At 33.1% G+C, this 278699-nt stretch overlaps 2 protein-coding genes across 11 annotated transcripts; both read right to left on the reverse strand.

The window, feature by feature from the left end:
• Nucleotides 1-11660: 11660 nt before the first annotated feature.
• Nucleotides 11661-84790, reverse strand: LOC143230356 (uridine-cytidine kinase-like 1). Of its 3 annotated transcripts, none has more exons than XM_076463787.1 (14): nucleotides 84629-84790; nucleotides 78477-78763; nucleotides 77567-77673; nucleotides 57653-57823; nucleotides 56283-56354; nucleotides 53850-54039; nucleotides 32486-32547; nucleotides 29701-29717; nucleotides 28559-28751; nucleotides 22103-22165; nucleotides 17538-17660; nucleotides 15731-15896; nucleotides 14958-15056; nucleotides 11661-13368 (listed from the first exon to the last, which is right to left on the reverse strand). In XM_076463787.1, the coding sequence occupies exons 1-14, from the start codon at nucleotides 84643-84645 to the stop codon at nucleotides 13328-13330; spliced, it is 1608 nt and encodes a 535-aa protein (XP_076319902.1). In that variant the 5' UTR covers nucleotides 84646-84790; the 3' UTR covers nucleotides 11661-13327. The 3 variants fall into 3 exon arrangements, with proteins under 3 accessions (XP_076319902.1, XP_076319901.1, XP_076319904.1); XM_076463786.1 differs by lacking the exon at nucleotides 84629-84790 and adding an exon at nucleotides 80085-80176; XM_076463789.1 differs by lacking the exons at nucleotides 22103-22165; nucleotides 84629-84790 and adding an exon at nucleotides 80085-80176 and having other exon boundaries at nucleotides 12512-13368.
• A 12250-nt stretch (nucleotides 84791-97040) lies between these two features.
• LOC143230357 (uncharacterized) lies at nucleotides 97041-227066 on the reverse strand. Of its 8 annotated transcripts, none has more exons than XR_013016410.1 (43): nucleotides 226422-227060; nucleotides 224536-224619; nucleotides 217490-217566; nucleotides 198586-198651; nucleotides 195029-195167; nucleotides 194613-194829; nucleotides 181429-181599; nucleotides 181181-181255; nucleotides 180716-180793; nucleotides 179881-179979; nucleotides 168765-168818; nucleotides 168452-168505; nucleotides 166968-167021; nucleotides 163542-163601; nucleotides 161750-161800; nucleotides 161498-161551; nucleotides 160939-160992; nucleotides 159848-159901; nucleotides 154129-154185; nucleotides 150580-150633; nucleotides 147914-147967; nucleotides 143377-143430; nucleotides 140729-140782; nucleotides 140069-140122; nucleotides 138843-138896; nucleotides 136190-136243; nucleotides 134524-134577; nucleotides 132552-132605; nucleotides 131180-131224; nucleotides 128929-128982; nucleotides 128641-128694; nucleotides 123275-123337; nucleotides 120323-120394; nucleotides 120111-120146; nucleotides 119542-119601; nucleotides 117089-117121; nucleotides 114928-115074; nucleotides 111552-111606; nucleotides 109282-109383; nucleotides 107728-107932; nucleotides 100405-100494; nucleotides 98826-98903; nucleotides 97041-98479 (listed from the first exon to the last, which is right to left on the reverse strand). XR_013016410.1 is itself a non-coding variant. In XM_076463790.1 (43 exons), the coding sequence occupies exons 2-43, from the start codon at nucleotides 224541-224543 to the stop codon at nucleotides 98271-98273; spliced, it is 3108 nt and encodes a 1035-aa protein (XP_076319905.1). In that variant the 5' UTR covers nucleotides 224544-224619; nucleotides 226422-227060; the 3' UTR covers nucleotides 97041-98270. The 8 variants fall into 8 exon arrangements, 7 of the variants coding, with proteins under 7 accessions (XP_076319905.1, XP_076319907.1, XP_076319908.1 ...); XM_076463790.1 differs by having other exon boundaries at nucleotides 107728-107829; XM_076463792.1 differs by lacking the exon at nucleotides 224536-224619 and having other exon boundaries at nucleotides 107728-107829; nucleotides 226422-227066.
• Between the last annotated feature and the right edge of the window lie 51633 nt (nucleotides 227067-278699).

Here is a 278699-nt window from a genome sequence, read left to right on the forward strand (position 1 = left end):
TATTTGTTTGTTAACATTTCCATACATATTTGTTATTACAAGCAGTTTGATTTGTTTGTTTCTAAAACGGTCTTTAAAACTACTGACTTACATTCAGATTATTCTAGTTGAATTTGCTTGTGATAATCACAGTATTGCAGAAACTTAAAATGACTCAAATTTAGCTCGTTCTGAATGCTTTTACATAGCAATTGTAACGGATTTACTATTATACGTTTGTTTTAATACTTATGTATGATTCAGTTTGGTGCATATGACGTACATTATTGGATGTGTATACCATGAGCATTGGAAGCTATATTTCTAATTAACGTTCAGTTATTGGAAAGTTATAGAATTTCACCATGAACGTTTATACATTACGAACCAACCATTCAACTTCAGTACATTAACTTAGGACGTTAGTATCTCCAGGACGAAACTAAATATCTTCGCCGGAAAAAAAATCAACTTGTAGTCGGTGTGAGGCCAGCCATGCTAGCTTAAAGCGAGCCTTGAAACTATCAACTTAGAATTAAATTTACTCGTTCTGGACCTGGATTGCCGATAAAATATTCAGTTCTATACCGGATATAAGATTCAATATTGTCTGCAAGTTTGTAAAACTGTTGTATATAAATGATTATTTGTAATAATCGTTATTATAAATTGTATTGTTGTATTAAGAAAGAAAAGTTTGTGTATTAATCTTGTTAGCAAATGTCGTAAATCTGATACACATTAACATTTAATTAACTTCTGAATTCAAATTTCTAGTTATTTGAAATAGTAATAAGTTGCGTACGTAATATAAAAAATCGGAGACTCGTCTAAAATAAATTATAATATGTAACACTATGTTTTTATTGTCAGATATAATTTATTTTGATTCTATAAAAAATTAATTTTACGTTCACTGCAAAATTTCTTCCCCTAGTCGCATGTATTTTGTAAGGCTAACAGGAAATTAAATAAGTCTATCACAGAAAGTAACATAATAATAACCGTGGGTTTTGAATCCCAAGTTTCATAACTTACAACAGAATCAATAAACAAATGTATTGTTTTTGTAACAAAATGTTTTTTTTCTTTCCTAGAGAATCAAATATCCTCTTTCAGTCTTTAATAAATTATTATTTTTTAACCATTGTTGAAAGTCACCACAGTATAAAGCGCATTACCCGTTCACATGGTTCGTACTTAATTGCTCATATCACTTTTAAGCACTTTGTAAGCACTCCCCAGAATGTTTTTCAAGCACTTTTTTTTAGAAGTTAAAATCTACACCAAAATCAATTGGATTCCACTAAAATTTTATAAAATTCCTACTATTTATTTGTTCAACATATTAGTGTAAAGAGAAAAGAAAGACTATTTATTAAATGCAAATCCACAGCATGCATTAAAGTTCGATATGTCAATATATTATGCTATGATGATATTTCAAGTACTTTTACAAACAAAGGCCTCTTTTAAAGCACTTTCGAGCCCTTGAAATTCTTTTCTTAATTTCAAAACCTTTTAAGGATGTCTATGTACCCTGTACCAACCTTACGGTACAACAACAACAACAGATGTTATTTCATTACTATCTAATATTTCAGAATATATTTTGAAATCATATCTTGCAGTTATATCATTTCTTTACAGAAACTGTGTAGACATTCACATGCAGCAGGAATAGCAGAGTTTGACCTATATTCAAGAAAGCTGATTTTAACACAGTATGTAAAAGCCCAAATGCAGATAAAAGTGAAGAGTTTAAAAAGCATCAGCCTTAAATGGTTGTTTAATCACACTCTAAATGTAATTACAAACCTTCAATTTGATGTTAATTTCAAAAATAATTTTCACCAAGCTCATTATATATAAGTTAACACATGCAACTATTGGAAATACAAAACATCTTCTAAGTCGTAACTTATATTTATTATTATAGAAACAAGAAAACTGACCAATAGTAACAAAAGATTTTAAGTTTTTAAATCCAGGGATGAAACTTGTGGTCTTGACAACAGTATTAGATTACCAGTATGATATTCAACCAGCACAGTCCAATTCATGGTTCTTGGGCTGCATCCAGTTCTCAGACTCATTATTAATAACATGCAAAGTTTATGCATAAAACTGTTCTTGACACAGAAATCCCAGTTCATTAAGTCATAAAAGTAATACTTTTAAGACTTCTCATGTTTCCATCTGCTAAAGTTGAGCTCATATAAGTAGAGATATTAACCACTCTGTTTTAAGATGTAATTAATGAGCAACATATACAAGTTTCTTTAGAACATAATTTTGTCTCTAAAACAATTTTGTCAGACTGAAAGGATATTTGGACATTCTGTGTATAAACACATTTTCATAACTTAGAAAGAGTAATAACATCAAAAATTCATATTTTAATGACCCCTAGCCCAAGGCTACAATTTTTTTATGATTCTTAAAAAATATTTATTATGATACTTATTAGGTTAATATTCAAAATCATGATGAATTTTTTTAATTTTGTATATTAACTTACTAAAGCTTGATTTATGAAAACCAGCATTTTTTCTTAAAACAAGTACTGCTTTAGCTCTAATAGCAGGATAAAATTTCCTTGGGAAATATGAGGCAAGTTCTAAACAGGTTAACAAAGAATGTTAAAAAAACGTTTAATATCTCAGTTAATGTTGTGGTACCTTTTTATTTGTTTGTGGTTTTAAGCATTCTGACTATTCCAAAAATCTATTTTAATTGTATAGACTTTGGTGTTGTGAACACTAAATACAAACTGATGAAGTTCAGTTGAATGGATGTCAATTGCCCTTTGCAGAAACACAAGCGTATAAGGCAATATTTCTGCAACAGGCAGTTGCTGTCCATTCAACATTTAACTGTAAATATTTTTCCTAAACAATCTATCAAATAAATACCACTTATCATAGTTGAGCAGATAAAATTCAAATACTTATCATATGACAATCAAACATTAGATAATCTTCAATAAAACTATAACATAACAAATCTTTGTATCAAAACTAATAAGCTGTGATTTTAAAATGTTTTGTATTATATTAACAAGCAACAATTGTTAAGTCTTGGTTGATCAGTAAAATAGTTTAGCATGATATAAGACATTGGCACTGCATAAGGTTTTACATGTAATATTAACACTGGTGACAGAAAGAATGTAAATTACAAATTAAAGTATTTTCTATGCCTGTTACATATAGATAACTTTCACTTCAGTCACTTTTTAAAAGGTTTTATTTCAGCAATTTTTAGATGATAAAATTCTGCACTACTAAGGCTTAATTTGTTTCCTTCTCTAGTTTATTAAAGCCAAACAAGAGTAAAGTTGACAAAGTAGATACAGTGTTAGAAAAATGAAAATATATACAGTGACAAGCAATCACAATTCATATCACTTGCAGTAGAAAATTAAAAAACACCCATATCAAAAAACAAACAAGTAAAACATGTTATTTTACAAGTCAGAAGTGGAAATTAAATTCACTAGGATTAAAGCTTACTAAATAATATACATTACAAAAAGCATAAAAATATGTACAATAGATTTCAGCTATGATTTAGACCAAGGACACTTTACTGAAATATACAGCCATTACTTAAAAAATTCTTGCTGAATAAATAATACATGTAACTACCAAAATTAATTTATATTAACCTTTTACTTATTTTCACACTGACAATATTGTATACATAATAACTGTTAAACCAAACTTAGGTATTGAGGCATTGCTATTTTTCAGGTTTATCAGGAAAAAAAAAAAAAGAGAGAGAGAGAGAGAAAAATTATTGTAAGCTTTCATTTGTACTCATACATTCTTTGTGTTAATGTCTATTTTAATGTGGAATTAAAATTTAGAAAATATAAAATACAAGTTCAAACTCTTTAAGAAGATAAATCAAAATAAAACATTCACATGCTTTTTAGCTGTTGTATTAGATGAAATCAAGTTTTATCGGCCAATGTGTTTTCTTGATGATCTTTCTTTGGAGAAACTTTCCTTTCAAATACTCTAAAGTCACTAAAGACCTAGATCTTGAGCATATATTTATCTCAATTACGCTCAATATTTAGTGGTTACCTTTCATTACAGTGGCAAGTAAGCCTAAAATTAAGGATTTTCTACAAATATGAGAGTTTTAAATTTAACTTAATGTGATTATTTCAGAAAAAGAAGCATCTTTATAAACAATTTTCAGCCAGATGGAAACCTATCTCAATTTCAAAGAAATAAACAGAGAAATTATTATTCTTTATTACTTTATTTACCTTTGTAAATATTGGCACACTCCCCAATGTTTTATTTTCAATAATTTATATTATAAAGAAACATTATTTAAAAGCTTAACTAATGGTGTATTAATGCACCAATCAGTTGTTAGATGTTACTGACCTACAAACACATCAATCATTACCAGGGAACTAGGTATGAGCATAAAGATGCACAGACCCTTAGCACTGTACAGTAGTTGTGAGTGCTACCCTCTTGTGAATCATCGAAAAACTTTCTTCACTAAATTTTAAGTGATGTTATTTGAGATTTAAGTAGTGGTTTGTTATGGTTACTATTTTAGCTACAAGAATCTGATCCAAATTCATTTGAAGAGGAGGGTTTAGAAATAGGAATAATAATTATGAACTTTGTGATTCTGAGTCTAATGATGAAAAAGGCTTAGACCGTACAGACCAGTTGACCAGGTAAATGTTCAAATTGGTTTGTTCATAGCTGACACTGGCAATCAAGACACTGGATATCAGAATCAGCTGATAGATAGCAAATTTTCCAGGCTACATATGTTAATCCAACTGAAATTTCTTTTGCTGCACAGCCTCAAGTGGTTGCAGGTTTGCTACTAGGGGGCTGTTCCAATTGACATTTTCTACTTGTAATGTAAGATGTTGTGAATATAACAATCACTGAAACAAATAGGTTTGCTAAACAGTTTTTGTAATTGAATTGCCTAAAGCCTAAAAGCAGAATAAGCATGTTATGCAAATGATGCATCTTAAATGATAAAATTATCACTCTTTTCAAAATGGACATCCAGTAATGAATATTTCACTTATCAATACCATTATGTCTTATGATCATTTCAAACTGTCACTAAGGCTTTAGCACTTTAGCAATAGCAAATATTCAACAGAAGGCTGTATAAAATGTAGGCAATCTGTGATGCCTTACTCCAACAATTCCAGGAAGCGTATGTGCCTTGCAAGGAGTTGTCAATTGACAAATCGATAGTTTTGTGACACGGCAGACTAGCATTCTACCAGTATATACCTGTAAATAAGCACAAGTATGGTGTGAAGGTTTACCTCATGTGAGCCTTCTGAGTATGTATGGAATACCCTCATTTACTGTGGGGAATGTGGACGTTGTTGCCAGGCTTTGACACACAGGTGCACTAGTGTTAAAATTGACTGAGAAACATTTAAAGTAAACATTGACATTTCTTATATTGGTGTGCCATTTGTAAAAAAACTGAAAAGAAAGATGTTAGTGTGTGGAACCTTATGACAAAATCACAGATATCTTTCTCAAGCTGATGTGGCTGCATAGCTGAAAAAGGGCAAGTGTATCCACCACAGAAATAGGCATATTGTGGTGATAAAGTGGCTAGCCAACACAGATATTCTAATGTTGTCCAAATTAAATACTAGAAAATTTGTGACAAACCAGAAGGTAAAACAATGCAGTGAAATGTGTTCAAACATCAGACTACATTCTCAGATATAACAAAAGCATGGTTTGGGTTCTTTTGAATTTCATGCAAATCTACACAAGGGCTAGCTGCACTAACCATCCTTAATTTAGTAGTGAAAGACAAGAGGAAAGACAGTTAGTCATCACTACCTACTGCCAACTCTTTAGCTACTCTTTTACTAATGAATAATGGGATTAACTGTAACTTTGTAACACCTCCATGGGTGAGCATGTTTGATGGGACAGGGATTCAAACCCTTAGATTGAATGCCCTGGACATGATTGGCCAACCAGAGTATGTGTGGTGTTGAGTGTAAGGACCAACTAATGTTCTGCTTTTCAGAGCTTCAAAAGTCTCCCTGGTGGTACAAGAAGGTTGTGATACATTTCTTGGATATGACTAAGGCAGTTCTTACCTCCTACATCACAAGTGTGGAGGAAAACAGCCACAACTGGTTTATAATACAAGTTATAAATTCACGAGTGTCTTGTGGTGAACCAGAATTGTGACACAAAATTCACACCAAACAATACCTTGGCACAGATATTTCTCAATTTGAAGTCTGGTGACAAGTCATGTCTTCATATAATATTACTGACAATAAGTGAGTCAATAGCAGTGCAGATGTGTCCTCTACTACAAAAAAGTGTGCAACAGGTAACGCATTATCATTGTGAAATACGTATTGCTTATAAATTTAATGTAAAATAAGGATGAAGAATTAGAGGGACAAAGTGTTAGTAGACAGTGTTAAGTCAGAAAGAAAATTTGGTTTTGATTGCGTATTTCTATAGTAAGGTGTATCTAGGTCTTGGCTTTTTTAAAATACTGAGTTCCTAATGATGGTGAAGTAATACGTTAAAACATGTACAGCATATGAAACTACCAGCATTCTCAAATTTTTCATAATATACAGTGGATTATTGAGCAAATGTTTCATCATATTTTAAGACTGAAGACAGTCTCACTAAAACAATTTCTTTTAGTGTATAGTGTTAAGTCTGGCATATTTGTGACAATGCTGTTTGATGTGTGTGTCTTAAAGTTGGTAAAGAAAGCCTTTCACTTAATACATCATTTTAGCATCAGAAAAGATACAAACTTAAGAGTAAAACATGTAAAAGGTAGATCAATTGATTACTTACCTTCCAAAATTCAAATTCAAAACCAAGAAGGTTAAGTGTTTGATCTTAAATTTTACACATGCAAAGTCTCAAATCTAATTAGGATGTAGAAATGAACTACATTAGAAACAAGAGGTGCAGAAACCAGCTTGTTTAGAATAAGGTTTCCTCTAACTTTCAGCTAACCCGATAGATCCTGATATTGTCGATATGCACTAGTTTATAATATTATCTATGGTAATTCTCAATGTGGAGTGGGTTTGTGTCCTACTTTTCCTCAATTTAAGCCAAGAAATTGATACTAACTGAATGTATCTATTCAAAACACATGACGTTGTACTTTAGCTAGCTTCATATTTAGTTCATAAATAAGTTACTAATTACAAAGTTTGGAACATTATCTATAACATTAGAGATTTTATATATATATATATTTTATCTTCTTTTTTTTACATGATGCTGTAACAAGTTCTTGTTGGTTTGACAACTTTAATGGACTGCAGCTACCTGTTCAACAAAAAGGGGATGATGTTTTGTCTTATATACCATAACTTCTTCAGGTTAGCATGCAATTACAGCCCACTTAAGTGCTCAAACTTACCATACTATGTCTACTCTGTCTAAAAATCCAACTATGATGTCCTTGTTGCAGAAATTTTAATAATGTTACAATCAACAGCCAAGTCAGTTACATAACACTTGTTTAGAAATTTGTAGTAGTTTTAAAAATGATTAATTTAGTTGTTGTAATTAATTTCAGGATTCATTGTGTATGACTGTGGTATCATACAAACAAAAAAACAGTATTTTTTGTTCCAAAATTTGTACATTATGGTATTTAACATTAACTTAACTAACCTGTAACTACTAGTGGGTCATTGCTTTGCTCTTTGTTTATTTAATTTTGATTGATTTTTTTAGTTTGTAAATATATAACTGTTGAAATAATTTGGTCTTTTCTTGTGCTCCAAAATCTCTGCTAACATTTTAAAAATTATATACAGGTCCTTAAGAAATAACTGTATATTGAATTTAGAATTTTAATAATACAAAATACTGAATATTTTCATAAACTTAATATTTCATTAGTTTAACAAAAGTTGTATTCCAAGGATATAGAAGAAACTGTTATTGATGTTCTCTAGGTTAACTATTTCTTTGTCAACTACACTAAAAATAAGTTTATTGATTGTCGATTTCCTCACCTTTGGAAAATTTCAGAAATCACCAAATAACAATTTATTAGTGTTGCATAAAACAAGAAAACAAAATCTAACTATTAGCATAAATTTAGACTCAGTAATGTTCAATAATACATCATGATTAAATTAAGCAGAGAAGCTGTCTTGGCTAAAGGTTTAAACCCCAACTTTAGTTGAATTCCAGAAATTTTGTCTTTTTTACGCATTTAATTATTTATGTGCACTATCTCTTTATGACAATACTAATTATTAATAAGTACAAACTCATGTTAGTGTTTTTCCCTTGACCTCTTACCATGTTTACATTTTAGTCAAAAATCATATATTGGCAAACAAGAATAGTATGCTTCATATAAGCTTGTATTATTAAAACTGGTACAGTATTAGTTGATAACTCTTTTGTTAACATTTGATCTGAAGACAACAATGGAAATAACACTACAAAGAAACATATGATCACTCATAATAACAGTGTTAAGGCTATCCAGTAAGAAAAACTTAACGAAAAAAGTTTCTTAAAGGAACATTTAATCATGCTCTTAAAGACTACTATTTATAGATTTACACAAAAACAATGAGCCAGTGAAATGTTTTTTATTTCTATATAACCTACTGCTGACCCAGTTTTGGAGTTGTTTGGTTTGTTTGTTTTTAAGGTCAAAGCTATGCAAGGGGCTATCTATGATGTACCCATCATGGGTATCAAAATTAACTTCTTAGCATACCAGTGAGCCCCTGGGGGGGGGGTCAAAGTTGCCATGATAAAAGATATTCCTAAGTATGTGATCAAACTAATGGTGTTGATTCTGCTCTTTAGTATCCTTGTTGTACGTTGTAATTCACACTTTCACACTTAAGCTCTTTCCATTTACATTTAGCAACACCATCTTCCACAGATCTATAAACATAAGTCAAAATGCACTTTAGATCAGAAAGCCCACTCCTAGTAGTTGACACTAAATATAATTTTTTGCACCATGAGATTAAAATGTGAGTTTTAATGGCTACTTACTAACTGAATGGTAAATATAGTAATATTAAATTTACAGTGAAATATTACGAAGAGGTTACATTACTTTTTTTTGACAATTGAGTTCCTGATAATGAAAATAAACTGATTGGTACATCTAATCACAAACCCACTTTTCACTCATGGCAATTTTGATAATTCACAAGAATACTCATTTATTTTTAGGAATAATTCTGGAGTACTAATCATTATGTTGAAACATAATAAGCATGTTTTTAATTATACCAATCCCAAAGTTGGGAGACCTAAGGGAAAAACTTGTATGTATTTAACTTCAAGACAAGAATGTTTTCAAACCTACAATAGTTCTTCAAATGTGAAAGTGTCATTCCAGCCATAAATTGTAGTTTAGAGAGAATCAGGGAACACTGTGACATATAAACACAACCATTAAACATGGCCAGAAATGCTGTAGATAATTAATCAGCATGTGCCAAAAATTAAAGAAAGTAAAAAACAACAACAAACAAACACAAAGAATGGTAAATCAGAATGCCTCAATTCATTGAGATACCAAGAGAGACATTTAAGTTTCCACTGGACACTTACTAAGAATAAAATTTCACAGTAATCTTGCAACTTTAGAAATAACAATAAACAGGTTGTTTAACAATTTGATTAGAACATCTCAAAAACACTGTCAGATCACTTACTTGTATCAAGAATTGACATTAAGTTTTCTTGTATCATCTGCAAAATATTTTATAGTTATTCTGAACAAAAATATTAATTACCACAGCTGAAGACCATATTAACTCTTAAATATTAAATTACAGAAAAATAAGATTAACTACTTTTTTACAATAATTAGTTGCAGTTCTCTTTTACCTAAACAATATTTAGAAGGAATTAAAGACGAATTAATGAAATTTTTAATTTTATTGTCTTTTCACTTCTTATCAAATTATTATATTCTGATTTAAATCATGGAATGTTGTTCATGAAAGTGTCACCATCTTCATAATTTTGATACTTTTCTGCAATATTGCATTTCATTCCTAAAGTTTTGGTAGATGTTCTCCATTTATTTACTATGGTTTTATTTTAATATACTTTTGCTCCAAGTAGCCTTGGTACTAAATTACTTCAGTATTCAATACAGATACTTCACATGGTTGAAGAAAGTTGATTCTGAATTCACACATCTACCAAATGCATGATATCATGTGGGACGTTGAAGACAAACCTCTATCTTGAGCTATTCAAATGTTATCCATATTATGAAAATGAACAAAAATTTACTATTTAGGATTTCCAATGGATGAATTACTATATGCCCTGCCAAAGAAAGTATAATAACCCAACCCAATTTATAATTTGATCAAATATATTTTATATGCTGTAAACCACTACCACCACCCCCAAAAATCTAAACTATTGTTGAGAATATTAAGTTAAATGTAAAATATCAAGCTCCATATTAACTTAATTTTCATTAATGAACCTTCAACAAAACCTAAACTTTATGGATTTCCTTCTATGGCACCAAGTCTCAAGAATGGTTCAGCTTTTGAGAAAACTTGAGTGTATTCACCATCATCAAGGATCAGTAAACTTTCTGTACCTCATAATACTTGAATAACAAATCTCATCACAATTTTTTAAATAGTTTGGATTTGGTAATGTGTTATAGTGATACTGAAAAAAAGGCTGGCAACACACTCCTCTGAATGACAGTTAGGTAGAGAAATTTTTCTCAAATAATCTTTACTGTTAAGGGTTCGATGATGCAAGTGTATGTATATATGTTACACACACATTGTGTAGTTGTGGTGACTGTAGTATGAACTCTATATGTATTTGTGCATACTGTTCTTTTCAGTATCTTTTGAAACTTTTCAGGCCTCTGCACTTATTTGTGTTCAGTTTCACCTCTACTTCATTCTTAAAAGATAGTTTTGTTATAATGTAATCAATGTTTGCTAGTAAAAAGTTTTTAATTGTACTGAAAGTTTTTGAAAACTAAAAGTTTATGAATAATTTTGATTGTATTAGACGGCTCAAACATTATTGTCAATTCAAGCTGTGGTTTAGAAGCTCTGTTTCTTATCCCAACACAAATTTGGTTAATAATCTATTGACCATTACCAACTTTCCATAATTGCAGTGTAGGCTCAAACAGCAGGTTAAATCACACCAAACAAGAAAGCAGCATGAAAAATGATTCTGGGGAAATTTAATGCATCAAATATCTGACTCACCCTTAACTAATTACTTGACACCCACAATCTATAAAACAGCAGATATGTTTCAACAATTTTGAAACACCCCCATTTAATTCGTAAATCAAAAATGCTTAACTTTTGAGAAGTAAGCACAGCCATTGAAACCACTATTCCTTCTTCCGGCACAAACTTACGCTTTAGAGGCAAACCAGCAAAGGTGAACATAGCAATGACAAAACTGTTGCTAATAATTCCAGTCAATTATAAATACAACCAATTTTTCAAACAAGCAAAGCTACTAGACTTCAAACTTCTACCTCACTGTTGGACTACAAAATTAACAAATATTTCTAAAGATGTGAATAAACTATGCCTAGTAACATGTATGGTTATAATAACCAACAGAAACCAGATACTGAGTAAATAACCAACAGAAACCAGATACTGAGTAATACACATACAGCTTACCCTTTAATGCAAATCAAACAGTTGCTTTTTTACATTTTGTAATAATTTACAGTGAATTTACTACTTTGATCAGTAAGGCTATTTTGTTAAACAATACCTATATTATGTTTCATAGAGCAGCATTCTAATATTTTGTTTTCACTGTTGTTTAGAATTCAGATTCTTAGCCTGTATAGTTCAAAGATCCTCAAACATGGCAGAAGCTCAAATATGGTTCAATTAAAACTTTTTTTTTCCTTCTACAATTGATGTTTTCTTTTGTCAAATATAGTTTCAAACTTTCAGTCAGGAATGAAAAATTAAAAAAATTATAAAAAGAAACCAACCTAGTTGTTTCTCTCTCATAACTTACTTCTTGAAGAGTAAGTTTGGAGCATTGTTGCAAGTGGGAAGTAAGTTTTCTTGACACATTTGTAACTGAAATAAAATTAAAGTAAATTTTTAATAGTTTTAGAATAGTTTACTCTAGCAACTGATATGTTTCTGTGTGTTCTGTATTACATCTTAAAAGTACAGAAATTGTTTTTTTTTCAAATTTTACATTTGTGGACAGCACTCAGGGTTAGTCCTAGGGAGCACCTGGTACATGAGTGCAAAGAGATCATACAGGAAGTACTAATAATATTTATTTTTATACACGTTTTCAAATTTGTTATATTTTTCTTTATCATTTCATAGGTATTTATTTACAAGGTTCTGGAGATTCTTGCAAGTCAGTATGAAAATTGTACATTGAATAAAAATATTTGTTCTCAGTCTGAAAATCACCTTTCAGTTTTTTGGCCAATGTAATGTTCCTTAAATTTACAATCATAGTTCAGATATTGCACAAAAAGTCTTATCTTTTTTACTTGCAACAGTTTTCACTTAGATACATTGTGTGCATAAGTTCAAGAAAATAATCTAAAGCTTGCAAAAGTTACAGCATTTATTATTTCATCTGGCAACAGCTTCAGATCTATTGAACACTGGTAGCAGGTTTTGGGATGCTTTGCCCCATTACTTCTAATTCTTGGATTCAAGCCATTTTATATTAAATATTTCTATGAAACAAATAATAAAAAAAAAGTTTTCAGAAGCACCATACACTCCCCAAAACGTTTTAGTTCATGGTTGCCAAAACCAGACAAACAATTTTATTTAAGGCCTAATTTGAAATTTTCAGAATTGTATTAAAGACACTCAAGTGCTTGCTGTGCTTAATATATCTGTCATAGAATATTATCACATACCTTACTAAAAGGACAGTGTGAAGTATCAGAAAATACTTTGTACAACAGTAGAGTCATTGAATTTCTTAATGTATGAATCACATATCACTAACATCTTGATTCTGCAATATACACAGTTATACAAAATAAAATCCTATCTCTTAAATAATTATAAAACAATGTATATAATTTCTGGTTTAAAGAAACTGTAAAACAAACATGTCTACCTCTTGTGTGTGTGTGTCTGCTGTGTAAACAACAAAACCAGCATTATTACAGTTACGGTTAAACATGACAAGACTAGATTATAAACACATGTTGTCTGAGTTTAGTAAATTATTTTCTATGACTAGTTAAAAAAAAACTGTAAACTTATCTCCTATAGTTGTGGGATGGAACATTTTTATTTCAATATAATGCTGCTTCTACTCTATGATGCCTCAGTGCCGAAGTATCGATCACCAAAATTACCTAAAAATAAACAGAATTAATTAATATCAGATATGTTGAAAAGTACCATTTCTTTTTAAGTAAATATGGTAAACCACCTATTAGTTGTGTACTGAACTGTTAAAAAGCACCTTAAAATTTACTTATATAAATTCAATAGTTAAAAAAAATATTCATTTTACACAGTGGCAACAATAACTAAAGACAGCAAGTTTTATATGAAAGATAAATTTTTGAAGTATGACAAAATTATTATTATTCTTTATGGGGCAGAAACATAACACATGAATTTCATAATTACAGCAAATAGTTTATTTTAATCAATCTATTTTATAGTTGGTTACTCAAAACATTTGATTTATTTTAGCTCATATTTACAGAACAGGCTGTTTGTGCTGTGTCTGCTGTTGGGATTAACCCTACCATTTTTGATTTTTGATAATGTATGTGTATCTTTACAAAATTTTGCAGGTTATTGGTAAACATTACAAGGCTCTGGTACACAAAAAAGTATGAGGTTTGTAAACTAAGTATTATAATTTTTAAATTAAAGAATTTTGGATGAAGTATTTACTTTTAGAATGTTGACTATTCAACATTCAACACAATTTTGATTTTAAGATTAAAAATAATTATATGCATCAAAACATTTTCCAATTTCATAGCTATATATTTATTATTTTTATTATACTGATCTTGCAGTCATGCCTGATTAACAATACAGAACTTGCAATGACACAGCACTCGTGTTACTGTATCCAAGAATATAAAACTGGCTTTCACAAAGTGACCTGTTATGCTTGTATTTTAGTGGACTAGTAATTTGTAAAATACAGTCACATTTCAGTTAGATAGATTATACCTTATTACTATTTACAAATATATTTTTAAAATTTAGTTATTTTTGTTAAAACATAGAACAGTAAATAAATAATTATAAAAAGCAATTATCTCTTCAAGTTATAAACTTTGTATTCATTTACTGCTTGCTGTGGGTTGCTAAGCCTTATCAAATTTTGTTCATGGAGGATGTGAAACAAAATAACTTGTTTTTTAGGTTTATATATGTTTTAAAATTAATCACAAATTAATATATCAATAACACAGAATTCCACTACGATTTATTAAGCTTAGTAGCTAAGATATATTTAGGTCTCAAAAAAATAGAATTTGAGTTCACTAAAATCTTACATTACTGACTGAAATCTAGCATGAAATGAATGATTCTCTTGCCCAAATACTTAACTTATACCTGTAATCCTTGACAAGAGCAAATCAATACAATAATATGTATAAACTGTTTCTAGTTGTCTATTACCCACTGCTACAAACATATGTTTATACACAATTTAAAGAATATGTAACTTTTACAGTATTGATTTATTCTTCTGGATTATTTAGCCAACAAACTGTTACAAGTTCTTCCAATAACATATAATTATAGTTCACTGTGGTAAGTAAAACACAACTAAAAATAATATATGAATAAATGAATTATCTTATTTCTATACCATTAACAAGTCCTAAAAATTTTGTTACAGAAAGTTGTAGAGAAAAAAAATATATAATTGAGATTTAGTAAAATTAATTTTGACAAACTATTTACTCACCAATTCCTGGTAAAATGTAAAATGTTTTATTCACTTCTGGATCAACTGCTGTAGTGACAATACACACTTTTGGAAAAGCATAGGCAATTGTATGTACACCTAAAAAACATTAAACATGATGCTGCTTCTAATTCTTTATATTATGTATATTTATCAACACACAATCATACATACTATGAAATCACACATTCTAAACACAATAATTTAAAAATCCTGCTTTCAAATAAATTCATTTATATACTAAGCTTTATCATTTCTCAAAATATTCACAACAATAAATTATCTGATACATTGACTTTATAAAAGCCAAATGTTTATTTGTTGTGATAAGCAAAGAAGTGGAACTACATCTTGGTGTCAAGTTTTGTACTGAAAATCACTATTTTTTAATTTAGCAGTTATTAAGTATATGAAATTGCAATATATTCATAGGGTGAAATTCTGATCAAATTAATGTTTAATTTCAAAGCTATAGACTTGACTGAATGAAACCACATTTATTTTACTTAACTGTCACTTCTAAGATTTTCTAACTCAATACATTTAACTTCTTGTTTTACTTATGCAAAACTACTACGAAAATTCACACCTTAATGACTTACACAGAAGGGTAAGCAAATGATCTTTATACCAATATTTCAGTAAATAAACTTTCAAAAAAGCTAACTGTAAAATTTCCCTTTGTATAGCAGTTGTATCTTAAAGTGTACATCTACACAATAAAAATTACAGCAACTACTACAACTTGACTTAACATATTCAGTTTGTTTTACCTGACTCTGCAGCTAACAAGGAACAGAACAGAATGTTATCTTCTGGAACATCATGGTCCAACAATACCCGTGTTGCCATCATGGCTGCAGCACCACTGGCAACTGTCGCATCCATCAAAATAATCTGGTAATCTTTAATATCCCTGGGTAAACGTAAGTAGTACAACTGTGTGGAAATAAAAATGTCTTACTTTTCTCCTTAACTGTGGCTTATAACTATACTCAATCAAACATTTGGTACAATGAAATTGTATTTATATACACACATATATTTACATCTTTCAGCATTATTCAGTGATTGTTGTATAACACTTCAGCCACAGCAAACTGCTCTATAAATCTAAATGCTATCTAAACTCTTAAAAATAAATTTGAAAAGTAAGGTTTAAACAAAAATGTTTCAATTATAGCACCCATGCTGTGTTTCGTAATTCACACTTTGAAAAGACAATTTATTCTCCTTATCTCTTTCAAAATAGTTAATCTTACACTAACATATCAACTGCTAGGCCTTTCATTCCCACAATGGTTAGCTTTGCATTTAACTTTTCTCTGATCAATATTCTCTTCCATGTGACTTTACTTTTCTTTCTCTTTCCAGTCACCTGGTTACCATTATTTATATATATCACATATATTATCATATATATTTATATATTTAGGCCTTCTAAAAATCCCTATAGTCTGGATATCAATGGATTGTACACAATGTTTAATAGCCTAGACATCAATGAATTACAAACACAAAATAAATCAATTAATAATACTAATTACACTAAACAGTCCTTTATATCTGACAAATCACAAAAAACTGACAATTTTGGCTGTCTCGCATCAGCTTCAAATGAATTCATGTTCCATAACATAAGCAGTTCAGAATCCACACTAACTGCAATAACAGTGGAAAAGTAAATCTTGTTTTTTGATAGCTTGTTTGTTTGTTTGTTTTTTAATTTCGCACAAAGCTACTCGAGGCCTATCTCTGCTAGCCGTCCCTAATTTAGCAGTGTAAGACTAGAGGGATGGCAGCTAGTCATCACCACCCACTGCCAACTCTTGGGCTACTCTTTTACCAACAAATAATGGGATTCACCGTCACATTATAACGCCCCCAGACTGAAAGGGCAAACACGTTTGGCGCGACAGGGATGAGAACCCGCGACCCTCAGATTACGAGTTGCACGGCTTAACATGCTTGGCCATGCCGGGCTTTTTGGTAGCATTTATTACTTATGAAATCTCTCATAACTCATTATTTACAAATCAAGGAAGCTAGGTACAAAAACAATAACTTTTTTAGCCTGAACAAGAGTTATGAAAAATCATATTCAATTACAGTACTTCTATACAGTTTATTACAGGTTTAAGATCAAAGGTATGCAAAAATAACAACATAATATATTATTAGGTTCTCTCTCTCTCTCTCTCTATATATATATATATATATATATGTGTGTGTGTGTGTGTGAGTTTTGATTTTAATACTGTCTGGATATCTAAATCATGGATATTATCAGACTCCATGTCTGTATGTTTTTGATATCAACATTATCTCAGTTATTCAAAAACAAATTTGATTCAGTATTCTTCAGTGGTCATAATTCATTATTACTTTTTTTAATAAATTAAGAAAATTTCAATTTATTGTCAAAATCAGTTTTGCCCTTTTAATGCCTAAAAATGCAACTAAGGTTAAATATTTTTGTAGGTATTCCCCAAAGTGTGATTTTATGCTCAAACCAAAATGATAAAAATTGCTACTTAACACACTTTGAAAACAATTTAAAATATTCCAACTATCACCTACCTCTGGCTCTCCTGTGTCTAAGTTGGTTTGGATTAAAATTTTACCCAATCTCACATCTTTCAAACAATCACAAAGAGCCTGTTCCATCGTCTCTCCTGCACGCATAATTGACACTCCACAAATCTACATTAATATATAATTAAACTACATAAATTTTGATTAACATTCAATTACTAAATAATGGAAATGTATAAAATATAAAATTAAATTATATGACACAAAAAACAACAACAGTTCTATTTCTTTCAGTGGTTGGTTGGTTGGTTTGGCATTTTATGGCACAAAGCAACTAGTCTATCTGCACCAAACATCTGGTAAAGTTAAAATTAAAGTGAAATTATAAAAATTCGTAAAAGGAAATTAAAGTAAAACAAAATAAAGTTTAATTTTTGAATTAAAATCATAAATATCATTAAATCCAATTTTTATATCTAGTTTACAACAGTAAGAGAAAAACTACAGTAATAAAAGTTGTAAAGGACTTTCTGTTGTGGAATTGTAACTATCATAACTTGCCAGGATGACTCATGGGTAAGTTCAAGCATCAGCATTAGTCACCTAAAACTGGCTTTTCCAGTCCTGGTTTCAAATTATTTGACTTTACGGCCATTTTCTGAATTCAAATTGAACTAATTGTACTTTAATTCTTAAAAGGGAATCACATTAAAAAAGGTATAATTTACAAATTAAAAAGTTAAATAGCATTAAAAAAATTAATGGCCTTTAAAGAACTAAAAATATTTGTAAGGCAGACAGTGTCACCATTGCCAATGACATTGTCTAACTTTATAGATTAACCTTGGGACAAAACATGTTGCTATGACTCTCAACGATGACAAGATAGTAAAATGTGGCTTATTGTGACCTGAGTGTTACACAGACAACATAATGATGTATCAGTCCCAGATTAAAGAAAATAATGAGTTAAAAAACTGTGCCCAATGCATAGTCTAGTTAGGACAACTTCCTCTTTCCAATCTTCATGGAAGCAAGATGGCCAAAGTCCAATGTAGGGTTTTATTTAGAATAGCTTGTTTTCACGTTGCTCACTCCAAGTCAACTGCCAACTGACAAGGAGCCGAGCCTTGAATACAAGACCATAATCTATGTATGGAAAGGCACAGTGGTGATAGCGCCAGAGCAAACAGATTTAGTTGCAGTGTCAGTGAGCTCGTTCCTGTGAATACCAAAGTAGCCTGGTATCCAGAAAAACTGGATAGAAGTAGATGTTAAAGGGAAATGGGCCAATCAGTTTTGGATATCGGCAAGAACAGGGTGAGAACTGATGTGAAGCAATTCCAAAGCCAGTAGAGAACTAAGTGAGTCAGTATAAATAGTGCAATTTGAGTACTGCTTATTTTTATGTAATCTAAGATTCCTTCTGGCTTTGATGTCTTACCAACCGAACATGTGCATTGGCCTGCTGTAAAACAATGAGGTTTAAGAGTGTGGAATATCTATGGAAAATATCCCAGGTCTTTTTTGAGCCTTCCATGGCATGTGAAAGGCAGGATTCCATCATGGATGAGGATACTGTGGAAAATGTGTTGAGGTTTTAGGAATATATTGAGCAGCTGTTTGTATAATACAGTCAGTTATTGTTGCCACACAGTCATCTCTTGATGGCTTACAGACAAAAGCAGGATCACATTCTGCAAGAGAAGTGAAAGAGGGCCAGTTTGCACGATCCAGCTTCCATGAGGGCACATGAATCGGGTGGCATTGACTACTGCCAATTAGGGCTGCGACGATTACAGACTTTTGTAACCTGTTAATCTTTGCCTCATAACCGAACTGTAACTGATTAATCGTGTAATCGTCACAGCCACAGGAATTTGCGAGTGATGGCCGCACTGAACGTTAACAAAAACTCTAGAGGCTTTCAACAACAACAACGAAAATTCAACCAAACAAAAAGGCAAGCAGTTCGTAAAATTGTGATAGGCAAACATACCAATGTCAAGGTGAAATAATGGAATATTTACATGCAAATGTCGATAATCGTATTGTTTTCCCTCGTTTATTTTTCTTGGAAAAAAATCTCAGATTAACCGGTTAGGAAATCCATAACCAGTTAATCATGTAATTGTCACAGCCCTACTGCCAATCTCCATCAAACTTATAAGAAAATAATCACTGCCTCGTGGATTATTGTTAATCCTCCATGAAAAATTGAGAGATCAGTAGCAGTAGAGGACTGACTATGTGCATGAAAATAAGTAGAAGAACCAGTACCGAAAGAGAAAGGTTGTGATCAGAGACAATACGCTCTACAGAGCGACCCCTCCTATCAATTTCAGCACTTCCCCAGAGGGGATGATGTCCATGAAAGTCCCCCAAGAGTAAAAAGGGAGAATGCAACTGTTCAATGAAAGCATCAAGGTCTGATTGATCATATGTTTCTCCAGGTGACAGGTAGAGAAAACAAACAGTGATGGTATGACTCAAGGAAACACAGACGGCTAAGCCTCCAAGGGTGTGTCGAGTGGCAAAGACAGGGTGGGTGCATGCTGATGAACAAACAGTGCCATGCACTTGTACATCACACAGCCTGTCATTTCTGTACAAAGAAAACAAGCAAAAGGTCACAGTACCAGCAGGTTTCAGAAATGTTTCCTGTAAGGAAAGACATACAGAATGGTAGGAAGCAGTTTTGATGTCATCCAGATTAGAATGTAAACCTCAACTGTTCCATTGTATCAAGGTGGCCATTTTCATTTATGTGGAGGCTAATTGGATGGAGAATCTTTCTGTTTACAACTGTCTTTTTTCTTTACTGTCTTTATTTGAGGGGGATCTAACGACCTCCATGGATCCTGCCCTGGGTCAAATGGGCAGGTCTTTGCTGTTAGAAGAGGATTCCAGTCAATGAGGATGTGAATGAACAATCGTTTTGCATCTTGGGGTGGGAGAAGTTTTATCTGCGGAAATGCCTGTACCCGGAACCAAAGGAAGTGGATCTTGGGATTTGTTGGAATGTATGTAAAGGACAGAGATGGGTATTGAAGTTTATTCATCAACTTTTCTAACCATGGAGGTCAAAAGACTTTTCATTTGTTTTGAGAATGATTCTTTTAAAGGCACAGAGAGATCTGTCTGCACTCCCACAGTAGTAGTGGAACAAAGTGCAGCAGCATACATCCAAGATGAAGTGGTGAACAGCAACTTTCAAGCCTCAGGATAAGTAATGTTATGAATCGTTTTCAAATGCTGCACCTCTTTTTCAACTATTTAGGACAAGAACAAAAGTAGGATGGGTGATAGCCATTGTAATTGATGCAATGAGGGTCCGTTTTACCCTCATAGGCATCATAGTCCTTGTCACCACAATATGACGTCTTTGAGTGAATAAACTGCTGACACTGGAAACATCTGAGAAGGTTTGGAATGTATGGCTGTACTTTGCAATGAAGGTGACCTGCATCGATGGTGGCAGATGGATGTGGTGATGTAAACGTCAGAACGAGGACATTGGTTGGCATCGTAATTCCATCTTTGCGAGTGGAGATATACCTCACTGGAAAAACTCCTTGGGTGGAGAAACCAGCAAAAATCTCTACAACTCAGGGATGTTATTCAAATCACTCTCAACAAAATACTCCTCATGAGAAATTCAAAGTAGCATGAGGTATAACCTCAATGGGTTTATTCCCAGTTGTCTTTGAATGTAAGAGGAGTTCACTGTGTTTAGGACTGAATATTTCCACTAAGATGTCACCAAAATGTAGCTTTTGACTGACTTAGGAGAGCAAGAAAGTCACTCTCGTCCTTTCTGAATAAAAAAGGGAGGCATTTGTCCTAAAGGTTTGTCTGAAAGAGAATGTAATACAAGAAAATGAGGTATTACATATGTTGAATATTGCTGCTCAGAATCTTCAAGACATGGTCGATTACCTTTGGACTGTTTTCTCACTATTTTACTTAAGTTTTTATTTGAAGGATCCATAATAAAAAAAAGAATGTTTCAGTGCCTGCTGACCTCACCCACCATAGAGCCCTATGAAGGGACACACTACAATGTCAAACAAGGACACTGCAGCAATGCCAGGGTTTCATGAGCACTATACCTAAACACCAGCATTAGATACAATGTCCACAACACCCATTGAGAATATCTAACACTGATACTTGTTTGGAATCTAGCCCAAGTGGACCAGCCTACTGACCATAGGGGGGCCGCCCCAAGACTGTCTGTCTGCAGGAATTCAACGTCAAAGTGGTGTGTTAGGGTTGGACCTCTCAGCCACATGGATCCTCTCCTCTCCTTCACAAGTCACCATGCACAGCAAACACGTGGGTGGATGTTTAGATCCCAGAGGAGGTAAACTGAAAAAACAGAACCTTCCGTGGGAGGTCCCCTCACCACATGCAGGAATCTACACCAAGGAGTTCTTTCAATGATGTGTGTGTGAAAACCTTGTATTTGATAATCAGAAACAGCTATTTCAAAAGAATTAATTTCACAATAAGCAAGTAAACTGCAAGAAAATTCATCATTTTGCAGCTTGATAACAAAATTAAGTTATTGTCCTTTTAACCACAGAAATCATGATACATAAACTTACCTTTTGAACAATACTTCGTTTCCCATGGTAAGTACAACCTTGAGGGGTTTCCACAATTACATCCTAAAAACAACATGTCAACATCTTCACCAGTCTTGTTCATATTACTTACTATATACTTTAGTATAATCTTTTAAGAAACTTGTACAATTTTTTCTTGTTTTCAGTGAATGATAAAATGCAAAACACTGTCAAAAATACTTGCTTTATGAAATGTTTCATAATATAGAGAAAAAAACATTTAAACATGTTCATGTTATAAAAGTTTTTTTTTAAATAACACTTCTGAGAGAACAAAAATTATATTTTTGTTGCAGCTGTTTTCAATTTTTTTTCTATGAGTGCTTTTACCCATTTTAGTTATTAATTTCTTAGTTTACATTTTTTACTACAATTACATCAACTCTTCTGAAGAAATTGATACACATTTTAATTTTAGTCTGCAGTATGGATTTCTTTAAATCAATACTTTCAAAGTCTATAGTGACACAAGGCTAGCTTTGATGAAATGGAAACTGACATATTATCAACTCAATGCACTGAATTTTCTCACTGACAGCATATTTTCTAGATCTGGATACAAATTCTAAAAAAGTGGAACAAAATGGAAATATTTTCATTATATCCCTTTGAGAAACTTGTTAAGCTATTTTCAATCTTCAAGACATTCAATGAAGTGAATAATACTTTTGTGTATAACATACTTGAAGCCTAGTACATTGTTAAACTATTCTAACAGGAAGAATTTATTTTAAACACACTTTACAGTTCTCTACCTAACAGTTTCGGTGACATTGGTTTGGACAATATTATGCAACCTAGTAAAATGTTTACTATAATTCTGAATTTACTTGTAATTTTATGAAATCTGGGAAACTTTCAAGTAAATACTGCAAGTCTGTTATAGAAAAGAAAAAAAAGTTTTTAATGCAGTATTTCTACCATAAATTTGTCTGTAAATTTCCAAAGTCAGTCTGAGTAAGTGAAAGGTGATTTACAATAAGAATAATAATACTTCTTTTCATCTTACAGTTTTCATAATTAATTTTCATAATCTCTAGAGCAGGGATGGGCAACTCCATGACCACTGGCCACATGTGACCAGTGGATAGCCCAACTGTGGCCAGCCTGAGTTTAGGAATCACTTTTTCCATCATTTATTTTTTTATTGCAAATTTTGTAATCAGCAACTGCACTGCCTCATGTCACGGGCTTCATCACTGCCACAGACTCCACCCATTTTGTAACATCAGTCTTGTTTAGACATTTGTTATTGAGTGTGCATTGTTTTGCATGTGCTTGCTAGCATATTTTTATTGTGCAACTTTCAGGTGCTTAAGTGTATTTTGTTTTTAATCCCATAATATGGATAAGTGGATACCTGGAAAATGAAAGAATCCAGATGATGGTGAACACTCAGAAAATAATGACAATTTAATTGATTCTGGCATGACTGCCAAAAAAGAGAATGGTGAGTGACTGGAAAAATGTGAAACAAGAATTAATTGAAAGTTGGGAATTGAAATTTGCAGTGATTGAAGCAAATAATTAGCCAATGTGTCTTGTGTAACAAAGTTTTTAGGAATAATAAAGATACAACCTTAAGCAACACTTTAACAATTTTCACAACAAATTTGATATAAAATTTCCAGCTGATAGCAAAAAATCATATAAATGAAATTAGCCCTCTGAAAGCACAACTTAATGAACAAAAGGGAGGCCTAAAACGATTTTTATCATCTATAGAAGTAGTTACATTAGCTAGCTATAAAGAAGTTTGGATTCTAACTCAAAAAAAGAAATCATTTTCTGATGCTAAACTAGTAAAAGAAATATTGATTGTGGTCATCAATACTCTGTTGGAGAATTATGGTTCAAAAGTAAAAGATGATATTCTTCAAAAGCTACATAATTTGGAATTAAGTTGAAGAACAATTGTCCGCAGAATGCTAGAGTTAGTGAAAGACACAGAAAATCAGTTGTTTGAACAACTAAAAGATTGTTTGTATTTTTCTTTAGCACTAGATGTTAGTAATACTGCACAGTTGATATTTTGGGTTCAATACGTAACTTCAGATCTTCAAGTGAGGGAAGAAATGCTTGGCCTTTGTGGATTAAGAGATCAAACACGTGGAACAAAACATCTTTGAAATATTTCTTGAAATGTCAAAAAAATTCAATCTGGATTTTAAAAAAAACTGGTTTCTGTCACAACAGATGGTGCTTCTGCCATGACTGGGGCAAAATTAGGATTTGTTTCTCTTTGAAGCAGCATTTAATTGAAAATAATGTGAAGTCTGCACTGCCACCTTTCCATTGCATTTTGCATCAGGAAAATTTATGTATTCAGATGTCTAAAGGTGATAAATTGAAAAATGTGATGGAAATTGTTGTAAAAATTGTGAATTATATTAGAAGTGGAAGTTTTCATCCACTGACAGTTTGTTGAGTCTTTGAAGAAAAGCAGCGATTGTACGTTTTGATAATCTTACTGATTTTGCAAATAGAAAATGGTTAAGTAAAGGAAAAGTCTTGGAATGATTTACTTTGTCATTTCCTCAAATAAAAGAGTATGCTGTTGAAAAAGGTAAGATTGAAAATTTCCCTGAAATGGCAGTGTGATTTGAACTTTCTATGCAACATGATGGCTTACTTGAATAATTTGAATACAAAACTTCAAGTGAAAGGTAAAAAAATAATCAAGCAATCACAGTCTATTTATGAATTTCAATTAAAGCTAAACATCCTTGCAGAACAATTACAAAAGAATGATTTGACACGTTTAGAAAAGTTGAATAGTTTTCTAGAAAATATAATAAGGACTGTGATTTCTCTGATGCTGAAGATGATCTTCATGTAATCTGGATCAAAAATCTATCTCAAAAATATGAATCACATTTCTCCGAAATTAAAAAATTGAAATTGATACTTGAGTTTTTACATGATCCACTTTAATTTGACTTTAGAAATTTCAGTAAGGAAATTACATCTTTTTTGTCTTTGGATAAGTGTGGATTTGAAGACAAGATGCTTACCCTGCAAAATGTAGAACACATAAAAGGTAAACAAAAATGTTCTATCACAGAGATGTGGCTCACTATTCTGATACATGAGACTTCCAAATTCAAAGATAGCAATTTCAAAATTATTTTACATTTTGGATCTACATGAATGTGTGAGTAAACATTATTTATCCTAGATATTCTCAAGTCCACTCGGCTAACTGACATAAATTTAGAGGCAGAGCTAAGATGCCCATTGAGCATAGATATTAAACCAAATTTCATGAAACGTCTTGATGAAAACCCCCATCATTTTCACACTGAAGGTTAGTTGAAATGCAATTATTTTGATTAACCTAACAGCTTTCAATTTTATTTTTGAATAGTGTAGCCAATGTTGTTTTCATTAGCCACAGTTGTGGCCACTATGAATAATAAGTTGCCTATCCCTACTCTAAAATCTCCTAAATGGATATGAAAAATATTTCTTGAGAATAGTTATATTTAACCTCTTATTTTCTCTACCATAACAACTGCAGAGAAATAATAAACGTATTTGTGAAACATATGAACTAAAATGATTACTATTTTTTCCTCTGCATTACAGTATTAACCAGAAAATTCTAAGTTACCATTTTTAACAGTTTCAACTTTTAATATTTCCACATTTCATTTTACTTTGTACACACTTAAGCATTAATCCTTATGTCAAATGCAATAAATCACAGGAGAAACCCATTAATTCTTTCATATTGAACTAACGTAAACAATACATGATTATGAAATGTAATGTTTTAGAGAGTACGTATGCTTGTGAAATAGTCATTGCTTTATCTTTCTAGCATTTTGTTAGTCAAAGCTGAGAGGTTTCTAATTTTTTACAGTTGTTACTTTTATGGTAAAAAAATTATAACAATAATATGTGTCTATACACACACACACACACACACACACACACAAAAACAAAGATTTGTAAAGCTTACTGTACACTCAAACATCTTTGCACTAGAGTAAAAAATTTTAGCTGTTCTTCCATGAGCCTCATAAATTTGGATTTTTCAAGAATGAATTTATGTAGCTTTCAAATATGCAAAAATATATCAGTCACTAGAATATAATGTCTGACATATACTGTAACTTATCTTTCTAAGTAAGCTATAAATAATTTTTAAAAATGCCTTTGGTGCCTGGTGCACAAAACAAAGTTACCACATTTATGATGACAAGAAACCCATTTCAAGTAAAAATGTATTCTCAAGATGGCTGGTATGGGTATTAACCTGAAGATGACCTAAGAATGTAAAAACGCTGTTCTGTACTTTATTTTAATTAAAGTTTTAATACCCATACCAGCAGTCTTGAGAATACAAGATCATCACACACAGAGTAATTCCACTGTCTAACAGAATGCAGAAGAAAACATAAGCAACAGCTTCCAAGATCAATATAGAGAAAAATCTGCTCTTTCTATTGGTTATAAAAACATGGCCACCAACTTTGTAAAGCTGATTAGCAAACTATCTTGAAAATCAATGCAGAAAACCCATCTCTGGTGGACTTTACAAATTCAGAAAGGTAGGGGGTTCAAACTTTTAGATGCTTAATTGTAATTATGTATAGTTTGCATTTCTAATCAGCTGGAAACTGCAGTAAACTAATTTTGATATTAAAAAATTCTGAAGAGAAATTGGAGCTCAGATGAGTCATGTGACACAGAAAAATTAATACTGAGAATTCTTTGAGTAGTTGTTTTTAAATTGAGGAGCTAAAACATATAGTATAAAATCTTGAATTATAAACAACATTCTCATGCCAAGCTTACTGAGATGTATTAATAATAAAGTTATTTTACTAAATTTTGAATGTAACACTGTAGACATTGCAGCATTCATGAATATCACAAAATTTTAAGACTTCATACAAAAAAATAAAATGTTGAAAATTAACTGGAATATTTAATGATATCACATCAACCTGCCTAGTTTGAGATGCCAGTTATAACTAAATTTGTTAGACTGAGGTAACAAACCAAGGCAAATCTCACTTTCAAAGTGAGGTTCCTGGAATAGTATTGAAAGTGTGAGTCATCTTATCTAGACATTTCTAAATGATGCTGTAAAGCATAGATGAACTATTTACACTCAATTTAATAATCCAACTTTACATCCAACAAAAAATATAAATATTGTACAAAATAATTAGCACCTTATGTACTTAAACTTTTGTACTACATTTCTTTAGGTATGATAGCTTAATCAATTACTATGTAAAAAAAAATTACCACATGTTATTCAGTTATAATATCAGTAGCTGAAATAATACTGTCACAAATATCTAACTCAAAATATTATACATATAGTCTACACTTTGAATGCATATTTCATTATTTCATGCACACTGCTGAAAAGATATATAATTCCTTGACTAATAGCTTTCACACTTTTAGTTCTACCACCAACACATTTGCTTTCATCAAGATGTGATTCAGAATCAGAACAAATATATACTCTGTAAATCCTTATGTAAAGTGGTCAAGTGTATTTTACTGTCACAAAAGATGGTGATATGTTTGTTTTGAATTTCGTTCAAAGCTACATCAGAGCTATTCATGCTATTCCCCTCTGATTTAGCATTGAAAGACTAGAGGGAAGTCAGCTAGCCATAACCATCCACCACCAACATTTGAGCTATTCTTTTACCACTAAATAGTGGAATTGACAGTTACATTATAATGCCCCCACAGACTGAAAGAATGAGCATGTTTGGTGTGACGAGGATTTGAACCCATGATCTGTAGATTAAGAATTGAACACTCTAACCACCTGGCCATGCCGGGCAAAGAGGATAATGAAGTTTATTTATTTAAAGTTATGATAGTTTACTATATTGTTGATACCTTTCATAAAAAGCTGGCAGAAAAGTTTGGTTTTTCATTACTTAAAGAAAGAGAAATATCAATATTTAAAAATACAGTTGTTAAAACATTTTTAGTGTATTTTGCTAGCATTAAACAATATCAGTTTTATTTTGATTCTTACATGTCATGGACACTAAATATTGTACAGATAAATTTTTGAATTTAATAAAAAATATTTAATCAATACTAAAAACCTCATGTAATTTTTCTCTTTACTTTAGTGAGGATGTTTGTCTTGTCCCTTGCTCATGTATTAAGTGTTAAATATATTTTAATGAAAGAATCTCTTCAGAATGAGCCATGGTAGTTATGTTGTTGTCCTAATTAATGCATTTAGGGTGCCTTTATTTTCTGCCATGAACTTGATATCCTAATTTTGTCGACTGCTTTTTTTTTTTAAGCTGGCAGATTTTCAAAAATCGCTCTAGCATGAAGAAACAACAATGAAATTAACACTAAATGGATATATTTTCTCACAAACACACATATATTATTTCATTTCATTCAAAGATAATACTCTATCCAACAAATACTTACTCTAAACTGAAGTAAGGAAAGAGCATACTCTATCAGCAACCTCATAAGGCGTTTCGAGTAAAATATGAATTCATCTCGTGATGTCTCACAGTTTCTGATAAAAGTATGCATGCCCAAAATCTGAGGTGTGGAAGGCATTATGTGAAGTGTATTTGGGAGCGGTTGGCCAATATGGGTGTGGACAAGTTTAGATCTAAAAGTATATAAAAATGTATCACACTATCAAGGAAATAGTTAATAGAATTTTACATATGAACAGCAGCCATTACTTCAAACAATGTAAAGTGATATGAAACATTATCATGTCTGTATGCATGGATAACATTCATAAAAAAACAAAACAAAAAAAACTCGACATCCTTTGTTCTTCTCTGGTAGTTTTCAAACTCTTGTTAGATCTATTATTAACCAAAGTAAAGTACACATTTATATATAACTGTCTACAGTTCAACAGTTAGAGTACTTTCTCTCCTAGATATCAGAACATACACAAAAAATAAACTGTTCGAAGTCATTCATTTCACTGTGAATAAAATAGAATTATTCTGGATTATTGATTTTTTTCCCATGTAGGTTATTTTAAACAGAACTACAGTTTTAACCTTTTAACCATTCACCTTGCACTTTGATATCTAATGACATTTAAATACCAGTTTTGCTTGACTACTTTTCATAGGCTCAGTAGAAAAATTTGAATATAAAAACATCAGATTTTTGAGACGTATGCATCATAAACCCTTCTTTTCCAAAAAACTGAGTAGAAATAAATATCAATTTACATTTATAATAAAAATGAACATTTGTAATTTATTTCCCTGATTATGTAAAAAAAAATCTTGTTTATATATTGAGTGAAATAAATGACAAATTGTCACTTTTAAAAATACTAAGTTTAAATCATGTAACTTACTTCTCAACAAGTCTTAAAAAGTGAACAGTAAGATCAGATAATTATGGTTGACAAATTTAAAAGTAACCCTCTTGATGCTTCATCAAATAGCTATATAAACAGAACAATCTACATGCAAGTAATCCTTATTTAACAATACAAATATTCCTCACTTTAAGACTGCCTAAGGTTTAAAAAGATTAACTTTTATTTTTAAAAAGTGTATTTTAAGAATATCAGTGACATTTCCTACCTCAACTTCAATCCCCTCTGGAGCCATCAGCATGAGAAAATGAAAAGAAACGTGTTAGAAATTTCACCTTCATATTTTAAGTAACAAAATTATTGTGAACTAACTAAGGTACAGTCTTTGTAACTAAGTCTTCAGATGTATATTTACTGGTGTGGAATGAAAACAAAAAGTATAGTTTGATATTTAAGAAGAGCCTTGGGTTGTTATCTCTTTAAGTCTTAAAACTGAGCTTTTACAGAACACTTATTATGTAACTCACATTTTTTTCTGGAAAACGCTTCAGCAACTATGATCTATTTTAAAGGTTATTAGAAAGCATCAATAAAATATTACTAGGCTACATAAAGCAAGAATTAATGGAAAACGTCAATAATCAAACAACAAAGAATATTTACACTGTGAATAATGTTATTACTAGAAGTTTTAAGATATGTGTGTTCATTAATCAGAACAAGGTTTATAAACCAAAATCATAAAAAAAGGCAACACCATCAAAACCTTTTAAGAGTAGATTATGCATGCCAAACTACTTCACAAGAAACATTGAACACATCAATCATAACAAATCTAAACACTAAAAATCAGTGAGATTGAAAAATAATAAGAATTCTAAGGATGCTTAACAACAGAATAGATGGTTCTTATTACTAAAAGTAAGCCCCCTCCACCATTTGATTTTCAAAAGTAGTATGCACTATAACAGTACATAAATATAAAGGCCAGTGTCAAAGCAAACATTGGATAACAGAGAACATAAAAAGGGTCAAAACCTGTTTCCATATAACTTCAGTTTCATAATAATGGATCTAACTTCATTTTATGAATCTAATAACCCTGATGTGACTTTTTAAACCAAAGAAATGCATATGTGTATATGAAATACCATTTGTCAGAGACAAACATGAAACCAATAGTACTGCTAAAAATTTATAATTTATATTTACAATATTTATTCATGTTCTATAAAGTTTTTAGATCAAGAAAAATCTAGAACTTGAGTAAAATGGCTTACTTAAAAATTAAATATTGTGATTCTTATAAGTCTGACCTAATAAGGTCAAAATTTACAATTTGAATTAAATTGTATGATTATCTTAACTTGCATCTTTGTTTCTTGTTCCCATGCTTTCCAGATAATCTTACAAGTTTAATGAGTACTGAAAAGAATTTTTGTCTTAAAAAATTAAAATCTCACCCTTTTAATATTACATATGAACAAATTATATTTAACTAAGGAATACAAACTTGTTAAATGATAATAGCTAGGAATAAAAACAAAACATACACACACACACAAACTGTTAATGAATAGTTGATATGAAATACACTCAAAAACTTCAGTTTACTTGAAAATATTTGCTTTAAGCCTATGAATGATATGCAAATGTCACACTGTAAATATTTAGACAGTTTATAATACACTAGTTTACTAATTTACTATATTGCACTGTATAATATTATCACTCAATTATTCTGGTCAGCAGATCAGGCAACAGCTGCAGGTAGAACTACTCATGATTTTCAATCTACATTGGCTAATTGATCTAACATGCCCCAGTCTTTGTTTTCTTGTGTTAGACTTTATTGTCATACTTAAAAGTGCTAGGGCCTTGGAGATCAGCTTCCATAATAGATTTTTTCCTCAGTGTATTAGTTTAATATACAGCAAGAACTCCTTAAGCTCTAGCACTAAAAGTGTGTGTGTAATTTTGGGTGTATTATTTATTTTATTCTATATTATATTGTCTTGTTTTTGATAAGCATTTGCCATAGTTTAACCATAGGTGTCATTACCTTCACTTAATTTAAATTAAGTACCATAAGATTCTCATCAATGAATCATGGTTATTTATGTTTCTTGTACATGGTCAGGTTTTAGTATTCTTAGTGGAGTGTTGGTTCTGATATTATTAGAATTGTATCTTTTAACAGACTGTTTAGGCAGTGTTCATAATGATCATGAATTGGAATGGACAGCAAATTCCTATTGTGAAATATAGATATCTGGTGGAAATCTTACAAGACAATATGATCCATTGTAGTGCAAACCAAACAGAAACCTATTATGTAATCCCATGTTTCTGCAATAAAACATCCACTGAATAAACAGGAAGAAGACTTGAGACAAATATTACAGTATAAGTTATGTACATTTCTAAAAATAAATTGAACTTCAACAAACATTAATATTAAAACAGATGTATGATAGTAAATCCATCACACCATCTACTGAAAAAACTCAAAGTGATAGTTCAGTAGAACTATGTTACACTCTTATTAATGAAGGATTGTTGCATGAAAGATGCACTGGAATCAGTTATATACAACTGAGGGGAGATAATAGGTTTGTGACACGTGTCAACAAAATTTTTGCATAAGGAGAGCAGCACCAAACAAAAACAGCTATTTATGTTAATTGAAGTAATGTACTAGAACAGGATTGGTCAGTTTCTTTCTTATCAATGAAAATTCAACATAGCACAAAATGTAATAATTCAATCTTCTTAGCCATTAATCCCAAGCATATAATTTATCATTTATTAAAAGTTAAACTCTACGTTTCTGTTCATAAACCAAAACAAATAAAAACACTGGGGCAATTTTTTTTACTTTGTATTAAACATGTTTAAATTTTTCACAATCCAGTAAAACAATACACAATTATATGATACTTTATAAAAGTGGTATTATAGATCTAACACATTAACAATCTCTTAGTAAAGTGTACCAACAACACACACACAGATCAAAGTAGAAAAATTTACAATACATAACTACTACTTACAAGCTGCAACTGGGTATGAACATGTTGAACAATTAAGTTGATTGCTATGTGGTTTTCTCCTCCTATTTAAAATGAAAATTTGAAAATATACAATATTGTTTATAACTAAGAAATAAAACTAAAAAGAACTAGATTAAATTCCATAACTGTCTAAATAATAAAAAATATTAAAGTAATGTCTTTTTTTAAATATAACAATAAATATATATTGATGGCAGCACTATTTCAACTTTGATGTTTGTGATGTCAAAATACTACATTATAATTTTGTATGAATTAATGACATTGAAAAGCTAGAATATAAAATAAGAATCTCCTATATTTTCCACTTGCTGAAATATTGATTGTATAGTGAATCAAATACAGTGGCCCCTGCTCACCTTCTTCCATTTTCGAAAACAGTCCTTTATATATGGTTACTTCTGCATGACATAAATAACCAATAACAAACTCGGAATATCCCCCAATTGGTTTCCTCAGACATTTGCAAATATAATGGAATCCTATTTTTCTTTTAAAACAAACCTTAATGTTAGTAAGTTGAATCTTCAGCCTGTTTGAAAATTCATATTTTTTAGATCCAAGATACAACTTAATTGATAAATTATAATGGAATTCTATGACATTGACATAGTACTTTATGATTTTTTTTGTTATTCAAATGTATATATAAAACTTAAAAATAGTTTCACATTCTCCATGAGCAAAATTTCTTAAGGCTTAGCAAGCTATGACAAACAGCAACCAAGTGCGAAGGTTGTAACTATAAAAGATAATTATTTTATAGTTACAACCTTGAAATGTGACTGCATTTTACAAAATACTATTCTCCTTACATTACAGCCAAGACAGGTCAATTTTATATTACTGGATACGATAACATGAGTTTACATGTAACTCCTGCACTGTTAGACAGAGGTGAAAGGTCAGTATAATAAAAATAATAAATATATATAAATGTATAATGTTATAAAGTTTAAACTGTTTATTACAAAACATTTATGTTTTCATGTTTTAATTTGTAGTCATTTTAGAACAAAAAAGGCATAACTCATTTAATTCCTAATTTTTTATGGTGGTTACAAGTTCAGTGAAATTAGCTGAACCCAAACATTTATTCATTAGTGAAAATAGCAGATAAAATATAAATTTTTTTCTAAAGAAATATTTCATAAGTATATGGGCATTATAATGATTTCACATGTGAAACTTAAAAATGTTCTAATGCATAAAAGTATCTTAAATCTTAAAATGAAGATTACTTTGCATGTTGGAAAAACAATACACAAAATGAAAAAGACTTGAGAAAAACACTGCTTAACAAACTTTAAGACTTATTGAAAACATCTGATATTTTGCAGGTAAAAGCAATATGATATTTACTGATAAACTGCAAAATTTTGTGAATATTCTCTTACTAATTTAAAAGTTATAGTATGAAAAATATAATAAGCACAAAATAGTTACCACGTCAGTCCCAGGGACTGAGCTCATGCTGAAAGAGCAAAGAACCATTCATTCTAGCACTACTGAGGGCTGATTTTACAATTTTATAACAATTCACACTTTTTAGTTTCAGAACACACAAAAAACTTGGTATTTCACGCATTTTACCAGAAATATCGATAAAAATGAATTCAACACACACACATCAACAGTGAAGTCCAGCATTTCAACACATACCTAAAAGCTTTGCAAGCAAAATTATCATCAACTAAATAAATCTTACAGCCATGAGAAAAGAAACAAATTATTTTTTAGGGATATAATTAAGGCTATTTAGTGAAAATTTTCCTGAATATAGGACTGGTGACATATGGTGACTGCCACTTTTATAAAAGGCAATACAAATATCTTGAAATAAAATGTAAATTAGTAACAAAATATATTTACATCAAGACCACAAATCATATATAATAATACTAACATTTCTGAAATTTTATTACAAACATATCAATTACTCCCTGCTGAAACCATTTATTTACATCAAGTTAACAATATATTGACAAACCAAGATGAATGAAAATTTGAATTTAAGTAATTGTAGTTACAAATTTTTTTTGCAGAAAACTGTATATAACGTAAATTAATGTTCAATTACATTCACCTCTACAATCTCTCTTGGGGAAAAAAAATAAAAACTCTTCTAGGTTTGTCCCATTTTATGATAACTTCATTGCATCTCAAAAAATTAAAGGATAAAAAATGGGGTGTTTGTTTATCAAACCTGTCCTATTCACTTGAAAAAAAAAAACAACTTAAGATAAATTCATCCGTAAACATTTAAATATTTGTGAAACCTTCTCTTAACTTTACTGCATCCATCACACACTTGAAGGAAACCCATTTCAAAGGCCAACCCTCCTGATGGAAAAGCAAAACTTTCTATGCTGAAAATGATTCATACCCTTCCAAAATTTATAGCTGTGTGCCCATGTTCTGTGAATTCTCTCAGTATATAGGAAAAAAAAAAGCATCATACTATCAATTCCCTTAATAACCTTAAATGCCTCAATTAAATTCTTTTTTCTTTTTCCAAGAAAAACAGTTTTCAGGGAACTAAACCTGCTTTGTATGACAATTTTTTCATCGTAGCAACCTACCTTTGAACTCTTTATTGAACTGCTGGATAAACTTGTAGGGAACAGTTTATTCAATTCCTGCAAAACACCTCACTTTTACATGTGATATTTGTATAAATTTGCAGCTTTGAAAAGTAAAATCATTCTGATAATTTTTTCATGAAACAATTAAAAATTCTTATTAATGTTGTAGATTTTAAATACAAATTTTTGTTTTCCTACATTTATGTAAAGCTTTTCATTAGAATCTTAACTGTGCAAGATTAAATTTTATCTTTGTTCTTATTACAAAAATATAACAAACAGCTTATAATTACAAGTGTGTAACAGAAAAACCTTTTTTACTACAAAATTATTAGCCAGGCCTAATTTAAAAAAAAATATTAATAATAAGATTTAATTTAATATATAAATTTTAAACTTGTTTTATATTCATTTGCATATACAACATTCAGTGAATATGTCTTTACATTCAAGTTCTTAGTTAGGTTGGCACTTGGCCTAATATAAATGTACCTACAAAAATGGTAGCTTTGTCAGCAAAATCAAACTTGATATAGTTGAATGCAAAATGTTCTAGCTTAAAATACTTGATCTTGTTCCATGAAAAACATTTATTTCCCCCTTACATTGCAATTTCATAATTCAAATGAAGTATGAAATGGTAATCAAGCTTTAACAAATTTCAGGGTTAATGGTAGCAGAAGTTAGTCTTATGTTTTTGTCATAATCATCAACATATCATCAAACTAAGCTTTTGTCACTTTTCTCTGAACATTCAGAAGCCACTTTAACTTACACAGTTCAAAAGTATTATTAAAGAGAGATTTCCTTAAATGTTTAGATTACTAGCCTATGGCTTCTCAAATATAAGATATAGGTAATTACATTATACCATGACAATGACAATGAAGACTGATAAACAATGATTGGCTAAAATCAATAAAATTACACTTGTATTGAAGTTAGAAGGTTTATAGTGGCATTGCTTTGTTCAAAACTATTTTGAATTGCCTCCTACAAATGCCATATTATATCTAGAAAAAATTTGGGAAATTCACAAACACTAATCTTTTTGCTAGAAACATGCTGAATTTAACCCAAAACCAAAAGCAGCAATTTAAAAAAAAAATATTTAAATAGCAATTAAATAAAAGTAAATAAACCTTTTATTGAACAGCTTTTCTCTCTGAAGTATTTTAAAATATGTGTGGAAAAATGATTATAGGTTCTTTTTCTATAATTTTAATTAATTTAATGGTGCAATTTTGTTTTCTTAGCAGGATGCACAAGGCCATGCATCACTGAGTTAAATTTAAACAAATATATCAAAATATCCATCTTAGATAAATTAAAACTACAAACAACAATTTGACTCTTATAAATACCATTGAACCAAAAGCTGTTATTAAGAACTGTTCTTCAAATTACCTAATCTCATTTTTATAAAGATGTACCCACAGAAGCAAGGACTCTTAACTACAAATAAATCAGTGCTTAATAACAATTAATATCATAAACTTACAGAACATCCTCTCCACATTTGAACTCATTAATCACTTTGAGTTTGATCATAAAATCTACACCACATATCACTGGAAGTGGGGAGAGGCTGGGTGGGAAATATGAGAAGAGGTATGTATCAAAAGACATTTTCACTTTAGGAAACTGTTAACTTCTGATACATATTACCTCTGTTCACAAAATAATTAGAATCCTGCAATGAACTGGTAGAGAACTGATAAAAAAAAAAAGATCCCTCTCTAGCAAATACCCAAAGAGAGACCATGACATATGAAACTGAAAAAAGAAAATATCACACCACATCTGACCCAGGTATACTCCTTGTTCTTTTGTGGCTATGTTGTTAACATAAAAGGCAGAAAATCATCATTTGTATTACTTATAACCCTGGTTGTTAAGTGGCTAGGGCATGGAAGATCATAGTGGTAGTTCAACCTTTTCCAACACCTGGCAGCATCTGAATAGGTAGGCAGTGCAATGGGTGACTGCAATAACTTATTTCAAAAACAGAGCTACCATATTGATAGTCAACCAGCAAAAACCTGGCAACACTGGAATTGTTAAAAAGAGTTTGAACACAATGGAGCATCAGAGATGGGCAGCAATCCCTGTCTGTTTTACTCATGGTTATTCAAGAGTGTACAGTTTAGGATAAATATATTTATGAAGTAAAAGACAACTATCAGTCCTACAGAACAACACATTTCAACGGTGTACATAATCCAATCCTATAATATAACTGGTTCAGCATAGATGACAATTGAATGAAGACACTCAACCAACTGACACTATTTGGAATTGTACATCAGATTCACAATACGAAGAGCTACAATGTATCAGGTCATCCCTTAAGTAATGTCCAAATTTTGGTTCAGAAAAAGAGAAAGAATTTCAAATGCTTTTCATGTTATTTAATCAATAATGTATGTTCCATTATTAATTACTTCCTACCAATGTTTTGCAAGCTTCTGAAGGCAACTTCTATAAAATTCTTGGAGTTTAGAAGAAAAGAATGTAGAGGGTGTAGTTTTAACATCTTCATGTGTTCCAAGCTCTTTTCCATCAAGATAGTTCTGTAAACTTCAAAATAGATGATAATCAGATGAGGCAAAGTCTGAAGAATAAGAAGGATGTGGAAATTTTTCTCAGTCCAGCTCTTCAATCTATGAAGATGTGATCCTTGCTGTATGGGGCCATGCATTTTCCTGGTGTAACACAACACCTTTACAATTGATCAAAGCAGGCCTGTTTTCTTTCAGTGCAACATTCAAGCACTCTAACTGTTGACAACAGAAGCCTGCTGTAATCATCACATTGAGTGGCAGCAACTCAAAGTGGATCAACCAAAAATATCCTGCCAAATGCTTAACAAGACTTTCCTAGGGTGGAGGTCCATTTTTAGCTGTGCTTTGGCCAGTTTACCTGCACTGAGTCATTATCTGCAGCACTTAACATTTTTATAAAACATTCATTTTTAATCTCCAGTCACAAATGTATTCAAAAAAAGGTGAGTCACATTCACTAGAGTGCAGAGAAGTGGAAATGGCCACTATTGCTCTAAGGCTGGCTTCTGTCAAATCATGGAAGACCCTTTTTTCAGTTTTGACAGCATGGAAAAATTGTGCTGCGACAGATGAAGAACTAGCACAGAAGCTTAATTCAACTCAATCTTCATCAAGTGCAGCCAGCAGCAAGTCATCATTAAACTCAACAGGACAACCTGAATGTGGTGCATCACTTAAGCTGTAGTCACTTGATCTGAACTTCTGAAACCACCTTTGACATTTTCTTTCACTGAGAGACTCCACACCATAAACACCTTGAATGTTTCATGTGGTTTCTGCTGCACTACTGCCTTTTTTAAACTCATAAGGTATTATATGCCCAATGTGCTCCTTAGACATATCCATCCTCATAAAGGTTTATGTGATTAATGATCTGAAAAAGTAGAGTTTGGTTAGCTTTTTTTATTTGTCTGAACATTTTTATACATGTCCTACTACATATTTTAGTCATTAAAGCCTTCTACAAAGACAGAAATGATGATACACTTTCTGTATTAAATTTTCGGACATTACTTATAAGATGACCTGATAATTGACATCCAGCACAATCACTGGATGGATAGTATGAATGTTAAAAAAAAAGTATACATGATCAGGCACCACTTGTAACACAGTGGGATCCACAATACACTAGTAAAAGGACTCCTGTGATTATAAAATAACTAAAGCATAGTATTCACCAGTCATAAAACACTGGGGTGTGTAAGTTGATTGATTTAGTGTTTTATGGCACAAAGCAGCTAGGCTATCTGTGCCAAACTTCCGTTAAAAAGGTAAAAATAAAGTAAATGTAGTAAAATACATAAAAGGAAATGAAGGTAAAACAAAACGTCATTGAAAAACAGAAAAAGTATAAAACCAATGTTGACACCTAGTCTACAATGTTAAGAGAGAAAGCAGAGTAAAGGAAGTTGTAAAGTACTTACTCTAGCAAAATGGTAATGATCATAACCCACCAGAAAGACTAACAGGTAAGTTCAAGAACCACTGTCAGTCACCTGAGTTGTCCTTTCCAGTCCTGGTTCCAGGTAATGTGTCATAGCAGCCATTATCAAAATGTAAAATAATAGAAGTTTTAAAAGACATGTAGCAAAATTGTAATAATGAGTAGCCAAATGTCCAGTAAAAAGGTAAAAGTAAAGTAAATGGAGTAAAATTTGTAAAAGTAAATGAAGGTAAAAACAAAACAGCAATTAAAACAGAAAATGGTGCAAAACCAATGTTCACATCAAGTCTACAAAGTTGTAAAGGACTTCCTGTAGCAGAATGGTAATGATTATAACCTGCCAGGAAGACTAACAGGTAAGAAAAAGAATCACCATCAGTCACCTGAAGTTGGTCTTTCCAGTCCTGGTTCCGGGTTATGTGTCATTATGGCCAGTACTAAAAGGTAAAGTAGTAAAAGTGTTAAATGACATGCAGCAAAAGTGTAATAACAACTCGCCAGGACGACTAATGAGTAGTTCAAACGGATAGTTCAAACAGCGTTGTTCGTCACCTGAAGTTGGCCTTTCCAGTCCTGGTGTCGAGTTATTTAATGTTCTGGCCATTTTCCAATGTCAAATTGAACTATAGAGAATGAAACTGTAAAAAAGGAACCACAATTAAAAAGGTGTAATGAATATATATCAAACACTAAAATGAGATTAAAAAGATTAATGGCCATTAAAAAACTAAAAACTTTATCAAGGTGGACAGTGTCACCATCACCAATAACACTGTCCAATGTTACAGATAAACCCTGAAAAAAAACATGTTTAAAATATTGCCGTCGTTGAGAATCGTAACGATGGCAAGAAAGTAAAATGTGGCTGATAGTGATTTGAGTGTTACACAAACTACACACTGGTGCATCAGTTCCAGATAAAAGAAAACGATGAGTTAAAAAAACTGTGACCAATGCGTAGTGTAGTTAGAACAACTTCCTCCTTCCGAACTTTACGGAAGCTAGATGGCCAAAGCCCAATATAGGGTTTTATTTGAAAAAGCTTGTTGTCTCATTGCTCACTCCAAGTGGACTGCCAGCTGGCACGGAGCTGAGCCTTGAATACAAGACCATAGTCCATGTACAGAATAGGCATAGTGGTGATAGTGCTGGAGCAGATAGATTTAGCTGCCATGTCTGCAAGCTCATTCCCGCGAATACCAACATGGCCTGGTATCCAGAAAAACTGGATTGAAGTAGCTACTAATGAGAAATGGGCCAGTCGGTTTCGAATATCAGCGAGAATAGGATGTGAGCTAACGTGTAGAGATTCCAATGCAAGTATAGAACTAAGCGAATCAGTATAAATAGTGCAGTTGGAGTACTGCTCAGCTGCAATATGATCCAGGGCAAGAGATATGGCATACAGTTCAGCAGTGAACACAGAAGCTGTAGAAGGGATTCTGCGCGCAACTACTGACCCATAGCAAACCATAGCAGAGCCCACTGAGTTACCTGATTTGGAACCATCTGTATAAATGGGAACTGAATGATTGTTTGAAAGATATTCATTGAATAAAAGACGGTACTTCTAATCTGGAGTATCTGCCTTTTTCAGATGACTGAAAGAAAGGTCACATTTGGGGGCTGTAATAAGTCATGGTGGGATGGGCTGACCTGTGGAATCTGCAATGTTATCCAAGGACAGACCGAATTCATCCAATTGCGCCTGGATGCGAAGGCCAAACGAAGCAATGGCAGATCGTCTGTTCTGAAAAAGTACGGCTTTGACGTCTTACCAACCTAGCATGTGCACGGGCCTGTTGGAAAGCGACGTGGTTTGAAAGTGTGGGATATCTACGAAAAGTATCCCAGGCCCGTTTTTGAGCCTTCTGTGCTAAGTGGCAAGCAGGATTCCACCATAGACAAGGATATCGTGGAAAATGTGTCGAGGTTTTAGGAATACACTGAGCAGCTGCTTGTATAATACAGCCAGTTACTGCTGCCACGCAGTCCTCTATTAATGGCAGGATCAAGTTCTGCAAGAGCAGTGAAAGTGGACCAGTCTGCCTGATCCAGCTTCCACCAGTGCACGCGGGTAAAGTGGCATCCACCATGGCCAGTCTCTCTCAAAATTATGGGAAAATGATCACTGCCTAGTGGATAATTGTCAACTCTCCATGAAAAATGGGAGAATAATGAAGGGGAGCAAACTGAGAGATCAATAGCAGTAAAGGACTGACTAGGTGCATGAAAATAAGTGGAAGAACCAGTATTGAAACGAGAAAGATTATGATCAGAGAGCATATGCTCTACAGAGCGACCCCTCCCCTCAATAACAGCACTTCCCCAGAGGGGATGATGTCCATTAAAGTTCCCCAGGAGTAGAAAGGGACGCGGGAACTGTTCAACGATGGCATCAAGGTCCGATTGATCAAATGTCTCTCCAGGGGACAAGTAGAGAGAACAAACAGTGATCATATGACCCAAGGAAACACGGTTGGCTACGGCCTCCAAGGGTGTGTTGAGTGACAAATACTGGGTGGGCACATGCTGATCAATCAATAGTGCCACCCTTCATGTACTCGTCCATCACACAGCCTGTCATTTCTGTACAGAGAAAACTGCCAAATGGTGACTGTATCAGTAGGTTTTAGAAATGTTTCTTGTAAGGAAAGACATACAGGATGTAGGAAGCAATCAGTGTTTTGATATCATCCAGATTAGAACGTAAACCTCGACAGTTCCATTGTATCAGGGTGGCCATTTTTAATGACGGGTAGGCGAAATGGCTGGAGAACCCTTCTGTTTAATACAACGTCTTTTTTCCTTACTGTCCTTAGTCGGAGGAGGTCTATCAACCTCCATGGATCCTGCCCTGGGTCGATTGGGCAGGTCTTTGTTATTGGAAGGGGATTCCAGTGACTAAGGATGCGAACGAATGATTGTTTTGCCTCTTGGGGTGGGAGCAAAAGATGTATCAGAAGAAATGCCTGCATTTGAAACTGAACGACATGGATCTTGAGGTTTGTTGATATGTATGGGAGGAACAGAGATGGGCGTGGAAGTCGATTCATCAACCTTTTTAACCATGGAGGTCAAAAGGCTTTTCATTTGTTTTGAAAACGATGCTCTTGGAGGCACAGAGAGATCTGTCTGCACTCCCACTGTAGTTGTGGAACGAAGTGCAGCAGCATATGTCCGAGATGGAGTGGTGGGCAGCAATTTCCGAGCCTCAGGATAACTAATGTTATGTATCGTTTTCAAACGTTGCACCTCTCTTTCCTCCAACTATTTTGAACAAGAACGAAAGTAGGAGGGGTGAGAACCATTGCAGTTGACGCAATGTGGGTCCATGCCACATTCATAGGCATCGTGGTCCTTGCCCCCACAATGAGCACATGTCAGGGAACCACGACATGATGTCTTTGAGTGGCCAAATCTCTGACATTGGAAACATCGGAGAGGGTTTGGAATGTATGGCCGTACCCTGCAAATGAGATAACCTGCCTTGATAGTGGCAGGTGCACGTGATGAAGTAAATGTCAAAACGAACGTAGTTGTTGGCAGTGTAACTCCATCTTTGCGAGTGAAGATGCACTTCACTGCAGAAACTCCTTGAGTGGAGAGACCAGCGAGAATCTCTGACTCGGGGACATTCTTCAAATCCCTCTCAACAATAACTCCTCGTGCTGAATTCAAAGTAGCATATGGTGTAACCTCAATAGGTATGTCCCCGATTGCCTTTGAATTCAAGAGGAGTTCACTGTGTTGGGATGTGGATGTTTCAACCAATATGTCTCCTGATCGAAACTTCTTTACTGACTTTGGAGAGCCAGCAAGACCCTCTAGTCCCTTCTGAATAAAAAAGGGGGAGAATTGCCCTAAAGGTTTTTCCAAAAGAGAATGTAATATAAGAAAATGAGGTACGTGTGTTACAGATGTTGAAGATTGCTGTTCAGTCTTCAAGACGTGGTCGCTTACCCATTGACTGTTTTTTCACTATTTTATTTAAATTTTTTGAAGGAGGATCCAAAGGAAAAAAGTAAAATTTCAGTACCCATTGACCCCACCCACCATGGAGCCCTATGAGAAAATGCACTACAAAGTCATGCAAGGATAATGCAGCAACGCCAGGGTTTCGTGAGCACTATACCCAAACACTAGCATCAGGCACAATGTCCACAACACCCGTTGAGAACTTCCAACACTGGTACTTGGTTGACTCTAGCCCAAATGGGCCAGCCGACTGACCCAAGGGGGGCCACCCAAAGGCCGCCCATCTACAGGAATTCAAGGCCAAAGTGGTGTGTTAGGGTTGTACCCCTCAACCACCAGGATCCTCTCCTCCCCTTCACGGGTCGCCACGCATGGCAAACACGTGGGTGGATGTTTAGATCCCAGAGAAGGTAACCAGACAGAACAGAACCTTCCCTGGGAGGTCCCCTCACCACGTACAGCAATCCACACCGAGGGGGGGGTTAAGATAGAAACTGGAGGTAAACGAAAACCTGCTGAGCAAGAAACAGCTATGCGACATAAATTATGTGAGGTGTAATTCACATAGTGATTTCAATGATAGTCTCAAAAGGAAGATAGAAATGGGCTGTTAGGGACATGGTGAGGTTACAGAGTTTATGAGAAGATACAAAAAAAAAAGGTGACACTCCTCAGATGATAGAGAATACACCAGGTTATGTAATTGTCAAATCCAACCTAGAAGGATGGTGGGAGAAAGGCTCCAGGACACAGAAGAATCCCATGGAACAAACAAGATACCACTAAGGAGAGGAGCAGACTAGACACAGGAGGTGGGCAGGATCTGAACAGTCATAAAAGTGGAAAATGAAGGGTAATAAAATGGGAGAAAAAGTGTAGTTACTTGCCTAGAAACAGAAGTCTTGAGTAAATATGAATGGTCGGGGAAGAAGAGAACACAGGAACTGTGGAACAGCACACAACAAGAGGCAATTGCAAAAATCACAAAATGCCATAGGAATTTTAAGGGAAGATGTTACAAGGAACACAAAGATAAAGGTTTGAATAGAGGATGAGTGAAAGCATGAAAGATAACAATTAAGCAGGTCGAAATAGAGCCATCAAGAGTACATTACACGAAGTAATCTGAATCTCTGGGAAGAAGACAAATAGGAAGATACGTATTCAGTTTAGATGTGGTGTGTTAATAGATTAATCAAATGTAATCAACTAATAAGACTGTAGATCAATCAGTTAGTAAATACTACTAATTATCCAGTTCCAATCAACAATTGTAACAGATATACTAATGTTTAACTTAGTCAAATAACTTTTTTGACAAGATATACAAGAATATGTTGTTAGAACATAAATAGGTAATTACATGTTTATTTTTATTTAGTTAGTTCCATTTATCTTATTGGTCACAATGTCAAAAACAGTTATGATTACAATTATTGATTTATACCTTGGAATGATTACTTCACATGTTAGATCAGTACTAACTTAAAATATTTAAGATGGTAGAAGCTTATAAGATATTTGGATAGCAATCACAATTTTTATATCTAGGGTACCCCCCATCTGATAATTCAGATAGTTTCAAAATTTTCCTGCAAAGCTATATGAAGGGCTATAAAGAAATAAAAATATGGAAATGTGAAAAAATGAAGAAATTAAACCACCTTATAAAATTTAATTTTTTTCATTTCCTTGGCAGCACAACTTGGAATAAATGATGCTCTTTTTTTAAAGCAAGAAAAAACTACTAAACAAATATGCACACGACTATCACTAATTTTTAACTGATTGGTGAGATGGAAGACAGCTAGTTAAGAACTTCCATCTCACCTATCATTTAAAAATTAAGGATAGCTGTGTGCATATAGTACTTAGTAGTTTGTTTCTTGCTTTAAAAAAGAGCACTTACTTCAAGCTATGCTACCAAGGAAATTAAAAAAAAACTCAATATTGTAACGTGGTTTATCTCCAATGGTTTAATTTCTTTATTTTTTCACATTTGCATATTTTTATTTCTTTATAGTCCTTTTTATAGCTTTGCAGGAAAATTGTGAAACTATTTGAATCGTCAGATGGGTACCCTAGATATAAAAATTATAATTGGTATCCAAATATCTTACAAGTTTCTACCAACTTAAATATAACTTAACTTATAAGCTATTTTTTAGTTTTGATCTATATATATATTATTTATCATAAGAAATTACTGATAATTCTAGAGAAGTATGAAATATTTAATGCCAGAAATAATGGAAAAATGAATTGTTTTGATATGCTACAGAGAAAATACTTCTAAAATGTTCATTGATCCACATGACTGCTCACTTAAACTCGTAATTTACCAATATAGATAGGGATGAATCATGTCATAAAATGCAAGCAACACTGATTTTAAATTATTGAAAGCTCCAGTCTCATCAGGTGAATAATTTTGTAAATATGATGGATTTTTGCACTTCTTTGGCCTTCTTCACATAAAAGCTCTTTAAACACAAATGAGTTAACCACGAAAGTATTCACGAGAGTAAATATAGTATGATTTTTCATGATGTGCACATGTTTTTACAAAATTTTGCAGGTTATTGGAAAACATTACAAGACTTTCATACAAAAAATACCAGGTTTTTAATATAAGTATTATGATTTATTAATTAAATATTTTCTCAAAAATTTGTTATTTTAGAATGTTGACTAACCAATATGCAGAGTAACTTTCATTTTCAGATTGAAAATACTTTTATGGATCATAGCATTTCCAAATTTCTCATGCAAAATTTTTATAATCTTCAGATAACTATAAAATTTATTTCAGAAAAAAACGTTATATTTTGTTCATTATCCTAACTATTGTATCTCTGTACAAGTTAGATTGATATGACTAACCTCAACCGTCATAAAAAATTATGAAATAAATATGTTATACTTTTTTCATTCTAAAATGGCTATAAATTGTAACACAAATGCCCAGTCTAAACAGGTTAAATTTCAAAACATTATATGTTATATATACTATATATAGATTTTTTAGCTGTGCCTGGCTAACATTATAGAAGTTGCAATGAAGTAGCACACCATTCACTGATGTTACTGTATCCAAGAATATAAAAACTGGTCTTTAGAAAGCAATCTGTCTTGACTGTGTTTTAGAGAATATTTCAGTTTTAATATGTATATGAATGTACATTATTACTATTTAAAACAAGTTCTTAAGTAGCAGTTATTTTTCTTAAAATGTAGAAAAGTAAGTAAAGAATTATAGAAAACAATTACCTCTTCTTTTCTTAAACTATGAAATCGTTTGCTGCTTGCCATAGGTTGCTAAGCCTTATCAAATTTTGCATGAGGATGTGAAACATAATGTTATAAAGTATTATATATATATTTTAAAATAACCAAACATTGTAAATCAAAATATCAATAACACAGAATTTTACTAAAATTTATCATGTTTAGTAACTAAATTGTATTTGGGTCTAAAAAAAAATAACAAAATTTCAAGGTCACTAAAGCTTTACCTTACCATTTGAAATCTAGTAACAAAAGAATGAGTTTGCCATCAAAATATTTTCAAAAAGACTAAGAAAGCCACTAGGAGGCATTCTGAGCTTTTGACTAGTTATTCACGTCATGGATAGAAGATGTCCATAATCAAGTTTTTCCAAAATGGACAGAGGCGAGTAGGGTCACTTTGTTTGTTTCAGTAAATGTTGTGATATTTTAGGAAATAAAATAGACAGCAGGTTATTTTATATTCTAGTTTTTCTATATCAGTAATTTGAGTTACCAATTTGTACGAAACTATAGACTTTTTGGACATCATAAACATCTAATATGAACCAAAGCTGCATGAAACATATCAAAGCAACACACAAAATTCAATATTTTGGAACTTTTTTTAAATATTTACTTTGAACTTAATAAATTAACCAATGTATAATACCAAAATTTGAAATATAACATACAATTTGATGCAGAACTTATTCACATACATTCATAAAATAGTAGTTAAATAAACTTTGAATGCGAGTAATTTTCTGCACATACCATAAGCTTTGAACAAAGCTCCACTAACATGTGTCTATGGGTACCTGAACATGATGTAATCATCATTAGACTATAGCCTCCCACCAAAAGTAAGGTGACAAATCCTGTCACAATCAGTCACCCCTGTAAGCACTAGCAAATGATCACACATTCATTCCTGAAAAAGCAAATTAAATGCACTAGAAGTGGAAAGGATGGGTGGGAGATGGTGGGGAGAGGTTTCTATCTGTATATCTAAAATACATTTTCAAGTAAGTATAATATTAACTTCAAAATGCTACTTTCCTTTCTGCACTGTTAATATCTTTAATTCCACATTGAAAATAACAGAGGCCAGTGTTGACCAATTACAAAGTTGAGCTCTTTTTGGAAAAAATGAAAGAAAAATCTATGTGATGTGATTTTCATGAAACTAGAATTGATTGATTGATTTAGTGTTTTATGGCACAAAGCAGCGAGGCTATCTGCGCCAGACATTCGGTAAAAATGTAAAAAAATAATAAAAATAAATAAATAAATGTAGTAATAGACATAAATGGAAATGAAGGTAAAACAAAAAAGGTATAAAACCAATGTTGACACCTAGTCTACAATGTTAAGATAGAAGGCAGAGTATAAGAAGTTGTAAGGTATTTACTCTAGCAAAAAGGTAATGATCATAACCCGCCAGGAAAACTAACAGGTAAGTTCAAGAACCACCGTCAATCACCTGAAGTTGGCCTTAACAGTCCTGGTTTCGGGTTATGTGTCATAGCAGCTATTATCAAAATGTAAAAGAATAAAAGTTTTAAAAGACACTCCGCAAAATCGTAATAATGAGTAGCCAAATGTCCAGTAAAAAGATAAAGTCAAGTAAATGGAGTAAAATTTGTAAAAGTAAATGAAGGTAAAAACAAAACAGCAATTAAAACAGAAAATGGTGTAAAAACCAATGGTGACATCCAGTCTTCAAAGTTGTAAAGAACTACCTGTAGCAGAATGGTAATGATCGTAACCCGCCAGGAAGACTAACAGGTAAGTATAAAAACCACCGTCAGTCACCTGAAGTTGGTCTTTCCAGTCCTGGTTCCGGGTTATGAGTCAATATGGCCAGTACTAAAAAGTTAAGTAGTAAAAGTGTGAAATGATATGCAGCAAAAGTATAATAACAACTCGCTAGGATGACTAACGAGTAGTTCAAACGGATAGTTCAAACAGGAGAGTTAGTCACCTGAAGTTGGCCTTTCCAGTCCTGGTGTCGAGTTATTTAATGTTCTGGCCATTGTCCAATGTCAAATTGAAGGAGAGAGATTAAAACTGTAAAAAAGGAACCACAATTAAAAGGTGTAATGAATAAATATGCAACACTTAAATGAGATTAAAAAGATTAATGGCCATTAAAAAATTTAAAACATTATCAAGGTGGACAGAGTCACCATCACCAATAACTCTGTCCAATGTTACAGACTGACTCTGGGAAAAAATATGTTTAAAATATTGCCTTCGTTGAGAATTGTAACGATGGCAAGAAAGTAAAACGTGGCTGATAGTGATTTGAGTGTTACACAAACTACACATTGGTGCATCAGTTCCAGATAAAAAAAAATGATGAGTTAAAAAACTGTGACCAATGCGTAGCCTAGTGAGAATAACTTCCTCCTTCCGAACTTTACGGAAGCTAGATGGCCAAAGTCCAATTTTGGGTTTGATTTGAAAAAGTTTGTTGTCATGTTGCTCATTCCAAGTGGACTGCCTGCTGGCACGGAGCCGAGCCTTGAAGACAACACCATAGTCCATGTACAGAATAGGCATAGGAGTGATGGTGCTGAAGCAGACATATTTAGCTGCCATGTCTGCAAGCTCGTTCCCGCGAATACCAACATGGCCTGCTATCCAGAAAAACTGGATTGAAGTAGCTGCTAATGAGAAATGGGCCAGTCGGTTTCAAATATCAGCAAGAATAGGATATGAGCTAACGTGTAGCGATTCCAAGGCAAGTATAGAACTAAGCGAATCAGTATAAATAGTGCAGTTGGAGTACTGCTCAGCTGCAATATGATCCAGGGCAAGAGATATGGCATACAGTTCAGCAGTGAACACAGAAGCTGTAGAAGGGATTCTGCGCGCAACTACTGACCCATAGCAAACCATAGCAGAGCCCACTGAGTTACCTGATTTGGAACCATCTGTATAAATGGGAACTGAATGATTGTTTGAAAGATATTCATTGAATAAAAGATGGTACTTCTAATCTGGAGTATCTGCCTTTTTTAGGTGACTGAAAGAAAGGTCACATTTGGGGGCTGTAATAAGCCATGGTGGGATGGGCTGACCTGTGGAATCTGCAATGTTATCCAAGGACAGACCTAAGTAATCCAACTGCGCCTGGATGCGAAGGCCAAATGGAGCAATGGTAGATCGTCTGTTCTGAAAAAGTACGGCCCACTGAGGAAGGAAAACATCCATAGGTGGGATGCTTTGGTAAGGAACGAAGTTTCGAAGTATATTGTAAAGATAGTTGCAAACGGCGAAGGTGTAGAGAAGGTTCATGAGATTCAATATATATACTTTGAACTGGAGAGGTACGGAAAGCCCCAGTGCAGAGTCGAAGTCCTTGGTGATAAACGGGGTCCAGCATCTTTAAGGCCGAGGGTCTGGCAGAGCCATAGACCATTGATCCATAATCGAGTTTCGATCTAATAAGATCACAATATACCTTTAACATTGAACAGAGATCTGCCCCCCAACTGGTAGAAGAGAGAACACGGAGGATGTTCAGTGCTCTTGTGCATTTGACCTGAAGCTGCTTTAAGTGTGGTATAAAGGTCAGTTTACAATCAAAGATAAGCCCCAAGAACTTGGTCTCCGGGACCACTGGCAGCAAAACTTCACCGATATGAAGTTCAGGATCAGGGTGAATACCCGTCGACGGCAAAAGTGCAGGCATACAGTTTTGGAGAGAGAGAAATTAAAGCCGTTGTCCACTTCCGTACACAATTGAGGGCGGTTTGTAGTTGCCGCTCAATATATCTCATGTTTGATGACTGACATGAGATGTGAAAGTCGTCGACATACAGCCCATTCGCAACAGTGAGAGGGAGTTGTTCAGTGATGGCATTTATCTTTATACTGAAGAGTGTAACACTCAATACACAGCCTTGAGGGACTCCAAGTTCCTGTACAAAAGAACGGGAAAGTGTCGAACCAACACGAACTTGGGATCTCCTGTCCATTAAAAAATTTTTAATAAACATGGGTAGATGGCCACGTAACCCATACATATGGAGGTCTCGCAAAAAGCCATACCTTCATGTTGTGTCGTAAGCCTTCTCTATGTCAAAGAATATTGATACAAGATGCTGGCGGTTGAGAAAGGCTTCTCTGATAGATGTTTCAAGATGAATTAGGTAGTCTGTGGTGGAGTGCTGTCGACGGAAATGAAACTAGAAATTGCCTAGTATAGCAGCACATGATGGGAGAAAACAACCTTCTCAAGCAAGTAGTACTATTACTCAATTTCTGATTTATTTGTTCATATAGCACATTTAACTTAGAAAGATTGATAGTAAATGACATCACATAAATCCAGTACCAGTGGTAACAATGTCACAAAACTAACAGGACATGACAATATAGTGTTGCTAGAGCATCTTTGTGAAATACTTATATGAGATAGACATAGTAATAATAGTTGAGACTATCTGTGACATTCTGAAACAATGTTGAATGTGTATTCTCTGTGAAACAAAACTGGCCACAAGATGGTTTCCATCATCATCATAATGTGAGAATTGATAATAGCAAGGAACAAGGAAGTAATAAAGTGAAAAACAAATCAAAATACACATTCTATAACAGCCTCTTAGGTAAACAGGCGAATGACAAATAGACAAAGGTGAAAACCAGAGGCACAAAAAAACTGCATGTGATTGATGTAATGTGAAACAAAAATATTAGGTGCTATACAGATTCTAGCCTGTAGGATTTCATCCAGAGGATGATGTCAATGAGAGGTGAAAGAGGCCATGAGATGAAAAACTTGATGGGGAGGCAACAAGACAAAGTGTTAGGGCATTCTCACACAAAGACAAATACACCAACTAAATAAGCTGACAAACTCACTTTGTCAAAGATAAAGGAGATAACTCATAAGAGGATGCATCCCAAGGCAACTTCCACAAGCCAAGTTAGTACAGTCCAGATAGCAATAAACAGCTTAAACTTAACATAAAAGATGATTGAGGTTATAATGATAATGTAAAGAAGAAATGGAAGGGAGAATGATCGTAGATAATATTTGCTCACTGTTCTAACAGCCCAAGTATTTGGAAGAAAAAAGTAGTCTAGAAATAGTATCAATTGATCCCTGTGGTAGAGAGCGTGGGAGGCATCCAATGCATAAATGTGTGAATTACATATCCCTCAAGTCAGCAGAAGATATGTCTTCATGGACTAATGATACACAGGACAGGACACCAGTGAAAATCTGGAGAACGATGCAGAGGTTCCAGTCAAGAAGAAGAACAAGGCTAGGAGGATGACTGATGACAAAAGCACTGAAGACCTCCATCAAAATCAGACAATAAAATTAGGTGGGCCAGATACAATATTAAAGGGAAAACCAATGTATAATTGGCAATCATTAACATGGTTAAAACTCTGTCAAAAAAATATGTAACAAAACAGTTAGATGGAGCAGAGTAAGATGGTAAATGATCCATTTACTCTGACAGATGGGCCGGTATGAAAAGCTGACCATCATGCAAGGGACCAGACAAATCTTAAATGTAAAGCCAAAGGTGTGACATCCTGTGATAATATATGGACATCCATGGAAGGTGGAAAAAAGACCCTAAAGGGGAAGTGAAAGAGGCTATCTAAATTACAAATAGTGCAAGAGGGAAAACCATGATTAAGCCAGCTGAATAAGAGCAACTAGAAGGACACAGTAAAGAGTGTCATAAATGAGAGACAGAACATGATGATGAAGGCAAAGCAGAGGACAGACATAAAGAAAGGGATTAAACAAACCCCAGCTATGAGCATTGACAACCATAGGCTGTAAAGTCCAAGACTAGAGACAAAAGAAGAGGTAGTTTGGTATCAAAGTCAATAAGGCATTCATCAAAGGGCTTTAAAATTGGGAAAAAAACCACTGAAACATAAGGTTAGATAAACAATCTACCACCTTGCACTCTTGCTACTGTTTATGGTTTTACAAGGTTTACAGAATACACAAGCTTTTGAAAACTTTGACATCTACACTTTAATAGCAGGGTGTCGTCTGTCAGCCAGCCAGCGGACACTAAAATGACATCACAACATGCACTGTCATGATATGAGTAAAACATGCATGCCATTAATTATTAGAAGAATTATGCACTTTGTAGCTTACAATATAGCATGACATATGAACATCAAAAGTAAGAAATAAAAATATTTGTTATTTTTAATTTTGGTTTTATTTACTCTTGAAATAGAAAACCTTTAGGGACCCTATAAAAGTTTGATATGTAATATCATTATTTAAGTTACACTAAAACAATATGTATATTAACAGAAAATTTGGTAGACTTTCAGTAATTGTTAGAAGTCTTTCACATACATAAAAATTAATTTTTAGTGAAGCATTTTTAATAAACTAAAAAAACAGATTTGTCTATGAATATAATGATAATTTGTTCTGAATAGTCTGTGTATAAAGTTTTTTCTTATTAAGGATAAAAACACTTTTCTTCATCTCAAAAATCTTAAATTTTATTTGAATATTCGCTAAAACTCCCTTTACAGTTTTCATATTGTTTTCAGTAAATCTTTATTTTTTTTATCTGTTACTTTCTCTACCCTACCTTTACACAAGGTTGGTCAATTTGACTGACATTTCCATTATATTACTCACTGAAGTGCCCATCCCCTGGACAGGAAATATGTAAATTTACAATTAAAGAAAGGTTATTTTAGGGAAAAAAAAATTCTTCCCTTATATGTAATTGTAGATAATGTAAAAATGCTCATCAAAACTGTGAAACATAAAATGAGAAAATGCAACTCTGTGTGGATCTCCACATAGACCCAACAAAACTTCATGCCAAATTTGGCAACATCCATCAATAGGGGGCAAAATAGTAATAAATATTTCCCATAAAAACTGTAAAAATGCAAAAATGCTCATGCAATCAAGAACTTAAAACTTATATTATATTAAGATATGGATTATTAGCTATGATGTTATGTTATACTAACTGCCATAATATAAGTCTGCAACATTAGCAGTTTAACCAAATTTTTATGCAAATCATTAAAAACCTCATGACATATGCAGAAAAGGATGTCCATTGCAAAAGGGTTAATATAAGTATTTAGAATAACTTAAGTCTTTTCAAGCTAGCCAAACCTTGTGAGGTATTATTAGAATTATGGCTGAAAATACAGTTTACAGCAATATGGATATGCAACTGATGAAACAAATGCATATAAATTAGAATGTAAAAAACAAAAGTATATTTAATTAGCTATGCTTATTATCAATGCAATACTGAATTTTAGTTTTGATCTAAGTAGCTTGCTATGATTAGAAGTTAATATTAATTACCCATGTCCTTTTCATGTAAACAAGTGAAACACTAAGAAATTTATCATACAGGTAACAACAAAAGTTTGACAAAATCACAAACGACTTATCTTTGTATAATACATTAACCTATTTTACATCATTTTCTAATACTATGTATGTAAGAGTTATTTACCTCGTGGTACAATTAAATCAGCGTCAATCATCGTTGGAGCAATGTAATGATCAAAAGCTGGCTTGACAAATCTGTTGTATTGTTTCAGCACCCCTTCCAAGTCCCTCCCACGATTCATGATGTCACGTTTCAGCCTACGAACCAATCGGATGTCAGAGTCTGTATCAATGAAGATCTTCATGTCCATAATCTGCAGACATTCAGAAAAGAAAGAAAGCAATGAAATGGAAATGTGTGTGCAAACAATACAGTAAATATTATTTAAATGTCAGGAAATTGTGTCCTGTAGAACTCAGCTGTGATATAATGTAATATCTTTACTGGATGCAAAACTAATAGTTTATTAGCATCTTTTGTGCCTATCAAGATGGAGAGATATATATAAATGAAGAGAGAGAGAAAGACAGATACACAGAATAATGCAGAAAACATTTTATCAATATCATTACCAATTCCACAAGCTTTTATTTATCACGTAGGATTTCAGTTCAAATTGTCAGTAAGCAAAACTTAAAGGTATCTCCTCACATTTATTATGGGATACATGCAGACACATGACTGTGAACTCAATTATATACATTTGCTAAACAAATTACTTTATTCATTTGTCACAGCAAGCAAACTACGTGCAGGTAGGTAGATTTCTGAAAACTTGGCAAAAGAATGCAAGTATGTTATGCGAGATAATCTGGGTGAAGAACAGTAAAGTCTGTCACTTATACTTTATGACAATGTTTTCCAGGTAAAGTGGATTATTAAATTTGACTGTTGATGTAATGAAGTCTTTGAAGAATTACATTAAGTGTAAAATGTGGTAACATAAATATTTTAATATTACTAACATATTCTTTGAAATTTGTGAGTCTTGAAGGCCCATTGGCTTAGTAATTTGAGTTACAGATATCAATTAAAGTTGTCAGTTTAAACATATTAACCCTTTCGATGCTGAATAAAATATTTTAATGTTTGGCATGGTGCTGAATATATATCTTTGATACTTCAACTAATTACAGTATCAGTACTAAAAGCATGATATCTCGGCAATAACTCAACAAAAGTCCCTGAAATGTTCAGTGATTGTACCCAATACTATATATGTTAAATTCAATACAGAAGAATAACAGGAATAAAGGAAGACACCCTGATACACAACGAAGAAGTGCCATGTAAAGCACAATAATTTATTATAAATTGTATACAATTTGTGCAGCAGCCCGTTGATAGTCTTTGTGGTTATAATATATCTCATGGCATGGTTAAAAGCACATGGGAAGATTGCACTGTTTGTAGAAATAATTAGTCTGCTTTCTTTTCCATTCAGCTGTGTATCTATCGCTGCAAACAGTACAATCAGGTTTGTGTTTTTTGTCCTCATATTGTCCAGTACTATGTCTTTCCACCAAGAGCTGACCTCTATCAGTACTTGGTCTTCCTTTTTGTTTGGCTTTGCTGACATATCCCTCCAGCAAATTTTGAATAATCTACTCTCTGAATAGTCTTGGAGATACCGGGTTTTCACTGTTGCTCTCACAGTCTGCACAATATATTATATATCCATTAACAAGAACTAGCCTTGGTCAATCAGTTTATCCAATAAGTTATATGACCCTAACTACACCATGTGCTTACCTAAAGCAAGGGCAGATTCCAGGCCATGAATGTCTTCATTATCACTCTCGTCCGTTATAAGTAAGCTTTTATTATCATCTGGCTCAAACTCTTTGTCACTATCTTCATCGTTAAAAATAATATTGATTACTTCTTTAGTGGTATAAGCTTTTCCTTTTGGCATTGTAACAACGTTGCAAGTATCAACAGAATATGCATCTTCTAAAACAATGAACAGTATGATCTACACAGGCTAGAAAACAAAGAAATCATGGGACCTCCGGTTTATATACCTGCTGGGAATCCCAAGTAAACAATGAATACATATGGTTCTAGCCTCAAGTGGATCTACAGGCCTGTGTGATTATGATAATTAGCCACGAGGATATGTTGTTTACATCTTGTCAATGAAGGTCACCTGCCGTTCTGAGCCTTCAAGTCGACTGTGGTTGCCAGCCACGCTGAAAGGGTTAAGCAAATTACTCTTGTCTTTATCCTAAATTCTTATAATAATGAAAAAACTGCAGCAATAAATCTTTAAAAATATAAACAAATATGATTTCAAAATAAAATACTGAAGCTCTAAAGTAAAACAAAGTACATTATGACATATACTTCAAAAATAACTTATTTAAGGATGTTCTAATTCTAATAAAAGGGGAAAAAAAACAAAAAACATTTTTATGATAAAACAAACGTTCTCCCTCAAGTTAGTAATAACAAAAATGATCAATTATTAAAATCTTGAACACTATTTACTTAAATTGAATAAATAAATATAATTTTTATAAAACTTTCACCCAGCAAAAATGTATGAACACTCACCTCAAGTAAGCCTTTGTGTGCAAAACACAGAATTCCTTCAAATATGATGACATTTGCACCATACATGGTTTTCTGCATTAAAATAAAACAAAGAAATACAATATTCATGGCATCATCATCCAGTATTTATCTTATTCTAGTAACATAATTCAGAAAATGAAATTTTAAAAATCTTGTTAAAAGCTCCACAACCCAATGTGACATCAGGAATTTATTCAGGAGAAAATTTCTTTGATGCTTTGTAGTGGTAATTATCAGAGTTTTCTGATTTTGTAAAATGTACATTGCAATGTTTCCTAAAAGTGTTTAATTGTTTCACTAAGATGTTTATTTGCAATTTCATGAAAAGACATTTTAGGGTTCTTTGCATTAGCCATCCCTAACTTCGATGTGATAGGGTGGGTGGAAGGCAGGTAGTCAACACCACACAAATTATTGGGCTACTCTTTACTAATGAATAGTGAGATTGACCATCACATTACAACACCCTAATAACTGAAAGGGAAGGCATGTTCAGTGAAGGGAATTCGAAATCTCAACCCTCAGGTTACGAGATGGGTGCCCTAACTATTTGGCCATACCATACCTACTGAAGATATATTTAAGTAGGAACAAAGTTCAGATTACATAATGCTATAATTTTGCAGTGTATAATTATGCATCTGCAAACTTTTTATTCTCAGTTTGCACAGCAAAGTTATCTCGGATCATTATTGTGAATAACAATTAAATAAAGTTTAAACAGCTTCAATTAAAGTGTGTAGCTCTGTCAATAATTGTACAAATGATAATACTTATATCATGCTTTGTTTCTGTAGCAAAGTAAACAAACAATAAGATTGTTCTGTGAGCAATTAACCTTTATGTTGGTTGATGATCATGTATAGGTTGGATACAATAATAACACATATTCTTAATAATTAAAATTATATTCAATAAAGATTCAATATAAATGTGTAGCATATGAATGTTGAAATCTTACAAATGAAATATAAACTATATAAATAAATATCAGAACCATGAGTACCATGCTTCATGTACTGTTATGAAAAGCAACCAAGGCATACTCAGAAAGACAATTTAAGATTGTCTAAAATATGAAAAGTGACTAACAGTAATAATTTTAAAAGTGACAGTTTTATATTATGTTACTATGTTCCCTTTTTTTCTGGTATGATTCACTACAAATGCTAACATACATGAAAAAAACCAACAATCTTTCAAGAAATAAATATTCCTTTCTGAGATACACAACAGAATTTTGGTTTTTAATTCTGTCCCTGACATGGAAAATTGCAAAGAATAACAGATACAGCAGATATGAGTATTCTAAGAAAACAAATTCCCTAAGTGACATCAGCCAACACTACCATTCTTTTTTCCCTGGAATGGGTGACAAAGTTGTAGATAGGCACCTGGACTCGTTTTCCTTCTTTCAGTTTTCTTAGAGTTTGTATTAGTAAAGAGAAGTCAAATGCATCTGGATGGTCAAAGTTGTATTCATTCTCATGTGCCAGTTTCTGTTGTTCCTCATCCAGTACCTATATTCAGTAAAATATTTTATACATATAATGAAAACTGATGTTAAAAGAAACTCACAGTTAAAATGTAACATTAAATATTAACAACAAGGGACCATAAGTTCTTTTAAGACATATTCCTTTTCATCAGCTTTTGAGAAACAGCTTTAGGTTTAAGGAAATTATTGATTCTTCTCAAACTCCTGTGATATGCTGGTCCTCAGTACTACAACACCAACTCATTCCATGAGACAATGAAACTATTATAACTGGACACTAACTTGTCTTTTCCAAACATTAAACTTGAGTCTTCACATATTGTTATTTTCAGAATACAGCACAAATAAATCAGAGGCCTTTATCCCATAAGTCCCCCTTGATAATCTTGTAAATTTCAATAAGATCAGCTTATACTCTTTTTTTGCTCAAGAAAAAACAATTTAAGAAATGCTTAACCTATCCCTAAAGCATAAACTTTCCATTTAAAGAATCATTCTAGTGAAAATCCTTTGAACTCTCTTCTTCATAACTTTCTCAGTTAAGGAGTCCAAAACTGCATGTTATTCCAAACAATGATTAATTATTAATTTATATAGATATAATTATCTCATTTTACTTATAATCAACATGTTAATAAATAGATCCTAAAATTACTCTAGCAAGAAAGTAGTGCTTTGATGGTTTGATCCTTAACTGTTACTATGTCCAGATCCTTTTCCAAAGCTGACATTTGAAAAATTCATTGTGTGAATCTGTGGTTTACTTCAGTGACAAAGTAAGGGTAAGAGTTAAATATAAGGTCTGGTACATTAACTTGATTAATAACAAAGTAACAGTCAATAAGAATTTTTTTATATATGGAGTAAATTTGGAAAAATTATAACATTATAACCTCCTCAAAGTTTGGCATCTGCCTCGACTACAATCATACGATAATAATTCTTTTGTAACTTACAGACAAAAGTAAAATGGTATTTAAATTTTTTACTAGGAAATAAAACGTCAGTTTCTCTATTTATCCAAGAATCAAAAACTTGCATAAACACACACATTTCATAAAAATTGAGTTAATTTGATGTAAATCTACTTTGTATAGTTATTTATATGCACCAAAATTCTTTGTCCTGCTTGTGTTTAATTGTTAGCTAGTAGAGCATATTCAATCATTATCCTCACACACACTGTGTACAAGAGAATCATCTACATCATCAATGTCAACATCAAATGTTTCATGTACAATCAGTTCTTGATAATGTAATCTGTTTCATTTGATCTACTACACATGACAGAATCAGTATCACCCTCAACATGATCTCCTTAATTGCTTCAATCTTCATTGCCAACAAAATTAATTTCATTTTACTTCTCTGACATCCATTTCTTAGCTAAATATTTTACAATCATGCTAGAAAGATTTGCATCAAATTTCTTTTTCCTCCTTTCTACCACAAATTTCTCCAAGGCTGATTCTAAAATTTGTTCCTTTTCTTCATGTGTTTTAGTTAACAGGAAGTCTTCACTGTTACCTGTTTAAGCCATTGATCAATGAGCATGTGAGTAAGATGACATTACCCTGCCTCAACAACACTATTACTGGGTCCTATACATGGCACTATTTCCACCAGCATACAAACGTTCTTAAATTTCTTCTGTATAGAAACATGTTTCCAGATATCCTTAGTTTTGACTCAATTCTTGTAGTACTTAACCATTCCTCTGAATTATTTTTATTCTGATTTTATCTCAGTACCTTATCTGTGTACCAGAAGCTTCTTTTTTGAGTTTCTGCAAGACATCCTTTGTTTTTTGTAACCTAGGCATTATCCGATATTTTATTTTTCAAACTGCATGGGCAGAATAGAACATAAAACATTTTGACAAAAAGTCTTCATCTTTTTAAAGTCCATGAAATTTTGCCTACAGTACATTCCTTGCATCTGGTAAGAGATTTCTTCATTTCTCAAGCAAGAATTACACAATTACTCAGAAAATGATTTACTCCACAACTTATAGGTACAACAAATTCTGTAATATGGATCTTGGAAAAATGAAAATACTGCCCACCAAAAGCATTAGCAATTGTCTGAAAGTGCTGTTTAAACTCTCCAGATAATTTGAATAGGTAAAATATACTTGTCATGAAGTATTTCACATTAGCAAACAATTTAGCTAATCCGTCTTTTAATTAAAAGAAATATACAGTTAAAACTGCATAGGTGACAAAGATATTAAAATTAAAGAATAGGTTAAACAATCACCAATATTTTATAATTTCTATTTGAGAAGGATGATGTTTTGACTTGTACAACTTAACAAAGAGTTAGCTTGAAGCACTATCCCTCCCTAAATAAAAACACAAAAAACTTGGTGATTGTTCAATGTATTATTTACATTATCTTTCGATGCCATTTCAACTCTATGAGAAACATAGAGAATGCCTACACCCCAAAGGCAATTCTTATTTTTCAGTTTTGTTAGAAATCTATTGTAAACTCCAATATTACTGAAGACTCCATCAGTTCAGCTGAAACTAATACATATATTTCTTTGCTGGAATTGAAACCTTTCCACCATCTTTGAATACATTCTCAATGCTTCTCTTCAGATTAGTTGCATCTGCATCACCAAAGCTAACAATGCCCTGTGAAGCAACATAGAAATAACCTTGGTATATCTTACTTGATTGTTCTATTGAAAATCAGTTCTTTTTTCAGATACAGTTTCTCTTGCATGATTTTCATTATTAAGCACTGCAAAGTTTTGCTTTACATAAAATCAATGCTACTTTCTCATGAATGACTGCCACAATGTTAATACATTTTTTTCACTCTATTGACATTATCAAAATTTGAAACCGGTTGTACTCCAGTTTGCTTTTATACTTTTAACATGGTTTTGAATGCCAACAGAGACTGTCCATTCACAGTAAACAAGTAAGCTGTTTTAAAAACCTTTCTGTATCTTCCTTAGCTTGTGCAGGCAGAGCAATGTTTACCTGTGATTGAAAAAGGAAGCTGGAAGCAGAAAGGCTTGTGCCAGGAAGAGTATTCTCATCTTCTTCAAGCAACTTTTTTAAAGCCTTAAAAGCACAAATGTATAATTATATAAATTTTACATAACATATAATGTAGTGAAACAATGTAATCAAAACAGCAAATTGTGAAATAATAAAATAAATAGAATCTGTGTAAAATATAACAATAATGACTGATAAATCAGATATTTACCAAAAAACCCCATATTTATAGGCCTAATCGTTTATGTAACAGAAAAGCAATGAATATACGATAAAAATATTTAATTATGCTTAAATCTGTACTTAAATAATAAAGGCCACAAAACCAATTCTCTTAATATATACTCACATGACACAAATTTGACATATAACCAAATCAAAAGTTCACAAGTAATTAGAAAATTAAAGTGCATGACATCAAGTTAGGTCTTAGCCAATAACTTATAAATTCATACAAAGATGGTGTCAATTTTAATGTAAAATAAGCTTAATTAAATTGATGAATTTGTTTAACACAGTAGCCATTTTAGGAACAACTATTTTTCCTTCACTCTATGTAGATGTTTGCAACTTGCATACAAATATAACCCTACACTGACTGTAAATTATAGGTAGTTGATGACATAGACTATATCCCTCATGAAAACATCAAAGGGGTATCATTATAAATTTGATTAATGACTGCAAAAAAAAGCCATATACTTAAGCAAAGTAATTTTGTATGTTTTTAAATTCAAAGAATAAGTGATAGCATACTTTATTATGAATTCAGCACCACACATATACCTGTCCTCCTCTTATTGACTGTACCCATTTGTTTCTTTTAAGATCTTCTTGTATTGAGCACAAATCTTGCACCAAATGTTTATTAGAAAACCTCTTCCTCAAGTCTCCTTTGCAGCATATCAAATTTGTCCATCAATATTTCATTTCTCAAATGTTTGCAACAAAACAGATTTTCTGGCTAAACTGACACATGTTTACAAGTATGAGTTCCAATTAATAAAACAGCCTTTGCCTCAGTATACTTAAATCCAGGTAGAAAACCACAAAAGTTTATTTCCATCAGCAAACTTTACAAGTTAACTAATTATGTACCTACTTAATACCTTTATTTAAATGAGAAAAAGTACTGATCCTTGAGGTACTTTACTAGTAACAAGAACTCCATTAATAGCAAATTTTTGTTTCATCCACGTGGCTTCAATTTCAATTTTTTTATTTCAAAAGTATTTCACATAAATAACAGTTAACTCACATGTAATTTCCTACAAAGCATTAACATTACACTAAATACAATTTCTATGGCTTTCTGTAGTTATTTAAATTTAAATTACACATGCACAATTTGTTGAAAACCCTATGTTTATCATTTTCTGAACACTCATTCATGTTTTTCTGTTTATCAGATAAGTTTGCCTTTATTACAACTTTAAATTTGCTTTATTTTGCAATAAATTAGCTTCAGTTCATTTCACCGACTGCTGTAAACACTTTTTACATACTTTCATCTTTACTACGAGATTTATTCTTCATTTTTATGAGCATCTTTGTTTCAACTAGTAAAACTGTGTCATACACAATGCTCATAACTGTTTCACACACTGTATACTATTAATAAACAACAGTTTATTATCCATTTTATGTATAGTTTTATTACATAAAGGTAGTGTAATTAAATAAAATTACAGATATTTAGTATTATTAAAGTTGTCTATATGAGTTTGTTTGTTTGTGTAACTTTTTCAAATATTCCAGAATTTATCAGTTTAATGCATAATGCCTGTAAGAAAACACAGCTTAAATTTCATACATCTTCATAAATAAAACAGATTAATAATGCCAGTGATGTTCAAATGAACATTAGTATTCTCATCAGTTGTGCAATGGTAAGTAATAGGATGAAATATATTTATTGGAAAATTTATGACTGAAAATATTGAGTTCACATCAAGAAATATTTCTGTGCTCATAATGAAAGGATAATTATAAAAAAAATTAGCACTAGTTTATTTTAACTACTTGATGTTAAAACACACATATATAAACCTTCGTAACGTTAAAATGTAACAGATTTATGATGCAGAAAGAAACAGTCTAATGATGAGCATCTTCTCCACAAATATGGTGAAATTCATTGAATGTTTTGTAATGTATATTTCACCTTTAACAAATTCCTAAAGTAAATGTAAAACAATAACAATAAAAATAAGAATATGCATTATGAATATTGAATGGAAATATCTATTTAATCATAAACATTTAATAGGAATGCTGTGTTTCAAAAGGGAGAGGGAATGTATAAATTATTTAACTAAGGAACTTCAATCAGAAGTTCTACATCTGCATGGGCCATTGCTAACACTTTGAAGTCTACTGAAGAGACTGAGTTCAGTAGTTTGATTCTGTGTGGATAACAGATATACAGAGAGATGGTTGAAAGTAGTAAGTCTGTATAAAATCCTCATGTACCAATGAATTCTCATAGCAAACTGGTATTTGGTTTTGCCCATGTATGTAGAATTACAGCTACCACAAGTACATAAGCAGATGATTTGTCAAATAAGTGAGATTGAAATGCATTCGTCTGAATAGATAAAATGTTTTATTTGGTTTACATCAATTCAGAGACGATCAATCATCAGTTGAATCTGGATGTAGTAATCAAGAGCTTAGTGAGTTGATTTCTAAGAATTAACTTCTATTCACCTAACTACTGAAGTTATAAATACATTTGAATATCACTTTGTGCAATTAAACCTAAACATTTCCCTCTCAGAGAAACCCTACTTATTTATTATAACAGCAATGCCTACTTGCCAAAAACTTAATCCCCTTCCATACTTGAAAAAGTTTCACTGATATCATTTCATTTGTTTCCTTCTCAAAGTGGAAATAGTTAACCAAATTGTATGAAACTCAATATAAACTTACTAAACAGTATCCAGTTTTGGCTTAAAAATCAGTATAATAATTATATTATTGACTTTTCAATCATGTTTTAGAGTGTGACCTGCCCAAAATATTTTTGGGAGACACTACTTTGGACAAAATACTAAAAAAATACTTCATTTTAGAATATCAGAATATTTAATTCTACAAGGTGTTTGGAAAGTCACTGTGCACTTATATATTTATTAGCAAACATGTTTCAATATAGAATACAGGAGGTATTTATGAATGACAATTACAAACAATGTTGAAAGTGACCCCCGTTGGCATCAGTACAGGCTTGGATCCTTCTTATTTTGTTCCTAAACACCGCTATCAGTCGCTGGCTTGAAATAGACTGAATGAATGCTGTTATTGCTGCTTTCAAAACTGCACAGTAACTTTCCAAACACTCTGTATATACAGAATACCCAATATTAAGACACATTATTTTAAGTTTTTTTATTCATCTTAATCCTGACATTCAGTTTCAATTACAACTGTTTACGTTAGCAAGACGTGTAAACAAGTCTATACTAACAGTCTCAACTTCTGCTTACTTCAAATCAAATTCTCATATGCCAATTATTGTTTCTTTAGAATAATTTCACAACTATCTTCCAACATGCAATCCTTCCAACAATCAGTAATAAACTAATTAACACAAAACTAGCAAACTAAGCCCCAGACACATTCTACAACTATAAAACCTGTAATTCCCCATCTACTTCTTTTTCTACTTGACAACAAGAACCCATAAATAGTGTTAATGTTACTGTTTCACATTCTGACATATAAAATTATGTTGTCCTTATGAATAACATAGATAAGACAAACAAGATGAATTATCTCACCTAACTTAGCAAATTTAGGTGGTCTAAATTATGTTAATTGATGTTTTTAACCTAATGCTTGAACTTGATGGAAAAACCACAATTTAATGAAATTCAAAACCATTATATCCAAAACTTGTACTACTGACTTAATTCACACCTGTGGTTCCTAACTTGGTATAAAGGTCATAAATTATATCTGCCAACTAGACATATACCTTCTGCTGTTGGCATGTATTCCAACAAAACAGTTATAGTTTAAGCCACTTTCCACAATTACTTCACATTCTCTGTTGCTAACAAGACCAACTCATTCCATTCCCAAAAATATTACTTCAGATAAATAAATATTACCAACATTCCATTAATGTAACTATCAACATCTGCTTCTCTGATGTTTTCAAAAATGGCATGTCCCTACCAAATGGTTTCAAATTCCAACAGTTTAAACAACTTGCTGAATTCTCTAGTTAACACTGATCTTATATTCAGGGATTGCATTTTCTGGCCATATAAATGGTTTTGCTGAAGGGTCACCAATTGACCCAAACCTTAGCTAACCTAACTCTGTTAATTCAAGCAATCATGGATCTACAGCTGCCAAATGAGTTTGATCTGATCTAGTACATATATTGATGACAATTTTGTAGTATTTCCTGTGTCTTAATATTTTCAATATCTAAACTCACAGAAGTTCAACATATTTTTTTTTATTTTTGAGAGAGAAAGAACAACCTTTGTCTACCATTCACAAACATTCTTTTAAATCATGACATTAATGATTTCTCTACAACTACATACCACAAAAACAAATTTCAGTAATCCACACACACATGCCCTTCGAGTCTCAAAATCCTCATTACAGATGTTTATGGTTATATAAAATTTCCATTTAATATTAACACTGTTATTTGTAATTATTGTTTTGAGTTTCCTACAGGAATTTGCTGAAGATTGGATGTTCATTAAAAACATTCATTAAATGTTATTTCTCACTTTCATGGTTGTGTTATTTATCATATTAAAATACAAATGTAACAAAAGTATGAAAAAAATTCATTCTTCATTTTGTTTTTGATCTAAAAATGATCCAAAAATAATGCAAAACATAATTTGTTAACTTAAATTGGTGAAAAGGTGTAAAATTGTATGCACAATCAAGTGCTCTAAATAAACTTGCAGGAATCAAAAGTGATCAAAACTGAGAATATTTTCTTTAGATTGTTAAAAGTATTTTAATAAAAGTAATATGTTTATTGAATTTTTAATTATTAATCAAATGTTTCTATTGTAAATACAATTAAATTATTTTAATACTTACATTCATGGGAAAAAGTTATGAGACCCTTTGAAAGCCTGTGTATTTTTGTAATATTTTTTGATATACAGATATTTAATCTCAATTGTAACAATACTGAGAGATTATAGGAATATAACTAAAAATTAAAACTGAAGAAAAGACTTTTCAAGATCTTCTGTAAATGTAATTATACAAAAATCCTTTTTTCAAAAAATTTTTTATACAAAAATAACTTTTTCCTCAGTTAGAACACCCCCACATTTATACCCACTTAAAATGGCTCAACTCACACACAGGTGTATCACACCAGGTGCACATGATAAGAAGATCGTCACTCAGTATTTTCAATGAGGCTTGCCCTATTTAAACCTCAGACATTTAGTTTGGTGTGCTCCTGACTGTTGAAGTGAGAATGAGCACCATGGTGAGAGCAAAAGAGCTGTCTGAGGCCTTCAGAAAGAAAATTGTAGCAGCTTATGAGTCTGGTAAGGGATTTAAAAAGATCCCAAAAGATTTTGAAATCAGCCATTCCACTGTCTGAAAAATAGTCAACAAGTGGAGGGGTTTCAAAACAACTGCCAACATGCCCAGGTCTGGACGTCCAAGCAAGTTCACCCCGAGAGCAGACTGCAAGATGCTAAAAGAGGTCTCCAAACATCCTGACATGTCATCACAGGACCTATAGCAGGCTCTGGCTACTGTTGATGTGAAAGTGCATGCCTCTACAATCTGAAAGAGACTGCACAAGTTTAACTTGCATGGGAGGTGTGCAAGGAGGAAACCTTTGCTCTCTAAGAGAAACATCAAAGCCAGACTGAAGTTTGCCAGAGAGAATGTAGACAAAGACCAGGACTTCTGGAATAATGTTCTTTGGACAGATGAGTCCAAAACAGAATTATTTGGACACCAGAACAGAGGACATGTTTGGTGTAAACCAAATACAGCATTCCAGGAAAAGAACCTCATACCAGCTTTGAAGCATGGAGGTGGAAGTGTCATGATTTGGGGCTGCTTTGCTGCAGCAGGACCTGGACAGCTCACAATCATAGAATCCACCATGAATTCTACTGTGTATCAGAGGGTGCTTGAGGAACATGCGAGTCCATCTGTAAGAAAATTAAAGCTGAAGCGGAACTGGACCCTGCAACACGACAATGACCCAAAACATACCAGTAAATCCACCAAGGATTGGCTGAAAACTAAGAAATGGAGAGTCCTGGAATGGCCGAGTCAAAGGCCAGTACTTAATCCAATTGAGATGCTGTGGAGTGACTTGAAACGGGCTGTACATGAAAGAAACCCCTTAAACATCTCACAGCTGACAGAATTCTGCATTGAGGAGTGGGGCAAACTTTCTTCAGACCAATGTCAGAGACTGGTAGATGGCTAAAAGAAGCATCTCACTGCAGTTATTTCAGCCAAAGGGGGTAACACTAGCCATTATAAGGTAGGGTGTCCTAACTCTTTCCTCGGTTAGAATATGCATTTTTGTAGAATTACATTTACAGAAGATCTTGAAAAGTCTTTTCTTCAGTTTTAATTGTTTAGTTATATTCCTATAATCTCTCATTATTGTTAAAATTAAGATTAAATATCTTTATATCCAAATATGTTATAAAAATACACAGGCTTTCATAGGGTATCCTAACTTTTTTCACATGACTGTACACATTCCAACCAGTTCCAAGAGCCAACCATCTGATCTAGTCAGAAAAGTAAAACCATCTAAGCTGAAGATAACTCCTATCCTGTTAATATGTATGTGTTTCCCCTTTATCCTACCATTTCTACTATTAAATGCAAAAAAATGATGAATCAACACTACCAATTCTCTTAATTTTAAACATCTCAATCAAAACCCCTCTAATCTTTCTTTTTTTCAACAGAAAACAATTTCAGAGATATTAACTAATCTTCATGTGATTACCTTTCCACTCCAGGTATCATTTTAGTTTTTCTGCTTTGAACTCTTTCCAATAGTCGTACGTCCTTCATAAAAAGCCCAAGAATGAACAAAATACCCCAAATGAGGGACCACTAGTGACCAATACAATGCAACGATGGTCTCTTTAGATTTGCATTCCATATTTTTCATGGTTACAACCCAAAATAATATTTGATCTACCACTAGCAACAGCACAGTGCTTGAATAGCATAAGAGACTGATCAACCAGGGTACCAAGATCCATTTTCTTCATAGCACTGTTAAAATTATTTCCATTAAAATCATGCTTACAATTTATATTATGATAGCCCACACGCATTACTTTGGATTTATTATATTTAAAGCCATCTTACATTTATTTCTTTTTAAAATAATACCCAAGACATTAATGTAAATTTATTGACCATTCATTCATTTATATCACTGATAAAAATAAAAAAAGATACCTAACACTGAGCCCAAAGATACCCTTATAACAACCTTCTGCTTTCTTCTCTCTAGCCACTTTTTTGATCCAACAAGTCAATGCATACCTTACACCCATATTTTTGTTACCAGCCCTTTATGTTGCATTCTGTAATATATTTTCCAAAAATATTTTTCCTCCAGTGAAAGTTTCAACTTTTATATTTTTTTTTTTTTGAGTACTTCATAATGAAATTGGGACTAAAATTGACTACTAAAATATTGGCTGAGTCAAGTTCTATCCACTTTACATCATCATGAGCTTATTTCCTTGAAAAAATTGGTCTTTGAATTTTATAACTTTCAGATTATATCTATAACAATTAATAATAGTGCATGAAAATGAGTGAATTAGCAGTTTCCTTATCTTATTTCAGGTCCATACTTGCTTTTCCATAGAAGTGACAACTATTATCTTTCATCACTGCCAGACATTTTATCATGCATTAAGTCTTGAATGAAACTTCCATTCCTACATACATTAACATGTAAGAGGCCCCAGTGGCATAGTGGTATGTCTGCAGACTTATACTGCTAAAAATCTGGTTTTAATACCTGTGGTTGGCAGAGCACAGATAGCCCTTTGTGTAGTTTATGCTCAATGCTAAACTATAATATGTAAGATGACAATCTATGATGGTGTAGGATGACAGATCCCCCATGCACAGTAAACCCCATGATCATTAGTGCCTTTAACATAGATTCATTTTTGACCAGGCAAGAAAAACATGTTGGAAATGGGGGTGGAAGGATGTAAAGTTCTGTAAAGAGGTGAGGAACTATCTGAAGTATATTTTCACTAAGGAAAATACTTACTTCTGAAATACTACTTACCTCTCTAATAATCTAATAGATAGAATGCCACATTGAGAAAATGGTGGAGGAATCAGCATAGCTAACAAAAATAAATAACTTACCACCAACTGAACTGAAAGGGAATAACTTACTGAGAAATCTCTCATGTATGACAAATCTCTTTGTCAAATAGAAGTGTTAAAACAAATGGCACTGTAAAAGAATTTCACACTTGATGCTGGTGTTGCACAAGTGGGGGTATGTAAACAGTGCTCAACCAGCAAACTTATCTCAAGTGGTCAATGTAACATGGATTTGTAATGTTGCGAGGGCAATAAATCAGGTCATATAGTAAATGATAAATACTAGAATAAGCAAGTGATAGGAGGAATTATCCCATATCTACATTCCATCAGAAACAAAAGACCCATCCTGTTGGTATAACTATTAAGAATGGCTTGATTCACACTATAGAAGTTGACTTGTACTACACTTTCAGATAAACACTCAACACCTTCTTAGATCTCATACCAGTGGGATAACACCAACTCATACGAAAACTCTTAATATCAATCTTTTCAGTAGTTTGAGACTGGAGAAGCAAAGGTTCAGTGTTCTTTCTGCCTTTACTCAACTAGAAGAAAATGGGAAGGAGGAATTTACTTAGGGAAGAACACTGGAAGACTGAAGAGCTGTTTAGAATAAACAAAAATAATCACACATGCAAAAGATTTTACACTGATAGACCACGAGTATAGACAGCAGGTAGTATATATGTACAAGGACTGGATCTCATCTGGCACTGTTTTTTTTTTCCCTATGAAGTACAGCCTGAAAAGTAAAAATATGTACATCAACCAAAACAGTCTCATGAGAAAACTTATCTTAACAGCAAGCACTGAGCATGAATAGATGGGTCGAACACTCAGAGGTTTTAGTCACATGGATATGTCCATCCAATCCACAATTTTTTTTTTTAAAGTAGATCTGGTGTAATAATTTTATGTAGGCCTTGGCCATTGCTGTAATGATAAAATTATAGATTACTTATGAAAAGGAAGCATCCAGTTAATACCAATTGTGTATTGTCAAAAAAAACTATATTTCTAGCTTTGGAATATGTGTTCCAAAAATTCATACTTTGGTTAAAAACGAATCAAATACAAAAAAATATAATAATTTAATCATGAGTTTTAACTGAAACTAAATACCAATTGTGTAATTTAAAAAAAAAAATCAAACTTTGGAATATGTGTTCCAAAAATTCATACTTTGGTCAAAAAAGATAATAATTTAATCAAGAGTTGTAACTGAAATGTTTAAAATTTCATGCACACACACACACACAATTCTGTCTTAAAATTAAGAAAAGAAAGGTGTGAAAGTTGTCTGATTAATTGATTTGGTGTTTAATGGCACCAGATAGCTAGGCTATCTGCACCAAAAATAGGGTAAAAAGTTAAAATTAAAGTAAATTTAGTAAAATTCATAAAAAGAAATTAAGGTAAAATAAAACAAAGTTTACAAAAAAACAAATAACATAAACCAATGTTTACATCTAGTCTATAACATTAAGAGAAAAACTACAGTAATATAAGTTGTAAAGGACTTTCTGTAGTGTAACTGTTATTATCATAATTCACCAGGAAGACTAACAGGTACGAACAAAAACCACCACCAGTCACCTGAAGTTGGCCTTTCCAGTCCTGGTTCCGAGTTATTTGACATTATGGCCATTTTCAAAAAGTAATAAAAGTTTTAAACGATTTGTAGCAAAATTTTAATAATAACTTGCCAGGATGACTAATGGGTAGTACAAACAGCAGCATTAGTCACCTGAAGATGGCCTTTTCAGTCCTGGTTTCGAGTTATTTGATGTTATGGCTATTTTCTAATTTCAAATCAAACAAGATGGACTGTGATTCTTAAAAGGGAATCCCATCAAAAATGGTCTAATGCATAAATTTAAAAAACTCAAATGGCATTAAAAAGATTAATGGTCTTAAAAAACTAAAAACGTTTCCAAGGTGTACAGTGTCACCATCACCAATAACACTGTCTAACATTATGGACAAACCTTGGGTGAGAACATTTAAAATGGTGCCATTGTTGACAGTTTGTTTGTTTGTTTTTTAATTTCGCACAAAGCTACTCGAGGGCTATCTGTGCTAGCCGTCACTAATTTAGCAGTGTAAGACAAGAGGGAAGGCAGCTAGTCATCACCACCCACTGCCAACTCTTGGGCTACTCTTTTACCAACGAATTGTGGGATTGATCGTCACATTATAATGCCTCCACAGCTGAAAGAGCGAGCATGTTTGGCACAAGGGGGATGCGAACCCGCAACTCTCAGATTACGAGTCGCACGCCTTAACACACTTGGCCATGCCGGGCCATTGTTAAGAATCATAACGATGGCAAGAAATTGCCAGTGGCTCATTGTGACTTGAGAGTTACACAGACTACACACTGGCGCATTAGTCCCAGATAACAGAAAATGATGAGTTAAAAATTGTGATTAATGCATAGTCTAGTAAGAACAACTTCCTCTTTCCAATCCTTATGAATGGCCAGTCCAATAAACAGTTTTATTTGGAAAAGCTTGCTTTCACATTGCTCACTCCAAATCGACTGCCAACTGGCATGGAGCTGAGCCTTGAATACAGGACCATAGTCCATGAATAGAACAGGCACAGTAGTGATAGTGCCAGAGCAGACAGATTTAGTTGCAGTGTCAGCTAGCTCGTTCCCATAAATACCTATGTGGCCTGGTATCTGGAAAAACTGGAAAGTAGATGTTAACGAGAAATGGGCCAGTCGGTTTTGAATATCGGTGAGAAGAGGGTGTGAACTGATGTGAAGAGAGTCAGTATAAATAGTGCAGTTTGAGTAGTGCTTAGCTTATATGTGATCCAGGGCAAGAGAAATGGCATACAGTTCAGCAGTGAACACAGAAGCTGTAGAGGGGATTCTGCATGCAACCACTGACCCACAACAAACCATGGCAGAACCCACACAGTCACCCAATTTCAAATCATCTGTATAAATAGGAATGGAAGGATGGTTCGAACGATGTTCAGCAAATTACAGACGGTATTTCCAATCGGGAGTGTCTGCTTTTCTCACATGACTTAAAGGTAGGTCACATTTGTGAACTGTAAGAAGACATGGTGGGATGGGCTGACCAGTGAATACAGCAATGTCATCCAAATACAGACCCAATTCATTCAACTGTGCCTGGAAATGAAGGCCAAAAGAAGCAATGGCAGATCCTCTATTATGAAAAAGTATGGGCCACCGAGGAAAGAAAACACAACCCCAGGTGGGATGCTTTGGTAAGGAACGAAGTTTCAAAGGATATAGTAAAGACAGCTGCAAACGGCAGAGGTGCAAAGAAGGTTCATGAGATTCTATGTATAAGTTCTGAACTGGGGAAATGTGGAAAGCCCCAGTACAGAGCTGAAGTCCTTGATGATGAATGGGGTCCAGCATCTTTAAGGCCTAGGTTCTGGCAGAGCCATAGACCAGGGATCCATAGTCGAGTTTCGATCAAATAAGAGCAAGATATATCTTTAGCATAGAACATCAATCCTCTCCCAAAATGGTAGAAGAGAGGACATGGAGGATGTTTAGTGCACATTTGACTTGTAGCTGCTTGATGTGTGGTATAAAGATCAGCTAATGGTCAAAGATAAGCCCCAAGAACTTTGTCTCAGGGACCACAAGCAGCACAACTTCACTGATACAGAGTTCAGGATCAGGATGAATTCTCTGCTAGCAGCAAAAGTGCATGCAAATAGTTTTAGAGAGAGAGAAGTTAAAGCGGTTCGCTGTGGTCCACTTCAGTAAACAATTGAGGGCAGTATGTAGATACCAATCAACATACCTCATGTTTGACGATTGACTTCAGATGTGAAAGTCGTCAATACAAAGCCTGTTTGCAATAGTGAAAGGGAGTTGTTCAGTGATGGCATTAATTTTATACTGAAAAATGTGACACTCAGAACACAGGCTTGAGGGACTCCAAGTTCCTGTACAAAAGAACGGGAAAGTGTCGAACTCACATGAACTTGGAATCTCCTGTCCATTAAAATTTTTTTAATAAAAATGGGCAAATGACCACATAATCCATATTTAGTGGTCTCATAAAATTCCACACCTCCATGTTGTATCATAAGCCTTCTCAATACTAAGAATATTGATACAAGATGTTGTCATTTGAGAAAGACTTCTCTGATTGAAGTTTCAAGTCAAATTAGGTGGTCTACAGTGTAGTGCTGTCTTCACAACCCACAATGAGTGGGCGAGAGGAGGTTTGCTTCGAAGAACCAAACAAGACGAGCATTAAACATCCTATCCAAGGTCTTATAAAGACAACTTGTCAAAGCAATTGGAGGATAGTTTGAGGGAATCTTAGGATCCTTCCCAGGCTAAGAGAAAGGTGGGACAACAGCCTGGCACCAGGCATCAGAAAAACATTCTCCTACCAGATCTGGTTAAAAACAATCAGAAATATAGCAAGAGAAGCAGGAAATAGGTGGTGCAGCATTTCATAGTGTACATCATCAGGTCCAACCGAATGTACTGCCAGAACAATGAAGAGCCAGTTTTAGTTCCACCAGATTAAAGAGATGATTATAGTCATGCAGACAATCAGCTCAAAAGGAAAGAGGTGGTTGCTCTGACTGAGTTTTGATGGCTAAGAAGGTGGAGAAAGAAGCAGATGTACTAGATACAGGGAAAAGCTTTCACCTAGAGTATCAGCGATGCTTCAGGTATCAGCTACTTCATGGCCATCAGAGAGCAGGATTGAGAGTGGAACAGAATTATATTGCCCACTAACCTTTCGAATCTTGTCCCATATAGCTTTGGAACTGGTGGTAAAAGATTTACTGGTTGTAAACTTAATCCAAGATTCCTTTTGGCTTTGATGTCTTACCGACTGAACATATGCATGGGCCTGCTGGAAAGCAATGCGGTTTGAGAGTGTGGAATATCTACAAAAAGTATCCCAAGCCATGTGGCAGGCAGGATTCCACCATGGATGAGGATACTGTGGAAAACGTGTTGAGGTTCTAGGAATACACCGAGCAGCTGCTTGTATAATACAGTCAGTTACTGCTGCCACACAGTCATCTACTGATGGCTTACAGACAAAAGCAGAATCATGTTCTGCAAAAGCAGTGAAGGAGGGCTAGTTTGCATGATCCAGCTTCCACGAGGGCACGTGGGTCAGGTGGCATTGACTACTGCCAGTCCACCTGAAACTTATAGGAAAATAATCACTGCCTCGTGGATTATTGTCAACCCTCCATGAAAAATGGGAGAATAATGAAGGGGAGCAAATTGAGAGATCAATAGCACTAAAGAACTGACTATGAGCATTGAAATAAGTAGAACCAGTACTAAAAAGAGAAAGGCTGAGATCAGAGAGCATACGCTCTACAGAGCGACCTCTCCTATCAATGTCAGCACTTCCCCAGAAAAAATGATGTCCATTAAAGTCCCCCAGGAGTAAAAAGGGAGACTGCAACTGTTCAATGAGAGCATCAAAGTCAGATTGATCATATGTTTCTCCAGGCAACAGGTAGAGAGAACAAACAGTGATGGTATGACTCAAGGAAACACGGATGGCTACGGCCTCCAAGGGTGTGTCGAGTGGCAAAGACAGGGTGAGCACATGCTGATCAACCAACATTGCCACCCCTCCATGCACGAGTCCATCATACAGCCTGTCACATCTGTACAAAGAAAACAAGCACAATGTGACAGTATCAGCAGGTTTCAGAAATGTTTCCTGTAAGGAAAGACATACAGGATAGTAGGAAGCAGTGTTTTGATGTCATCCAGATTAAAATATAAACCTCAACAGTTCCATTGTATCAAGGTGGCCATTTTCATTTATGTGTAGGCTAACTAGGTGGAGAATCTTTCTGTTTACAACCACGTCCTTTTTCTTTACTGTCTTTATTTGAGGGGGGTCTAACGACCTCCATGAATCCTGCCCTGGGTCAAATTGGCAGGTCTTTGCTGTTGGAAAATGAGGACGTAAACGATTGATTGTTTTGCATCTTGGGGTGAGAGAAGATGTATCTGAGGAAATGCCTGTACCCAGAATCAAAGGAAGTGGATCTTGGGATTTGTTGAAATATATGTAAAGGACAGATATGGGTATTGAAGTTTATTCATCAATTTTTTTAACCACAGAGGTCAAAAGACTGTTTTGAGAATGACTCTTTTGGAGACACAGAGAGATCTGTCTGTACTCCCACTGTAGTAGTGGAACAATGTGCAGCAGTATACATTCGAGATGAAGTGATAGACAGCAACTTTCGAGCCTCAGGATAAGTAATGTTATGAATCATTTTCAAATGCTGCACCTCTTTTACTTCCAACCATTTAAGGCAAGAACGAAAGTAGGACTTGTGAGAGTCATTAAAAATAGTGCAACGAGGATCCATTTAACACTCATAGGCATCGTGATCCTTGCCACCGGAACGAGCACACATAAATGAATCACAACATGATGTCTTCAAATGACTAAACAACTGACAATGGAAACATAAGAGGGTTTGGAATGTATGGTTGTATCTTGCAATGAAGGGAACCTGCATTGATGGTGGCAGGTGGATGTGGTAATGTAAATGTCAGAACAAGGACATTGGTCGGCATCATAATTCCATCTTTGCGAGTGGAGATACGCCTCACTGCAGAAACTCCTTGAGTAAAGAAACCAGCGAGAATCTCTGACTTTAAGATGTTCTTCAAACCCCTCTCAACAATAACTCCTCATGATGAATTCAAAGTAGAATGAGGTGTATCCCCAATTGCCTTTGAATGCAAAAGGAGTTCACTGTGTTGAGATATGTTTCCACCAATATGTTACCAGATCGAAGCTTCTTTACTGACTTTGGAGAGCCAGCAAGTCCCTCTAGTCCCTTCTGAATGAAAAAGGGAGGCATTTGCCCTAAAGGTTTGTTTGAAGGAGAATGTAAGATAAAAAAGTGAGGTTCAACAGATGTTAAAGATGTTGAAGATTGCTCCTCAGAATCTTCAAGACGTGGTCATTTACCTGTGGATTGTTTTTTTCACTATTTTATTTAAATTTTTGTTTGGAGGATCCATAATAAAAAAAGGAAATTTCAGTGCCCACTGATCCCACCCACCATGGAGCCCTATGAGGGGACGCACTACAATGTCAAACCAGGACACTGCAGCAACGCCAGGGTTTTCATGAGCACTATACCAAACACCAGCATCAGATACAATGTCCACAACACCTGTTGACAACATCCAACACTGGTACTTGGTTGACCCTAGAGCAAGTGGACTAGCCAACTGACCCATGGGAGTCCACCCCAAGGCCGCTCATCGACAGAAATTCAAGGCCAAAGTGGTGTGGTTGGGTTGGAAAACTCAACCACCAGGATCCTTTCCTCCCCTTCATGAGTTGTCATGCATGGCAAACATGTGGGTTGATGTTTAGATCCCAGAGGAGGTAAACTGAAAGAACAGAACGTTCCCTGGGAAGTTCCCTCACCACATACAGGAATCCACATTGAGGGGAGATAACAAATATTACAAGATAAATTTTAACTAAAATTTTAATGTGGTAAGTGCAAAAAAATCCCATAATTCTTAAAGAAAAAAAAAGACATGTCTAAGGCCAAACATTATAGAACTATCTTGCATATATTTAAGAAGATGAAATATTTTAACAGTTAATAAATATTTTGACAGTACATATTATGTATTAAAATATTTCATTATGCTTATGAATCATTGTCCTGTATATACAAGTCTCCTAGCACAATGTACTTCCCTACACAAATAGTATATAGGTAAGAATATGTTTGTCAAAGCACAAGTGCTCATGAGGTTCACTGCAGCACTTTTTTTTCATTAATGAATGGTTATAATCTTTTGTCAACTGCACATATACTGACATAATGTATGTTCACATATGAAGAAATGTAAGTTTTCTTCAAGGCTTGACACATTCACAAAATATTTTTATGTTGTGACACAGGGTAATAGTTAAGAGATCTGTGGAAGCTTAAGTAGCATTTCTAAAAATCTATCTAATTTAAATTTTAAAATTCTAACTTATGAAACATAATTGCTATCAAACTGAACTAAGCCTCATGCCTGACTGTTAAACAAGTATCCAGAAGTCTTACATGTTTAAAAAGTACATGGTTCTTCTCTTGAATCTAAACTGATATGTGAGTATCAGCTTACAGAAATGGCAAATGTAGTAACCAGCCCTGTAGTTATTTTACTAAACAAGTACAGAACTAGACTGGATTGATATCCTATAACTATGATTTCCAGGCTGAGATACAACCCATTCTGAGAATTAGGCACTCAAAACATAATAGCTCAGTTTGCAATAGCATTTGCCCAACAGACTTGTTGGTTCAAAACCTGCCTCCTCAACAGTTGTCATTTCTTCAAAAAAACTGTAACTACATTCTACCTTATAAAATGAATCCATGCTGAGTAGTGTTACCCAGGGAACATCAAGGGCTTCAATGATCTTTGTTGCTACTGTTGTTTTACCAGATGAACTACCACCACAAATTCCTGCAGAAAAAAACAAACAAAACAAAAACACCTGTAAAGTTAAATGAATATAAATGAAAGTCCGTCAAGAATTCTAAGTTTCTGCAAAATCAAAATCATAAACTACAATATTTTATAAGGAGATGTAATAACTGTTAGTAATTTGACCTTACAATCTTTGGTTTAAAATGGACATGCTTATTTTTAAAAGAAAATAATTATAATATCTTAAATTGAAAATAAATGTTAAAAATAACCATGATTCTTCAAGAAACAGAAAACACAACAAGCATTACTGTGTATATGTTTAAGCTGCTAAAGCAGAAAAGCTATCTAGTTTTACTGAATATGATAAAACAATAAGTTTAAATGCAGATAGTTTTAGTCACACCTTAGCCACTTAAATATTAGAATCCAAAATTATATAAAAACAAATCTGAACAAGAATCATTTGTGATATATAAAACAGATCTGAACTATTATTTTTACTGCACATCTCTAGTTTTGTTATCTTCAATACAAATTATATGCCAAAGGTACAAAAAATCAAAAGCATGCAAAATTTAGCCTTGTCATATTTATAAAACTGAAATTGATATAAGGTAATACTTAAATGTAATGTTTAAGCATTCATATCTGTAGAAGTCCCTGTATGTTTGGTAATATTTCATTCAACATCAACAACTAATAAATAATATATTTAATGCTTTATCAAAGATATCACTCTTTATTAAAAATTACATACACATCTGCCACTATAATAAATGTCAAAAAGTTGTTCAAAAATGACAAAAACAGTAAATGAGTATTTTACATAGACTAACCAATTACAAATGGTTCCACCAGTTGACCCTGGGTATCATACCATGGTGGTCTTCCAGCTGTGTAAATTGTTCTCTGACCTGAACGTAAAACAGGCTCCCGAGAAGACCCAGATTTAGAACATGATCGATTTTTTTCTCGTTTTGTGCGGAGACAGTGAGGAGTGCAATGGGTAAGTGGTGACAAGGGTTCAGACCTCTGTGGGGATGGGGGATAAGATCCTTTTTGAGCCAAGTCTTCATTAATATCAAGTCTTCCAACATTTTCAAAACTAAGTTCATCGCTGTCACTAAAAACAAAACAAAAATGTAATTAATGAAATTACTGATATTAGATTTCTCAATTTGCAAATTACTTTCTCAGCAATAAAACTGGTGGTAAGAAATTACAATAAAATTCAATTTTTGGGTGAGATTTTTATTTCTGTAGTCCAATATTTTTACTTTAGCATGTGAAGTTGGTGGTAAAAAAAATGATTTTTGAAAACAGAAAATGGCAAATACACATATATTTGCACTTTTGAAGAACCAAATCTGACACTGTGGGCTCACTCGTTGTGAACAACTGTTAATGGTATGTCAGGTTGTAATTGGATAAGTTATCGCCACTATCCTTAACAATTAGGAAAATAACATCATCTTACACTACTGTATTATTGCAATATAAACAGAACTTACACATATTACAAAAAAAAACAGAGATCTTATATAAAATGTACAATTTCTGTCTCTTTCTTTCTTGGGTCAATGACATATTTTTCTCCCCAAAATAAAACATCAATAATTCCATAAACCAAGAACTTTAAATCTACACTTGTTAAGACATCCGTACTTTTCACCTTATGACCTCCAGTGCTTTATGATAGCAAAATGTTATATTTTACAGATGTATATAAAAGATGGTTTTCCTGTGAGGATATACAATTTTATATTGTACTGAGCTGTTTTTGGTTTAGACAACCCAAAGCTTTTCTGCTATTGGCAATATCAATTATTTAATAAGGCCAAACCCACTTCAGTAATGTTTGTACATGATGGTACACTAATGTGTTTTTAAGTACCAATGTATGAACATCAAGTCCAACTGATGCAGCTTTACTGTGCGGTGCTAATGAAGTTGCTGTTGTTAATTAATTAACAGATTTTCAATATTTTGTATTAACATAATGACATAGTCGGTGCCCCTATCAGAATTTCTTTATTTTTTCGTCTGAAAGATCTTTGGCACATTAATTAATGATACGAACAAATATTTTTATTTTCCAAATAAAACACCAGTACGGCAGTAATTTCTCAAGTCAGGAAATGAGAAATTAAAAGTCGCATTGCATTTACAATTATGTTGCACGGAAAGCTATTTTATTTTTCCAACTAAACTACTTTGTAATTACACAAACATAGCTTGCAGTCGCATGAGACTTGTATGATTCTGCAGATCAACAAGTCCATCAACACTTGTTTCGATTAAAAATCACTAACCAAGTAAAAAAAGTGGATTGTATACGAATTTATTTCCTTTAATTTGATTACAAAAAATCCTAAATAAATGGCCTAGTGCTGGTAAGACTTACAATTAAATAGCATTACTTAAATATCGATACAAATGCAAACCTCTCTGAACTCGCCGAACTCGGAGCATTGCCAACAACTGTTTCTGCCATTTTTATTAATGTGCTTGTGTTGCCATCTAGTGGAAACGTATACTGTTTATTTAATCATTCAAAGAACAACTGATGGAAACTTATACTGTTTATTTAACCATTCAAAAAACAATTGATTGTACTAATTCCAGTGAAGTTGTCGTATAAAAAAATGATATGAATTTCTATTTTACATTAAATGAGAATATTAAAATGATCGATACATATTATTATATACAGGGTGTTTGGAAAGTCACTGTGCAGTTTTTTAATCATATTTTATTCAGTCTATTTCAAGCCAGCAACTGATAATGGTGTTTAAAAACAAAATAAGACGGATTCAGGCTTATATTAATGTCAACGGGGATCATTTTCAACATTGTTTATAATTGTCATTCATATTTACCTCCTGTATTCTATATTGAAATATGTCTGTTAATAATTATATAAGCGCACAGTGACTTTCCGAACACCCTGTATGTATTAGAACATTTCAAAACAAACAATTAATGGATTTCGGCTTGAAATATGTGATGCGCCAAATAACTGCAGCAAATTCGATTGTTGATCTCTCTCTCTCTTTCAGTGTTTGGGTATATGTTTATACTCTAGAGGGTCAGATTCTTCCTCCTCCCCGTATTTATATTGGTCTTACAGTAATATAATTTGGACTGAAAATTATTTTGATCCTTTTCAGGGCAATGTCCATGTATTTTGGTACATTTACAGTTGTTATTTTGCCCTAATAGCATAATGTCAAGTTTGTTGGTGGCACTTTATTATTATTATTTATTATTATTTTTTTAAATGGATTTATATTATTTTTAATTATTTATTTTTTTTATGTTTAAAATGCAAATTTACTGGGTCGATTGTTGGTGTTATTTTTCAATGAAGTTATTTGTATACTATTGTTATAACGTCGCCCCACGCTAGTACAGCGGTATGTCTCGGGATTTACAATGCTAAAATCAGGGGTTCGATTCCTCTCGGTAGGCTGAGCAGATAACCCTTTGTGGCTTTGCCATACGAAAAACACACACACACGTTGTAACATTGTTTGTTTATTGGGTGGATTTTTCTAAATTATATGACCCAAAAAATGCTAGTATTACAGTCCACGTAATAGTAACAAATTAGTTTACTTCTTACTTAATGTTGATTACAGGCTATTCTTGCTTGTATACACTTGTTGACCCTAGTTCACAAATAAGTTTTTCACTTTCAAATTTGGCAGAAATTTACTCACTGATGATACCACGAATAACGTACAAAACAATTATACTTGTATAACTTCACGAAAAATCGATCGCGTTAATGAATATACGCGATAATTAACAGCGATTCAAATATTTCACTGAATGTCCTCCGGTGGCACAGTGATATGTATGCAAATTTGTTAAAAATTGGGTTTCGATACCGATGTTGGGCAGGTCACAGATAACCCTTTGTGTAGCTTCGTACAAAACAAACAAACGAAATGACAGGCAGTCTACCAACAGTCTGAATGACTCGCTACTAATTAGTTATTCATATTGAAACTTAATATGCTAATTTAGATTGTAATCGAATCTATTAAAAGTTGTAACTTTATCCCTACAGGGTGCACTTATCACGTGATCTTCTGATGGCAAGGGAAGTTCGTCGTCTTTACCAATATGGGGAAATATTAAAAAAAAAAATTTTACACAAACTACAGTTTTGCACTTGCAAAAGTATTGAAATGCAAGAGAGCTACGTTACTTACGCCTATTCAGATCGAAGGGAGAAAGGGGAAGGCAGTCGATTTTCTCAAGTGTGTGCAATTGTCGAAAAATTGTCTTTGGCTAGCCTAAATGCACACAAAGAAATAAAGGGATTTGACGGCCCTCAAGAACAATCAGAAATAACATTTGAAGGATTCCAAAATGTTTATGCTCCTCAGGGGCCCTGAAATTAAGTGATGTGTGACCATTCGTGATGTATGCGTTTATACAGTTAATTGTTTTGTTTGTTTGTTTTTGAACTTGTGGCATACAGGTTTGTTTTTGTTTTGGAATTTCGCGCAAAGCTACACGAGGGATCTTCCCTAGGCGTTCCTAATTTATTAGTGTAAGACTAGAGGGAAGGTAGCTAGTAATCACCACCCACCGCCAACTTTTGGGCTACTCGTTTACCAACGAATAGTGTGATTGACCAATAAATTGTAATGCCTCCACGGCTGAAAGGGCAAGTATGTTTGGTGTAACAGGGATTCGAACCCACGACCCTCAAATTACTAATCGAGAGCTCTTAACTACCTGGCCGGCATGGCCAGGTACTACATACTTAATAATAACGGTTCAACTGATATTAAAGATAATATTAAGATGTGTATGTTTATTGAATTTCGAGCAAAGTTATTCGAGGGCTTACTGCCCTAATCTATGAGTGGCAGATTAGGGGATAAATAGCTAGTAAACACTTACACTGTCAATTCTTGGATTACTCTTTTACTGACGAAAGGTCAGAATAACCGTCTAAAAGAACATCTTTGGTGACGCAATTCGAACACGCGATTCACAGGTTACAGATTCAATACCCTAACAACCAGGCTATGCCAGGTTCTTAATTTTAAATTTAGGCGATATAACCTATTGACAACAATTTTTCATTGTGTTAAGATATTAATCGGTATTTTTCGACATCGTATTCAGTGACTTCAGTGTATAGTGTAAAACTAATTTTGAAAGTTTTAAATATCGTTTAAAAATTACTAGAAAATAGTGAGTTCTTTAAAGATTGGCTAGTAATGACCACCTCTGCCTTTCCTTCCGACACTCATACACAATGTCATGATTGTAATTATAACACGTTGCTTGTGAGAAAGAAATATTAAACAAGAAAGTTGTCCAACCGATCGTGAAAGGCATTCATAAGTATATTAAACTACGACTGAGTAAGCCTGCTATTATAAAAACATAAATTAATCGTTGCAGCGTCTTCTATTCCACATTCTCTCTCTAGAACCGGCCCAGCATGGCTAGGTAGTTAAGGCACTTGTCTCGTAATCTGAGGGTTGCGGGTTCGAATCCTCGTCACAGCAAACATGTTCGCCCTTTCAGCCGTGGGGGCGTTAGATTGTGATGGTCAATCACACTATTCGGTGCTAAAATAGCAGCCCACGAGTCGGCGGTGGGTGGTGATGACTATCTGTCTTCCCTTTAGTCTTACACTGCTAAATTAGGAACAGCTAGTGCAGATAACACTCGAGTAGCTTTGCGCGAAATTCAAAACAAACCAAACCCTCTAATACCCTCTCCTTCTCATGCATCTATGGCCGATTAAATTATCCTAGTTAATTTTGTTGTGACTTGAACAAAGGTCGCTTGGATCACCACAACTGCCGTCAACTCTGCCTCTCTTATAAGCAGATTGGATATTTCGCAGCAAAAGCTTCAAGAGGCACGTAAAAACTTTCACAGTATTAAAGATCACAATTTCATAAACAAGAAACTGCTGAAACTGAACTTTGGGGTAAATACATAAATGCTTAAAAAAGGAATTCTTGAAAAAGTTAACGACAATGCTACAATGCTGCTGTGTGCGTGCGTTTGTTTACGCTTCCTGGTTCACTGTCGGTTTAGAAAGACATCTTTATATCTCATATAAGAACAGCATATCTCATTAGCTGAGACAAGAATGCACGTTCTAGTATTGAATTGTCGACTGTGCTTCCATAATCTAAATCTGTTGGTAAATACTGTGAATTTACTTCGTGGTTTTTCTAGCTAACATATAAATCAAAACATTGAACATGTAGTTTACAACACTATTTTCATTTCAATTATAATAGACTAACTGACTGACACACATCGTGTCTCTTTTTAATTTTTTACTGCATGAATAATTTATAAATTGTATTAATGTGCTTTTTATTGAGTTATTTAGTAGGTTGTGTTTGGCGTTTTTGATACATGACACTAACTATAAGTGTATAACATTTTTTTTTAATTGTTGTTTTAGATTCGTAGCTATACAATGGATAATTTGCATTCCGTAAACCGCGTGAAATTGAACCCGAATTTTGGAGTTACGAGTCAGTGAACTTACCGTTGATCTAAGAGAGATTTTTTATTCAGGTTGATTTAAAATATTTTCTACTCTCTCGTTTGTATGAAACAAAATTATTAAAATGAATTTCATAATATTGTAGTTATTTTCCTTCAGTTTAAAGTACTGGAAACACTTTTATTTTAATGTTAAATATAGCCTTTTATTAAAAGTTATAAAACAAAGTCAAACAGCAGGTAATGGTACTTTAACTTCTGTATGTATCAATTGAATGGAAAAGGTCAACGCATACACATATTTTAACTTGTTTTGAAAAACGTTAACAATTTTAAACAGTTATCACATTATCTTCGTTATAAAGAAGATTTAAATACAAATTATATATATTGGACCTCCTTTATTGGAATCTCCTTTATAATAAACTTATTTCAAATGTTAAATGACTGGGAAATTTGGCTAAATATGACTGAAAGTCGTACTTACGTTAATTTTGATGACATGATACGTGTCGCAAATTCTAAATTTTGATTCTCATTTTGACAGAATGTCCAGCAAATATTTATTTATCATACTTCATATTACAGTTAAAAGATAGCCAAACTTAAATACATCGTTGCTCTTAATTATTGGAATTACTTCTATTCTAGTTCAACGTTGTTGAGTAACTAAACTGTGGTATTTTATAAGACGCCGTCTGTTGACCAGTTTATAAACTAGTCGTAGAATTTACCGATCATTCCTGTCACTCAAACTGAAAATACGGTGGTCTGACATTGTTGGATTTTAAAATATTTTTATACCTTTAAATTTATATGATTTCAAAGTTGCATCAAATAAGTATAGATATAAAAAATACATTATGAAATTATTTCTTTAAATTATTTTTGCTTTAATAAAAAATGTTATGCTACAATTTTTATCATAACGTACGCATACGTCACTGTGCACGTGATATATTGAACAACAATTGCGCAGTTGGCTCAAATCGAGTTTATATTCTCGGAAATTCCTTTCAGGTCATATACTTACCAGATTTAAATGCAGTGTTGAGCGTTCAGTGTTTTTTCTCGTCACTACAAACGTTTGTCGTTTACACAAAATTAAGAAATATTTGAAACATAATAGTCTAATTCTTCTTAGAATTTGACTTTATTGGTCTCCAAGGTAAATTTAATGGTAAATATTAGTATGATCCCATGTTTCTTTTGAAAATGAGTTTCTTCTGAAATCAGATCCTTGTGTTTCTTTCTTTTACTGTCGGTGTTCGATTCATTTTTTGCATAATATTTCCGGAATATACGTTTTGCGGATACTTTTGAAGTTATCTGTCGTTTATTAGTTGGCATGAATATCACAAAAGTACGCCAACCAAAGAGACTAGATTAAGGCTGAAGTAAGTCCGTGCACCTTTGGTTTAAAGTTTAAACAGTAGATCACTACTCACATCACACACACTATAAAACATACCCTCCAAGTGAAACAGTTACCATCGTAGCTCTTTATGCATAAAAAAACGACAACTCCATCTTACTTTTCCCATTATCTATTCAGTTACAGACAGAACTTTCTCTTAAAAGTTGATGCCCTTTATCTTTGTGTATGAAATATGTTTCCACATGTTCTGTTGAAACTGAACAGTGTTTAACATACAAGCTGTAATGACTGCTTGTCACACTTTTCCGTGACCTGACTTCACTCTGATACGGTTTTCATGTAAGAAGAAAAAAAAGTTTAGACCAAATCGTATTTAATTATATTTTATGGGCAGCGCTTTGTGTTACAATTTAACGTTGTAAATCCGTAGACTTACCGCTGTACGGATTTACAACGTTAAATTCAGGAGTTTGATTTCCCTTGGTGGGCTCAGCAGAGAGCCTAATGTTGCTTTGCTATATGAAAAAAACAACACGACAAAACACACACACACACACACACAGAACGCTTGATATTTACCTAATGTAATAGTTTTGAGTGGGTCTGACGGGCTGTGGTCTGCCGCTCATCTCTCAGGCCCTCCAAATTATGGCGGCCTGGCAGAACCAAGTGGTAAGGGGATCGACTCATAATCTGAGAGTCGTGGGTTCGAATCTCCGTCACACCAAACATGTTCACTTTCAGCCGTGGGGACGTTAAAATGTCTGTCAATCCCACTATTCGTTGGTAAAAGAGTAGCCCAAGAGCTAGCAGTGGGTGGTGATGATTAGCTGCCTTTCCTCTAGTCTTCCACTGCTAAATTTGGTACGGCTAGCGCAGATAGCTCTTGTGTAGTTTTGCGCAAAATTCTAAAACAAACATAATTATGGACTACATTAAAGTTCCAATGTTCAATTACTTCATACGTAGCGCTCTTGTTTTAGCTTCCTGTAACTTCTAGGGTTTGTAGACGTTTTGTCCGTCCACCGTAGTTCCAAATTCACCAAATATTTCGTACTTGACTCACCGCTGCCCTGAATTCGAGGGATCTGAAAGTCTTGGATATGTAGACAAATGCCTACTCTGCTATTTGGTTAAAACACTTCTTGTTCTTTCGATAAATCGACTCATGAAACCAGCATTAACTTTTGTATGAACTGAAAAAAAAACACACACACACAAAAGAAAAAACTGTCAAACATTCAATCAGAACAAAATAACTATGATATACAGAAACCAAGGATGTGGGTTAAAAGTGTTGAAGAGCTTCGGGTTTCACTGTTTGTGTGCCTGGTTCGCAACCAAGCAATACTATAAAATATCCCATATTGTCCTAAACACGAAAACAAACACCATAAGTCGAGTAGTATCAAACCATTGGTTTTTAGTTGTTAATAAATATACCTTGTTTATTTTTATTTCCTTTCTTGATTATCTTAGTTTTTAAACACTTATTCATTTATTTTCTATTTTGAGAAAACCTTTCATTTTCAACGTGTATTTACTACAATGTTATTGAAGTCCAGTGTAGGGCTTGATAGTTTCAGTAATTAGAAATAACGATAAAAGTTGTAAGAAACAGAAATCCACGCAGTACGACAATATGTAAAATAGAGGCTAATAAAAGGACAAATTCAAGCTTCAAATAGTTACTGATAACTACCGGAGTAGATGGAAACGGGAGCTGATTTTATGACTGATAGCAGTCATATGAGCCTTCCACTGAAAGTGTTTGTCAAAAATAACACCTAGGTATTTAACGGTACCAGAAAGTTAGATTTTAACACTGTCAACTTGGACATCGAAGAGGAGCAGATTGCAACAATGACAGAATTTATGCCGAGCAGGACAAAAATCATGGTTCTGGTTTTGGTGACATTGATGAGTTCGAAATTCAGCTAGAGAATTTAGTATGTTATTATGATCATGAAAGTCTCTCGCTGGTACAACGCTAAAATCAGGGGTTCGATTTCCCTCGGTAGACTCAGCAGATTGTCCAGTGTGGCTTTGCTATAAGAAAACACACACACACACATGATCATGAAGAAAAAATGAAGTTTATATATAAGCTGTGTTCAAGGGTTTGGGTGAAGTCATTAGTGTGACTGATAGGATGATAAGATTAGACCTGAACGGACAAAGATTTCTTTGTCTTTAAGGACGTAAGAACAGTGGAGATGTTTCAAGAGGCTGGATAAAATCCCGACCAAAGAATAAATGTATAAAATTTGGTAAGAAGGAGACACTGTACAGAAGCATTTAGGAGATGAGAATAAGTCAACTATCTGGAAGAGAAGCCATGCTGTTCTTATCCTCGAGGGACAAATGGAGGCCATTTACAGTTGTATGAGCATTTAGAAATTAATCATCTGCACTGAAACAGTGGATTAGACTGAGCCAAGGGTCCTCTGAATCATAAATGTTTAGTGGTCGCGCTTTAGGTGAGAAATTTAATTTTTCCCAAAAAAGTAAACGTATAGGTTTTGGATAAGGAAAACAAAGATGCACACCCATAAACTAAAATAGGGTATGACCTATCCTGTGACCATCTTGAACTGATCAGAATCGGAGGAGTAGTGGAGACAATAGTAAAATCCAAGCCTACAACAGTGCTTCACTGCAAGAATAAAGTTACGGCCTGCATGTTGAAGACGTGGAAGCAGGAGAGAATCCTGGATGTGATAGTAACCTTACAACAAAGTTAAAGAGACGTATAGAAGGTCAAGTGCTTGCCTATGTAAACCTGAACGATGGTGAATGTAATGAGAAGTAAGAATTAGAAACGAATGACAGCAGTAACAGTTGACTTCAGTGCATTGGCTAATGAGTCGACCTGGTTTTGGGAGGAGAAAGCAATATGAGAAGGATATTCCATCCAGCAGGCATTAAATTTATAAAATACTCTTTGTGTCTCAGTGGATGTATAGCTATACTGATTTTGTGGATATACTCAAATAGGAAGATGATTGCTTCCAACAGGGGAAAGTATGGAAATAGATAAAGGAGTAGCTATGTTGGAGGAAGCAAGAACAATATCAAGTGAAAGAAAACATCCAGTGCATGGAAGAAATCAATAAAAGTAAACCTTGAGAAAGAGATGTGTAAGAAAAATCACTGACGTCTTCAATGGTAGGAAGTGAAGTAATTTCATTAAAAGCAGTAGGGTTATTATGTAGAGACAAAGGCATACCACAATACTAATAAGAGTAGGTTGGATGACTTTGCTGATACCTGTTACAGATAGGAGGTATATCCAGTTGTGTGCAATGACGAACCAAACGAGAGTCATGGCAATAAAGGCAGATAGCTTTGTTAGGACACTTACCACTGGGATGGAAAGTATAAGTGAAGTATTTCTGACATGATAAAAACTGTGTAGGAGATAATATTTGTGGAGTTGTGAGTTTCTATACAATAGCATTTTCGGTAGATTTATGCCCGATTTTGAAAGAGTTGATTGATTGTATCACAGCTGTCAATTAGAATCTGGATCTTATTATTTCGTCCATATGCACTGACAATGCTGAAATGCGTTCATGGAAGAGCTAAGGAATTATTTCATTCTTTGTGATAGTTGTTTCAACATAAAAAATGACACAATTTATGAAATGTGATTGTTGCTTCAAAGTAGAGAAACTAAGGTTTGACAAGGAAGTGTTGGGTCCTAGAATAGCAAGACCATTCTTAGTACAGAAGATGTCATGAGAGGAGGATTAGCAATTTTGAGATGATACCATTGTGAGGGGAACAAGTTGACGAATGTGTGCATAAGAACAATACTTTGATATCATCAGAAAAAAGTTAACATGTGGCTAAAAGTTGAAAGATCATTTTAGAGGGAATAAATACTAAATGTTGTACCACATGACCTTTATCCATAGATGTAGGAGTCAAGGGACAGTAGATAAAGAGGATATGGAAGACTGAGTCATCAGAGTAAAAGTGGAAAGACAGGATAAGACTACAATCATAACTTAATTACTTGGAAGTCACAGCAGCGTATGTCAGAGAAAAACAGTGGGTGAAGTGACTGTAAAAGTGAAATATCAGGAAAATTCAGAGCAGATGCAAGTAATGCAGGACCCCCAGAGGACATAGTTTTCACAATTTCAAGTGTGAGCCACTAGTGGACTAGAAGGTGTTGTTGTCACCATGGCACATAAAATTGAGTTTCATGAAACAATTTGTCACAGCTCTAGATAAGGAGTCTGTAGCCTTCAAGTACCATCGAGACTTCTTCCCTAAGTTGTCTGAGGCAAAGGTCAAAGCTGGTGTCTTCGTTGGACTACAAATAAAGAAGATCCTGAAGTGCAGAGAATTCCCAAATAAGCTCAGTAGGAAGGAAAAAATCTTGGGGAAGTTTTGTTGCAGTGGTTCGGAGCTTCTTGGGAAATCACAAGGCCGAAAATTATGTGGAACTGATTGAGGTTCTGGTGAAGAACTACGGCAAAATGAGCTGCAGGATGTCCCTGAAAGCCCATATCCTTGATGCTCATTTTGATAAATTCAAGGAGAACATGGGAGCATACTCGCAAAAGCAAGGCGAGCGCTTCCACCAAGATATACTGGACTTTGAACGCCGCTACCGAGGTGCGTATAACGAAAACATGATGGAAGATATATTTGGGGGCTGATACGTGAAAGTGATTTACATGAGAGTCGCAAATCTCGAAAACTTACTCACTTCTAAACATTTTTGTTCATTTTTGTATAACTTTAGTATGAATACATGTAAATCTTGATTTATATGTTGTTTTATTTAGACCTTATGCAAATGAAAATGTGCAAATTTGCCCGTTTTACATATAAAATAGGTTAATTTCTAAATTTCATTATCCAAGTCACAAAAGCAAAGTTTGAAGGGAATAATGGCAATTTTCAGTACTTTTACAACATGAGCAATTAAGAAATAACACATTCTATCCAGGAACAAAATTTGTGTTACATAGTGTTATCAGCAATATACAATTCGGTAAGCTTTTTAATGAGTTGTATGATGTTTAGAAAAGTCTTTGACTGACTCAGTAAGTCTGTATTTATATAAGAATTTTCAGAATATAGAACCAATATTCTATGCCAATAATATAGTATTGTGAACTACTAAGCCCTACAACGTGTTTAATATACTAAACACAAATATAAAACCAATCTACCTTTCAATTTGTCATTTTTAAATGAGTGATACCCATTTTGGGAAATTTCACCTAAGTGGAGTTCATTTAATAATGGAGTGTATACTATAGAGATGTTTCTTTGAAATGTTCTTTAGACAGATAATAATCCTACCTGCATAACTATAGTAACATTCTTTGTAATTTCTTATATCAGTCATTGCGTAGATGGAGAAAAACTGCGCTTGACATTAGACTTCATAAATCATTACGCCTTTATATAAATTTTACAAAGACTGCAACGACACGTAAAAATTGTATTGTGCTAAAGTTAATATATATATATAGATAGTGCATGGCTCCCTATATTTTGAGTTATTGTATTATTTGATATTTTATCAGCACTATATGAAATATCATGCAGTAATCTTAGTACAACAGATTTTTGTTGTGAAATTAAGTTCACATGGACATTTTAATTGGTAAAAAGTATACATTTTTATAACTTTAAACACTGACCATATTGTATTCGTGTGAAATTTGAAACATATTGTTAATATATGCTATTTCTTCTCGATATAATTGTAACAAATTGCACCACTTTTGCCTCATTTCTACGCTCACCTGCTCAGTCCGGGAATCACAAAACCCTCATGTGCTCAGTTTGCTAGAACTTTCGAGAAGTTTCGCGACTGAACATAAAAAGAGGCAGAGTCAGACGCTTTTCTCTCAGTTGTTTTTGACTCACTCAGTTGGTCACTTCGCTCTTCTCCATGCACAGTTAAAACAAAGTCTGACCTTCTTCTTTGCATAATACCCACAAAATAATCAGAAATTCAAAATTTCATTTTCTAAAAGCAATTTTTAAGCCTCAGTTCTGTAAGTATAAAATATTTTATAGGTTTTAGAAAATTATCTCAAATTCTAGCTCTCTCTAGTTCAAGTAAAGTTCGAAACTACGAAAATCGCCCAGTTTCTGTTAGACTCGTGGAAAGTATATCGCAGTTTTACGATGGAAAAACATCACACAAAGGTAATAGTAGATTACTACAAATATTTTGGTTCCTAAACTGGGGACCAAGAAAAACACTGGGCTTCACGTGTGAATTTTATAGTGTGCACATCTGGCTTGACACCGAATACTTCTGAATCAGAAGAAAGCAAACATGCCATTTGCACTTTCCATGATTTGGTGTGAACCTAAAAAAAATCTAAAATATTATCTTTGTATGATTAATGTTACTGGATGTTCAGGCAAACCATAACATTACATTAAGTATCCAGATATTACATCTGCAAAGAAGCCAGTACCTTACGGGTATGGTATTCCAGTACCACATCCGCCAGCAAATTGGGAAACAAGAGTTATTGTGCAAAGAAGACAATGAACCATTATCAGCCTCTTCATCTAGCAATTCTGTTTCTCTGTCACATCAATATAAGAAGCCTCATCTAATCACAAAAGAAGAACTAACTTATCTGGTTTGTGACTTATCTCTACCAAAGCAACATGGGTAGTTTTTTGGTTCTTGTTTACAGAAACGGAAATTATTATTTCCAGGAACAAGAGTTTCAATTTACCAAAGTAGTCATCAAAGTCTTGCTCCTCACAACACAATGTGGTCTGTATAAATGTTAATGCACTAATAGAAGAATTAGTTACTGAACATCATCCTCAAGAATGGAAATTTAGTTTGAAAGCTGCACTTTTGGACAATGGGAACCTAAGTCATTGATTACTGTTGCTCATGCTGTTAACATGAAATAAACTTATCAAAGCATGCAAATTATACTTGAGGCCGTGAAATATGTTCACCATAGATGGAACATATGTGGTGATCTAAAAGTTACTGCACTCCTACTAGACCTCCATAATGGGTATATCAAACATTGTTACTTTTTGTTTCTCTGGCATAGCCAAGGTAACAAAAATCATCTCAAAAAGAAAAAATGGTCAGTGGGAGAAAGTTATATACGAAAGAAACAGAATATCGAGTAATACTCTTTAGTGAACTCTCAAAATGTGTTTCTGCAACAAGTCAAGCAGATATTTTGTAACAAAAAATAAAAATTAATACCATGATGAAAGGTTTGAATATAGCTTGAATGTATTTATATTTACATTGCATAATTTTTAAAACTAGAATTCATATCATGTATTGTTTCAATCATTTTTAATGAATAAACAAATTTAATAAATAAAAAATATTTTCACATTATATAAGAATATTTTTAATAAATCTATCATAACTAAAACTAGAGGCGATCGGTAGTTTTCAAGACAATGTTTAAAATCAGCATTGTTAGAGTACTCAGAAACGGTTTCCTGTTTCTAATTGCAATGAAAAACTTTTTGTTGTTACACTCTTCATTTTTGCTATTGTCAAGTTAAAGAGAACCGATGAAACATTTCATGAAACTCTTCGATATTGTGCTGGTCTTGATTTCACATCTGGCGGAATTGATCAAAGCACAATGATCTAACATACTGACACTTTTCATCAAGTTTGTGAGTGATAAAAACGTCTTCAAAAGCACCAACACTATTGCAACATAACGCAACACTTAGTCTATCTTTTGATCACTTCTCCCAGTACTGTTCATCTTTTACACACAGTGTTGTGTCTGGTAAAACACGATAACTAAACCGAGTTTCATCCATATTGTAGATGTCTCTAAGTGAGTATCTCTCTATAATAGCAGCATTTATCAACTATTATGGAATCGATATCACCACGATAATCACTGATTTGCGAAATGTTATTTTTGGCTTTGAGTCATCCAGACGATGCTTTACAGTAAGAAATAACCAGTGTAGTGGATAGTGTAGGTGTTTTTTCTTGCAATAAAGGTTCGAAAACTGAAATTTTCATGGTACAAGCTTCTTGATACGAAGATCATAATGATGCTTCAAGATCATCACTCACAAACATATAACAAATGGGTTTTCTTGAAGACGACTGATTCCTTTCAAACACTGTCATACATTTAGTCTTACGCTTCAAAATTTGTTTTGCCGACATTAAACTTTTCAGCTAATTTGCGTTGACTTTTATTGCTGGCATTAAGTGTCTGAATAACTTTGACTATATCTGCCAATGATAGCTTAACATCATCGGATGGTTTTTGCCTTTAGCGTCATTTTGGAATATAATTTCCATGTGATGGAGATTTATAACAGCGTTAGTCAATAAATTTCATGTGCGATCAAAACAGAAAAGAAACTCCTGTTTTACTCATTGACTGATGAAGGATTTGTACATAATGTGTCATTCACGGTAATGTTATCAAAGCGTATGTGAAAACATTGCCCTTTCAGATGGATTCTGTGGCCGCTTTGTTCAGCTAACAAAAGTAAATATATCCCACAAATTAAAATAGCACGAAACCATATACATAAGCAGAAAAATAACCAACATTTGGCTAAAACTAGTAACAAAATATAACATTCCAGTTAATACCAAATTTATTCAAAAACCTGGCACAAAACTAAGGTCTAAACTATGTAAAAACTACACTGACAAATACAACACCAACATTATTTATAAAATAGGGTTTTCAGCGCCCGGTGACAAAGTCAGTTTTCGCGCCCCCTCGTGACAAAATGTAAGCCATTTCCTAATTATGTAACATCAATTTGGCGCCCCAGCTACGCCACTGAATAAAATGTGATAACTGGCACGACTTCTGTATTGGAGAAACAAGTAGAAAATTGGAAACCATGTTCAAGGAACACAAAAAGTCACTTTCACACGTTTTCGAACACTGCAAATCAAATAAACATAACATAGCATAGAAAACACCCAAATATCAAATAAAGAAACAAACATGAACACACGCAAATTAAAGAAGCCTTACTTATACAACAACTCAAGCCCAAAATAAACCAATACAAAGGAACACCTATATTAACAAATATAATCAAACATCTAAGCACGTCCTCTACATTCCTACACTCAATCACACAACCCACTTCAAACATGTGGTCAGCTATCGGTCAGTTACCTCTTTTTTTCTTTGTGAAACTGACGATGATCGAAGAAGGTCAAAACGTTGTTCGCTCCTTTATATAAACATTTCTCTATTCACACCAGCCGTTTTTACATATATATTTTTCTCTACATGTGGGTTTTCTCGTCATCGCGGATTTATAAACAAAATGGCGTGGTTGTATATTCAGCTCTTGTAATACTACGAAGACAAAGGGGCGAATTTCTGATACTTTGTTTTTCGTGTTATCTATGAATTACCTTTACTTTTTCAAACACCTTCATAATAAAAACAAAGAAAATACAAAATGTAATCTTTGCACATAAATACATTTTATGGCACTCATCATGAATTATAGATATCTATCATTTTAGGTTGAAAATAGAAGCAGTTAGTAGTGACTTAACAAAATATGCAAGAGATAAATGTTTCAAGATTGTTATGTTCTTCATGAAAGACAAACAGGCACGTGCGATCTATCAGCATACTAATAAATGCAGAAAATAACTAGCTGGCCATTGGTCTTTAAAACTAATGTTCCAAGTCAAGGCCGTGACCTACAATTTGCACGTTAACTTTCAAAGCAATTAGTTACAAAGTCAATATCAAAAAATGGAATATCTGAAAAAAATTAAGTCACTGGCTCCAAAGTAGAATGAAATGATTCGGAGTATATTTGATAATCTCTAGGCCACTAATTCCAAAGGAAAGCCACAATCTTATATATATTTAATATATCTTAAGGTAACAGCTAGAGACCTTAAGTAATTCATCTTGATTACATCTGACAACTTTGGATCACTAATTGACCAGAATGTTTTAAAAGGGTGTTCTAATTTGCGAGATTAAAATCAAACACCTACTGCATGCAGCACCATCAGCATGCAAATAACAAACTAGTTAGAATATCATTACCACATATGCCAACTCTTTATTATTATTACCATATGATTTTGAATGATACTACCATTACTATGTTTTAATAAACTCTAATACTAATGTCAAAAAGAGTAAAAAACTAAACAAAGAAATTAGGATGTAGGAATGTAAGCACCAAAAAGCAAGGAAACAAGGTGGGAATGGGCAGGATAACTTTACAACTCTTGGTATTTTTTGACACGTTGCAACTTCAAAGTCAGTGTGGCTATCATTCCACCTATTCATACTTTGTGTGCTTTTTTGTAACCTGGTAATTGTTGAAACTAAATGAAAGGTGTATACATCTATTTTCTCTGTTGTAAACTTTATTTCATAAACCAAGAACAGATACGTGTATGGATCAAATTACGTGACCTTAATGAAATGCCATGAAGTAGGAATGGGTGTAATGATGACTATATCAACTTAAAAACTTCCAAGTGTTGTAATGTTAGCCCATCTATTCCTACTTTATTTCCATATTTTCTGGTGCTCACATTACTACTTTCCAATTTGTTTGTTTAAGGTTGTTTTATCCAGCACTAAACCTCAAGAGTAACTGAGCTCTAAGCCTATCCTTTTCGTAGCTTTTCTTTGAGTTATCTCTCGACATTTACTGGCTTTTGCTAATATCTTTGTTATAGATTTTCTTCAATCTAGTTAGGGTGGCAACATTTTCATTAGATGGATTAATGGCTAAGGCTTGTTTTGCGTATTCAATTACTATTTCTAACCTCATCTCTATTTTTGCATTGATATTCTCTTCGCTGGGCAAGACTTTTCAAGGTTATCAATATAAGATTTTAGATAGAACCTAGATCAAGCGAATATATGTAGTCCACCTGTTTTTCATCTAGCTGTTATAGCTTCAAGTTGATCATGTAGCACGTGCACTTCCAAGTAATAATGAAAATGGCTTGCTACTTGGCAACTCAGAGAGCATGCTTATAATCATAGAACATGGCCACTAATGTACTGTTAGATCGTTAGTAGTGTTGCAAAATGGTTATTGTTATTAACAAGATCATAAGTAAAACTAATAAACACACTTTTAACGTAATTCAATCATGTCAAGGTGAAGGCAGTAGAGAGCTGTTTCTTTTCAATAACGTTAATCAATCAGTTAGGTAGTCAGATTAGCAAATTTATAGTCTTGTGAACTTTTTTCTTACTCAAGTATTTTGGTGACTTATTACTCTGAAACTGATTTATTTACTACTCAACAGTATGTGTGTAAAGTCTTTATTAAGTTTTTTTTGCATACTGTTTGCAGTGTGTATGAGATTTTAATTTGTATTGCACATATGGCCCATTGTTACTATAAATACTACTGTACATATGATATTACTGTCATTGTTTCCTTTAATTTTGTGCATTAATACCATTTGATTTTGAACAATATCTTTGTGGGTACATTTCGTACTGTTTCAGAACTGCACCAGTAAGCAAGCTGAAACAATATTATCATTTTTTAAAAATTTATTTTACTTCTCAAATGCTTCTGGAAACATCAAGAGTTTGTTTATAGGTGTATAACAGTACAGAAAATTTGTAGAAAAGTTTTTTACTGCTTTTAACTTATATGCTTGTGTTAGAAATTGGTGAAAACATAAGCAACAAAAAAATATCTTACTTTTCTCTTCTGCCATAGTAAATCAATACAAAGAGAGGATACTAATTGTGGGTTTAATAATCCAAACACATATTTTTAAATACATTTAAATAATCACTATTAAACTACAATAAGTATACTTAGATATAATGAAAATGTTTCATTTAAACTACTTAACACACACAGAATAGATCAAAGAAAAATTGATTTTTACTTTTTCTTTCATAAATGTACAAAACAGTTTACATTGGTGAGCAATTGTATAGAACTATAAAGCAGATAACATTTGTTATTAGATTAATGCTCAAGATGCACTTAATCAGTGAGAAACTCACAAGTATAAAAGTAAACTAAATATTAATATTTATCCTCTATTACAGCACTCTACATTCTTCATGTTATGTGAATATTCTTTAAATAAAATAATGGTGGCAGTGTTTTTTATTGAGCATATTCACAGGTGGGAGAACCTCACATACAGAAAGTCTCTCATGCATATAAAATATTCAGCAGTCAGATGTAAAGGCAGTTTGTTCTTCAATAAATCAACCATATCAATTTATCCATCTTCCTGGCATGGTTAGACATAAAACTAAAACAGCAAAGAGTAATATCTGCAGGAACTTTAATACGTCACCCTGTCTAGTTAAGTGTAGGGGCATTTGGGCAACCAAAATGCTAAAATATTTATGTTCAATAAGAAAGAAAGAATTCAGTTTAAAAATACTCTACAATCTTTACCTGTCTGTACACACTTATTTTACCACATATATTTAAAGGAATTCAAAGTACACGTGGAAGGATTTTTTTATTTTGAACAATTTATAGGCACTAAAATAGAGAAAATTCATGACCCTGTTTGTATTTCACTGGTTCTACTCATTAACAAACAATTTGGAATATATATATCCATACATTGTGAGAAGCTGATCATATTTTTTATTTCATTCACATAAAATGTTTTATTTCCCAAAAGTTGGAATAGTTTTTATACATCTTAAATGAAGATGAAACTAGATAAAGTAGGGTCATAAATTTTCAAGCATATGGTGTATTTTTAAACCTATAATTCTTCACATTATTAATTTGCAGGCCCCTTAGTGTCCTGAGAAGTAGGTAGCTGATGAAGTGTATCAACAACATCAACTCCTCGGTAATTGCAGACTTCACAGTATCCTGGTGGGCCCTGAGGTCCAGGTGGACCCCGTACACCTGGAACTCCTTGTCTTCCTGGGGGACCTCGTTCCCCAGCACGACCAGGAAGTCCAGTTCCTGTAGGGCCTGGAGGACCTGAATATTCAAATTAAAGATAACTGTATGTCAAAATCTGCATAAAAGTGTGAAATATAAAAACAACTTACATCTAATTAAAAGGTAAAAAAATAGATTTTTTTACATAAATGTTTAGTCATTTCATATTTAACTGTCTAAAACAAGTTCTATTTACAAATGAAGATGAACATTCTTCAACAAAACTGAGGTTTCTAAGATTCTAAATATAAATAATAGCTCGTTGCAACATTCTCCCTCCTGATAACAAACTAATCAGAATACTTTTCCAAGTTAAAATAATCCTTCTTAATTGGACACTTACCTTTTATACCAGTAAAATGAAAGAAAGTTAAACTTCACTCACCTGGTAAACCTCTCAGTCCCATAGGACCTTCTATACCAACTCCTTCTGGGCCACGGTCACCTTTGTCACCTCGACTTCCTTAAGTTCAAACAGTTACATAATTAGGATGAATAGCACTAAAGAACTAAAGTTAATTTTCAGTGATGTGAAGCTGTTATATGGTCTCTTTTGCTGTGATAAAAGGATGTTACAGTTTTTTAAAACACAGATTTTTCATCCAAAAACAATGTATATGAACTTGCTTAAGACAACTTATGGTATTAATAGCTGAAGAATATAATTTTAATACACAAAAGTATTCATCAAACCATGTAGACTGACAACATATGAAACAACTAGATAAATCTAGATATATACCTTAAGAGAGTGAAAGGATAGACTTATCTTCAGTTTCTTTTACTATAAAAATGCTTATGTCTCTTAGCTTTTCGTTTAACAAATAAAAAGTTATTTCTTTCATCAAAGAAAACAATTTTTAAAACCTGTATTTCAAATCAGTTATTGAATTTTTATACATCTACTAAATTAAGAGTGTATTTCAGTATATTCCTTATAATTTTAACTGAAATAAATTATCTGTTTATCCAAAATAAAAAGGAATACAAAACTCTTAACAATCTAACTTTCTAAAAATGTTCTCAGTAAAAAAAAAGACTTTTGCAACTTCTTTTAGTTTGTCTCAGCATTTAAGAACTGAAAATAAACAAGTTTTATACTTGTTTAAAATGTGTCATATTTCTTTGGCAAATATGTAAGTTTGTTTCAATTTTGTTGTTGTACCTGACTATACTGCATCTCAAACTGATTAATTACATAGCTCTATCTCAAACTGACTAATACACCTGATGACATACATACCACTATAGCACCAATACTATGAGAACAAGATGGCAAGGAGACCCAGGAGTAAGGCAACAAAATCACACAGCCTGCTTACACACAGATATGATAATTATTTAATTTTGTTACATACATACAGTTTAAACCACAGATACAATTTTTAATTAACTTACTGATCAAAAGTTGAGGCAATAAATGCTATCAGCTAATAAGCATCAACAGAAATGCTGATTGAGGTTTCTAGAGAACTTACAGATATGATGGTATTTTGGAAAATTCAAAACAGACAAGCAGGCAATATGTCTTAAGAGTAAATATCATTATCAAAATGAATCACAGCAGAGAAAAAATAAAAGTTAAAAAATAAGAAACTTCCCCAAATGGCTCTTTAAAAAAAATGGTAGTATTAAAACAGAGAAAGATGTGAGAAATACGCATAGTTATTCAGCACTCTACCTGAATGTCAGTAAATAGAAGTAAATAGGACCCAAATTATTTTTCACTATGGGGCTCAAGTTATTCTATGTATGCTTCTGGTTGAATCTTGCTAAATTCCTCTATTTGAAACTGATTGTTGTACTTAACCATAAAACTGTTTCAAAAGGGATTGTTGATCAAAATATACTGGTCTTAATATAGGGATAATTTAACTGTTATTTTACAAAACATTAAATGTTAAACAATAAGTAGCTTATATGTAGATGAATGTTTGTTTACTTTGAATAATTTTTTACTTTACCTTTTGGTCCCATCAGTCCCGGTGGACCTTGTTGTCCAGGCATACCCATGAAACCCCTTTCACCTGGTAATCCAGGTATACCAGGATCACCTTCGATGAATACCACAAAAAACATTTATTTTATGAAATAATAATGATTACATGTATTAGCACTTCCTTAAAAATAATTTATGTACATTACAGATAAACCATTATTATTGCTTACATTTCCTTACTAAAAATATAAGTGGTTATTATGTTAACCAATATGTTTAATAGCACTTATTTATTATCCATACTGATATACCGAGGGTTGAATACTTTATATTAACATCATTTTTAAAGCCTCACCATATCATTACAGTCTGTGTCCTTATGTCTGATTATACTCTATTTGACAACCATGTATCTTGAAAATAATTCTGCAGCACAGTTTTCATTACAAGAGGTTCTGACATTAGGATGTTATGTTCACAAGACATCATTCCTACCTGCACTCTTTCCACCACAATCTATCTAGTGTATAGAGACAATGGCTTCCTGATGTTTTCCTTAATTATACTTCATACTGTTACCTTTGACAAATGGATCACTTTTGCCACTAACATTAGTGTTCAAGTACTATCACCTGTTACAGAATGTCATGCTTTGCTTGATATGTCTGGAGAACGATTTGTTGCATGTCACTTTCTGAATAGTTCTGATACTCAATATTGATTCATATTACTTTGTTTTCCAATACTATATAGTAAAAGTGAGAACCTGAGTTTGGAAATTATAAATCCATGATCTGAACAGATTTTTATTCTATGAGTAGGTGAATATTTTTCATTCCAAAAGCAACCAATTTTTGTTGGCATCACACTATATATGAAACATCAATCTGAAAACATAATTTTGACACATGATGCTCTATCATGAGTTTATATCAACTGTTGTTTTCAAATGACTTGCTTATTTGCATCTTCGAAAATAATTGTACATCCGTCAACTAGATGATTCATAAAGGGGTTCCACTACACAGATGACCATAATGCTCTATTTTTACAAGGTCTGAGTAACCCATTGGTGAGGTTTTTGAATCTAATACTTTCTGTAAGCTTGATTTTTGTCAGTGGGATTGTGCTTGCTGGGCTCTCTGCTCCTGTTACCAGTAAATTCAAGATGGGCTTGGAATTAATTTGGTTGGTTTGAGATCAACAGTGTTTGCCTTGTCTCTGGGGATCTCAGGACTAGTCTAACAAGTAGCAGTCCATATTTCAGATGCATTACTTGCCAAAACATCTTCTTCTGTGAGTTTTACTACATCAAACATCAGTCCAGCTCTTCAGGTTATCTCAGCACTTCATTCAGGTAGAAGACCTTTGCATACTGTTATTCATAATTACAGTTTATTTCCTTCTTATCAGTTAGTAAAAGGAAAGCAGCTTTATCACCACTTCCTAGTTGAAGATAAAATAGCCAAGTGTCCCCATTATTTTAACTACGTTAGTAAAAGTACAAATAAAAAAATATAAGGTCAATGAATTCTAATTGGCTAAAAACTCAGCATGAAAAAGGATCATAACTGCACAGTTACAGCATTACTCTCCTCTAAAAACCACTGTTTTTATTACTTTAATAAAATCACATTTCTGTTGCTTTCATACATGCCCATGTTTTAATCAACTACAATACATGCATCCCTGGTGTCTAAGAACTTCATCCATAAACCTCACTGGGTCTGCACTTGACCAGTACCTTTTTAGCTATGCTTCCCACTCTTGCCATTTCCATAACAATTACAAGGTTCCTGCATCTATGCAGAAATGATATTTTATGACTTTTTAAAGATGATTTTTAGATATTCAAGCACCGTTTTTTGTCGGTTGCACAATAAAGTAAGTCTGGATGTACATTTGTAAATGTATATATTATATAAATATTGATAAATAGTATTTTATATAGTGAAAAGGAAGTAACATTTTTATTACTAGCCTAGCAATGTTACAATGTAACAGAATTATTTGTAAGTAACAAATTAAAAGTTAAGAAGTTTCAGTATTTCTCATTTCAAAATTTCTGTTCAGTTTTTCACTGAGAAACTTCTTGAATTCTTCCTTCACTTATACCTTTCCTCAAGAAATTAGCCACAGTGCAGAGGATAAACCTTTCATCAACTGATAAAAGGTGCAGCTTAACTCATGTTAAGTCCGGCTCATGTCCGGTCTTGCTATGTTTGAGATCTTCCAGTTCTGATACAGTTTCTTCAACCTTTCTTTTGTCACCATTCTGTGATTTATGCTTTCTAGACTTTTCCTGTTTTATGCGAGTTTTATACCTTTGTCTTAAATTTCCAACAAAGGTAATCATTTCTGTAAGATACCCCCAGAATGTCTAATGCCATAACTCATGACTCTCCTAGCATTAAGGGACCTGCTTTGTGGTTGTTTATATAATAGCTTCTTCACTGGCAGAAAAGACCCTGTCCATGTGGCAGAGAAGGATAGTTTTGTAAGCTCTTCAAAACATTTAGAATTGTTTCTTTTCTGACAGAAGTTTAGAGTATCCAGTTTATCCTGCTCTCTCTAAAACATATGAATTCATGAGTCAGTTGTCATAAGAAAAAAAACCACTTTGCAATGCCTAGTAATAGCTTCTTTCTTCCATTCTACCTGCATTTACCAGATGTTTTATGAAAACAACAACATGAGAGGGTTTTTCTGTACACCTACATGTTTTAAGATGAAGTAGCATTCTTTTCCACAAAACTGATGTTCTTCAACCATTGGTGGTTAGAAAGCTTTGGTGTAAGGTCTAAGAATCCATTCACATTCTTGAACTCATCAGGTTTTGCTAATTAATCCTTGAAAATAATATTAGAAATATGCCAGAACTTTTTCAAATTTCCAGTGAGCTGCTTTAACCCATCTCAAAGCATTGTGAATTTCATGTAAACCATAAGATCACAATAAAACTCGCATCACAAACTCCTAATATCCAGATCCAATTTTTTTTTCTCCATTCATAAGTGGCTTAACAGTTTCATTACTTAACTGAGCAATTTGGGTTAAACAATACTGATAAATCACCGCATGTAAAGCTTCTACATGCAGATGGCACCATATACACATATTTAATCAGATGTGTATAATATCACATACATTTACTGGTATCACAACAGATAACTGCTGGTCATTTAACTGCCAAAATATAACTATGTGGCATTTTACTGCTTAAAAGACTGCTGGCAAATAATTATGTTTTCAAAACAAAACATTTTGTAACTCAGTGAATGATGTTATTCTTAAAAATTAAAGTGAAATAATTAAATAATTGACTAAATTGCTGGGCCTGGCATGGCCTAGCACGTTAAGGCATGCGCTTCGTAATCTGAGAGTCGCGGGTTCGCACCCGAGTCGTGCCAAACATGCTCGCCCTCCCAGCCGTGGGGGCGTTATAATGTGACGGTCAATCCCATTATTCCTTGGTAAAAGAGTGGCCCAAGAGTTGGCAGTGGGTGGTGATGACTAGCTGCCTTCCCTCTAGTCTTACACTGCTAAATTAGGGACGGCTAGCACAGATAGCCCTCGAGTAGCTTTGTGCGAATTTCCAAAAACCAAACCAGACTAAATTGCTGGAAAAGTAGAATAATAAAGTAACCAAATAATTTGTTGGGAAGAAAAAGGCTATCACTATCTAACAAATACATACACTATTATTCATATTTGCACAGCTATAAATTTTATGATGTAAATTTGGTGATCAATGTATTTGTGCATGATAATATAATTTCTATACATGCAGAAAACCTTAAAATTAAATGATTAATTGCTGCATTCATTTGCCTGCAGTCATTTACTATAGTAGTTAAATGACTGGCAGTAGAATTTTATAGAATCTATTTACTTCAACTAGATATCATTACAAACCGTAATAGCTCACAAACAACTGCTTCCAACCCACACATAAATTACTTCAGAAACCACATTATAGCACTCTTGCTAGATTTCAGTCACCATGATACAACAATGTTCTACAATCTACAAGCCACTAAACTCAACACTTTTGTTGTCTCTTAGGCATCCTAAAATACATTGCTACCAACATAATTCATCTAAACAAATACTTTTCAGTTGATATTCTTGTAAGTTAGGATTAACATTTGGGCTCTTATTATAATATGTATATTTGTCAACACATATCATCCTCACTTCCACAAAATGAAATGATACACCTTTCAGATATGCTGAAAAAAAGATAAACAGGGACTCTGTAGAGTTTTGCCATTTAGCTAGATTAGGTGAATGATGTTCACAAAATGTCTCACTTAGTAGTTCAGAAAGCAAGAGTAGTAAAGCCCTTTTGAACCCTAGCTACCATTTTCAATTGTTGATGCACTAGATATTATATCTATTGGCACTAGCTGTCTTAGCTTTGTGGTAATCAAGTGGAAATCACACATTGTACAGCATACATTGTATGATAAAACATCACCTTATATCTTGGAAGGCATGAATCACTATTTCTTTTCAATCAGTAACTTTTTTTGCTGATTGATAATCAAATGAAAAGCATACAATGTATAGTGAACATCACTTAAAAGCTTAGAAATCAAGGATCTACATTTCCTTTCAATTACTGTCTTTTTTTTTAACCAAATGCTTGTCTTAGCTGTTGATGAGTGGGTTTAACCCCTGCTTTATCAACTAGGAGGCCATCAAAGGCAACTCGGCTGACTTTCAGAGTCATTTCTTACCTCTAAATCTGGCATTTCCTTACCGGGCTAGCTGTGGACAGCTGAATAAGTACTCTCAGCTTTTTTATCCTTATTTAGATGCTTTATTGCATCAAACACTGAACCATACAGATTCAATATGAGGTATTGCTCTGTTTGTCCTTAAAGCTATTCCTTCCTGACAGTGATTTGTCTTAAGTGATTAAGGAAGTGGTCTAGGCCTTCATTGGATGTACCCTTAGGTATCTGGGGAACATCTGCTAAGCCTTACATGAACCTATGGGGGCATCCTAAGCCTTTATACTGCAGACTAGCATTAGGTCAATTCATCCTAAATGAGGTACAATAAGGTAGTCATACTCAGGAAACCCAAAACTCTGAGGAGTGGTAAGCCCAAGATCTAGGGCTGCATAACAATGAGGTATGCTCTGCAGCTCATGTTTCAGCTGTGCATGACCCTAGGGTTCACTGTGATATAATGTTGTTTTAGCAATCTATTTGCCAGCTCAGAGAGACTCATTACTGCCCATGTTTCACTAAGTGCATTATTTGATGCCCATCATCTCACTTATTAGCAAGACAACTTCTGTTGGTGAACATCATCAACAAATGGCAAATACAGTCTCCTTTGGGTTGTTTTGGATATTTTGTACAAGATCTGGTGTTGGGTTATTCTGGCTGGTAAAGTGCAAGGAGTTCCATACAGACTCGATGATTCTCAGTCATCCATGCTTTTCTCATTCTGAGGTTAATCCTAAGGGAAGAAATCAATCAGTCATTCTAAGTGCATCAGGTTCTGGCATTTCTTCTTCCTGAATCTGTGATAGCAATTAGAAAGAAGTCATGGACTTTTATAGTATGACTAGAAAAGGACCTCTCCCAGGCCTGAAAGCTCTCTCATACAGTCATCTTCCTTTCATGACCAATTATCCCTTTTGGTCATAAGCAATTATCATGATACTATATACCTAATATCTATAATGTGCATCACCTATTCTAATGATGCTCAATCCCAGTGAAATATAAGGGAGATCATAACTTTGAGAAATCACCTGATCTACCAGTGGTGGACACTGCTGTTGTTATTGTTGCTCAACATGCAGCACCACAGCAATTTCACCTGCAGGCAAAAACGTTTTTATTCCAGAGAAAGACAAAGGAAAAAAAGCAACTAGAATGCTTTCTGTATCACTATTATGTGAAGTGTACATAGTAAATTATAGATTCAAAACAAATACCATTATATTATAGGAAAGTATAGAAATGCATGCTATATTCATATTTTTGTATACATTGTGAGTTTAAGGGGTTTTGCCCAAATTCCCTATTTTCGTAATGTAAAAAATTATGCTTATATAGTTGTAGTACAACTGCTTATGGTATTTAACATTTTCTATGTAGTATACATTCTTCTGATGAAGCATTGGTATTTTTTCGCTTGAAATAGTCGCATGCCTACAGACCTCTGTGGGATTAGAATGCTTTGCATGCTGACTGTGCTTCACACAATATGTTGGCTTTTCATCTCGCAAATTATAACCCATTCTTCAAATATTCAGCATATAGGTGTGATTCATATACCACAAATATGAAACAAGTTCTTAGACTGGTAACTATATGGCACACCTCCTCAGCTTTCTACCTCAACTGCAATAAGATTGATTGTTATGCAATTTGAGACCAGTAATAACTGTTTAGTGTGGTTACCAATCTGTAATGTAATCACTATGTTATAAGTAAAGATGTTTTGTTTATTTAAGCAGTATACTGTTTCTACAAGCAAAGGCACGCATCTTTATTTCCTTAGATGAAGTAGGTAACTTTTTATTAAGATAAAAATCTAGCTCAAAACCTCTAGGCTCGAGACAAAGATGCAGACCTTTTTTGTTGCCTCTTGCTATTGTAGATGTTATTCTGAGATCATCAGATAAAATGTTAGATGTGAAAGAAAATCTTGTTGTTAAATCAACACAAAGTAATGAATAGATATTATGATTTTACCTAAACATTAAAGTGAATTTCCTGGCCTCAGTTTGTACTTTTTCAACATTATTTCCCATGTATACTCTCTTAACATTTTTCTAACAAATCTAGTTACAGTGTTAATGCTAATAAGCGAGGTTACTGAACCACCATCAGGAAGTGCAGTAACATTTTAAAATACTCATCAAGCTTGTAGACATAGATGGCTTGACCAGTAACATTTGAACCACACAAGATGCATGCTTCACAATTGTTTAGAGAAGTCTAGTTTTAGTGATTCACAAAAATTTTATATCATAAAAGTCATACTTGAATGAAATTATCTGTGTGGATAAAATAAAAATAATTGTTTACATTCCTTTAAAAAAAGCTAATTAAACTGAAGAATACAGAGAAACACATCTAAAACATTAAAATAAAAACAGAAAATGATTTAATTCAGTTTTAATAACTACAAAATAATTTAAAATCTACAAAAAATTACGTTTTGTCTTTTTATTCAATCAGTCTGTACAACAGCTCAAGCAAAGAAAACATATATTTAATATCTATGCAATAACAATTTTTGCTTAAATTTATAAGTTTTAAATATAGAAAAGGGCAATGACGGAGTGAATGATAGATCAGCAAGCAATGTTAACTACCTGGGATTCCTTGGTGTCCAGGTCGCCCAGAAGCTCCCCGTCGTCCATAGCCGGGGAACCCTGGGGGACCTCTTAGGTCCCTGATTAGCTCATCCATCCTTTCTGTGGGGAACATAGGAAGAAAACAACCACAAGAATTCACTGTTATGTTAGACTTAGCAGCGACAGTAATATCCATATGGCAGACACACTTGTTCATCCGGGTCTTCCATGCAAGAGAAGGTTTTTTTCTTGAGTTGATTATATTCTTTAGTACAGTAACAGAATTTTCAGCATCTTAAGCAGAGTTAGCATTACTACCATTCTAGTTAAGTTCCTATTTAAGCTGCAAAGGAAAGATAAAACATGCACCTGAAGAAATTAAAATCTTAGGAAGCTTCAGAGTTAGTGAAGTTCTTTCAAACTGTGTAATAAAGAACATATAGTTTAAAAAGTTAGGATTACACCAAGCCTTAAAGAACCAATTAGCAAGGCTATTTCAAATTGTTTAATATAAAACTAAGAGTTAACAGTAGTTAAATCATGTTAGGCTGTGGATGATCACCAAGCAAGGTTCTTTCAAGGTGTGTAACAGAAATGAGAGATAAAGTAGTATACATTACATATTAGGCCTTGGAAAAATCACACAGAAAAGCTGTTTTAAACTGATATATAGTAATATTAAAATGGTGTTAAGCTTTATAGATTTAGAAAGCAAGGTTGTTTTCAGGGTAAACTAATTTTTTAACCAAACTTTTAAAGTTTTTTCGTGTCTATGTTGGAGAAATGTTGATAAAACACTAATGTAAACACACAAAAATGAGAAAGAAACTAGATGTAGATATGGAAGACTTTTAAAGTTCATACCATTCAGCAATGACAGTACTCCTTGATAAATGTGTAACAACACATGCTTTAACTCTGAGTGGAAATCTATATTTAATAGCAATTTATTCAATTGAGATTTGAATTGAAAAATGAATTTAGTTGATAAATATATATGCAAAAACGGCTCGTTTGGGTTGAGAAAATATTTTACATAGAAGAGCGAACAACGTTTCGACCTTCTTCGGTCATCGTCAGGTTCACACGACAATGATATGATATGAACCTGACGATGACCGAAGAAGGTCGAAACGTTGTTCGCTCTTCTATGTAAAATATTTTCTCAACCCAAACGAGCCGTTTTTGCATATATATTTCTCTACAAGTGGGTTTTCTCGACATCACTAAATTTAGTTGATAGTTATACATATATATCCACCAACAGGCAATATTCAAGTGAATACTTTCTTCAAAAAATGTGACGATAAAGGTATATATGAATACTCATCAAGTGGCACTGGCATTAATTAGTTAAATTATTGAGATATCTGGCTATCTGTAAGCAATGACTTTTACTTCATGACAGGGAGACGAAAATAACAGTATTATCTGGGAGTTCAGTCATTCAAACATGTACACACACATAACATCTCCAACATAGTCACTATAGTTTAATTACTACCTTGTACCAAGCAAATGGAAGAGAAATATGTTACGTAAGAAGAAGCATACAGTCAGATGATCTAATACCTGGTGGTCCCTGTGATCCTGGAGGACCCGGACGGCCACGTTTGCCTCGTCCTGGAGGCCCCGCTGGACCTTTAAGTTTTGCTGTCAGTTCTGCTAATTGCTCTAAGTAGACAGTCACAAACAAATCAATATACACAGTATTTTTATATTTCAGTACTTTCAAGCATTGTTCTCACTACAGTTAAATTTAGTTTTGAATTGGTTAATTTCAGATTGTACTGCTGCAAGTATCTAATTTCAATGTTAAGTTTATAATTGAACTCTAATTTGTCTCTTCAAAGGTGCACTGTTGCAAAAAGTGTTTGCATACTGTATAGTGACAATCAATTAATTTAATTTAGTATTAATATTCAGCAGAACATGAAATATGAACTCACATCTGAAAGAAAAACATTTATTTTACCATGTGGCAGTCAAGCCTGATAAGGAGCTCTGCTCAACGTATAACTAAGTTCTTTTTCATAACTGAAAAGTTTAATCTTTATATATAAACATTGCTTTACTTTATACTCATTAGGATCAAAGACTTGAAATTTTTCTTGTAGTCAAAATAACTGTAATGACAAATGGCCTTTACAATCACAAACAAAAGTACCAGAATTCAGGTATATTTTAAAAGGATTTCACTATTTTCTGTTAAAGCTTTAAAGTTTATAAGCAATAGAAATTTTCTTTCATTAAAACAATCAGATACATTAAAAATGAAAAACAGAAAGTTCAAGACACAGTTGTGGAAAAAAAAATATAATAAAATTTAAAGGTTTTCAAATAATTTAAAAAAAACATTTGAAATCTGGAAATTTACAAACAAGTTATTCTCTAATAAAATCCTATAAGAGAAAATCGGTTTCTAACATTTCTAAGAATCTAATAAAATTACTCTATTCAAAAGAAATAACAATATTTAAAATTTACAATTGATTACAGTATATCTTATTAAAGGCACTATATCATTTTTGGAACACATTCTATTAATCTATTAAAAGGTATTGCTGACATTTAATTGCTTTAAAAAGGATTTAACACAAGTTACATAATATCTCAAATACAAAACAGCAAGAAGCAAAAAAGACAATGTGTGATATACAAGTTATCTAAAATTTCTAATTGTTCAGTTTGTAAATCTAATTTGTATAAACAGTGACACTCAGACTGTTCAAAATGTCTTGTTGTTTGTTCAATTGTTAAATCTAATTTAAGTAAACTGTGATACACAAGCTGTCCAAAATCTGTTTGTTAAGGTGGTACAGCTAACTTATTTAAACAATGATACATAAACTGTTCAAAATGTCTGGATATTCAGTTGGTATATCTAATTTATATAAACAGTGTTCCACAAACTGTCAAAAATGTCTGGTTGTTATACTTATATAACAAGTGTAAATTATATTATAATATTAATTTTCCAGGGAATGTGGTTGTGTTTAGTCAAGCACTCCAACTTTGCAACTCCTTCCTTAACCACTGTAAAATGTATTGTTGATTGAATCAATGGTGTATAATGATAAATGACAACCATATAACATAGTTAAACAATGCTGAGAATAATCAGATTTAAAGCAGAATACATGGTTATAGGCACTGTGGTTTTACAGCTTACATAAGAATAATAATGGATATCATTAAAACCTGGGGGAAAACATGGCTTTAGGTAGTGTGGTTTTAGACACGGTCTAAAAATTATAGTAAGAAAAACTTGATAGAAAGACTTTAGTAAGTGTGGTTCTACATATTATTTTTAAGCAACAAGAGAAATGATCAAAAATGAAAACCAAAATTTTATGCAATATTTTTTTAGTCAATGTCTCTAAACCATGCTGGGAAACTTGTAAGAACTTTAGAGCCAACTATAACTTTAGAGAATGTAGTTCAACACATTGTTTCTAAACAATAGTGGAAATCATTAGAACTTCATGGGTAATTGGACTTTAAACAGTATAGTTTTACTTGATGTCTGAAAAATAATGAACTTCGTCGCCCTTTTATTTCTGAAATCAATGGAAAATCACAGAAACATACTCAGGACAAGACTTAAGAGGGCATAGTTAAACCTCAAAGAATTTAGGCCATTTGCTTTTCAAGTAATTTATTTTAAATGGGTTTATTAAGAAATATCACTCTTAACATTAATCTGTACCAAATTGGAATAAGTTGCGTTTGACAAACTTTTATGATTCATAATTTATAATGTTTACTGAGAAGTATTACTTGCAGCATAAGCTACTTTTTGTGTAGAGTTAGAAGCATAAAAAGCATTTCAGCAAACTTACCCCTCAACACAGTGGCACAAAGCTCTCTCATTTCTTCTTCTGTAAATCCCCTTCCCTGAAAAAAATGTTACAAAAGTATTAAAGACCTTTATAGTTGTAAACTTATTTGGTCTTAAAAAAAGGTAAGCTGTATTCAGAATAAGACTTACAGTCTGGGCTGTTCAGCAAACAACGCTGAGGCTAATTAAGGTTTTCTGAAATAAACTATAATAGTCCACACTTGAATAAATAAGTTAGTTGGCTAATAAAATTACATACTTGGTGTTACATTGTACCAAATTAAATATCACATTACAAAGTTCAGTAGTTGATAGAAAGTCATTATTTTATTGAGGAACTTCATGAGGAAATGTAAATTGCAATGTATAATTTGAGTGAAAAGATGTCCTGATTTTATGGAAATGTCCCAGTCTCAAATCTGTTGACTCTGAGTTAAGAAAAAAGACTTTGGGATTCTAATTTGTCTTGGTTTAAAAAAAAAAGGAAAATTTTGCTTAAAATATATGCTGTTTACATACCTAGCTGTACCTATAAGATCATCACATGCACCTAGAATACTTATGAATGAGGTGCACTATTGCTAGAAGCCAATGGAAGTACTAACAATGTAATGCATATATAAAGAATCACATGCAGATTGCTTTTCCATTTTGTTCTAACTCTTATGGCAGTTTATTTACTGGACTGATAACTGTGTGGGTACCATGTACATTGTTCAGAGACTGTGTTATTTTCTAGCAATACATCAATCTTTAAATTTTACTTTTAATATTATTGTTTTGTAAGGTATTAAAAATGCTTAAATGTAAGTGTGCTTGTAAGTAAAGAATTAAAGCAGCCTAAAATGATTTATAAATTAGTCTGTCAACATTTATGTAGGAAAATTATTTCCTAAAATAATAATCCAAACACAAAACAAAAAACTGCTAAAAAATGTTTAAACAATGAGTTCAAACATTTTTAGGTAGTTATATTTTATTTCTGAAATCAATGGAGAATCACAGAAACATACTCAGGAAACACTCACCGCTTCTGTATGGAAATTTCAAAATTTTTCTACGGCTGGAAAATGGGTACTTCCATTAAAACAAATTTGTCTCAGTTTTTCACGTATTAAATCTGATCACCTTGTGTGTAATATGTCATCACGTACCAAACTTTCAGAAACTGGGCTATCTTAATGATAGTCAACCTGAACTGGCAACACGATGAAAACAGAATCTAAATCTAATGTACCAAAACAAGCAAAAAGTAAATGGTGGAAATGAACATGGCATTACCAAAATCGTTTGAGTGGCAATTTGTTATTGGTTGTCAATTCTGACACATTTGCAAGATGTTATAATGAACATTCTTATTGGTAAATATTATGTGTAGATTTGATGATCAAATCCTCGTGGAAGTCAGAGTATGATGTAATTTATGTAGTAATCTGAATGTGCTTATATGGGCTAAAAGCCAAGGCTACTGTGGGATCATGCAATACTGTTGTTGTCCAGTGATAATTTTCATTGTAGTGGACAACAGGAAACCACTTACTTTCAACATTGTTAAGATGCAGCAGAGTACTTGTTCTTGAAGATGTGTTGTCAGAATGAAGTGTTATCCATTTTGAACTCGATATCCTTTCACTCTCAAAAAAACTAAAGTTAGCTAAAGACTTAGTATAGCATTTGATACATTGAATATGTAATTTAAGAGCATTATATATTGCATTACAATATCTAGCAAGAGAAAAAATAAAGTTTTAAATTATTTTACTTCATTTAGGTTTTAAATCAATTTCTAAATTCATAAAATTTTAAAGGGGCAAAAAGGAGCTTATTACCCCATCGAGGATGTCCCTCCATCTCCCAACTGTAACTGCCCATTACTACTCATGTAGTAATCTTTTCTTTTCTTAAACTCAGTTACATTTTCTGTCTTCACCACCCTTGAAGACAGCTCATTCCAAAAACCAACCACCCTGTTTGAAAAGTAATGCTATCTAAATTCCAAATGACTCCTACACTGCCAAAATTTGAATTTATGACCCCTTGTCATACTGTTTTCTCTGCTAAACACCTCAATCATATTCCCTCTGATCCTTCTCTTCTCCAAGGAAGACAAATTTAGATATTTTAGTCTCTTCTCATAGGACAATTCTACTATCCCAAGTATCATCATAGTGAACTTTCTATCAACCTTCTCCAACAATTCAATGTCCTTCTTAAGGAGAGGAACCAAAAACTGTACACAGTACTCTAAACAAAGCCTTACAAGTTATCTATACAGTGAAACAATAAATATCCCTTGTCTTCTGTTCAATATTTCTATAGCCACTAGCCAAAATCCTATTAGCTCTATTACTAACTACAATACAATGTTCACATGAATTAAGTGATTTTTCAATTTCACCAAGATATTTTTATTCAACCACAGCATTTAATGTATTCCCATTTAAGTCATAACAATAATTTCAATTGTGAAAACATACATGCATCACCTTACATGTTGGATAGTTAAACATCATTGCCACATATTAGCCCAAGGCATTAAATGATTTAAATCTCTCTGCAGGTCTATAATATCTTTGATACAGTTATTCATCCCAAAAATCTTAATGTCATCTCCAAACTTCAACATTTTGTTGGTCATTTCAGAGTCAAAATCATTAATATAAGTCACAAATATCAGAAGACCCAGTACAGAGCCCTGAGGCACACCACTTGTAACTGCAATCCAGTCAGATCTAACTCTGCTTATTACTATTCTCTGCTTTGTACTCTCCAGCCAATTTCTATTCAATTTAGTGACATATCCCCCAAATCCACAGATTTAATATTTTTAACAAGTTTTTTTGTGAAGCACCTTATCAAATGCTTTCTGAAAATCAATGTAAACCAAATTAAAAATATTTATTTAATCAATTTTTGCAATAACATCCTCAATGGATGTTAGAAAGATTGTTAAACAAGATTTTCCCTAAGTGAAACCATGATGGTTCTTTGTCACTATATCAAACTGCTTTAAGTGGTTCTATAATGCATTTTTAATCACACTCTCCAAAACCTACTGATGTAAGACTAACTAGCTTATAATAATTCAATTTACTGTGAATGCTTAATAATGAATATAGTAAATGTGTTTATTTTTAGAAGATTAATTTGAAACCTCATAAATATGTCACCTCAAGCTTTACTGAAAATTATTGTTGAAAGAATTATATCACTATCTGGGCCCTACCCATTTAAATTTGTCTGTCACTGTATTTTTCTGTTATATCTCGTTTTATAGCAGTCAATAAACATTGAAAAAAGTATATTTTCATTATGAGTGAAATAACTATTAAAAGAGGAGCTATAGATATTTCATTATACTACATAACCTTACTTACTGGAGGACCAGGTAATCCTGGCATTCCTGGTTGTCCTCTGCTTCCAGGCTCACCAGGTAATCCTGGAGATCCTGCTGCTCCAGGTATTCCAACACGACCGTGTACACCTGGTGGACCTTGCTTTCCTTTAGCACCTCGTTCACCAGGCTTTATACCAAGAATAAAATATTTGTATTATTTTAGCTATATGTTAAATAATATAACAATTAATCTTAGGTAAGTTTATTAACATCATATTAATTAATACAGTAATATTTCACCTATCATATGCTAGAGTGTAACAGTTAAGGTGTGTGTGTGTGTGTGTGTGTGTGTATTTAAAATGGTGCCACAATGTCCCACAATGCCATGCTCTATGATCAAGATCAGATATTTAATTGTGTTAGGGTATATTACCTTTAAAAGTATGTGCCGTAATACTGTTTAATCCTATTTATTCATGTTCTTTCTTTGGTTGTCAGCAAACTCCACCCACAGATTTGGACCTAGCATGACCAAATGTCCAGAGAGATTTAGCACAGATTTTCTATGTAGGTGACTAAAATACACGAGGAAATTCATACAGGTATGTTTCGGGTCTATGAGTAGATTGTATGTCAGGCTGTGCATCCCTGACCCTTTCTCAAAACCCCAGGGGTACTATGTTTGAAACTGTGTTCATCCCCACTCATAACTTAGCAGACTGAAATGAGGCATACATACTCAGGTACCACAGGAAGGTGTCCTAAAAAGTTATGTTTTGGGTACAGACATTCTTGTGATATTTATAGAAGTAATCAAGAATATAGAAGGAGTTTGATCAGTAAACTGGGGTCTCTACAAATCATGAGGAGGTCTTTGAACTCCATAGTAACACAGTATACTACCTAAAGAAGATGTAAAACACTATTTTATGATAAACTATCCACAGACAATGTATGTATGTATGTGCTATGGTATTCTACTTCTAGAAGGAATATCACACTGTTTTACTATACATCATCTACAAAGTTTAAGTAGCACAGTATTATGACTCATATTAATGAAACTAATCTGAATTAATAAACTTTTTATTTTGTTATCAAATATGAGTATATTTACAAGCAATATTTGTCACAACAATTATGTAAATAAAGGGGATTTTATCCTTTAGTCTAAAATTGAGTAAATGAACAAACATATACAAATTAATCTATTTCATATTTAGAAAAAAGATTTATTGATTGAGAAGCCTTTTCAAAATTTTTACATTAAGAACAATACTAACTTACGTTCTTAAATTTACAATAAATAAAATTTTTAATTTAACATATACAAAAGCCAAAATATATCATGTCACACTTGATTTTTCAAAATAGGAGAAGCCATGAAAGTCAAAATACATTTATCCAGATAGAATAGTTCAATTAATGTCTGCCCATTACAATTTTAAAGATAGGGGTACAAGAAAGCTATGAGGAGGAGGATGCAAAAACCTTATAATGGAGCAAGTGTTAGTATAAGTCTAAAGTAAAGAGGTAGTGTGGAATCATCTAATCTAAAGACAAATGCATACACTTTATCACAAAAGTAAAAGTATCAATGAATTTTAGATTTAAATCACTTCTGAATTAAATTATTTTCTGTTATATCACCGATATATTTAATAAAAAATAAACCTCTTTAATCAAAAGATACTAAATTAATAAATCAACAAATAATTTTCCAGTTTTGTTGTCTATACATTTTAATTTATACTTTCAGTACATAGATTAACAACAATAGTAAGTTATACTTCTATTTCTAAGCAACATGACACAAAACCATTGTTGGAAAGTAGTGTTACCAAAACACTTGCTTTTCTATATATTAGAAGTTGTTGATCTAACCGATTTTTACCAATAATTATTGTATGAATATGCCACAAAATCATTTCATGAATGATTATTTTAATTGGCTCACAATGGAATTTACAAATGTTTGACTCCCTCAGCTGTATTTTTCTGCCTGTTTATTGATTAAGCTTGATTTTGAAAAATATATTTATTTCAATAAGATATCAAATGTGAGGTTAGGGATACACTATGAGGTGGGAATGGTAGTACTTGTCCCATAATTTTTGACGGGTTATATGCTAGTTAAAATATAAACTACACATTATAAACACAAAAAAGCAAAGGAAAAAGAAGAAAAATAAACTTACTAAACCTGGTGGTCCTACATGACCTGATGTACCCTGGAAATGAATAAATATTAGTACAAGTACAATTTTGCATCAAAACAAGAAAAGACAAAAAACATGGACATAGTTTACATATACAATTTGAAAAACAAATAAGATAGATCTTTCACAATTACTCATATTGATACCAACAAGGTAGATAACTATTTTTTTAATTGCCACTGTTTCAGTGACTGTACAGTCCACACCATCAGGGCAAAAGATAATGGTGAAATGTATAGTTAACAAAATGTTGGTAAATAACAAAAAAGTTATTTTAATAGTTGGAGTCAATGCAAGTAAACTTTGCAATACCTGACTGATTAATTTTCGTAAGCACAAATTACCCACACTAATTGAACATACAGAGGTATAGTCATGTGATAAAATTTGGACACCCTATGAAAGCCTGTGTATTTTTGTTACATTTTTTGATATATAGATATTTAATCTCAATTTTAACAATACTGAGAGATTATAGGAATATAACTAAACAATTAAAACTGAAGAAAAGATTTTTCAAGATCTTCTGTAAATGTAATGCTACAAAAATGCATATTCGAACTGAGGAAAAAGTTAGGACACCCTACCCCCTAATAGCTAGTGTTACCCCCTTTGGCTGAAATAACTGCTGTAAGACGCTTCTTGTAGCCATCTACCAGTCTCTGACATTGGTCTGAAGAAAGTTTGCCCCACTCCTCAATGCAGAATTCTGTCAGCTGTGAGATGTTTGAGGGGTTTCTTGCATGTACAGTCCGTTTCAAGTCACTCCACAGCATCTCAATTGGATTAAGTACTGGCCTTTGACTCGGCCATTCCAGGACTCTCCATTTCTTAGTTTTCAGCCAGGCCTTGGTAAATTTACTGCTTTGTCTTGGGTCATTGTCGTGTTACAGGGTCCAGTTCCACTTCAGCTTTAATTTTCTTACAGATAGACTCACATGTTCCTCAAGCACCCTCTGATACACAGTAGAATTCATGGTGGATTTTATGATTGTGAGCTGTCCAGGTCCTGCTGCAGCAAAGCAGCCCCAAATCATGACACTTCCACCTCCATGCTTCACATCTGGTATGAGGTTCTTTTCCTGGAATGCTGTATTTGGTTTACACCAAACATGTCCTCTGTTCTGGTGTCCAAATAATTCAGTTTTGGACTCATCTGTCCAAAGAATATTATTCCAGAAGTCCTGGCTTTTGTCTACATTCTATCTGGCAAAATTCAGTCTTAGAGAGCAAAGGTTTCCTCCTTGCACACCTCCCATGCATATTACACTTGTGCAGTCTCTTTCTGATTGTAGAGGCATGCACTTTCACATCAACAGTAGCCAGAGAATGCTGTAGGTCCAGTGATGACATTTTAGGGTTTTTGGAGACCTCTTTTAGCATCTTGCGGTCTGCTCTTGGGGTGAATTTGTTTGAACGACCAGACCTGGGCATGTTGGCAGTTGTTTTAAAAGCCCTCCACTTGTTGACTATTTTCCAGACAGTGGAAAATTGATTTCAAACTCTTTTGAGATCTTTTTAAGTCCCTTACCAGACTCATAAGCTGCTACAATTTTCTTTCTGAAGGCCTCAGATAGCTCTTTTGCTTCAACATTCAGGAGCACACCAAACTAAATGTCTGAGGTTTATATAGAGCAAGCCTCATTCACAATGCTGAGTAACAATCTTTTAATCACGTGCACCTAGTGTGATACACCTGTGTGTGAGTTGAGCCATTTTAAGTGTGTCCTAAATTTGTCCTCAGTTAGAATATGCATTTTTGTAGAATTACGTTTTACAAAAGATATTGAAAACTCTTTTCTTCAGTTTTAATTGTTTAGTTATATTACTTTAATCTCTCAGTATTGTTACAATTGAGATTAAATATCCATTTATCCACAGTTTTTACAAAAATACACAGGCTTTCATACGGTGTTCTAATTTTTTCACATGACTGTAACATCAAAACTTGATACATATATAAAATATACAAAAAAGAAGACAAATTCATTTCAAACATATAATATTGAAATCAAATGGCTGAGCTCTTTTATGTAAGGCAAGATAGAAAGTGTGTGTATGTATGTAAATAAAATAAGTTACATAAAATTATATGTATACAAGACAAACTCCTTCTGAAGACAGACAGACAAATGTTCTGTCAAAACATGTAGGTTCCGTACACAAAATATTTCTCAGCATGTTTATAAACTGTTGTTTGTTCACTTACTACTGTATTAGCAAAATGTGTATTTGAGCCCAAGTAAGATTGAAACTAAGTATATCAATATTTTATATAAATAACATTAAAAGTAAACTTTGCTTATTAATAGATTCTGCACCATTTAATATGTCTCAAGTATTAGATAATAGATCTTTTAATTATCATAATTGGTTGTCTCAGTTTCTACAAAAGATCAATTAATTTGAAATGTCATATGTAAAAATTCTACCTTTGGGCCACGTATGCTGTCATACCCGTTAAAGTTTATGCCACTGCCACCATCATCACCCTGGAAATATAAGATATGGTATGTAGTGTCTAAATACAAATATTTTATTCCATTTATCAAACAAAGATTTAATAAATATATTAGCTAATAAAAATTTGTCATGTTACCATAAAGTACTTGAAACCATTACTATTTAAATGAAAGCTAAAAACGTTTGTCTCCTGATAACTGTCAAACATAAGAGAATATAAAAATATCAGGACTATAAATTTATAAATAAAACAATTTTATACTTTAGTATCAGAAATCAGTCAAGCTGTAATTCTATGCTTAATATAATGCTTACTAAAATAACAGTATAGTTACTCTATTAATTAACTGTTGTACTACATACTGGCTTCTGAAAAATTACATTTGAAATGAAAAGGCAATGAATGATAAGAAATTTTTATATTTTAGAATAAAAGTGATATTTTTTAGTTAATCAACGTTTTAATAAACTTGACAGTGATAAAAGTATTGTTTTGATATTGCTTGAATAAAATTTCAATATTGAAACTGATTCTTACTTTAGGTCCTGGTGGTCCAGGTGGTCCAGGTCGTCCCTGAAATAATTCATTAAACTAAAATGAAGTAATTAAAACAGATAACAGTATGCATTTGTATAATACACACTGTAAACATTCAGAAAGAACATAATTTTCTCAAAGAAACAATAAATATCACATATAAATCATTATTTCTGTTTTTACTGATTTAAATTCTATGGCCAAATGCTTACAGGTTTTCCATCATTTCCATTAAGTCCTGGCAGTCCTGAAGGTCCTGGTGGTCCTACTGGTCCTGTTAAACCCTTTAATTACATGGATAATATTTAATAACATTTTGTATAAAAAATATTATTTTAATGTTTTTCAACTATGTAAGACCAAATCTTTGTGTTGTTTAGATATTAAAAAACATTCTAAATCATGCCAATCTTTAGAAACTATCCAATTTATTATTATTCAGATTTGGCAAAAGTAATGTTAAAATTAAAAATGAAATGAATTTTTTTCAAGGGTTAATATTTTCCTGCACTGGAAAAACATACCTTTTGCCACAGTTACAGATATTTTAGATTTGACTGGCCTCTGGTGCATAAATTTCTTCTTGAAACTCCAACATGTATACCATGTGATTCAGCTGTATTTAAACATGCAAATTAGCAACAGCAGTGCAACAAACTCTTCTATCACAACCGACTCTCACCATGCAGTTGAACCCAGTTGTTACTTTGAAATTAAGCACAAAAATGACACCACAATTGGAGGGGTAAGTGAGAAGTGGAAGAGGAGCTAAGTATCTATCAAAAATATTTTTTCAGTGAAGGAAAACATTAACTTCCAATACTATTATTTACCTCCTCTCACAATTACAGCTAGAATCTCACATTGAGCAGGTTGATGGACCAGTGTAAAACAATCCAGAGAAGCACCCTTCAAAAGCATCTGAAGGGCACCCATGGAGTATCCGATTTCTACAGAGAGAGGAAATGCACTCATTGGAAGCCACAAAATATGTAAACCAGGCATACCATTCGCCCATGTGAAGCCAACTGGTGTGGTGTCACAATCAATGGCTAGAACAAGTTAATAATTCCAAATCTCTAATGAAGAGGAATATTTGTAGAGAGGTTAGAGTACAATGGACCTTAAGTAGAAGGTCAATTCACTCTATTTCAAGCCAGTGGCACTGGGAGGAATGTGACTGGCCTATGGAAGGAGGAAGGTTCTCAATCATTCACCTCAGGTGTAAGAATCAAAAGGGAATTAGAACCTCTGTTCTGATAACCTAAACCATCATGTGTGCAAATCCAGCACAACCTACAATAAACCCTGGTACTGTACAGAGCCATCCTATAACCCACAACTGTTGAAAAGGAGATCAAGCATCCCTGAATGATGTTGCCAGTGAAGGGATTGCATGAATGGGAAAGGTAATGGAGGTTGTTTCTGGAGTAGGGATAGAATCTACAGTTAAGCCAGTGCAAAAAGCAGCCATAAGAAATATCCAACATGGAGTGGATTGGATGAGATAAATTAATGAATGCATTCACTGCCTAAGCCTAAGATGTGTAATGGGAGCTAAAAGAGAGGAAGTTTGACATTCAAATGAGTGGAAAATGCATCCAGTTGGGTAGAATCCAACTGATACCATAGCCATTAGGATGGGGATGAGAGACCACGCCATGGGTAGAATCGTATTGGAATTAAACAAACAGTTTGTGATAAGATTGAGGGCACTTGGAACATAACACGCCAGCAAAATAACTTGATAGCTATGAAGAGAGGAGATATAGAGTGCTGGAACATAAAAATTGGGATAGAGTGTATCCATGACTGGTGATGTAAGAGACAACATCAAGTTGTTGGAATGAATCATAACTGTCATGTTCTATAGCCCAGATGGATAACAGCCTCTACGATGCCCAACTTCCCAAAAGAAAGAAAAGGTCATCTTAACCTGAAGATGACCTAGGAAGGTCAAAACGTTGTTCTCTCCTTATTAATAAAAGTGTTAATACCCATACCAGCCATTCTGAGATACATTTTTATTTCAAGTGGTTTCTCGTCATCAAGAAAGAGAACTTCTCACACATGGAGAAAAAATGCTGATAATGCTCTCTAAGCTAAAACCTCCATGGATTGCAAGTGAAGAGAAAGATCTGGGCTCAACTGAGATATGTTGAAAAATATCCCTTAGGTTACTATGCTATTGAGTTGGATGGATAATAGACTTTTCCACCTTGATAACCCAATACATGAGATTTAGGTGTTTCAACAGGTTGAGAATGTTATTGTAAACTAAATGAGAGGAGGGAAGGATGTCCAAGTCCACATCATCCTGGTCTAAGTCCTCAGATAATAGCAGAATTGCTTGTAGATTAAGAAATCCATCAGCCTGCATGAAAGAAGCCATCTCTCGACGAACTATAGCCATACTTCCTCTACCAATAGCACCTCACTTGCAGTCATTACCTGGGCTGTTGAACACTGGTACTGTTGGTAGCTGTTATAGTCATAATATTATACTGTAAATTTATAAATGTTGACTGACTACTGTTAGTTGAGAGAGAAATAGAATTTATAGTCAAACAAAGAAATCCAACTCAACAGTGGATCATACATAATATTTTGAAATGCAAAACTCAGTAGCTGAATATTTTCAAATCATACAAAAGAAAAAACAAATAAATCAAGCATTAGGTCTGTTGTGCCAAATGGAGCAATGAAAATTGAGTTCAACTGCATAGATGGAGTCAATTGCAATAGAAGGGTTTGTTGCACTCCTACTGGTAGAAGACTGTTTCATGCATAAATAGCTGAACCACATAATATACTTGTGGAATTAGGTACAAGTTTCAAGGCTAGTGAAAAGCAAAAACTTCCACACTAGAGAGAAGTCAAATTAAGAATAGCTGTAATTGTGAGGGGAGATAAGTAATTATACTGGAAGTAATAAAGAATAATATTATCAAAACTAAGACAGCTGATAAAATACACTGAGTTAAGAAAACATAAATGCTAAATATTATAAAAGCATCAAATTATTCACAAGAATCAAAAAAGTATTTCAAATCTTCATTGAAACATTGTGAATTTTTTGTTTTATAGTATAACTTTATCATACATGTAATAATAATTCAATTAAAATGAGAGTAAATTTTCTACTTTTGATAACAAAATCATACCTGAGGCCCAGGTGGCCCTCTAGGACCCTCCCGTCCTGGAGAACCCCTATCTCCAGTATCTCCCTAAGAAATAAGAGATTGATTTAAACTGTGAATGAATGCTAGATAAAGTCAGGTGGTAGCCATCTGTATTTCTTAAATATTGTAATCGTAATGAAATATATTAACCTAAAAGCGTGATTACAAAATCATATTGCCCAGCACGGCCAGGTGGATTAAGGTGTTCGACTCGTAATCTGAGGGCCGCGGATTTAAATCCCCATTGCACCAAACATGCTCACCCTTTCAGCCATGGGAGTGTTATAATGTGATGGTCAATTCCACTATTCGTTGGTAAAATAGTAGCCCAAGAGTTGGCAGTAGGTGGTGATGACTACCTGCCTTCCCTCTAGTCTTACACTGCTAAATTAGGGATAGCTAGCGCAGATAGTCCTTGAGTAGCTTTGCACAAAATTAAAAAAAGAAACAAAATCATATTTAAAGTATATCATGGAAAGTTAAGAATAAACGTTTTTCACTTATTTGTAATTCTATGAAATTCCTCTTGTATTTCAAAACAAATTTAACCATCTTATAACAGATACTACAGATACAAAATGGTATCAAAACTAACACAATATCCAAACTTTTATATGTTACTATACTACAGCTAACATTCACATCACTACATTTTAGACATTTTAATTACTAGTATTTCACCTAAAAACAAGCAAATAAAATAAACATCATACACTTTGATGCCTACAAGGTGGGACACTCAAATACAATAGATTTTTCACCTTAATTATGCAACACATACAGCTGTTTGACAAAAATTTTTTATCCTTGATATTCACAGTACAGCTTGGATGTACATTTCATTGTACTTGTTCAAACTGTGATAATGTTCTTACTAAAGAATTTTATTGATGATTAGTTGGTTTGATTTAATGAACAAATTACACAACTTTTTATTTAATCATTGAGAAATTTGTTTATATCAGACATGCATTGTGTGATATGTATGATAACAATGTTTCACCAGATAAAAACTTGACATCACCAGGTACAACAACTATTGTAAAAGTTTTTAAGTTATACTAACAGAGTATTTCTTCAAATTATTTAACTCAAATTGTGTTTACTTGACTTGTGTGTGATATATTGCAATGCTGTAATATGGTTTATACTGGCCAATTAGCACAAATATTCCAAAAGAGAACATTAAATTTGAAATAATGACACAAACAAACATGAAGATGAACTTAAAAAAAAGAACAATCCCAGAAAAAAATGCCTTATGTAAAGACCAAGGATTAGCATTGTATATTTCGTAAATTAAAGTGAGCTTTTAAAGATGATAAAAAACTTGGTGTTGAAGATATCTGGAGAATATACAAACAATGGTTGGGGAACACATGTGAAATATATGCCTCAGAAAGGCTGGTATGGGTATTAACACTTTTATTAATAAATAGAAAACAACATTTCAACCTTCCTAGGTCATCTTCAGGTTAACAAAGAGAGAGTTTGCTACTAGCCATTGCCAGACACGTCTTAGGGATTGTAATGGGCACTGAAGTTGGATGTTATGTTATTAATTAGTATAGGTATAAAGATGTTCCTTTATATTGGTATAATTTTGGTTTCAGTTGTTGTATAAGTAGGGCTTCTTTGATTTTGCATTTGTTTATATTTGTTTCCCTACTTAGTATCTGGGTGTTTTCTATGGTTATATTGAGTTTATTTGATTTTCAGTGTTCAAAAACGTGTTTTGTTTTTTTGTGTTCTTTGAATCTAGTTTCCATTTTTCTGTTTGTTTCTTCAATATACAAGTCATGACAGTTGTTGCATTGTATCTTATAAATTATGTTGGTGTTGTGTTTGTCAGTGTATTTTTTACATAGTCTGGACTTTAGTTTTGTACCTGGTTTTTTAATAAATTTGATGTTTACTGAAATGTTGTGTTTTATTTTGTTATAAGTTTTTTCAAAATCTTGGTTATTTTTTCACTGGTGTTGAGAATACATGGTATGCAGCAGTGCGTGGTTTGGTAGTTTGTTGTATCTTGGGATTTATTATTGTTTGTTGTTAATTGTGTGTGATCTAAGTGTGTGCATATAATTTTTTCAGTGGTTTTTGGAGGAAGTTTGTTGATGTTGATGAGGTGTTATTTTATTTTGTTGATTTCATCGTTAATTTTATCGGGTGAGCATAGTTTTGTGGCTTTGTTTATTTGGTTTCTTAATATGTTGAGTTTTTGTTTTGCTACATGTGCTGAGTCCCAGGGATCGCATAGTCCAGAAGGGAATTTATTGTCCTGTGTAAGTGTTTTATCAAATGCACAGTGTGTTTATCTTTAGCGTTCTAATAAAAATTGCACATTGTGTTACACTTTGTATCCATTCTTCTCACTTAACTTTACTTTGATCCACTTATTAAGAGTTGTGGGATTATTGTGTAGTCAGTATCTTGTAAATATCCTGTTATGTAGTGCAGGGTTTTTCAACATCTTGGGCTTCAAGACCAACTTAGTTACTTGACATAAAAGTAAAAACCAACACATGCAATTGATAATTTATTAGTTTAGGGCAGTCATAGTTGTCCCAATCCATGGCAGCCCATAACTGTACTTCATCGCCTAACAAACTTATTATATATATGTTAAACATTAACTAAATTTCACTGGATATACCAGAAATGTTATAACTTGTATATAAATATCAAAGAATCACATTTTAGTTGTGTCACTTGTTTTCAAGTAAACAGTGGCACTTAATGAGTCTTCTCATTTTATTAATGTTGATTCTGTGCATTCTAATCATTATAGATTTATTTTTCATATCTATAAATATATAAGGCTATATACTGTTTGTTATGTGGAAGTGGCTTCATTAACTTCTAAGTTAATATTTTAGTTCCAATTTTTTTCTAATTTGCTTACTTTTGATTAGAAGTTATTAATAATATAAACAAGTTTTACCTAGAACTTGATCATGCAGAACACAACATTCATTCCTTAGCATATATTTTGGAATACTTGTATCTTGAATTAATACGATCATCTGTTATAAACTACATTCAAACTAACCACAGCAAACACGATAGGATTTATGAGCACCAGTTACTTACTAGGGTTTTTGTTTCCCTTTTGTAACTGTAAATTTCACCAAAGATCAGAATAAGAGTAGCTATGAAACTGATCTTTCATGAATTAGATTGGGAGGTTGTGCACATCAGTGTGAATATAGAGCCCCATATTCTAGATCACTAGATGTCAGAGATATACATAATTAAATAACATTACATTCACTGAAGGGAAAGCTATGAATAAGATTACATTCCTTTAAGTAAAATTGCATATCCTCATTGTTTTTGTTTGTTTTTTTATTATTTATTTAATCCATGCAGTATGTTAATTTTCATTGATCATAACTAAAGAAATGTGGATGGGTCATCCATTCCTGATCAGGAAAGCCAACTAAAAATGTGGGAGTGTAATATTTCAATAACTGGATGTGGTTATACAGATCATGCTTCAGATGTTATGACTTATCTACATTAAGCCATTGTTAACCATACACACTTGTGTGATCCTAATGAAACTAAAAAACTTAAATAAAAAAAAATTGTGAATAGAAGAAATGACATTTCTTTCAGTTAACAGTGCTAAAAAGAAAACTAATCTTTAATTTTTTGATGATAAAAGTATCCAAGAATTTTAATCAGTGTTAAACTCAAAATACAAAGAAATGAATGACTTGCAGAAACAAAAAATGAATCTAGACCATTAACTGGCCTTTTACATTTATGGACTCATAAAATGCAACATTAATCAATTTTATTTTATAGGAAGCTTCACTAAACACTTAAAAAAATCAGAAGGAAAAAGAAATGATGGATTAATTACTGACAAGTAGATGTGCATGGAATAGTGGTTTTGTCTGATGCTAAATTCTTATTAAAGTTGAAAAGTGACATGGTTTGTATGTTACTGTTTTTAAAACAGTTATAAAGTCTTAATGTTCATAATTTTTTTCTTCATTATGGTCATTGATAAATAACTACAACATTTATCCAATTTCTTTAGAAGCATTTTAATTTGGTTTTGTAGGGGGAAAAAAGGAGCTAACATGGTGAATTAATGTTTTAAAACTTTCATTGATTACAAAATTTATAAACAATTCCCAATCTTGAGAGACAGCACTGCATGCATGCACATACATACTTTGATTATAAACTACAGATAGACATACACAAAAAGCTTCCTTGCAAAAGATAGCTTGTACCTTTCTCACTAGAACATGTAGAACAAACCTCACATCTTTAGGAGAGAACATAAATTTTACAGTAAAGAAGGTTTCTGGAATTCACTTTTAAAAGTCCTTAGTGTAATCATTGACTTCCACACAGTTAGTATCTCATTTTGTTTCTGATATTTCATGTGTTACAACTTCACTGCAGTTCATATGTGCTTATACAACATTATAGATCACTTTTATTACATTTGATACATACTGTTTATTAGTCAAAATAAGTTGATATTGCTTTCCCTATAAATGTAAAGGAAATGTATTAGCTGTAAAATTTCATTGTCACTTAGTGAATGGATATGATAAAAGATCTGCACTATCACTATATCTTGAGTAACAAAACACAGTTCTCTACTATCCTTTTCATCTTTCCCTTATACCACAAGATATTAGACATTTATAAAAAAAAATTTCAGTTTGTAGAAATGTGTAGCTTATTACCGTGTCATATGAATATGTAAGAAAGGTCAATTTCAAACCATACAACTGATTTTTTTTACATCCAGTGATAACTAACTACAACGAAATACACAACTCAGAGTTTATCAGTAATTGTATGGTTTTCGTTCTTGAGCTACAAAAGGGTCTCTAAATTTGACCTTTTAAAATTCTATATCAGATTGTACACAGGCAAAGAAACAAACGTGAATTTGGAAGCATTTTATCTGCTATGTGAACCATGATAACTGGATTAAAAACTGAAACAAAGGCTTCCCATAAAAGACTCTAGCCCATTCAAAGGGTCACTTCACAACTGGGTCAAAATATATGGAGAGGTTCTTAAATTATGTTGTATTGTTTAAATTTTTTTTTAAATAAAAGAATGAATACAAAACAATATTTCTCACTCACTCATACTTAACAGACTCCCAACATAAATGTATTTATGAAATCTTAGGATTAAAAAATATCAAAAAGACTGTTAAAAGGAAATCTCAATTTACATTTTATATAAGCATACCTTCAAATTATTAATAATCTAAAACTATTTCTTGCATTCATAGGTAATCAAATTTTATGGATTAAATGATAGGTTATGAAAATAAAATTGTAAATGTGAAAGAAATTTCTCACTTTTGGTCCAGGCTTTCCTATTGGTCCTATTTTTCCAGGTAGACCAACCTCACCCTGTAAACATCAAAATTATTTTAGAAACTAGCTCTCAAACAGATAAATTATACTTTGAATTTTTATGATATTATAGTGCAGAATTCCATAACATACATTTTCTTAACTAACATCAATAACTGCATAACTTCATTTATTAAAAAAAAGAGAATAATATCCATAGAATATGTCAGAAAAATGGAAAACAAAATGATCATTAAAAAAAAAGAACAAAAACTTTAGCATGAAACTTACACGTAAGCCATCTGGTCCTATGGGTCCAATGTCCCCTTTAGCTCCCTTTGGGCCCTATTTTTTTATGAACAACAAAATACAGCTCACATAATAAGGTACTTGAAAAATTCCTTAATATCCACAACATCTCACTAAAAAAAGTCCCGTATTTACACTTTCATCATTTTGTTGTTTTTTTATGGGAGTTATTCTAAGATTTCTCTTCTATTTTTCAATCATTAGTGAAATGGTAAAACACAGAATGTTAAAACTGCTAAACACAAATGAGCTGTTCTGTTACATAATATTAATGAAACCCATCTTTGATGGATAAAAGTTAAAATCTTAACCATTATTTATTTTTATCTGGTGTTATATCACAAAAATTTTAAGAATAATGTTTAATTTTGTTTCCAACTATGTCATCATGGTTAGTGTCCATTTTTCTTTGTTAACTCAGAAAGTTGTTTTATTTATTTATTGCACTGAAAGCTTATGACAATGAATTTTGGGGTTCACTGAGTATGACAAGTGCAACATGAACAGTCTATTGTGTAACTTAGTGCTAAATAAAAAAAAAACAAACTTTAGTATATTGCAGACATATTATTAATAGAATACAGTAACTCTCTCAACATGGGCTCAGTCAATCTGACCAACCACTTGACCACTTTGTATTTGTTTAAAGTCTTTATAGATTTAATACTTCCATCTTTCAATATAGTGTGTACATCTTCACAAACTTTGGCACTCTTTCAGTTAACATTATAAGACTCTCATAAAAAAAACAAAAAGAAAAACACATTTTTTAGTGAAGTAATATTAATAAATCAAAATAAAGGTTTGTCCATGAATATATTGAGCATTTGTTTTGAATAGACTGTGTGAATGATTCATGTTAAGATTAAAAATACTTTTATTCATCTCAAAATTCCTTTATATCATCACTAATATCTTCTAAATACATTTCAAACATTTTTTTCTCAGTAAAACTTTACATTTTATCTGTTATTTTCTCTATAGGGAATCAGTCGATTTGACTGACCTCATAACCTCATAGTTACTTTTATAATAATAAGTACAGAATAAATATGAAAAACAAGAAATAAAGTACTTAAACAACTTCTTTTTTCTTACTTTCAATTGTCGACAATACGTATCCCTACTTTTTTTATAATAATGGTATTAATACACTAAATAATATTTATTTTAGTAAACAATGCACCAAAGAACACAGACTAATAACACACAAAAATTAGACAATTCCCTCTTGTTCTTAAAATGTTTCTGACTTTCTAACTATGTGGTTCATCCAAGCTACTTATTAACTTGTCTACAGGAATGGAGGTTGTACTCTGAGTGAAATTGATGCTTATCTGTTCAGAAAACAACGTTATACAATAATCAACTAATAGGTGAAAATCTTGACTTTCTGTTAGTTACAGGTAATCTACAATTAAATGAAAGAGAGAATGATTAACAAATCCTGAAAGGGGTCTGATTTTCTATATGATAGCTCTGTAACCAAACAAAATTGAAGACTATACAAATTACGGTTTGTTTGAACAATGAAGATTTTATAGTAAGTAATTTCGATATAATTTCGTACTTTTTCAAGACGTGATGGATAAAATAGAGAAAATATGTTGTGTGTTTCACACTATGGGAAATTCAGGATTTTTTAAGATACTTTCTTGTAGAATTAAGAACTCAAAACTTATATACCATTAAAATATGAATTATCAGCTAACATTTTATGCTATATTAATTGGTATAACATAAAAAAACATTCTTTACTAAAATGTTTAATTTACGACGTAAAATTTGTGTCATGCACAACAAAGGATGCTAAGGACAAGAGGGTTAAGCATTGTAGAGAAATTATTAAAAAGAACAATTACTAATCAATGAAATTTTAGTTACTAAAAATTAACTGTGTGTTTTTCGTATATCATGTTATGTCAGCTAAACGTATGGTTAATATAATTTCAAAATTAATAATTAAATATAATATGCAAATTGTTTCATTTCACTATTTTTAAAAATCATATGTATATTGTTTGTATAAATCTAATTACTCATTAAACATTAAATGCAATGTGAAAAATACACAAAATGCTATTCAAAGACTTGAACATTTAAAGTAAAATACAAATTGGAATTGATTTAATTTTCAAAGCCATCCTTTTACAGTTTTTATTATTTTTTTTCTGCACTATTTGGAGTCAGACTATTTTTTACATTTATATGCTAAACCTGCCCTCTCTCTTACCACAGCTCCTTCACTTCCACTCACACCTGAAGGCCCTGGTGGTCCCTGATAGAAATCACAAAAATTTTCGAAATTAAACTTTATAGATTTTATTCATTACTGAGTTTCTTTCTTCCTTGAACATTTCTAATTTTATTTTATAGCAAATATTTAAAGTACAGATCTGCAGCCAACCCCACAAATTTAGTGAGGCAAACATATTTTACTATCTAATGTTGAAATGATTTTATATAATGTTTATGTAATTATACAGGGTGTTCGGAAAGTCACTGTGCAGTTTTGAAAGTAGCGATAACAGCATTCATTCAGTCTATTTCAATCCAGCACCTGATAACAGTGTTTAGAAACAAAATAAGAAGGATCCAAGCCTGTATTGATGCCAATAAGGGTCACTTTCAACATTGTTTATAATTGTCATTCATATTTACCTCCTGTATTCTATATTGAAACATGTCTGTTAATAAATATATAAGTGCACAGTGACTTTCCAAACACCCTTTATATTGGTACAATTGTAAATCAATTATAATTATTTTATAAGCAATTTGTTACATGCTATTCTTGTGGACATGGCAATATTAAATAGTTAGAAAATAAAAGGAATAACAATAAAACAATAGTGAACATTTTTTACATTATACGTGCATTAATTTTTATTTTTAAAATGTATGTATTTTTCTTCCTCACAAACATTTCTATAAAAAGTTAGTGAGTATTTCTTTAATGTAGCTGTGGCAATGAAGTAATATTACAGGCTCTATAATAACTTATTAATAACAACAGAAAAAGGGTATTTTTCAATCATATTTTCAATTAGAAAAGTAGAAATTTGTAATGTCATACTAGGAACAGTATCAAAATGAAATGAAAATCTAGAACCTTGTTTTGAGATTGTATTTTGAAGTGTATAAATATTAAAAATAGTGTAGGTGTAGAGCATCAAGAAAAGTTTATCATTACCAAGTAGAAGCAAATTTTTTCTTGATATTATGAGTTCTAGTAACCAACAATTAGAATTTTGTCCCTCTATTTGGAAGTTTCTGCAAGAAATAAATCTATATAAAGTGAGTTATTTTCTCCTTATATTTTACAAATCAGACACAAATAATGACAAGAATATAAACCTTGTAACCTGATCTTTTTTAAAAGGCAGACCTTTCTTCATGAGGGGCAAAGAGGGAAACAAATATTAATATCCCATGCAGTTTCATTATTTGTTAAATCCTTTGTATAAAATCAGTTTAGTTAGATGATAATGCAACTCCCCAGTCAATGACATTTAAATTATAAACTAATCTTCTTAATGCTAACAACTTTAACTTAGTACAGATTTCTATAAACCAAGTCAAAATGTTTCTGTAGCAACACTTACTGGAAGACCAGCTGGACCAACTGGACCCATGGGACCTGGAGGTCCTATTTCTCCCTAATTGTGAAATATAAAATAACAGTAGTGAATAAAATGGAACAATTAATATCAAGGAAAAGTGTAGTAGATTTGGTTATACTGAACTCAGAATACATATCACAATATATAAAAAGACCAGGTTTGGTTTTTGGTAATACAACAAGTTATGTTACAACTATGTCTTAAAACTATATTGTTCATACTAAAACTTTATTTCCCTATTTCTATTTAAAAAGAAATTACATTTTACATGCATACAACATTATTTGTTGCATCATACCAATAATTAACAAAAACTGAACCCACACATCCTTCCAATATAATTCATGTTCACCATAGAAACAGATAAATAACCATGAAATATGAACTTGTTTGTTTTTTCTATAATTACAAGGCTCATTAGAATTAGTGCCCATGCTTTTATACGCATTATATAATAAAATCTTAGCTTATTTTCATTATTACCAGAATCACCAGAAGGATGTTAAACACACACATCTGTATAAGTTTAATGTTTGTCTGTAATTAAGCACAAAGCTTCATAATGGGCTATCTGTGCTCTGCCAACCACAGGTATTAAAACCTGGATTCTAGTGCTGCAAGTCTGCAGAAAAACCATTAAGTTTAATGCAAATGTTATGATTTAGATGATTTTGGTGTGAGTGTTAAATTGAGTTATTTTTAGAAGGGATAATTTATCATATGTAACTGTGTATGAACCATATGCTGTGTAGTTTAACTGTTATGAACTTGTACTTGTTGTTTTACTGCATCACGTTAAAATCTTCTAAGATTTTCTCATCATTTGAAATGAGTGTTATTGCATCATCATATTTTGTAGTGTATGGAATATTCTATGCTTCTGTTGAGTTATAAATGCCTATCCAAAAAGCAGGTTTAGTTATGCTGTTAGATAAACAGATAGATCTAGACTGCATGCTAATAAGTCTAGCCATAAAGTATGTATAGTGGCAATTTTTAAAATGAAATTATTACAGATTGTATTGTAATAACTAAGTATAGAAGAGTAATTTGTCTTGTCAAATTGTGTTCTAAAGTAATTGAACTAACCCATATGAACTCTAATGAATAAAGACAATTATTTAAAGCTCTGGATTCAACTGTGATAACCAACAATGTTAGTGAAATTATCATCAACTGTATTGTAATATTACAGCAAAGAAGAATAATTCATTTTGCAAAATGTGTACTAAAGTAACTGAATCACCTTGTGTGAAATCGGACAAAAACAGATGATTATTTAAAACTGTGGTAATTAGCTGTGTAATGAAAACTGTGGATAACCAACAATGTTAGTGAAATTATCATCAACTGTATTGTAATATTACAGCAAAGAAGAATAATTCATTTTGCAAAATGTGTACTAAAGTAACTGAATCACCTTGTGTGAAATCGGACAAAAACAGATGATTATTTAAAACTCTGTTAATTAGCTGTGTAATGAAAACTGGTATATACATTTGCCTTGTTTTAATATTTTATTAAAAAAAGAAGTGGACTTTGTGCTGTTTGTTTATTGTTGAAATTTATCATTGATAAATCACAGTCATCTAGCGTAAAGAATCCAGCCCATACACAAAACATAACAGGACATATAGCTATGTATTTAGGAACCAAAACTTAATCATGTTTACCTGTTTCTCATCATTATTAGGAAAATGAAAATTACATGTTATACCTTCCGATGCAAATCCAAATACAATTTTACTTTTCACCAACAACAGATAGGTGTTGATACATTCAGATATAAAACCCAATAAGTTTTTACACTCTTTCCTCCCATCAGGTTCACAAGAAGTGTCTGTACTTTCAAATGTAGAACATATAAGATCTTACTTTCATACCATTAATGGACACATGACAAGCATTTATATATATATATATATACAGCACATAAAACTCAACCAAGTCTTACCTTCTTTCCATCAATGCCAGGTTCACCAGGTACTCCAGGGGATCCTGCTGGCCCCTGTTTAAGATCCAAGTGAGTTTTATTTTAAATATTCTTCTGCTGAGGGATAAATATGTATAAAAATACTATAAAATTTTAGGAGACAGTAATATGTCAGCAACTGTAAGAGTATAATAATGTGTCAGCAAATAATATCATTCGTCCTCTATTTATGATAGAGACAAATATCAACAAGATAAAATATTGTACACTTAAAAATTTTTAAAACTAAAGCAATCCAAAAAAGAATTGATTAGCAGTCCTCCATTACTTATAAAATTGCAAATAATTTTGAAATAATATAAGACAGTGCAGGTAAATTACAAACAGTTATTACACACCTAAATGAACAAATATCTAACAGTTCTTCCATGGGATGGGCTAGGCAACCAGGAATTTATATAATCTAATTTTTCAAATCATTCCAGATCATTTGTTTATTGGCTAACAACTTTACCAAAACATGAATGGACAAAATACAGGTGATTCCTGCACACTTTGTGAAAATTGGATCCAAGGGTAGTCACAAAACAGATGTTGACATACTATTGATATTCAGTGAGTAAGTGTACTGATCTTGTATTGATAAAGCAATGTTAATACACGAAAAGAAGAAAATAAGTTGTAAGTGCATATGTGTGGTACTTGTGGAAAATACCCTCAATGTCAGCATAGATACTATGGTTCAGGCTCAGAGGTCAAAATGGCATGAAGAGTAGGTTAGAAACAACCAAACAGCAAATTAAATGCACGAAGAAGGAAAAAGAGAAGGAATGATTATGCTTTTCTATTAGAGAGTGATGAAGATGAAATGTCTAGCAATACTTCTGAGGATTTCTTGAAATTTGTGACACCAGAGAATGACACAGATCATCCAAGAGCTCAAGTGTGAAAGCAAGACATTGTTATCGTACTCGAACAGGTTGCAAAATGTCTATTCAATTTGGCAATTCTTTGGTATTAAGTCTACAGTGACATCAAACTTTTCACATGAAGAAACTTGACAGAAACATAAGGTTTCTGTGCTCTTAACAAGAACAATCGATTCCTTACATTCCATATGATTGTATTAAGGATTCTATGCACAATGGTCTTATGAACATGATCAGAAACAACATTTGTAAGAAATCTGATGATACAAAACTATTCTCATTTGCCAGCAATGTACAACAAGCTCTGCCATGTTAGTCAACGTCATTCAAAGAAGAGAAAGAGACCATGAAGATTAAAGAACAAGGTTTTGAAAAAGCTAGATGGCACTTTCATCAATCAGTCTGGGTTTTTGCTAGCACCTACAGCATGCTGTTTTAATTCATCCTGAAAACAATGAAAATAGGTTTTTAGCTTATTCCAGAATGATGTTATTTATTACAGGCTACTACGCAACCGAAATCCTGGAAGTGCTGTTAAATATAAAGCTGTAAGGAACAATTAAAGACATAAATAAAATACACTTAAGAGATAACAGTCAATTATTATATTACCATAGTTAATCTACTGGTTTCAAGTTTGATAATAACATACATGCTGTAAGGTACTGTGGTTATTTTATTAAGAATCTACAGCTGTTTGCTGAATAGACTTACAGTGGCTATTTGGTTATACTTATGAAACTATTTCTACTACTTACAGGATCTCCTGCTCTTGCTACATTTCCAGGTTTGCCTGGTTCTCCTTGATCTCCCTGAAATATAATGAATCAGTATTATGGTAGTAATAGTAATCATGTAATAATATATTATTATTTGTTTTTATTTTCTTAGTTTATCTAATAAGTTTGTAATTTGTATATCTTAGTTATCTTTTTAAAAAATATACATAAACATATAAACTTAGCATTTATTTTAGCTTCGAGGATTTCTGCATACAGGTGCAAAGTTTTAATAAAGTTTTTTTTCTCGCTATGTTGTTTGTTCAAACAATGATAATTCATTTAGAGAAGACCTATACATACAAGGTATTAGAACATAATTTCCCAAATCTATATAATTTGTCTGGCTTTCTACCTAACTAACAAATAGGGTAAAAAACTTCCATTTTTACTAAGAGCAATGTCCTTTGCCTAAAAACATCAAACTCCCACAGTGAAATATCAAATTAACTGCTAAACAAAAGATACAATAGTCTAATTTATATTCCCTCACAGAAAATAAAAATGCATCACCTAACGTTTTAACATTATTTGTCAAATTTGCTTCATAAATAAAACAAATTACCCAATAATTGTTTATTTGACACATCTTTAAAATATCGATGCAATAACAAGACATTTGAATCAACTCTATCCATCACAATTACGTGAATAAATAAACCAGTAAAAAATTGTTTTTAACAAATTCAGTTCTTGTTTAATAGCATGTGTCCTTCCACTGCCTCAATTATGGCTGTTATCCATTTCCTTATGAATCAACCAAAATGTCTGATTTGATATGGTGGCATAGTTGTCTATTCTTAGTGTTTGTCCAAGTTATGTTTCTGGAGGGTGTAGACACTGATGCCAAAGCCAGCTCAGTAAATCATAGAGATTTTCCACAATGTTCAAATTGGCTCAGTGCTGGCCTGGAAATGACATTAATCTTGCTGTTCTCCAGAAACTGGATGATTTAAATATATGATTTAATTTAAATATAATGATTTAAATATATGAGCTATGAATGGTCTAACATTGTCTTGATGAAAAACCATATCAAGCCCAACTTGATCCAGATAACAGAGAACCACTGGCTGAAGAATTTCATCCTGATATCTCTGAGAATTAAAATTCCCCTCAATAAACTGAAGCTCTGTTCATTGATTGACAGAGATACAAGCCAATTTCGCTATGTTAGGACCTCCCCATCTGTCCACTTGCTCTACACATGGAGCAGTGTACCTCTCATTTTACTTCCTGAACACCCTTTGTCTTCCATCAGCTTCAAAACACTGGAACCTTTTCTCTTCAGTAAATATGGCCCTCAAGCAGAGATGCAGTGTCCATTGAATATGTGTGTGGTACCATTGAACATGGTTTTCTCGGTGATAAGGTTGGATTCCAACATGTTGCAGATGATTACAGATGATTTTGGCACTTGCATCTATTTTTTTTTTGTGTCCCAACAGTGGTAACAGCTATTTGGTAGAGGGTTAAAATTGGTTGCACAGATGCACCAGTTAAATACATCAGTTTTCAACACAGGTTGTCATGCAAGATCTTTCTGGTCTTGGACAGTGTGCTGAACTTCCAATAATATCATACTGCTGGTATAAATGCTTAATCATCAAATGATTTACATTTAGTACTCTGGCTACGGCTCTCTAGCTCTGATCAACTTTAAACATACCAATAGCCCTATCACTTTGTGACCAAGTCAGTCGTGGCATCATGAATGCTGTGAATTGCATATTTTTTGGTGTTTTTTTTAACAACACAGTTCACACCCTTTTCAGATGTGGTTATTAGAATAGTTGTGTTGGCTTATGATGAACAGACAGCAGATTTGTAAATTTCATTTGGCTCATCAAAACTAGTACTGTAACTATCAATATTAGTTTTTATTCAATTATATAACACAACAACCAAATTTAATACTATATCTCAAGATGGCTGGTATGGGTATTAAAACTTTTATTAAAATAAAATAACTAGAGATAGATTTTTACTACAAGTAGGTTTTTTGTCATCAAGAACCTTAATACTGTGAGCTGGATCAATTTTGTTTTGCAACAAAAAAAATACAAAATAAAAAGTGGTACATTTTTAATTTCTCTGAATATAGTTCAGAATATACCTTTGTTTGGTTATAAACTTGTCCAATTAGCAACGTCACAGAATTATAGACATTTCTAAAAAGAAAAAACAGCAAAAGAAGATATGGGAGGAGTGTGTCAAAATAGATTTAAAAACTATAATGATGTTTCGATAAAGCAAGAATTTGAAATTGTCAAAATCCATACTACATATTTTTAACTGGTGAACAACCTTATATGGGAAGAGAAGAAATCTACAAAGGAGAAGTCAGAATACTACAGTATAATGTGACAGAAGTGAAGGTTGAGAATTTATTTAAATAGTTTCCTTTAACTTTCAGAAATTGAAACTTGAATAACACTAAATTTAAATTATGAACTTTGAGAGACTGCCAAGTTTATTAACATGAATTGAAAATAATGTAATTTAATAAATGTTTAATGTAACTGTCAAAAAAAAAGTTATGATATGCACTCTTTGACCCTTCTGTATTTTTAAGAATAAATTGAGCAGCACATGTTGAAATCAAAGTCAATAAGAATCTTTTAAAGCCCACCTTTCGACCTTTAGATCCTGGTGTTCCTGCTAAGCCTTGTTGTCCTGAAGCACCCTGGCATTACAAATAAAACTTTAAAATAATATTAGACATATCTTTAGGTTTTATGTTCTAGGTTCTTGAGTGTTTTAAGGTGATGATAATGAAGTTTATATTATCTTTTCATCAATAAGCAGTCACTGTGCATGTTCAGTTGTTTACTAGGGACATCTCTATGAATTTATTATATATAATAAGAACATTTTAGAACTCCAAAACACAATATTAATACATTATACACCTTAATTACACAACAGCTCTCTAAAAATGTGCTTGATATGAGTTTCGTTTTCAAGAATTAAAAAGTGAAAAATTGAGTTCTGACAAAAATTTAATATTCGTTGAATGAACTTATACTTTTAATTACCACCACTCAAAAACTCCCGTTGTATTTTCTTTAGAACTTAGTTCCTACCAAATGTATACAGTCATACAAAATTGAACCATTTTTACCTGACTAAATGTTCCAAATAGTACTTGTCATGAAAACAATTTGGATTGAGAAGCATTGAGTTACCTTCTTGTAATAAAATACAGCATTTTCAAACACCATAATTTTCCTACAGTTATAGTAAATGGAGCTGTGAGGCATTTGTATTTTTTTTACTTACAGTGCCATGTAATGTTATCAAGCATTTTACTTTCCTCTAGTCACAAATATTATTTGCAGGCTTTTATGTCTCTATTACTTCTAATGTAAAGCAATGTAAGCATTTAATTTTTTCTCTAGTTTTAACACATGGTTTTGCCATTTGTATAACTTTTTCAGTTTATAATTATGCCAGTATAATCTGTCTCTTAATTAGAATTCTAAAACTTCGGAAATCAATATTTCTTGTAATTTTTATCCCTTCTCTCTACAAATTAAACTATTATTAAGGAATCAGCCAGATGTAACTACAAGTTAAATACATTAACAAAAAAGTTAACATAGGTAAGATAAGAATTTTAACAATGGTTAAAATAATCTACAAAAACACTTAAGATTTTGTTACAGTTATTCAGAACACTTAAAGATTTTTTCATAATAATACTGCAAAATTAAAATCTAAATATGTTGTGACTGGTTTTGACAAATAATGAAACACCAATACTGGACAATGATTTCCGTAAACCTTAAATTTTGAAATGATTTAATTTAATAATGTAAGAAAATAGAAAATAACTAAACAATTAATAAATTTTACCGGCATTCCAATTAATCCTGGTTCTCCTCTTAAACCTTGTGGCCCTGGTAAACCCTAAACAATAACAAGTTAAAGAAGTTATTTGATACAATCTTAAATATGTTCTAACCATATAGTTAAGTTCTACAGTGTCAAACACATTAAGAATATAACAAAAATATTATTCAGTATTTTGAGACATTCTATCTGGGTATTTACATTTACAGTATCAAGGACAAATACAAAGAAAGAAACTTTTACTGATACATGTTCTTCAGTATTTCTAAAGACCGGTTTTATTTTCTCTTTTTACAACTGTAATTATTCTAACGTATCTCAATAAATTAATACATACACAAGACTGTTGAGTTGTTATACTTTACCATTCAAAATAAATTTTTAAGCAATTGAAATTGTAACCAAATGCAATTTGAAAACAATTCAATCAATCTGCTGTAGGCCTTAGCCAACTTCATTTCATTAGTTTTGTCATTATGGAATCACTCAGTTTTGTCATATTAAGTGACTTTTGAAGTTCAAAACTCACTCTTGTTATTTTCAGTTACTGTTTGTCACAAATTATCAAGAACATATTTTTTATTAATAACAGAAAATACTGTTTGTGCTGATGTTAGTTTTTAATACCATATAAATTTCAGAACTACTGATTTTTTTTCTTACACTTTCTCCTTTAGTTCCTGGATCTCCTTGTCCTCCTCTTTCTCCTTTACTACCCTTTAAAAAAAGAAGAAAATGTTCTAGGCATTGTTAGTGTATAATTAAATGCTGTTATTGTTTTTTGATAAAAGACTCAGGGTGAGTGTTTGTGCTGAAGAAACTATTAATACAGGCTACAACTTTTTAAAGCATGTTCAGCAATGACTCTGTGTCTCTGTGAATTTGGTGCTATCTTTTTATTTGAGTCTATCCTCATAATATCTACAAATTTCTTCTATGTATGTTTTTATATAAATACTAGATATTCATGTTTGATGTTTATGACAAGAGATTCCAGAGTTCTCAAGATATTTCTGTGACTTTTATATTTAACTTTTTTTTACCTGTATTTTGTAACTTCTCCAAAGTAATGATGGTGAAGGATTTATATACTGTTATTATCAGCAGTTAATATGTCCATTGTAAAATTAGTGATAAAAATGATTCAGTAACCATTGCATACAGAAGTTTATATGGTGTATATGTTAGCATTCAGTGTAGGGGGCTTGTATGATTCCTTGTGTGATGGAAGAAAAATAGCAGAAAATAAAATTATATCTGTCCTGTATATTGTGCTGTGTAGCTTGCCTCAAGGAGTTCAAGAAAGGAAGATAGTTTTTTTTTACCCCTGTGTTTAATGTGAATCTTATGTCATTGTCAATGGAGTGTAGTAGTAAATAATGAAATGAATGCAAGACGTTCTTCATAATATCATTGAAACTTTACATTCAAGTATAATCCATGTTTGAAGACCATATAGCTATGCAATACATTTCTTTAAAGGAGTTAGTTTGATGCTTTCAATATATGAATTTGTTGCATAATGTATCAAACTCCAAGATAATGTAATTTTTGTGCAAGTATGTAATTATAATCTGATAGTTTGAAAAGTCCCTATAATCATAGTATTAGTGGAAAGATCAGTAACATCAAAGCTTTCCAACAAGTCCATGGAGATGCATAAAGTTACTTCAGTTCTGTACGTAGTACATAATTACATAAGATGAGAAAATCAAAACCATAAAACCAGTAGGTTAGTGGGACAGCAAGTTCTTGACACTGAATTCTAGGTGAACAGAAGCATTTGTTTTGTGTATTTTTAAGAGTCCATAAAGCTATGGTTGGCACTAACCATAAGCATAAAGTCTTGGAAACATTTGATGTGATTACATTTTTGTTTTACAACAAAAAGCACCCATCCCCAGTGATCAGAAAAGTTTACATTAATCTATAAATTTATGTCATGGACTTTAATACAGTTAACTGTGTTGCACTCTTAAACTACTCAGAGCCCTGAGCTATTTATACTACTCACCAATTGTTAAGCACTTCAGCCATTCCACAATAACATAGGGTAAATCTACATTTTTATACTTTAGGTTATGTCACATTTTGAAAAGTGAATGATAGTGTGGTTAATTGCTAATAATTTATTGTAGAATATATTGTAAAAATAAAATTTTCTCCTGTCATTTCAAAACTGAATGCTGAGCTTTGCCTGTGTGTGCAGCTTTTCAAACAGGAGAATTAATGCTTGGAGAGACACCACAGTTTACAATATACATATGATGAGTGAACTCTCCTTGGTGACATCTTTGTATTTGTTATTTTTGAGTCAACTACTGTTTGTGACAATACTACTGATGTTGAATGTGTCTGCTCCTAGGTAATTATTACAGGTTCACTATTCAAAATATTGGTGGGTTTTATTCTTGCTCTTTAGAAATTTAGTTTTAGTTCTTGTAAGAATGAAGAAAGTTTAATGGCAGAATTGTTCTGCTTCAGTGTTGGATAGGATCTGTGTTGCTATTGCCAGGATTCATAATGGGCAACTTGGTAAGTGGTATGGCCAAATCAAAGCTTAGAGCTTGTACTTTAATTTCTTATTCAGAACATTTTGGAACTCAGGTTAGTGAAAGTGTTTGTACATGTAGATGTCCATTTAATTTATTGAAGTATTTCATATTTACAATTATTTTCTCTGATTGCTCTTACTAAGACAGCTTTCGAGATAGTTTCCACTTTTCAAGGATATCAAAGTTGAAATAAAGATTTCTTTGAGTTCATTATAATGACTGTACAAGAAAGTGAGTAGTCTCTGTTTCTTCCTTCTATTAACTTCAACTTGTATAACTCGTAGTCTTCTACTGGTATTGTCCAAAATTTTGTTGATGTTTGGGCTGTCTGAGTAACCAAAAGTTTTAGGCTTCATCAAAGATGGAATATGATTGTGCATGATCTCTACAGCAATAAAGGAACATGTTATGTTTTATGTTGTAGGTTAACTTGTTGGACATACAATTGTAGGTACTTAAACCAGTCTGTAATAGCTTCTGAAGGGATTCTTGATTCTGTTTTAATGTTTAGGAGAAGCTTAAATGGTCTTCTCTTCAACTGCCATTTTTACTGTATTCAGTATTCCATATTAAAATAGATGTTCTCTGAAAAGTTGTAAATTTTAGCATAGCCTTGCCTCCTTTACCTTCAAATGATATAATTATCTCTATGCATTATTTCTATAGTTAGTAGATAAAGCCTAAACAATTGTCCTGATAAGAATTTTTAGATAAATAAATACATATATCAATACAGTATCAAAAATAATCTCTTACTTTTTGTCCATCTTGTCCTGGTACACCTCTTTCACCTCTTTCTCCTTTATTCCCCTTGAAATAAAACACCACTTTAAACACGACAATAGAACATACCATAATCAGTGATGACGAGAAACCCACTTGTTGAGAAATTATATGCAAAAACGGCTCGTTTGGGCTGAGAAAACACTTTACATAGAAGAGCGAACAACGTTTCGACCTTCTCGACCGTTTTCTCAGCCCAAACGAGCCGTTTTTGCATATAATAGAACATACCACACACACACACACACATACAAAAGTGTGAATGTGTCTGCTCCTAAGTAATTATTACAGGTTCACTATTCAAAATATTGATGGGTTTTATTTTTGCTCTTTAGAAATTTAGTTTTAGTTCTTGTAAGAATGGAGAAAGTTTAATGTCAGAATTGTTCTGCTTCAATATATTAAAATACCTTAGAAATAAATTCAAACTAAATCAGTCTTAGTTGGTCTCCTATTTTTAATTTTTGCTTCTCTTACTTTCTAAAATAGAAGAACTTCCACTCATGCATCACACCAATATACCACTACATTAACCTATGAATTAAATTTGGCAAAGTATTTAGAAACCAAGAAACCCTGAAGATTGTAGTTTAGATTTCCACTGAGTGAGAAAATAATCAAAGGTCAATTAAATCTTGGAAACTAACTATAGACTGTAGGTTATTCTATGAATAAAATATGAGAACACAATGAAACCTTACAAACTATTCAAAAACATATTTTTCTAACCAATGAAATTCTAAGAATCAAACCAATCACAAGAAGCAAATGAAGTTTTTTTATTTTTAATTGTAGCACCACTAAAAATAGATACAATTTACTCTTAAAAGTTTTTAAATCATTTTTAGGAAAGGCATTCATAACTATATGACAAAAATATTACATCACAATAGTAATGACCCTATTTTATCCAAGTTAACCCTTTTGTGACTGGTTTGGTATAATATACACAACTTAAATATTTATACTATTTCTGATGAAGTATGTGCAATTTCACAAAATTTGGTAGACTTTTAGTAAAGATTGCAAGTTTTTTACACAAAAATTCTGACTTTTTAATGAAGTATTTTTGCTGAAGATTTACATATAAAAATATTGAGTGTGTTTCATTACTAGTTCCAGTGCTTAGTCTTTTTCATGTTACAGTTAAAAACTTATTTTTCATCCCAAAAAATTTTAAATCTTAAGATTTTATTAAATACATTTCAAATGTTTGTTTTCAGTAAAACTTTATATTTTGTGTTTTATTTTCTCTACCCTAACTGTATGGGGTCTGTCATTTTTCTGACTTTGTAAAAACCATAGGAAATTATAAAACAAATATAAATTATGCTTTTTGTTTTAGAGTGAAGAAAAATTATGATGTGAAAACACAAATGCTTAGTATTATACATTTATATGTGGTTATTATTTTTATCATATTGACTTTTCAGTCAGGCCTGGCTAACATTACAGAAGTCACATTGACGCACATGCAATTACAATACCATATCCAATAATACAAAACTGACCTTTAGTCTCTAAAAAATGATCTGTATTGGCTGTGCTGTAGTGGACTAGTGTTTCATAAAATACAGTCACATTTCAATTATTATACATTATATACATATATAGATTATTATTATTTACAAATAAGTCTTTAAACTAATTTTTCTTAAAACAAAAAACAGTAAATAGAGAAGTAAAACAAACAATTATATCTTCTAGTTATAACCTCTGTACTCAGTTGTTGCTTGTTGCAGCTTGCTAAGCCCTAAGAAGTTTTGCACCTGGAGGATGTGAAATTAAATATTTTTTTTAGTTTTATATATACATTTGAATAACGAAAAATAATAAATTACTAAATGAATACCATGTAATGCCATTATGATTTATCAAGTCTAGTAACTAAACTGTGTTTTGTCTAAAAAATATGTTATGTTCGAGCAGACTAAAGACACAACCTATCTGCTTGAAATCTTGGTTCAAAAGAATGAAATGGCTTCAAAACATATGGCTAAGAAAGTGACTAGTGGAACATTCTGAGCTTTCTTTTAGTTATTCTAAAATAATAATAATCTATATATGTATATAATGTATAATAATTGAAATGTGACTGTATTTTATGAAACACTAGTCCACTACAGCACAGCCAATACAGATCATTTTTTAGAGACTAAAGGTCAGTTTTGTATTATTGGATATGGTATTGTAATTGCATGTGCGTCAATGTGACTTCTGTAATGTTAGCCAGGCCTGACTGAAAAGTCAATATGATAAAAATAATAACCACATATAAATGTATAATACTAAGCATTTGTGTTTTCACATCATAATTTTTCTTCACTCTAAAACAAAAAGCATAATTTATATTTGTTTTATAATTTCCTATGGTTTTTACAAAGTCAGAAAAATGACAGACCCCATACAGTTAGGGTAGAGAAAATAAAACACAAAATATAAAGTTTTACTGAAAACAAACATTTGAAATGTATTTAATAAAATCTTAAGATTTAAAATTTTTTGGGATGAAAAATAAGTTTTTAACTGTAACATGAAAAAGACTAAGCACTGGAACTAGTAATGAAACACACTCAATATTTTTACATGTAAATCTTCAGCAAAAATACTTCATTAAAAAGTCAGAATTTTTGTGTAAAAAACTTGCAATCTTTACTAAAAGTCTACCAAAAAAGTCATATATTTAAGTAAGTGCATGTAAAGTACCATATAAAAAGCAGAAAGAGGTGAGTGAGGCCACTGTGTTTTATTCCGTACAAAGGCCATATCTTAACAAAGAGAAAAGATATGAGTTTCCTATTTTATATTCCAGCTTGTTTAGGTCAGTAATTTGAGTTCCCAGTTTGAATGAAACTACAGACTTAGTATTTTTACATCATAAACATCTAATTTGAACCAGTGCTGCATTCAACACGGCTCAGAAAAATCTATATTTAGATGTGTTTTAAGTATTTACTTTTAAATTAAGAAATTAGCTAATACCTAATACTAAAATTTGAGTTATAATCTACAAATTGATACCAAACATATTGACATAAGTTCATAAAATGGTAGTTCAATAAAGTTTTGAATGCAAGTCAACAAATATAATTACATAATTTTTAACCCATGACCCATCCCAATAAGGTTAAACTACACTATTCTACCAAAAGTCATGACACTCACTTCTGATTTCAGGAAAATATGTGTGGCAATGAAATATACAGATGGTTTGGCCAATAAAAGTAAATTAACAGTTTGCTCAGAAGTAACTTTGAACTTATAGGCCAAACAATTAGTTCACAGAATGAGCTAACGGTTTCACTGGGGTAGGAGAGTTGTATGTCATTTGAGAAAAACGTCTGTTTATACTATTGCACAACAATCAAGCATTCCCAGGTAAATAGTTGGCAAAGAAATGGAAATACACAAGTTGAAGTGAGCCCAAGAAATGACCAGGTAGGCATAAAATATTGACTGACAGGAGACTTGAAAAGACTGATTACCTCAGTTTACCTTCAGACCCTAGAGAATTCATGTTTGGAGATGCGAGCAAGTGTAGGAAATCTTTAAGTGTTTCCATGACACATTGAGAGCCACATATCATGAATTTTCATGGAAGAGTTGAAGCCCACAAGTTGTTGAAGACTGAAACAAATGAACTGGAATGGAGCAAAGCACACCAAACCTCGAATGTGGACCAAGAGAACTTAGTCCTGTTGAGCAACAAGTCATGCTACACATTCTTCCACTCTGATGGATGTGTTTAGGTTTGTAAGTGCCTGGAGAAAGCTTATTACCTGAGTGTGTTGTTCCAACAGTGAAGTTTAGAGGTGGCACTTTTATGGTCTTGGGGGTTTTCTCAAGGTACAGACTAGGTCCACTGATCATAGTTCATAGAACCATGAATGCTGAGTCCTACATTGATGTTCTGAACAATTCTGTGTGTGATACATTTTTGCAGTTTTATGGCACTGGCCTTCATACCTTTCAACATGATAACATATGATGTCACAAAGAAGGATGTGAAAGCAAGGTTTGAAGAGAATAACATTGGAATACTGCAGTGGCCAGCACAGATCCCCTACCTCAACCCAAAAGAATATCTTTCAGATCAAATGAAACTCAAAATTAGGGTAAGGCCAATACAGCCCTCTTCAGTAATGGAGCTTACTAATGCTTTAAAGAAAGAATGGAACACAATCCCACCAGCTTTCTGCCAGAAATTAGTAAAAAATCTTCCACAATGCATTGCAGCAGTCAATAATGCCAAAAGTGCCAAAACACTATTAACTTCTTGAAATAAAGTCATGTCTTATTCATAACTACATGTGTCCCATGACTTTTGGTAGGACAGTGTACAGCCGCTATTTGGTTACCGAAATTTCACTTGTTTATGATTATTTTCAAATATTTCAAATTTGTAATATTTACCAGCTAATTAATTCTCAAAGTTGATTTCTCAAATATTCAGTATAATTGGTTCAGAAAGACTAGGTATAACATTTTAGCCATAAGAAATTAAACAAACCTTTGTTCCAGTAAGTCCAGGTGCACCATGATCTCCTTTTTCTCCCTTTTGTCCCTGTTTGAAGAACAAAACAAATATTAACATCATATATAGCTTAAATTTTCTGGAAAAGAAAGACTTGAGTAATGTTATTTTATTTCTGTAAATAAATGATGTATATTTCCAGATGAGTGAAATACTCATTTTAGCTGAGGTTTTATACAATTATAAAAAAAATACAGCTGCTTATGAGACTTGGCTAAGCTATAACTGATAAGCAGAACATGTTTTTGAATGGCAAATGTCACATACTATCATATATTCTAACACTACAACAATATTTTATTCTATAATGAAGTAACAGTGAGTTTTCAGCCTATGTATTATATTAAAAGAAAAGTATCAGAAACTTTATATCAAAACAAAATATATATGCATAAACATATTCCAATACATTCATATTCATATATATATACCCAAGTTTGTTTAATGTGGATATAATTTCATTTATAGCTAACACACATGAACATATGGTTATGTGCTTAATGCTAAATTCATGAGTTTATAAAGTTTATGTTGTAAAACATTAGATTTAGTTTCTTCTGCTTTATTAAAATGCCCATTCATCCAAAAGCATGTTTCACAAAAGAGAATGGTACTGGCTAACAATGTGTTGAAAATAAAATGGTTTATCAACTGAAGTAAACATTCCTATATAGAACAGTTTGTTTGTTTTTGAATTTCGCACAAAGATACTCGAGGACTATCCGTGCTAGCCGTCCCTATTTTAGTAGTGTAAGACTAGAGGGAAGACAGCTAGTCATCACCACCCACTGCCAACTCTTGGGTTACTCTTTTACCAACAAATAGTGGGATTGACCGTCACATTATAACACTCCCACACCTGAAAGGGCAAGCATGTTTGGTGTGACCCTCAGATTACGAGTCAAACACCTTAACCCACCTAGCCATGCCGAGCTGTATATAGAACAGACTCAAAAACTTTACATACTGGAATTATTAAGCATGCACAAGCACTAAACAAAAAGTTCCTCTGTACAGAACCACCCAAATCACTGCTGCAACGTCTTTAACATGTACTGTGCTCATTTGTGGTTGAAATTCTAGTAAAAACTAAACACAATAAAATATTGAAAGTACTCAGAAGCCATATAAGTTAGAGAGAACAGTCCACTTCCCAAGTTACAGAGATAGAAACTGGTATTTATAGGGTTTTCAAATATTTCAGATATCAATGCCCAACAACATGTGCATCCACATACATTAAACAGAAATAAACCTTTCCTTCCTAAGTATAAAGTTTTACATTAGAAAGAGAAATGTATGAATCAAGCTCATAATTAAAGTTGTATATATATAGTAAAATAATTATTCTAATATTGATAATACTGTTCCTTCACAACAATATTTGTATTTATTCTGAAATCTCACTATCAGTTTATTAATGCATGCCATGCTATTGCAACAAAGATATGTATAAGACATATATCACATTTCTCTGTTTTTGCCAGGTACAGCTAAGCCTCAGAAGCAGCACTGTAACCCTTGATAAAAGTGTAAAATATTGGATCATAATTAAAATGAATATATATTTATCTAAAGATCAGGGTTTTTTAAAAAAGTAATTTGATACATTACATACTCTGAAATTAGAAAATAATTTTTCTTTCTGTTTAACTTCTGATAGTTTCATACCTGATAAAGTAAACCAAAAATCTGAACTCTGAGCTGTTTGATTTGATTATATTCTTAAAGCTAAACTACTTTTCAGAGAGAAAGAATCAGCAAATTAAATTAAAAATAAAAATATGCTGTCATTAAAGATTTAACAGTTGTAACAATTCAACTACTATATCCATGACTCTGTTGCAAATTGTATGTATGTCTTCCTGTAAATTCAAGAAAAGGTTTCAGCAATAGAAGCAGTTGGACTCACATATCGTCTATATTATTTCAAACTCTCTATTAATACTTGTAATGCAAAAAAAAATGGTATGTAAATCAATCACTACAGATTATTTATCCTTTCTCCTACCTTGTTATACACAAGTTATTTTTAATTTATAATCAAACAGACAAGTTTATAATTATATATAGCTGAATTAATCTCCAAAATACAGTTACACAATTAGTTTCATTCAATATTTTGACACAATCAACTGCTTCCGCACACTCAAGTTTACATTGTTTAATTGGTGGTTAAAAGACTGATTCCATTAAAAAATTCAAATTGGTTAATTTATGTAACTAAAATGCTATCTGATGTTAAATTAAAAAGTATTTCATTTTTATCTATACAATTTTTTATCAACCTTAGAAAGTTTATTTCAATCTTATAGAAGCTATACTACAAGTTGATAATTTACAGTTAGATTTGGTTGTCATATCATGCTCCTATTTTATAATCACAGCACTAACCATTAGAATATGTTTACATATAAACATGCACACATAACTGAAATGAAAATGCAGAATACTTGCAAATGTATAATCCTTGATCTTTTTGCACTGTATTAAATAATTCACACAAACATTATCACCTAATTGAGAAAAGAACTGGCAGTAAAGCTGAATGTTTCACAGTGCCTTACAGCATAAATACAAGTTAATTTACTATGCCATCCTTTTAACAATGAATTGAGTCTCCAGGCTAATTAGCATATCACCTTTACACCAGGAGGTCCAGGTTCTCCTATCTCACCTGCTAATCCTGGAGGTCCCTGTGTGAGAAAGGTTATGAAAAGTTTCAGGACAAAAACAGAAGCTCAACAGTAACATAATAAATAAAGAGATTGAGTATATTGTACTGGAAATATTTTGAAGTCTCACTGCATCATTATGGTTCATGTACCCACAACTGGCCTACTGTCTCTGATGGCTGTAGATTTTGACAACAGCTCTATGTAGTTTCCATTACAAAAAAGCTTTGAATGGTGTGCCTTGGACATGATAATCTTATGACAGTCTTTCTGCAATTCATGTAATATATGAGGACTGTAATTTTCCAGTACCCATCTCAACAGTTCACATGCGCAGAAATCCAGAGGCCCTGAATATACTAACTTGAACTGTGTCTTAATGTGGAACATTATGCACACTGATGGGTCAGTGATAAGTTTCTGAACCTACAATGCTAGCATCTGGAGTTAGTGTTACTAAAGTGAACAGAGTGCTCGTATCTTATTGTGTACCTTTGCACTAAAAAAATAACAAACAATAACAACATAATGGATACTTGTTTTGTTATCCAGCTGTTTTAGGTATATGGCAGTTGAACCTGAGATGTGATTGAAAGCCTCATCATGATGATCCAATTAACTTGTTGGCTTAAATTATGGACAAAGATGATTCCTGATTACATTGCATACTTTTTCTTGGGGCATTTAAACAGCTTTTGCCATCAAATTTTGATTTCTGTTTTCATGGATTCTGACACATGAATATATGATACATTTTGCTTACTAAAACTGAGGTTGTTACTTGTTGCAAATCTCTTTCTGGATGGTCATAATTTTCCAAATTCACTTGTTTTCTAATGCCATTAAATATGAGGGATACTCTATTATGGAAATTCTAAATCCCTAACTTCAACACATTTTTAACCTTAGAGCACAAATTCTTTGCATTTGAAAATATTCATCTACCCAAAGTGATAAACTACATTATCTATGAAACAAAAAACAATTTCATAATTTAGTTCTGATAAATGCCATCATATAATTTGCTGAGTTGTATATTCAAAATCATTTTAATACCTCATACTGAAACCTCTGTGTTTAACAAGCAACATCAAAATCTTTTAGTTAAATGGTTTGGCACTCTTATAAATGAAATGGCTAACTTTACACATTTCTTACTGCATATTACTAAAGTGGTTTCTTTTGCACACTCATGATCATTACTACATCGGCAAGCTCAAAGAGGCATCCCCCACTGGTACAGCAATAAGTCTTCAAATTTACAATGCTAAAATCAAGGGTTTGATTCTGCTCAGTGGACACAGCAAATAGCCGGATGTGGCTTCGCTATTAGAAAACACACACACAAAGAGAGAATCCTTTCTTAATTAGTAAGTAGGCACTTCTCTGTGTGTTAACATATTTACAAGTTAATCTATCAGAAAATCTTTGGTTGCTTTGGTACTTGGTTGCTTTAGTTAACATGATATTTAGCTGCTTGACTGGAACACAACAGGCTATGAAATGAATATATTTTACCAGAGAAAAGGAAGGTTATATATAAAACATACTTATAAAAGTGTCAACATACATATTACTAACATTTGCAAACTTTTAACTAATTTCAAAGTATCTTCTCTATTTATACACACACATATACAGAAAAGCTCAAAATTAAAAGAGAATACATCATAAGGAAGAATAGAATTAATATTATGCAACATATCAAAACCTTAGATTAAATATAATTAAATGTACATTTCTCAAACAGAAGATCATAATTTGAGTCATCATGCAATGTGCCCTGGACTGTAGGGGTGCCAGCAGAATAACACCCAAACTGTGTTGGAAATACACTATTTATCCAGTTTAACCTCAACGTCACTAGCCTCACATGTTGAAAAAAAAAAATTGAGCAGATGTGGGCACTCTAGCATACAATGTCCTACACCCTTGCCAACTTTTCCTGTCTTCAGCAAGATGTGGGTAGGTACTCACAAGAACATAAAAATTAAATAAATAAAATAAAAAATCAGCAAGAAATAATAAAATACATTACATCAATGGATAAGACAGCAAAACTTTCCTTGAAGTTAGCATTTCCAACCACCAATATAATGTTTGGGCATATATACCAAAATATTAAGTTATTACTTTACTAAGCTCAACCAATATTATTAGCATAGGTCCCATTCTCCACTCTTCCATATTACTATCTGAAAATTTTGTGGTTCTAAAGAGATCCACACAGTTGCAAGTCTTATAGAGAGAAACTGATACAACTACAGTTATCTACCTATACAAGATATCAAATGCTCAACAAGTAATTACAATTATTTTTTATTATGCATATTATAACACGTGTATAAATATTTTTATTATAAAATAATTTTAAGTATTTAAAGTTTTCTCCTTGAACCCATTAAAAATCAATTTATGAACTTATATATTAATATCAGATATTAAAAACTGGACATTACTACAAATTCTACAAACCAAAGAAGGTGCAAGTGAACATTCCCTTGTATTGCATTTGGTGGTACATTGTTGTTTAGAGAGGGAATTCCTTGCAATTGAAAAATTATTTCTTTTGTCATAAATATTAATATTACAATAATTATCTTAATATCTAAATATAAAGTAGCACCTCTAAAAACAAGGGCACATTACATGATAACCCAACTTATGATTTGTGCCCCAGTGTTAAATGTTTGTGTACAATGGTCAGTTGGAAACTCTTTCTTTGTTAACCTGAAGATGACCTTGGAAGGTTGAAACGTTGTTCTCTACTTTATTACTAAAAGTTCTAATACCCATATCAACTAGTTGTTACATATATAACCCACAATAGCTTATGTATACTACTAGATAATTTTTATTGCTCGAGTCTTCAATTAAGTATTATATACAGGGTGTTCGGAAAGTCACTGTGCACTTATATATTTATTAACAGACATATTTCAATATAGAATACAGGAGGCAAATATGAATGACAATTATAAACAATGTTGAAAGTGACTCCCGTTGGCATCAATACAGACTTGGATCCTTCTTATTTTGTTTCTAAACACTGCTATCAGTTGCTGGCTTGAAATAGACTGAATGAATGCTGTTATCGCTGCTTTCAAAACAGCACAGTGACTTTCTAAACACCCTGTATAAAATTTTTACTTTTTGCCTACATATCTGTTCACAACTAAAACTCATTGCCTTTCTGTTCCTGTGAAGCACTGTTCATAATTGGTTAATGAAAGGGGCATATGAAGGAAACTCAATTACTCATGTCTTCATTTCTTGCTATATACATATGAATATGTAGTTAATAACATAAATAATTTTGTATTAAATTTAAAAACAATACTTTGAATAATGTAATTTGTGCCTCCAATCTGTTGTAGTCATAATAAATTTGTTTAGGAAGGGTCTACCTAGCAATATTCAAGATATATTGATAGCATAAACCTTATCATAGTGATTATTGCAGAATAATTTAATTTTTGTATTGTTAAAAAGTAGCAAAACTACAGTGATACATACAGGTACAGATATGGCATCATTACCCCTTCCAGGGATTCCATCTCTTCCTGGAGGACCCTAAGATGGATAGATAAAATGAATTAATTCCAAATATTTCTCCCTTTCCAAAAATGTTTTCCATTTTCTTTTGTTGGTATTGATTGGTAACTCACTACTCATTATTATCTAACTACTAAAAGCAGTAAAAGCTAATGCCATATAATGATAATATGTTTTTGGCTCAAGGTAAAATACAGAACACTGAATCTTGCTGAATGGCAAAACAGCGTTTAGAGCAAAGTCAAACGTACTCAAAAGCTTTCCATAAATTGGTAAAAAGTGTAATATAAAATCCCTAAAATGTAGTACTTAGAATGAAGCTACAAACAAAATATAATACACTGCTTGGCTGAACTTTATTGTCTTCTGTTTTAAAACTTTTTTATGCTACATCAATAACAATGTAGCTGTAACCTCTCAAGACTGGACAAGGTAAGACGTGGAACCATCAGATCTACGAAAGTGTATCTCAGAACAACTGGTATGGATATTCGGTGATGTCGAGAAAACCCACTTGTATTTACTTTTGTTGGCTGATTTTGCTTTCTGTCTAGGTGTGTGCGTATAATGTTTTCTACGGTTTGTGGAGGACATTCCCAGCAACCAATTAGCAACCCTCATAGAATTCACCACGATAAAGACAAACTTCATGTTCAACAACTACAACTATGTACAAACAAATGGCCTAAGCATGGGCAACCCAGTATTACCAGTTCTAGCCAATATTTTTATGACACAAGTTGAAACACAAGCAATTAACACAGCATTACATCCACCACTATACTGATACAGATATGTAGATGACACGTTTGCGGGATTCAAATCTACAGAGCACATACTTAATTTTTTCAATCACATTAACTCTACACATCCCAACATTAACTTCACATGTGAACAGGAAGAAAGCAATCAAATATCATTTCTTAACCTCAAAATGACAAGAACCGACAAACAAATCATAACAGAAATTCACCGAAAAATCACCCATACTGGACTATACATTCCTCGGGACTCAGCACATGAAACAAAACAAAAACTCAACATACTAAGAAACCAAATAAACACAGCCATAAAACTATGCTCACCAGATAAAATTAACGATGAATTAGATAAAATAAAACAATACTTCATCAACATCAATAAGTTTCCTCCACAAACCGTAGAAAACATTATACGCACACACCTAGACAGAAAGCAAAATCAACCAAAAAAGTAAACATATCTTACGAATCAAAAAATCACGAAACCATATTCTGCTGCATACTGTATATTCCTGACATCAGCAGACAAATAACCAACATTTGGCAAAAACTGGTAACAAAATATGACATTCCAGTTAATACCAAATTTATTCAAAAACCAGGCACAAAACTGAGGTCTATACTATGTAAAAACTACACTGACAAACACCACACCAACATTATTTATAAAATACAATGTGATAACTGCCACGACTTCTATATTGGAGAAACAAGTAGAAAAATGGAAACCAGATTCAAAGAACATAAAAAGTCACCTTCACACGTTTTCGAACACTGCAAGTCAAATAAACACAACCATAGAAAACACTCAAATACTAAATAAAGAAACAGACATAAACAAACGCAAAATTAAATAAGCCTTACTTATACAACAACTTAAACCCAAAATAAACCAATATAAAGAACTCCTTTATACCTATATTAATATAATAAAATAAAATTATATATTCAAACATCTAACATCGCCCTCTACATTCCGACACTCAGTTACACAACCCCTTCCAAACATGTGGTCAGCTTCCGGTCAGTTACCTCTTTCTTTCTTTGTGAACCTGACAATGACCGAAGAAGGTCGAAACGTTGTTCGCACTTCTATGTAAAGTATGTTCTCAACCCAAATGAGCCGTTTTTGCATATATATTGGTATGGATATTAACACTTTTATTGATAAAGGGAGAACAACGTTTCGACCTTCCTAGGTCATCTTCAGGTTGAGGAAGGTCTAAACGTTGTTCTCCCTTTATCAATAAAAGTGTTAATATCCATACCAGCCATTCCGAGATACATTTTTATATCAAGAAGACCTACAAAAGAATAATATCCAAATTTATCAAAAAATTAAAATAATCCATAGAAAATTAACAGTTGAAAAATCTTAAAAGTCTTACTGATGGGAGCTACAGTTTTTTTATTACACCAGAAGATGTGACGCATTTCATAAGCTATATACAAATATATTTTTATTTACTAATACTGCAATACGGATAATCGACACTAAATTACTAAATATGCTTATTACTCAACTTTTAAACTGAGATACCATATGATGGATTCTCTGTCCTAAATCAAAACACTCATGTCTAAAGAGCGTTACTCTATTGTGTGCTGTGTGACATTTCTTGGCAAAAACATTCTGTAATACCGACAATTGACACTGAATGCCATATACGCTCCATTAGTCAACTTTAAAACTGCATATAACCCATTTATGTCACATATCAAAACACACACTTGTGAAGGTCTTTAAATTTTCTATTTCATGATGTAAAACACTCCTTAACACAAACAGTCTGTAATACTGGGAGAGAGTATTTAACGACCTTCACGACCTTGATTTGTGACCCACTGAGTCTATAATGAGTTAATGTAGTTTTAAATATTTACAGAGTAGATGCACTTAGTATTCAATTTTGAATATTGGTACCACAGACTGTTTGTGTCAAGAAATGTTACATAGAACAGAACAGATATTGACGACCTTCACAAATGTGTGCTGTAATTTGTGACACAAAGTGTCCGTAACAGTTTAAAGTAATTTGAAATATGGAGTAATGAGGGGTATTAGGGTATTTAGAATTCAGTGCCGAATATCAGTATTACAAACTGCTTGTGTAAAGAAGTATTGTTCACCATGGGATAAAGCATTTGTGACACAAAAGAGTAGGTAATAGATTAACTCAGTTTCAAAGACTTACTAATTAAGTTTATTTTGTATTTAGTGTCGAATATCAGTATTACAGATTGTTTTTGTTCAAAACTGTTATATAATTCTCCGTAATACTTTAAAGTAATTTGATATATGAAATAATGAGGTGTATTTATAATTCAGTGTCGAATTATAACATGCTCGCCCTTTCAGCCGTGGGGGCATTATAATGTGACTGTCACTCCCACTATTGTTTTGAATTTCGCCCAAAGCTACTCAAGGGCTATCTGCGCTAGCCGTCCCTAATTTAGCAGTATAAGACTAGAGGGAAGGCAGCAAGTCATCACCGCCAACTCTTGGGCTACTCTTTTACCAACGAATAGTGGGAATGACCGTCACATTATAACGCCCACACGGCTGCAAGGGCGAGCATGTTTGGTGCGACCAGGATTCGAACCCACAACCCTTAGATTACGAGTCGAACGTCTTAACACGCTTGGCCATGCCGGGCCACAAACGAACAAACAGTGTAGAATATTGGTATTATAAAGTATTTGTGTTAAGAAGTATTATACACCATGGGACAGAGCATTTAAAGACCTCAACAAATATGTATTTTGACTTGTGATAGAAAGAGTCCATAATAGGATATATGTAGTTTCAAAGTTAACTAATGGGGTATATTTTATATTCAGTGTCGACTATCGGTATTACAGTATCAGTAAATTAAAATATATTTGTACAAAGCTTATGGAATGTGTCGCATCTTCTAGTGCAATAAAAAACTGTAGCCCTCATCAGTAAAAATTTTCAAATGTTATTTTTTTATGGATTATTTTAACCTTTTTTTTGATAAATTTTGATATTATTTTTGTAGATCTGATGGTTGAGTTTTACCTTGCCTGGTTTAGGGTATAGTTACATTGTCATTGATGTAGCGTATAAAGTTTTAAAACAGAAGATAAATAAAGTTCAGCCAAGCAAAGAATTATTTACCTATTTTACGGAAAGCATTTTTTAGCTTGTTTTTTAACACCGTATATAAGTCAGTGGAACGTTGTGCCAGAGTTTTGCAAATAATGAAGTACTAAGTAGTCTTGAAACAAAACAACATTCCAATCAAAATTAACTTCTCTCTGTATATATACACTGCTGGCCAAAATCTTAAGGCCAATGAACATAAAGAAAAAATATGCATTTTGCGTTGTTAGACCTAACAACTTATTTGAGTAGAGCTTCGAAAGATGAAAATAAGAAAAGGGAAAATAAAAATAAAAAACTTTTTTAGCATTTAATAGAGAAAATGTAAACACTATAAAATTGGCCTAAATACTAGCTGGTCAAAAGTTTAAGACCATACCAAAAAGAAATCCTAAACAGGGTAGGAAATGCCCAACAAGAGGTCTCAGGAGTGAGTCGCATGGCCGTAATTGCGAATAACTTCAAACATTCGCTTTGGTATGATCGATATAACCATATAATTATATAACGATATAATTGACGTCCATTTCTATAGACTTCCCTTGCCATCTACCCACAAACATTTTCAATGGTGTTCAGTTCGGGCGAACACGCTGGATGGTCTAAAAGAATCACCTCATTCGCCATGAAAAAGTCCTCTTTCCTACGGGCATTGTGGACTGCAGCTTTGTCCTGCTGAAAGATCCAGTCATTTCCACACAAGCAAGTGCCTTCAGTCAATAAAGATGCTCTCTCCAACATGCCAATGTAGCCAGCTACTGTTGACGCCCCTGTATAACCTGAAGCTCCATTGTTCTATGGAAGGAGAAAATATCCCAGATCATGATGGAATCTCCTCCACTGTGTCGTGTAGAAAATGTCGCCGGTGGGACACCCTTCTCGTACCAGTAACGTTGGAAGCCATCTGGACAATCCAGGTTAAACTTTTTCTCATCATCTTCCACTTTTCTACGTCCCATGTTTGGTGCTTCTCAGCAAAGTTTAACCGAGCTGTTTTGTGGTGTGGAATGAGGCGTGGCCTTTGAAGTCGTTTACGGCTTTTAAAGCCTTTCTCTCGTAGTTGTCGTCTTATTGTTCTTGAGCTGCATTCTACGTCCGTAAGGACCTTAATCTGGTTCGACGGTCGGGTGGTATCTTGCCGTACAACCCGTCGAATCCTCCTGCTCAACACCGGAGAAATTTTCTTGGGCCGACCACTTGAAATTCTCGTTCCGTATCCCTCAGGGTCTTTTAAGAAATTTGCAACAGCAGTTTTACTACGCCCAATCTCACCAGTGATGGCACGTTGAGAGGGACCTTGCTTTTGCAGCTCGACAATTCTGCCACGTTCAAACTCTGTCAACTCTTTAGCCTTTGCCATGAATTTACCTAATGTAACACAGAAGATGTCAGTGGGAGACATTGACAACGCTAATGCTTGAACAAAAATGACTAAATTTCGTTACGTGTTTACTGATTAACGCTTCGTTTCAGTATGGTCTTAAACTTTTGACCATCTATTATTTAGGCTAATTTCATAATGTTCACATTTTCCCTATTAAATGCTAAAAAAGTTTTTTTATTTTTATTTTCCCTTTTCTTATTTTCATCTTTCGAAGCTCTACTCAAATAAGTGGTTGAGCCTAACAACGCAAAATGCATATTTTTTTTTTATATTCATTGGCCTTAAGGTTTTGGCCAGCACTGTAAGTGTATGTGGGTATATAATTCTGGTCTAGATCGGCTCAGTGTGTAGACGTCAAAAACAAAATGTTTTATTCCTTGAGAACACATTATTAGTCATCAGACTTACAGGAGGTCCACGTGGGCCTGCTGGTCCTGGAAACCCTTGTACTCCTCGTTCTCCCTATATTTACGATAAAAGAAAATGATATGCAAACTGATTTTTCAGTTGTTATTTAACGAAATGTATACTTAGATCGGTCAATTTATGGGTACATAGATAGGGAGAAGCCAAAAATGTGCTTCCCCTTGAAAATGTTGTTCATCTGTTATATGTTTTATTAGATAACAGAAAAATACGTAAAACTACATGTTTTAGAATGCACACGATGAGATCCATTCAAATATGTTCTCAAATCTTAATTTTAACATTGACTTTCGTAAATACCTGGACGTTTCACGACTTAGTAATATATTCTCATAAAATAGTGTTGTGCGTCTATTGTAGTTTCTTAGATCTTATTCCAGTTTGCTTACAAAACGATTAAACAAGTTTCTATGGAATAATCGAACTTAAAAATGAAACTCAAAATAACACAAACCAGTTTCATAAGTTAATATTTAGTCGTCATACTCTTGGATTTCAGTATTGTTTGAAATCTATGTGGCATGCTTTCATTGATTTTCTGCAGATATTCTTAAGCGATTGGCTGCCATCCTTCTCCGAGTACTTCAAAAAATTCATCTTCCGTGAATGAATTGCGAACTCTCGTATGTCGAATTAACTCAGCCCATATATTTTTAATCGTATTAGTATCAAGTAATGGACCTGGCCATTATATAAAATCAATTCTCTTGTTTCTAAAATGCCTTTTAACGACTCCACAATTGCAGGAAAACTTGTTTGATCATTCTGCAAGTTAATTGGAATAAGAAGATCTAAAAAACTAATGCAAATGCACAACAATTTTTATGATAATATGAAAAGTTTGGGTATTTACGAAAGCCAGTGTTAAAATTGAGAATTTAAATCATATTTGAACAGATCTCATCGAGTGCGTTCTAAAAACATACAGTTTTACATATTTTTTCTGTTATAAAATATATAACAGATTAACGACATTTTCAATGAGGGCCACTTTTTCTTCGCCACATTTATGTAGATTTATTTCTATAATCTAGAAATTAAAATATCATATAGATTTATCGATTCAGACTTACTGGTAATCCTCTATCGCCGGTTCTTCCTACTCGTCCCTTTTCTCCTGGTTCTCCCTAGTGTAGACAATTAAAAACAAGCAATAAGTAATAAAAAAACAACAGAGTACTATAGTACTCTGTCAACGATTGATCAATGAAATTAATTTGTCCATTTACTGTTTTACTAAAATAAACTATTTCTCTACCTAAATACTAGTTTAACTTTTACGTACACCTGTAATGGATTGAGTATCAACATTTAAACGTCAGCTCTATAAATAGGAATTACGTCACAAACATACCACCCAAGCTGTGCATAAGCCTAGTGATTAAAAACCTAAACATCACTAATTCTTTGATTTTTCTTATAGAAATTTGTGAAATAAATATACAAGTACTTATTATTGAACATTTATCTTCACGCCGATAGCACAGTATTTGTTTTATTTGAATATAGGATAGAGGACATGTACAAATGAAATAATTTGTATAATATTTCATAGTCATCTAAAAATGAAAAAACATTATGCAGAAAGAATATTTTTCTCAACAAAATTAAAAAGAAACATTCAAAGATCACCTTCTTTCCTGCAGGTCCGACAGGTCCTGGCAATCCCTGAAGACCTTGTTCTCCCTGCAAACACAATAAAAATTCAATCAAACTGAATCTGGACACAAAACGATAAATGTTTGTAATTCATTGAGATAGTTTAAATAATGCAGGATGTAAGCTGAAAGCTGTTCATTTATTTAAAATATTGTGTTAAAGGACAATTTTAATATATTGTTGTAATTAAAAATAAACAAAGCGTAATTGAAATGCTACTCTTACCTGAAGGCCTGGAAGTCCAGGTTCTCCTTGAGGTCCAACTGGTCCTTCTACCTGGAGAAACATTTATAAATTATTGGAAAGAGAAGGACTCAAGAATGTTTGGATTATATAAGAAATTGGACACCATTTCTCATTAAATATCTATTTTTTTTCCTAATCTGGTTCCACTCGGAATGACCAAGAAGATAATTTTCCTGGTTATTATGCATAAAGGGTCTGTGTATTAAAAGTTTACTCTAACATAAGACTTCATTATAATAAACATTTTAATAATAATGTTCTTGCTTCATAAACGAACAATTTTTACATACATGTATTTATGTTATCTCTTATAAACTTTATAATAATTAGTCATATAGGACAAATACCATAAAATTAATAAACATTATTTTTGCAAAATTGAAATTTATTTCTACATTAGAATCAATTATTTTCTATCTATCTATCTATTTACCAAGTACTATCAGGTCCCATAAGTAATGTCCAAAAATTTAATACAGAAAGTGCATCATAATTCTTGTCTATGTAGAAGGCTTTAATGACTAAAATATCTAGTAGGACGTGTATAAAAATGTTCAGACAAATAAAAGAAACTAGCCCAACTCCACTTTTTCAGATCATTAATCAAATAAATCTATATGAAGACGGATGTGTCTGAGGAGCGCATTGGGCATATAATGCTTTATGAGTTTAAAAAAGGCAATGACGCAGCAGAAACTACACGAAACATTTAAGGTGTTTATGGTGCGGAGTCTTTCAATAAAAGAAAATGCCAAGGTAGTTTCAGAAGTTCAGATTAGGTGACTACAGTTTAGGTAATGTGCCACATTCAGGTCACCCTGTTGAGTTTAATGATGACTTGCTGTTGGCTGTACTTATTGAAGATTTTGCTGTAACAGTTAAAGACTTAGCACAAAAGCTTAATTAAACCCATTCAACAGTTCACCGTCACCTGCAACAGCTTGGAAAGGTGTCAAAACTTATAAAATGGGTCCCCCATGATTTAACCGAAGCCAACCTTAGAGCAAGAGTGGACATTTTCACTTCTTTGCAGTCTCATGAACGTAACTCACCATTTTTGGATAGGTTAGTGACTGAAGATGAAAAATGGATATTTTATAAAGATGTTAAGCGCCACAGACAATGGTTCAGTGCAGATAAATTAGCTAAAGCACAACTAATAATGGACCTCCACCCTAGGAAAGTCTTGTTAAGCGTTTGGTGGGATATTGTTGGTGTGATCCACTTTGAGTTGCTGCCACTCAATGTAAGGATTACATCAGACTTCTATTGTCAACAGAAAGAGCGCTTGAATGTTGCACTGAAAGAAAACAGGCCTGCCTTGATTAATCGTAAAGGCGTTATACCAGTATAGCGCACGGCCCCTTACAATAAGGATCACATCTTCAAAGATTGAAGAGCTAGACTGGGAAAAAACTACCACATCCTCCTTATTCTCCAGACATTGCCTCATCTGATTATCATCTATTCCAAAGTTTGCAGAAATATCTTGATAAAAAAAGAGCTTGAAACACATAAAGATGTCACAACTACCCTCTCCACATTATTTTCCTCCAAACCCCAAGAATTTTATAGAAATGGCATTCAGAAGCTTGTGAATCGTTGGCAGGAAGTTATTAATGATAGTGGAAGTTACATTATTGATTACATAACATTAACAGCGTTTGAGCTCCTTTCTCTCTTTCTGAACCTAAAATCGGACATCACTTAAGGGACGACCTGATACTTAATGTAATAAGATACTTCCGAATGAAATAGAATATGATCTCACCACGACTGCATCACCTGGCTGTCCTGGTGGTCCTCTTGGTCCCATTGCTCCCATGATCCCCTGCAGAAAATGTAATAAAAATCTACCTTACAGCACTTGTTACATTACAGCGTACACCGTCATCAAAACTGAAATCAGTGGGAAAGTATGTACATTTTGGTTATTAGAAATTAGGTGTTATTTATCCTTCTTTTACGTTAAAATATTTATAAAATATATTGAAACAATAAAATTTTAGCCATAAATGGTAAGAAAAAGAAATGTGTTTGAAGAAAAATTGTTTTATTTCTAATGTGTACGCAAGACATGCTTTTGAGAAATATCCGTATGAAACAGTGATTACTCTGTTTGATAGAGTTAAATTCTTAATTGCACATGGTCTCTTCATTCTTAAACTCAGAAATTACTTTTAATTGACTGTTATTGATCACCATATCACATTTATCAAATTCACACTGATGTATGCTGTAGTAACTGTTTATTGTGTTATGTGAACATTCTTTTGTCTGTTTGGATTGTTTTGAACTTGCAATCCTACAGTATTGGAAATAATTATAGGAACATTGAAAAAAATGAGTATAAAAGATAAATATTATTAGATTATTTCACTTCTATTGTATGCAAATAAATCATACAAGAGAACAGCCACATCTTGATGGTTTAAACTGTGACTGGCTGTCATCCTACTAAACAGACAATGCCATAACAGCATAATGTCTACAGATATAAAGATAATCATGCTATTCTTAACAATACTTTGGTGATAGTGCTTATGTCTTCCATGATATTAATGTCGCAAAACCGTGCATAAATCATAGTTTTGACTGGTGAATGTTTGTTTGTTTTGTATTTCGCACAAAGCTACTCGAGAGCTATCTGCTATCTGAATTTCATAGAATTACAAATAAGTGAAAAACGTTTATTCTTAACTTTCCATGATATACTTTAAATATGATTTTGTTTGTTTTTTGAATTTTGTGCAAAGCTACTCAAGGACTATCTGCGCTAGCTATCCCTAATTTAGCAGTGTAAGACTAGAGGGAAGACAGCTAGTCATCACCACCCACCGCCAACTCTTGGGCTACTCTTTTACCAACGAATAGTGGGATTGATCGTAACATTATAACGCACCCACAGCTGAAATGGCGAGCATGTTTGGCGCGACGGAGATACAAACCCGCGACCCTCAGATTACGAGTCGCACACCTTAACACGCTTGGCCATGCCAGGCCCTGGTGAATGTTAGTTCACGCGAAAGATTGAGGCAAAATTTCATGTTTCAGTAGATGTTTGTTTTTGAATTTCGCGCAAAACTACACGAAGGCTATCTGCACTAGCCGTCCGTAATTTAGCAGTGTAAGACTAGAGGGAGGGCAGCTAGTCATAATCCCCCACCGCCAACTCTTGGGCTACTCTTTCACCAACGAATAGTTTGATTAACCGTCACATTATAACGCCTCCACGGCTGAAGGGGCGAGCATGTTTGGTGGACGGGGATTCGAACTAGCAATTCTCGGATTACGAGTCAAGCGCCCTAACGACATGGCCATGCCAGACCTTGTTTCAGTAGAAGTGTACAGAAATTCTGTGTGTGTGTGTTTTCTTGTAGCAAAGCCACATCGGGCTGTCTGCTAAACCCATCAAGGGAAGTCAAACCCCTGATTTTAACTTTAAAATCCGTAAACATACTGCTGTACTAACGGAGGGCACAGATATTCTGAATAGTGCATTTGAAACTGGTACTGTTGTTATTAGACGTTACCGAGATAGAAACATCAAATTCTTTATAAGTGATATTAAGTGACTTAGGATATGCTTTTTACGCCATACACGACAGTCCAAAACAAATTGTTCTAATGTCCTAACACATGTGTGATTGTTAAGGTCCTTAAGGGATGTGTAGTTGTTAAAAAACATTGATTTGGAAGAGAATCAAATGAAAAGGCTGAAAAGAGCATCATTCAAACTTCAAACGACGGGCTCACCAAAGCTGGGTGAGAGCGTTGTTTGGTGTTGAATCAAATTTAAGTTATTTGGCAATAATTAACAATAGAGTGGCAGAGGAAGGAATGATATCATGGTTTATGTACAACAGTTACAGTGTGAGCTGCACCTCAGCTAGTTGTGTTAGAGATCTAGATAAAATTGATAGCACCCTAACTGCTGATAAAGTACACTTAGATTACGATTCATCATGCCATTCTTTGAAGAACATTGTTAGTCGGGTAGGGATTCACCTTTCTGCAAGACAGTGATCTTAAATATGCAGAAAATTTGGTGAAACGATAACTGATGAGAAAGAGAACAATGGAATACTCGCAACCATGGCTTGTCCTGCACAAATTCTCATAAAAATATTATAAAGACTGAGAACGCCTCAAACGGAAATCAAACAATTTGGATGAATTCTAAGGAATAATTAATGGAACAGTGGTTCACAACTGCCGGTTTACATGGAGGTTTCAGACGGTCCTCAAGATGGTTGTTAAAATGTGTGTTTTGAAATATAGTTACTAAAGTAAATTGTTTTACATTACAATATGAAAGTACTTTAAAAGTTAATGTTGTTCGAATTAGTTCGTAAAATTTTGTGAGTGAAACTAACTAGTCTGGAAAATTATTTGGAACCACTGCAATAGAGAAATATTTGGAAAATATTTTAATACACTGATATATACACTGATTAACATTATTGTAACAGAAGATTAAAGTGTACCATCCTTTTGAAAGTAAATACAAAACACTTTTGCATTGAATGACTTTTTATTTTCTTTAGTATTTTCTATAGTAATGTATTATAATAGTAATAAATTGGCTACTTATAGACTTTTCTTGTAACGTCTTATACGAATCACCTTTGTGTTTCCATAATAATTTCCTATGATATAGGTCAGGTGACACTTAACACACTTTATGAAGACTTCAGAACAGGTGTTTAAGCTGAGGTTCTCAAGTAGTTTTCTGGTTTTCGAATAAATATGGAAACAATAAAAGTTGAATTTGTGAAGAAATTATTATTTATTACTTCGTTTAGATTTTCCATGTTTAATCAGTAGTAATTTCTTGATGTTAGAAAAACACATAAGTTTAAGAAGTCTTGATAGAAATGAAATAGAAATCCTATAACCTGAACGCTTTCCCAGTTTGCCCCTGAAGAAGAAAAGCCCACCTTTCGAAAGTGCTCGGGTTATAGAATAAATAGTAATTTCATTGTTGGTTAAGTAGCGTTGTTGTTTCTTATTAAACACAAAACTACACAAAAGGTTATTTATAATCCGCCCACTACGGGTATTGAAACCCGATTTCTAATAGTAATACTTAAGTGTAATTAAGTACCCTTTCTATCAACTTTAAACATATGAATTTAAACATACTTATGCACATCGTTCTTATTATCAAATTACAAGTTTTGATTAATATACTTACAGGTGGTCCAGGTTCTCCTGCAATTCCTGGTTCTCCCATTTCACCTTTAATACCCTGAAATCAAGGTTTCAGATAGCGTTAGCAGTCATTAAATTATCAGAATCGTATTTTAATCAACCCATATTTTATAAAGAACTTGTACAGTCTAAGAATCAATATTAACTAAACACGTATTTTAAGGAGAACCTGTATAACTATGACATTCATATTTGGAAAGGAGCTTGTATAATATATGGAACCTATACTACAAAAAGAACCTGTACAACATGAGTAACTGACTCTTACTTGAGTCAGTCGTCACAGTATGTGTTATTCTCGTGTAAAATTGTAGAAGTGTAGTGAATGATAATCATGTAAAATAAAACATGATTCAATATGTTACTTTTTGTAAAACATTTTTGTGGAAAAACAATTTATACAACATATCATGTTAATGACAATATTTAGAGATGTGTATGATAATGAACTTATTGTCTCCACTCAGATGCTTAAAATTTTATTTAAACACAGTGGTACAAATTAAATATTATTAATACAGTTTTTCTTAATTGTTGATGGGGGAGTTAGACATATAATTAGGCCAAGTAGATGAAGGGATGTCGTTAGCTTAAGGAAGCAACGATACTCTACAGAGGCCTCCCCCTCCCTTTCAAAGCGCTGGTCCTGTTATAAAATGTTATTAGTGATACGTATAGTTAATAGATTTTCAACATATCCATTTCCATGTAGCTACATCTTTCACTTTTACTTCTAAGAATTAATACTTAAATATTTTGTTTTGTTCTATCTTTCAAACAAAGTAACACACATACGACAAGCCATTTAAGTAAATCACATGACTTTTTTATGGTGTTACAACGAAGAATTATGATTCCAGGATTCAAAATTTAGAAAGAAATTCAATGTTCTATATTTTTAACCGCAAGATAGACAGTAACTTTCATCTTTTTAATTAAGATGATTGGTTGTAACACCAAAAGCAACGACGTCATAGCTTAAACACTAATTACGAATTGACGGATGATACGAACAGCGGGATGAACAGTTTTAGGACTATAGCTTTATAAACCTATTTTAAAGGACAATTTAACATTCAGATTGTGTCCCGAATCTCCTTATGAATTATATTTCAATGACACATCAAAATTATATATCTTCTTTTTTTTTTTTTTTTTTTTACGCAATAAGCAATTCACCCCGTTTAGTTCTGATAGAAATAACTGAACTCCAAGTATATGGGATCTCTAGGCAAAAGTCAGTAAGTTTTTAATACAAATACGTGACCAAAATAGCTAACTTATGAAGTGTAATTTTCTGACCATAAGAATAACTGAATACTAATCAATAAAACAAGATCACCACCCTAAGTTAATTATTGTTGCATACCTTACAAAGTATTCTTGTCGTAAGTATAAACTAGTAATATCTATATACAGAGGACACTACTTGAAATCACTTAAATAATGAAACATTAATGTCCTTACCGTTAAGCCAGGTAGTCCAGGTAGACCAATTTCACCCTTAGGACCCAGTGAACCCTGTTTATAGTCAAGCCGTACATAAGTATGTAAAAGTATTTAATTTATATGTAGGTACAAACGTATATAATAACTCCGGTAAACCAACATTTCGTTCAATCAAAATCATTAAAGTCTGTAGAGTTTTATTTGAAACTAAATATATAGTTTTATTATTTTATATAAATATATTTCCTATTTTCACCTAATTCAATTTTTGTTAAAAACTTTATTTAATCTGTCTTTATAAACAAAGCATCATTAAAAACGAATCACTTACTTGTCTTCCTGGTGGACCAATTGGCCCAGGTGGCCCTATCGGTCCTGGTAGGCCCTATAGTATTAATACAAGTGTTTAATTCACAAATCATAAACCAAATATGAGGTAACACATCTAAAAATATCACTCCCAGTCAGCAATAAGCTGTGAGAAAGAGGGCAGTCCTGATGATAAAGTGCAAAATAAATAGATTAAACAGAGTATTACAACCACATCACAATACGGGCCGATTACTCTCATGATCTGCATCGTAAATTCCAAGATATAGTAATGAAAACGTCCCCAGTATAACATGCTGTTCAAATATGTATGGTTAACTTAAGTACTGACGCGTGATAGATACACAAACGAACAATGGTACGTGATCTCTTCGAAAACTTTTCTAATATTTACATTGGAAACTGCTATGTGTTAGTTCTTAACTAAGAGACTACACTAAAGAATGACAGTTTTATTACAAGTTTTGTAAAACATAAGTAACTTAGATATTATCACAGTTTTAAATAAAGAAAAAATGTAGTTATTAAGTGAAGGACACGTTGATATGTTTTTAAAATAATTTTCTTTGCTATCACTCATGGGTTCTATACTTATAGAACCATTGCTTATTTTTGTGCTTAAATCTAAGTTTCGTGTTTGAAACAGTACATTCCACTCAGCAGGATATGTGATTGTAGTGTTTGTTTGTTTGTTTTGAATTTCGCACAAAGTTACTCGAGGTCTATCTGTGCTAGCCGTCCCTAATTTAGCAGTGTAAGACTAGAGGGAAGGCAGCTAGTCATCACCAGCCACCGCCAACTATTGGGCTACTCTTTCACCAACAAATAGTGGGATTGACCGTCACATTATAACGCTCCCACGGCTGAAAGGGCGAGCATATGATTGTAATATTGTTAATAATAATCTCATTACTTTGTAAGTTATAGTAAAAAATATTCTCTACTTAGGGTGATTTTGATAAACGATCTTTTATAAGAATAGTTGAAGATTAAAAAAAACATTATAAAAATAATTTGCAACCATTGAGGTAATAATAACCCGTTTGTCAGTTTTATGTGTAAAATATCAAACTTTCCATGAATACAGAAACTTAAAAATATATTTTTTAAAATAATAAATGGGTTTAAAATTAAGTAATTTAATTGGTATAGTGAAAATTTAATGGGATAGTTGATTTAAAGATTCAAAAGATTTTCGTAAAAAAGTTGTAAAATCAAGTGTGTTTCTGGTTTTATATATTGGTTATACATTATGTAGAACTATTTTAATGTTGCTTAAACTCTACATTTTGTGATCTTAAGATAAATATATTTAGTTTTATTTACCAATGAATTGAAAATTCAGGATGGCTTTATAACCATTTTTATTTATTTATATATATATATTAATTTATAGTTCAGTCAGTCTAGAGAAATTCTCGCCACGACCAGACAAAGTTGCAACAGAAATGGGGTTTGCTTTAAATCCTCCTTCCCGAACTAAATTTAAAAAATGTAAAGGGAGAAGATTTCTAGCCTTCATAAATCCAAAATGGTCACTGAGTGCTATTTTGTTCAGCCAATGTTTCCTAGTCAACACTGGAATAAGGGAATACATTTTCGAATAAATATATAGACGCATAAAACTTCGTATAAGAAACTTTCCTTGAATGAATTTAGAAGACGTAGACCATACAAAGAATTCAAAATTGGTTGCTATTTTCTAAAATGGCTGCTGATTACCCCGTCAAAATACCTCTCTGATGCTGAAATGGATGTAGGTGATTGGTACGAATAATCTAGGTATGTATTTATACTGTTTTTGCTATGCTGCGACCAATTGCGCCGACTACAAATCTACAATGCACCAGTTAAAGAAGAAAAAAATACAGTTGTAGATATTTTTCTTCTGCCGTGTTTGTCGGTTATGATTGACTGTATAGGTATTGTGATCGAGAGTAAATGACAATATTCGTCTGAGCTAAGATACTGAATTTTGCATGTTTGGTCTGAGCTATCTGTTACCATATTAACGGTGTTAACGCGTACGTTCTACAGTGGAATATGGCTAAATATGGCTCTCACCTCTATGTTCAATAATGGGTTAATCCTATTTCGCATTCTACGGATAGACTGCATCGTCACATCTAATTCAAATGATGAAAACTCCTTAAAAGCTGTTAAATATTACTGTTATGGTTGATATGTTAGTTAGTATATGATAAAAATAAACTCGTTTGGAGGTCTGTGGCAGGAATCACGTGGTTTCATGCACACACAGTCTTGCTCCTACAGCAGCGTGTGTCCGACATCAAAATACTCGTATGTATTATCACATTCATCAGTAAATGAGAAAAATCTGACAACTTAGATCCAGAAGAGTGTGGATGGTTTCGAGTGCAAGATCGTCTTGAGCCAAGAGCGACAGATTTGTCACCAGCTTCAGATATTCTTCTAGGATCATAAGATGTAACTGCAAAATGGAGTGTGATACATAAGGTACGCTTGCAAGGAGAATGAGCTAGAATGCTCAACTGTATGTGGGAAGTGTAGGGATGTCAGCTACACAAACTAATCCTTTGTTTCTACACACATGATTAAGGAACTTGGAGATTCAGTGTTAAGGACTAAGTGGATTCTGTACTATTTAATGTTATTCTACTATACTATAAACAGCTGCAATTAAGTATGTAGTATTAACCATGGTCAAAAACATACCACAAGACACTAAGGTCGTTCAAATTGGACTCGTACATCTATTGTGTTACTAAGAAATGGACAATGGCAGGGTAATTGGCGACAATCTTGAAAATAGTAGCTAACTTGGAAATTAAGTTTACTAAAATCTTTCTGATAGTAATCAATGGGATATCAATGTGAATTTTTTGTTTCTTATTGGCATCATTTGAACAAATGATACTTAATTAAATATTGTTGATACATAGCCATATTGACAGAAAATATTGTACTGAGCTGCCATCTTGCATTTGTGTCACCTACTTTTATCTACAGTTTTTGAGATGTTGTTTAGGAGGGTTTAAGGTAACAAATCACAATAGTTGTAACTATTAACTGGACTTTTAAAGAGTTATGGAATTGAATATAGATACAAAAATTATTTTGAAAGTGTAATGGCTGTAAATTTTTGTTTCAAAACTTTAGAAATATCAATCTATTTGTAAAGTGGAACTTTAGAATCAAATGTTAGTTTAAACTATTATCCAATAAAGTTTTCTTTTCATCAAGCAAAATGTAAATTAAGCAATCTCAAGAACCCTCCAACGGCTGATCACTAAATCTGCAGGCTTACAACACAAAAAAACAAATTTCTATACCGGTGGTGAGAAGATCACAGTTAGCTCAATGTGTATTATGCAGCCTTGTGTTTAACAAAAACAGTTTTAATATAGATTCGATATACAATAGAGCGATAAAGTAAAATGCAATTTTAGTTTTATACGTAACAAGTATATCTTTAAACTGCCATTAGTGAACTAAATTCTACCAATACTTTTCATATTATTAGGTTGTCCAGAAATAAATGTCGGGATTCTCACGATGATATTTAGAAGCTGAATATTGAGCAACTTATCGTTGGTTGGTTGGTTTAATCCAACGTTTGTTGTTTACAAGGTGTCTTAATTGTCTGCTGTTCCAGCTCTATTTAGGGTAAGTCTCGCAACCCCAAGGCAGTATGCAGGGGCGTAGATTTTTTACACCCGATGGGAGGGGATGATTTTTGCAACCACTTATGTGGACTGTTCAATTTGCAAATTGGTAATCTCTGATTACGTTAACCTGAAAGCTGTAAACATGCAGTCACAGAGTAATCCTGTTGCCACGATACTTCAAGGTTTCCATGTAGGTTTGTATAAGTGAGGTGTTACGAACAGTTTCAAAACGTCAATAGAATACAGAAAATGTGTCACAAATTAACTGCTACATGAATTTATTCCTACACACTGCACAGTATAAAAGATGGTCATTATACTTGACAAGGTTACTAATAACTTTCATTGCATGAATTACGTTTTCAAAGATTAATAAAATTAGTAATTACCCTTGATAAGTTTATATCTACTGAAACACTGTCCATGTTGTTTGATAAAAATAATTAAAATGTCATTGCAAACTCTCGAAAATTACACATCAATACAATGTAGCACATAATTATTCATACTTTTCATTGAAGTAAGATTCATTTAGTACTCTAGTCTACATGTTCCCAAACGTAGACCTCCTTTGTGATGATCTGTTTATGAATTATATCATAAGCTCTTCCATATTTATCTTGTCGACCTCATCTTTGTGAGTGTGACAAACTGCCACATGGTTGAGGCGGCACTGGGACATAGTTGACCTTAACCACGTCTTCAACCATCTTAGTGCAGAAAAGCTGCGTTCACATTCGCAGCTGGATATTGGACATACAAACAAAATTTTTATGAGAAGAAACACTTCACTAAACATCTGCTGGCTTGTTTCATGCATTTTACAGTAAGCATCCTTCTCAACTTTCAGAAATACTGCTTTTGTTGTTCCTTTGAACATGGGCAGCTAAACTCGAGCCGTTGTGCAGAGATTTCTGGATAGAAGTTTATAACCGAGTTGTCAATCTTGCCATATGTGATCATGTTCCCAAGTGCCAGATATTGCCTTAAGTCATTGTTGTCTGCATTGAATCTAGTGGTCAGATGTTCTATGACTGTGTCCACAAATTCAAAATATTGGCTTCTGAGTAATCTCTAGCTGTTGCAAAATAGTGTGCTGAGTCATCACCTATGATCCTTCTGGGGGGTCTGCGAATGCATGATAGTTTAATAGGCACCAGATCTAGGGAAGTTACTTTTTTCTCAGCTTCATCAAATATCTTGTTGTAATTTTCCTCTGTTCGCAATACCCGCAATTGCCCAACTGTCATTGCAGATGCTTCAATCATGCCAGATACTGTCGCTGATTTTGCTTTGAATGCACGGTTTAGTTCCTATAATGCAGCTAATGGATGCTGAGCCATCAACAATCCTAAAACTGTCTTTTCTTTGTCAAATCTGTTCAGCAGACCTCGTGCTTTCACTGCTACATCTGATTTTTCATTTGCTAATTCAGACAAAGAATCAACAATGTCACTCTAGTGATCATTAGCACATGTAATTGCAGATAGGCGGCACAACCAGCATGTTGGACATAGTGGGCGGATGTATTTAACTGGACCATTGTGGCTGTCTGACGATACAATATTTTCAAAGATTATCTTGTATTTGCCTGACCTCTGAAGCAAGACACTAAGTTCATGTACCCACTGGATAGAATCTCGAACACATTCACAAGCTTCAACTGCATGTTGCATTATTAAATTGTGTGCTCCACATTGAAAAAACAAAGCTGACGGTTGCTTCTCTTTTATTTTTGCCTGGCATCTATTGTACGCACCACTCATGTTAGCTGCTTCATCATAAGTTTGTGCTCTTAATCCTGACAGTGGTAAATTGAGTCTAGTCAGTACATCACGTATAGTCGAGGATATTGTTTCACCAGTTGTATTGGAAACACTGTACAAACCAAGAAATGTCTCATGGACGTCAAGGTTCTCATCTACGTATCGTACACATATTGCTTCCTGTTCGGCACCTGTAACATCTTGAGTGCCATTAACCATTAATGCAAAGATTTTACTTTGCTGCACTTCGTGTGCTATATTCCTCAGTATTTGATGGCTGAACATCTCCATTATTTCATTCTGAGCCTGGGGTGATGTGAATGTGGCTTTTTTTGACAAGTAGGCCGTCAACTCAGGATCTTCCTCTTCCATGAGCTTCATTAACTGCAGGAAGTTCCCTTCCGTATCAGTATGTCCACGTAATGCTAAACCTTGACGCAGTAAGAAACGTAAACTTCTGAATATTTTGGCTAGACTTCTTTTGCATTCTTCCTGCTGCTTCTTTTTTCCATCATGTAGCTGGACAGTCACTGAAGTTACATCAAGTGAATCTTTTGGAGATATAGCGAATATGTGCTGAGAGGAGGATTGGTGTTTGTTGAATTTCTGTTTTGCCTTTTTCCAGTTGCAAAAACTGGTGGATATGAAGATATACTCCACTGGCCTCTCCAATTTCCCTGTAAAAAGGCCTCTATTTTTCGCCTTGGCACAATGAAAGCATATGACTTTCTGAGTCTGATTGTTGAAGTGCAGCCATGGGAACGCAGTAAACCACTTGCTCTGGAAGTTGAAATTTTGAGATTTTACTTTCTGCCGTGGTATTAATTGTGCGCCTGGATGATATGGTTTTCCACACTGTATATGTGGGGTGTAAGATTTTTCATTGCTGCACAAACTTGTTTCACAACTATCTGGTGGTTCATGATGTGCAATAGTTGCACAAGCATTTTCAGACTCGTCCTCTGATGAACATGGTATTTCCTCTGAATGGCAAGTTTCTATTCCTTTGCTTGAGGTTGTTGGATTATCTGCATCTGAATTGTCACTTGTAGTAACAGTAACTGGCTTGCAGAACTGTCTAATATCGGAAAATTTCAGACGCTTGCTTGTCATAATTGGAATCTGTTTCCCAGATGACTCAACAGGCTAAAATACAGTCTTTATTGAAAAACTCTAACGTACAACGAACGAAGATAGAACAGAATGGAAGTAGGACTGAACTGTACAATGTATTTAAGTCGAAAGCGCGAACCTCACAGCGACTACCGAGCCGACTGACCGCCTAGGCATCGCTGGGACAATAATGTGTGCTAGTTACAACACAAGTAATTCCAAGTTTCTTGAAAAATACTTAAACAATTACAAATATATTATATTCCTGTTAAAGCTCATCAGAAGGCAAACACGTTGTGATATAATGTCAATAAGCACGTCTATTAAATAAAAACACCTAAACAAAAACTAACAATACAATACGAGTAGAGGCTTTAGGCTGTTGAAATCGCTCCTTTTGTGTTCTAATTACACAAGAAAATACAATATTTTTACTATCTATGATTAGAGAATATATTGTTCTTTTACCATAAAACACCAGTACGTTATTAGAGGGCGGCGATAATATGAAATTTCATGGATTAATGAGGGCCACAAATACAGGTCTAATGAGCCCTGTTGTAAAATCGAGGCTCAGACTAAAGGGAGCGGAGGTGGGTGATGTAGGGTGCATCTGGATCCGAGCAGGCAAGGGCGCGTCTGGATCCGAGCGGCCCGAACCTGTCGTTAATTGTACACTAAACGTACATTATGGTCAGCGACTTCGGCAGCTAAGGAAAGTAAGGCATTGGACAATAAAACCGGCTAGACATGCATAAAAAGAAATGGCGTAGGAAAACCGCACAATATACACATAAGATTAACAGAGCTACAAGCGGCCTGCTAGATCTAGATCACAGGAGTTTACGCTTGGGAGTAATATTTTCGAATTTCATGCTCTGTTCGATCTGTTGTGATGAAAATTTTAGTTAATCTTACACTACGTACAAGACGTAGGTAGATTCTGTGATAGTGCTTGCAAGCCTTGCATGTATACTTAGGCCTACTGACTGATACTTACGAACTATCGCTTAGATCTAAAAGCTTAGAAGCACGCCTATATTAAAGATGTACATTTCGGCTACTGAAAAAGCCTACATCTAGGCCTAATTATGTTATTCGATTGGTAAGAAAACGAGAATCACAAGAGCGAACACACGATTTGTAGACCTGTGATGCAATAAAACAATTCAACAGACCAAACTGTAGGGGGGATGATTGTGTGCACCATATCCCCACCTAAAATGAAGGGAGATGTATCCCACCCATCCCCCCAGGAACTACGCCCCTGGCAGATGGACATAAAGGACTTACGTCTGATTTTCTTCTACGACTTTAAACTTGGGCGAAAAGCTACTTAATATACACGGAACATCTTCCAGCCATTCGGCTTATTGGTTTTTCAATACTTCGTTAGCTTACGGCGTTGAAACTGTTATCAGTATTATTAAAAATTGCAAGGCCGCTAAATGCTCAGAATTACTATATGTAAGTTTACTACTAGTTTGGTTATAAAACAGTTAACTAAATTTATTAGTAAAAAATCAGAGGTGTTGATGATAACATTCATGACTTCTGGATCTTAAATAATAATTTTTCATGAACTATTTAAACTATTCTTAAAGTAAAAACGCTTTTTCATAGTACAAACATTTGATTTTAATCCTATGTTCTATTTCAGTTACAAAATTTTAAAAATATTTGCAGTTAGAAAAAAAAAGATCTTTATAACTAGCTTCCATATTAATAAATAAATTTTAACGGAAAGTAGGGATCGTTGGTTATCTGTAGAATTGCTATAAGAAGTATCCAACACAAGATAAATAATGCAATGAAAAGTACATAAACAAGTGAAGTGATACTTGTTGGATAAATTTTAAAACGATTTTCAATCTATTCTTTGGTGCTTATTGTGATCCTTATAGCTAAATGAAGCAACCGAAATTTGCCAACCAAAGTGAGGATTGATAATATTTTAAATATCTATCTAACTAGTATCATATTGTGTATTTTTTACTGTTTACTTGTTCAGTTTTATACGTTCATGGACGGGACACAACATCTATAAAATTTCACTATAGTCATATCCCTGATAGCTGTGTCTATTACAAAAATTAAAACCACAATTACAATTTTATAAAATTTAATCCTTACTTTGGCCTACAGATAAGTGTAAAAAAGTGCCAAAATAGGAATTAAATTATATAAATTTGTGGTTATGGTTTTACTTTTTGTTTTATTACGTTTTAAGCAATGTTGAGGCCTGGCATGGCCGAGCGCGTAAGGCGTGCGACTCGTAATCCGAGGGTCGCGGGTTCGCGCCCGCGTCGCGCTAAACATGCTCGCCCTCCCAGCCGTGGGGGTGTATAATGTGACGGTCAATCCCACTATTTGTTGGTAAAAGAGTAGCCCAAGAGTTGGCGGTGGGTGGTGATGACTAGCTGCCTTCCCTCTAGTCTTACACTGCTAAATTAGGGACGGCTAGCACAGATAGCCCTCGAGTAGCTTTGTGCGAAATTCCAAAACAAAATTTAAGCAATGTCACTGCTTCATTTTAAAATTCATATGTTTTTAATATTCTTGTTTCTTTACTTTATATACTTCACTAGTATTTAGGTTGGCACTATCATGGCAAAAGGATGACGCTTTACGCTGCCTCATGGGAGAATGAGAGGGCGTTATTTCATCAAAGATGACATTGTCATAGTTCCAACAGTTGTTACTAGAGGGTGCGCCATTAAGGACGCGTTGTTTTAGGCCGTCATGCCAGACGGACATTAATTAAATAATTTATAATTAGTTAATAAAATTATTTGTAATTAACCATCCTAAAAAGGACACTAATTAATTAGTTACTCCTAAACAGGACAATGAAAGTTAATTCATTAGTTAATTAATAATTAAATTATTCTACCACAAAGTAGAGAACATTTTTCTGGGCAGCCACGATTCATACAATACGTGTCTCATCATGTCAATAATTAATTAATTAAATTGTCCTAAAATAAATGTTTGACACTAATTCATTAAATTAATTATAATTAAGTCATTAAATCATTTATAATTAATCCTAAAAGAATTATTAACACTAATTCATCATTTGATTAAATTTTCCGCCCTAAAAGGATGATACCTTAATTAAAACTTACTCTTCTAATTATCAATTAAGTGTTTTTCGATGACATGATATATCATCTGACGTAACATGTTCACAAGTATATGCATTTTTATCATGCATAAAATAATGACTATAGGTTTAAATAACTCTAAAAAGGGTGATTTCCTTACGATTAATTAGTCCTAAAAGGATATCACGATAATTAAAACCAACTCGATCAAGCATTAAAGATATTCAGTGCTAAATTATTATGTTTCCTGTCCTAAAAGGACTAATCTTACATGTAATGCTTTTTTTAATTTGACTGATGAGCAAAGATCATAGACTGGTCAAGTTGAAATATCTGACAGCTCAATACTGTATTTGTGACCATCAGGTGACACGATGAGGTAGGTAGTTATTAGACTAAACATTTGTTTTAGAATTTATTGAATTGTTATACTAGAAAGGTTAGCGAAACGTAAAGCGTCTTTTCAACATATATATACCCACATTATATCGTAACCAATATCTTGAATGGCCGATTTTTTGCTTAAGAATTCGATAGGTGAATTATTTGGAATACTTGTCGATTCCCACTATTTATAACTACCTTACTTAAAATAATACCTTATTTATTTCTAAACATACTGTTTATCAACAAGCTGTTGCTATCATGTTTTGATTTTATGAAAGTATGTTTACGCAAAAAGGCCGTAAAGGTATGAATAAATAAAATAAGTAGTATATCCTACTGAGTTGGGAACAGAAAATACTAATATATCTGATACACAGATGTATTATTTAGATTGAATAATACAATTAAGAAATAATTCTGTTGGAATAAAGTTTTAATAAATACAACAATTTGTACCACAATTTCATTAAATTATAGAAAAATGATGCCACATATCAGTCTTTTTCCATTTTACTTTGATACATTTTTCATGTTGAAATATCTGCCAGTGAAGCACTGTATATACAGCTGAAATAATCGTAGATAAAATGAAACTATTGAAATACTGAGAATATAGCTGAAACTATCGTGGACAAAATAAAACCAGTGAAGCACTGAGAATACTGCTGAAACTATCGTGAACAAAATCAAAATGAGGATACTCAAATAATAATTTAATGGATTTTTAGTGTTTATTGTATTAATTTGCATTAGTATGTACTTCTATTCAGTTCATTATACAGAACTGGCTTTATGAACTTATAACTTTGTTTTTAGTTCTTATCTAAAGTTCTTATTAAGTAGTTGAAATATGTATTATTTATAAATAAGTTGTATTTCTCCTAAGTTTATAAGGATCGGCAATTAATTGTTTCACACAAAACAACTACACAATTTTATGGTTGGTAGGAGTGAGAGCAAACTCATTAGTTTTTGGCAGAGCTCCTAATAAAGATTCAGATTATGAAAGTAAATTAGTTTTGCTTTGAATTGTTGATTTCGTCACTTGAAGGTTGTAAGTATACTTGGGCTATAGGAAATGAATGAATACTTACAGCTGTACCAGCAATTCCTATTTCTCCTTTAGGTCCTCTTAATCCTGGAATTCCTTGTAAACCTGGTTCACCAGGTGGGCCAGGAGGGCCAGGAGGGCCCTGAAAATGTATGAATTTAGAATATCTATCAATAACAAAAAATAACAGTTTTAAATTAACTCAAAAGTTTACGTCCAAAACAGTATGTAATTAGTGCTTAAATTAAAGCGATGAATCACATAATTTAACTAAATATCTTGCAATATTATCTTTAGGAGAATGTCACACCAAGTTTTACTAACAATTACCTTACTACTTTTGTTCGAAGTTCTGAAACCTCATCGCATTTCACTTCTTCTTCCAGACAAAAGAAATTTTTAGTTAAGCTTATTCTTGTAACTAATTCCGCCTACTAAGTTTTGTTTTTAATATATACTTTTTAAAATGCTCATATAGTTCTTTATCTTATTTACTTACTTCTGCCATGCCAGAACGACAGAACGACTCTTTTACCAATGAACAATAAGAATGATTGACACATATAACGTCCCAACGATGATGAGAATTCAAACTCGCAGTCCACAGATAGGCAATGGATAGTATTGACTAGACTATCTTCCCTCTAGTCTGTCACTGCAAAATTAGGGACGGCTAGCGCAGGTAGCTTACAAGTAGCTTTGCACGAAATTCAAGCTTGTTTGAAATTAAGCACAAATCTACACAATGGGCTATCCGTGCTTTGCCCATCACAAGTGTCAAAACCTGGTTTATATCGAGGTAAGTCCACAGACATACCGCTCTACCATTGGGGGGGGGGGAGGCGGGTACAATATTCAAAAATAAATAAAAAACTTACTTCCGTTCCATTTAATCCAGGCGGACCTGGAGAACCAGCCGGACACACTTCACATTCTTGACGTTTTTGTAGTTTTTCCTTGAGTAACATATAATACATACAACTCAGAATATTTTCGTATAAACAAATGTTAGTTTTCTATAGAATATTTTATGCAAATCTTATTAGGATTCTCTTAATTTATTAAAGTAAATAAATGGCGAATTTCTAACATACAAATAACACGACATTTTTAAAACACCTAGAAAAGTTAATGTCCGGTCTGTAATAGAAAGCACAGTAACAGTGTTAAAATCACATAGTCTACCAAGAAGCCACATTACATAGTTTCTAATACTAAATCTTGTAAAATTACTTTTATTGTTTTAATATTAGAATAACCACTTTTTTTCTTTTCCTTTTAATAGCATTTAGTTGTATTATACCATTGGTTTCAATAGAGAATGACTGACTCTCACTACTTACTGGTGGTAGCTCATCACAAGTTTCTCTTTCCGCCCGCGTGGGGTCGCAGCTCAATACCATCCATTGTAAATCTAACTAAAAGAAGAATCATGTTTATAAAAATTGCCCTAAATATTAAGTTTCATAAAAACAAATTGTTGTATTCTAAGTTAAACATGTTGCATTGAATATTTAATTATGCTTCGTACTAACTAAGAAAAATGTTTTACATTTCGAGTTAAATTATTTATGAAGCAAACACTACCTACAGGCACACTTTTGTTTCTGTCTGTGTACTGTGCAAGTACTATGTTTCCGTTGACGTCAATTGGTCCACGTTGATTCATAGTCAGTGTTGTCGCCTTTTTACAATCCATGTAAAGTGTTACTTTATCTTGATAGACACTGAAGTCAATCTTGTGCCATTGTTTGTCGTTTACCTAAAATTACCAAAAAAGCAAACATTACATAGTCAATATGATTACCACGTTTATCAATGAGTGACTATTGTGATACTTTTTTTGTTAAGGTCCAAACACCGAAACTACTTCCTGGAAGATCTTAATAAAAACATTTACTAAAATCTGAAAACACACTTTTGTAATTATAAATGTATATTAGCATATTTGAATTTAACATTTTGTTCGGAATAACAGCAAATGTTTTTGTGACTTTTTTTTCATTAATTTAATAACCAGTATGAACTTTGTTTCATATAAAATTATTTGTTTGTTTCAAGATAGCACAAGCTACACAACGGACTATCTGTGTTCTGTCCACCATGGTTATCGAAACCTAGTTTCTAGCTTTGTAAGTTCACAGATGTACCACTATGCTTCATGGGAAGACAAATAATATTATGTTCAGTTAAGCACAGAGCTCTGGTATGGACTATTTGTGCTGGGCCAATGCTGGGATCGAGCCCAGAAGTTTTGCGTTTAAACCCTCAGGATTACAGCTGAGTAGCCGAGGGGCATAACATGGGGCAAATTAAGCTATAATACTCTAGACATGGCTGAATTAAAATGTTAACCAAAGACTCGGGAAACCTGGGAATTAAAGTAAGGCGCTGTTTGTTACCTACATACAGATTACACTTTTTTTTCAGTAATAATAGTTCAGTAATTACCAAAAGAAGAGAAAAATATTTAATAATCCCAAAAAGTAGCTTCAAGTGACTATAGTGACCTTATAAGTTTCATGTATGGTTTTTTTGTGTGTTTGTTGCTTTTTGCTCACCATAATGAGTTCTACGTTTACATAGGTTTCAAAGGACATGTAGCATTAAAACCACTCATTTATTGTTTTGAATCTTAGTTGATAACAGGCTTAAGATATTTTTTCTCTAGGTAGCAAAACTGTAAATTTCGATCCATCGATTTAGCACTTATTTAGTACTTATATGCAAAAACGGCTCGTTTGGGCTGAGAAAACACTTTACATAGAAGAGCGAACAACGTTTCGACCTTCTTCGGTCATCGTCAGGTTCACAAAGAAAGAGGTAACTGACCGGAAGCTGACCACATGTTTGAAAGGGGTTGTGTAACTGTGTGTCGAAATGTAGAGGGCGGTATTAGATGTTTGAATATATAATTTTATTTATTATATTAATATAGGTATAAAGGCGTTCCTTTATATTGGTTTATTTTGGGTTTAAGTTGTTGTATAAGTAAGGCTTCTTTAATTTTACGTTTGTTTATGTTTGTTTCTTTATTTAGTATTTGAGTGTTTTCTATGGTTATGTTGTGTTTATTTGACTTGCAGTGTTCGAAAACGTGTGAAGGTGACTTTTTTATGTTCTTTGAATCTGGTTTCCATTTTTCTACTTGTTTCTCCAATATAGAAGTCGTGGCAGTTATCACATTGTATTTTATAAATAATGTTGGTGTGGTGTTTGTCAGTGTAGTTTTTACATAGTATAGACCTCAGTTTTGTGCCTGGTTTTTGAATAAATTTGGTATTAATTGGAATGTCATATTTTGTGACTAATTTTTGCCAAATGTTGGTTATTAAAAAGAGACATTAATTGCATAAAAAACCTAAAACAAGACAAAACATAAAAATTCTAAAAGCAGATAAAGGTAACGCTATAGTCATAATGAACACGAATGAATACATCCAAAAAATGAATAACATCCTATCAGACACGAACAAATTTAAACCAATACACACAAATCCAACAAAGACACACGAGACGCAACTGAACAAATTACTACTACAAATGAAAAAAGCCAACACAATTTCACAAACACTTTATTCCTACCTACGTAAAACCGACTCACGCACACCGCAAATATACGGCATCCCCAAACCTCATAAACCAGATTGTCCATTACGACCAATAATGTCCACATATGAATCGTTTAATTACAACCTTGGTAAATACATAGCATGGGCATTTTCCAAATATGTAACATCAGCCAGCTCATTTATCAAAGACTCTTTTAATTTCAAGTCTAATCTAAATCAACTTAATCATAAAGCCTTAATGGCCAGTTTCGATGTTATATCCCTCTTTACAGAAGTTCCAACCACTGAAGCCTGCAAGATAGCCTTAGAACTCTATATCCGAGACCCTAACCCAACTATAGAAATTCCCAGTAACCAGTTAGCAACCCTCATAGAATTCACCACGATAAAGACAAACTTCATGTTCAACGACCAAAACTATATACAAACAAACGGCCTAAGCATGGGCAACCCAGTATCACCAGTTCTAGCCAATATTTTTATGACACAAGTTGAAACACAAGCAATTAACACAGCATTACAACCACCACTATACTGGTATAGATATGTAGATGACACGGTAGCGGGATTCAAATCTACAGAACACATACTTAATTTTTTCAATCACATTAACTCTATACATCCCAACATCAACTTCACATGTGAACAGGAAGAAAACAATCAAATATCATTTCTTAACCTCAAAATTACAAGAACTGATACACAATTTCAAACAGAAATCCACCGAAAAATCACCCATACTGGACTATACATTCCTTGGGACTCAGCACATGAAACAAAACAAAAACTCAACATACTAAGAAACCAAATAAACACAGCCATAAAACTATGCTCACCAGATAAAATTAACGATGAATTAGACAAAATAAAACAATACTTCACTAACATCAATAAGTTTCCACAAACCGTAGAAAACATTATACGCACACACCTAGACAGAAAGCAAAATCAACCAACTAAAGTAAATACAGCTCACGAATCAAAAAAACCACGAAACCATATACTGCTGTATACCATATATTCCCGACATCAGCAAACAAATAATCAACATTTGGCAAAATTAGTAACAAAATATGACATTCCAATTAATACCAAATTTATTCAAAACCCGGCACAAAACTGAGGTCTATACTATGTAAAACTACACTGACAAACACCACACCAACATTATTTATAAAATACAATGTGATAACTGCCACGACTTCTATATTGGAGAAACAAGTAGAAAAATGGAAACCAGATTCAAAGAACATAAAAAGTCACCTTCACACGTTTTCGAACACTGCAAGTCAAATAAACACAACATAACCATAGAAAACACTCAAATACTAAATAAAGAAACAAACATAAACAAACGTAAAATTAAAGAAGCCTTACTTATACAACAACTTAAACCCAAAATAAACCAATATAAAGGAACGCCTTTATACCTATATTAATATAATAAATAAAATTATATATTCAAACATCTAATACCGCCCTCTACATTTCGACACACAGTTACACAACCCCTTTCAAACATGTGGTCAGCTTCCGGTCAGTTACCTCTTTCTTTGTGAACCTGACGATGACCGAAGAAGGTCGAAACGTTGTTCGCTCTTCTATGTAAAGTGTTTTCTCAGCCCAAACGAGCCGTTTTTGCATATAAATTTCTCAACAAGTGGGTTTCTCGTCATCACTGACTTATTTAGTACTGATTTTGCGTTGCAAAATTCATAACTAGAGTTATGGAGCTCCATTTATGGAGGTACTAACTTCATTCCAGCTATACACTGACTCTGATCCATATGAAACTTTGCACATATTTAATGCTGATTTTGATTTGCAAATTCCAAAATTTGTGCTGCATTACAACTAAACGTATGGGGCATTTTTTATGGGGCTAAATTCTCCTCTCCTATTGACTCTGGTCCGTATAAAACTTGGCATATTGATAGCGTTGATTTTGTGATACTATATTCCGCAAATTCTAGAATTTGTCCAACCCTACAACTAAAATTATAGCACAATTTTTGTGTAGGGGGATTCACTTTATTGTCTTTGATCAAAATGGAACGTAGCACACCTATGTAGCGATGATTTTGTTTAGAAAATTCTCGAATTATTGCTACACGACAACTACTGCACAAAATCTTTCCCATATACACACGAGAAATTTTATACACATTTAATTAATATAATTTAACAGAGGACAAATGGAACCGTATAATCGCACTAAAAATAACGTTACTCAAAATAAAATTTAGATTTCAAATTTTGTAATTTGTATCTCTTAAACAACTATTATAAATAATTTTCGTTTATTTTAAACGTACACTATTCATACTTTAACACCGCCTTTGACCCTTTCGATAGCATCTCATCCTTTTTGTTTCTTACAGTTAGACTCAGATAAGATGTTTAATTCTTAAGCTATAGTTCATACCAGGTTAAATAGGTTTACAACAATAACATATCGTAAACCTTTTTAAATTATATTCATTGTTTGTTTGTTTTTGAGTTTCGCGCAAAGTTACTCGAGGGCTATCTGCGCTAGCCATTCCTAATTTAGCAGTGTAACACTAGAGGGAAGGCAGCTAGTCATCACCACCCACCGCCAACTCTTGGGCTCCTCTTTTGCCAACGAATAGTGGGATTGACCGTCACATTATACGCCCCCACTGCTGAAAAGCCGAGACTGTTTGGTGCGACGGGGATGCGAACTCGCGACCCTCTCAGATCGTACGAGTCGCACGCCTTAACCCACCTGGCTATGCCGGGCCAAAATTATATTTAACCTTACTATCCTACTTCATATTAAGCTCTGCTACAGCACTTGAAGGCACCATTTCCCTTCAAACATTTGCTGACACGGAACATACGGCGATTTTCAGGGGTAAAATTTGTTCTTGCTATTTGCTGTTTACTAAGAAAGCAACAGGTCATCGTCATTATAAAATGAACTCCGCTCTCAGACCTCAAATTTTCACATAACGGAGCTCCAAGCATGTGTTTTGGATGCCATTGGCCGTAACATTTTACTTCAACCTTTCAATTACTCACAACACTATATTTAAACAAGTAAAATAATATCCACGTTGATAAAGTACTTATACAAAATCACATAAATAAAAGTTTAAAGCGTCGCTTTATAACATAGATTGTTTGACAAGCGTTTCTACGCTCCCTTGAGATATATGGTTTCTTGCGCTCGTCCCCTTCTTTTGTTAAGTGACTTAAGGAATGAGTTCAGTGACGAGGGGTAATGCGCGTATACGCATTCAAATGTTATATGTATTGTAGCAATTACTTATTATTTTCATTAATTAAAAATATATCGAACACTTACTTTAATATTATCGACACTAACCTAATCGTTCGAGCCTCCAAGAACTAAATATTTTATCGACGGTTAAACGGTTTCTAATGTTCAAAATCTGTAAATGTTCCTGGTCAAATATCGATAGTTTTCTAATTAATTAGTGTTCATCACTATTATAGTCTCCGAGGCTTATAGTAAACGAACTGGAGCAAACCAACAATATATTAAACTGTCTTCCCGCGTGTTGTGATAGCTATTTTTTATATCCATTAAGTGAGATTCTCGAAAATTCAGCTGGTAATAATGCTATTTTATATACATACAAAGTACATTGTTGATTTTTACACTCATGAATTTTCTACAACTTTAGAGAACAAGCGGAACTTTTGCAATACACATCTAATAATATACGTCACATAGATTTCTACATATATAATAAACTGAAACAAACATAGATATTAAGATAAATGTATAACAGTAAATCCGTTACAATTTGCAGTAAACATGTAAGTTCAATAATTTGGAAATATTAAGAGTTTTTAAGTTAGTTTGGTACTATTGCAGAAAACACTTATCTTTTTTGTTAATGTTAACTTTTCTGACGAAAATATCAACATTGATTTGCACACAACTTAATAGAATAGAGTGAATATTTCATAGACAGTAGATTAGATAACTACAGCCATGATAGTTTTTCATCTGTAACCTGTATGATATAAGTTTACCCGCGATGTCCGGCATGGCCAGATGGTTAAGGCGCTCGACTCCTAAGCTGAGGATCACGCGTTCGAATCCCCGTCGTGCCAAACATACTCGCCCTTTCAGCCGCGAGGGCATTATAATATGTCAATTTCGCTATTCGTTAGTAAAATAGTAGCCTAAGAGTTGGCGGTGGATGGTGATCACTAACAGCTTTCCTCCTTGTCTTACACTGCTAAATTAGGGACGGCTAGCAAGATAGCCATCGTGTAGCTTTGCGCGAAATTCAAAAACAAGCAAACTAGACGAGATAGGTGTATCCACAAGTTATCACACCGTAATGTGTTACGTATTACAATTTATGATTGACGAGTCGTCCCTTGCTGGTTCAGCGGTGAGTCTGTGGATTTACAGCACTAAAATGAGGCGTTCGAGTCCAATCGGTAAACTCAGTGGATAACCCGATGTGGCTTTATTATAAGAAAACACACACACCTGCACGAGTCTCCGATTTATTACGTTATGTACGCTACTTATAACTACCTCATATAACCGGAAATTTGAGGTTAGTAGTTAATTAAATGTTAATATATATCACATTTATGTTATTTATCAAAAAGGTTGATACACACAATTTTCTTTTTTTCTTAAAACACAAATATATTTTAATATATAAACATAAAAATGATACAGTTTATAATAATGGTTATTATTAGTAGTTATTACAAATGATGGTTTATATACAACAGTTTTACAAACTTTAGTGAGTCTGGTCTGGTCTATAACTGAATATTTTATCGACGATCCAGGTCTACGATGAGCAGATTAATTCTGAGTTGACACTATCACATCTCGCTGAAACTAGCTGGCTTGACTAGCCTCAGTTTGACTTTTACCGATGATAATATTTAATATCCTCGTAGAAATTCTAACGTACAAAATTATTCACTGAAGTTGAATGGTTAGTAATGTTCGAAATCTATAAACGTCCCTATAGTTCTCCAATTAATACACGTTAATCACAGTTAAGCCTATAGCATACTGATTGTAGCTGTTCCAATAATATTAGTTTCTCTTGTCTTGGCGCGTTACTTTTATACAAATCGCGCTAATCTTTCGAACCTTCGTCAAAGTTTACTTGCAATAATACTGTCAATCACTTATGTTACATATAGATCTAGTACATTGTTGATTCTTACGTCATCTCACTTTCAGATAAATAACCAATTATAAAATCTATACTAAAATATTCAGTAGACATCGTTTGGGTTTCATATTACTCAAGATTTCAAATTATAGTTAAAATGATACTTATTATTTGCTTCAAACCACTTTTAGCTGGCTGAATGCTAATCTTAAGGTAATCTAATAATGCCAAAATGTGGGTTCGATCCCTGTGGCAGTCACAACACATTGTAGAGTTTTATGCTTATCAACTAAATAAACGTATCTCAAACCAGACGTGAGTGGTTATATATTCCTAGGCATTCTATCTGCACTGCTCCTGGATTCACTAATTGCGTACTTGCGTTATTGTTGTAACTGTTATTAGGGTATTATCTACTAGGTAAAACCTATTTGGAAAAATATCGTGTGATTTACAAAACTCACACATTTAGTAAAATATAGACAGGTTCATTGTGTTTACACACTCTACGCAGTCACATCAATTACAGTAACAGCTGATATGATAAAAACTACGTCTAAAATCAATCTGTGACCTAGTAATCGATTTCGCAGTTTGACTCGTGTTTGCATTTATCAGTTTAAATAATCTACAGTGTAAAAACTGGGTTGTGTACGTTGAATTTTATGAAACATCTATTTTTCACTCACATTTTCTTTTCTCTCTTTGCTCTACATTAGTTTACCGATGTGGTACTCTGAGGTGAAAAACCAACTTCCTGAAAACTACCAGTTATTTAGACCTACTAATAGCAAAAGGATCGCTCAAGAAATAAGGGGAGTAAAGTGATATGAATCTGATATCTTAATTTAGTTCTTCTAGTGTGTGTGTGTGAAATAACTAGACTTGACTAATTTAGCAAAAATGGACACAATCATTTTTATCAAACAAGCAAAATGGATGTGCAGCGTACTACTTAAGCAGAGAAAATCGCAGTTGAATTTCTATTAGGCTGTGCTTAGTCTCAAAGGTTGATCTACGTAGAAATAAAAAAAAAACAACCGATAATTTCCAAGTACGATTTTCATTAAATGACTTTTTAATAGAACTGAATGAAGAAAATGTGCCAACATTTAAAATGTGAGTTCGGTTTTTTTTGTTCAGTTGACAGTGTTTCTCCGTAATCTGTTTTCTCACAGTACCAGTTAGTTGTAACATTTGGACAAGGTCATGTCAGCCAGTATAGGATATTGCAGTCGCTAATCCTTTAAACCAGGACGATATATGTTACTGCAATATCCTCTCAGGCAGAATAGATATTATCTACCATATAGCACAAAATTACAGAGCAACTAGAATAAGGTATTATTGTAATATATGGGCATCTTACCTTCTGTAATAGTATAAAATTATTTTATTACAAATTTTCGATTATGCAGTTTCTAGTGTCATGATGTCTACACATAGTTCAAAAATCCATCAAGTTCATTTTGTTTTAGTAGTTTCCTTTCTTTGTTCTCTTATGAGAGAAATATATATGACTCGCAGGAATGTTTCCAGCATGGGGTCAAATATCCAGACTCAACCGGCTTCTTTGTTTTTCGACTATGACGATGATGATAAATGGGACAGTCCACCATGCTGTCAGAGGACAAAGGGTAACAAGGTAATACTGTTTCGTGGATAAAGAAAGCTAACTTTCATGCTAAAGTGAAGTGTATTTTCTAGTTTAGTGTTCCCGATAAACAATCCAGAGAGTATACTTACTTTGGAAATAAACGTATGCAGTCCAACAGACGTCTAGCAGTAGGATTAAATATACTACCTCGCAAGAAAGGACTGTGGTAGGTACGCGTTTTCAGATTTTAGTGTTTCTAAATAGTAGTAAATAAAGTGTCCAGACTTTGTTGTTTCTACATCAACATAAAAGAACTCAGTCGGATGTTCTAACTAAGAAAGATTGTATTGATCAGTGAGATGAAGCTGCATTTATTCACGGGTAATTCTAGCTGAAAACTTACAGGAAAATGAGTTTGTTCTGAATATTACAGAATCGCAAAGACTCTTAGGACTACGTCTTTATTCTAAAACAGCATAGAAACTAGAAAAACTAAAAACATTTATATATATACATAATTTCTATATGCCTAAAGCAGATACAAAATGAGATATGCTCGCATATTACACACTTAACGAAAGCACAGCCAAGAGAACGACCTTGGGGAATTATCAAGTACGTTTCAAGTATAACGACCTTGGGGAATTATCAAGTACGTTTTAAGTACAACGACCTTGGGGAATTATCAAGTACGTTTCAAGTATAACGACCTTGGGGAATTATCAAGTACGTTTCAAGTATAACGACCTTGGGGAATTATCAAGTACGTTTTAAGTATAACGACCTTGGGGAATTATCAAGTACGTTTCAAGTATAACGACCTTGGGGAATTATCAAGTACGTTTCGAGTATAACGACCTTGGGGAATTATCAAGTACGTTTCAAGTATAACGACCTTGGGGAATTATCAAGTACGTTTCAAGTATAACGACCTTGGGGAATTATCAAGTACGTTTTAAGTATAACGACCTTGGGGAATTATCAAGTACGTTTCAAGTATAACGACCTTGGGGAATTATCAAGTACGTTTCAAGTATAACGACCTTGGGGAATTATCAAGTACGTTTCAAGTATAACGACCTTGGGGAATTATCAAGTACGTTTCAAGTATAACGACCTTGGGGAATTATCAAGTACGTTTTAAGTATAACGACCTTGGGGAATTATCAAGTACGTTTCAAGTATACGATCGAAACAATTTTTATGTGAAACTTCGACAGTAATACTGAACTAAATGATAAAAAATGTTGTATAAGTTATCTCAACATGTTTCATTTTCACCGTAACTTAATTCGGTTCGAAGTCCGCTTTATTATTCTTCAAACCATATTGAGAGACAGGCAACTGGGTGTAACAAATCACACTATACTTTACTGAGATAATTATGTAAATTACAAAGAAAAAAAGAGTGGTTTAACATTAGGATAGCTGCGTTAAACTTGACCAAAAAAAATTGGTCTTCGCCTACACGTTTGAACTTGTTTAATTAAAATGCTAAACCTACAACAAGCTGTTAACGCATTCCAAAAAAGGAAAGCGGTTAAATCATTATAAGAAAAGTCAATACATATTTATTAATTTTAACAATTTTTTAACTCAGTAGGTAAGCTTCGATTACTTTATTCATCCTAAAAAAGTATACAATTACTATAATTTATATTTAATTGCAGTATTTCTAATAAGTTCATCTAAGAAGATTTAATTTACGATTTTCTAGAATCTTGTGAACGTCGATTAAATGTCAGAAAATTAGTATATTTTATTGGATAAATATTTATAAAATAACTTCAAGAAGTTAATTATAAATAAAATATCAAAATAAAACAACATGTTTTTTTGACATGAAACAGTGAAGTGTATGTTATATTCACTTTCGCGAGAGAATGAACAAACTCGCGCTAAAAGAGAGGTTCATAATCATTTCATTCATTAATGCATCAGTTGAATCACAAAAATTAGCAAAATCTTCAGTAAAACAGTAGATGAAGTCGTTTGTCAATGTCGTGATTTTGAGTCACGCCATCTGGAAGCAATTAACACTCCGTTAGATTAGAAGCACGCGGCTGATCTAAAGATGTTGCTAAAAGATATAAAGAAATATATTATGATGTTTGTTTGTTATTAAGCGCAAACTACATAATGAATTATCTATGTTCTGCCTTTTGCGGGATTTGAAACCAGATTCTTGGTGTTATAAGCCCTGAGGCTTATTTCGGAGCCACCCAGAGAGACATATTACAATACCGACAGAATGATAGTGCAGAGAATTTTAAGAGTTCAATAAAGACGAAGAATAGAATATGATAAAGAAGTTCGGAATAGAAAGACAAATTACGCTTGTGGGGAAGAAAATAGTATTATCAACTAATATGGGAGTATTTAGTATGGATAAAATAAGTCATAATCAAGAAAATGATTGAATATACACAATTGTATAAATATAAAGCACAAAGTTTAGGAATATGTTTGTTTATAATTTCGCGCAATGCTACAGGAGGATTATCCGCACTATCCGTCCCTAATTTAGCAGTGTAAGGCTGAATGGAAGACAGTTAGTCATCACCAGCCATTGCCAACTCTTGAGCTACTATTTTACCAACGAATAGTGGGATTGACCGTCACGTTGTAACGCCCCCACGGCTGAAAGAGCGAGCATGTTTCGTGTGACGGAGACTCGAGCCCGTGACCCTCAGATTACGAGTCAAGTGTCTTAACCACCTGGCGAAATCTACATAAATACACATTATTTACGTATAATAATATGGGCATACATACAAATAGATAGAAAATATGTAACCATTAGAAACAACAACAGTACATTAAAATGTTCTGGATAATGAATAATTTGCTTTCACTAAATGGTTCCACGCCTCTGTTCTGTCTAGCATACTTTGAACTTTGAGATGTAGTGTTCACCAGAAGAGCTACCAGGAATAGCTATGGCTTAATTACGACATCCGTCAGAAACGCCGTGAATAGAGAGGTTAATGTTTACAGGCTAAACGTTTTTCGACTTTAAAGGAAACATGTCTACATTAGCTATAAAACTCAATTAAGATCTAAATACAGAAAGTAATAACACTATTCACTATGAGAATAGAGATGATGTACAACTTCAGCGTTTTAACTTTGGTTGATAGGGGTACTTACTCATAGCAGATCGGTATAATTCTCTGGATAGTTGGGTAAAGTTTATGAATTTTAGTCATTTATCAATAATAATCAATATTTCAGTTACATTTTTCTTAATATTTATGAGGTCATCCCATAAGTAATGTCCAAAAATTTAATACACAAAGTTCATCATCATTCCTGTTTTTTGTAGAAGGCTTTAATGACTAAAATGTGTAGTAGGACTTGTATAAAAATGTTCAGACAAATAAAGAAAACTAACCCAACTTCACTGTTTCAGATCATTAATCAAATAAATCCTTATAAAGATGGAAGTGTCTGAAGAGCGCATTAGGCATATAATGCCTTACGAGTTTAAAAAAGGCAGTAGTGCAGCAGAAACTACACGAAACATTTAAGATGTTTATGGTGCGGAGTCTCTTAATAAAAGAAAATGTCGAAAGAGGTTTCAGAAGCTCAGATCAGGTGACTGCAGTTTAAGTGATGCACAACGTTTGTATTGTCAAGTTGAGTTTAATGATGACTTGCTGCTAGCTGCACTTAATGAAGATTTTGCTGTAATAGTTGAAGAACTAGCACAGAAGCTTAATTCAACCCATTCAACAGTTCACCGTCACTTGCAACAGCTTGGAAAGTTGTCAAAACTTGAAGAATGGGTCCCTCATGATTTAATCGAAGCCAACCTTAGAGCAAGAGTGGACATTTTCACTTCTTTACACTCTCGTGAACGTAACTCACCTTTTTTTGGATAGGTTAGTGACTGAAGATGAAAAATGGATATATTATAAAGGTGTTACGCGCCGCAGACAATGGCTCAATGCAGTTAAACTGGCTAAACACAGCCCAAAATGGATCTCCACCCCAGGAAAGTCTTGTTAAGCGTTTGGTTGGATATATTAAACTTTGAAGGTAGAAAATAATAAATTAGAATACAGGCTAAAAACTTTAGTTATTGAACTGTTTGAAAAACCTCTATTTTCTGGATGTTTCTATAAGTTTTGCATGAGCATGTAACAAGAGACATCAAACTTCCTTTAAAGGTTGTTTTTTGTGTGTTTATTGAAGAAAACTGTTATTGAAATACAATTCATTGTTTGCAAATAGTTTCAAAGTGTTACAGAACAGTATATTTAAAAACAGAAAGGTATTGAGTTTTAACACAAAGTTACGTTATCAGTTGTTGTGAGACAAAACTATTACGTTGAAAATACATGTTACTGAAACTGCTAAACACTCAAATATTTCATAGTCTCCCAACATATATATACTTTTTTGTAACATTTTGTACATATATATATATTTACAACTTATAGCTATCACACGTTACCTCGATATCACTAAAGGTTAGTGTTTGAAGCTTGCCCTGGAAGTCGAGGGAGAAAAATTCCATTTCTTTCCTCTTGGGGACAATAGTTACTCCAAACTGAGGCTTTCTTAAGATGTCGTCAATACGAATAAGGCTCCACTGACCTTTATGTAAGTTCCGTTTCCGAAAAGTAGCCACAAAAGAAAACTGATCCGGTAAGCCCAGCGGAAAAATTGACCTGATAAAAAGAATAGTCATTTTCCCCAAAACGACTTCCACGTTTTAGCTTTCTTGTAATTTATAGACATATAGATACAAAAAAACGTCATAACCATTTTATCTGTTATTAATTATTCATTTTCATAACGATTGAACTAAAAGACACATTGGAATTTAAAATGAAGAACATTTTCAGGAAATGGTTTCAAAAGTGATACCTTGTGGGCTGTGTTAAGTTAGCTTTTTGTGGAAACAAACGGTAAGCTTTTTGCATTCTGTTGGAGCCTCGCACCTCTTTCACTCCGAGAAACCCTAGGTGTGGATCATCCAGTCTGAAGTTTCGTATCAGATCAAACCCTGTAAAAGGCACAGAAACAGAAAATATTAAAACTCATAGTGGACACATGCATTGCACACTTAAGTTGATCAGAGAGTAAAGTAATATTGACTTCTGATCAAAATAAGTCACCTACATAGATCAGAATTAAACATATATACCATGTAACGAACATAGCTAATTATATATATATATTTCAAACCATATGATTTGTTATGTTTAGTATATGTTACATCATCACTCAGGTAAACGTGTTTGCTTCCGCATAATAAATTATGTATTAAAGCATTAAACATTTAGGAAGTGCTAAGAAGTAGTCACACTGTCCCAAACTCATATACCACAAGAGCGGGAAACTTAATAAAAGCTCACAAAATTTTGCCAACCCAGAAAGATTAGGTTATCCTAAATCCCTACACTAAGCTTGTTTGTTTGTTTGTTTTGGAATTTCGCACAAAGCTACTCGAGAGCTATCTATGCTAGCCGTCCCTAATTTAGCAGTGTAAGACTAAAGGGAAGGCAGCAAGTCATCACCGCCAACTCTTGGGCTACTCTTTTACCAACGAATAGTGCGATTGACCGTAACATTATAACGCCCCCACGGTTGGGAGGGCGATCATGTTTGGCGCGATGGGATGCGAACCCGCGACCCTCAAATTACAAGTCGTACACCTAAACACGCTTGGCCATGCCGGGCAATACACTAAGCTAACAATATAGTATAATATTACATTATAAGCATCAATATATATATATATATATCAAGTTATCACATAAGTAATGTCAGAAAATCTAATACGGAAAGTGCATCATCATTTCTGTCTTTATAGAAGGCTTTAATGACTAAAATATGTAGTAGAACGTGTATAAAATTCTTTAAACAAATAAAAGAAACTAATCCAACCTCACTTTTTCTAATCATTAATCATATACAACCTTGTGAAGATGAATGTGTCTGAGGAGCACATTAGGCATATATGAGTTTAAAAAAGGCAATAGTGCAGCAAAAATTATACGAAACATTCAAAGTGTTTGTGGTGCGGAGTCTTTCAATGAAAGAAGATGTCGAAGGTGGTTTCAAAAGTTCAGATCAGGTGACCACAGCTTAAGTGATGCGCCACTTTCAGGTCATCCTGTTGAGTTTAATGATGATTTGCTGCTTGCTGCACCTGATAAAGATTGTGCTGTAACAGTTAAAGATTTAGCACAGAAGCTTAATTCAACCCATTCAAAAGTTCACCGTCACCTGCAACAGCTTGGAAAGGTGTCAAAACTTGGAAAATGAGTCCCCCATGATTTGACCAAAGCCAACCTTAGAGCAAGAGTAAACATTTTTATTTCTTTGCACTCTCGTGAACGTAATTTACCTTTATTGGACGGGTTAGTGACTGGAGATGAAAAATGGATATTTTATAAAGATGTTAAGCGTCTCAGACAATGGCTCAGTGCATTTAAACTAGCTAAAGCACAACCAATAATGGACCTCTACCCAAGGAAAATCTTGTTAAGCGTTTGGAGGGATAATGTTGGTGTGATCCACTTTAAGTTGCTGCCACTCAATGTAACGATTACATCAGACTTCTATTGTCAATAATTAGAGCGCATGAATGTTATACTGAAAGAAAAGAGGCTTGCTTTGATCATTCGTAAAGGTGTTGTTTACACCAAAATAAATCACGTTTCCATAGTGTAAGGATCACATCAGCAAAGACTGAAAAGCTAGACTGGGAAAAACTTCCACATCTTCCTTATTCTCCAGACATTGTCTCATCTTATTATCATCTATTCCGAAGTTTGCAGAACTATCTTGATGGAAAAGAGCTTGGAACACATGAAGATGTCAAAACTATCCTCTCTACATTATTTTCCTCCAAACCCCAAGAATTTTATGGAAGTGACATTCAGAAGCTTGTGAATCGTTTGCAGGAAGTAATTAGTAATAATGGATCATACCTTATTGATTAAACAACGTTAAAAGCGTTTTAAATCATTTTTTTTTCTGAACCTAAAATCAGACATCACTTAAGGAATGATCTGATATATAAGCCAAGTGTCGTTCGGTCATGCTCGGTTTCTCCGAATTTCGTGAGTTACACGAGTTTAATGCCACTTTTTCTTGTATAATACTTCCTCTTTTGACTGCCTGTTTCTAATTTTAATTGAATTTAATTGCTAACATAGGTGTAAATAGCTCCTAAATTTCGCCACTTCTTTCTGTTATTTAAAAGCCTATCAAGGAGAAAGTTCTCAGAACCAAATCAGGCATGGCGTTGCGTGTGTGACACATCATCCACATCATTGTATTACCAAATTAGGTAGGATCCAAATAGGAAAGCAGGGAAAATTCATGTGATCTATTTCTTTTGAGTTTTCGTGCAAAGCTACATGAGAGATATCTGCGCTAGCTGTCCCTAATTTAGCAGTGTAATACTAGAGGGAAAGCAACTAGTCATCATTACCCACCGCTATCTCTTGCGGTACTCTTTAACCAGCGAAAAATGGGATTGACTGCAACATTGTAACGCTTAAGGGGCGAGCAAATTTGGTGTAACGGGGATTCGAAACCGCAACCATCAGGTTGCAAGTCGAGGGTTCTAAACACCTGGCCATGCTGGGCTTAGATTTATGTGAAAAATAAGTAAAAATGTAGCGTAAATTTATGCTTAGGAATTATTATGAAAACGCCTTTGTTAAAACAGTCTGAATATGTCAATTATAAGTTGGGAAGAGTACCACTGTTCCTCAGAATAAGAACAGGTGTGTATGCAATCACATGGTTATCGTATGTTTCAATCTTTTATCCAAAGACAACAATACGTAGCATGTTTGCTCAGTTATATGTAATGTATTCAGTAATATTATGGAACATGTTCCTGGGAAAGAAAATTTTATTATATTTTTTTACTTTTGAATTGCCACTCTTATACGAAATAGTTTTGGTTTCAGTTTTCCAGTAGTTTTACGCCATTTTGATAACCATCCTGAACTGAGCTTCAATGTGTGTGTAGGGTAAGAAAACCAGCCTGAATCTGCTTTCATATATTTGTTTGTATAGTTATATTACCACCTTGAACTGGGTTTGAAATGTGTGTGTGTGTAGGGGGGTAAAACCATCCTGAATCGGGTTTCATATTCGTATGTATATGGATAGAAAACCACCCTGAAATTAATTTCGTATTTGTGTGCATAGGGTTATAAAACTACCGTGAATCGAATTTCATACTTGCATGTGTAAGGTTTAAAACCACCTGAATCGGGTTTCACATTTACGCGTATTATTGTTCAAAAACGACTCTACGTCGGTCTTCATATGAAAATTTAAACAACAAGAAAATTCGTAGGCGTGAAACTCATGCTTGTAGCAGGCCAAAGGAATATTTTACACATATATGCATCAGTTCTTTTAAAATAAACAGGATAATAAAGTGTTACAAATACCTGGGAGGTCATCCTGACCAGGTTTGATCTCTGGACAGATATTATTTACATCATTGATGATGGACTCTATAAAAAAAATAATAATCTTATTAACAAAGATCTTTATATAAAACATATTATGAGTTATAGATAATTTTTAAATTGTTGTTTATACCCAGTGTTTTTTAATAGCTAAAAAGTACAATAATTATTTATTCTTATGAAAAATACGAAAATATACGAAGTAACGTTAATTGTTGGTTCATTTTGATGAATTAACCTGTATATACAAGTATAATTTTTAAAATTCTTTTCATAATATATAAAAGTCCTAAGCGTAATTTGTTTTTGGTGGTATTTACATACTGTCCTTTTCCTTTTATCATAGCACGTATTTTATGTAATTTAATCACTAGGTATCTGAAATTTAAAAAAAACAAAATTTGCATATTTGTTTCCTGAAAGCAGTATAAATTAGTTAAAGGTGCTTTTTTAATTGAGCTTAGGAAGCCTGGGTTACAGTGTTATAAATTTCATTTTTTTAGATGTTATGAAGTCATCATAAAAAAACAAAAGCAAACCGGAGAAAGAAATATTTAACGTCAAGGTCAGTACAGAAATTTTAACAATATATCAATAGATGGCGTTAAAGCAATATGTTAAGGGATTCTACGCGGAATTCTTACTTAGGTTGTTAATGTACAGTGATGTTCTCTTGCAATATAGAGCTTATAGTAAGAAAAAATATGTATCCACTAAAAATGCCAGTAACTCACTGCGTCGGCTTTTTTAATTGACTTAACTAACAATACAAAATTGTTAGTGATAGTTGTAATTTTGTGATAATGTAATCATACGATAACCGGTAATAGATAAGCGATAAAACTTTTGAGAGATTTTCTATGGTTATTATTAATTTAATCCACGTTTGTTTTTTTTTATTAAAAGACGTTTTGTGCGTCACGATAATTGGATTCGTTCCTTTATACTATTTAAAATTAGATAAAAATCATCCTATTGAGTACTTTTGAATATTACGTAAAATTTATGAGAGTGCGTAAGATAAAGAACCTTGAAGAACAAGGTTACGATTGTAATTTGATCATCAAGACCCATACTCTTTGGTTGCTCTCTTCACATTCAAAATTTTAATATTTTTAATTTAATTTAATAAGATTCGTTATTACATGAAACTCCAGACACCTGTCGTTAATGCCTTAATTCCTCAGCTAATTTCTATCATATTAAACTAAACAGCAAAGTAAATATTTCAGACTTCTCGAGTTTCTCGTATCTTTTGTAGGTTACTCAAGTTACAGATAATTGAACTAAAACTCCAATCGCCAACAATTTTACGTATACGTCACACATCAAAGTAATCTGAATTAAGATAATTCTTTAAGGTTTCACAGTAGCTCTGACAACTGTACTTACGTCATGTTAACATCTATTAAAATATTGTAATAGATAAATCCTTGTCAAACTTGACATCACTCAACTAAAGTGGATAATTTGAAAAACAATCACTGGGGGAGTGTATATATGTTATATATATGTATATAAGAACATTTAAATAAAACCGTAGTAGAAGCATTTAACCGAACAAAGTTACTATAGTATACCTACTACTGTTTTCAGAAATAAAAACATTTTACATGGACTATGAAATATTATTGCCATAAAACTAAATTCGTTTTCTAGAGTAATAAAAATTCATGTTAGCTATCACTAAATAAAACAAGTACAACAAAACAATATTCCTATGTTATTATCACTTATAACTTTTTATATCAAACATGTGTAACGAGCAATTCTTTTACTTCCTACAGAAAAAAAGAACTTTTGAAAATAAAGATGGTTTAATTTGTATAAAGATTAAGATATAATTTAGCTAACATACAAAGCTACGAACTTTCTTTTTCTTATACAATTGGCACTTACTCAATGGGTCTTTAAAAAAAAATCCTAATTTTTATTACAAATAACCGGAAATTTGAATTTAGAAGTTAATAAAGTGTCAATGTATATCAAATTTATGTTATTTGCCAACAAGATTATTACACACATTTTCCTTTTTAAACACAAATGTATTTTAATATACAAATATAAAAACAATATAATTTAATAATAACGGTTACCGCTAATAGTTATTACAAATAATGGTTGATATACAACAGTTTAACAAACTTCATACAATACTGAGTCTTATACCCGGTTTAGAACTGAATATTTTATTGATGATCCAAGTCCACGACGAGTGAATTAATTCTGAGTTGATATTATTGCACCTCGCTGAGGCCAGCTAGCTTGATTGGCCTCATTGTTTGTTTGTTTGTTTTTTTGAATTTCGCACAAAGCTACTCGAGGGCTATCTGTGCTAGCCATCCCTAATTTAGTAGTGTAAGACTAGAGGGAAGGCGGCTAGTCATCACCACCCACCGCCAACTCTTGGACTACTCTTTTACCAACAAATAGTGGGATTGACCATCACATTATAACACCCCCACGGTTGGGAGGGCGAGCATGTTTGGCGCGACGGGGATGCGAACCCACGACCCTCAGATTACGAGTAGCACGCCTTAACACGCTTGGCCATGCCGGGCCAATTGGTCTCATATCGGTTACAAGTTCACTTGTTACCAAGAGAGATATTTAATGTTCTCGTAGAAATACTAACGTCCGAAATAATGAAGTGAAGTTAAACGGTTTATAATGGTCGAAATCTATAAACATTCCTGGTTCAATTATGTAGTTTTCAGATTAATAAGCATTAATGGCAATTATAGCTTCCTACGCCTGTAGCACACTGCCTGTAGTTGACCAATAATACTATTTGTCTCTCGGCTCTTCGGTTTTTTTATATACCAGTCACACAAGTTTCTAGAATTTTCAACAATGATCTAGCGCGTTTTCGTAAACAAATATTGTTAATTTTCACTTTCAAGACTTCTATATAAGTTTGAAAAACAGGCGGGAGTTGCGCAATACACAGTCAAGAATATATGGCTCATGGAGAAAAGAAAACTTTACAGAAACAAGTGTGTGTTTTCTTATAGCAAAGCCACAAAGAGCTATCTGCTCAGCTCACCGAGGGGAATCGAACCCCTGATTTTAGCGTTGTAAATCCGGAGACATACCGCTGTATAGCGGGGGGCTTTCAGAAACAACCGTAGTTACTAAATTAAATGTACAACAGTAAACCTGTTACAAAACTAACTATGCGAAAGTAATTCGCCGTGGTGTTTGTAGAATCTTTTTGGTATTACGCGTATTCTTACATTATTCACTGTGAAAACAAGACGTTCTTGTGTTTATAAGACCTTCATTTTGACGTTATGCTTATAAACTATCCCGATAAAATTCAGTTGCTATAACTTTTTATTGTAACATTAAAAGTTTTCAAACTAATCTAAAGTAATTAAGATGCTATGATATTCCCAAGGCATTTTTAATAGTGTTTAGCTCAGGATCTATTTCACATAAGCCACTTTAACATAACTATGGTATTTATTTTTTAGTACTATGGTTACGAACTAACCTAACGTAATTCTTGATGACGTAATCAAGTCACATTGGTATTTCTGTGAAATTCTTAACAGCATAAGCTTAAAACTGACTCTGTGAAGACCTAGTTACTCTAGTGTTTTCATAACCTTTCCATAATTATATAATTAAATAATGTCTACCTGATGTTTAACAAAGTCTACCTTGTTTTATAAAACCTACAGTTTATTACAGCATAACCCAGTCGCATTACTGTTTCCATAGTCTTCTTAGTAGTATTAAGCTTACAGAACTAACTGGTGAAATCAAATCGTTTTGGTGTTTTCACAAATTTCTCAATGATATTAAATTCATAAAATGAGATGAAGAGGATGAAAGTGATTCCTTGTCTTATTTGCAAAACAACTATTCTGTTTCCCAGTTTGCCAGTAGATGTGGTACTGTTAGACCATTCCCATGAGTTACTGATTTTATAGCAGATGCAATATTTGGATATTTAATGCATTCTGCAGTTATGCCTGAATATCCAGAAATATTAGTCATACAAAGGTAACTGTTAGCTAGATTATCTTTGGGTTCACGATATATTATGGGAACTGCAAATAGCATATTTGCTCTCTTCTGATTCAGCCACTGTATCAAGCCACATGTGCAAACTATACAACACAAATGTGGAACCAAATGATTACCTTTTTGATTTTACAATCAAAATATTGGTAGTAAGTTACCTTTACCTTTATGTGATGTTTTTTTCGTGAAAGTACTATATAATTTCTACAGATATAACAGAAACTGTCTAGGTTATTTGAGAAGTTTCAGACTTTACTTAAAACTAGAAGCACTCAGCATTTCAAGTGATTTTCAAAAATGTATAAAAATTATATTTACAGAATTAGAGTTTAAAATATTTAAAATTGATTATGTTGCAGGTATGACGAAAAAAGAAGATCGGACTTTGTTTTGACTGTGCTTGGAGCGAGGCGAAGTGATCAACTGAATGAGTAAGAGGCAACTCAGAGAGACAGTCTAATTTTAATCTTTTTAATGCTTAGTCGAGGGACTTCTCGAATGTTCTAGACAATTAAGCCCGTGGGGTTTTTGTGATTCCCGGAGAAGATGAGCATAAAAATGAAGCAAACATGACTCAATTAAGTACAATTATATGAAGAACAAATAAAATATATGAACAATATATTTCGAATTTTACCCAAATACAGCATAATAAATGTTTAAGGTTATCAAAAATATGTTTTTTACCCATTAAAATGTCCAAGAAAACTTAATTTTACAGCCCAATCTATTGTACTGAGTTGATTGCTGATATTTTACATAGTGCTAATAAATTATTGAGATATTACAATAATTCAAGGTGATGGACAAATTCTGACTACATTTTTGAAACATCACCATAAAATCACCCCGAATAATTTGAGTTTTCTGCATTACTAAATTTTTGTTGTGCAGTGTAATTCGTGTTAAAATAAGTAAATTGAATGTGTTACTGATCGTTACCTTAAATGAGCAATAAAATTGGGAGAAAGGCATCGGCGGCAATGGATATAGCAATTATTGTGTGACTTACCCATCATTATACATCCTCCTTTACTTTCACACTTACATTTTTAGGCTAATAGGTTTACGTAGAACGGAGAAAACACTGAAATATCAAGTATACCTTGCTTTGTTGATCACAACGTTTAACACGTCACCTTGTTCAATGAGTGAGTTTAAGCGACAAATTTTAACCTGTTTTCATGATTTTAACGTCAGCGTTGTAGAAACATATGGCCAAAACTAACTCTGAAGGCTTGAAGACCAAAGAAGTAAAGTTTTAACGTACTTTTGATATTAACGGCTAGCATAATTCATATTATTTTAACTGTTATAAAACAATTCACATGATTGTTAGATTGATTTCTGAGAATATTACCGACAATTGTTTGAGAAATTGTGTTTGATAGTAAAACCCATACTTTCCGTGAGCCGCTCGCTATTCAGGCTATATATAAATATCAGTTGTTATTGGTTCTCCTCGAATTTCATGTGTAGGCACTTCACGGTATATGTTAGGATTTTATTTTAAAGATCTTGCGTCACACATACAAGCGCCGTTGCCTCAACGCAGTGTGCTAGTTAATTTGAGCGTTCGTAGTGTTGTGCCTGGTGTCATAATGGTGACTAGAAAAACAGGATTCCGGTCAATAAACTACGAATGTTCTGCCACCAAAGAGTGAGTGTCGTCATTGCTATAAGCTTGGTGGTTACAGTTTTAGGCCTACCGTCTGTCTACTTATAGTTTTATTTTATTTATTTTTTGTTCATGTTCGTCAAAATTGCCTTTAAAAAGCTGCAAGGCGCGATTCAAGAACAGTTCCAAAGCTTAAATTTGTTTATCATCTTCCATGTACAATTTACATTAGCACTGAATGAATCTGTTACAAAACTAACTATGCGAAAGTAATTCGCCGTGGTGTTTGTAGAATCTTTTTGGTATTACGCGTATTCTTACATTATTCACTGTGAAAACAAGACGTTCTTGTGTTTATAAGACCTTCATTTTGACGTTATGCTTATAAACTATCCCGATAAAATTACTTTACTTGTGTTAACGGATTTGATACACGTGCTCGTGCCATAGGATTTGGTTTGGTTTATTTTGAATTTCGCGCAGAGCTACACGAGGGTGGCCCGGCATGGCTAGGTGGGTTAAGGCGTGCGACTCCTAATCCGAGGGTCGCGGGTTCACATCCTCGTCGCACCAAACATGCTCGCCCTTTTAACCGTGGGGGCGTTATAATGTGAGGGCCAATTCCACTATTCGTTGGTAAAAGAGTAGCCCAAGAGTTGGCGATGGGTGGTGATGACTAGCTGCCTTTCCTCTAGTCTTACACTGCTAAATTAGGGACGGCTAGCGCAGATAGCCCTCGAGTTGCTTTGCGCGAAATTCAAAACAAACAAACAAACAAACAAGCTACACGAAGGCTATCTGCGCTAGCCGTTCCTAATTTTGCTTTTTAAGACTAGAAGGAAGACAGGTAGTCATCACCGCCAACTCTTGGGCTACTCTTTTACCGACGAACAATGGAATTGATCTTCACATTATAACGCCGCTACGGTTGAAAGGGCGAGCATGTTTGGTGTGACAGGGATTTGAGCCCGCGACTAAAATGAAATGACTGTTCTTGTAGGGTGGATATTTTTCCAGAAAGGTTCACTGAGTGCCCAATAGATTCATTAAAATGCTAATCATATTGTGAAAGTTGAAACATTCTTTGCTATAGTTTCTAATTAAGCCTTGATTGTGGCATCTTCAGTTATCTCTGACATATTTTGACAGTGAACGTCAGGGTACTTTTACGGAATGTTTCGAATCAGTCGAGATTTTTCACGTACAACGTCTGGTGTTTCAATAAGGAGTAAGCGTTAAAGTTTGATGGTGGTCTGACTATACAGGAAATTTATGAGTTTACACTTCTATATCTTAGTATAGCGAGATAATTGCGGCGCGTGCGTCTGTACACGTATCAGTTTACAAGGCACCTAACCGGAGCTCGTGAAATTAGTGCGATGAACGTGAACAAAATCCTCAGCCTGCTAGGATGTTAAGAATGCCTAATTATTTTCGTAAAATAAACAATCATTACAAAGTTTATCTGGAAGAAACGTATTCGTTTGATGAGATCACACGTTTCATAACAAAATAACAAACTGGTGATGAGCCTGACAGTTGAAGAATACCAGTTTTACTTGAACTACTAATTACGAACTATCCGAAAGATTCACATTCTGTTCGGTTTCCTAAAGTGAAAACACACTTTTAAAGGTAAGAAAATATGCTTAGGAATATATACCTACGCATTAACTACTATCTCGTCAATTTATAGGTACTATTATATATATTAACACGCCGAGTATGAAGCCCCTTTACCCTCTAAATTTGGCTTCTTATGAATAGCAATTTCATTTTGCCTTTAGTCACTTTAGCTACAATTTGATTACGTTATATTTTTATTTTTAAGCGATCTGTTATTTTTAACCTAATGACACCCTATGCTAAACATTAACTAAGCAGCTAGCTCAGATACACCATGCAAGGTTCAAATATTTATGACAGTTAATCACAGGCCAGCAACTAGTCAGATTCACCTTCCGCATACATGGTTACTTTTAACCGATTAATAGGATTGACTGAAATGTTTACAACGCGCTTACAGCTGAAAATGTCATGGATTAAAAATTATGATCTCTCCACTCACAGTTTGGTACACTTACCACTTCGTCACGCTCGCCTATATTTTCGAAATATCGCGATTTGTTTTCCAATGGGACAGCAGTAAGTTTACTGACTTACAACGCTAGAATCTGGGGTAGCTTTGCTTAAAATCAAAAAACACCACGATTCGGATGATAGAAGAAATCATTGACTTCTTTTCTTATGAACTGCTGTAGAAAAATGAATAGAAATAAAACATCATCATAATTGGACACAATCGTATTTCTGGCTGACCATTAATTTTATCCAATTTTTGAAATCGTAATCTCGAGTTAGTTTCAAACTTGATTTACAAACTCGACTTTTATTACATATTACATACAATTAGGGATAACAAGAGACCTGTTGGTCACTTCTAGACCGTCCATCTACTAAACTTTAACTACATTTGAAGGAAATTCAATCCAAAGTTCAAACATCCTGTTAGAAAAATATGCATTTCTTATAATTAAAGAGAACGCCTACCCTTCAAAAATTTATAACTGTGTACCATTGTATTACGATTAAAACCATTAAGTACGAAAAATATGACGTATCAACAGTATCAATTTCATTTAAAATCTTAAAACACATTGATAAGATCCCACATAACTCCTCTTTTTACAAAGCAAAACAGTTTCAGAGATCTGTTGTTACCAAGAGTTACATTTGGTGGAGTCAAAATAGGAATTTGTAGTCTGAGTAAATAATGTCTACAGTATCTCCAACCTCGATTCTTTACTTTTTGCGATTCATATTTTAAAGATTTTTTTAAAATTCCCAATTTTTTTATTTATCTTGTTTGCTGGTTTTTGTATTGACAAAGGACTGCTTAATATTGTAACTAGCTTTATACATTATAATGATCATAAACATAGCTAGAAGCTAGCTGATATGGTTCATGATGATTTACTATAGTTATTGAGTATTCGATCGCATTAGCACGAGAGGTAAAACGTTAAGATAAAGCTGGAGGCTGTCATCGGAATTTGTTTGAGAATATAGCAAGCATTATTGTTTCTGTGTGATTAAATTTTCCATATATAACACATAGCAATTGGTAACTATGGTACTAAACTAAGACATAATCTCTACAAAGCGCGTATAGAATTTTACCAGTGAAAAAGCAGCCTTAAAAAAAAAAAAGATACATATGTCTACAACATCCCTTTAAATAAACTTTCTATTCTATTCTATAGTAATTATTCTATGAAAGTGTGTAATAAAATTTAATATTATGATTATTGATTTTTTACTCCTTTGTTATATACATAATATAGAGGTTGTCTCCCTAAATATACTGATTGCACAGTGTACAGAACATTGAACATCTACACGTTACAGTCATAAATAGTTCATTTATTATTGGCTGGTAATTCCTGTCTTATTTCGTACTTAAGCTCTTTTTAAAGGAACCTCAAATTTATGTTTCCTGTACACACACGTACACTGCTGGTCAAAATCTTAAGGCCAATAAACATAAAGAAAAAATATGCATTTTGCGTTGTTAGACTCAACCACTTATTTGAGTAGAACTTCGAAAGATGAAAATAAGAAAAGAGAAAATAAAAATAAAAAACTTTTTTAGCATTTAATAGGGAAAATGTGAACATTATGAAATTAGCCTAAATACTAGCTGGTCAAAAGTTTAAGACCATACAGAAACGAAGCGTTAATCGGTAAGCACGTAACGAAATTTAATCATTTGTGTTCAAGCATTAGCATTGTCAACATCTCCCACTGACATCTCCTTTGTTACATTGGGTAAATTCATGGCAAAGGCTAAAGAGTTGACAGAGTTTGAACGTGGCAGAATTGTCGAGCTGCAAAAGCAAGGTCTCTCTCAACGTGCCATCGCTGGTGAGATTGGGTGTAGTAAAACTGCTGTTGCAAATTTCTTAAAAGACCCTGAGGGATACGGAACGAGAATTTCAAGTGGTTGGCCCAAGGAAATTTCGTCGGCGTTGAGCAGGAGGATTCGACGGGTTGTCCGGCAAGACACCAGCCGATCGGACGTAGAATGCAGCTCAAGAACAATAAGACGACATCTACGACAGAAAGGCTTTAAAAACCATAAACGTTTTTAAAGGCCACGCCTCCTTCCATACCACGAAACAGCTCGGTTAAACTTTGCTGAGAAGCACCAAACATGGGACGTAGAAAAGTGGACGAAGGTTTAGTTCTTTGATCAGAAAAAAAATTAACCTGGATGGTCTAGATGGCTTCTAACATTACTGGCATGATAAGAATATCCCACAAGTGACATTTTCTACACGACACAGTGGAGGAGATTCCATGGAACAATGGAGCTTCAGGTTATACAGGGGCGTCAAGCAGCAGCTGGCTACATTGGCATGTTGGAGAGAGCATCCTTATTGACTGAAGGCCCTCGCTTGTGTGGAAATGACTGGATCTTTCAGCAGGACAACGCTGCAATCCACAATGTGATTCGTTTGGACCATCCAGCGTGTTCACCCGAACTGAACCCCATTGAAAATGTTTTGGGGTGATAGGCAAGAGTCGTCTATAGAAATGGACTTCAATTCCAAACAGTGCATGATCTTCGTAAAGCCATCTTCACCACTTGGAAATAGCATTCCAGCCAGCCTTCTGAAAACGCTTATATCGACCATGCCAAAGCGAATGTTTGAAGTTATTTGCAATGACTGCAGTGCAACTCACTACTGAGACCTCTTGTTGGGCATTTCCTACCCTGTTTAGGATTTTTTTTTTTGGTATGGTCTTAAACTTTTGACCAGCTAGTATTTAGGCCAATTTTATAGTGTTTACATTTTCTCTATTAAATGCTAAAAAAGTTTTTTATTTTCCCTTTTCTTATTTTCATCTTTCGAAGCTCTACTCAAGTAAGTGGTCGAGTCTAACAACGCAAAATGCATATTTTTCTTTATGTTCATTGGCCTTAAGATTTTGGCCAGCAGTCTATATAAATCTATTATTGTAAAAACCTTTAACCGTGTCCTACTGTGAAATACTGGCAATGGTTGTAGCTTGTGTGGCAGGTGTCTATATTATATAGAACATGTGTTGCATAGTTAGAATTATTGTCGTGTGCCTGTGTATTATTATACATGCAATATATATGAAATATTTAGTAACGTGTATGTGTGTATTTCAATACGTTTGACATATTTTGTAACTATTACTATGCATATGTATATTCCTGGAATGTATGCACACATGACATATTTAATATAACTGTTTCAATAGTTATATTATGCCAGAGAAATTGTGGAAACCAACTGAGTAATGTATTGAAATGGAATCTTTCTTTCACCCGTAATCAAACGTTACTCTCATAACTATGTTATATTGTGGTAGAAGCTCAGCCATAATAGTACAACAAGTTATCTTTATATAAACGTTGATTTTCAGATTAATGTTGCCATGATGAACGTCGCCAAGTGCGTGTTGTATATAGGGAACTCAAAAATGCATGTTTGGAAATAAATGGAGAAACATATTTGTTTACAATAGGTTCAGTTTAGTAAATATGTCTTAAAATTAAAAATGAATGAATAAAACTTCATTTCATATCGAGAACAAAAATTAAATAGAATGCAAAACGTAAAGTTTTTATTACTTTGTATTCTCACCAGAAGTAAAATCAGTTTATAATGTCAGTCAATGGCAAATACGTTGCTCCCTGTCACATCAAACATGCTCGAACTTTTAGCCATGTGGGCGTTATAATGTTACAGTTAATCCCACTATTCGTTGGTAAAAGAGTAGCTCAAGAGTTGGCGGTGGGCGATGATGACTATATACCTTACCTCTAGTCTTACACTGCTAAATTAGGGACGGCTAATGCAGATAGCTCTCCACTAACTTTGCGCGAAATCAAAACAAACAAACAATCACATGATATTATAGATCTCCAAAGTAGGCGATTACAAACGTGAAATGTTGTTATTTAATGAGCTACTTGTAAATGTGATGTGTTGTCAAACTGTATCACTAAGATAAACCCCCGAGTTGTTTTTAGTTTAACAGATAAGATAAATGAAATGTTTTTTGTTTAAGAGGAATGATTAATGAAATATTTTGTGTTATTGGGTAAGAGTAATGAAAGCCCCGGCATGGGCAGGTGGTTAAGACATTCGACTCGTACGTAACCCGAGGGTTGTGGGCTCGAATTCCTGTCACACCAAACATGCTTGCTCTTTCAGCCGTGGGGGCGTTATAATGTAACAATCAGTCCCACTTTTCGTTGGTAAAAGAGTAACCCAAGAGTTAGCTGTGGGTGGTGAAGACTAGCTACCTTCCCTTTAGTCTTACACTGCTAAATTAGGGACGGCTAGCGCAGCTAGCTCTCGTGTGGATTTGCGCGAAATTCAAAAACAAACAAACAAACAAACGTATCCAGACCACTGTTTACAGCTAAGCGCCCCTAAGTTACATAAAGGTATCTAGATGTACTGTTTTCATAAGCTTCGGCCCGGCATGGCCAAGTGTGTTAAGGCGTTTGACTCGTAATCCGAGGGTCGCGGGTTCGAATCCCGGTCGCACCAAACATGCTCGCCCTTCCAGCCGTGGGGGCGTTATAATGAAATGGTCAATCCCATTATTCGTTGGTAAAGGAGTAGCCCAATATTTTGCTGTGGCTGGTGATGACTAGCTGCCTTCCGTCTAGTCTTACACTGCTAAATTAGAGACGGCTAGCACAGATAGGCCTCGAGTAGCTTTGCGCGAAATTCAAACAAAACAAAGAAACAATCCATAATCTTCTGTGGTAAAAATAAATTCGAAACGAGATATATAGAACTAACAATTAAAAAAATTAAGTTACCGTAGAAGAACTTTAAACACTTTGTTTTAAATTTTAATCGGATTTGGTTATCAAGTGAAGAACTTGATGTTAGTAAGCTAAAAGAGATAAAAAGCAGTTGGATGAAAAATAGCGTGAGCAAGTATGTAATAATGAAGCCGAATAAAACTCGACATCTATAATTTATATGCGCTTGTTTTGCCGCCTAGCAGCATGATGAAAGATGTCACTATAGAAACACAGGAACATCACAAGTTAGCTGAGAAAGTAACAGAGATTTATAATTTCTGCATGATATATCTACCTTTTTTTTCTAAAGCGCAACAAACATGTGAATATCCTTTATGAAATACGATATGGAACAGATCATTTCTTTTTAAGTATTCGACAAAAACAACAAATTTTCTTCAAGTAATGTAGGTAAAAATTGATACAAGAAAACCCTCTGTTAGGGACTATATATACATACATCAAATATGACAGCCAGAAAAAAGTAAACAGGGTGTAAATAATAGGTAGGGAAGAATAAAGAGGTTACAAGTATTAATTCTGATTAAAAAATAAATATACAGGTTTACATGTAAAAATATTAATGGTTTTCAAACGGGACCCAAAATTTGAGTTCACTATTTTTCTTCAGGAGAATAAATAGAGGTCATAAATATTAGGCGGGAAACGACTGATGTTATGTGTAAATGTCAGGTAAGAAACGATAATGATGGTGTAAAGTTAGATAAATAACTAATTTTTTCCTCACTGTTTATAATATTTTCATTTTTCACAATGGTATCTGTTTCTAGAATTGGTCTTGTTTGAAACATAATTTGTTACGTTATTACGTCATTATAGTCCCTTATGCTCTCTTCTGTTGACCTTCCTGTGTTACTGGGGCCTGGCATGGCCTAGCGCGTTAAGGCGTGCGCTTCGTAATCTGAGGGTCGCGAGTTCGCGCCCGAGTCGCGCCAAACATGCTCCCCCTCCCAGCCGTGGGGACGTTATAATGTAACGGTCAATCCCGCTATTCGTTGGTAAAAGAGTAGCCCAAGAGTTGGCGGTGGGTGGTGATGACTAGCTGCCTTCCCTCTAGTCTTACACTGCTAAATTAGGGATGGCTAGCACAGATAGCCCTTGAGTAGCTTTGTGCGAAATTCCAAAACAAACAAACAAACAATCCTGTGTTACTTAAAACTTACGGATGTTTGACTTGGCCAACACACACATTTTTACAAGGAGTATAATAATAACACACTTTTGAGATATTTTAGAATTTTGTGTCTATAAAGTGATATAATACATTTAATAAATCATAATAATAATTTATGGAGCTATTTGGAAATCAGCTTTTCATAAAAAGTAAGATAATCTTAGGAACATTAAAGTTATTTTGATAACTAAAATTAGGACCACTTTGTCTCTAATGGATTTTTGTATTCAAATTTAATTAAAAACTACGAGTACATACATTCTAAAACAAGGTATTTTTGAAATTTTTTAAACTTTCTAATGCTGACTAAAGCGTAGTGAACATAATTATGAATAACCGGAACAATCGTGAATCCTGAAAGATCTTACAAAGATCTATAAGCTCATTGTTTCAGCTTCACACCTTCATCAAAAGCTTAAGTTTCTATAATTAATTTTCTATCACTCAAATTAAGAACGTCCTCCGGCGATATGTTTACGAGCTAAAATCCGGGGTTCGATTCCATGTGATGGACAGATCTCAGACAACCTCCTGTATGTATCTTTGCACGACGAAAACGACAAATTAAGAACTGTTACCTTATTTATATGTAACATTAGTTTTGCATTTAAGCTTCATTGTTGTGAATTTCGTTTATTATTATAGTTACATTACTTTTATTACGTGATAAAAAAAACATTACCTTTCTTCTTTAGATCTGTACGGTGCACGTCTCTTTGTTCAATTTAAATTAGATCGAGATTGATGGGTGTATTGCAATATATCAAAAGTCAGTATTCTACTGGAATCAGCTAGGCCTTGAATTACAATTTCCATAATGTACACATGTCAGTAATCGGAATAGAATACTGGAAAATTCAAACTTATGCTTAGAATTATCTCTCTCATTTGCAGTAAACTGTTACGAAGAGAAGTTAACAAGTGGCGTAATTCACCACGTAACCCAATTTATTGAAACCGATATGTAATATTGCATATTTCGATGATGAAAGCTAGTAAACTCTTAAAATGATGGTCTTCATTTTAAAGTATTTTTTAATTAGTGCACCCCTTTGGTTATTTTATTTCATGTGCCGAGCAGTAATGTGCTTAGAATATATGCAGTGTATGCAGTAACTGTTCCTGTGTACCTTGGCGTTATTGTGTGCGATACAAATTTTCACTGCATGTATTTAATTACATGATTTTGTGTCTGCTGGTTATTAGCATGTGCTTCATTTAAAAAAAATGTGTGCTGTGACTGTTTGTATTAGTCCATAAAAGGTAGTCAATTTGTCTGGTCAGTGGTTACAGAGAATACTATGTTAAAACGATTTTGAATGCATAAATCAGTCAACCATGTGGTAACTACATGTAGAAATAGATTTGCAAGAAGTTTTACTTCCGCCATGGTAAGTAAAGTGTTGGAGTCGTGAAAATTCATGAACACAAAGAGTCAGTGGAAATAGACATTCAAGTAGATCCGAACAACAGTACATACCACGTGCAACATCATCAAAAAAGATTTTCGTTTGGAAAAGCGACACAAATAATTTGTACACATATTGCTTCCACCATTAATATAAACAGAATAATATTCTACCTGAATTAAAGCTATACTTTAAGGTATTACTTCATGTTATACAGTTACGACAGAAAGTGTTTGTACACCTGCCTCCCGTTCTGGAGTGGCCATCGCAGTCATCCGATCTCAACCCAATTGAAAACGTTTGCCATGAGTTGAAGACCAGGGTTCATCAGCGTCATCCGAAAAACTTGCAAGAGTTGGAAACTTTCTGTGAAGAGGAATGGAAAAAAATACCAGTCGAGTACTGTCAAACGATCATGGAGGGTTATGAGGAGAGATTGCACCAAGTAATTCACCTGAAAGGCTACACAACTGACCGTTAAAGTAGACGCACGAACACTTTCTGCCCCTCCTATGTTTGGTTATTTGTTTATAAACAGTTTATTTGTCGTTTAATTTACATAAAAATTTATGTAGATGTGTGTTAGTATAATATTTATAATATACTATACTTTCATTATCCTAATCGTGATACTTTTTAAGTTATGAGGAAAAAACTACTCACGACGCAGGTGTATGAACACTTTCTGTCATAACTGTACATGCGTGTATGTGTATAAATGTATGTATACATAAATGTATACATTTATATTTATATGTATACATAAATTTTTAAGCCATAAACAAAACACATTAAAATTAAACAAAATACGTTGCATATTTTTTTAAAAAGATCCTAGGGTACAAGTTACAATGTGGAATTATAGAATGTATCCTAGGTTTTGGAGGTGACTTACCCCGAGATTGTATTACCATTAGTTCCTTATTTTTTATTTTATTTAATTTATTTATTTTTCATCATTTTATGGTTTTCTTTATTTTTATTATTTTAACTTGGGAGAGCAGTCACCTTCCCACAATTGTCTGCAGGCAGTGAAGGGTGATACTGATGTGGGACGTTGTGCAGTGAAGGGTGATATAGATGTGGGACGTTGTGCAGTGAAGGGTGATATAGACGTGGGACGTTGTGCAGTGAAGGGTGATATAGATGTGGGACGTTGTGCAGTGAAGGGTGATATAGATGTGGGACGTTGTGCAGTGAAGGGTGATATAGACGTGGGACGTTGTGCAGTGAAGGGTGATATAGACGTGGGACGTTGTGCAGTGAAGGGTGATATAGACGTGGGACGTTGTGGGTTTGAGCACCCACATCTCGTTTTCCTAATTTCTAAATTTCTAATCTTCTTATTTGAGACTAGCGAATTGGAGGTTAGGACTAATAGACGTTGCATCCTGACCGCAATGCGGGTCCTACTTCCGCAGTCACATCCAAAACCTACGATACATTCTATAATCCCACGTTGTAGCTTGTATCCTACGATCTATTTTAAAATATGCAGCGTATTTTGTTTAGTTTTAATGTGTTTTGTTTATGGCTTAGAAATTTATGGTTGTAATATAATTAATCAGAGGTTGGTATTTGCTGTTTTTAACGCAGTCCTTCCTCATGCTTTTGTTTACTTATTTGACTTTATTTGGATGTAATTATTTAATACATACATTTATATATATATATATATTTGTGTGTGTGTGAGAGAGAGAGAGAGAGAGTAAATGGCGCCAAAAAACAAACAACGAACATCATGACCTCGGTATCTTTATAGCATTTCATGACAAGTCAGTTCAACCATGTATATCTCAATCAGCTGGAGAGTGAAATGAGTATCAATTGTGTATCATTCATATTTCATATGAAACACTGATCAAATCGTTGGATTGTTGAAACGGTAACTAAAAAATGGTTGTCGTCGTATACTAAATTGATTATGGAAAGCCTGCAGGGATAAGGTTGGCCCCTGTTACAGGATATCCTTACGACGAAAATTTTTGTCTTAGAAACTATGGTGCAGACTACAGTAAATTTGTATGATAGTCAGACACAACATGACTAAACGCGGTGATATAGACAGTATCTATAAGTTTCTAAAATCGTTTTTATAAAATACGTATAACCTGTGTATTTATAAATGAGAGAGACTGCAAACTTCTTTGATTGAAATTAAGAGAATTTCAAGCTATATATTTTCCCAAACAAATGACTGAAAACATAAATTAACCTCCATTTATATATTAACATTTATTACAACGTTATTTTGCCAGTGAACAATCTTAGAAAATGTAAGCTCTGGAAAAACACAAACAACATTGGTAATGCTAGTACTACGATCAATAATTTTACAAATTAATAACCTAATTAAGACAGAGAAAGTAGGTTATGACGCCTATTGATACAAACATATAAAACAACATTAGCTCTGTAAAATACGGATTGATTTAATCGTAAACGAGATATTAGTCTATTTTTCTTATAATCTTGAATATCTCATGAGAATTTTGTTTTATATGTTTTTATCAGTTTACTTCCAATTCTTTCTCATTTGATTGAAATATTTTTCATAAAACTCTGTTCTTTAGTAAAAGTAGATACGCATAAAAATATATTGCACATGAAAGTAGATGTCTGTGACAGAACTGAACCAAGAAAGATAACATCCTTGACAGTAAATAGCATTTTAAAACGTGTATCTTTTACTGTGAAATATACAGAAGTACCTATTGCAAAATATAAAATGTAAAAACTATATATGTAATAGAATATAAGGAATGTAAGTAAGTGTCTAATGCAGAAATGTTATAAGTGTGCAGTTTACAGTATTTAATAAATAAAGTGGACATGTATTACAGAAAATAAAACGCGTAAAAAGTTTCTATTTAAATTCCTGAATAAGGTAGATGTAAAAATAACATTCAGAGAATGTATCTTCTAGAATATATAATAAATAGAAGAGGTATGTAACGTCGAATATGTAAATTATTTTCATTTAAAATACGTAGCAGTTAGAAATAAGTTATATTATAAAGATTATCTCTAAGAATAGTTCACATACATGAATATCGTATATAAAACACCACGTATAAGAAAATGTTTTTAACCCAACAGCAACATGTATAATAAATATATATAAAAAATAACAGGAGGAAAACGAAAAGCAACAACAAGATAAATATTTAAATATGCAAGTAGAAAGAACAAGTGGACACAGAAAAAAAACAGCGCAAATAGCCCTCAAGTAGCTTTGCGCGAAATTCAAAAACAAACAGAAAAAAAAACAACAGTAAAATGAATATAGAATATAAACAAATGAACAAGAGAAGGTATAATAACATAAATATCAAATGTGAGAGGAGAAAGAACAGGAGCACACGTACTAAACGACAACGGCATGAGTGTTAAGTATGTAAGAAGGTAAACAGGCCATGAAGAAAAACATTAATGTGATCCAAAGGTAATGAAATTAATAGGCCTAATATTAGTAATAAGAAAACGAAATATACTGTAGTCTAACATTAGAGCGAAGGGAAAGGACTCACCCTTACATGTAAAATAACAATAATATGAATATAAAATTATTAGACAATACACGAGTTTTATTGAACACTCATGTAAAAACCACACTACACTGCAGTCTAACATTAACTTCGATATTAGTGTGAAGAAAAAGAACACAACTTACATGTAGAACATCAACAATATGAATATAAAATTATCAGAAAACACACGAGTCGTACTGAAAATAAATATTAATATTTTAATTAAAATAAGGTACTCACGCGAAACCACAAAATTATCAGAAAGAAACTGGATCGTTAAAGTAGTCAAGGCGAAATACCACATGTCCAAGAGGGACCTGAAAAACAAAATTCAAAAGGTTTCTTATTGATCGCCAAAAGAGATAGTTGAGAAACTGAGAAATAATTAATAAATGGTTATTTTTATTACTCAAGTGTCCAAATAGAGTGGACGACGTTACAGCCCCTATGTTCAATATTTATCTGGTCGCTCTGCATATAAACCGAAACATTGTTTACACCTACACTCCACGCAGATGTAATCCATCAAACTTGAAAGCTAAATAGAGAATTGTAAGCATAATGCAAAATTCATAATAATTCCTGAGTCATGGGTAACAATTATTTGTTATTAGTTGATGGAGAATAAATGTAAACATTCATATTCAGATTGACACAAAAAATCATAAAGACATATCAATATTTTAATTTTTCTGAGCAAGTTGATTTAGTTTTAACCTCTTACGGAATATTACATCCTTGAAATGTTAAAATATATTGGTTAAGACTGTTGAATGTCATCCATCATATCTTTGTTTTCATTATTCATTTTTATTATTCTCAAAACTTTAGATAATTGCTAAATTTATTGTTACATTTTAGATTACATAACTAAAACAACTCAAGTTGCGTAACACAACAATATTTGATTGAGTTCGTAGATGTGTTGGCTACTTACAATATAAAATATGCATTAAAACATCTTACTAATCTATAGAAATAAAATAAAACTCAGTTACAAAAGAAAAAAATCGAGTTAAGTACATCACCAAACTGTGATCACACAACATAACAGGAATAAAATGGGATAAAAATCTAAAAGTTTTTAGCTATAAAACACAGCTTTATTCAGTAAATAGAGAAGTTTTTCTTAAATATAAGTTACAATTTTTTTTCTTTGTTTGGGAATTTCGCACAAAGCTACTCGAGGGCTATCTGTGCTAGCCGTCCCTAATTTAGCAGTGTAAGACTAGAGGGAAGGCAGCTAGTCATCACCACCCACCGCCAACTCGTGGGCTAATTTAAATTACAAAAATATGTATATCTTGGTATTTGTTATAAATGCAATGCGAACACGTTGTTATAGCCGGATAGTCATTTTTCGTTTTTTTAAGAAGACAAATCAAAGTATATTTTAAAACATCAAAAGAAAACAGGATCATGTTTTTCATTATCAACATTTACAGTAAATTAAAAAATAACATGTGGTATTTTTTGACAAATATAAATATAAATAGATGTTCTTTGTATGAGAAAAGAGAATACGGAAAAATATACCTTAGGTGCAAAGAAAGCATTAGAAAGACAACATAGGTACCTGTGAAAATAAATGCTTCTACACTTATAGTTGTAAATCAACATGAGCATATTTTGGTTACATCATCCACTGATCGGCAATAAAATATTTCACAGACTGCTGAGAGTGACAAACTTAACTTGAAGATTATTCATATTCATATGACTTCAAAATTTCAGGCCCGGCATGGCTCCAGGTGGTTAAGGCACTCTACTCGTAATCCGAGAGTCACGGGTTCGAATCTCCGTCACACCACACATGCTCGCTCTTTCAGCCGTAGGGACGTTATTATGTTACGGTCAATTCCATTATTCGTTGGTAATAGAGTAAGTAGCCCAAGAGTTGGCGGTAGATGATGATGACTACCTGCCTTCCTTCTAGTCTTACACTACTAAATTAGGTACCGTTAGCGCAGATAGCCCTAGTGTAGCTTTGTGTGAAATTAAAAATAAACAATTAAAATCACAGAACTTACTTGATTACGTGATATCTCATCAGTGCTAAATACATTTAAAATAAAATGAGGTAGGTTATTTTAGCTTTCAAATACATAAATAATAAGACATATACATAAAAAAACCAAAAAAGAACGAGGAAAAGAGAGAGAAAGATAAAGAACTTTACCGTCATTACATAGCGTTCTGTAGTCAAGTTACCACAGCATGCTGACCAAAAATATTTTTCAAGGCAACTATAATTTATTTAATTATACCACGTTCTTACAAGTTGTTTTTTTTCGAAACCAAGTCAGAGTGGGTTTCCATTTCAAATATATATATGCATCTATTCAAAAATGTGGATTCAAATAACACTCAAGATCACAAGCATATACCACTGGAATCTACAACTTCCATTGAAAAATGCATCCTTTTTAAGTATCACGTATGGTAAGTTTGATAAACATTCGTAACTGAAACACGTAGAAATCATTAATGAGTCAGTTATGTGTACCAATATTTTATACAGTTTTACTTATTCACTTTTTATACAAAAACTTAAAATAAGCTTAGCAGGACAACTTGCTCTATCAATAAATAAAACACGGTGCGTAAAACCTGATCTAAGAGACAGAACAAAACAGTGCTAGCCCAGAAGAAACAAAGTACGAATTGTGGTTAATACCAGAATAATATTTTGTTTATACAAGCAAAGGTACCCGTCCCCAGTGATGAATAAAGTCTAAGTTAGCCTATCAATTTATATTATTTCATGGACTTTAAAAAAGGTTAGCTGTGTTGCACTATTTTTTAAACTCAGAGCCAAAGCTTTTCGCTAATTATACTATACCCATTGTGAAAAGTTATATCTCCCTCTGCGGAAAATAATTATTGAGCATTTCAGCCATGTTAGAGCCGCTCAACAATAATATATGTCAAATCTATAATCAGAGCGTGATTAATACCTACAGTTTAGTGTAGAATATTCTACTTGTGAAATAATATTTGACATCCTATTATTCAATTAGGCGACAGTGACCCAAAAACTGGCAATGGATGCTGTTTGACTAATTGCTTTCTATTAGTGTATCAGTTAAAGGTTAGGAACAGCTATGTCGAAATAGCTCTTTGTGTAGATTGGCATGAATATTTTAAAACAAACAAACAAAAACTTCCCCTTTCCGTAGAGAAATGGTATTAATGTGGAATATATTCTCTGAAATTCAACAGTTCCAAGTTTCTTAATATGTTGTGAAAATATGTCAAAGCGCTCGTCCGACTTCCGTTTGAAAAGCTGTGCACACAGGCAGAGCCCAATATTCACTTTTAACTGTAAAAGAACGCATGCCATTAATCCCCGCATTCTCAGTGCAGGTACGATAACCGACAGGCCACGCCCAACCAGAAAAGGAAAGCTACGGTTAGGAATAATGGCTTTTAAATTTGCACATATAGCAAAGGGGTAAAATTACATAGGAGCGATTCTTTTGCTTACCTAACTACAATAAAAATGTATAAGTATATTCATTGAATTTTTATGTCTATAAAAATGATATTATATGCATATAGTGGTCACGCGATCACGTCAAGAAAACCAGAGCCATGATACCTTATACAAGAATTGCTGTATTGTAATTTTCCAAAGGCGCATGCGTCAGATGGCTAACATATTACTAAATTCCAGAGATAAATATAGGAAACATTGAGTAAATTGCGTAGGATGGCAGCGTGGATAATCAGTTTCCTTCACTGATTTATTACCGTTAGGATTAGTCTCCAGGGGTCTTCTTTGTTAATTGAAATGCACTACAGACTGCAGGTTTTTTCTTACAGTTTGTTATGTTTATTAGCTTCTATAAACATGCATAAATTAGTTTATTTTTATTTCTGTTTTGATAAATTGTTGAAAATTAGTGTATAAACTTGTGTACTGAAGTCATGAAATAAAAAATGTGAGTCTAATATGTATATATATATAACGCAAATGCTAAATACTATAAAACAAAATGTAAGAACTATTGGAAATTTTGTTAGTTTTTGTTATTAACCCTTAAACAGTGGGAATGTTGTTGGTAACAGTATCAACTGATGATGGACACTGTTTAAAGGTTAAGAATGATTTAATGTTTTCGTGCAATGGTGGATATGAGATATTATATTCAAGCAAGTGTGTCTGTTTTTATGACTTTACATAATTTTTTATTTTTACGTATAAAATTTTTGTCTTAGATCTTAACTTTTTCTCTTTATAATAATGTTTTTTAACTTTACACACTTTTTAAATTTTTATGACTCTTATGTATAATCAAATTGTATCTAGAAAATTAGAATTTCCTATTAACATCAAAACTTTTCCCTTTTCTGTATGTAACACAAAATTATTACGACAATGTTATTCAACAACCACAGATCACTAAATGATTGGATTATAGACGTTTCAAGTTTACTAAACTTTTACAATTATAACGCGTTCTAATATATATATATAAATGGCCTGAAGTCTAAAAATCAAGGATGATATGTGTCCAAAAAACAATATTAATTGAAACTAATAAAAGGTTAAATAAAGTAAGGGAACTATAAGTAATATTTTATTTAAACACTCCACTCGTTGGAATGTGAAACTGAGTACTGCACAAAACCAAATTCATTTTTAATTTTTTCTTATAAACATTCACAACTCTTAAAGGATATCTGAATTTTCTTCAAGCATTTGCAATCCTCACTAGGCACTGCTCTCACTCCAGGGTCTGAGCCCGGCATGGCCAGGTGGTTAAGGCACTCGACTTCTAATCTGAGGGTGATGGGTTCGAATCCCTGACACATCAAATCATATGTGCTCGTTCTATCAGCCGTGTGGGTGTTATAATGTGACGATCAGCCCCATTATTCGTTGGTTAAAGAGTAGCCCAAGAGTTGACGGTGGGTGGTGATGACTAACTGCCTTCTATTTAGTTTTACACTGCTAAATTAAGGAGGGTTAGAACAGATAGCTCTCGTGTAGATTTGCGCGAAATTCAAAAATCAAACAAATCAAACCAGAATTTTGAAGTATTAATTATGTACCTTCACCCTCATTTAAGTTTTTACATTTCTTACTAGATACTGTTAATACCTTACTGTTTTACAATTTACAACTGTTATTCATTCCATGGTTTTGTAGCACTAACGATAATGTAATTCACTTTAACGTTTTACAGTCTTGTAAGTAACGTAATACACTTCAATGTTCAGCAAGTGTCATCGTATAATGTTATACATATCAACGTTTTTAATAATCTTCTCTGGGTGCTGTTATTTTTTCAAGGTTTTTTTTTACACTCTTTGCTAAATATCACTGTTATATTCAGCCTTTAAAGTTTGATTGTTTTGAATTTCGCGTAAAGCTACTCGAGGGCTATCTGCGCTAGCTGTTTCTAATTTAGCAGTGTAATACTAGCGGGAAGGCAGCTAGTCATCACCAGCCACCGCCAACTTTTGGGCTACTCTTTTACTAACGAATAGTGGGATTGACCGTCACATTTTAACGCTCCCACGGCTGAAAGGGCGAGCATGTTTGGTTCGAACACGGATTACGAGTCGAACGCCTTAACACGCTTGGCTATGCCGGGCCCAGCCTTTAAAGCACTTTATAGGTATTTGCGTTCATTTTAGTTTTCAACAGCCTTCACTGATCCCAATTATTCACTCCAGTTTCTTTAAAGCCCTCACTGGGTACCCAATGGTCATATCGACTTTTTCATTTCATTTCATTTCTCAGACTCCAGAGAATATATGATTGGGTTTTGACCTGTATAAGATTATTATTTATTAGTTATAGGATTAGCTTGGAAGTGAACAAGCTGTTCGCTGACTATCGCGAATATGATTCCCAGACTGAGTTATAAGCCAATCAACAGTAATAATCGAGAGCATGTGAAAACATTTATTTAGATATGGATAACCTGTTGTTTTGAATAAGGCACAAAGCTACACAATGGGCTATCTGTGCTCTGCCCACCACGGATATCGAAACTCGGTTTTCAGCGTTGTATGTCCGCAGACATACCGCTGAGCCACTGGGGAGCAGGTATCGATAATAACGACACTAATAATAACATAAAAGTGAAGTAAATGATATATTTATGTTGATATATTATGCTTTAAGCCTTATGCTTGCTGTTCTTTGTATATTTTCGCGTTTTGTAATAAAACAAGGTTTCTCGAATGCTGTGAAAAGCTTTATAACGACATTATAACAACGTGATGAAATTTTGTAGAATTGTCTGCAACTGCCTGTTATGGAGACACAAGTGTAGAGGAAGACGTTTCGAAAGTCTGCCGCCTTTCGACTTCAGGTCAGTGTGTGAAGGGTGTTGTCGGTATTTTATAGTGCCCTGGTAGATTGTGGAGAGCGTGTTATGAGTGTGGGCCAGTGATAAGTTTAAATTTATAAGGCAAAATCCAAAGCTCCATTCGACACGGTGAATGGAGTGTGGATAATCCATTGTATAGTTTTAAGTTAAAAAAATTGACCATGATAATCCATGGAATAAGGACTATTTACTATTGGAAGGCGATTAATAAGAAAATATATCACAAATAGTAACGATTTCCAAACATTTGATGTATTTCGGGTTTATTTTTATTTTAAAATACATATTGAATGTAACTTACACAAAACTAATTCGGTTCCGAATCACTTACATGGTATAGCAGCTCCTAACTATTGGTCGGTTGTAGGCGATACCATTCGTCTATATTTAGGAGCTGAGTAAGCTATGCGGTTCACGTAATATCGAATATGCTCTCCTATTTGTTGAATATTTTAATGTCGTCAAACGTTAAAAAACACGTCACTTTCCAGTGCACCAGAATGCCCAAAATGTAACTTATTATCATTTATGTTTTACAAAGTTGACCTCCTTTCCTAATAGACACCATTAATTTATATTATTCGATATTTATATTTTTCTCGCTCCCAGTGTAATGTTTTGTAAAACGCTGAAAATCTTGTTTCAACAGTTGTGGTGGGCACAGCGACAATAGTTAAGCTTAACTACAAACAAAGCTTCCGCCGTTTGGTCAAATCTAATTATATTGTAACTTGCCGTTTCAAAAGTAGACGAAATAATAATTTTGTTTTTTTCTTAGCCAGGGAGTTATGTTTCATTTATACCGAATTTATAAACGGGAGATATTATTCCTGTAAGATACTTCCTATGTAGCTGAATTATATGATAAACAATTAATTAGATAATGTACGATCATGCGAAACATGAAATGTGTCAGATAAATAAGGAACGCTAACTTGCCTATCCATTCTCCTTTTTCGTCTTTACTGGCGTGTGTTGAGCTACAGGGAGAAATCCATCCACTCACGTCTTCTTTTGACTCTTCTACACTCCAACAAAAAAGTAAAGCTCTTCAGGTAACGTCGTTTGGCTTCATTTTTTGTCAGTTGAAGTCCAGATATGTTTAAGCTTCAGATTTCGGTTCACTCTTTTAGCAACAGGATTTTAAATGGAATCATAATCGTCATGCATATTTTGCGTTGGTTCTATTAAATGTTGAGTTTTTTCAGTCATTATGACGTAAGTACGAAAACAGACGTAATGACAGAAGCTTTAAAAATATGCAAGGTTTCAGAGAGTAGAAATATTATTTTCCAAAACATTACGTTATATTTTTGTGTATTTGTGACTCATACTTAATAGGAGCAAGGCAAGATAACCAGGTCATATGATTCAATATTAGACTGGACACTAGCAGGCAATTTAAAAATAAATTATCCTCCCCAAACAGGTTGTTTAGAATAACAATTTAAATAAGGTATCAAGCAGTTATTAAAAAATTAAACATAATGTTTTGTTGCTCTTTTGCTAGAGATAAAAAAAAAAGAGTTCATGTTAATAGTTTATTTCAAGTGTAATTTTTTAATGAACACGCGAAATCCAAAACTTGTCTTTCAGTCTACGGGCATTTGTTATTTGAATAACTATATTAGCAGTAAACAACAACAACAACATGAAATTATTTGTTTGGAATAGCGCGAGGGCTCAAACAGTTATTCGCATTGCTCGTGTTTAAAGCCAAACAAAGAGTAGCCCAAGAGTTGGCGGTGGGTGGTGATGACTAGCTGCCTTACCCAAGTCTTACAGTGTTAAATTAGGGACGGCTAGTGCAGATAGCCCTCTAGTAGCTTTGCGAGAACTTCAAACCAAACCAAACAACATGTAACTTACTACAATGCCTTAATAGTCGGCAACTGATAATTTCGCATTTTATAAGAATGATGTTTCAGGTGGTGTCTGCTCCTGGAAGAAAATTTCCATATCCAGTGCGTTCGATGTGACGGTCATAACTGCGTACAGTTGCACGACATCACACTTTCCACTGTAACAAGTTTGTTCGAGAATAGAAACATGAATCTCTTGGACCACACACGCATCATGACTATCTTTCTTGGCTACGAATGGCGGGCATGCACCATCGAAAGGGCGGGAATATTCCGTGAACCAAATATATAGGTCTATACAAGGCGCCAGTTTTGCATTTGTGGTGACGCACCGCTGCATTAAGATATGCAAATCGTCCTTATTAAATAATCCTTTCAAATTCATTTGGTGTTTGGAAATACCACAAACGTAACTTCTACTATTAATCTTAACCTCATAAATACGTTTTTTGGAAATGTTCATTATTTCAAACGGATTATTTCCTTTGTTTTCGAAATTATTTATTATATTTGTTTATTCTTGATCAATTCATATAAATATTGACAGATGCATGAGTGAAACTGTAGTTCCTGGAAGACGCTTGCGTTAATGTGGATCTTAGAACCTGGTCTAATACCCAATAACTGCTCTTTACATATGAAAGCCAATCTACTGATAACCAGATAACCAAAACATCTTCTTGTTTATAATAGGTCAACTTTTAAGCTACGAGCATGAATTATAAAAGTTTAATAATACGAAAAGTAAAACATTAGATATTGTGTCTTTAAAGTAACACTATATCACACATGTCTCTTGAATTAGATTATTTATACCTTCATCTACAATACAGAGTGTTTCTACACGTATTTAAACACACAGAGACATATATATATATATATACTTAAATATACTAACTAACAAACGAAATTCAATAAAGTTTATTCACTGATAAAATTTTAAAATTTAGATGGCTCGCTTACCTAGTTATTCTTCTTTCCTTTAAGCGATTTATTTATTTTGTTCATTCGAACATTGATTGGAGATTCAGGTGGTGAAAATGTACGTTACCTCAGAACGTCTAAAACAGTAAACTTTAAATGATATTATGTACCATTATTTTCCAAATTAATTAATTTTAAACAGTTATTTTCCTCTTCGCCACTTGTTTTAGGTCGCCCGCATTTGCGAAACGGTAAAACAGCCTCTATTGTTCGGGACTTTTCGAACTAATTTCAACTGAACTAATACTTTCAAAGTAAAGTAGTCGCCTTTCTTTTACGAGAAACACCGCAATTCTTTTAATTAACAACTACTGATCAACAGATCATGATGTTTTTGTATATTACTCGTACAGTAATATTTGCTAAAGTATAACTTGTAGAATTCCGAAATAAAGAATGTTTTTAACCGGTTATTACTCACAGTCTCCTGACTCAGTATTTTTATAGATACCTTATTAACAGTAATTCCACGATCTGTCGGGCTCGGTTTTGTGTCTAATCGCTACAAGTGACACACAGCACACAGTATTTCTCTAAGTTTCGAGCTCCAAGTCCTATACAGAGGTAATCATCTATCCTGTCTGCGATGCCACTTTCTCTGCACGCTGAGTCTGTTCTGTGCCACTTCGATAGCAACATGGAGATTGTAGCGCCTCCTCTTATAACGCCCTTCGTTCATACGGCTTTACAAAGACTTCACAAACAGCTGTGACTGGTACCTCGTCGCATACTTTGTTTAAATGCCAAACCACATGATCACTAGCAAGCCAAAGGACGAAAATCACAAGAGTATAATTTTTTAGATCGATGTCCTCAAGTCAATTGACACATCCTGTAGATAAAACTAAAAAACGAAGTGGTTAATTAAACTGCCATGTGTATTATTACCGGTTTTCCAGACATACTAGATCATTGGCACTGAAATAATTTTTTTTTTGTTTTTTGAAACCAAAACTTGTTTGTACTTGCAACTAGAAATTAGCGTTTGTGTAATATTACTTGCAAAATTACACCTAAATCCACAATTTAAATTGATGTCTTCTTTATTTATGACAGAGCTTCAATATTGAATTTAAATAATGGGTTAGCGTAGTTATTTGTTTTGAATTACGCGCAAAACCACACGAGGGCTACTGCGCTAGCCGTTCCTAATTTATCAGTGTAAGAGTAGAGGGAAGGCAACTAGTCATCACCAGCTACCGCTAACTCTTGGGCTACTCTTTTATCACCGAATAATGGGATTGACCGTCAAATTAGAACGCCCCCACGGCTGAAAGGACGAGCATGTTTGGTGTGACGGGGATTCGAGCCCGCGACCCTCGGATTACGAGTCGAGTGTTTTAAACACCTGGCCATGCCGGGCTTCAAATAATAAATAAATTAACCTCGGACGAGTCTCCGATTTATTATCATACGTATTACGATTTGAAATAGCCTAAAACTAAGCTAAAATGTAATTTGGATTTAGAAGGTAATTAAATGTCAATATGTATCAAATATATATTATTTGCTACAGTTTTGTTTACATATATATTTTAGTATACAAAAATAATACAATTTGTGATAATTTATATACAAAGTTTTATAAACGTACAAACAATATTGAGCCATTATAACGCCTCCACGAATGAAACGGCGAAGGTTAGAGCATCGATAAATACACTAATGTATTAAAATAAGACAAAAGCAAATTTTATTTAGGAGTAAAATAGTTCATTTAAACGTGACATATGTGTGTGTATATATATCATGTTTATTAAGTGTCCTTCGGTGGTATAGCGGCATGTCTACGAATTTACAACGCTAAAATCAGATTTTCGATTCCCCTCGATGGACACAGCAGATATCTTGATGTAGCTTTGTTATAAGAAAACACTCACACACACACGTACTTTTCTTAAGATGTTATTTCTAAGTATGTAAATTTTATACCCTAACTTGTGTAAATAGATATCAAGCTACAATAGGTTTGAAGTTTGAATTATCTTCATGTAGATATTATAAGACCGACTATGAATATTGCTAATGTTGACAATTAACTGTTTATACAGTGCCTGCACTCATCGAAACACAGATCAAAGTTTTAGCTCAAATTATAAATTGGATGTCAGCTTATTAAATTTTGTGATAAGAAACATATTTCCTTAATTTTTTTACATATGTTTTATATACGTATATATATATTGCTGCGATATTCTACACCATGATAATTATCGTTGCTGATGTATAAACTGTGTATTTTATATGTAAATATATATTATTGCGATATTCTACACCATGCTACTTGCCGTTTCTAATGCATAGATATGGCCTGGGCATTTGTTAAATTTCGCGATTTGTTTTTTTGTGTCTCCCAATCAAACCAAAATGTGACACTCACTCTCAGCCTTTCTTGAGCTGCAAATTAAATATTCAGATTATGTTACCATTTTCTTTTGGGCTACTGATTGCCTTATTTTGTTTTATGTCACATTTTAAATTTTTACTATAGACAGAGGCATCAAAAGATAAAAGTTGCCCGGGCCTCTCTGAACCTCTGCTTAAATATATAATTGCGATATTATTTTTACTGTCTATCCATGCACACGGCGTTTGAAAGATAGAATGCGTTTTTTGATGATTCATGTGTACTGTTAGAAATATGCATGCGTATTTTTCTGTTTAGTAGTTACAACAGTGTAATTATTTCCATGTTGGAATGCTATTTAGAAGAATATTACAACGTTTGTTTTATTTGTTTCATTAATTTTTAGTGGAGTAACTCGGAACAAAAACTATGGAATGACAGAAAGTACCACCACGATTCCTAGTCGTTAAACCTTAATTTAACCCATTTGAAAGAGATAGAGAGATAAAATAAAACTTAAGAGTAATTTAATGGGCTCCAAAACATGACTTTAACCTACAATGTCAGTTTTATCCGTCGGTGTGAATTTTGATTTACCTATCGAGTTTTGAAAATCTTGTTCAATATACAGGTACATTTACTTGCACAACAAATACTAAGTTTCGAAACAGGCTTTATTCAAAATCAATAATTATTTAAGACACGGTAAAGTTAGAATGGTAGTACACGTTGAAAACATTCTGTAAATATATAGTAGGCTCAATATACATGTGAAGACCTATTACACAGGTATGCAGCAGTTTTATTATCTTAAAATATTTACATGTTCCACAGTAATTCCTGTACTCTGAATATGAAAACGATATCCATTTTTCTTCATCACATAGAGATTTTTCACAAAACGTTAAATGCATTTTACGTAGGTGAATCATTTTCATCAAGATCAGGTCATATTTTGTTATGTTTGAAATTTTGGCAACCACAAGCTACAGGTTTCTTTAGACCAATTGCGACATGAGAGACTTATCGATCGTCTAGAACTCAGGAGAAGCACACCACTAGTATATAAATGGTTAAGAAGCCACACGATGTGCCATTTCTGGATAGTATTTGTTTTTGCGTGCAGTTTGACATTAATTTTTATATTTTAAATATTATTTATTCCTCGCTATGCCTGAGAGGCTGTGTAAATGACCCAAATATATTCTGTTATATTTGTGGTAAACTTTTTGTAGAAGCAAAACATTAGAGAATTCTTCAGGAAAGCATGTTATGCGTATTTTAGAATAAAACTCGGGGATCAAGACAAATCACGGACTTTGCAAAACACTTGCACCGTTTGTGTCGAAGATTTGAGACAATGGACTGAAGATAAGAAAAAGTCCTTGGTTTTTGGAATTCTAATGGCCTAGCGTTAGCCTAGAAATCATGAATATGACTGTTATTTTTGCTCATGTGATGAAATAAAAAGGAAACCTTTTATGTGAACCTTCAATCTGCTGTAAGACCTGATGCTCATGAACCTCCTACATCTTAAGTATTACATACTGGACAGAAAAAGTTAAATAGAGTAGTTTATAGTATAGAAAAACTTAAGAGTAACGTGCTGAACAAAAAACGTCAGTCTGATGTCGATGATGATATGGGTTGTTTTCAACCAGAAACGTCTGTACACATCGTTATGTAACACATCGTTATGTAAGAGTTTTTTGTTCTTAATTTGTAAAAAATCCTTACACTCAGGTAAAGATGAATGTTATCTTCGCAATTTGCGTAATTGAATTTATAGAAATTCCGTTATTAAAACCTAAACAACTTTTATGAACTTTAACTTCTCAGGACTGTGGTATTAGTGTAAAACGTTTCAAGTGTCTGAAAACCTCTACACGTTCTTGTGCTGTAATTAGTTTATTAAAGTTAGAACGTTACTGTGATGTTTACAAAACTTGGTTTATTACATAAAAAGGTACCCCTCAGTGGCTGCGGTATGTCTGCGGACTTACAACACTAAAAACCGGGTTTCGATACCCGTGGTGGGCAGAGCACAGATACCCCATTGTGTAGCTTTGTGCCTAATTCAAAATAACAACAACGAAAAAAGTTGACCATAACGTAAAAGTTCTTTCATAATCAAACCCAGAAACAATAGGCTTACAGCTCAGCTAAACAGTATCCCATAAATAAATACATTTTAAGTAAGAATATGTCAGCAGTTATAGATTATCTACGTGTTTTTACGTGTGGTAATACGCCTGCACTTAAGACTGCGTTTTATTTAAAGTTACGTTCATTCAAAGGGGCGTTTAAAAGTTCACTCAAAATATGTAGATAATTAGGTACATAATGTAGTCGGATAACACCTACAAGGGCTTCCTGTGCTGTAGAAACAGTATGAGCATCGAATTCTTCTAATTCAATTAAATTCAGTGTCACTAGCTAATAAACACAGTATATACGTAAAAACGGCTCGTTTGAGTTGTGAAAATTTTTTACGTAGAGGAGCAAACAATGTTTCGACCTTCTTCGATCATCGTCAGGTTCACAAATAAAGGAAGAGGTAACTGACCGGAAGCTGACCGCATGTTTGAAAGGGGTTGTGTGACGAGTCGTTTTTACGTATATATTTTTCTCTATAAGTGGGTTTTCTCGACATCACTGATTAATAAACACAGTGTTTTAAATAGAAATGTAAGTCTATATTTAAGCTCGTTTGGCGCATTGAATTATTTCTAAGATGGCCTTAAAAAGTCAACTAGAAAGTATTGTTTGGTTTGTTTTTAGTTTCGCGCAAAGTTACAAGAGTTATCAGTATTAACTGTCCCTAATTTAGTGATAGGTATCCATTGCCAACTATTGGGCCATTCTTTTGTCAACGAAAGGTGTAATTGTCCAAAATATTATAACGCACCCTCAGCTGAAAGAATATATAACGGGGATTCGAACCTGCGACCTGCAAATTGTGAGTTGAGCGCAAAAACTATCAGGCAATGCTAGATTGTAAGGAAGGAGCTGGAGAGTAAAAATATTAGGTACATACTAGCAAAAACACGTTAGACTGAAAAATTTAAAGAGAGTAGTTTATAGAATTGAAAATGTCTGAATAGTATGCTGAACAAACACGTCAGTCTGAATAGTTTATAGAACTATAAACGTCATACGGTATAGTACAGAACTGAAAATGTTAGAGTAATAAACAGAGTTGAACATGCCAGAGTGAGTAGTTTACCAAAATGAAAACGCCATAAAAAGTAGGTAGTAGATCTGAAAATGTCAGACAGAGTAGCTTGTAGATCCGAAAATGTCAAAGTAGTTTAAAATAACTGAATTTCATTGATAGCAGCAAAAAAGAACTGGAAATATAAGACAAACTGATTTACAGAAATGAGTATGTCTGAGGGAGTAACTTATAAGCTGATTATGTGAGATAGGATAGAATACAGAATGGAAAATGTAAGACAGAATTACTTACAGACTGATAATGTCAGACAGAGTAATTTATAAGCAGTTGATACAATTGGTGAAAAACGAAGTCTCATAATGAACAGTAAAGCCACAGCAACAATTGCAAACATCTTTAATGAATATTTGGGAATTAAACACACCTTCAGCAAATCTATAAAATAATAAATTGAACAATCTTTAGTATAATTTCTAATATAAAAATACAATAAATAGTGTTAAGAAATGATAAAATTTTCAGTTTATAAAAAGAAAATAGAAGAGAGGTATTTGAATAAAGCAAGAGAGGAGAAGTTTGAAATTTGTAGACTTTTTTGTCAACAGTTCGTGATCATTATATCCATAACTTACGACTGAAAAGTGTTCTAAGGAAATGAGGTGTGATTACAATTGGTTTTAAGAATGCAAAGAACAATTAGGTGGAGTTTCAAGGTTTTGTTAGACACTCCTGTGTGTTCCAAGGCATATATTTATGATGAGAAGTCTTGCCTTTGTAGGTAGTTTTACAACTACCACATGTATAGTTATGTACGACCTGTTCATTAAGAGTAAAGGTAAAATGTCTTTAATTTAAAAAAAATGATACTGACACGAAGTGACTATTTGAAAACAATAGAGAGTTTAATCTGGAGGTAGAACGGCCTGAGTAGGTTGTTCAATTTGGTTTTAACATAAGACCTTGTTTTCAACGGTTAGAAATAACAAGTATTAGAGGGAATTTGTAACATGATTAGATATTATTCAGTAGATATATATTCTTAGTAACAAAGATACTTGTTAAGTTTTCTAGTAAGAATAAAGAATACCATTTGTTTTTGTTAAGGCATTCTAAAGGGAAGTTGTTTCGTTATGAACGGAGGTGTGATCCGAATAGATCGGAGTACGCTCTGTGAAGAGAAGTTAAGACTAAGTTTAGTTTGAATGAATTTGAAAGGTTTCTTTTTTGTAAACCGAAGTGTTAAATTCATTATTTAATTTTTGAATTTGAACGTTAAAAGAAGAACATTTGTTTTTATTTTTAATTTCGCAAGTGAAGTTGATATTAGAGTGTTGAGAATTTAAGTGGTTGAAGAATATGTTGACGGTTACGGAAGAGTAAGAATGCATCATCTGAATACTTTTTGTAGAGCGCGGGAGTAACGTCAGAAGGAAACTTGTTCAGTCACGTGACAATGAAAGACATTAGCTGGTGAGGTAATGGTAGCAACGTCGCGACGCCATCTATTTGATCATTCAGTTGACCGTTATAGACAAAAGAGTTTATTTTTTTAAGCGTTTTAGTTGTGCAAGTTCTTGTTTGTTACTTTCGTTACTCAGAAATGGTTTTTTTCAGGTAGATTTGATTCATTAGTTCTAACAATTTTAGTAAAAAAATATGCAGTATCAAAGCTTATCAAAATTTATTGGTTGGCGTCCGGGAATTGAGAAATTTTGCGTTCGAAAGAAAAGGAACCCTTGACGACATATGCATTAGTCGTCAGGGGGTTCAAAACAGAAACTAGAAAGTCTGTAGGCACATATATCGATACTGGAAAGAATAGGTCTGAATGTGGAATTGTGTATGTGAATTTTGAGAAGGCCAAAGAATAGTTTATAGAATAGAAATGACAGACAGAATAGTCTATGTAACAGAAACTCACAGACATTCAGATAAAGAACTGAAAGTGATTGATGAAGTAACTTATAGAACTGAAACTGTAAATAGTCGAGCTTGCAGAATTAAAAATGGCTGAAAGAATAACATACAGAAGTAACAAATATCAAATAGTGTAAAATATAGAAATGAAAATGCTATATGGAGTAGCATACAGAACTGAATATGTTAAAGTAGCAAGAACAGTACAAAATGTTAGATGAATGAGCAACATTGGAAATATATGACAAAGTAACTTATAGAAATTAAAATAATAGATACTAGCATAAAGAACTTAAAATGTCAGAAAGAGTAAAAAAGCAGAACTTAAAATGTCAGAAAGAGTAAAAAATCAGAACTTAAAATGTCATAGTAGCAATCAGAAACTAAACTGTTAGATATAGTAACTTATAGTACAGATTTCCATATACAGTACCATACAGAATTGAATGTATCAGAAAAAGTAGCTTATTTAATTGAAAATGTTAACGTAACCTAAAGAAAGGAAAATATAGCTTACAGAATTAACAATGAAAGACAGGGTAACTTAGAACTGAAAATGTCAGACAGGGTAACTTAGAACTGAAAATGTCAGACAGGGTAACTTACAGACTGATAATAACAGACAGGTAAAATATCGAACTTTAAACGTCAGACAGAGCATTTTATAGAATATGAAATCACAGACAACAGAAGTAAATATGTTTGAAGGAAAAACTGTAGAACTAATGACGTTAGACAGAGTAGCATGGTGGCCTGGCATGGCCAAGCGCGTAAGGCGTGCGACTCGTAATCTGAGGGTCGCGGGTTCGCGCCCGCGTCGCGCTAAACATGCTCGCCCTCCCAGCCGTGGGGGTGTATAATGTGACGGTCAATCCCACTATTCGTTGGTAAAAGAGTAGCCCAAGAGTTGGCGGTGGGTGGTGATGACTAGCTGCCTTCCCTCTAGTCTTACACTGCTAAATTAGGGACGGCTAGCACAGATAGCCCTCCCAAACAAACAGAGTAGCATGTAGAAATAAAACGTCAGAGAATGTAGAATACGAAACTGAATAATCAGCGATATTAGCTTATACATCTAAAATATTACAAAAAGCATACAGAACTAAATGTTTCAGAACAGCAAATACAATGAAAAATGTCAGACAGACTATCATACAGAATTATGTTGTCAGAATAACATTCATAACAGAAAAATATTCAGAACAAAAAACGTCAGAAAAAATAGTATAATTAATTTAAAATGTCAAAGTGGTATGCTGTAATAGAATGTCAGAGAGATTATTTTGTAGAAATGAAAATGTCAGAGTTGAATACAGAACTGAAACGTCACAAAGATTAGTTTATAGAATTGGAAATAGTAAACACTACCATATCGAACTGAAAACGTCGTATAGAATATACAATAGAACTGAAATGCCAGGGAGAGTAATTCATAGAGCTAAAAATGTTACACACAGTAGTAGCATGCAGAAGTAAAAAGGTCAGTGAGAATAGTTTATATAACTGAAAATGTTAAAGTAACCTACAGATTTGTAAACGTTGGACAGAGTACATAATAGAATTTAAAGTACCATACACTAACTTAAAACTCAAGACATCATATAGAGCAGATAATAGAACTGAAAATATCAGATACGATAACATAAAAAACTAAAGATATCAGAGTGGCAAAAATAAAAGAAAATGTCAGAAGTGCTTACAGGACTTCAAATATCAGCGTACCAAACATAATTGAAAATATCATACATAATGTCAGACAAGGTGGAACAGAATTTGAAATGGCAGATTGGATTAATTTATGGAGCAGGAAATCGTTGACATTAGGATATAAAACTTAAAATCTCTGACGGATTAACTTATAGCACAAAATCAGACATAGAAGTTTGTAAAATTAAAAATGACAGACAGAATAATGTGTAGAAGTGAAAATGACAGACGGAGTAACTCATTAAACTGAAAATCTCAGATAGAATATCATACAGATCTAAAGATGTAAGAATAAAGAACACACTAGAAAATGCCAGGTCGATAAACAGATCTGAAGATGTCAAATAGAGTAGCTTATAAACACGAAAATAACAGGTATTAGCACAGAGAACTGAAAACGTCAAACGTCAGAAAGAATAGATAATAGAACTGAAAATGTCAATGTAGCGTAGCTAAACGAAAATTTCAGAGTAGTACACAAAATTGAAAATGCTAGACAGAGTAACTTATAGAACTCAAAAAGTCAGACAGGGTAGACTATAGAACGTAACATTTCAGATAAAAATACATATAATTAAAAATGTCAGACAAATTAGCCCATAGAACCGAAAATATCAGACAGAGTTGCATATAAAACTCAAAAATAATACAAAATGTAAAATATAAGGGTAGAATACAGAATGGAAAATGTTTGATCAGGTTACAGAATTTAAATGTCAGACAGAATAAATTTTAGAACTGAAAATGTTTGACAGAATAGCTTTTGGAAGAGAGAATGTTCAACAGAGATATTCGTAGAACTAAAATATCAGGGACGGTAATATGCAGGAGTAGAAACGTAAGACAGCATAGAAAAAAGATTGAATAATTCAAAGTAGTTTGCAGAAGTGAGAATGCCAGAGTAGCTCGCAGAAACGAAACTGTCGAACAGAGAGAAAAACAGATATTTACATATAGAAGTGAAAATGTCACACGCAATGATATGCAGAAGCAAAAAATGTAGCGTACAGAACTGGTAATTGTATTAAGTAATTTATTTGGACTAACAACATGTTTTGTTTTGTTTTTTGTAATTTGTTTATTGCACAAGCTTTCGGCTCAATTACCTAAGTCTTCTATAGGTGCGAGACATTTAGCAAACGACAGAATCTAATGGAACAGTTCGAATAACGAGTTGCCTAGTAACAACAAGACACAATAATGTAATAAAGACAAACTAAACGAACTTGGTGATAAATCAAATAAATTACTTAATATAAATATGAGTGCTCACATTAAAAGCCTGAAACAAACAGATAATATCAGACAAAATAGCTTACAGAACTGAAAATGTCAGAGAGAGTAGCTTATAGAATTGAAATTTTAGCAGAGTATCATATAGAAATAGACATTTAAGATAGTGAAGAATACGGAACTAAAAAAGTCAGAAAGAGAAGTTTATAGAACTGTAAATGTCAGACAAAGTTACATATAAAGATTACACGTAAGAATAGCATATAGAATTAAAAATGTCAGAGTAGCAGAAAGGACTTGAAAAGTTAGAATAGTTTAGAGAAATAAAATGCTAGGTAGAGTACCTTCTACAATAGAAAATGTCAGACAGAGTTGCATTGAGAAGTGAAAGTATCAAACAACATAGAATAAAGAAATAAAAATGTCAGATAGAGTGATTATAGTTTTTCGTGTTTTTCAATTTCGCGGAAAGCTACACGCTAGCCGTTCCTAATTTATCAGTGTAAGATTAGAGAGAAAGCAGGTAGTCACCACCCACCGCCAACTCTAGGGCTCCTCTTTTACCAACAAATAGTGGAATTGACCGTCACATTATAACGTCCCCATGGCCGAAAGGGGCTGTTTAGTGTGACGGGGATTCGAACCCGCGACCCTTGGATTACGAGTTGAGTGCCCTTACCACTTGGCCATGCTGAGCCCACAAGGTCTGATAATGCCTGTAAATATTATAGGAAAAAGTTTGAATTTCTTGTTCTTCTTTCTTCTGCTTCTATTTTATTACATGATAACTCAAGAACTAAAATAATGGTTAACCAACTTCAGTGAAATTATAGTTTCAAAAGGGGCACCTCCTTTTATAAGTGTTATTAACTAGTAGTAATTTAAGAAAAATTCACAGTTTGAGAGCAAAGAATGTTATTATTACACCTTAAATAAAACTCTCTTACAGAAATTTGGAGTACGTTTGAAAAGCATAATTATAAGGTGAAACAGGAATAATCAACTAATAATGGATAAATAATAAATATTACGATTGGAACCTAATTGTAGTTAAAACTTGGTTATAAATACAACCCTGCAATATGTTTTGAAATATTACATTAAAAAAACAAGTAAACAAAAACTTTTCAAAAAAGAAAATAATTGTAGGGGTGGCTAATATCAATCCTTCAAAAACAGTGTAAACAAGGTAGCAGTTGCACTGTACCTACATAATAGCAAGGCAAGAATTAAGATAGAGCAGTACTAATAACTATTTTATCTTATTTTTGCCTGCTAACATTCTACTACACTGAGCGACTGTATTATCATGTAGTTTTTTTGTTTTTAAGATTCACTACCAATTCACACTGTATCTCACACTTAGTTAATGGCTTTTATAACAGTGTAGAGTTTAACACGAATTGTAACAGTTTTGTTTATTTCTTTTTTGGTTTTCGCACAAAACTACACAATGGCTATCTCCGCTAGTCGTCCCTAATTTAGCAGTGTAAGACTAGAGGCTAAGCAGCTAGTCATCACCACCCACCGCCAGCTCTTAGGTTACTCTTTTACCAACGAATAGTGGAATTGACCGTCACATTATGACACCCCACGGCTGAAAGGGCGAACACATTTTATTTGATGTGTCTGGGATTCGAACACGCGACTCTCAGATTACGAGTCGAGTGCCTTAATCACCTGGTCATGCCGGGTCGATATAACAGTTTAGTATTGGTAAACAAATCGCTTTGGAGTCATCAGGAAACATGGTTTAGAAAATGCTTAGTTTACCTTGGAAGGAAAACATCTTGTTTAGTCTTAGGAGATTCAACTAGATAACAACTGTGTAAGCATAACAAAAGTGTAACGTAACATATACATTGTTATATATAGAAGATATCATCCACAGTACTATTGATGGTTTTTAAACACTGTATTAATAATATTTTGTTACATTATTGTATTACTTATATTGCATTAATAACAGCTAGGCACAGCGTAAATAACGATATTGCTCAAAATATATAATCAACAAGTCATATATATTTCTACAGTATTATTATTACCACTTTGCTTTGTGTTTTATGAATTTATCAAATAAAGTGATATATAGTAATACTGTTTACAGTGAATTGTTAACATGTTATGTATAATATGGTATTACTACGAGATTCCAAAAGTATAATTACAGCGTTATTTTGATACTATTTTAGTGTATTACAAGATCACCATAACCCTATATAAGATATATTAGCGTAATTAATATATATAATCTGTTAACACCTTGTTATGCACATTGTACTAGTGTCATACCACTTGTAATATAAACATTAGCCTTTCGCTAATCTTTACATCATTTAACGTTAAGTTATTCTTCATTCCTACCCTTTTACTCTCTTCTCTTACTTAGTTGATCTTTGGTTCACTCAAGTGTAAGTTAGAACCTGGAAGGGGAGCATGTTTTGACAGACTCCTTATCTATGTAAACACATACTCGACCTACAAACTGAAACCTAGCTGTCAGGCATCCGTTTGATCAAGTTTCCGACGTGAATATAAAATCTAAAGTTTTTTTATGAGTGAAAGTTGACGATGAAGATGAAAAGCATTAAACTACTCACTCATACATACAGCATAAATATAAACATAAAAGTTTAATGTACATGATGTGTTTTGAACTGTCAATCAATTTTCTTTTTTACAGCCATGAATGAAGTTTAATAGTTGATAGTTTAATTCTACCGAAATACTTGGAAACAATGAAATTTAATAACAGATAGTTGTTGAAGTCTATTGGAATACCTGAAAATGATTACTTATCTAGTAAATTTTCTATTATTGTAAAAAAAAAAAGATCAGAGATAAATTAATATTAGTAAGTAAAAGAAGACATAAAGGTTTTAATTTTTGTTTTCCTTTTAACGCCTTAGTCTTTCCTCTTTATTAGTAGCTTTTCATTTATGTATGAAAATCGTAATATAATTGTTTATTTAATGTTTATACATAAATTATAGGCGTACTGAAAAGACACCTGTCATTTCAGTATTATTCGTGCTAACTTTCCTCTTTTCTTCTACCTCCCTAGAACTATTAACGTGCAAACTCCCCCTTTCTCCTACCTTCTTAGAACTATTAACACACTAACTTCCCCATTTCTTAATGTCTCCCTAGAACCTAATATAACTTGACGATTTTTACTTGGGCATATTGTTCATAATCACCAGCGGTTCGAGCGAACAAGTTTTATTTCTTTATGTAGGTTGTCTACGCTCAGTTTTGGAGGTAGTTTAAAATTAGTTCATAGTTTTTCTATACAGCATCCTGTTGTATGTTCCTTATCTGGATTTTATTCGCGTACAAAGATTTGGATTATACATTGATTGGTCTGTTTGCTTAATTGTATTGAAAGTAAGTCTACAATACTGCTTTATTAATGTCATATTTATTTTGGATATCCAAATTCAAGTTTACGTTTCGTCTAAATATAAAATGAATAATGACTAAGCTTCTAAAGCAGTAAATAAGTTACACTGAGAAAGACCAATAAGTAAAACCTCAAAAATATTAACTTATCCTCAATTTACCACAGTATTTAAGAAAGTCTTAAGATGTAGCTCCAGGGATAAATTTGGACAATTTTAGTTTTGTCCTTGAAATCTTAGGTATTTTTTTGTTTTGTTTTTTTTTAATTTCGCACAAAGCTACTCGAGGGCTATCTGTGCTAGCCGTCCCTAATTTAGTAGTGTAAAACTAGAGGGAAGGCAGCTATTCATCACCACCCACCGCCAACTCTTGGGCTACTCTTTTACCAACGAATAGTGGGATTGACCGTAACATTATAAAGCCCCCACGGCTGAAAGGGCGAGCATGTTTGGCGTGACGGGGATGCGAACCCGTGACCCTCAGATTACAAGTCGCACGCCTTAACACGCTTGGCCGTGCCGAGCCATCTTAAGTATCACAGAAAGGCTGAAAGCAAATAAGGTTAAATAAACGTTCGTTGAATGATTTTCATCTACGCCATCTATTGTAATAAGAGGCAACCAAACAGTAAATTAGTAAAAGTGAGTGGGTGCACACTACTTAGAAAGACGTCACGGATTCAGACAATAATACAACTAAGGAATTGATGTTATCATTCCTGACACAAAGTTTATGTAAACAACATATCAACTAGAATAGTGAATGGTGTACCATCTAGATGCTAACGTTTACGTGCATACTTGCATAATTTATTACGGCTCATCAAAGATGCGCGGAAGGGAAAAGCAAATAAATAAAGTAGGCCAGGTTATTAGTGGTGAATGGAGTACTACACTTATAAACTAAGTACACTTCTTACATTCCACCACTATATGAGGCCTACCTTATTTACTTACTTCTAAGTAGAACTGATGAGCTATGAATTTGGTGAAACTAATCTGTCGCAGGGGGAATAGCGAATCAATCAGTACATTTTGCCTTTATTTCCTCTTTCCTTCCCTGAAATTTACATTGTAGCTAAGTAAATAAATTAACAACTAAATAATTAACCAGGCAATTTGCTGAATGGCAACGAATAATTAATTGTGATGGTATGTCGCAAGTTATCAGAACATCTAGAATGTTTTAGTGTATTAGTGGTGAATAAATGTGTGTGTGTTTTTCTTATAGCAAAGCCACGTCGGGCTATCTGCTAAGCCCACTGAGGGGAATCGAACCCCTGATTTTACTGTTGTAGATCTGTAGGCTTACCGCTGTACAGGCGGGGGGGGGGCGGTGGATAAATAACTATACATCCAAACCAAATTTAGTTGCTTGCTATTTAGTTTAGTTTTATCATATCTTTTTAGCTCAAAGCTACTCAGTGGAGTATCTGCGTTCCGTCCAGTTCGAGGATTCGAACTCCAAATTTTAAAGTTGTAAATCCGTCAACTAACCTTTAACCCAACGAAATACTTATCATTTAATACAAAGTTTTATTCCATAAAAGGATTAAAATACATCAAGCGAAATCAGAATGGCCCAATAAGAAAAAAGGAAATAAAACGTGGCTGTTTTTATCAACACCAACTACAATGTTATTAAAAAGGAACTGTTGAAGATCACATGCACCCGTTAACAAAACAAAGAAGGAAAACTTCAAAAGGTTTTAAAACTTAAAGTACAATTAAGGTAAAAACTTTTGGATCGGTCAAGAAATATATGAAGATTAATATCAAGCTAGTTATAACTTTATCGAAGAAACGTGGGAAAATATTTCGAACGTTTTGTAGATTAAAAACAGACGCGGCAGACCAGATATTGAGCGACAGATCTTAATCTAGGTTTGTTCGCACAGCATCCTATGGAAAACATCTGATTTCACTTACGGAAAAAACACCAACACAGAAGTTATTCTAAGTTTAGTCTAATGATATAACCATACTATAATTCCATGCTTTTCATATACGCCTTAGCATTTTCTTCACTGCAAAATCTTGTTTTGTTTTATTTTTCTGATAAAGAAGAGTTAATGATCGATCAAAAAGATCGTAAAGGAGACTATATTATAAATATAATCGGGAAAGATTTAACCATACGTATAATTACTGTTAGTAAACTTAAGATTGAATACGTTGTTTTCTAGTTCAGAATGGTAGCAAGAAAAATATTCAAAGCGCACGTACAAAAGTGATTTTGGAAGATCTTGTTTGATATATGTATAAACATTTTTTTTTCAATAAGAAATATCCAATAGATTAACCTGCATTGAATTTTAGTTTAGATTGAGATTTTTGTACTTTCAGTGTGTTAATTTTGTTCGAATCAGTAAATAACCTCAAGAAAACTATACCAAAACACATGGCAATAAATATCTTAGGAAGTAATATTTAATTCACTTTCCTGCATTTCTATTTGCTTGTCTCTAACAAAAAAAAAAAACTGTAGTGTATGTTATCTGAGCTGTATTTGACACAAAGATCAAACCAGAACATTAATGTTATAAGCCCTCAATCTTACACGCTCCTTCATTTGAGGATATTTGCGCGAAGGATCATTATTAAAGATGATTCTCAGAAAAGAAGACATCACTTCCTGTAATCTGGGTTTGTTAGAACATATCTCCACATATCAGATAACATTATTTTACGTCAAATGAATTAGGCTATGACATATCCATAAATAATGTTAATTATAACATAACACATCAACTATATACTTAAAACTATGAAATAAAGGTTTACCCAGCTCGTCAGGATAGTGTGATAACACTCCATTTTTATATATATTTTGCTTTCATTTAATCTCTACTCTATATTCAGTATTTTCTTTGCGAAATCTTCACACGTGAATAGATGTATACAAAATTCCATATTGCCAATCGAAAATGTGCTAACTACTAAAGGAACACTGTATATAAATTGTCAAACAATAACACTTATATTTAATTACAGTTAATTCAACTTCACTGAGATCTTTAGTATTTTATTTGAAGTGGAAGCTAAAAAAAAACTAGTTTTACTCCAATCCCTCAGTTATTATAGATAAAAGTATTAAGTGATTATTAAATAGAAGAACAAGTTAATATTGGATGGATTAAATGCTCGTTTTTGTTTGTTTTTATCATTGCATCAAATATGTGGATACCAGAAAAATACAATGTGTGTTTGAATGCATAAATTTCAAAATAGTTTCCTCTTGTATTATGATCACATGATAAAAACCTTTTGAGCGTGAACTTTATACACCATTCAATTAATAATAAATTGGCAAACAACGATTTATATGACCATAAAGTGGTTTATTTTGGGGGCAACGAATAATGCGTTTCGCTAAAACTTTGTCCTTACTTTTTTGTTTGCTAATTTATTATTATATTAGCGTAATGTACTTCCTTACATACTCAACTGTCATCAAACTAATTACAAATTATTGCTTTCTTGTGGTTTCTTAGTTTCTGTTAACAAAAGTATTAATAATTTTTTAATCTAATATTTAAATGATCTCTATTAATACTCCAGATCAAGTATATAACTTCAAACTTAGACAATTGTCTGGTGAGTTGGAATAATAAAAATAATTAATAACTATCACATGATTCTTTTAAAATATAGCAAAAACTTTTAATATAAAAAAAATATTGATTACTGAATGAAAAGGTATAGATTTATGTTAGGTCTCCTGATTGTGTTATAAAAAACAAAATATATACAAAAATAATTTATAGTATTTTTAGCTGATTTCATTATTTCACGTAACAGACTTACGCTGTAATGAGTACACAAAATAAAGATACAGTACTTTCAGGTACACTGATTCCATTCAGAACGACAAAACATGTCAGCCAATAAAGGGATATTCAACAAGTAAAGTAATTCTTTGCTGAATGAATACTATAGTCGTGATAAATAAAGAAAAACTGAGCACAAATGAACAGTTATAGTTAACAATCTTTGGTTAAGACATACACAATTAAAATGTATATTTAATTTGTCACAATACATAGTTGTCTTTACTGAAGAGTAAGTTACTATGTTAGTGATCTCAAGCTCCAAACTCTTTCTCTCAGATCGTATTGCAGACTATTCTGTCGATATCTTATATCAGCCTGTATTTCCTGAAAAATGCTTCTGTACTGACTAAGCTAAGCTCTTGTTCCAGATCGAATATATCCTACGTTAAGTCCATCGACTCTTAATGTTAGAGTTACTCAGAGCAACCAGTGCTATGCACATGACTGACTATTCATTCGCCAATGAAATACAGATAATTTCATTATCTTCAGAAATCGCCTGACTACCAGTAAAAAAGATACGTGTCTAACTTTGCATAATATAGATGGCCTTATAAATATCTTTCACACTAGAAGACAAAAGGTACTACTCTAGTAGAATGACTTTGTACAATGGGTAATTAAAGAAAATAATTTAACTACGTTCTTGACTAATGTGATGTGAAAATTGTGAAGCATTTGTATGTTAATAGAGGAAAGAAGGAAACACGTAGTATTTTTATATACGTTATGCCTAATCCTTCTTGTTATTTTTACTCGTGAGAACTGAGTCCCACTATTTTACCTGATACATTGGAAAATAAGTAATATTACATATTTTTAGTGGTTGATTTATCAATCACATGACTTTCCTAACTTATGAAAATTAAGCAGCTATATCTTGTGAATATCTATCGACTGAATTATACTCACTAGCTCAGAAAGCGAGAAACACTACTTTCTTTCAGGTAAATTTCAAAACTTCTAACAATTATTTTCAGTTGTGCCATTTTAACTTAAAGTAATCAAATAAAGAACACACACACTGTAAAATACACATTGCACAGTGATCACCTGATAGCTCAAGAACTTAGCAAAGATTCTAGCAATTGTTCCATAGATCTCTCGCATTTCTGTCAGATTAAATGAATGATTCTCACGAAACGTTGAACAAGTTGCCTCATAGAAAATCAGTCGTTAGCTCCAAAACTTAAAGAGTCACAAAAATTTTTCAACTATTTTTTTCGAACACCAAACTATAATTTTCAATTACGGAAACTGTTGATGTATTAGGCATTATATCTATTGACAACAGCCATTTCAACTCATAACAATTGAGTGGTATTTATAAAAATACAGTTCATATATTTTTCCCACTATACTATCCGATGACTCAGAAAATAAGGAACACTACATCTTTTCAGTGGCTGATTTATCAACCACAGGGCAGTCCTAGTTTCATAACTAAGTAATTATTGTTTGATATCCAGTGAATATCTTTCGACGAAATGTTTAATAGCTTAAAAAGCAGGAAACACTATTTTCTTTCAGCTTAGTTTTATAGTTTCTAGCTGTCATCTTCAGTTGTGCAAACTATCGATGTATCACGCATTATGTCCAACTAGCCGATTACCCTTGGCACTAGTGCTCACTTGAGGTGCCAGGTGGCTATGAGCGATTTATAGCTTTGTATAGTAATCTCTGTTGAATAAAGACAAAAGATGCGAAAGCCAAAAGTTTGGTTCGGTTTGTTTTGAAACGTAACTGAAAATAATAATACAATAATTTGAAAAAGGGCGCATTTTAAAAAATCTTGCACCTTAGGTTTGACCTTAGTTTATTATGAATTTCACGCAAAGCTACACGAGGGCTATCTGCGCTAGCCGTACCTAATTTAGCATTGTAAGACTAGAGGGAACGAAAAGAAAAGTATATGAGGAATGGAATAGATTAAAAATTATATTAATGAAATATGCCTCGGACATTTGTGGAACGGAAGTGGACTGAAGAAATAAGAGAAATTGTAAAAACAAAGAAAACGGCCTTTCAACATGGCTAAATGGTAAAAGTGATAAAAACTACATCAACTTCTGAACGGCAAAGAGAGAGAGAAATTGAAAAATAAAGAAAGCCAAATAAAAATTATGGGAACAATTTGGAGCAGACCTTGCAACAGAGGAGAGAACAACAGTCAAAGTTTTCTACAAAAACGTTAAAGCAATGTAGAATCAGGAAACAGATTATAATCAAACTAAAATCATGAATGATAAAGATAGTAAACTCACACTTGATAGTAAGACAGTACTCAACAGATGGAGAGATTATTTCAATAACTTGCTCGATTTAAATGAATCAACATATTGCAGAGAAGAAAATAAAGCAACACTTAAACTATGCCTATTATTATCAAAAGTATAAAAAGCACTTAAAACAGCTCCAGGTAATAATGCACCTAGCGAAAATGGTTTGACTTCAGGACTGATCAAGGCCATGGGAAAAGCTAGTACAAAATGACGAAGAAGAATTCTCCAAACAGCAGAAAACACCGAAGGTTGGCGGAAAGCAGTCATAGTTCCCATATGGAAAATTAAGAGTAGAAAAAGATATTGCACGAAGCACAGAAGGATATCACTCCTCAGTCATACAAGGAAACCATACGCTAAGATCATCGAAAGGAAGCTACAATTAATCATTGAACAAGAACTTTCAAAATCACACAGAAGCTGCAAAGACATTATCTTTACTCTGAAACAGTTGGCAAAAAGGAATAGAGAACACAATCAAAGCCTGAAATTAGCCTTTGTCAACAAAGAAAAGGTATTTGAAGAGCAGATCGATTAAAGTGTGGGAACATTACAGAAATGTGACGTAAGGGAACATCTAATAAGAATATGTTAAAGTCTATATAGATTAAGTATAAGCACAGTAAGAGACATCACAACCCTTCAAAACAACCTCAGGTGTGAGATTGTGATGTTTACTATCCCCATTCCTCTTCATTACCTATATTGTCAGTATCTACAAAGTTACCAACCAGTCAGAAAAGGATGACGCTATTGACCTCTTTATTGCTGACGACCAAGCTCTCATTGCCAAAAGTGATAAAAGTCTACAGTACCATCTGAATCGAATGGAAATCAGTTGCAAAGAACATAATATGAAAATAAGTAGAGAGAAGATGGAGGTAATGTCTATTGGACGACAAAGAGAAGAAACGAAAATTCGGATGAATAATACAGATATCAAACGGACAAAATAATTAATTATTAGAAAAATGAACATCAGATGCAACGAAGCAAATCAGGTTTTAGAACAATTTTATTTTCGTTACTGCTGTAATATAAACACATCCCAATTTACACAAAAGTTTATCTCATGAAAACTACTTTCCTGCTAACATTGTGCTATCGATGTCACATCTAGACTTTAACAGCTTCGCGGAACCTTATGATCATTACAACGGAAATAAGATGCCTGAGACGAGCTTTCGGAGTATCGCGCCGAGAAAGAATCAGAAACGAAAGTATTCAGAATAAGACCAGTCCTAGAATATATTAAAAAGCAACAGATAAGATGATTTGACCATCTCACTAGGAGGCCTTGGAATACAACAACACAATTGATACAAGGCAAGGGGAAGAATAAGAAGGAGGTAGAGTCAAGACATCAAAGATAACATTAAACACCTCTGAAAAACGCTTAGAGAAAATTTGGATAGAACATACCAAAAGTCCTTACATTTTCCACTACACCTCATAGCAGACAGATGAAGGAAAAGTAAAGTAAGAAGAATAAAAGATAATTAATTATGTAGAACATTAATGTAAAAATAGGCATCTAGAGAAAAACCAAAGGTAACTAACTAGAAAAACTATAGATGCTAAATTATAATATATGACATATATAGATGAATGGAGGATAAATAAACCAAGAGATGTACTGATTTTTTTAAAAGTAACTAGATATAAGATTGAGCGACAAATAATTAAAAACAAGTACAATAGATAGAGTCAGTATGCAGTTTAGCAAAATTAATAAATCACCAAACAGATAGGGAATAAAAAGAAAAAACAGTAAACAGGCCATATAGAAAGAAAAATTACGAACAAATAGGCTGATAGATATCGAATGTAAATAAAAATGACATATAAGTAGAAAGTGAGTTGGAAAAAGACAAAGGAGCAGAATAATATAAAGATATATAATATTTGTTCCCGTACTTTCGGGTGCTGTATGATCGTCTAACTGAGAATATGTTGGTGCCAGAGCTCTGAATAGTATTTTTTTTATGTTATTTCTTTAGCACAATACGGAAACAGCTTGATGCAATTTTGACGTCAGTACTTAGCTGTCATCAAATATTTAGTGTCGTAATCTTCCTTTGTGTGACCTCGATGGGAGTAATTACTCATCATTCATTTTAAATTTTGGTTTTTAAAACTGAGAGCACAGTGCCTGAATCGCTGTTCAAGTTTTAAGTGTGATAAATTACTACGTAGTAAATAATCTAAATGGCAAAACCTTGTATCTGATCATCCATCAAACAATCGTCATATTTTAAACATTTTATTCATAAATATTGTGAATTTTTTGTGTCAATTCCTTTTATTCGACATATTAGATAATTAAGCGAATCAATTAATTCATAGTTTCTTGTGGTACTAAATGACCAGAAAGAGCCGCTGGAACCGAACAAAGGGCACTGAGCACACAATTGCGACTCGGTAGTGAAGTGCCCCTATGAAGGTTTTTTTTTTGTAATTTCGAGCAAATTTACAAAAGCGTTATCTGCGCTAGTCGTCCGTAATTTAGCAATGTAAGACTAGAGGGAAGATAACTAGTTATCAACCACCGCCAACTCTTGGGCTACTCTTTTACCAACGAATAGTCGGATTGACCGCAGATTATAACGCCACCACGGTTGAAACGGCAACCATGTTTGATGCAACAGAGATTCGAACCCGCGACCCTCAAGTCGTGTGTCTTAACCACCTGATCATGCTGGACTCCCTTTGAAAGGAGTGCAAAGATTTATTTATAACTGTCATAGAAAATCATTGTTTCAGGTTTTAATTCAATTATCACAGTTAACATAGTAAATAAGGTGCCTATATTACAAATATGTTTCAACGCCTGCAACTGAAAATGTTAATTTATAAAATAACTGTAAATATTTGAACCAAATTAATAATATAGAAAGTAATTAAGTGAAAATAAAGATAATTGTTAATTTTAGCAAAATAATAAAGATTAAGCTCACAACTGTGTGTGTTTCCTTGTAACAAAACCACATGAGGCTGTCTGCGGAGTCCACCGAGGGGAATCAAACTTTTTTATTTTAACGTTGTAAATCCGTAGAGTTACCGTTGTATTAGCAGGATACAGCACACAATGTTTGAATTTACTGCTTTTTCAGGAGCGTTCCACTAAATTGTCAGTTACAGTTTGCTGTTATTGTAACGCTTCTGCAGATGTAAAGCGAAACACTGAGTGTCTAATTAAATAAAATAACGATTTTTATTTTATCTAGTATTAAAATGTCTTCTGTTTATTAATATGCATTACAGAAATAATGAAGATCCCAAATGATCAAATCCCCCGCTGGTACAGCAGTAAGTCTACGAATATACAATGCTAAAATCAGGGGTTCCATTTCCCTCGGTGGACTCAGCAGATAGCCCAATGTGGCTCTGCTATAAGAAAAACACACACGCACACACACAAATAATTAAAAATATTGTTTAACAGGAACAGTTACAATAACGAAGGGTAAACTATATTAAAAAAAAGCAATGTTGCAAAAATCAACGCGCATAACAACATTAAAAATCAATAATTAATTTAACAATGTTAAAAAAAATACCAATTTAAAAAATATTTCAAGTAAAGATTTTAAACAACTACATTATTTGTGTTTAAAGAAGATCAAACAGAAGAGTAAATTTATTTGGGAATTTCTTATTTGCAACAAAACAAGAATTTAAGTGAAGAAAAGATGATGTAGAGACTTTATCTACAGTCCCTGTTATTAGAAGATTCGTAGAGTGGCAGTATTGAAGTGAAAAAGAGCAACAAAAACGATTGAATTTACAGATCAACTAAAAAAAATATATTTATTTTTGTGAATAAGATAACGACCAATATTACAGAATGTAACTTTATTACGTCAATGTTATCTATCGATTTTCTATCTTTTTACTGATCCAATCAACCATACTTCAAATTGAAATAATAGTTTATAAAAAATGACTCGTAATAAACTCCAGTTTACGATAAAAAATTTAATAATAATAATTGTTTTTATTAACCATCTTAGTTCTACAAACAATACACAGTAACAAAGTTATGTTTAATATTTAGAATATTGGTGACTGGAAGACTCTGTCTACATCTAACTTCTAACATCTAATTTTCTTTACACAGTTTGATTTTCTTGAGAAAAATAAGAGATACTTCCCTAGTTTCCACCAATCGCAAACCTAGAAATTAGAAAATGCACATTGTATATCCACACGTAACAAATGTATATCCATAAATCTAACAAAACAAAGCTCCAAAAATATGTTAAAATTAGTAGTTAACCAGAAACCAAGGTAATTATCTCTTGTATCAGAAAGGTAAGTTTGATACTTAAAAAATATAAAAACTCTTATTCTCATATAATTAATTCTTACTTGGCTATGTTTGGCAAAGACCATATAATTTTAGAATAAATGTTATAAATTGTACAGCATAAACTCAATACAATGTTTCCACAAACTACGTAATGTAAGTGATAAAACTACATTTACCTAAACTGCATAACTAGGTTTGAGTGATTTGTTACACGTTTGGATAAAAAAAATGAAGTTCAAGTTCCTTATTTTAAAAAAGGCACTTTCGAGACAATGAGACAAGATTCACCATAAGTGAACTGAAATGATGATATAAACGGTAAAGTGTGACAGATTTTGGACAAAGAAGATGACAATCTTCAAATTGATCAGTTAAGTGACCAGTGTTTTAAAAATGCAGTAAATATTATAATATTTTTAATGAGCAATAAAATTACAAAATTCTAAACAGCAGCGAAAATAATAGTATTCCATGTGCACAAATTAAATTTAAAACATCACAAAAAAATAACGATTATGTTCAACAATTTTGTTTGTTTATTTTGGATATTTGTGTCCATCCGCACCATTCATCTGTAAGTTTGAATTAATAAAGAGAAATGGTAACCAATCAACAGTACTCATCGCCAATTCTTGGGCTACTTTAGTGGAATAGTAGAATTTGATCGGCACTCTTATAACACATTCACAGCCCCAAAGTGCAGAGCGCTATATTGCGACAATAAGACGACAGCTATTGACCATCAGATTTACAGTCTGCATGCTAACCAATAGGCAACTCTTGTTATTTAACATAATTCATAGGTTATTTCGTGAATACGGTATATCTTTCAATAAATTTAGAAATTATGTTTTCTACGTATTACAAATATGTGTAACATTTTTCAATAGTTCTTGTTGTTTTGAATTAAGCACAAAGCTACACAATGGGGTATCTGTGCTCTGCCCACCACGGGTATCGAAACCCGGTTTTTAGCGTTGTAAGTCCGCAGAGATTCAGCTGAGCCACTGGGAGGCAACATTTTTCAAAGCAATAGCAAGGTAGTAGTAATAATGTTACAGAAATTCTATACAAAAAAGTGCTGTTTTTCTGTTTTCAAAGATTTCTAGAAAGAGTTTCAATGTGTTTTTCCTTCGTTGTGAAAAGTCGTTATTCTGGTCTTCAAAACCACTTGTACGATGTTTGTTCTGTTACAACACTCAAGTATTTTTAACCTCGAATGTTAACCAAAATCTCACATTCCCATAGCCCACTCACTAGTCACTGCACCCCTCACAGCCGAGACAGAGGATCAATAAACAAGCCAGTGACACGCATTAGTCCGATTAAGATGTAGTAAAAAAAAAAAAGCAAAAAAAAATCGCATGCAATCATCTCCAGATGTGATAGCTCGAGAAAATGGACATTCCACAAAAGTCACACAAGGAGGAATCCGCATGATGGTGTACACTGTGCGTGATTACTTACATTTCAGACCATGACACCGATTTATTACAATCACCATTTTAAACATGAGAAATTCACAAATTTTGTTTCTTAGTTCCGAAAATAGGCAGCACTTGAGTCTAAATGAATTCAACTTTAAACAACGGTCACATTTGCACGTACCACACGTCACACCCACGCGTAGGTGACGGAACATCAAAAACTTACATCTTTAGAGTTTATATACTTTTCCTATTATGTTTCACGAACATTCAAGTGATCGAATGTCTTGAACTTACATTTTTACAGTTCCACTTCCATTCTTGTCATGTCACAACCTCATACAAGAAGAACATCCAGAATTTACATTTTAAAGTTTGCACGTACCATTCTTTTAAGCCAAACTCACACATAAGAAACAGGACATCTAAAACTTACATTTTTAAAGTTTGCACGGACCATTCTTTTAAGCCAAACCCACACATAAGAAACAGGACATCCAGAACTCACATTTTTAAAGTTTGCACGGACCATTCTTTTAAGCCAAACCCACACATAAGAAACAGGACATCCAGAACTTACATTTTTAAAGTTTGCACGGACCATTCTTTTAAGCCAAACCCACACATAAGAAACAGGACGTCAAGAACTTACATTTTTAAAGTTTTCGCGCATCATTCTTATCATGTCACTCCCACTTAGAAGATGGTTCATCCAAAAGTTACATTTTTATAAGTGGAACGTTTCATTGTTATTATGTCATACAACATACAGAATTACATTTTTGCAGTTTGCACTTTCCATCTTTATTACGTCACACTCACATTTATGTGACTGAACGCCCCGTTTTAACAGTTTGCACCTACCTTTCTTATTAATCCACAACCACACATTACTGACGAGGTATTTATAACTTACACTTTATAGTTTGCATGTTCCGTTATAATCATTTCATTTCCACGTAGATGACGGAACATCAAAAACGTTTTTACAATTTCTACGTTCCATTCTTATTAATTCATACCCACATGGTCCGGCATGACCAGGTGGTTAAGACATTCAGCTCACAATCTGAGAGTTGCGAGTTCGAATACCCATCATACCTAACATGCTTATCTTTTCAACCGTGGTAGCGTTATAATGTGATGATCAATCCCACTATTCGTTGGTAAAAAGTAGCCCAAGAGTTGAGGGTAAGTGGAAATGACTAACTTCTTTCTCTCGAGGTTTACACTGCTAATTTAGAGGCGGCTAGCACAGATAGCCCTCATATAGCTTTGCGTGAAATTTAAAAACAAACAAACAAACACATTCACACACAGGTGATGGAACATCCTGATCTTACTTTTTTTTTACAGTTATACGTACAATTATTACATGACACCAAACCCCAAATGGCGATATATCAAAAATTATATTTTCCACAGTTTGAACGTTCCATTCTTATTACGTCACACACACACACACACACACACACAGAACTTGCAGTTTTAAAGGCCACTTCTATTGATGTGCGTGCAATAAGAATGATTCACTGATAGGTTAAATTTTTGCATTACTTGTTTTACATGTTTTCTAATTTCAGACACTAGCATGTGTTTTACTACATCTCTAGTAAGATCAACGGCTTCTGTGACTAGAATTCGTGGCTCAAGCCTTGCAACATACACATCGCAGATAAGCCATTTTCATTTCTGTACAAAAACAAACCAATACATGTTTCACAAAACATATTTTACAGCGCAGATGTATTACATTACTGTGTGCACGTCCTACTCTGTTCATTTTATTATACCGTATAAATGTTTTGTGTTATTTATTTTACAACACACACAGATATCATTAGTTAGGTTATATGATACACATATTTTATGTTTATTTTTTGTGTAGTTATCTTATGTGTGTCTGGGAACTTCCAACACTAAGAATCGTGTTTCGATATCCGTGAGCACAGACAGACGATTGTGTAACTTTGTGCCTAACTTCAAATACTTATTTCATATTAATAATTATACCATGTTCACCTATTGTCTATTTTTACCATGTTTAATCACTTGTAATTGTTACACAGTGTAGACGTTTTATCAGATATACCCTATACAGTAATATATACCTACAGGTAATTACTACTACTTTTGTATTTCTTTCTATATTCTTGTTTTCTAGGACATAGTTTTTCTCGGCCATTAATATTTGTTATCGTATTTCTCTACAAGATACGCTACTTCTTAAGTATTTCTTTACAGGACACAAACTTTCTGTTGATATTTAACGACAAATTACCTTAAATATTAACATTTCCATGCGAGTTATCTGTTTTTAGTTTATAAATAGTACTTATGTTCTACTTGTTTTGAGTTTTCTACTTTTCTGTCTGTTATTTATTACATGCTAGTATTTCTTTACAGGTCACGTACACGTTAGTATTTTTGAACCAGTTATTACTCGTTCTTAATTTCTAGTTATAAATTTTACTTTAAGTTTTCTCTTGCACGTTCTATACAAATGTTCGAAGTGATAAAATTCAGTGGTTTTCCAATAAGTTACTTGTTATTTTATTATTGAAGGAAAATCTTGATTTAAGTGGTCAGATATTGTCTCTTTCTTTTATGGACGAATATTTAGCTATACTTTAATGGCTTGTGAACAGTTAATAAGTACTTGTTTGGCTTTCTGATGTTAACATGTATTAAAACAAACCAGATTAAACGTTTATGTGTAAGTGATTCGCTTCATTAGTTCTTTACTATGTAGAAAAATCATCATAAGTTGATAGAATGGTTAATCCGTACTTTTGACTTCAGAGCAACAAAGTTGTTGTTGTTGTCAACATAGAAAAGAATGTAACAATAAGTAACAACACGTCAATCTCCTATGAATTTGTTCGTTTGTTTTGTTTTTAATTTCGCGCTAAGCTACACCAGAGCTATTTGAGTTAGCCCTCTCTAATTTAGCAGTATACAACTACAGGGAAAGCAAAATAATTTTGTAACGTATTTGAAAATCGGTAAATAAACAGGCTCACTAGTTGCTTGAATGTTTTAGGATTTCTGTGGATAACCACTAGTCATTCCAGAAGAAATACAACAGATGAAGCGGAAAATCCAGAAAGTAGTTTGGTTGGAGTTACGGAGCTGTTGAAATGAGCAACAATAATGTTAAAAAACAAACAAACAGACAAATAAATAAAAATAAAAACACTAAAGTTTTTGTTTCAAAAAATGCGACATTAGAAAGTTTTTGTTTACGGAATATAAGTACTATGATTCTCCTAATTTTATTAATGAATTCAGATGAATTCTTAACTGTAAGTGGGAGAATTTGTTAAAGAAATAACGTTGTTTGATAATATACTTAGAAACAATATATGTTGATTATCCTCAACAAATAATTTCCTCATATTCGTCTTTAGTTTACAGATCCCTCACATGAAGAGACATTCTCTTCATGTAGTGAAGATCTAAAGTTAAGATTTAATTATTTAAAATATATATCATATATATATAGTAATTGATATTAAGCTATAAACCTAATATATACAAAAATTACAAATTTTTAAGTGTATAAATCTTATACCAATGCCACATCAGGTCATCTGCTATGTCCAGCGAGGGAAATCGAGCCCCTGATTTTAGCGTTGTAAATATGAAGACTTACCGCTGTTCTAGTGGGGGACCAGACAATAAGTGAGGGAATCAATGAAATAATATATTTGCTACTTGTTCCATCATTCTAAAAAAAAAATGTCAAAACAATATTATAATTCAGTTCCGATAAATTCCTTTACACCGAGAATTTATATTGGTTATTCATATATTGTTTCTATATTTATTTGAGTTTTCGTAATAAGCATTGATGGAGTGAAACTAACCACAAAGCCTAGTAATTTTCATCTTATGTGACATTTTATAAGCACATTGTCTCGAGATCTTTGTACAGAAATGTTACATATGCCTAAGGTTTTTTGTTGTATAGTTTGATCATGAATGACAACTTTAACTCTTGTAGGCATACTTTGAACCAAACAACCAAGCAATTTGCTTCTCATTTCATTACATTGAATCTTCCTGTTTCAGGTCTCCTCTTCTAATCCTCAAGTTATATAAATAAACTAACACGGTTCTTTACTTACTCTATATTATGAGGCTATAACGCTGTAGGTGAACTTGCGACTGCAACTAACGATAACCTAGTAAATGCTCAATATTCGAATGAATACAACAACATCATAGATATATAGTTGTATTTAAGATGGAATTCCAGGTGGTAGAATTACTGCTACTGTTTTAAAAATATTGCAGTGAGCTGAAATGAACACATTAAATCAATTTTACCATGGTTACTAGATTTATTAACATCTTGGTGTAAAGAAATTAGTGATATAATACATTCTCAGTTTCATAGCATTTTCTATCATCTACCTGGCGTAAATAACAGATAAAAAAATCAACAGAGAATACTATATTATACAGCCACTAAATATAATGCTGTTTCCATTAAAAAAAACACATACACAATAACAGAAAGAAAAGACTGAAAATTATTAATACTAAATTAATAAACAGAATTACATCAACGAAACTAAATTCAAGTCATAGGAAATGTAAGATATTCTAGCACAACCATTTTAAAGTAAATTGTAGGACTCGCATAAGTTACGTTTTGACTGTCACTTGCAAAATTCATTAATAACAATTCAATGCAGTACATAACCTGTTGCTGCTTCTCAAATAACTTTGGACAAAGTTGATTCAAGGAACTTTCCAGAATAAAGAAAAAATAATGTTGTCAAAGAAACCAGTTTAATGTTGTTGTTTTTTTCTCAAATATGCCATATACAAAGGAAAACAAACATGCACATATATTTACATATAACCATTTTTACACATAGAAATGTTCCTAGAATAGTAGTAAGTCTTCAGATTTACAATGCTAAAATCAGGGTTCTATTCCCTCAATGGACACAACAAATAGCTCGATGTGGCTTTGCAATATTAAAAGAAAAACATACACACCTAGCAATACGTATCACAATGCAGTCTCATTATTCATGGATACACAAATACACAATGACCCTGTACTTACATAAGTATATGCAGTAAAATGTTTATTTTATGGCAAATGAAGAAATAAAAATTATGAAACAGACAACTAGTACAAAACCAAGTTTTATACAGCCTCTAGTAATGACACAGATGACATTCAAATGGGAGAGAAATAAAACAATGTTTGTGAGAAATATTTTATGAATATTTCTATATTTTATTAGCCAACCTTTCTATGTGCATGAGCCTAAGGTGTTACGTCTCTCGATGGTTGAGAAAGCAAATTGAATTACTTTTAGCTTATGAAGGGTAAAAGGTGAGAGGTAAATTTGTATTATATATGCGATAAGTTAGTTACTGTCTTCGATGATTGCCTTTTTATCACGTTACTTAACATTGGTTAATAAAGACTGCTGAATAGGCTCATTGCCTAATGCCTCTGATGACAGTCTCGGCATCAAGTTACACCGACAAGATAACAGCATAAGAAAGCTGCCTTAATGCTAGGCTCCTTGTTCACTGTTGGAATCTGTATCTACATAAACATAGTGAACTTATTTCAAAAGCTATTGTACAGTGTTAGTATGCTAGAATATGTTTCATTATAAATTAAAGTTATAATTATTTTAAAATGATTAGAGTGCATATAGATAAGTTTAAGAATGTATCCAATTGTATTTAATTTTTAAGTATTTCTTCTAGCAAAGCCTTTGACAAGCTGTAGAGCAGCCCTTAAATATTTACGAAACATAACCAAAAACCAAACAAACTGTCCTAATTCTAGGGAAAAATTAAATATCATGCAACGAAACGTTTCAAAACAAACACAACAATCTACATTCAGCTTTGAATTGAGGTATAACGTTGAAATAGGTTTTGAATATCACGTGTTTATAACATAGTAAAATTTGCATTTTTATAAGTATATTCTCTTCTTGTTAATCATGATAAAACTAATATATTTTATACCTCTTACACTTAAATATAGTTAAAATCTCTCAAATTGTTTTCGACAATACTCGACAAAATAAGAATATAAATCTAAATGCTCAGTTAATGTTCTCTTTATTTTGCTTCATTAGCACACATATATAGATATATGTATGTATGTATTAAGTAAAAATGGTCAAAGATCAAGTTTTTGAAAACAAAAGAGGAGTTGAACTTTGGGGAGGGGGAGTAAATACCATACACCCACTTCCTCCCTCGTCTGTAAGCTGTTGTTCTGAATAACGTGCATTAATCGAAAGCTTTCAATTATTTTCTCCTGTCAACACGACGCGACTTTCTCGACTCCTCCCCCACATGGATGGGGGATGCAGAACTTGTTTACGGAACCAAGCCACTTGCAATAACCATCAGTAGAGTGAAACAAGCCACAACTCATTCATTTTACTTTAGTTGGTGGCGTTTAATGAGCGTATTGTCTCGAAATCTTCATATAAAAATTTTTATTCCTTTTATCATTGTATTGATGTTTTTTAATGTGGAGTCAAATATGTTTATCCTCTCTTCATTACAAAAAATGTTTGATTCTATTATTTCATTTCATTCTCATTATATTAAAGTTTTATCTATTCCTCTGACCACCTAGTTATTATAGGTTTATTTCATCTTCATAGCATTAACATTCAACTGTCTTTCTCGTCACTTTGTTACTGTAGGTATAATTATTTCTCACTGCAATAATGTTTTATCCATCCCCCTAATCACCTAGCTACTAGAGGTTTATTTCTTCCTCACTGTATCATGGTTTATCCATCCTCCTCATCAAGTAGCTAATATAGATTTATTTACTCCTCACTGTATTAATGTTTTATCCATCCTTATCATCAACTAGCTACTATAGGTTTAAATAAACCTCACTGTATTAATGTTTTATTTCCCCCTCATCAACTAGCTACTACAATGGTTTATTTACTCCTCACTATATTAATGTTTTATCCATCCCCCTCATCAACTGGCTACTAATATAGATTTATTTACTCCTCACTGTATTAATGTTTTATTCATCCCCCTCATAAACTAGCTACTACTATAGATTTATTTACTTCTTATTGTATTAATGTTTTATTCATCCCCCTCATCAACTAGCTACTACTATAGATTTATTTACTCCTCACTGCGTTAATGTTTCATCCATCCTACTCATCAATTAGCTACTATAGGTTTATTTACTCCTCACTGTATTAATGTTTTCTCTATCCTTCTCATCAACTACCTGCTATAGGTTTATTTCCTCCTCACTGTATTAATGTGTTATCTATCCTCGTCATCAACTAGCTACTATAAATTTATTTACTCCTCACTGTATTAATGTTTTATTCATCCCCCTCATCAACTAGCTACTACTATAGATTTATATACTCCTCACTGCGTTAATGTTTCATCCATCCTACTCATCAACTAGCTACTATAGGTTTATTTACTCCTCACTGTATTAATGTTTTCTCTATCCTTCTCATCAACTACCTGCTATAGGTTTATTTCCTCCTCACTGTATTAATGTGTTATCTATCCTCGTCATCAACTAGCTACTATAAATTTATTTACTCCTCACTGTATTAATGTTTTATTCATCCCCCTCATCAACTAGCTACTACTATAGATTTATTTACTCCTCACTGCGTTAATGTTTCATCCATCCCCCTCATTAACTAGCTACTACTATAGATTTATTTACTCCTGACTGTATTAATGTTTTATCCATCCTTCTCATCAACTAGCTACGATAGGTTTATTTCCTCTTCACTGTATTAATGTTTTATTTCCCCTCATCAACTAGCTACTACTATAGATTTATTTACTCATCACTGTATTAATGTTTTATTCATCCTCGTCATAAACTAGCTACTATAAATTTATTTACCTCTCACTGTATTAATGTTTTATCTATCCCCTTCATCAACTAGCTACTATAAATTTATTTACTCCTCACTGTATTCATATTTCATCCATCCCCTCATTAACTAGCTACTACTATAGGTTTATTTCCTCATCACTGTATTAATGTTTTACCCATCCTTCTCATCAACTAGCTACTATAGGTTTATTTCCTCCTCACTATATTAATGTGTTATCCATCCTCGTCATCAACTAGCTACTATAGATTTATTTACTCCTCACTGTATTAATGTTTTATCCATCCCCCTCATTATCTAGCTACTACTATAGATTTATTTACTCCTCACTGTATTAATGTTTTATCCATCCTCCTCATCAACTAGCTACTATAGATTTATTTACTCCTCACTGTATTAATGTTTTATCCATCCCCCTGATCAACTAGCTACTACTATCGATTTATTTATTCCTCACTGTATTAATGTTTCATCCATCCCCCTCATTAACTAGCTACTACTATAGGTGTATTTCCTCCTCACTCTATTAATGTTTTATCCATCCTCCTCATCGACTAGCTACTATAGGTTTATTTCCTCCTCACTGTATTAATGTTTTATCCATCCTCCTCATCAACTAGCTACTATAGGTTTGTTTCCTCCTCACTGTATTAATGTTTTATTTCCCCCTCATCAACTAGCTACTACTATAGATTTATTTACTCCTCACTCTATTAATGTTTTATCCATCCTCCTCATCGACTAGCTACTATAGGTTTATTTCCTCCTCACTGTATTAATGTTTTATCCATCCTCGTCATCAACTAGCTACTATAAATTTATTTACTCCTCACTGTATTAATGTTTTATCTACCCCTTCATCAACTAGCTACTACTATAAATTTAATTACTCCTCACTGTATTAATGTTTCATCCATCCCCCTCATAAACTAGCTACTACTATAGATTTATTTACCCCTCACTGTATTAATGTTTTATTCATCCACCTCATTACCTAGCTACTACTATAGGTTAATTTCCTCCTCACTGTATTAATGTTTTACCCATCCTCCTCATCAACTAGCTACTATAGGTTTATTTCCTCCTCACTGCATTAATGTGTTATCCATCCTCTTGAACAACTAGATACTATAGATTTATTTACTCCTCACTATATTAATGTTTTATCCATCCCCCTCATCAACTAGCTACTACTATAGATTTATTTACTCCTTACTGTATTAATGTTTTATCCACCCCTTCATGAACTAGCTACTAATATAGATTTATATCCTCCTCACTGTATTAATGTGTTATCCATCATTGTCATCAATTAGCTACTACTATACATTTATATACTTCTCACTGTATTAATGTTTCATCCATCCTCCTCATCAACTAGCTACTATAGGTTTATTTACGCCTCACTGTATTAATGTTTTATCCATCCTTCTCATCAACTACCTGCTATAGGTTTATTTCCTCCTCACTGTATTAATGTGTTATCCATCCTCGTCATCAACAGCTACTATAAATTTAATTACTCCTCACTGTATTAATGTTTTATCCATCCTTCTCATCAACTACCTGCTATAGGTTTATTTCCTCCTCACTTTATTAATGTGTTATCTATCCTCGTCATCAACTAGCTACTATAAATTTATTTACTCCTCATTGTATTAATGTTTTATCTATCCCCTTCATCAACTAGCTTCTACTATAAATTAATTTACTCCTCACTGTATTAATCTTTCATCCATCCCTCTCATTAAACAGCTACTACTATAAGTTTATTTCCTCCTCACTGTATTAATGTTTTACCCATCCTTCTCATCAACTACCTGCTATAGGTTTATTTCCTCCTCACTTTATTAATGTGTTATCTATCCTCGTCATCAACTAGCTACTATAAATTTATTTACTCCTCATTGTATTAATGTTTTATCTATCCCCTTCATCAACTAGCTACTACTATAAATTAATTTACTCCTCACTGTATTAATCTTTCATTCACCCCCCTCATTAAACAGCTACTACTATAAGTTTATTTCCTCCTCACTGTAGTAATGTTTTACCCATCCTTCTCATCAACTAGCTACTATAGGTTTATTTCCTCCTCACTATATTAATGTGTTATCCATCCTCGTCATCAACTTGCTACTAATATAAATTTATTTACTCCTCACTGTATTAATATTTCATCCATCCCCCTCATTAACTAGCTACTACTATAGGTTTATTTCCTCCTCACTGTATTAATGTTTTACCCATCCTTCTCATCAACTAGCTACTATAGGTTTATTTCCTCCTCACTATATTAATGTGTTATCCATCCTCGTCATCAACTAGCTACTATAGATTTATTTACTCCTCAATGTATTAATGTTTTATCACTCCCCCTCATTAACTAGCTACTACTATAGATTTATTTCCTCCTCACTGTAATAATGTTTTATCCATCCTCTTCATCAACTAGCTACTATAGATTTATTTACTCCTCACTGTATTAATGTTTTATCCATTCCCCTCATCAACTAGCTACTACTATCAATTTATTTATTCCTCACTGTATTAATGTTTCATCCATCCCCCTCATTAACTAGCTACTACTATAGGTTTATTTCCTCCTCACTGTATTAATGTTTTATCCATCCTCCTCATCAACTAGCTACTATAGGTTTATTTCCTCCTCACTGTATTAATGTTTTATCCATCCTCCTCATCAACTACCTGCTATAGGTTTATTTCCTCCTCACTGTATTAATGTGTTATCTATCCTCGTCATCAACTGGCTACTATAAATTTATTTACTCCTCACTGTATTAATGTTTTATCTACCCCTTCATCAACTAGCTACTACTATAAATTTAATTACTCCTCACTGTATTAATGTTTCATCCATCCCCCTCATTAACTAGCTACTACTATAGGTGTATTTCCTCCTCACTGTATTAATGTTTTATCCATCCTCCTCATCAACTAGCTACTATAGGTTTATTTCCTCCTCACTGTATTAATGTTTTATCCATCCTCTTCATCAACTAGCTACTATAGGTTGGTTTCCTCCTCACTGTATTAATGTGTTATCCATCCTCGTCATCAACTAGCTATTATAGATTTATTTAATCCTGACTGTATTAATGTTTTATCCATCCTTCTCATCAGCTAGCTACTATAGGTTTATTTCCTCCTCATTGTATTAATGTTTTATTTCCCCCTCATCAACTAGCTACTACTATAGATTTATTTACTCCTCACTGTATTAATGTTTTATCCATCCTCCTCATCAACTAGCTATTATAGGTTTATTTACTCCTCACTGTATTAATGTGTTATCCATCCTCGTCATCAACTAGCTACTATAAATTTATTTACCTCTCATTGTATTAACGTTTTATCCATCCCTCTCATCAACTAGCTACTACTATAAATTTATTTACTACTCACTGTATTAATGTTTCATCCATGCCCTTCATTAACTAGCTACTACTATAGGTTAATTTCCTCCTCACTGTATTAATGTTTCACCCATCCTCCTCATCAACTAGCAACTATAGGTTTATTTCCTCCTCACTGTATTAATGTGTTATCCATCCTCGTCATAAACTAGCTTCTATAGATTTATTTACTCCTCACTATATTAATGTTTTATCCATCCCCCTCATCAACTAGCTACTACTATAGATTTATTTACTCCTTACAGTATTAATGTTTTATCCACCCCTTCATGAACTAGCTACTACTATAGGTTTATATCCTCCTCACTATATTAATGTTTTATCCATCCCCCTCATCAACTGGCTACTAATATAGATTTATTTACTCCTCACTGTATTAATGTTTTATTCATCCCCCTCATAAACTAGCTACTACTATAGATTTATTTACTCCTTATTGTATTAATGTTTTATTTATCCCCCTCATCAACTAGCTACTACTATAGATTTATTTACTCTTCACTGCGTTAATGTTTCATCCATCCTACTCATCAACTAGCTACTATAGGTTTATTTACTCCTCACTGTATTAATGTTTTCTCTATCCCCTTCATCAACTAGCTACTACTATAAATTAATTTACTCCTCACTGTATTAATCTTTCATCCATCCCCCTCATTAAATAGCTACTACTATAGGTTTATATCCTCCTCACTATATTAATGTTTTATCCATCCCCCTCATCAACTGGCTACTAATATAGATTTATTTACCCCTTATTGTATTAATGTTTTACCCATCTTCCTCATCAACTAGCTACTATAGGTTTATTTCCTCCTCACTGTATTAATGTTTTATCCATCCTCCTCATTAACTAGCTACTATAGATTTATTTACTCCTCTCTGTATTAATGTTTTATCCATCCCCCTCATCAACTAGCTACTACTATCGATTTATTTATTCCTCACTGTATTAATGTTTCATCCATCCCCCTCATTAACTAGCTACTACTATAGGTTTATTTCCTCCTCACTGTATTAATGTTTTATCCATCCTCCTCATCGACTAGCTACTATAGGTTTATTTCCTCCTCACTGTATTAATGTTTTATCCATCCTCCTCATCAACTAGCTACTATAGGTTTGTTTCCTCCTCACTGTATTAATGTTTTATTTCCCCCTCATCAACTAGCTACTACTATAGATTTATTTACTCCTCACTGTATTAATGTTTTATCCATCCCCATCATCAACTAGCTACTAATATAGATTTATTTACTCATCACTGTATTAATGTTTTATTCATCCTCGTCATAAACTAGCTACTATAAATTTATTTACCTCTCACTGTATTAATGTTTTATCTATCCCCTTCATCAACTAGCTACTAATATAAATTTATTTACTCCTCACTGCGTTAATGTTTCATCCATCCTACTCATCAACTAGCTACTATAGGTTTATTTCCTCCTCACTGTATTAATGTGTTATCCATCCTCGTCATCAACTAGCTACTATAAATTTATTTACTCCTCACTGTATTAATGTTTTATCTACCCCTTCATCAACTAGCTACTACTATAAATTTAATTACTCCTCACTGTATTAATGTTTCATCCATCCCCCTCATAAACTAGCTACTACTATAGATTTATTTACCCCTCACTGTATTAATGTTTTATTCATCCACCTCATTACCTAGCTACTACTATAGGTTAATTTCCTCCTCACTGTATTAATGTTTTACCCATCCTCCTCATCAACTAGCTACTATAGGTTTATTTCCTCCTCACTGCATTAATGTGTTATCCATCCTCTTGAACAACTAGATACTATAGATTTATTTACTCCTCACTATATTAATGTTTTATCCATCCCCTCATCAACTAGCTACTACTATAGATTTATTTACTCCTCACTGTATTAATGTTTTATCCATCCCCTTCATGAACTAGCTACTACTATAGATTTATATCCTCCTCACTGTATTAATGTGTTATCCATCATTGTCATCAATTAGCTACTACTATACATTTATATACTTCTCACTGTATTAATGTTTCATCCATCCTCCTCATCAACTAGCTACTATAGGTTTATTTACTCCTCACTGTATTAATGTTTTATCCATCCTTCTCATCAACTACCTGCTATAGGTTTATTTCCTCCTCACTGTATTAATGTGTTATCCATCCTCGTCATCAACAGCTACTATAAATTTAATTACTCCTCACTGTATTAATGTTTTATCCATCCTTCTCATCAACTACCTGCTATAGGTTTATTTCCTCCTCACTTTATTAATGTGTTATCTATCCTCGTCATCAACTAGCTACTATAAATTTATTTACTCCTCATTGTATTAATGTTTTATCTATCCCCTTCATCAACTAGCTTCTACTATAAATTAATTTACTCCTCACTGTATTAATTTTCATCCATCCCCCTCATTAAACAGCTACTACTATAAGTTTATTTCCTCCTCACTGTATTAATGTTTTACCCATCCTTCTCATCAACTAGCTACTATAGGTTTATTTCCTCCTCACTATATTAATGTGTTATCCATCCTCGTCATCAACTTGCTACTAATATAAATTTATTTATTTCCTCACTGTATTAATATTTCATCCATCCCCCTCATTAACTAGCTACTACTATAGGTTTATTTCTTCCTCACTGTATTAATGTTTTATCCATCCTTCTCATCAACTAGCTACTATAAATTTATTTCCTCCTCACTGTATTAATGTGTTATCCATCCTCGTCATCAACTAGCTACTATAGATTTATTTACTCCTCACTGTATTAATGTTTTATCCTCCCCTCATTAACTAGCTACTACTATAGATTTATTTCCTCCTCACTGTATTAATGTTTTATCCATCCTCCTCATCAACTAGCTACTATAGATTTATTTACTCCTCACTGTATTAATGTTTTATCCATCCCCCTCATCAACTAGCTACTACTATCAATTTATTTATTCCTCACTGTATTAATGTTTCATCCATCCCCTCATTAACTAGCTACTACTATAGGTTTATTTCCTCCTCACTGTATTAATGTTTTATCCATCCTCCTCATCAACTACCTGCTATAGGTTTATTTCCTCCTCACTGTATTAATGTGTTATCTATCCTCGTCATCAACTAGCTACTATAAATTTATTTACTCCTCACTGTATTAATGTTTTATCTACCCTTCATCAACTAGCTACTACTATAAATTTATTTACTCCTCACTGTATTAATGTTTCATCCATCCCCTCATTAACTAGCTACTACTATAGGTTTATTTCCTCCTCACTGTATTAATGTTTTACCCATCCTCCTCATCAACTAGCTACTATAGGTTTATTTCCTCCTCACTGTATTAATGTGTTATCCATCCTCTTGAACAACTAGCTACTATAGATTTATTTACTCCTCACTATATTAATGTTTTATCCATCCCCCTCATCAACAAGCTACTACTATAGATTTATTTACTCCTTACTGTATTAATGTTTTATCCACTTCTTCATGAACTAGCTACTAATATAGATTTATATCCTCCTCACTGTATTAATGTGTTATCCATCATTGTCATCAATTAGCTACTACTATACATTTATTTACTTCTCACTGTATTAATGTTTCATCCATCCTCCTCATCAACTAGCTACTATAGGTTTATTTACTCCTCACTGTATTAATGTTTTATCCATCCTTCTCATCAACTACCTGCTATAGGTTTATTTCCTCCTCACTGTATTAATGTGTTATCCATCCTCGTCATCAACTAGCTACTATAAATTTATTTACTCCTCACTGTATTAATGTTTTATCCATCCTTCTCATCAACTACCTGCTATAGGTTTATTTCCTCCTCACTTTATTAATGTGTTATCCATCCTCGTCATCAACTAGCTACTATAAATTTATTTACTCCTCACTGTATTAATGTTTTATCTATCCCCTTCATCAACTAGCTACTACTATAAATTTATTTACTCCTCACTGTATTAATGTTTCATCCACCCCCTCATTAAACAGCTACTACTATAAGTTTATTTCCTCCTCACTGTATTAATGTTTTACCCATCCTTCTCATCAACTAGCTACTATAGGTTTATTTCCTCCTCACTATATTAATGTGTTATCCATCCTCGTCATCAACTTGCTACTACTATAAATTTATTTACTCCTCACTGTATTAATGTTTCATCCATCCCCCTCATTAACTAGCTACTACTATAGGTTTATTTCCTCCTCACTGTATTAATGTTTTACCATCCTCCTCATCAACTAGCTACTATAGGTTTATTTCCTCCTCACTGTATTAATGTGTTATCCATCCTCGTCATCAACTAGCTACTATAGATTTATTTACTCCTCACTGTATTAATGTTTTATCCATCCCCTCATCAACTAGCTACTACTATAGATTTATTTACTCCTCACTGTATTAATGTTTTATCCATCCTCCTCATCAACTAGCTACTACTATAATTTATTTACTCCTCACTGTATTAATGTTTCATCCATCCCCTCATTAACTAGCTACTACTATAGGTTTATTTCCTCCTCACTGTATTAATGTTTTATCCATCCTCCTCATCAACTAGCTACTATAGGTTTATTTCCTCCTCACTGTATTAATGTTTTATCCATCCTCGTCATCAACTACCTGCTATAGGTTTATTTCCTCCTCACTGTATTAATGTGTTATCCATCCTCGTCATCAACTAGCTACTATAAATTTATTTACTCCTCACTGTATTAATGTTTTATCTATCCCCTTCATCAACTAGCTACTACTATAAATTTATTTACTCCTCACTGTATTAATGTTTCATCCATCCCCTCATTAACTAGCTACTACTATAGGTTATTTCCTCCTCACTGTATTAATGTTTTATCCATCCTCCTCATCAACTAGCTACTATAGGTTTATTTCCTCCTCACTGTATTAATGTGTTATCCATCCTCGTCATCAACTAGCTACTATAGATTTATTTACTCCTCACTGTATTAATGTTTTATCCATCCCCTCATCAACTAGCTACTACTATAGATTTATTTACTCCTCACTGTATTAATGTTTTATCCACCCCTTCATGAACTAGCTACTACTATAGATTTATATCCTCCTCACTGTATTAATGTTTTATCCATCATTGTCATCAACTAGCTACTACTATAGATTTATTTACTTCTCACTGTATTAATGTTTCATCCATCCTCCTCATCAACTAGCTACTATAGGTTTATTTACTCCTCACTGTATTAATGTTTTATCCATCCTTCTCATCAACTACCTGCTATAGGTTTATTTCCTCCTCACTGTATTAATGTGTTATCCATCCTCGTCATCAACTAGCTACTATAAATTTATTTACTCCTCACTGTATTAATGTTTTATCCATCCTTCTCATCAACTACCTGCTATAGGTTTATTTCCTCCTCACTTTATTAATGTGTTATCCATCCTCGTCATCAACTAGCTACTATAAATTTATTTACTCCTCACTGTATTAATGTTTTATCTATCCCCTTCATCAACTAGCTACTACTATAAATTTATTTACTCCTCACTGTATTAATGTTTCATCCATCCCCCTCATTAAATAGCTACTACTATAAGTTTATTTCCTCCTCACTGTATTAATGTTTTATCCATCCTCCTCATCAACTAGCTACTATAGGTTTATTTCCTCCTCACTATATTAATGTGTTATCCATCCTCGTCATCAACTTGCTACTAATATAAATTTATTTATTTCCTCACTGTATTAATGTTTCATCCATCCCCTCATTAACTAGCTACTACTATAGGTTTATTTCCTCCTCACTGTATTAATGTTTTATCCATCCTCTTCATCAACTAGCTACTATAAATTTATTTCCTCCTCACTGTATTAATGTGTTATCCATCCTCGTCATCAACTAGCTACTATAGATTTATTTACTCCTCACTGTATTAATGTTTTATCACTCCCCCTCATTAACTAGCTACTACTATAGATTTATTTCCTCCTCACTGTATTAATGTTTTATCCATCCTCCTCATCAACTAGCTACTATAGATTTATTTACTCCTCACTGTATTAATGTTTTATCCATCTCCCTCATCAACTAGCTACTACTATAATTTATTTATTCCTCACTGTATTAATGTTTCATCCATCCCCCTCATTAACTAGCTACTACTATAGGTTTATTTCCTCCTCACTGTATTAATGTTTTATCCATCCTCCTCATCAACTACCTGCTATAGGTTTATTTCCTTCTCACTGTATTAATGTGTTATCCATCCTCGTCATCAACTAGCTACTATAAATTTATTTACTCCTCACTGTATTAATGTTTTATCCACCCCTTCATCAACTAGCTACTACTATAAATTTATTTACTCCTCACTGTATTAATGTTTCATCCATCAACCTCATTAACTAGCTACTACTATAGGTGTATTTCCTCCTCACTGTATTAATGTTTTACCCATCCTCCTCATCAACTAGCTACTATAGGTTTATTTCCTCCTCACTGTATTAATGTGTTATCCATCCTCTTCAACAACTAGCTACTATAGATTTATTTACTCCTCACTGTATTAATGTTTTATCCATCCCCTCATCAACTAGCTACTACTATAGATTTATTTACTCCTCACTGTATTAATGTTTTATCCATCTTCTTCATGAACTAGCTACTAATATAGATTTATATCCTCCTCACTGTATTAATGTGTTATCCATCATTGTCATCAACTAGCTACTACTATACATTTATTTACTTCTCACTGTATTAATGTTTCATCCATCCTCCTCATCAACTAGCTACTATAGGTTTATTTACTCCTCACTGTATTAATGTTTTATCCATCCTTCTCATCAACTACCTGCTATAGGTTTATTTCCTCCTCACTGTATTAATGTGTTATCCATCCTCGTCATCAACTAGCTACTATAAATTTATTTACTCCTCACTGTATTAATGTTTTATCCATCCTTCTCATCAACTACCTGCTATAGGTTTATTTCCTCCTCACTTTATTAATGTGTTATCCATCCTCGTCATCAACTAGCTACTATAAATTTATTTACTCCTCACTGTATTAATGTTTTATCTATCCCCTTCATCAACTAGCTACTACTATAAATTTATTTACTCCTCACTGTATTAATGTTTTCATCCACCCCCTCATTAAATAGCTACTACTATAAGTTTATTTCCTCCTCACTGTATTAATGTTTTATCCATCCTTCTCATCAACTAGCTACTATAGGTTTATTTCCTCCTCACTGTATTAATGTGTTATCTATCCTCGTCATCAACTTGCTACTACTATAAATTTATTTACTCCTCACTGTATTAATGTTTCATCCATCCCTCATTAACTAGCTACTACTATAGGTTTATTTCCTCCTCACTGTATTAATGTTTTATCCATCCTTCTCATCAACTAGCTACTATAGGTTTATTTCCTCCTCACTGTATTAATGTGTTATCCATCCTCGTCATCAACTAGCTACTATAGATTTATTTACTCCTCACTGTATTAATGTTTTATCATCCCCCTCATCAACTAGCTACTACTATAGATTTATTTCCTCCTCACTGTATTAATGTTTTATCCATCCTCCTCATCAACTAGCTACTACTATCGATTTATTTATTCCTCACTGTATTAATGTTTCATCCATCCCCTCATTAACTAGCTACTACTATAGGTTTATTTCCTCCTCACTGTATTAATGTTTTATCCATCCTCCTCATCAACTAGCTACTATAGGTTTATTTCCTCCTCACTGTATTAATGTTTTATCCATCCTCCTCATCAACTACCTGCTATAGGTTTATTTCCTCCTCACTGTATTAATGTGTTATCCATCCTCGTCATCAACTAGCTACTATAAATTTATTTACTCCTCACTGTATTAATGTTTTATCTACCCTTCATCAACTAGCTACTACTATAAATTTATTTACTCCTCACTGTATTAATGTTTCATCCATCCCCTCATTAACTAGCTACTACTATAGGTTTATTTCCTCCTCACTGTATTAATGTTTTATCCATCCTCCTCATCAACTAGCTACTATAGGTTTATTTCCTCCTCACTGTATTAATGTTTTATCCATCCTCCTCATCAACTAGCTACTATAGGTTTATTTCTCCTCACTGTATTAATGTTTTATCCATCCTCGTCATCAACTAGCTACTATAGATTTATTTACTCCTCACTGTATTAATGTTTTATCCATCCTTCTCATCAACTAGCTACTATAGGTTTATTTCCTCCTCTACTGTATTAATGTTTTATTTCCCCTCATCAACTAGCTACTACTATAGATTTATTTACTCCTCACTGTATTAATGTTTTATCCATCCCCTCATCAACTAGCTACTACTATAGATTTATTTCCTCCTCACTGTATTAATGTTTTATCCATCCTCCTCATCAACTAGCTACTATAGGTTTATTTACTCCTCACTGTATTAATGTTTTATCCATCCTCGTCATCAACTAGCTACTATAGGTTTATTTACCTCTCACTGTATTAATGTTTTATCCATCCCCCTCATCAACTAGCTACTACTATAAATTTATTTACTCCTCACTGTATTAATGTTTCATCCATCCCTTCATTAACTAGCTACTACTATAGGTTAATTTCCTCCTCACTGTATTAATGTTTTATCCATCCTCCTCATCAACTAGCTACTATAGGTTTATTTCCTCCTCACTGTATTAATGTGTTATCCATCCTCGTCATCAACTAGCTACTATAGATTTATTTACTCCTCACTGTATTAATGTTTTATCCATCCCCCTCATCAACTAGCTACTACTATAGATTTATTTACTCCTCACTGTATTAATGTTTTATCCACCCTTCATCAACTAGCTACTACTATAGGTTTATATCCTCCTCACTGTATTAATGTTTTATCCATCCCCTCATCAACTAGCTACTACTATAGATTTATTTACTCCTCACTGTATTAATGTTTTATTCCATCCCCTACATCAACTAGCTACTACTATAGATTTATTTACCTCCTCACTGTATTAATGTTTTATTTATCCCCCTCATCAACTAGCTACTACTATAGATTTATTTACTCTTCACTGTATTAATGTTTCATCCATCCTACTCATCAACTAGCTACTATAGGTTTATTTACTCCTCACTGTATTAATGTTTTCTCCATCCCTTCATCAACTAGCTACTACTATAAATTTATTTACTCCTCACTGTATTAATGTTTTATCCATCCCCCTCATCAAATAGCTACTACTATAGGTTTATTTCCTCCTCACTGTATTAATGTTTTATCCATCCCCTCATCAACTGGCTACTAATATAGATTTATTTACCCCTTACTGTATTAATGTTTTATCCATCTTCCTCATCAACTAGCTACTATAGGTTTATTTCCTCCTCACTGTATTAATGTTTTATCCATCCTCCTCATCAACTAGCTACTATAGGTTTATTTACTCCTCACTGTATTAATGTGTTATCCATCCTCGTCATCAACTAGCTACTATAAATTTATTTACCTCTCACTGTATTAACGTTTTATCCATCCCCCTCATCAACTAGCTACTACTATAAATTTATTTACTCCTCACTGTATTAATGTTTCATCCATCCCCTCATTAGCTAGCTACTACTATAGGTTAATTTCCTCCTCACTGTATTAATGTTTCACCCATCTTCCTCATCAACTAGCTACTATAGGTTTATTTTCTCCTCACTGTATTAATGTGTTATCCATCCTCGTCATCAACTAGCTACTATAGATTTATTTACTCCTCACTGTATTAATGTTTTATCCATCCTCCTCATCAACTAGCTACTACTATAGATTTATTTACTCCTTACTGTATTAATGTTTTATCCACCCCTTCATCAACTAGCTACTACTATAGATTTATTTCCTCCTCACTGTATTAATGTGTTATCCATCCTTGTCATCAACTAGCTACTACTATAGATTTATTTACTTCTCACTGTATTAATGTTTCATCCATCCTCCTCATCAACTAGCTACTATAGGTTTATTTACTCCTCACTGTATTAATGTTTTATCCATCCTTCTCATCAACTACCTGCTATAGGTTTATTTCCTCCTCACTGTATTAATGTTTTATCCATCCTCGTCATCAACTAGCTACTATAAATTTATTTATTCCTCACTGTATTAATGTTTTATCCATCCTTCTCATCAACTACCTGCTATAGGTTTATTTCCTCCTCACTGTATTAATGTGTTATCTATCCTCGTCATCAACTAGCTACTATAAATTTATTTACTCCTCACTGTATTAATGTTTTATCCATCCCTTCATCAACTAGCTACTACTATAAATTTATTTACTCCTCACTGTATTAATCTTTCATCCATCCCCTCATTAAATAGCTACTACTATAGGTTTATTTCCTCCTCACTGTATTAATGTTTTATCCATCCTCCTCATCAACTAGCTACTACTATAGATTTATTTACTCCTCACTGTATTAATGTTTTATCCATCCCCTCATCAACTAGCTACTACTATAGATTTATTTACTCCTCACTGTATTAATGTTTTATTCATCCCCTCATCAACTAGCTACTACTATAGATTTATTTACTCCTCACTGTATTAATGTTTCATCCATCCTCCTCATCAACTAGCTACTATAGGTTTATTTACTCCTCACTGTATTAATGTTTTATCTATCCCCTTCATCAACTAGCTACTACTATAAATTTATTTACTCCTCACTGTATTAATCTTTTCATCCATCCCCTCATTAAATAGCTACTACTATAGGTTTATTTCCTCCTCACTGTATTAATGTTTTATCCATCCCCTCATCAACTAGCTACTACTATAGATTTATTTACTCCTCACTGTATTAATGTTTTATCCATCCCCTCATCAACTAGCTACTACTATAGATTTATTTACTCCTCACTGTATTAATGTTTTATCCATCCCCTCATCAACTAGCTACTACTATAAATTTATTTACTCCTCACTGTATTAATGTTTCATCCATCCCCTCATTAACTAGCTACTACTATAGGTTTATTTCCTCCTCACTGTATTAATGTTTTATCCATCCCCTCATCAACTAGCTACTATAGGTTTATTTCCTCCTCACTGTATTAATGTGTTATCCATCCTCGTCATCAACTAGCTACTATAGATTTATTTACTCCTGACTGTATTAATGTTTTATCCATCCTTCTCATCAACTAGCTACTATAGGTTTATTTCCTCCTCTACTGTATTAATGTTTTATTTCCCCCTCATCAACTAGCTACTACTATAGATTTATTTACTCCTCACTGTATTAATGTTTTATCCATCCCCCTCATCAACTAGCTACTACTATAGATTTATTTACTCCTCACTGTATTAATGTTTTATTCATCCACCTCATCAACTAGCTACTACTATAGATTTATTTACTCCTCACTGTATTAATGTTTTATCCATCCTCCTCATCAACTAGCTACTATAGGTTTATTTCCTCCTCACTGTATTAATGTTTTATCCATCCTTCTCATCAACTACATGCTATAGGTTTATTTCCTCCTCACTGTATTAATGTTTTATCCATCCTCGTCATCAACTAGCTACTATAAATTTATTTACTCCTCACTGTATTAATGTTTCATCCATCCCCTCATTAACTAGCTACTACTATAGGTTTATTTCCTCCTCACTGTATTAATGTTTTATCCATCCTTCTCATCAACTAGCTACTATAGGTTTATTTTTCCTCACTGTATTAATGTGTTATCCATCCTCTTCATCAACTAGCTACTATAGATTTATTTACTCCTCACTGTATTAATGTTTTATCCATCCCCCTCATCAACTAGCTACTACTATAGATTTATTTACTCCTCACTGTATTAATGTTTTATCCATCCCTTCATCAACTAGCTACTACTATAGATTTATTTCCTCCTCACTGTATTAATGTGTTATCCATCATTGTCATCAACTAGCTACTACTATAGATTTATTTACTTCTCACTGTATTAATGTTTCATCCATCCTCCTCATCAACTAGCTACTATAGGTTTATTTCCTCCTCACTGTATTAATGTTTTATCATCCTCCTCATCAACTAGCTACTATAAATTTATTTACTCCTCACTGTATTAATGTTTTATCCATCCTTCTCATCAACTAGCTACTATAAGTTTATTTCCTCCTCACTGTATTAATGTGTTATCCATCCTCGTCATCAACTAGCTACTATAAATTTATTTACTCCTCACTGTATTAATGTTTTCATCCATCCCCTCATCAACTAGCTACTACTATAGGTTTATTTCCTCCTCACTGTATTAATGTTTTATCCATCCTCCTCATCAACTAGCTACTATAGGTTTATTTCCTCCTCACTGTATTCATGTTTATCCATCCTCCTCATCAACTAGCTACAATAGGTTTATTTCCTCCTCACTGTATTAATGTTTTATCCATCCTCCTCATCAACTAGCTACTATAGATTTATTTACTCCTCACTGTATTAATGTTTCATCCATCCCCCTCATTAACTAGATACTACTATAGGTTTATTTCTTCCTCACTGTATTAATGTTTTATCCATCCACCTCATCAACTAGCTACTATAGATTTATTTCCTCCTCACTGTATTAATGTGTTATCCATCCTCTCTCATCAACTAGCTACTATAGATTTATTTACTCCTCACTGTATTGATGTTTTATCCATCACATTCATGAACTAGCTACTACTATAGATTTATTTCCTCCTCACTGTATTAATGTGTTATCCATCCTTGTCATCAACTAGCTACTACTATGATTTATTTCCTCCTCACTGTATTAATGTTTCATCCATCCTCCTCATCAACTAGCTACTCAAGATTTATTTACACTTCATGGTATTAATGTTTTATCCATCCTTCTCATCAACTAGCTACTATAGGTTTATTTCCTCCTCACTGTATTAATGTTTTATTCATTTCCTCATTAACTACCTACTACTATAGGTTTATTTCCTCCTCACTGATTTAATGTGTTATCCATCCTCGTCATCAACTAGCTACTATAGATTTATTTACTCCTCACTGTATTAATGTTTTATCCATCCTCTTCATCAACTAGCTACTACTATAGATTTATTTACTCCTCACTGTATTAATGTTTTATCCATCCCCTCATCAACTAGCTACTACTATAGATTTATTTCCTCCTCACTGTATTAATGTGTTATCCATCCTTGTCATCAACTAGCTACTACTATAGATTTATTTACTTCTCACTGTATTAATGTTTCATCCATCCCCTCATTAACTAGCTACTATAGGTTTATTTCCTCCTCACTGTATTAATGTTTTATTCATGCCCTTCATTAACTAGCTACTACTATAGGTTTATTTCCTCCTCACTGTATTAATGTTTTATCCATCCTCCTCATCAACTAGCTACTATAGGTTTATTTCCTCCTCACTGTATTAATGTTTTATCCATCCTCCTCATCAACTAGCTACTATAGATTTATTTCCTCCTCACTGTATTAATGTGTTATCCATCCTCATCATCAACTAGCTACTATAGATTTATTTACTCCTCACTGTATTAATGTTTTATCCATCCCCCTCATCAACTAGCTACTACTATAGATTTATTTACTCCTCACTGTATTAATGTTTTATCCATCCCCTTCATGAACTAGCTACTACTATAGATTTATTTACTCCTCACTGTATTAATGTTTTATCCATCCCCTCATCAACTAGCTACTACTATAGATTTATTTCCTCCTCACTGTATTAATGTGTTATCCATCCTTGTCATCAACTAGCTACTACTATAGATTTATTTACTCCTCACTGTATTAATGTTTTATCCATCCTTCTCATCAACTAGCTACTATAGGTTTATTTCCTCCTCACTGTATTAATGTGTTATCCATCTTCGTCATCAACTAGCTACTATAAATTTATTTACTCCTCACTGTATTAATGTTTTATCCATCCCCTTCATCAACTAGCTACTACTATAGATTTATTTACTCCTCACTGTATTAATGTTTTATCCATCCCTCTCATCAACTAGCTACTACTATAGGTTTATTTCCTCCTCACTGTATTAATGTTTTATTCATCCTTCATCAACTAGCTACTACTATAGATTTATTTACTCCTCACTGTATTAATGTTTTATCCATCCTTCTCATCAAGCTAGCTACTATAGATTTATTTCTCCTCTTCTTTAATGATTAATGTTTTATTTTCCCTCATCAATATAGCTACTATGGATTTATTTACTCCTCACTGTGATTAATGTTTTATCCATCCCCTTCATCAACTGGCTACTACTATGGATTTATTTGCTTCCTCACTGTATTAATGTTTTTTTCATCCTTCTCATTATCAACTAGCTACTATAGATTTGTTTACTCCTCACTGTGTGATTAATGTTTTATCCATCCTCCTCATCAACTAGCTACTATAGGTTTATTTCCTCTCTCACTGTATTAATGTGTTATTCATCTATCCTCCTCATCAACTAGCTACTATAGGTTTATTTTCCTCCTCACTTTATATTAATGTGTTATCCATCCTCGCCAATAACTAGCTACTATAAATTTATTGCTCCTCACTGTATTAATGTTTTATCCATCCTCTCATCAACTACAAGCTACTACTATAGGTTTATTCCTCCTCACTGTATTAATGTTTTATCCATCCATCCTCCTCATCAACTAGCTACTATGGTTTGTTTATTTCCTCACTGTATTAATGTTTTATCCATCCTCCTCATCAACTAAGCTACTATAGATTTATTTACTCCTCACTGTATTAATGTTTATTCCATCCCCTCATCAACTAGCTACTACTATAGATTTATTTACTCCTCACTGTTGATTTTGTTTTATCCATCCCTCTCATCAAGCTAGCTACTACTATAGATTTATTTACTCCTCTGTATTAATGTTTTATCCATCCCTCCTCATCAACTAGCTACTACTATAGGTTTATTTACTCCTCACTGTATTAATGTTTTATCCATCCTCCTCATCAACTAGCTACTTTATAAAGTTTATTGCTCCTCACTGTATTAATGTTTTATCCATCCCCTCATTCAACTAGCTACTACTATAGGTTTATTTCTCCTCACTGTATTAATGTTTTATCCATCCTCCTCATCAACTAGCTACTATAGGTTTATTTTCCTCCTCACTGTATTAATGTTTTATCCATCCCTCTTCAACAACTAGCTACTATAGATTTTATTTACTCCCTCACTGTATTAATGTTT

Source organism: Tachypleus tridentatus, chromosome 10 (assembly GCF_004210375.1).
Source record: "Tachypleus tridentatus isolate NWPU-2018 chromosome 10, ASM421037v1, whole genome shotgun sequence".
In the NCBI taxonomy this organism is placed as follows: Eukaryota; Metazoa; Arthropoda; class Merostomata; order Xiphosura; family Limulidae; genus Tachypleus; species Tachypleus tridentatus.

Bases quoted from the DNA above. Each gene is read 5' to 3' on its own strand.
- LOC143230356 (XM_076463786.1), bottom strand. From the start codon at position 80,134: ATGGCAGAAACAGTTGTTGGCAATGCTCCGAGTTCGGCGAGTTCAGAG. The intron at 78,764-80,084 runs GTTTGCATTTGT...TTTTGTTTTTAG, and splicing joins AGTTCGGCGAGTTCAGAGAG to TGACAGCGATGAACTTAGTT. The intron at 32,548-53,849 runs GTAAATAACTCT...CATTTTAAATAG, and splicing joins TGATTTAATTGTACCACGAG to GAGGAGAAAACCACATAGCA.
- LOC143230357 (XM_076463790.1), bottom strand. The intron at 143,431-147,913 runs GTTTGTTTAATT...TTTTATTTCAAG, and splicing joins CTGGACTTACTGGAACAAAG to GGGAATAAAGGAGAAAGAGG. The intron at 136,244-138,842 runs GTGGGCTTTAAA...ATTATATTTCAG, and splicing joins CAGGATCTAAAGGTCGAAAG to GGAGATCAAGGAGAACCAGG.